The sequence below is a fragment of the Monodelphis domestica genome, chromosome 1 (assembly GCF_027887165.1).
Source record: "Monodelphis domestica isolate mMonDom1 chromosome 1, mMonDom1.pri, whole genome shotgun sequence".
Classification (NCBI taxonomy): Eukaryota; Metazoa; Chordata; class Mammalia; order Didelphimorphia; family Didelphidae; genus Monodelphis; species Monodelphis domestica.
This window is the reverse complement of record NC_077227.1, coordinates 513,729,995-513,981,985: the sequence shown is the minus strand read 5'-3', so window position 1 is coordinate 513,981,985 and position 251,991 is coordinate 513,729,995. Positions and strand designations below refer to the sequence as shown.

At 42.6% G+C, this 251,991-nt stretch overlaps 1 protein-coding gene across 5 annotated transcripts; it reads left to right on the top strand.

Moving 5' to 3' along the window:
* Positions 1-10,899: 10,899 nt before the first annotated feature.
* DNMT3A (DNA methyltransferase 3 alpha) lies at positions 10,900-177,478 on the top strand. 5 transcript variants are annotated; one of them, XM_007475932.3, is made up of 23 exons: positions 10,900-11,065; positions 46,926-47,200; positions 61,871-61,975; positions 101,518-101,785; positions 108,904-108,950; positions 109,840-109,986; positions 148,600-148,815; positions 149,376-149,534; positions 149,756-149,863; positions 150,973-151,129; positions 151,510-151,665; positions 151,790-151,834; positions 152,916-152,995; positions 153,920-154,032; positions 154,300-154,483; positions 154,768-154,852; positions 155,979-156,124; positions 157,835-157,925; positions 158,106-158,254; positions 161,437-161,522; positions 166,827-166,896; positions 167,707-167,825; positions 169,492-177,478. In XM_007475932.3, exons 2-23 carry the CDS (start codon positions 47,132-47,134, stop codon positions 169,631-169,633), a joined length of 2,742 nt encoding a protein of 913 aa, XP_007475994.1. In that variant the 5' UTR covers positions 10,900-11,065; positions 46,926-47,131; the 3' UTR covers positions 169,634-177,478. The 5 variants fall into 5 exon arrangements, with proteins under 5 accessions (XP_007475994.1, XP_016279286.1, XP_056669113.1 ...); XM_016423800.2 differs by having other exon boundaries at positions 10,918-11,065; positions 161,437-161,537; XM_056813135.1 differs by lacking the exons at positions 10,900-11,065; positions 46,926-47,200; positions 61,871-61,975 and adding exons at positions 85,963-86,402; positions 87,176-87,209.
* The last annotated feature ends 74,513 nt before the right edge of the window (positions 177,479-251,991 follow it).

Below are 251,991 nucleotides of genomic sequence, written 5' to 3'. Positions count from 1 at the left end.
TCTTAAGAAATAGTATTTAAGTTGAATTGAATTCTTCATTGTGGTAATTACTGTACATTTGTTAAACTTCCATGGAAAATGGTGAAAATCAATGCCCATGTTTTTCTTTTATCTAGTTCCCATTTTTTCAGGATCAGTAGTCCACTTAGGTTATTTTCTTCTGTTTTTTTTTTAATTTCTTATCATTTGTGAGAATTTTTATCTTTTCACCTGACTATACACAGAAGATTCAGAAAAGTCATTTTCTGTCAAAATATAGACAATACCTATTCATGGTGACAACTCATGAAATAGTATCCAAAGGCATTGTTTTCATCTCTATTTTACAAAAGAAGAAGAAGAAGAAGAAGAAGAAGAAGAAGAAGAAAGAAGAAGAAGAAGAAGAAGAAGAAGAAGAAGAAGAAGAAGAAGAAGAAGAAAGAAGAAGAAGAAGAAGAAGAAGAAGAAGAAGAAGAAGAAGAAGAAGAAGAAGAAGAAGAAAGAAGAAGAAGAAGAAGAAGAAGAAGAAGAAGAAGAAGAAGAAGAAGAAGAAGAAGAAGAAAGAAGAAGAAGAAGAAGAAGAAGAAGAAAGAAGAAGAAGAAGAAGAAGAGGAAGAAGAAGAAGAAGAAGAAGAAGAAGAAGAAGAAGAAGAAGAGAAGAAAAGAAGAAGAAGAAGAAGAAGAAAGAAGAAGAAGAAGAAGAAGAAGAGAAGAAGAAGAAGAAGAAGAAGAAGAAGAAGAAAGAAGAAGAAGAAGAAGAAGAAGAAGAAGAAGAAGAAGAAAGAAGAAGAAGAAGAAGAAGAAGAAGAAGAAGAAGAAGAAAGAAGAAGAAGAAGAAGAAGAAGAAGAAGAAGAAGAAGAAGAAGAAGAAGAGAAGAAGAAGAAGAAGAAGAAGAAGAAGAAGAAGAAGAAGAAGAAGAAGAAGAAGAAGAAGAAGAAGAAGAAGAAGAAGAAGAAAGAAGAAGAAGAGAAGAAGAAGAAGAAGAAGAAGAAGAAGAAGAAGAAGAAGAAGAAGAAGAAGAAGAAGAAGAAGAAGAAGAAGAAGAAGAAGAAGAAGAAGAAGAAGAAGAAGGAAATTAAGACTCAAACAAATTAAGTCTCCTACCTAGATCACACTGATAGCATATCTTACATGTGGAATAATAGGCCATGAGCATGAAGTTTGGACTGGGTAGGAATTCAAGTGAAGTCTGAAAAAATCCCTGATATGACTGAATGAAGTAGAAATTATGAGAGTAAGGAAAAGTATGGTCCCATATTATGGGGAGAGGGAGGTGGCTCAGTGGGTTGAGAGTCAGACCTAGATATGGGAAGTCCTGGATTCAAATTTGACCTCAGACACTTCCTAGCTGTGTGACCCTGGGCAAGTCACTTAACCCTCATTGCCTAGCACTTACTGTTCTTCTGTGTTGGAACCAATACACAGTATTAATTCAAATAAGTGCTACACCCTTGAAAACTATATTTAAATAGTATACATAAGACTAAAACGAATTTAAAGTCAGAGATGTAGTGTTTACTGAATATCATCGCAAAAATGAAATTGATTCTATCTTAACGGACAAGAAATGAATGGGATATTTTAAAATCAGTAGTCTACATGTAGCCAGATTGTCAACTAATTAGAGCAAAGGTCAAAATGAGCAACAAATTAGAATAAAAGATAAAGAAGACCAGAAGCCATTGTATATACTATATAACAGTTTTGATCTGACCTATTCAATCAATCAAACCACAAGTATTTATTAAGTGCAACTGTTTCAGGAGATAGATACTAGGGATACTTTGTCCTTAAGGAGCTCAAATGTTTTCACAGATGAGTAAATAGAGGATACATACAAAATATATATGAAATGAAAGAAGGTGGCAATGGGAGCTAACAATAGTAAGAATCAAGAAAGATGTATTTTAAAAGGTGACAAGAGCTAGTGATTCTAAGAGATGGAGGTGAGGAGGGAGGACATTTTTAGCATGAGGCAGACAAGTAAGAGGGGATATTGTATACAGGTCCCAACCAGTAGTTATGAGAGAGACTAAGGTGTAGTTAACTTGGAAAGGGAGGCAGGAATGGGACAGGTAGGTAGTTCAGTAGATAGAGAACCAGGTCTGAAGTCAGGAGGATCTAAGTTCCAAAAGGACCTCAGATACTTCCTGACTGTGTGACCCTGGGAAAGTCACTTAACCCCATTTGCCTAGCCCTTATTGCTCTTCTTCCTTGGAACAGATACTTAATATCAATTCTTAGTATCAATAGTTAAGAAGGTAAAAGTTTAAAAAAGAAAGAAAAAAGGCAAGAGACACATTGGAAAAGGCTTTAAATATTCAACAAAATTTATGATTTATCCTAGAGTTCCATGAGCTTCCTGAAAAAAGAGGTAATAAAATTCCTTCATAGATTAATTCAAACACAAATATAACTATTAACAATTCAATTTATCAGTACCAAGTAAGGTATCAAATATATAAATATACACTCACCAAAGATATTTGGCACTACCATGGATGATGTCCTACACAGAATCCAATTAAAAGAAGAATTAAAAAAATTTATTTAGCCAATTTAGAATAGTTTTCCTTGTTTACAAGAATCATGTTCTTTCCCTCCCCCCAATCCCTCCTGTAGCCAATGCCCAATTCCACTGGGTTTTACATGTGTCATTGATCAAGACCTATTTCCATGTTATTAATATTTGCACTAGCATGATCGTTTAGAGTCTACATCCCCAACCATATCCTCATTGACCCATGTGATCAAGCAGTTGTTTTTCTTCTGTGTTTCTGTTCCCACAGTTCTTCCTCTAGATGTGGATAGTGTTCTTTCTCATAAGTCCCTCAGAATTGTCCTGGGTCATTGCATTGCTGCTAGTAGAGAAGTCCATTATGTTCAATTGTACCACAGTGTATCTGTCTGTGTACAATGTTCTCCTGGTAAAAAGAAGAATTCTTAATTGACAATAAAGCACTTCAGATACTCTTCACTGTGGACGACACTGTGTTGATTGAGCTGAGCACAAGAAAGCTCTAGGACCAGCCCCCCCCCCCCCTCCCCATGAAGTCTATGATGCCTCTAAAGATATTGGACCAACAATCCATACAAGAAAAGCCAAGTGAATGGCAGATAAACATTGCCAGAACTATTCCATGCAGTTGGATAGACAGTCCACTAAGCCCATCAGTTTGTATACCTTGAATGAGCACTAGAGAAAGGCCTAGAGCTGTGTAGATAAAGGCAATTATTAGGTACTTAATATATACCAAGAACTATAGTACTAAGTACTTGGGATAAAATATATAAGCAAAAAAGTCACTCTCTATCCTCAAGATGTATATAATGGAGGAAAACAAGACATATAGGGAAGCTGAAAAGCAGAGGAGGAAGGTAAGCCTATTGATGGGGAATCGAAGAAACCCAGAGAATGAGGAGTAGAACCAGAACTGATATAAGCACAGCCTGAATGCCTTATGAAGTTGTGGTCTGGCTAAGAACCTGCCAATCAGAAGAATGAACCAAAAGTCAGAGATATTTATATGTAAAAAAAAAAAAACTGTTGGCAAAGAGATAGAGAAGTCTGGGGAAAGTGAGAAGTAGCACCTAGAAAAAAGAAGGAAAGGAGGAGATTGGAGTATATTTCAGAAGTTACACAAGGCCTTCAATGAGCCCAACTTGCCCACTGACACTAAAGCTCATCATTTAAACAATAATATCTCTCACTGATGCTGTCTGATATGAATTATGAACAACAACATGATCTTTGAAGAATCAAAATTATAGGTGTCTCAAAGAGCCAGAGATAGATGTACACTAGGCCTAAAAAAAGTTGTAGTCTCTTGTTAATGATATTTTGCATACAGAAAGTATTCTGAAGATAACATGGACGAAATGTATTATTAGAAAAGGAAGTATATCAAAAGTGAAGGAGGAGGAGTCAAGAAGGCAGATTAAAGGGTCACAATTGCCAAACTGCCCTCAAGACCTATCCTACAAAATGACCACAGAAAATGACAAATCAAACCCCAAGTAGAAAAGTCAACAAAAATCCATAGTTAGTCATTATTCTAGCCCAGGGAAACTTATGTATAAAGAAAAAGAGGTCTGGACCCTGGGGTGTGGGCTGGCTAGGCTCAAATCATGGTGGAAGCAGCATCAGCTTTGGGCCTTTGAAGTGTCAACTGTAGTAGCAATAGCAACAGGAGTACCAGACATGCCAAATGCACAGAGATGGTGAGGTGAGTGAATATTTGGTCAGAAAGAGATTCTAAGGGACCACTCTGGGCACATGATCCAGTGCCATTTGGTAACTAAATGTATTGTGCCCAGTTCTAGGTCAAATTCCAACATGGAGAAGAATAATGAGACAATAGGAGTCCTACCTAGGTAGATGCCAGAGTAGAGAGCAAGAGGGCAGTGAACAGACTTTTTCCAAATTATACTATTTTGAAGGCACCAAAACCCTACAGGCTCCCAGATTGAGCTACAAGGGCTCAGGCTGATGATCTCCCCTTCCCCTAAAGTGAACAAAGCCCAACTCTAACATAAAGTCCAAAGTCAAGAAATAGGCAGGGGGAATGAGCAACAACAAAAAAAAGTAGTTGATTAGGGGCAACTGGGTGGCTCAGTGGATTGAGAGCCAGACCCAGAGATGGAAGGTCCTGGGTTTAAATCTGGCCTTAGACATTTCCTAGCTGTGTGACCCTGGGCAAGTCGCTTGACCCCCATTGCCTAGTCCTTACCACTCTTCTGTCTTAGAACCAAAAAAAATAGACAGAAAGTCATCTTTCCCAATAGGGAAGTAAAGAGGAAGGGACTTGAATAAAGAGGGGTGGAGGCAAGAGGGAGGGTAGATTAAAGGAGAGTGATCAAAAGTTAGACTGATTTTTAAAAAAATATATTTATTTTTTGTTACATTTTAAGTTCTAAGCTGTCTTTCTCTTTCATTCCCTCCCTACCTTGCTCTAGAGAAGGTAGTATTTGAGAAAAATATACACACACATATGTAAAACCCTATCATGCATGCTTTTACTTTTAAATTTTTTCTCTGGAGGTGGACCTTCACAGTTATTCTTATCACTGTTCTATACAATGTTCTATTGAATCTGTTTGTTTCACTCTTCATTATTTATGTAAGTCTTTCCATAGTTTTCCTTTTTTCTCCATGTTTTTCTAAAATTAACCCGCTCATTGTTTCTTACAGCACAGTAGTATTCCATCACAATCATATACCATGTTTAAACAGATTTTTGAGGAGACAGGATAAAAAAAGAGAAAGAGAAAGAGAAGAGAATAGAATGAAGAAAAATACACAATTAGCAATCATAACTATGGTACTGAATGGGATGAACTCAGCCATAAAACAGCAGAGGATAAAGAATGGATTAGAAATGAGAATCCTACAATATGTTATTTATAAGAGATACATTTGAAATAGAAAGACACTCATAGAATTCAAATAAGGGGCTGGAGTAGAATCTATTATACTTCAACTGAAGTAGAAAAGGCAGGGGTAGCAATCATGATCCTAGATAAAGCAAAAGAAAAAAAGGACCTAATTAAAAAGACATAATCAGAGAAACTGCATTTTGCTAAAAGGAACCATAGATAACAAAATAATATCAATACTGAAAATATATGCACCAAGTGGTATGGTATTCAAATACTTGAAGGAAAAATTATATAAATTACAGGAAGAAATCAACAGTAAAACCATACTGGTATGGGACATCAATTTACTCTTATCAGACCTAACAAAACTAACAATAAAAAAATAAGAAAGAAATTAAGAATATAATGGAATTTTAGAAAAGTTAGATATGAAAGACCTCTGGAGAATAGAGAATGGAAATAGAAAGGAGCATACCTTTTATTTAGCTGCACATGGCAACTTAACAAAAATTAATCATGTATTAGGGCATAAAAACCTCATAAACAAATGCAAAAAAGCATAAAAATTAAATGTATACCTTAGGGATTACAATACAATGAAAATTAGATTTCATAAAGGGACTTATCCTAAAGAATGAGTAGGCCAAAGAACACATCATAGAAATAATCAATAATTTTATTAAAGAAAATAACAACAATGAAATAATATGGCAAGTTTTGTGGGATGCAGCTAAAGCAATATGCAGGAGGAAATTGATATCTCTAAAAATGTGCATCAGTAAGAGAAAGAAAGAACCTGTTAATTAATTGATAATACAACTTAAAAAAAAAGGAGACAAAGAACAGATTAAAATCTCCAATTATACCCTAAAATAGAAATCCTGAAAGTCAAAGGAGAGATTAATAAAATTGAAAGTTAAAAAAAACCAATCCATTGAACTAATAAATAGCAGTAGGAGCTAGTTTTGTGAAGAAAAAACCCCCAACAACAATAAAATAAAGAAATAATTGACTAGTTAAATTTCTAAAAAGAAAGAAGAAAGCCAAAATTACTGGCCTCAGAAATGAAAGGGTAATTGCACAGCCAATGAAAATGAAATTAAAGCAATTATCAGGAATTATTTTGCCCAATTATATGCCAATAAAATGCATGACTATTTGCAACAACATAAATTGCCCAGATTAATAGAAGAGGAAATTGGATATTTAAATAACCCTAGACTAGAAAAAGAAATTAAACAAGTCATAAATGAGCTCCCTAAGGAAAAAAAAAACCCAAACCAGATGGATTTATGAGAAAATTCTACCAATTCAGAGAACAAATAATTCTAACTTTATGCAAACTAAAAAAAAAGAAAAAAAGGTAAAGGAGTCCTACCAAATTCCTTCTAGAACACAAATACCTAAATCAGAGAGAGCAAAAGTAAAGCAAGAAAACTATAGAACAATTTCCCTAATAAATATTGATGCAAGCATTTTAAATAAAATATTAGCAAAGAGATCATAGCATACCCTATGACCAGGTAAGGTTTTCTTTTGTCTTTTATTTCTATTGTCAGGCAAAACAAACTTCTATACTGGTCATTGTTGTAATAGCAAAATCATACATAACCAAACTCCCAAAATAAAACCACAAATACATTGATGTTAAAGATGACTCCAACAATTCTTCCTCTGGAGGTGGATAGCATTCGCTGTCAAAAGTCTTCCAGGATTGTCCCAGATCATTGCATTGCTGAAAGTAGCCAAGTTTTCAAAGATAATCATTGTCCAATATTACTGTTATAGTATACAATGTTCTCCCAGTTCTGCATCAATTACCACAGATATTTCCAGCTTTTTCTGAAATCTTCTTGCTTATCATTTCTAAGAACTCACTATTTGACAAAATCTGGGAAAACTGGAAAATAATTTGGCAGAAACTAGGCCAAAAGCACACAAATAAACTAAGCTAAGCTAGAAATGGGCACATGATTTAGAAATAAAGAATGATATTATAAGCAAATTAGGGAAAGGAAAAGGAATTATCCATCAGATCTATGGATAAGGGAAGATTTCAATAAATCAATTAATATTATTAAACACCTACTATGTGCCAGTCATTGTGCTAACACTGGGAATACAAAAAGAGACAAAAGAAAGTCTTTGCCCTCAGGGACCTTACAGTCTAATGGGTTCATGATCAAACAAGAGATAGGATCACTATAGGTAAAATGGATAATTTTTATTATATTAAATTTAAAAAGGGTTTTTTTTCTCTGAACAAAATCAATGCAGCCAAAATTTGGAGGAAAGGAGAAAAGTGTGGGAAAAGTTTATAGCAAGTTTCTTTTAAAGATGTCTTCTCAAATATATAGAGAAGTGATCCAAATTTATTTTTTTTTAGAGTCATTCCCCATTCTATAAATGGTCAAAGTATATTATCAGTCAGAGAAGAAATCAAAGCTATCAATAGTCACATGAAAAAAGCACCAAATTACTAATAATTAGAAAAATAATAATTAGGATAACTGAAATACCACTTCATACCTATCAGATTGGCTAAGATTACAGAAAAGAAAAATGGCAAATACTGGTGGGGATAATAGGAAAATAGGTACACTATGGGGCAGCTAGGTGGCTCAATGGACTGAGAGCCAGGCCTAGAGTGAGAGGTTCTGTATTAGAATTTGGCTTCAAACATGTCTTAGCTGTGGCACCCAGGGCAAGTCACTTAACCCCATTGCTTAGCCCTTACCACTCTTCTGCCTTGGAACCAATACACAGTATTAATTCTATGACAGAAAGTAAGGATTTATAAACAAAAACAAAACACTAATGTACTTAGTGGTGGAGTTGTGAATTGGTCCAAACATTTGAGAGAATAATTTGAAACTATGCCCCAAAGCCTATAACACTGTGCAGACCCTCCAGCAATAGTGCTACTAGGTCTATACTCCAAAGCTTTCAAAGAAAAAGAAGAAAGACCCATAGGTACAAAAATGTTTATAAGATCTTTTTGTGGTGGCAAAGAATTTGAAGCTGAGAGATTCCCTTCAATTGGGTAATGGCTAAATAAGTTGTAATATATGATTGTAATGTAATACACACAGAGAGAACTGATGGACTATGAGTAGAGCTTGAAACATTTTATTTATTTATTTAGTTAGTTAGTTAGTTAGTTAGTATTTCCTTCCTCTCCACCCCACCCCCACCCAATGTGGCTAAGTGGAAATGTTTTGCATGACTTCTTATGTATAATGACTATCATATATCTTACCTATCAATGGATGAGGGAGATGGTGAAGAGAGGGAAAGAATTTAGAACTAAAAAATTTTAAAAAATTGTTTAAGTGAGGGAAACCTGCCTGAGTGCCCTACTAATATGCCTTAGATGTAGGTAATTAAGTAACTTGGATTTGAATCTTGCCTCAGACACTTACTATGTGACCCTGGCCAAGTCACATAACTTTTCTTGACCTCATTTTTCTCATAATAAAATGGGCATAATGATATAATAATAGTATTTTCCTTCAAGGGTTGTTGCAAGGATCAAATGAGGTAATGTATGAAAACCACTTTGCAAACCTTAAAGTACTATATACATGCTAGCTATTAGTACTATTAAGGAACCTAAAATGGGAAAGGTTATGGAGTAGAAATAATATTGGATTTGGAATCAGAAGACTGAGGTTTGATTCCAGACTCTGCTTTTTATTGCCTACATGGCGTTGGAAATGTCATTCAACCCTGTGGATCTTGGTTACTCATCTATAAAATGATAGAGTTGGGCCAGATAATCGATGAGGTCCTTTTCAGCTCCAAAACTATGATTCTGTGGAGGATTTATGGGACAACCTGGACAAGAATTTCAAAGGATTAGAAAATGTGAATGAGTGTCAATCTGCATTGGTAGAGGGAATGTCCACATTGGTGAGACTGTATACCTATCAAAGTATCAAATAATGGAAATTCACAAATATTGCACTGTTGTGTTGATCATTGCCTTTTTTCCCACAGCTGCTCTTGTAAATTGGTGCCTTTATCTTGCTGGCATTGCCTTATGAAAGTCTCCTTCACATTTTTCATAGTCTGGCCCAATTAGGCCACCCTGTTCTAGCACTGCTCTCTGTATAACTCAGCCTTATGCCACCCCTAAGTCCTGAGTGGACTCTCCATTTCTCTGTTCTGAAATCTCTTCCTATTCAAGTTCCTCTTTTTATTCGGTTTGGGAATTCAGATGCCACATCCTCATGGAAGCTTTCTCTGATATTTCCTCATCTCGATTTAATGCAACAAACATTTATTGTTTCCTGCCATACATTGTGTCATGTGCTAGTGCTAGGTATACAAAGGCAAAAATGAAACTATCTGATTTCAAGGAGTTTATATAACAACATATGCACAGATAAGTAAATAAAATCTCTCTGTAAATACAAAATATATATATATTTTAGGTAGAATTTTAACAACTAAGGTGGAGATAATTATTTAATGGAATGTAAGAGAGGTCAGTGTTTCAAGGGAGCCATCTCCCTAAAGATGCTGAAGTCAGGGAGGAAGATAGCAGAGTGTAGAGTGTGAAGTAAGAAGTTCTAAAGGAGAAGGAAAGGGAAGAGTTCTAGAGCCTCACTTGACTCTGCCTTGGCCTGTAGCCAAAAGCATTAAAATTCTGACCTTTGACCTGGGTTGGGCCCAGATGGATTTTATTCCAGAAAATCTTAATCTGAGAACGTAAACCTTTGGGCTAAAATTGAGGGGTGGGAGTGTGGGAGGAAGCAATGGGGCTGTGGGGCTGCTGTCCCCATCCTCAGTGCTGAGACAGAGTGCAGTGGACTCTGCTGGAGGCAAAGAGAACTGCAGGAGAGAAACCATGCCCCAGGGGCTAGGCAGGCTGGTGGGGCAGGCTTTTGACACTGGCCAGGGGGAGAGGAGGGGCTGCTGTCCCTGAGTTCAGTGCTGGAAGCTAGGGCAATCAATCTTTGAGCGCAGAGACCAGAGCTCTGCTAGGTTTGACTGCGAATGCACCTTTGCTAGGAGAAACCTTTGCCCCTAGCTTTGACAGCAAGGGTTAAGTGAGAGAGGGGGTTTTCCCCAGGAGCCTGCTGCAGAATCTGGGGGGCACTGCAGAGCAGGGTTACATGACCCCGTTGTTTTTCTTTTGCTTTTGGTGTGCAGGGTGTGTCGTCTCTCCTACGGAGGGGTTGGGGGAATTCCCACTCTGGCCTGTATATGTGTGTGTATATCTATATTGGTCGGGGGAGGGAGGAAAAGGGAAGATTAGAGCTGTGCACTACTTCGGAGAAAGGTGGGGCGCTAGGACCCACGCGGGCTCCGACTCCCGGATCCCCACTCTCTCACCTTCCTAACCACCCCAGTTTCTGCTACCTCCCCAGGCCGGGCTCCGCAGCGCCGGAGCCGGAGCCAGAGCCGCCGCAAGGAGGGGAAGCGGCAGGCGGAGCGGCTGGGCTGCGGGAGGCCTCGGCCAGGCCGGGAAGGAGGGAAGGAGGAAGGCGGAGAGAGGAGGGGGGAGGGAGGAGAGACAGCGGAGGAGGCGGAGAGAGGGAGCGCGACAGAGCGAGCGGAGGGAGGGAGGGAGCGAGCACAGGAGGCGGCGGCGGCGGCGGAGGAGGAGGCGGAGGAGGAGGAGGCGGAGGAGGAGAGAGAAGAGGACAGAACAGGGCAGGACAGAGGGACGGAGCAGGGCCGGGCCGGACCGGCCACACGGTAATTAGCGCCGCTCGGGGCGGGGTGGGGGGGGTGGGGTAGGGAGGGCGGCCCCCGCGGTTGGCAGTGCCCGGGTCGTGAGCACCCGCAGCTGTCCTCCCTCCCCGGCTCCTTTCCCTTCCCCCGACCCCTCCAACTCGGAACCGGGCGCCCGGGGCGACCGAGGTGAAGGCGCTGGGCATTGGGTGGGTGGATGCGACTGGGCTGGGGAGGGGGGGGATTGGGGTTGAGGGGGGTAGAGGAATAGAGAAGGTTTTGCACGTCTTATCTGTGGGTCTGTTTATTTCCCTCCGGGATCCGGAAAGCGCCCCCTCCCGTCCCCCGCTCCCACCCCCAGCTCCCAAAGACTCTCCCTCCACCAACAGCCTCCCCCCCTCCGCCCGCCCCGCTCCCTCCTCCTTTCCTATTCCCTCCTCCCCTTCCCCCAGCTCCAGTCTCAAGTTCAAGTCCATACAATGCCCGCGGGGGGCCGCTCCTCCATCCCTTCCCTTAGCTCTCCTGCAGGGGCCGGGGTGGGGGGAGACAGGGACGACTTGGCCCCGGTCCTCTGGGTCGATCTGGCCCCCTGAGGGCTCCAGGCTCTGCTACAGATGAGAAGGGGACACCCATAACCAGCTCCCCCATAACCGCCCCCCCTTGTCCTCCCCCATCCTGACTCTGGCTGTTTATGAATTTGTCTTGCGCCCCCCACCCTCCCGCCCCTCGAATGACGAACTGAGAACCCAGGAGCTGGCGAATTAGGAGAGCTAGAAAATCCCGATTCCCTAGAGAATCCGCCCCTCTGCTCTGCTGGGGAACAAGAAGGGGGTAAAGGACTAGGGACTGAGGGCAGAGCAATGATAGCCGCGGCAGAAAATGGCAGCCTGGCACGACCCTTCCCCCCCCTTCCCTCCCTCCTCTCCCTCCCCTCCCTGGCTGGCCGAGCCCGGCCCCCTCCCGCCCTCGGCCCCCTGCGGGGGCGGGGGACCCTGTAGGGCCTCCCAGGGGTGGGGTAGCTTGAGGGAAGGGGCGGAGGAGGAAATCTTTCGGGGGGTGGGGGGGTCTATGGGCCGCAGGAGCTGGGAGGGGGCACTAAAGAAGAGCTGAGTTAGCCCTGGCCCTTGCCTCCCCCCACCTTGGCCACCTGTGGCTCAGGGTGCGGGTTAGGAGCCGGGATTTAGGAAAAGGCGGAGGTAGGCGGGGATGATCTGCCTCTCCCCACCCAGACTCTACTCTTTCTACCTAGCCCCCCATTCCCCCCCTCTGCACCTCCACCCCCCCGCAACTCTCTTGTAGGGTTCGAGGGGTTTTTGGAGCTGCACCGGGCTGTCGAGAGTGCTGCCCCAGGCCCTGCTTTCCCCACCCCCTCCCAGCTTGGGGAGCTCTGTGCGGCGCCGCAGTGTAGCGGGTGGGGGGGAGGACGGGACGGGGGAGGCGGATGAGGATTCCCCCCACAGCTCAGGTCTATCGGAGAGACTGGGGGATGGGGGAAGCAGGAAAATGTGGGGGTGGCGGAGGAGGAGGAGAATCGAGCCCCTGCTGGGTGTTTAGGGGCCCAAAAAGTGGGAGCTGCTGGGCCTCTCTCCCGGGGGTCGCTTCCCCGCCCCCGTTTCCCCTGCAGCAGCCTCCGCCTCCACCCCCCAACCCCCAAACAACACACACACTCACACACACACACACACACACACACACACACACACAGACACACACGCTGGAGCTGGTGCAGACGTGTCCTTGAACGCTTCGCATCTGCACAGTGAAGGACGAGGCCTTGCGCAGGGGGGAAAGAGGCTTTTGGGCCCCTGAGCCCCTGAGCCCCTGGTCTTTTGCCCCCTCCCAGGGAAAGCTGGTGGGCTCAAGCCCAAAAGGAATCTTTCACCTATTCCTAGTTCTGTTCCGCGCTCCCCATCCCTTCTGCGCACCTCTCAAGCACCCCCTCCCCCAATCCTGAGACGGGGGCAGAGCTGGCAAAATCCCAAAGCTTTACCCCCTCCTTCTGCCCATTCCCCCAGTCCCCAGCTCTGAGCTTTGCTCTGCCTATGGTACTGTGGCTAGGAAGATGCTTTGGTCTAGGCCACGGTCCCAGTTCCCAAGCCCCCCCCCTCTTTTCTTTTCTCCCATCTATTAAGCCCACCTAATAATTTCTTTCTCTTCTACCCTCTATTTTCCCCTTCTACTACCCATCCTCCTTTTTCCTTTACTTTCCCCCTCCCCTTTAGATCACTTCTCCTCAGTTTATGGACCCCTGGGCACAGGTGAGAGTCCTTGCCCCTGTAACTTCTAAACTCCCCTCCCCATGGTCTCCTTAAGCATATAACCTGACAGCACCTTAAGCCAAAGGTACTGTTTTGCTTTCAACTGGGAGTCTAGTGGAGAATCCAGCAGAGGTGAGGAAGAAGAATTCAATAATATTAAGCCAAGGAGACATCCCTCCTCAACCCCAGCAATAAAAATGAGTCAAGTGGGGGACAAATGCCTCATCCTCTATTGCCCAGCACATCCTGCTGTCTTGGCCAAAGGACTGGCATCGAGGTCCCACAGGGATTCATCCTTGCCTTATGCTTTAGGGTAGCAGTGAAATGTTTCCGTGACCCTGAGAGCTGTCCTCCACCATTGACTTTGGCCAGTCACATATTCAGGGGAAAATTGGCTAGAGGTGCCCCTGGCCCATCTGAGTTTGATGAGTTTGGACAAGCTTAGAGCTAGTATAGATTTGTCAGTACTGCAGCCCTACTGTACCTGAGGGACCAGAGGAGTGTCCATTGAACTAGATGATTGCCTTCTCTTTGGGGATTCATCAGGATACTTCCCAGCCATTGTCTCCTAAGAGCTCCCTCTGCTATTCTACTCCCCTCCCCCCTCATCTCCTGGGGGGGTGGGGGGGGGAGGCAAGTGAACTAGAAGAAATGTTACCTGGTGTTCCTCTTGCATCAACTGGGTTGAAGAATGCAGGCAGCACAAGTAATTCTTTCCCCTTTTGCCTTAGCTCTGCTTTAAGTCTCCACCAATAATCTAATGGGGCTACTTTGGGAAACTTTGTAAAGAAAAGAAAAGTATGTGCTTATGGATGTGTATGAATGCATATGTTCTAGAGACCAGGTTTGCCCCCCCATTCCCCTTTAAGGGTCCCTTTCTTCCCATTTGGACTCTGCCCCTTACCCTCAAACCACTGGCACTGTCAGTTCCTCTTCTCTGTTCCACTCACCAATCTAACAGGTGTTATTTAGGAAAAGGTTAAGGTGTTAGCTCTCTCAGGGTCAATTCTGCTAAAAAATGGAATAAGTTATTTGGAGAGGAAGTCACCCACCACCTACTTCAGTATTCAGGTAAAGGCAAAATGGATACTTAGCAGGGATGCTGCAGAAAGGTCTACCTACTGCCTTGGATGGGAGATGGGACTAGGTGTCTTCTAAAGTCCTTCCCAGCTTGAAGGTTCTAATTCTTAATGGTGGAATAATAGGCACTGGGAAGTCGGGAAAATATTTTGTGCAAGGGACTATGTGGGGTATCCTTGGAATCCTCCTTCTAGGAAATACCACAACTGCCTTCTAAATCTGGTCCTGCATGCCTGTTGGTATATGTATATTTGTATCTCTCACTGCCTGTAAAGGTTGGTTTTTACTTATATTCCAATACCTTTTCCTATTTGTGTGTCTGTCTACAGGTAGACTATTTCACACCTGCTCTTCTGATTTGTTTCTACACAAGGATATCTGTGATTCCAGTATCTGTGTTTCTTTGCGTCTTTAAATGCTATTGGCTCTGAGACATGTATGTACAGTATTAGAGAATGTTAGCTCTGGAAGGGTCTCTTTGATATCATCAGATCTAAACTCCTTGATTTACGGGTGAGGAAATGAGTTGCCAGAGAGATGAAATACCCTTGTTCAAGAACAGAAAGCAAATTAGTGGAAGAGGTAGAACTTGAACACAGGACCCCTTGACTTTCTACCATGTTGTGCTGCCTTTTATCTAAGTTGGTCTGCAAAGAAAGAGTTCAGGGTTGGGAGATGTCATGGGATCTAATACTGGTTCTATCACTAAGCTATGGGTCTCTGGGTAAGTCATTAAACATTTGGGGGGCTTGGTTTCTCCATCTATAAAATGGAAGTTTCAAAAGAGGAAAGGACATCAGTTAGCCTTATGTCATTCAATAATCCCTGATTAACCAATCTCTAAAGATTGTTATGAGGAAGAAGTGAAAGCACTATGTCAACATGGTTATTTAATGGGTTTTCCTAGGATCCTGCTTGACTGACATGTTCTGTTTAAAAAACTTGGCTTTTTCACTGCTCTGTGGTCTCCTGTGACCATGACAACTTAAGGGATCCAGAAATTCCAGCCCCAACCCTGCCAGAGCCATCTTAATGAACTGTAGTGACTTGGAAGAAACTGAATCTTTTCATCAATGTCATTTTTCTTGAAACTCAGGCTTTGACATTTCTTAGCTATGTGACTTTGGGCAAGTCATTTAATCTTTCTAAGGCTTGGTGGTGGGGCACTGGAAAGAGTGTCAGACCTGGAGATAGGAAGAACTGAGTTCAAATGTGGCCTCAGATACTTGGATAGCTAGTATGACACTGGGAAAGTCACTTAACCTTGTTTACCTCAGTTTCCTCATCTGTAAAATAAGCTGGAGAAGGAAATCACATATTACTCTAGTATCTCTGCCAAGAAAACTTCCACAAAAGGAATCACAAAGAGTAGGACATGACTGAAATGACTAAGTAACAACAAAGATGTGTTATTGTGGATAAGCCATTTAATCTTTCTAAAGCTTGGTTTCTACATCTGTAAAATGGAGCTAATAAAACTTGTTCTTTCTCCCTCAGGGATGTTGTGAGGAAACCTATTTGTTATTCTTAATCCTCCATGTCAACATGAGTTATTATTATCAGTTGTAACAATTTGTATTATTTATTGAGGACCTATTTTACTGGAAAGCATTGTGGAAAATGCAAAGAGGGGTAAGACAGAATCCCTCCCATCTAGGAGCTTGCAGTTCATTAGGGAGTAACACATGCAGACAACAAGTGATAGGGACCAGATGAATGGTCTAGGTAGGTATAGTCCATAATGTCAAAGGAGGGAGAGAATATTTTTAACCAAAGGGATCTGGGAAGCCATTTTAGAGGGAGGATTTGAGCCATAAAAACTTGAGTCATGATAAAAACTGTTCCCTTTCCTATAATCCTATAATATTTCCAAAAGAAAGTTTCCAACTTTGTGGGGATAGATAGTACAAGTGTTTTATCCTTATTTTACAGATAGAGAAACTGAGGATCTAAAAAGTTAAGTGATTTGGGGGTAGCTGGGTGGCCTGGTGAATTGAGAGCTAGGCCCAGAGACAGGAGGTTCTGGCTTCAAATCAGTCCTCAGACACTTCCTCGATGTGTGACCCTGGGCAAGTCACTTAACCCCCATTGCCTAGCCCTCACCACTCTTTGCCTTGGAACCAATTCCCAGTATTGATTCTAAGATGGAAGGTAAGGGTTAAAAAAAAAAAAAAGCTAAGTGATTTGCTAAGAGCTAATGTCTGTGACAGGATTCCAAACTGGAACTTCTAGCTTTAGATCCTAAGTTTTTTCCTCAGTGCCACATTACCTTTAAACATTTCAATAAGCAGAATGGCGGTGGGAAAGGCATTCCAGGTAGGGGAAAACACAAACTATGGTTGCCACCTTGAGTGCATAGTAGTTGTAAAAATGCAGCCCATTTATAAATCTTTGCACAGACTTCGCAAGATTTAGAAGGGACACAATAGCTGTCTTCAAGGATTTGCAGGGCTGTGTGTTCTATGGAACAGGGCTTTAGCTTGTTCCGCTCAGCCCCAGGAAACAAAACCAGGAGCTATGGGTAGAAGTTACAAAGTGGCAAATTTAGGCTTCGTGTCAGAAGTCACTACCTAACAATTAGAGCTGTACAAAAATGGAGTGAGCTACTTTGAGAAGAAGTAGATTATTCTTCCTTCTTCCTTAGAGGTCTTCAGGCAGACTGGATTCTTTGTTGTTTTTAAACCCTACCTTCTGTCTTAGAATTAATACTGGGCATTGGTTCCAAGGCAGAAGAGCACTAGGGGTGAGGTGACTTACCCAGGGTCACTCAACTAAGAAATTATTTGAGGTCAAATTTGAACCCAGAACTTCCCATCTCTATGCTTAGCTCTCAATCCACTGAGCCACCTAGCTGCCCTTTCCAAGGCTGGATTCCTTGATTAGATATGAGGTAAACAAGACAGCCTCTGAGGTCCCTTCCAGCTAAGATATTTGATTCAGTGTATCCTTATGCAAATCTGTGTGTGTGTGTGTGTGTGTGTGTGTGTGTGTGTGTGTGTGTGTGTGTGTGTGGTGTAGTGTGTTTATCACAAAATCCAGTAAAGGGCTTATTTGGGGCAAAAGCCTTCAGGATTTATTGCTAGAGAGAACGGTCAGTGTATGGCCCCATTCCTTCAGCAGCATGGTGTTGTTAGAGCTCAGCCTGGGATTCATTTTCTCCTGGTAGTGCTTTGTGTCTCCCTGTTTTTCCTGCACTGGAAAGATGGTTACTTCTTCCTGGCTCTCAGACCTAGGTTCCTGAGGCTTGGAGAGTTAACCAGTCCTAGCATGGAAGGAATTTTTTTCTGTTTAAGACACACCGGAAACATGGTTGGAGGGGCTTCCTTGACTAGACCCTTCCCAGGTTAATTTCTGATCCAGATAGATGTGGATGCTAGAAATAGAAATGGTTCCCTCTGCCCCCACCCACCCCTAGATACTAGTTACTACAGCTCTGGAGTCTGTTCTGAGAACAGAGGAAACCTTAGCTGTTTCGATCAAGAGACCAGAGAAGTGGAGAAGGGGAAGGAAGAGGGTGGTCAAGGCTCCTGAAGTCCACTAAACTCGGCCCCAACTTTCCACTTGGGTTTGTAGCATTCTGCTGGGCCTTGGGTCAAATGAGGAACTGACTTGACCTGCTCTCAAAGATTTCTTCCCACACAGGCCCTTCTTGCTGACGCAGCAGGAGGCAGCTTCCAAGGGCAGCCAGCCTTCTGCATTCCTGGCATGGAGCGACCCTCATCTGGTTGGGGAGGGGGCCAGCTGAAAGAAGGTGGAAGGGGAAGATCAAGAGAGGAACTCCCTTTCTCTCTCCTACCCCTACCCCACCCCCTACCCTCCCACTTGCCCCTGTAATGACTGGGTGTGTTTGTTATCCCACAGAGAGGTCTTCAAATGATTCTTCTGGCCACAGGAGGTGCTAGATTAAATTTTATCTGGGGGACCCCATGAGTTGTTTACATTTGAGATGTGGGCAGATAGGCAGAGCAGGTCAGGAACTCATGTGGCCTTCATGGAAGGCTGGGTGTGTGAATGTACATATATGCTTTGGTGTGTCCATGTGGAGTCCTAAGAGTAAAATAAAAAGTCCAAATTCCTCTTTCTTTCATACAACCTGGAAGGCACAGTTTCAGTCTCAACTCCATATATCTACCCAAGGGCCACGAGTGGGAAGGTCCCATCCAGTAGCTCCCCTGGGTGTCCTTTGGAGTAGCCCTAATATTTTGTTCTTCAATCCTGCTTTACAGTGACAAAGTTCCAGATTGGGCCTCAGTGGGGCAAGTGAAGGTGAGACCGATTGTGTGAGTGTTAGCCTCTCTTGACAGAGGAATCAACAGTCAGAGAAGATGAACATAGATCAGAGGATGTCAGAACTAGTGAGGACTTTCCCAAAGCCCAGAAGGGGCCACAGCTGAGATACTGCCAGGTTTCAATTCAATGTAATAAGTATTGATTAAGCAGCTACCATGTGTCAGGCACTGTGCAAGGCACCAAGGATACAGAGACAAAAATGCATAGTAACATCTTTGCTGATGTTGAGGGGGGAAACATTATAGACTTTGATTAGTGTGTACAAAATACAGACAGAAAAAAATAGGATGGAATTTTGGAAGGAGAGTGAAGGATGAGGAGAAAGCATTAACAACTATAAGTCCAGGACTTTTCCCATTATTGGGATGGGCACTGCATGCTTAAGTCTCTGTATGCATAGATAAATGTGGGTCTCTGAAAGAGAGCTGGCCTCAGAGTCAGAAGGGCCTGAGTGCCAGTCCTGCTTCTGACATACTGGCTGTGTGATCCTGAGCAAGTCACCTAACCTCTCAATGCTCCCCTTCAACTCTCAAGACATATAAACTGCAAAGGAAATGTTATGCATTAATAGAGGGAGTTTCTTCTCTGGGAGTTCCAATCACAAATCTGGTCCAAAATTCTCTCATAATCTCTCTCTCTCTCTCTCCCCCCTCTTTTCTCTCTCTCTTTCTCTCCCCTCTCTCCTCTGTCTCTCTCTCTCTCTCTCTCTCTCTCTCTCTCTCTCTCTCTCTCTCTCTCTCTCTCTCTCTCCCCCTCTGTCTCTCTCCCCCTCTCTTCCCCCTTCCTCCCTCCCTCTCTTCCCCTCCCCTGCCTTCCCCTGTCCTCTTCCTCTCCCCTGCCTTTCTCTGCCCTCCTACCACCTCTTCCCCTATTCCCTTCCCTTCTTCTTCCCTTCTTTCCTCTCCTCTTCTGTTTGTCTCTCCCATATATACATATCTTTAAGTCAGACCTATGACTTTGTCAGCACAGGGAGCTTCCAACATGGAAACATGTTAATTCATATGTAACTTTAAAGATTTTTAGAGTTGCTTAAACCAGTGAATTGCCCAGGGTCTCAGGGCTACTCTGGGTCAGAGGCAGGATTTGAACCGGACTTTCTGACTTAGCTGCTTCTCCAGATCTCTGTATTTGTTTACATATATGTGTCAGTAAATGTGTTTTTGAGGCAGCTAGGTGGCACTGGACTTAGAATCAGGAAGTTTCATCTTACTGAGTTCAAATTCAACCTCAGACACTTAGTAGCTATGTGAGCCTGGACAAGTCACTTTACCCTCTTTGCCTTATTTTCCTGTTGAATGAGCTGGAGAGGGAAATAGAAAACCACAATATTATCTCTGCCAAGAAAATTCCAAATGGGGTCATGAAGAGTCTAACCCAACTGAAACAACTCAACAACAACAAATATAGATTTATCCGGATCCCGTGTCCGTAATGTGAGGCACCTGTCTTCATGGATACATGCACCACTGTCTACTGTATCTATAGTTACATGTGCATGCATATGTCTAGTATATAGATTTACCTGAGAAGTAGGAGTATCTGTGTATAGAATCAGTGTGTAGGAAGCTACTTAGAGAAGTCACTTCAAGAAATCCTTTAAGGAGGGGAAGTTAGGCTCAGTGGATTTAGAGCCAGGCCTAGAAATGGGAGCTAGGTTCAGATACTTCCTAGCTCTGTGACCTTGGGCAAGTCACTTAACTCCCACAGCCTAGCCTTTACCACTCTTCTGCTTTGGAATCAATATACATTATTGATTCTAAGATGGAAGATTAAAAAAGGTTAAAAAAAAAAGGTCCCTCAACCAGAATACCATGATATGGATCAGATGAAAATAAATATTCACCCTTTTTTCTCATTGTTTTATTGATATTCTTAAAAAATTCATTTTAACTTCTCGATGGCTCCCTTCCCCATCCTGTCCCCATAGTGCCCTTCTTTAAACTAGCCAAGTCCAGCCAAAGAGAAGAAATGAGCAATTAGCCCTATTTGAAAAATATACTTCATTCCACACCTTTAGCCCACCAGCCTTTCCACTCTCAGTTCTCTGAAGCCATATTGGTCATTGAGTTAACCAGGATTTTATAATCTTTCAGTATTGTTTTTCTTTACATTCATAGATTCCTCCTGTAAATTGTTGTCCTGGTTTTGCTTATTTGTCTCTCTGTCTAATCCTCTGTTAAAAGACCTTCCGGGATGGGAGACTATACAACCCATTCTGGCTTAACAGCTCTTTAATGTCAACAGGCTTCTCGTTGCATTAGCTTGAGCCCCTCGTGCTGTCTGCCATTTTAGTGTGTGTGCTCAGTCCTCAGAAGAGGCAGACCCCAGAGAGTTTAGTGTTCATGCTAGTGGGAAGCAGCCCTATATGGTTTAGTGGAGGGTTATGGGATGGGAGAAGAATTTCATCCATCCCCCCCCCCACACACACACACACATGCGCGCACAATCCCAGCAGCAACATGTGCAAGATGGCTCTGTCCTGAACTTTGATGGGAAATTTTGTGCCCACTATGAGGGGACAAAGCTGGATGGCTCGTTCTTTCACAGGGCTGCAGTTAGGGGTATGGTGAAAAGGACAGAAGACCTAGAATGTAAGTCCTAATTTTGCCCCTAATTTGCTTTGTAACCTTGGGAAGGTGATATAACCTCTCTGAGATTTAGTTTCTTCATGTGTTCCTATCTCACAAGGTTGTCACTAGGATCGGTGCATTATAGCCAAAGGCACTATATTAATGTGATTTTAAAAAATAATGGTACTTGTCCTCCTCTCTCTTCTCCCCTCGCCAATAATCTTCTGTGCCTCTCCTTTGACAGCGGTGCTGGTGTCAGGATAAGCCTTGTGAGTAGGGAGCCAGCCCACATTCTTAATACAGTGGGTCTATTCCTCAGTGGGCAATTTACTAGACCACTCCTGAACTTGAAGGAAAGAATTTGAGCTTGTTAAGCCTGAGATCTTGACTCCTTAAAGTCTTTTCATAATTCATGTATTACAACCATTTAATCATCTCTGTGGTTCTCTGAATGCCTCCCCGTTATGGATACAACTTTCCAGAAAAAGATTGACCAGTACTAATGTAGATAAAGCAAGCAAGGATTATCTTATGTCTCTCCTATAACTGATCTAATTTTCCTACTTTCTGCAGGCAAGAATATTCTTTCTATCCTGCCTCTAAACACTGATGCCTTGGTGAAGGCTGGGGACTAAACTCAGAAAAGGGATATGATCTGTGGTGAGTCTAAGCACTCAGATGTTTTCAGGATACCTGTGCCCTAGCTTCCCATATTATTTATTGGGAGGTGGAGCAGAGGAATATGTGTGTGCCTCATTCAGTTGTTGTTGTTCAGTCCTTTTCAGCCCTATCCAATTTTTCATGACATGGGTTTTCTGGGAAGAGAGAGTGGAATGGTTTGCCACTTCCTTCTCTACTCATTTTACAGATGAGAAAATCAAGGCAAACAAGGTTAATTGACTTGCCCAGGGCCACACTGCTAGTAAGTGTCTGAAGCCGTATTTGAATTCAGGAAGATGAGTCATCCTGACTCCAGGAGCAGCACTCCATCCACTGTGCCACCTACCTACCCATAGGCAGACAGAAGTTCTCAGACAAAATGTTGTTCCTCCATTTTTGAAGGGGACCAATGACATCACCTGTATGTGAATTGACTTACATGAAGCAGAGTTGCACAAAGTCATCAGCCTCGGTCTTCCAGTCATTGAAGGTTGGTGGTGAGACAAAAATCAGGATAAAGAAAGGAGGTCCCTTCTTTTCCTTAACTGGGATTTTGTATTGCCAGCATTTTCCAAGGCTGAAAGAGTATAAATACAGTATTATATTTTTATTTATGTATCATGATTTTAAGTTTTAAAAAAACCATGGCAATTTGCATTTTCTGTTCAGATTCATCTGTGGTCCACTCTGACTCCTGAATCTTTTCAGCCTTTTGGATTTATACATAGCCAGGAATGACATATCTTCTTCTCTCTAAGTAGATGCCATTGAACTAATTCCTTTATGTATTCATTATCTTTGCTTTTACTTCAAAGACTTCATCTACTTTCTAATATTAATCTATTATTAATTTTATTTCTAATATGAATCCTAGACTCACACGTTCTAGCCTCTCCACCCCCAATACAGATAGGTATTCTGAGCTCAGGGATTCTCCTATGGGAATATTCAAAAAGGATTAATTTTCTCCAGGAGGGCAGTAGATTCTGGTCTCCCAGGCTTCCAAGCCATTTGGAGCATCAGCCAGCCTCCATCTGAATCTCTGCTCCCTACCACATGGCAGTGGTTAGCAGAAAACTAGCTGCGAAATGTCGAGTGGGACTTCTTTGAAGATGATGGTTCAAAAGATGTGCTCATGGAGAAAAAGGAACTGGCAGAGAGAGCAAATGAATTTTGGCCTCTTTAGTGCGAGAGATTCCCTCTGACTCCCACAATGACCTTTGAAGCAGAGAGGTTGGGGGTACTAAATTAAGCAAGGGCAAATACAGGAGATAATTTAAACCTAATCAACAAACCAGGGCTGGTGTCAACCTATCTGACTTTGAAAGAAATTTAAAGGTGGAATTCTAGAAGGTATGTTGAAAACATGTCATTTGTCCTTCTAAACAAGCACAGCTTATATAATGTTGAACAACTGGTGGATTACCAGTATGAGTTCTCCCCCCCTTCCCGCCCCCATCCTTAACAAGGGTTTTATATCCAGAGAGGATCCTGGGATTTAAAGACAGACTACTAAGGCTTCCTTCTTATCAGGCATACTGATGAAATCTATAGTAAAGGGTAAGGTCACTGAATATTTAAACAATTCAACCTACTGGGGAAAAGGGCTGCTTCAAGAAGAAATGAGCCCTGATTAATTTGCTAGAATTTTCTGAAGGGATAAAAATCAACATGTGGAGAAAGATGAATCAATTTAGGCCTTTGAAAGCCTTTGACAAGATTCCATTCTAGAGACGGGGAGGGGAAGAACAGGGACCACTGTCTGATCCTAGAGAGGGAAAACCCAGAAAACCTAGGATACAGAGAAATGCTTATTTCTCTGGTCAGAGAAGTTGAGGTGGGCAGTGAGACCCTCCTGAGAGTGCGCAGTGGCATCTCTGGACTTGCAGATGAGATAGCCTGAGTAAAGAAAATTGTGAACCTAAGAATGTTAATAAATGCTAAGTATTGTTGTCATCAATGAAGCTCTTCCAAGTGATAAATGACTAGCCAAAGGGTATAAACTGCAGGAAAGCCTCATGAGGCCATGAGGGAAAGGGTGGTAGAGCATGTGCATCAGTGGCACATGGAAGGAACCTGGTGGGATGGGGAAGGAGGAGATCATCACAATTGTGTTTAGAGAATGATGGGCTCTGAACGATCAGTTCTGACTCTGAAATGGGACTTAGGAGTAATGGTAGACAGCTCTCTGAAGACATTGGCCCAGTGTTCAGTTTGGCCAGAAAGACCAACAAATCTCTTAGATGTCCATGGAAAGGCCATTGGGAACAAAGCAAAAAACATTTTACCTGCCCTCCTACCATATATATGAGAGGCCAATTGCCCTCCCCTGTGTTGTAAGATGTGCACATCTCACTGCCTTATTTGTTGAAGGACTAATAATAACAGCTGACATTTCTGTCGCACTTCAGGATTTGCAGAACACTTTATATATCCATAATCTGGGGCAGCTTGGTAGCCCAGTGGATAGAGTGCCAAGTCTGGAATGAAAGGGATCTGGGTTCAAATCTGGCCTCAGACCCTCCCTAGCCATGGTACACTGGACAAGGCACTTCACTTCAATTCCCTAGATCTTTATGTTCTTCTGCCTTAGAATTGATCAAGATTCTGGATAGAAGTTGAGTTTAAATATATCATCTCCTTTAGTTCATTTGAGCCTCAAAATCATCCTTTGAGGTAAGTGCTGCGGGTCTCTGAATCTCTATTTTACAGATGAGGAAACAAGTTGATAGGTGTTAAGTGACTCTGGATCCTAGGATCATAGCTGGAAGGGACCTTGAAGGTCATTTTTCAGAGAGCCTCATTTTGCAGATGAGGAAATTACAATGACTTGACAGTGGTGATACAGGGAATGAGTGGCAGAGGCAAGATCTGATCCCCTAGCCTCGTATTTCAGATTCAGAACTCCTGCCACCCCAAAGGAGCAGCGCAGTAAGTAGTAAGTGTCTAACATAGGATCAGTCCAGAATTTCCTGAGTGAGTCTATCCACTATGCCATAATGGAACTGGCAAAGATTGGCTGTGAACATGGCCAAGGGGATGGGATAAGCACTAGATAGACTGGAGGGTTTGGGTCACTTTGGTCTGAAAAGGTGTTGGGGTAGAACCAAAGACTTTGTAGGCTGAATAGTATTGTTAGATCAGACTTTGATTCCTGGCAAATCAGCCATAGCCCCCGTCTGTGAAGGGCTCAGAGATGCTGCTGCTGCTGCTAGGGTGGGGGTGGGGGTGGACTAGTGACTCAGAGAAGCAGCGGTTGGGAAGGAGAAGGTGGCTGCTAAAAAAGACATCCCCACACAATCAGCCCTGTCACTGGGGCTGGCTGCCTGGCAACAACACCCACTCCTCCGGTTCTATCACCCACCACCCCCTACCACCCTCTAGGCTGCAGTTTGCCCTTTAGTGATCTCTCTTCTCTTTCAAGGATGCCCTTGATGTCACTTTGCATCCTGGTTTCACCCAGATACAAAATCTTGGTGGGGGAGGGAGAAGACAGATGGCTCTGCACCCATTTTGGGATGGCCTCAGAGAGAAAGAGGATGAAATCAGACCAGAAAAGCACTACTTATAGGTCTAGGAAAGATACAGAAGATATTGACTGAGCTATTATGAATCATTAAAGGAAACTTAGGGTGATGGGGGAAATTCCTACTACCATCTTGTCATTACCAACTGAGGGGAAAGCCATACTTCTTCGTATTATGCCCTTTGGTACCACAATCCACAGTCTTAAAGATCTAGAGCCAAAAGGGACCCTAGAGGCCACAGAGTAAACCTGCTTCCCCCTCTCCCATTTTAAAGTAAAGGAAGGGGTCAACTAGGTAGCTCAGTGGATCAAGAGCCAGGCCTAGATACAGGAGGTCCTGGGGCCAAATCTGACCTCAGGTACTTCCTAGCTGTATGACCTTGGGCAAGTCACTTAACCCCCATGGCCTACCCCTAACTGCTCTTCTGCCTTGGAACCAATACACAATGTTGATTCTAATTCAGAAAGTTAAAACAAAATTTTAAATAAATAAATAAAATAAAGGAAGCTCAGGTGTCAAGGGTTTATGTGACTTGCCCAAGGTCATATATGTGGCTAGTAGTTGAGTCAGGATTACATCCTGAGCTGAGGAAACTGTGACTCCTGAACCCATTATATAACTGTGGCAGAGTAGAGGTCAGAGAGAAAGGGGTTCTGGCTTGGATCACTTTAGCACCTTTAAGAGGCAGCCAAGATAACAGAAAAGCCCTGAATGGAGTGGAAGGAAAGAAGGAGAGAGAGAAGGCAGGAAGGAGGGAGGGAGGGAAAGGAGAAGGAGGGGAAAAGGGAGAGAGGGAGGAAGGGAAACACTAAGGGAAAGAGGGAGGGAGGGAAAAGGAAAAAAGGAAAGAAGATACAGGAAAGAGGTAGATACAGAGAAAAGGAGGGAAAGATAGAAGAAAGGATGAAATGCCTACTGTGTGCCAGGTGTTGTACTAAATGCCTGATAAACATCTTATTTAATCCCTGCAGCAATCCTGGGAAGTAGATGGTATTATTCCCATTTTACAGTTAAGGAAACTAAAGCTGGATTTAAGTGACTTGCCCAGGGTAACACAGCTAGTCTAGGAGCAATTTGCCTTCGAAGCCTAATGCTCTATCCTCTGTTCCACCTGGCTACCTAAGGGGAATTATGAGACCTGACTTCTCTGGTCTAGACTCTGCCCCTAATCTCCTTGTGCTCTTGGCTAAAGCCACTTAAACCTTAAATGTCTAATAGGAAAGTTGGACTAGATCCTGGAACCCCCCCCCCCAATTATCCAATTGTCCTATGTTTCTGTATCATTGTTTCACTTTATCTTGAGGCCAAAGATTTTATTTTGGTCTTTGTATCTTTAGAGCCTAGCATAGGACCTGGCACATAGTAGGTACATACTAAATGTGTTTTGATTGCTAGATATGCAATAGAGTATGAAATCAGGCATCAGAGGACCCAGGATAGAATCCCTCTGTGACCTTGGGTAAGTCACCTTGCCAGGACTCAGTTTCCTCATGTGTAAAATGAGGTCAATGATCATTAGAGGTCCCTTTGGCCCTAAATCTATGCCCCTCGTGACTCTCCACGTATTTGTTCCTTCCAAGTTTGTCTCCTGGGGCTTTAGAGAAATTCTTCGGTCACCCCCAGGGAGTGCAGAGCCCTGCCCTGGACCTGATTCTTTCTCTGTCCTAAATCTAGAGCCCAAACTGCCCTTCTTCCCCAGTGCCCCGGGGCTCAGCAGTGGCTGTACTTTGGCTCCCACAGGAGAGGAGCAATGGGGTTGAAACCACAGGCCTGGAAGCTGGCACACAGTGATTACTTCTAATAGTTTTATTACCATCAACAATGTGGTTATTGCTGCCACCAGCTCCCCAACAGCGGCTCTGGGCCCAGATGCTGGTGGCCCAGGGGCCTTGCCTACTGTGGCCACACAGGCTGGGAAGACCAATAAGGCTTACTAATTGGGCCTGGATTTTTTTCCTGTCAGCACCATTCCCAGCCATAGGCCATTAGAGCTGGAAGGGACTGCAGAGATGATCCAGTCCAACCCACTCATTTCACAGACGAGGAGATGGAAGCCCAACAAGGGAGGTGGTTTAGGCTTATAGGATCAGAGATTTAGAATTGTAAGACACTTCGGAGTTCAACTCCCTTGTTTTACAAATGAGCCAACCCAGACTGGGAAAAGTAAAATGACTTGCTCAGGGTCACCCAACTAGTAAGTGTCTGAGACCAGATTTGACTTCAGATCTTCTTGACTCCACACAATTAAATGGCCCGCTAAACTGGCACTAAAACCAAGGCCTCTCGACGTCTAAGCTAGGACATTTAGCACTGGACAACCCTCGCTTGGCTTCCCCTTAGTTACAGTAGCCCCCTCCCTAGAGCCTTGGTAACTATCCATTCAATTCGATGACCATTCAGTCGCTTATTCATTTATTCAACACCTGGTAGAGGCCAGGCCTTGTGCTGGGTGGGGTTGAGTAAAAAATGAAAATAAGACAGTGCCTGCCTCCAGGGAATGTAAGAGAAAGGGCTGGAAGCCCTGTGGTAGGCAGTGTTTGCTGGGGGAAAGGGGCTGGGAGTGGGGACAATCGGTTCATTGAATGCAGCCTGGAAGCAGTGTCTTGGGCATGGGGTAGAGGGAGCCAGAGAGAGCAAGTGATTGATGGGCACCAGGAGTGGTGGAGATGTGCTCTGTTCCCAGGAGGGCTGGCAGGAGACACCCAATAGGAGGGACTTGGAAGCCTTCGGAGAATGGTAGAGCTGGAGGGGGCCTTTGAGGTCATTTAAACCTGAGCTGGCTGGGCCTCGTTGCCTACATAACCACTCTTCTGCTGGAACCAGATGTGGGAAGATGAAAAGGGGAAGGAGGAGGGGGACCCTGAGCCCCCTGGCTTTTTGCCTCTTCCATCTCAGGAGTTCCACCCAAAGCCCAACGGATGTTTTAGATGCTGCTCCAGCTAACGGCTTGAGTGATTTTGAACAGGTCACCTTCTTTCTCTGGACCTTGGTTTCCACTCCTGTAAATTTCAAGGTTGGACTGGGTTTTCCTATTCTGAATTCTCTGGGACTTTTCCACTAAGCCTCTCTGCTCTCACTATGGAAAGTGCCAGGTTTCTCAAGTAAGTTGGGAATGGCCTGGGAGCCCTGCTGATCTGTCTCCCTTCCCAGCCTCCCCTTGGATCCCAGGCTGAGAAATGAGATGGATGATTAAACTGGGTCATGCCTACAATCCTTGTTCAGAGATGAGGTATGACTCTAAAGCAAGACGATGGGTTAAGGAGGCAGAATGGTACACTGGACAGTCAGAGGATCTGAATTACAATTCCCGCTTACTACTGGAATGACCTTGAACAGGTCTCTTAACTTCCTTGGAACTCGATTTCCTCATTGGAAAAAATGAGAGGATTGGACTAGGTCAGCACTGGTGAAGGTTTTCAAGTTTGGGTGCCCAAACTGCAACTTCAAGATGCCTATGAGCCCCCCACAATGCCCCAGAAGCGGCTGGAAGGGGCATCCAAAAAATGACCTCTGGCTGGGAAGAAGGGGAATGGAGCTTGCCACGCCTTGGCCACTGCTGGGTTAGGAGGTATCCTGGGATCAGGCCCAGACTGAGATCTCTTCCAGCTCTAATTCTGTAATTGTATGACTTACTGGACCATTGAGGTAGCACAGAGGAGAGATGGAATCAGGGAGACCTAAGTTCAAATCCTGCCTCAGACACTTAGCTGTGTAGCCTTGGAAAGTCACTTAACTCTGTTTACCTCTTTCCTCATCTGTAAAATGAATTGCAGAAAGAAATGGCAAAGCACTCCCTGGGTCCTTGCTACTGCTACTGGCTCATTGGTCACCCCCAGTCTACCTGCACTTATTATGCCTCATGGCAACCTTTGCTGTTGGGAGTCCAAGTGAGAGGATTAATTTTTTTTTAAAGAGTAAATATGTGCTAAGCTGCTGCATATCTCATTCAGGCTTGGCCCTGGGGATGAGAGGGAGGGGAGAGAGAAAGGGCACAGAAAGGGGGAGTTGAGGAAGAAGAGAAGTTGCCAAAGGGCCTTTAGGAAATGGATCTAGCCCTTTGAGGTGAAGTCCTGTGGCTTTTGAATGGACAGGGAGTTTTACAGTTATAATAAGCTCTGTGGGGACACAAGGGGGAAGGAAAGCCCCTCAAAGCCCACTAAGGCGTGGAATTCTGAAAGGACAGCCAATCAGGGAATCAATCAATAAGACTGCATTAAATACTTACTATGTGCCAGGCCTAGTGCCAAGTGCTGAGCATATAAGAGCCAAAAGATGTGCCTGCCCTCAAGGACCTTATATTGTATTCAAAGGAAAATGCCAGGTATGCAAGTGCAGATAGGTGGTACCATAGTGCATAAAGCTTTGGACCTGGAGTCAGGAAGACCTGAGTTCAAATTTGTCCTCAGAGGCTTACTAGCTGTGTGACCCTGGGCAAGTCACTTAAACTTTATTGCCTCAGTTTCCCCAGCTGTAAAATGAGCTGGAGAAGAAAATGGCAAACTACTCCAGTATCTCTGCCCTCCCCCCCAAAATCCAAATGAGGTCACATAGAATTGGACACAACTAAAACCACTGAACAATAACTATATCTATCTATATGTGTGTGTATATTGTCAACCTTGGAAAAACAAAGAACCACTAAAGTAGTCATAAAACCAAATCTTTAATCAGGAAAAGAGACAAGTCCTTAATATTCGACTACCATGCAGAACCCAGCACTGAGTCAAAACTCTGGGACTCTGGGGACAGTGTCTCTGAGAGAATCACCACCAAAGATGATTCTCCAAAAGAATAATAGAACTTGGGGACTTGTATACCTTTTAGGGATTAAGCACCACAAAAATACACTGACAGGCTACAAGCAGGCCTGGGAAAGAGGTTGGGGTACCAGAGAGTGGTCTACTACAATGGATACAAAAGGATGGCTCCAGCCAGGTGCTAGTCTTCCTGGGAATGGATCTCTGATACAATAAGGAAAACTTCTAAGACAAAAAAGGCAATTCCTCTAAAGGCAAAAATCCCAAGGGTTTCCAGAAAATAGTTGGCAACACAAGAGAGAGAGAGAGAGAGAGAGAGAGAGAGAGAGAGAGAGAGATACAAGAAAGAATTTCATGTGGCTGAACCTAGAAGGAACCTAGTGATTCTACAAGTCAGAGGTAAGGAGAGAGAGCATTCCAGGAATAAGAATGAGAAAAACAAAAAAACAAGAAAAGCTTCAGAGATAGGAGATGAGAACATAATGTGTGAGGATACACAATAAGGCTAGTTAGTATGGCTCTGGAGTACAAGAAGAGTAATAATTTGTAAAAAGCCTGGAAAAGGAGCTTGAAGTCCAACTATGAAGGGCTTTTTGAATGTCAAACAGAAGTTTGTATTATACATTTTATCCTAGAGGTGACAGAAAATCCCTTGAGCTTTTTTTTTAACTATGCAAAGATTAGTTATTATTTTAATTATGATTATGAATATATACTCAATATTTACTCTCTCTTCAATGTGATTTTGCTAACTAAATGCCTTATCTAAATTCTTCCCTTTCTGCCTTCCTCAAGCCTGATCTCCTCTGGGAAACTTTCCCTGATTCCCCCAATCCATGGTATTCTCACCCATTTTCTTTTTGCCTCTTAACGAGAGTATAAAGTCAGTCTGGGCTTTAGTAATAAGCACTTCAGCAGCCACCTGGAGGAGGGATTGGAAACGGGAGAGACTCAAACTGAGTTGGGAGATTTCTGCAGTTGTCTAGGCAAGAGGTGATGAGAACCTGAACCAGGATTATGACTATGTGACTGGAGAGATGGGGGACAGATGTGAGAGATGGATATCATAGTTAGTGGAACAGATAAGACCAGGCAACTGACAGATTATTTGTGGACAGGAAGGGAGATAGAAGAGCTCTGAATGACTTTGAGGCCATGAGCTTGGGGGCCTAGAAGGATCTTTAGGTTACATTGGTAAGCCACTTGGGGGAAAAGGACTGTTATGCTTTTAGTCTTTGGATCCCCAGTGCCTAGCACAATTCCTGGCCCATCATAAGCACCAGATAAATTCTTACTGACTGATTGCTGATGGACATAAATAAGGAATTTAGGAAGAAGAGATTCTTTTATTTTTAAACCCTTACCTTCAGCCTTGGAGTCAATACTGTGTATTGGTTTCAAGGCAGAAGAGTGGTAAGGGCTAGGCAATGGGGGTCACGTGACTTGCCCAGGGTCATACAGCTGGGAAGTATCTGAGGTCAGATTTGAACCCAGGACCTCCCCTGGCTCTCAATCCACTGAGCTACCCAGCTGCCCCCAGAAGAAGAGATTCTTGATCAGGAAGAAGTTAGACTAGAAGAACCATAGGACCACAGATATAAAGCTGAAAAGTAACTTTAGGGTATTCTAGTCCAATCCTTTCATTTTACAGATAAGCAAACTGAGACTTAAGAAAGATATGTGACTTGACCAAGTTAGAATCCGTATAAAGGGCAAATTTTGGGGGTACAGTACCTTTTCTACCCCTTAAATCCCTGATGTAGATATAGATATAGATGTAGATGTAGATGTAGATATAGATGTAGATATAGATATAGATATAGATATAGATATAGATATAGATATAGATATAGATATAGATATAGATATAGATATAGATATAGATATAGATATAGATATAGATATAGATATAGATATAGATATAGATATATCTGTGCCCTCTTCAGCAGAGCTAAGATGCAGGGAAGTGACAAGGGAGAGTTTGCACTGGCAAGCTGTGCATCCATTACTGAGTGTGCTCACGTGCAAGAAGATGTGGACATTTTGTGTGATTTGCACATGAATTGAGCTTTCCCTGGGGAGGTCTTCCCTCCTATGGTGGTGCCACCATAGTGGTGATGGTGGTGGGTGTCATTGTTGGCAACAAGATCCTGGCTCTGCAATGGAAGTTCTCCTGCTACAAGTGTATAGGTGGGGGGGGGGGGAGCAGCGCTCCCTAATTTTTAAAATTTGTGCACAGACAGCCCTACTAAGGCTGAGTGTACAGGAACAGAATTTACTGACTAATCTAATCAAACAAGGCAGATAATCCTGTACATATTGAGTGATACACTTAACTGCTATTTTGTAGCCTGGGTAGCATTTCACATCAGTGATCATGATCGGTGTTATTGTTTCGCAGTCAGAGCCAAGATTGTACAATTTTTCTTTTCTTGCTTTGTTAGTTCTCCGGGGCCTAGAGTCAGCATCTGACCTGACGACACTACTTACATACTGTTTAATCCTCATATACACATACTTCGGCACTCATAGGGAATGTGGGGAGTTGAGAAGTGGACCAGGCATTGACAGTCCTGAGTTCTAGTCTCTCCTCTGCTATTTTCTTGCTGGGTGATTTTGGGGAAGTTGCTTAGCTTCCCTGGGCCTCAGTCTCCTCATCCGTAAAATAAAGAGTTTAAACTAAATGATCCTAAAGAGGAGCCTAACCAGCTCAGAACTCTGAGTTTTAAAAAAAAAGTTCAATGAAGCCCTAACAGCTGGATTATCTTTCATTCCCTATTTCCTTGAACCCATGAAGTTTCTTGTGCTTGTTTCACATCCTCCCAATAGTCCCAGGCCCTCCTCCACTCCCTTCTCACACCTGAGGGGTCTTGGAATGGCACAGCCAGCTGTTGCCTGCTTCCCATCCCAGAGTTGTTTGCCAGATGGTTTGAGGCAGGGGATGGCCCGCTGGGGAGGGAGGGGTGTGAAACAATACAGTCACCACACGGTGGAGGTGGGGTGAGGGATGGGGGGGGGGGGGGAAGGGAAGGGAACACAGCGAGAGAGGGGGCTCTGGTTTCCCAGTGTGTGAACATCCTGGGATACATGAGACGCTGGGATTAGGGCTAGAGAACAGGGACCCTAATTGGTCTCTGGAAGGGAAGTGAGAGGGAAGAGATGGAGAGAGAGGGAGCCCTGAGGAGAAGCAGACCTGGCTTCAGTCTGGACAGGCTCCAAGCTTCCTGGCCACGATTAGGAGACGCCTGTGACCCGGGGACGTTCCCCTGTGCATCCCCAGCTGCTCCCCACTCCCCAACACGCCACTGCCAGGTATTCTCCAGATCGCATCTTCTCTGGAGGATAGAGAGGGGAGAGGGGGCAGTCAGGAGACCACTGAGGAGGCTGTTGCAGAAAAGTGATGAGTGTCTGAACTAGGGTGGCTGAGGGAGCTGGGGAAGGTGGGAAGGGGAGAGTTCTTATTGGGGTAGAATGGACAAGGTTTGGCAACTGACTTGGGAGAGGAAGCTGGAGAAGGCAGTGTCGATGACTGCTCTCTCTTTTTGTTTTAAAACCTTATCTTCCATCTTTGAACTGATACTAAGTATTGGTTCCAAGAAAGGCCTAGGCAATGGGGATTAAGTGACTTGCCCAGGGTCACACAGCTAAGAAGTATCTGAGGTCAAATTTGAACCCAGGACCTCCCATCTCTAGACCTGGCTCTCACGTAACTACCTCTCAATAGCTATTCTTCAGACTTCTATAAAGAGGGTGACAGGGTATATGGCCCAAAGTATATGGGGGAATAGGCCATTGAGGCTAAGAAAGAACAAAAGGGGCCGAGGAAGAGGAAGTGAGAGGCCTCAGAGTCAGAGTTTTGATGTCTGCTCGGTGTTGCTGTGGGCTGGTTCTATTTACCTCCAGTTGAACCTGATTAAGTTCAATATTTCTTATGTAAACTGTGCCCTCTCTGGTACGGATGAGATCAGACACTAGGCTGTGCCAGTGACCCCTTGCAGGTAGCATTAACTCCATGACCTGTGGCTAAGGGCAGTACTAGACGTAAGAAAGTAGGATGGGTAATGTTGGAAGTGGAAGAGCTTCTGAAAGGCCCAGGCCAAGGCCCAGTCACGGGCGGGCAGATGTACAATCCTAGATGGCGAGTTACGCCGGACAGAATCAAGCCCTCCCGCCCTCCCGGCAGAGGGGATGAACAAGCTGGCCCCTTCCTGTCCTTGAGCTCAGATTGCTCATTTTAGAGATGAGGGCACTGAGGCCCACAGAAATGAAGTGATGCACCCAAGGTCTTATGGGGGTCTGCAGCAGAGCAGAGCTTCGAATTCCACATTGAGATCTTGCCCCAGCACTACTTTGGCTCTTGTCCCTCGGCTCTCAGGAGCACTGAGGCAGACTTACCAAAGAGGGAAGGGCTCTGGAGCCTCCTTGTTTGGTGGAGGGGCAAAGGGAAAATACAGAAGAAGCAGGATACCTAGCTATGACCTGGAGCAAGAACTCCCCCATGGGCCCTCTATCTCAAGAGGTGACTTGGAAGGGCTACCATTAACCACACTACGGCTCTATTAATAATAATAAATTATATAATAATATATAAATAATAAATAATAATAATAAATTAGGGGCAGCTAGGTGGCTCAATGTTTAGAGCACCAGGCCAGGCGAAGGGAGATACTGGGTTTAAATCTGGCTGGGCGACCCTGAGTAAGTCACTTAACCCCCATTGCCTAGCCCTTACCACTCTTCTGCCTTGGAACCAATACATAGTATCATGGCTAAGACAGAAAGTAAGGGTTAAGAAGAATAATAATAGCATAATTTAAATCATATAGATTAACATTTATATACGGGGCAGCTAAGTGGCACAGTAGGTGGAGCACTGAACCTGGAATCAGGAAAACCTGAAATCTAGTAAAGCTTCAGACACTCTAGCTATCTGACCCTAAGCAAGTCACTTCACCTTGTTTGCCTCAGTTTCCTCATCTGTAAAATGAGCTAGAGAAGGAAATGGCAAACCACTCTAGTATTTTTCCCAAGAAAATCCCAAAAGGGGTCATGGAAAATCAGACATGACTGAAAAATGACTAACATATGATACTTTGAAGATGATATACATTGTCACATGCATATAATCCTTTTGGGATTATGGTCACCCTCACTCCGGTCCTGAGAGCGGGGATGGGGAAGAGGTCGAAGCAAAGAACTGGGAAAAGAATTCTGTGTTTAATCTTGGCTTTGTCACCAACTTACCATGTGACCTTGAGCAAATTACTTCCTCTCTGAGCCTCAGTTTCTGCTAGCTATTAAAGACATTTGATTAGGTGATTTCTAAGGGTCCATTTTTTCCCCCTGATCTTTTATGATTCTGTATTTCCAGTTGGTCAGTGACATGGTGGTCAGGTAGGAATAGCTTAGCCTGGCCAACTCTGCCTCCCAAAGTTACCTGAGGACACAGAAGTCATCCTTGGGACACTTGGTGGAAAATGGGGTCTCCCTGAGGAAAACTCTAGTATCAGGTTCTAGAAATACAGTCACCAAACTGTAAATGACCTTAATGTATGAATGAGAAAACAGAGGCCTAGCAAGAGGAACTGACATATTTATGGTCACCCAATTTTTCAGTTCAGTCACTTTTCAGTCATGTCTGACTCTTCATGACCCCATTTGGGGTTTTCTTGGCAATGCTCCTAGAGTGGTTTGCTATTTCCTTCTTCAACTCATTTTACAGATGAAGGAACTGAGGCAAACAGGCTGTCTGGAGTTGTCACCCAAATTATTGACACTAAAACTCTTCATTATTACACAGCTACAGATATTCCAGACCATGTACCCCAAAATGTTCAATGGAGGCCAGACTGAGAGTCAGGATGATTCAGCAGGAAGGGCCCAAGCTTCCTATCTTTACTGGGCAAGTCTTTATCTGCAAAATGGGAAGCAAGACCGAGCAAGATTATTTACAAAGTTCCTTCCAACTCTGAGTCTTTGATATTATGGTCATAATTCATCAATCCATTAAGGTTCTTCCTATGCCCTACCACTGGAGTTATAAAAGTTCCCCTTGGGCCTTATGAGAAAGAACACTATCCACATCCAGAGAAAGAACTGTGGGAGTGGAAACACAGAAGAAAAACACATGATCAATCACATGGTTCATTGGGGATATGATTGGGGATATTGACTTTAAATGATCACTCTACTACAAATAGTAATACTATAGAAATAGGTTTTGAACAATGATACATGTGAAACCCAATGGAATTGCTCCTTGGCTATGGGAGGGGGGTGAGAGGAGGGGAGGGAAAGAATGTGAATCATGTAACCATGGAAAAATATTCTAAATTAATTAATTAAATCAAATATTTTTGGAAAAAGTTCTCCTCAGCTAAGGCTTTGATGGGCCCATCTAATAACTTCAGCTCCATGAGAGGACCTTTTCTCTAGTCCTAGGAGTTCTTTGATAAGTGGTGTTATATTAACCCTTGGTAATAGACAAGGAATCCCTTTCAATTCCTGGCCAAAAATGGCTGCCATGTTTTTGTTTGTTTGTTAAGCAAAGCTGGCGGCTGTGTGTGGGCAAGCTGTGGTGAGAGCTGGATGGGCATGATTTTGAAGCTGGTGGGATTAGGGAGCTTTGATGGCCTCAGCTCAGTTGAGGATGAAAAACCAGAGCTGAGATGACTTTGTGGTCGTCTTTAGTCATTTTTACCATAAGGGCCATGATTTGATGTTGGTGTAGGTCAGGACAAGACCACTGGGAGAGATGCTGATGAGTACTAAGGACTTAGAGAGTTGGTGACCAGGACATGCAGCTCTGGAGTGGAGAGGGATGGTGAGTCAGAGGCTATATAGTCGGAGAAAGCTTCCACTCTACTTTGATCAATCCAGGATCTCCCCGATGTGAGCATCCCCTTGCACAGGGCACACTCATGCCTCCTTACCCTGTGCCATTCTCGTCTACGTTGTCCATAAACCCTGAATTAGAACCAAAAGCTCTAATTCAATTGTTTTACACATGAGGAAACCACGATCCATAGAGAGGAAGGAACTGGCAGATTTGAGCCCATGTCCTCAACTCCAAATCCAATGCTCCTTCTACTGTATTCTCCTCCAGCAGGATTCCAGGAGGGTTAGACATGTTTGCCAGTCCAACTCTTGAGAATAATTCATGCTTATGCCTTATATAAAGGCTTACAAAGTGTTGGCTCCTCCTTCCCCCATCATGAGGCCCTGTGAGCAATAGCAATAGATAGATATCTGGCCTTCAGGACAGAAAAACCTGAATTCAAGCCCCACCTTTAATAGAGACTGAGGACAAGTCATTTAACCTCTCAGTGCTCCCAGACACCTTTCTAAAACCTTTACAGGTACAGGTCTAGTCCCTAACTCTATGGTGGTGGAGTGGATAGAGGGGCCAGACCTGAAGTCAGGAAGACTCCTCTTCATGAGTTCAAATTCAATATCAAACAGCTACCAGCTATGGAACCCTGGGCAAAAATCACCTCACCCTGCTTGCCTCAGTTTCCTCATCTATAAAATGGACTGGAGGGGCAGCTGGGGAGCTCAGTGGAGGAGGTCCTGGGTTCAAATTTGGCCACAGACACTTCCTAGCTGTGTGACCCTGGGCAAGTCCCTTAATTCCCATTAACTAGCCCTTACTGCTCTTCCTCCTTGGAACCAATACACTGTATTGATTCTAAGACAGAAGGTAAGTGTTTAAAAAATAAACTAAACTAAAAATAAAATGGACTGGAGAAGGAAATGGCAAACCGCTCCAGTATTTTTGCCAAGAAAACTCCAAATGGGTTCTGAAGAGTTGGACAAAACTAAACAACAATAAGATTAAGTAGTGCAAATATTATTATCCCTGTTTTACAAACAAGGAAACTGAGGCCCAGGTGAAAGGATTTATTTGTCCATGATCACACAAGTAGTAGATATCAGAGCTGGGATTTGAACTCTCCAAGGCTAATATTCTTTCTGCCTCTCTGTCCACAGTATACTCATATGCCCTCCCCAGGCTCAGGGTCACATAAAGTAGCCCTATGTCCCAGAGCCCAGGCAGATTGACCCCTTCTTCTCAGGGTCCCTCAACCTTCTTGAGTACTTTTCTGAGGCTTAGAACTGTATTCATCTATTCATTTGATCATTTGACTCTAGCAAGGAATTTATCAAGCCTAATGACAGCTTCTTCTCCCTTCTGTAGTCTAGTTTAACATGGGGCCTATAAACTTGTTTGGTTTTCCTTTTTTAAAAACTCTTACCTTCTGTCTTAAAATCAACACAATATGTTGGTTCCAAAGCAGAAGAGTGGTAAAGACTCAACAAGGAGGGTTAGGTGACTTGTCCAGGGTCACATAACTGGGAAGTATCTGATTTGAACCCAGGATCTCTCATCTCTAAGTCTGGCTCTCAATCCACTGTACCACCTAGCTGTCCCCCATAAACTTGTTTTTAAAAAATATTTAAACTGTATTTCAATATAACTAGTTACCTTTATAATCTTTTTATTTTTAATTTTATTTTATGTCTTTAAAAACATTTTTCTAGGGTCCATAGGCTTTCCTAGACTCTGAAAGGGTCCTTGAAATTAAAAAAAAAGTTGAAGAACCCTTGCTCTAAGCTGGGACAACTTGTTTTAACATCTCCTAAGGTCAAGAAGGAAGGTTAGTCAAAGGATATTTATTATCTCTTGCTCCTTTCACCTCAGGGTATTTATTAAAAATGGCATCCTCTGCAGTCAGTTCTTGGTCCACTTCCTGGCCCCCATCATGAAATAAGAAGGCTGTGATCACAAAATTGGTCATCGACAACAGATGGACAGGGTTAACTGTTTTATCCAGATTCATTTCCCCATCTATAAAATGGAATTGAACGAAGAGGCCTCTGCAGTCCCTTCTTGTTCATAAGATGCTGTGATCTGTGGGTTGTTAGTTATGACCAGGGAAAGGGATCAACCCAGGAGCCCTGAAGACAATGGCCCCTTGTGCTGCAGAGAAAGGAAATAGAAAACCTGTCCCGTTTGGGAGGTGGGGGGCGGAGAGACCATGGTGTGTCCACAGCTGGAGTACTGCCAAACTGGGACTATCTAGAGAAGGGCACAGCAGGCTTTAGTAATACTGGAAGTACTCTAGTGGCATTTTGGTCTGTCCCAAAAAATTTGGGCCTGAGTTAAGGAAGAAAACTTAGTCTAAATCTTTTATGTGTGCCGTGGACTCCTTTGGCAGTCTGGTGAAGCTTAAAGGCCCCTTCTCAAAATAATATTTTTAAATGCATAAAATAAAATATAGAGAATTACAAAAGGAAGTCAAGAATATATGTTTTTAATCCTTACCATCTGTCTTTGAATCAATACAAAATATCTGTTCCAAGGCAGAAGAGCTGTAAAAGCTAGGCAATTGGGGTGAAGTGACTTGTCCAAGGTCATACAGCTAAGGAAGAGTGTGAGTTTGGATCTGAACCCAGGACTTCCTGTCTGTCTCTAGGCCTGGCACTTTTATCTACTGAGCCATCTTGCTGCTCCCCAATTCTATTTTAACAAAGGTCATTTTTTCTGTTCAAATTCACCGGCCCCCTGAAATCTATCTCTGAACTCTTTGGGGGTACATAGACCGCAGGTTGAGAACCCCCTGTTCTAAAGAGCTCTATTCTGCTTCTTGGATGTGGAGGGGAAAAGTCAACCATATAGTTGCTTGCTATGAGCAGGGATCTTTAGTGGATGGTTATCAATTTTTCTTTTTCAATATTTAATGAGTTGCATGATGCACTGGAAATTGACTAGGACATGAGATCAGTTTGGTACTATTAACCATCCAGTTGAAGAGGTCACCCCTATTTTCCTGCTGAGAGCTAAATACCCAGCCTTGCCTGTGTAGACAGAGTATCTAGTCCAAAAGGCAGGACTAGTCAAAAACTGTGATTTTGGCATTGCTCAGTGCCCAGACTGGTTTGCAAGTTATTCAAGCCCTCAACAAGTTTTTTTTTATTTGTTTTTAAGTATTTTTCCATGTTTATAGGATTCATTTTCTTTCCATCCCCTCTTCCCTCCCCCCTCCCAGAGCTGACAAGCAATACTACTGGGTTGTACAAATTCAACAAGTACTTTTTAAACAGCTACTCTGTGTCCCACACTATGGTGAATAAAAACAAGGTAGTAGGCATCGTTCCTGTCCTCCAGGAGCTCATAACCTCCTTGGGGAAACAAGATTAGTGCATGGAAATGAGTTAATTTGCCATACTATGTGATAGAGACTTCATGTGCTTTAGTGAGATCTTCATGGAGTAGTTGGGACTTTCGATGAGTATTGAAGGGTGGATGGGGTTTAGCAAGAGGGACGGAATAGAGGTGATGGGGCGTTGTTATTTTGGATGGAATAATCTGATTCGGGTCATTGACAATTATGGTTAACTTAAGGTTTCCAAAAAAAAACAAAAAAAAAACCCTTGATTTCTGTCTTAGTAACAAATAGAAAGGCCAGGGCTAGACAAAAAGAGTTCAGTAATCTGCCCAGTGTCTCATTTGAATCCAGGTTCTCTTGATTCCAGGCCTGGTGCTCTAGCCACTGTGCCTTCCACCTGTCCCAAATTAAGGCTATGGCGATAAATGAGGCAAATAGCACTAACAAAAATGAGGGTGAAATCCTTTTTGGAGAGAGGGCAGTACCCAGTTCCTAATTGTGCCTAATAAAGTTTATTTTTATGTCAGGAGGACTGGAGTTGAACTTGATGGTGAAGGTAGGGAAGGTGCATTTGACTATGCTAATAAAATTGGGGCTGCTTTGGCTGGAAGCATGTGGCGGTGATCAGAATGGGACTACAAATTGTATTACTCTATAGAGTGGCCTCAGACTGAGGAGGTGGATAACCTGATGAAGTTAGGGTGCTTGGCACCAATGATCTAGTTAGGGACCTTAGTACTGGTAGGTGCTACTTACAGTGGTACCTGGAATGATGTACTTGGCTGTTGCTAGTGTTATTGCTCTATTGCGGCCATTAGCAATGATCACGGTATCAATCGACCAGCATTTATAAAGTGCCTGCCCTATTTTAGCCACTGTGCTAGGCACTGGGGATGCAAAGCAAAAACCAAAACAACCTCTGACTTCCTGGAGCTTGTATGCCATCGGATGACCAAAGCCTATGAACATTATAAGTAAAAGCAAACATATGCAGAATAAATAAAATGTTTTTATTTTGGAGAGAGCACTAGCAGCTAGAGGGAATCATGGAGGAAAGTAGGCATTCTAAGAGGTGGAGGTTGGGAAGTTTTGTTATTCAATGCTTTCAGTCATATCTCTTTGGGACCCCATTTGGGGTTTTCTTGGCAGAGATAGTGGCTTGCCATTTCCTCCTCTGGCTCATTTTTACAGATGAGGAAAGTGAGGCAAATAGGGTTAAGTGCCTTGCCCCAGGTCACATAGCTAGTAAGTATTTGAGGCTGGATTTGAACAAAGGTCTTCCTGACTCCAGGTTCAGCATGCTATCATCCTATCTTCAAAGGATCATAGATTTAAAGCTGGAAGGAAGCTTGGAAATCATTTAGCCCAACTCCATCATTTTATAGAAAGAAATGGAAGACCAGGAAAGGTGAAAAGATTTGCCAAAGGAGCTGATTGAGTTGGAACTATGATGGTTATTATGGTATTGGACAACTCTGTTTTGACCAGTAGTGTCCTTGGATAACAAAAGTGTTTATGTTCCTATGAATTTCTTTGGCATTGATGTCAGTGTTGGAAGTGATGGTAGGACTCACTTGGGGTGAATAGTGACTGTAACAAAGACCTGTTGTCAAATAAAGTAGCCCTGGTGTTGATGGGACTGGTGGCTTGAAGTCTTGACATGCTTCATTTAATAAAGGTATTAATGATCAATTAACCAGTCAGCAAACATTTATTAAGGACCTCATAGAAACCAGGATACAAAAACTAAACAGTCCCTGCCCTCTAGGAGCTTATATTCTACTGTGGGGGCAGGGTGGGCTCTAACATGTTCACAACATACAGAATACACAGAAAAAATACTTAGTGAGTTGGGCATGGATACTAACAATGGGAGTGGGGTAAGATAAGGAAAGACTCTAAATAGAAGTAAACTTTCAGTTGATCCTTAAAGGGAGAGAGGGATTGTAGGGGCCAAAGATGAGAGTCAGAAAGTCTATAGCTTTAACAAAAATGAAGGGGAAATCTCAGGTGCCTTCATGAAAGAACATGGAGGAAAGAGATGAGGAAAACAATGATGGGAAAGCGTGGTTTCTTTTACACCAGGGATCCTTAAGTGGCCTCTATCCAGGGTGGCAGGAGAGATGACTTAGTAGAGTATACGTCACACTGTTAGTTCAATTTATAAAAGATATAAACATTTGAAACCAAGGCCATCAGGATTTGCAGCCGGAGTCTCTTCAAGTGCTATTGCCAGAAATTGGAAAGGAGAAAGTCAAGCCAAATCAGGAGGCTTGATGGTGCAGGAGAATAAAAGGGGAGAGGGAGAGGGAGAAAGGGAAAAGTGCTCTTCACACCTCCCTTGGTTTCCTTTTTATCCTCACAGCTTCTTCCTTACTCCTTAGTTTCTCTGTCATATCCAATGCTTCTACTATAAAATAATTTGCAGTCTCCCATCCCCCCAACTCCACTTCTTATACATTGAAGGTTACCCACTAAGTGGAATCATAGTGGCATATCAGAAGCTATTGAGTACAACCTGCCCATTTTTCATTTTAGGAAACTGATTCCAGAGAGGTAAAGTCACTAACCTAAGGTCACAGAGATAGTAAGTACCAGACAGATGTGGAATATGAAACCCCATTCCTCTAACTCCAAAGCCATGGCTTTTTTTGTAGATGTCTTCTTTTAATAAGGGACAATTTGTGTTGATCTATTTCTTTTCTGGATTAGACTTGACTGAGAAGGAGGTAAGAGGGAGGACACAGGAAGAGAGAGTTGAAGAGAAAGAGAAGTTTCTATTGAATGTCATCTAGGGAATGGAGCCAGTGTCTGTAAGGCAGAGGAAAAGGGGCCTGGGACAAGGACATTCCTTAACAAGAAGCTCTATAAGGCCCAGTGAGAGTGGACAGGAAATGAATAGCCTTGAAGTCCTCTAGGGTGTAGAGCTCTGAAAGATTAAGCCTTTGGAGTGCTAGTTTGAGACCTAAGAAGACTACCTTAGGTCTTCAAGCAGAGGCTAGATTACAGCTTGTCAAGGGATGTCATAGAAGGGTGCCTTTTTCTTCTCTTCCTCTTCTTCCTCCTCCTAAAATTTCTAAATCATCTTTTGTACATTATCTCAGTGGAACCTCACAACAACTTTGTGAGACAGAAGTATAATTATAGATATTATTGTCTCCATTTTACAGATCAGGAAACAGCCTCAGAGAGGCTAATTCACCTATGGTTACAGAGTTAACAAGTGTCAAAGGAAGGCTTCTAAGCCCAGTCTTCCTGACTCCAACCCCAGTCCTCTGTCAACTATATCACATCACTTCTTGTTGAGCTACTGGTTGGATTTAATGGCCTCTGAGATTTTGTCATTCCATAATATTGCATCCTTCCATCTCTGACCCTTGAAGTAATCTAAATAGCTTCAGGATTTTTTCCCCTTTAACTCTGACCTTGCTCCTTTGCTGCAACCTATTTGGTAGCAAAGGAGTCTTGTCCTTGTTTCTTGTGTTACCTTGTCCTCTTTCCACAGCCTTCTGGGAAGATATGAAAGTTCCCAATCCAATATGATTCTTTTTGGATGGGTGAGGAAGGAAGATGAGGACATTGTTGATTTGTGAAACTATGGGAAAAATCAGTGAAGATTTCATATTTAACACTCCTGAAAAAGTTGGGGACCCACATAGTTAGCCCAAGAGCCTCTATTTCTCTTACTTTACCCCCAACCATTGCAGGTCACTACTGTCTTTCAAAGTAACAGCTCCTAGTCTTATTTATTAGTTCAATAGTTCTTTATCTTTCAATTTTATTAATTTCTCTTTTAAATTTTTAGGATTTCCAATTTCATTTTTATCTGGGGTTTTCTAATTTGTTCTTTTTTTTCTCATTTTTTAAGTTGCAAGCCCAGTTCATTGATCTCCTCCCTCTTTATTTTGTTGGTATAGGCACTCAGAGATATATATTTTCCCCTGAGTACAGCTTTGGCTGCATCCCATAGATTTTGCAGGTTGCTACTGTCCAAGGGATCTCCTCTTGTTGATATGACCAGTGAGGGGGATTCTTTTTCATATTTGAACTTTTCATCTGCATTTTCCGGGCTCTGATAGTCATCCCTCTGCCTCCGGGCTCATCCACATCTGTGCTTGTCTCTCGTTTCTTGTTATGGAAAGCCAGAACTATACAGCACTTCATCCTCTTACTCTCTTTTTTCCTACAAACCCCAAAGCATGCAATCTCTTCCCAGCACCCTGCAGTGAATTGCCTCCTTCCCCTCTCTGATGCCTGGGGCTGACGAGTCCTGTGAGGGTGTACTCTTAACCACCCTGGGTAGATCCTTATGAAAGAGGGTGAGCCTAGGGCCAGGGGCTGCTTTACATAGGGGATTTTGCTTTGGGTCTCCCATGGAGCTCTAGGTAGGAGGAGCATAGGAAAAGAGGTAGAGAGGACAGAGAGAGATGCAGAATAGAAGAGAAAACGGAACCAGGAGCCTGACAGGGGAGAGAGTGTGGGTGCATGGGTGTACTACATTTCCTGTCCGTGGGCTCTCAGTAGCTTCCACTTTCCTTCTTTCTGTCTGAGTAATTTCTCCCCCACTCTTGGTTAGAGGGCTCTGGAGACATTTGTGAGAGCTCCAGAACCCCACCATCATCACCCAGTTCTTTCCTCCTCTTGGCTGTTGAGATAGAATGGAAGGACAGTAGATTTAGAATGAAAAGGGGTCTTTGATATCATCTTGTCCTAGGATAACATGACTAGATTTAAAGGGGACGTCAGGTGCAGTGAGGTAGCTTTGTGTATTGAAAACTAGGCCTAGAGACAGGAGGTCCTGGGTTCAAATCTGGCCTCAGACACATCCTAGCTGTGTGACCATAGGCAAATCATTTAACCCCCATTGCCTAGCCCTTCCTGCTCTTCTGCCTTGGAACCAATAAGGTAAGGATTTTGTTTTGTTTTTTAAAGAAGGGACCTTAGAGGTCATCTAGTCCAAACATCCTAATTTTGCACATGAGGAAACAGAGGCTTAGAGAGGTTAAAATACTTGTCCAAAGTCACAGAGATATTTATTAAGTGACTGAGGTGGGTTTAACCCTAGGTGTTCTTGGCCCCAAGTCCACCACATCAGACTGTATTTCTGTTCTGCTCACAATGTGGTAGGGAAAGTGAGTGGAAGCAATTGCAACACCACCCTTCCGTCTACACCTGGAGGCTATAATTTTGCCCAGAAACAAACCACTAGGATAACACCTTAATACTTTTGAGTAAGAGAAGACTCTGAAATCCTCTGAGTGCCTGTGTGTGTATGTGTGTGTGTGTGTGTGTGTGTGTATGCTGGAGATGAAGGGTAGACAGGTCTGGGGTAGCCACCTAAATCCTTGTGTAACATGGGTACATTGTAATGAAAGCTGAATGGGGAAATAAGGAAGGGATTCATATTTTTCTTCATCATATCTGGAGAACTAGTCGTGCTTCTTAGCCCAGAAGAACTAGGTCTGGCTAAACTAGGGTTGATCTGGGGAGAGTTTTCCTCATTTGGGAGTGGCCCCTCTTCCTGCCTCAGTCTCCCCGATCCATCCCTGACACCAGGGACTCTGAGCAGATGGAGTAGAATTGGAAGTTGGTCCCAGTGCTTGGATCCTCAAGAAGCACATTTAAATGTTCCCAATTAGGCCCAGATCTTGGGTCTTGTCTTGGGGCTGCCCTGGTCTGTTGCTGACTGGTCTCCTCTGGAGTGGGTTATTTGAAATAGCATTTTCTTTGTTACATCCTGTGACTGTGGCTCACTTCCTCCAGAGGGGCAGGAGGCAGGCTGCCAGAGGGGTTGATGGTGGAGGGCATGTGTGGGGGTGGGTAGGTGGGTAAGTATATGAATTCATGGGACTGATCAGGGAAAGGGGAAGGGGCTCGGATGAAATGGGATCAGAAAGGTCCATCAAGAGGTTTAGCAGACTCTGGTAGGAAGAGAGGAAGGAGAAAGGAACTGGGCAGAAGGATCTTAAGAATTCCCCATAGCAATTGGATTTGGGTGGAATTTGTCACCGTGTGGGAGGGGAAAGGAAAAGAACAGAAGGAGGGAGAGAGTGGAGAGGAGGCAAGTGCAGCAGCTGGAAGGCTCTGGAAGCAGCCCGCCTGGGTTGTGCCCACAGCAACAGGCCCCAGGGAACAGAGCCAATGGCCTCAGAGCGGCAGGTGGGCAGGGCAATGCTGGCATGCCTGAAAGGCAGGAAGCTTCTTGGATCTGAGGAGGTGGAAGGAAAAGCCATGTTTACGGAGCAGACAGTATTTTCCCCAAAATCATTGTAAAGGGAAGTCAAGGGGACTTCCTGCCTGTGTTTGGGGGTTGGGGGAGGGTGATGAGACTGAAGAAGGGTAAAATGAGGTCATGGGTACAAAATAAGCTGGAAGGAGAGTAACCAAATGTGTTAGGAAAAGTTGGGACCAGAAATGGGAACTTGGGTGCCAATATCTGGATCTGGATCTCCAAAATCTAGAGGAAACAAGTGAGGGTTTCAAGGTACAAGTTCTTCTTTGAGACTGGGGAGAAACTTGTGATCCAGGTTAACCCCCTGTCCCCTGCTGACCCCTCTGCCTCTCCTCTGGCAGGTGGAGCCGCTTGGAGCCCAGTCCTCTGACCGACCGCATCTTACCAGAGGCTTGACGCTGGGATTTGTGGATTTGCGGATTTGCATGTGTGTGCTTTTTTTTTATTTTTGAAGTTTAAAATTTTCTTTAAAAAAAACAAAACCCCAAAGCCAACAAGTCCAGCTCACCCCTCCCCAGCCGGCCTCCTACCCCTCATCTAGCCCACGATGCCCTCCAGTGGTGCCACCACCGTGGACAACAGCAGCTCCAGCCTGGAGAGGGACGAGGACCGCAAGGTGAGCAGCTGTTGTGGGTCAACTGCTTTAGAGTCTCTTGGTAGGGATGAACCTTGGGAGGGGGAAAGAGGGTGCACCAAGGTGGCATGGCTCGGTGGAGGGGAAAGAGAGGGCATGGAGGAGGTACATAAAAAAACTAACCAGATGCTGGATGGGGAACCTACATAGATGCTTCCTGCTCTGTTCCACACCACTAATGTTCAACTTTACTTGCCCTCCCCTACAGCTGTTGGCTGCCTCCCTAAAGGGGAGACAGTAGTTGGACTTTGGCAAGATGGTAAGCTCTACTGAGCTACAGAATCTATGGGCTATCTCCTAGGGGCCAAACTGGAGAAGAAGCCACCCTAGACCCTCATGTTCTGATGCAATGAAAAGATCACTGGACCTGGTTTTGTTTTGTTTTTTCTTTTTTTTTTAAACCCTTATCTTCTGTCTTAGAGTCAATTCTATGTATCGGTTCCAAGGCAGAAGAGTGGTAAGGGCTAGGCAATGGCGCTTAAGTGACTTGCCCAGGGTCACACCGCTAGGATGTGTCTGAGGCCAGATTTTATAGACCTGGCTCTCAATCCATTGAGCTGCCCCCCTGGACCCATTTTCTGACCTTGGCTCCAGCTATGTGATACTGGGCAAGCTGTATAACTTTACTTAGCCTCAGTTTCCTCATCTGTAAAATAGGGTCAGTAATACTTGTTGCTGTGAAAATGCCTTAAAAGGCTGTAAGTCACCATACAAACATGTGGTGTTTGTATAGTGGTGGTAGGAGTGGTAGGATGATTTTTTCAAAGAGATTGAAAGGTTATCACAGACAGGGAAGGACTTGATGTCAGGGGTGGAGGTCCCATGCCCCAGAGGAAAAAGCATCAGGGCCCATGGTCAGCCCAGGCATCCTCCTCCTTAGAATGATTCTTGACTCCTCTTTCTGTCACTCTCTTAAGCCCATCACTAGATGTGCATTTATTCACTGACTGGCATAGCCTCTGGCCAGTGTCCATCAGGAACAGTCACTAGATCTCAGCCAGCAAAATATGGATGCTACTTTACTACTGTATCCCTTGTGGATCATTGGGCCATAGTCAGCATTCTAGCTTCACAGACCAAAAACAGAAGCAAAAACATTCTGGTAGACATATTGCAAACGCGTATGTGTCTACACACAGAGAGGGAGATGGGTGTGTGCAAAGAGGCGTGTACACGCATACAGCATACAGGATAGAGCGTCACTCCCTGTCAGTTCCTCCCTCCACCTACAGAAGCACAGGCATTTCCATGCTGTGTGGCACTGAGATGGTTTAGGCAGTGTAAAATTTAAGTTCATATCCAATAACTCCAAGTATTATATTTTATAAGGTTTATTAATAATCACTTGAAGGAGAAGAAATAAAAGGACAAAAGTAAAAGCCTGCGTAGAGCCAGCTTTCCCAGCCAGGATCAGGGGAAAAGAGATACCAAGGGCGGAGCTACACAAAACTTATATCCTCCCTATGTTAGCATGTAGCATGAGAAAGAACATGGGAAGCTGGGAAAGAGGGTTTTGGGGGACACAATTGGAGACATCAGTGGAAAAGAGAAGGCACGGAGAATGTGCAAGGACATAAGAGCAGTTACCAAAATACACGTATGCACAATTGCTGAGAAAGACCCAGATATCTGAATTTTTAAAAAAAAACAGCAGCTACGTGGCTCAGAGGATTGAGAATCAAGCCCAGAGATGAAAAGTCCTGAGTTTGAATGTGGCCTCAGACACTTCCTCGCTGTGTGGCCTTGGGGAAGTCATTTAACCCCAATTGCCTGACCCTTACCACTCTTCTGCCTTGGAAATGATACTTGGAACTGATCATTGATTATGAAATGGAAGGTAAGGGTTTAAAAATAAAAAGGAAAAGTAACACCCAGAGATCCAGATGTGTCCAAGTAGAGGAGACTCTCCTCTGGGTAATTTGTTGCCTTCAAGTTGAATCCGAGGTGCCAGGGTCAGGCAGAAGGTTCTAAGGCACCCTGAGGATGAACAGTGTGGGAGAGGCTGGGGACAAGAGAAGACCAAGAAGAAATGAGAAGTGACAGCAAAAAGGAAGCAACGAAGGAGGACAAAAACCACCTGGAACAAAAGAGCTTGATTGTGGTTGTGGATATTGTCGCTAATTGAATGACAAGGGCATGTGTGTGTGAGTGTGTGTGTGAGTGTGTGTGCGCGCTCATGCTCACACACCTGTGTGCATTTGGCTATTTCTTTCAGCATTCACCTCTAGGCAGTGTTCCTTCCCTCCCTCCTCCACATTCCTGTCCCAGGAGGAGAGCATCGTGCAACCAGAGCTTAAAACTGGAAATCATCCTGTCCAAATGTTCAGAAAGGCGAAAGTGACTTGTCCAAAGTCACACATTTTCTCCAGGCAGTGGTATAGTCAGGGTTGGCCGTGGAGGACTTCCTTTTAGAGAGGTTCCTGAAGGCTCTGGCAAGGGCAAGAGTAGCAGGGCCAGAAGTGTCCGTAGCAGGTGAGGGATGCTGAGAAAGGATGAGCTCAGGTTGCTTAGAACTGGAGGGGGAAAGAAAGATGAGCAACAGAGAACATGATACCCTACATCTGGACAGTGCCTTACAGATTACAAAGCATCTTCTTCCACAGGCATGTCCAGTGCTGCCCCGGCCAATATCATTTCATCATGCCATTAATATATTATAGCCGAACTCCATGCCAACGTCACAAATCTCTACAGTCATTTAGTTACATTTATGACATCGTTCCCATGTAACTAATTGCCCTCATTCCCATTCTTCCACATAATATACTCTCTTAGAGAAACCAATTAATGACATTAAGCGATATATACTCATTTATGACTTTATTTGAGGCTCAAAACAATCCTTTGAATAGTAGAACAGGCATAATTATGCCAATTTTACAGTGACAGCATATCATAGTAGTTAGAGCCAACTTGGAGTCAAGAAGACTTGAGCTCAAGTCTCACCTCTGACATATTGTCTGTGGCTCTGGGTAAATCTCTCTTTTTTTTTAAACCCTTACCTTCTGTCTTGATATCAATACTGTATATTAATTCCAAGGCAGAAGAGTGGTAAGGGCTAGGCAATGAGGGTTAAGTGACTTGCCCAGGGTCACACAGATGGGAAGTGCCTAAGGCCAGATTTGAACCTAGATCTCTGGGTCTGACTCTCAGTCCACTGAGCCACCTAGCTGCCCCTGTAAGTCTCTTAATCTAAGCAACTCTCTAAGTTACGGAGGAAAGCTGCTCTTCCTGAGTTTCCCTACCTTGAAGAAATCACAGGTCTGGTACAAAAAAATAAAAAAGGAATTGCTACTCAGAGAGGTTACGAGAACCCCCAAGACTATGTAGCCAGAAAGTGGCTGAGCCAGGCTTTGGATGCTGCTTCTTAGTCTTGTGATCCTTAGTTCAATGTTGTGATTCTCCATCTGGTAAAAGAACAGGAAGGAAGGAAAGACCGACAGAAGGAGGAGGGAGATTGAGAACGGAAGTGACAGCTCATTGCGAGAAAAGAGAAAGGGCTTGGGTGAGAAGAGAGGGGAGGACAGTGGCAAAGAGCCAGGAGCTGTGAGAGGTTCAGTTTGAGAGGGAGGACCCACATCCTCGTTGGACAAAGCTGCCAACCTTCTGAAGCAAAGAATGTCCAGAGAGAAACGATAATAGAGGAACGCCAATTAGAAAAGGACAAGAAGAGAAACCACAGTTGGGCAGATGGGGCTGGGGAGGACTCCTTAGGACATTTAGTTCTTGTCTAGGAGGGACCACATGCACCTGACCTCAAAAAGGCAGGTGTCCAGCCTAATCTTAAAGATTGGGGGGCAGCTGGGTGGCTCAGTGGATTGAGAGCCAGGCCTGAAGATGGGATGTCCTGGGTTCAAATCTGACCTTCTAACTGTGTGACACAACCCCAATCACCTAACCCTTACTGCTCATCTGCCTTGGAAACAATACACAGATTTGATTCTAAAATGGGAGGTAAAGGTTTAAAAAAAAAAAGATGATCAGAGTTGGAGATGTCTAAATATTTATGAGTAATCCTACGTCTCTTACTACCTGTATGGCCTTAGGCAAGTTCTTTAGCTCTGAGGATCTCAGTTTCTACATATATTAAAGGAAGGAAGGAGCTGATTCAGGAGGTGCCACAAATCTCTTCTGGTCCTAGATCTATGACCCTATGAATTTTCCCTGTGCTTCCTGACTTTATGACTCAGATATTCTTCTGAAGACTGTATTTGGAGGGCTTCTGTCAGGCCTTAAGGTACATTGCTTATGTCTCCTCCGAGTAGCAGGAGACAAGCTCATCCTCCATCTAATATCACTTGAGGTGGGTCAGTGTAAAGAGCATCGGACTTGGAGTCAAGAAGATCTGAGTCTGAATCTCAGAATTTCAGAGTCCAACCCATATCAAAGAAAAATCCCCCCATTCTCCCACAACACACCTAATAAGTAGTCATCCACCCATTGGAGACCTTCAATAAGCAGGAACTTGTAGCCCGGCTCTATTCCTACCATCATGTGAGATTGGGCAAGTTACTGAACCTCTCTGAACCTCTTTGAAACCCCATCTATGGGGCATAAATAATATCATGGGGTTGGAGCAGCGAGGTGATGCAGTGGATAGAATTCTGGGCTTGCAGTCAAGAAGACACATTTCCTGAATTCGGATCTGGCCTCAGACACTTACTAGCTGTGTGACCCTGGGCAAGTCATTTAATCCTGTTTGCCTCAGTTACCTCATCTGTCAAATGAGCTAGAGAAGACAATGGCAAACTACTTCAGTATCTTGGCCAAGAAAACCTGCAAGTGGGGTCTTGAAGAGTCTGACACGACTAAATTAACACAATAAGAAACATGGGATTGGCAAAAGAATTAGGTTAGATAATTAGATCATTACACTCACAAAAACACATAATTCTCTGGTCTCATTAGGCAGCCCCCAGTAACTTGTCATTTGGCCTCTGTCTGTTTCCTCGTCCAGGGTAGCAGTTTTTACTGGTAACCCTAGAAGTATGTGGAGATCGTCCATGTCTTTGTCACAGGATGGGAGACTCTGATTTGCTCCCGAGGGGTGGGAGGGGATCACCCCAGGACTAAGTGTCATTATGGGGAGGCATCAGGCCCCCAGCACCAATCCCAGAGGCGAGAGCTCCCTAGTACTTGGGCCAGGCCAGGCTGGCATGAACATGTGGGATCCTTTGAATGTGAGGCAGTCTTCCAAACCACAGACCTCTGGGGATCAGCGCCTCTGCCCCAGCCTCCTTTTTCCTGAACTCGTTTCCCCCCTCTTTCTGTGAGAATTCATATGCTCTGTTTTTGCTTCCCAGCTCTGCATGCAACACTGTACTCTGCCCCTAGTCTCCCCTAGCCCATTCCTCAGGCACCCCCAGACATCTCTGCTTGACATTGTCACCTGACTCTCTGCAGGGTAGGAACTAAATATCTGGTGACATTTCTCCTTGTCTGTGTCTCTTTGTGCTTGTCTCCACTTAGCAGCAAAACTAGAACGGCCTTTATGCATCCGCTCCAGCTTCAAAAACTCTCTTTTCCCCCATTATAAAAAAAAAAAATGAACAGTTTCACCTCTGAATATAGTGTGATATTATCCTCTGAAAGCTTTGTTCCTTCACTATCAGCACATCCAGTTTTACTTACCAGAAAAGAAATGCTTATGTGGCCATGCTTAAGTGGAATTTTTTTCTGACATTGCATATTTATTTTTATAAGGATGGCTAGGTAGCACAGTGGATAGAGAGCCAGGTCTGGAGACAGGAGGTCTGGGTTCAAATTTGACCTCAGACACTTCTTAGCTGTGTGACTCTGGGCAAGTCACTTAACCTCTATTTTCTAGCTCTTACTGCTCTTCTGTCTTGGAAGTATTAGTATTGAGTCTACAAAAGAAGGGTAAAGGAAGGAAAGAAGGAAGGAGGGAAGAAGGAGAAAAGGGGAGAGAGAGAGGGTGGAAGGAAAGAGGGAAGGAAGGAGAGAAGAGAAAGAAAGGAGAGAGAAGGAAGGAAGTAGGGGAGGAAGGATGGAGGAAAGGAAGGAGGGAAGGGGAGGAAGGAGGAAGAAGGGAAGGAAGGAAGGAGAGAAGGAGGGAAAAGGAAGGAAAGGGAGGAAGAAGGGAAGGAAGGAAGGAAGGAAGGAAGGAAGGAAGGAAGGAAGGAAGGAAGGAAGGAAGGAAGGAAGGAAGGAAGGAAGGAAGGAAGGAAGGAAGGAAGGAAGGAAGGAGAGAAGAAGAGAGAAAAGGAGAAAGGGAAGGAAGGAAGGAAGGAAGGAAGGAAGGAAGGAAGGAAAGGAAAGAGGGAAGGGGAGGAAGGAGGGAAAGTGAGGAAGAAGGGAAGGAAGGAAGGAGAGAAGGAAAGGAGAGAAAGGAAGGAGAAAAGGAAGGAGAAGAAGGAAGGAAGGAAGTAAAGAAGGAAGGAAGGAAGGAAGGAAGAAAGGAAGGAAGGAAGGAAGGAAGTAAAGAAGGAAGGAAGGAAGGAAGGAAGGAAGGAAGGAAGGAAGGAAGGAAGGAAGGAAGGAAGGAAGGAAAGGAGGGAGAAGCTGGAGTTTGAAGTATCCATAAAACAAATAAGGGAGTAGGTATTGCACAGTGGAAAGGGTACTGAAACTAGAATCAGAGGAACTGGATTCAAATCTCTGGCTCTACTACATGCTACCTGTGTGACTTTGGACAAGTTAATTTCCCTCTCTGAGCCTCAGTTTCCCAATCTCTGAAATGGAGGGGCAGGATATAGTGTGGAACTGAATAGTCTATGAGGTCCTTTCCAGCTTTTAAATGTACATTGCTAAGGAGGACAAGAGGGGCATATCTCCTCCAAGGCTCCCCACCAAACATTGGCAGACCTGGCTGCCTCATTTGTTTCCTGCACACCCCCATGAATGGGCCCCTTCATTTCTCAGATGGGGGGAATGGGTCCCGTGTCTCTGGGAATCGGCGCTCTATAGCTACCATCTGGTTTGAGCAGTGGCTGCTGGGGTGAGTCAGTGGGCACTGTTGCTATGACCAAAGTGTCCCAGCATGACCCTGTCCCAGAGCTGAAGCTGGGGGTCTCCCAGGCTTGCTCTCTTGCTTTAAGCTCCCAGCAATGTAGCAGCAGACACCGGCAGGTAAGAACCAAAGAAGAAAGTGAATTGAGTCTTGTTCGAAGGTGTCCAGAAAGGGCTGGGAGAGGGAGGGAAGCAGCTGGGGTGCCTGCCAAGAAGGTGGAGTCCAGGATTGCCTTGGGCCCAGCACTAGTGGAGCTGAACTGAGTGGAGCTCCGAGGAGAGTGGGAGTGGGAGGCAGCTGGGGGGGGGGGGGGAGGGCATTCCACTGAGCCTGGGAGAGGGCAGAAATGCTGACTGAGCAAGCCCGGACTGCCTGCTTCCCCCAGCATCTGGGGCCGGCCACACCTGGAGCCCTTCTTACTTGCTATTTGACTGGGGAAGTGACTTGCCTTCTCTGGGCCTCATTTTCTTTGTCTGGAAAACAAAAGGGTTGAGCTGGATGGCTTCTAAGGGCCCACCCAGTTCTATAGTTCCCCAAATTACTTTGCATTTTTGTTCCTCTATCACGTTTCACTCATGTCCAACTCTTCTTAGAGTTTTTTTGGCAAAGATACTAGAGTGCTTTCCTTTTCCAGCTCATTTTACAGATGAGGAAACAGAGGCAAACAGAGTTCAGTGACTTGCCCAGGGTCACACAACTCGTATGAGGCCAGTTTGGGGCCAGATTTTAACTCAAGAAGAGGAATTGGCAGTTATTTTGCATTTATTCAGCACATATTACCCCCATACAAATTGTTTTCCCCTGTAGAACGTAAACTGCTTGAAGACAGGAATTGTTTCATTTTTTCTTTGCACCTCCAGTGCCTGCTCCAGTGCCTACCACATAGTAGGTGCTTAATCAATACTCATTGATTGATGGGCTGATGGATTCTTTTCCTCCTCTACAGGGATGGCCACAGAGTAATTAATCCCCCACCGCACCCCCAAAGAACAGTAGTAATAGCTAGCATGTCTATGCTTTATAAAAGTTGTACGCCAATTGGGAAATAAAGATTTTTTTCAAGTTTCTATAACATGCAGGGGACAATGGGAGATGGAGTCCCGGACCTGAAGTCAGAAGGACCCGAGTTCAAATCTGACCTCAGATACTTACCAGCTGCAGGACCCTTGGGCAAGTCACATAACCTCTGTTTGCCTCAGAAGGAGGAAATGGCCACAAGAGAGCCCCATGGATAGTATTGGCGTGCCATGGCCCAAAGGGTCACAAAGGCTCAGGCACGTCTCATGACAGCTACACAAGGGATTTCTAGGAACTAAGGATGCATTTGGGCTGGGGATTTCTTCTTCTGGTCTTGTGAATTGAAAAATGTAAGGAGCTCCTTAGTGAGGAAACTCTCTACCAAGACAGTATAATTGGCTTCTGTTCTATGGCCTTTTCTGAGAGGAAGGGAAGAAACAAGTATTTATTAAGTGCCTACTATATGCCAAGCACTGTGCTGTGAGATTTAAAATATTATCTCACTTAACTCTCAGAATAACTTGGGCAGTGGCTATTGTTATCCCCATTTTACAGTCAAGGAGCTTGAGGTTAAGTGACTTACCCAAGGTCACATAGCTAATAAATGTCTCAGGCTGAATTTTTTTTTAAACACCAATTTTTCTGTTTTAGAATCAGGGGGGTATTAAGTGACTTGCCCAGGGTCACGCAGCTTGGAAGTACTTATCTCTGTATGAATTCATATTTCTTGAGATGGGATATATCTCTCTATATGGCTATTGAACCACGGCTCTATCTGTGTGGACTTGTATTCATCTAGTACCAAAAAGAGGAAAGGGAGTTGGAAAAATTCAAATCCTGGCTCTGCCACTTACAACTCATATGGCCCTTCACCTCCTTGGGCCTCAGTTTCCAAATCTATAAAATAAAAGATGAGATGGCCTCTGAAATCCCTTTTGGCTCTCCAGCTGTGACGATGGAACTAGGTTTCAAAAGCATTTTTAAGAGGGACCTTTTGTAAAGCGCTTTATAAATGTCAGCTCGTAGCACTGTTATCATGAGCATCCACGTACCATGTGTGTTTCTCTGTTCTTAAAGGCTGTCCTGTATTTTCTGGGTGTGTGTAGTACATCCTTATAACACAGCTTATCAGTGCATAGATTTGGAGGCAGCTCAGCTCAGCTCAAATCATGCCTTTGGGAACAGAACAGCTGCATGAGGGCACAGTCTGGTCTAACAGGATTAGCCACAGGACAGGTGTTTGCCCAGTTCCCTGAACACAGACAGGGTGCTAAATGGGTTACTCTCCGGCCCGCCTGGAGGTGCGCTGCTGGACTGGATCTGTCATTATTCCCGAGCGTGTCTTTGTGCACGTGCCCCCATACACTGGCCAAGGTCTAAAATAAGCCTCAGAAAACAGACCAAAAACAACAACCCTGAATTCCTACCTGAATGGCCGAATCTTTTCCATTTATATTATGATCAGAGAGCTGATGTTAAGGGACCTTAGAGGTCACCCCTTCTTTGACACAGGAGGAATCAGAGGTCCAGGGTGGTAACGTCTAAGGCATGAGGTCCTATGAGCAATAAGTGTCAAAGGCAGAATTTGAACCCAGGTTTTCTGATCCAAATCCAGGTCCCCCCCCCTTTTTTTTTAACTTCCTGCAGACTCAGCTCCTGCATAGATATACGGGGTGTGGAGTCAGTGTGCCTGGGTAAGCGTGGAAATAACTGCATTTCACTGGAGAAGAGTGTGTCTGTCACTGGGTGGAACCTATAGATCCAGGAATGGCTGCTGAGGCACTTTGATGCATATTTTTTCACTTATATAATTGTGTGTATGTGTGTGTTTGAGAGACAGTGACAGAGAGAGCAATGAAAAGATGAGGGGGGAGGGAAGGGGGAGAGAGAGAGAGAGAGAGAGAGAGAGAGAGAGAGAGAGAGGAGAGAGAGAGAGGGAGGGGGGAGAGAGAGAGGAGAGAGAGAGAAAGAGAGAGAGGGAGAGAGAGAGAGGGAGGGGGAGAGAGAGAGAGGGAGGGGGAGAGAGAGAGGGAGGGGGAGAGAGAGGAGAGAAGGAGAGAGAGGGAGGGGGAGAGAGAGAGAAGGAGAGAGAGGGAGGGGGAGAGAGAGAGAGGGAGGGGGAGAGAAGAGAGAGGAGAGAAGGAGAGAGAGAGAGAGAGAAGAGAGGAGAGAGAGAGAGGGAAGGGGAGAGAGAGAGAGGGAGGGGGAGAGAGAGAGGAGAGAAGGAGAGAGAGAGGAGAGAGAGAGGGAGGGAGAGAGAGAGATAGGGAAGGGGAGAGGGAGAGAGGGAGGGGGAGAGAGAAGGAGGGAGAGGGAGAGAGGGAGGGGGGAGAGAGAGAGAGGGAGGGAGGGAGGGGGAGAGAGAGAGAGGGAGGGAGGGAGAGAGAGATAGGGAAGGGGAGAGAGAGAGAGGGAGGGGGAGAGAGAGGAGAGGAGGAGAGAGAGAGGGAGGGGGAGAGAGAGGAGAGAAAGAGAGAGAGGAGAGAGGAGAGAGAGAGGGAGGGAGGGAGAGAGAGAGATAGGGAAGGGGAGAGAGAGAGAGGGAGGGGGAGAGAGAGAGAGAGGGAGGGGAGAGAGAGGGAGGGGAGAGAGAGAAGGAGGGAGAGGGAGAGAGGGAGGGGGAGAGAGAGAGGGAGGGAGGGGGAGAGGGAGGGAGGGGGAGAGAGAGGAGAGAGAGAGGGAGGGGGAGAGAGATAGGGAAGGGGAGAGAGAGAGGGAGGGGGAGAGAGAGAGAGAGGGAGGGGAGAGAGAGAGGAGAGAAAGAGAGAGAGAGGAGAGAGAGGGAGGGGGAGAGAGAGAGGAGAGAAAGAGATAGGGAAGGGGAGAGAGAGAGAGGGAGGGGGATAGAGAGAGAGAGAGAGAGGAGAGAGAGAGAGAGGGAGGGAGAGAGAGAGAGATAGGGAAGGGGAGAGAGAGAGAGGGAGGGAGAGAGAGAGAGAGAGAGAGAGAGAGAGAGAGAGAGAGAGAGAGAGAGAGAGAGAGATAAGGAGAGAGAGAGAGATCTATGACCTTTCCCCAGGTTTTTTTTTTCCTTCTGTGTGCATATGTATCCCTAGTAAATTTCACCTTGGGTTGTTTTTTTTTTCCTTAAAAGAGTGGTAAGTGGCAATGGGGGTTAAGTGGCTTGCCCAGAGTTACACAGCTAGGAAATGTCTGAGGTCAAATTTGAACCCAAGACCTCCTGACTTTTGTGCTACCTAGGCTTCCTCGTGTTTTTGCAGGATTGTTTTCCCACATGGCTGAGGTCCCTTGGGCATTTCTTCCCAGTTTGCAGAGTATTAGGCACTCAGTGAGGAAACTGCTGATGAAAGCATAGATTGGTACCTAGTCTGCAATTCAGTCTTAGGGCAGTCTGGGCCACTGAGAAGGAAAGCAAACTGTCCAGGGTCTTAAATACAGTATATGTCAGAAATGAAATTGGAGGGGACAGCTGGGTGGCTCAGTGGATTGAGAGCCAGGTCCAAAGACAAAAGGTCCTAGGTTCAGATCTGGCCTCAGACACTTCCCAGATGTGTGACCCTGGGTAAGTCACTTAACCCCCATTGCCTAGCCCTTACCACTCTTCTGCCTTGGAACCAATACATAGTGTTGATTCTAAGATAGAAGGTAAGGATTTAAAAAGAAAGAGAAGGAGGAAGGAAAAAAAAACAGGAACCCAGGTCTTCCTAACTACATGGCTGGCTCTTTATCCATCATGCCATAATGCCACTAATCCTCATTTTATAGATGAGAAAATAGAGGTTTGGGGAAGTTAAGTGACTTGCTCAGGATCACTCAGCTAGCAATTATCAAAAGTAGAAATTCTTTAACTTAATGCCAAGTCTCTGTCCACTTCCTGAGAGCCATTTCTTTCTCTCATACTCTCAGACTATAGAACTTCAGTTTCTCCCTGTCTTTTATGTCTCCTATTCTACAAAACAAACAGAACTCATTTGATCCTCCTCTTCCAGTGATCTTTGTTTCCTTCCCTCCTTTCATCGTTTAACTCTTTCCATAAATGCCCTGCACCTAGAGCCTTAATTTTCTTACCATCTTTTTATTTTCTTTTCCCCTACTTTCTCTTCTTAAAATTTTAGACCCTTACTTTCTGTTTTTGTATCAATTCCAAGGCAGAAGAGCAGCAAGGACTAGAAAATGGGGGTTAAGTGACTTGCCCAGTGTCCCACAGCTAGGAAGTGTCTGAGGTCAGATTTGAACTCTGAACCTCCCAGCTCCAGACCTGGTACTCTATTGAGCCACCCAGCTGGGCCTTCTCCAACCTCTTTTTAATATAGGTGCTGCTCTGACCACTCAGTTGAGACTGTTCTTTGTAAGATCATTTGGCCAAGTCCAGCCATGTTTCACATGGTTATGGATTTAGAGAAAATTTAGTTTAATCCCCTCATCTTTGCTTCTAAGGAAACTGAGGCCCAGATATGTTGGGTGATATGCAGAGGTCATCTAGATGGGTAAATAGCATTTCTGAACCCGAGACCTCTGGCTCTAGATCAAGGTCTTTCAATTCAAATCAGTAAGCATTTGTTTTTTGTGTTTTTTTTTAATCAATGAATCAACAAGCACTTTTTAAAGAATTACCATTTTTATATATAACATAGCATCATATGTAATATGACAATAAAATAACACTTTTTATTTGTTATACATATGAAGTAAATTATAATAAATACGGTTATCCAAGAGAAACAAATTCTCACATTAACTATGTCCAGAAATCTGTCTCATTCTTTTCCCTTCTCTCTCCTATCTTTTTCTCCTCCCCAAGAAGACAGGTAGTATGATCTAGGTCATACATATATTATCATATAACACATGTTTCCCTGTTCATCCTATTATGAAGCAAGTCACATATTGTTAACCTTAGAGGAAAAAAGGTTTATTTTATGATGCTTATCAATAAATTTTTATTTAAAATAAATTTCATCAAGATATTTTAATTGCCTTGACTTTTAAATTTCCCTTGATCCTTCTCCTCCCCAATTGCTCATGTCCAGAGCCATCTCATAGAATGCTAAGTGTTTATTAAGCATCTTCTACGTGCTTGCTGTGTGTACAGTCATTATGCTAAGTCCTGGGAATACAGATACAAAAACAAAAATCCCCTGCTGTTCCTTGCTTAAATTCCCAACTTCCCTCTTGTTGTCAAAGGCACCACTATCGCCATAGTTGCTCCAGCTGGACGAACACGAGAGTCTCCCTCAACTCCTCACTGCCTCTCACCTCCCACATCCAATCTGTTGCCAAGACCTGTCAGTTTTACTTTCAGAACAACCTCTTTTGGCTACCTTAATACTTCCACCCTGATTCAGTCCCTCATCCCTAATTATTGCAATAACCTGCTGGTAGATGTGTCTGCCACAAACCTCTACCCACTGCAGTCCATCCTCCATTGAGCTGTCTGCCTGATATTACCAAATTGCAGATCTGATGACATCCTCCCTCACTCAATAAACTCCTGTGGCTCTCTATCACCTCCAGGATCAAATATAAAATCCTCTGTTTGGTGTTCAAAGCCCTTCATAACCTAGTTCCCTTCTCCATCTTTCCAGTATCCTTGCACCTTATACCCTGCATCCAATGGCACTGACCTTCCTATTGTTCCTCCAAGACCCATCTCTCACTCCTCCTCTCTGCCTCCTGGCTTCTCTTGCATCCTTCAAGTCTCATCTAACATTAAATTTTCTATAGGAACCCTTTCTCAATTCCCTTTAATTCTCATGCCTTCCAATCTAACCTTAGATACTTCCTAGATGTATGACCCTGGGCAAGTCACTTAACCACACTTACCTTACTCCTTACTGCTTTTCTGCCTGGGAAGCTATTCTTAGAATTCATTTTGAGACAGAAAGTCAGGGTTTAAAAAAAAAAAATTCTAATGCTTTGCCCCTGTTGATCATGTCCATTTTGTCCTGTCTGTCGCTTGTTTGTCCACAGTTGTTTGCACGTTGTCTCCTTCATCCGTCTGTGAGCTCCTGGAGAGCAGGGACTGTCTTTTACCTTTCTTCGTACCCACAGCGCTTTTCGTAGTGCCTTGTCCCTAGTAGGTGCTTCATGAACGTTTATTGACTGCTCGAGAGAGACTGATGAGGAGAAAAATGACAGGAGCATGTAGAAGTACCAGGCTGATACAGAGGAATGATGGGGAGAGGGCAAGAGCCGCTGGGGAGATTGAGAGAGGCTGCCTGTGGGAAGTAGGGCAGCAGCGGAACTTGGAAGGAAACGAGAGCTTCGGAGAAGCGATGATTTGGAGGGAGGGCATTCCAGGCCTGGGGGTCAGCCTGCCCCGCCAAGAGATGAGAGATGGGCTGTCCTGGGAAGAACAGCAGGTAGGCTGGCTTGGCTGGCAAGGCGAGTACCTGAAGGGGAGCGACGAGTAAGGTGGGCTGGAGCCAAGTGGTGAAGGGCTCTAAATGTCAGGGGAATGTCTATTTTACCAGAGGGAATAGGCAGCCCCTGGAGCTGCCTGTTTCCATCATCTCCACTGTTGTCACCAATGCCAGGCTGCGGCTAGGTCTGGGGACGCGAGGAGTCCAAAGTGCCTTGTGTTTGGGCGGGTTGTGGCCAGCCGGTGAGTGTGAAGTGAGCCCCGGGGTTAGGGGAGAGGAGTCTCCCGAGGCTCTCTCGGAGCTCCCCCACCTTGGCTGAGCAGCTCGTGTCTGTGCCCACAGGAGGAAGAAGAGCTGGAGGAGTCGAAGGGCAAGGAGGAGCGACAAGATTCCAGCACTCCCATGAGGAAGGTGGGGCGACCTGGCCGGAAGCGGAAGCACCCACTGGTAAGTGCCTTTGGACTCTGGCCAGCCCTTGAGCCGGGGCAAACCCTAACGTGAACCCGTGAACCGAGGTAAACTGGGAACTCTAGTAGGAAAACAAAGTTAAGGATGCTCCAGTATTCGTGTTCCAAGGGGAAGCTGGCACCAAAAGAGGTCTAAAAAAAGAGGGCTGGTGCAAGATGGTGACAATGGAGACACACAATAAAAACAACCCAGCACCAAATGGGGGAGGTCCTGTTCTTTTGTATTTTGCCCAGGTCATCCCCCCATGCCTAGAATGGCCTCCTTACCTCCAGTGCCTTATGGAGTCCCCTCAAGGGCCACCTCATCCAGGAAGCCTTTTCTAATCTTTCTTGTCATCCAAGTCTTTCTTGCTCTCATCCTCTTCAGATTACATGCCATTACATGTCTTCCTAATTCTGCCAAGATGTAATGGCAGAGGTAATAATGTAATATGCAAATATGTAATAATGTAAAGATGTAATATTTATTCTTTTTCTGTTTATTGTTGAAAAATGTATGAAAAATGGAAATCGCATTTTATGTCCATACAAAAGGATAGATGTATGTATTTGTTGTCTCCCTTAGAATGTGAGCTCCTTAGAGTAGATTGTTTCATTCACCCACTTGTCTTCACAGCTTCTAGCACATAGTACGTACTTAAGGAAATGCCTGTGGATTGATTAATTAATTGATCAGTAGTGCTTAGAAGTTTACCACTATAATGTTTGAGCTTCAGAAGGATTCTTTAAGGAAGGCATGGTAGGGGTTAGCCCAGTTTTACAGATGAGGAAACCAAGGCTCTTGAAAGTTAAATAACTTGCTCAAGATAATATGGCTAGAAAATGGTGGAGCCATTTGAACCCAAAACTTCTGATTCCTACCCTAATGATCCTTCTACCCCACCAACCAATCAACAACATTTTCAAGGGCATCCTCTGTGCCAGGCACTAGGGATAAAAATACAAAGAATGGGGGGGGGGGAACTAGGTAGCTCAGTGGATAGAGAGCCAGGTCCAAAAACAGGAGGTCCTGGGTTCAAATCTGTCCTCAGACACTCCCTAGCTGTAGGACCCTAGGCAGGTCACTTAACCCCCATTGCCTAACCCTTACTACTTTTCTGCTTTGGAACCAATACATAGTATTGATTCTAAGACAGAAGGTAAGAGTTTAAGAAAAAAAAAAGATGATGTCAAGAATCAACCCACTCATTTAAAAATGGAATCCAGAGGTCCAGAAAGGGTGGTAACCTGTCAAGTGTTATGCAATGTAAGGATTGTTTCATTCTTTGTACTTTTAAAAAAATTCCTTACCTTCTGTTTTTTTCTTAAACTCTTACCTTCTGTTTTAGAATCAATACTATGTATTGGTTCCAAAGCAGAAGAGTGGTAAGGGCCAGGCAATGGGGGTTAAGTGACCTGCCCAGGGTCACACAGCTAGGAAGTATCTGAGGTCAGATTTGAACCCAGGACCTCCTGTATCTAGGCCTGCTCTCAATCCACTGAGCTATCCAGCTGCCCCCTTGATGTCATCTTTTAAAAAGCCTTTTTCATTTTGGTTGCTGAAATGTGGTTGGTTCCACTGCCATCAATAATGAGATCGAATCACTGAAGACATGTTGGGAAGTCTGAAAATTTTGCATTTGCTTATTTTCCTTTTGGACGAATTTATAAAATTTTCTAAATCAATTTATCACTTCAAGGATGGGGGGGATTGAGAGAGGGAGAGAATCTGAATTTCAAAATGTCAGAAAACATTCATCAAAATTGTTTCTACATGTAATCAAAAAAATAAAAATAAAAAATTTTAAATAAAACTTTTTGAATGATCGGGAGGGGGTGGGGGAAATAAAAATAACGTGAGTGAGATAGACTAGATTATGTCGAAGGGGCCTTCCAGCTCTCACTATAAAATCTTATGATTCCATAGAGAGAGAGAGTATTCCAACTTCTAGAAGGTAATCAATTGACCTTTGAGTGGAATTTGTTCATCTCTTTTTGTTTTTTAACACATGTAGAAATGAGGTAAATGCCACCTGCAGGGTACCAAGTAGTCCAGGTAGAGTTCTAGGGACCTACCAGGAAAGTTAAAATAGGGCAGGGATCAGCTTCTTCCAGGCTCAGATTAGGGCAGCAGTATGACACAGCCTTGAAGTCAAATTGACATTGGCATCAAAAAATCTGGGGCTAGAACTTGGCTCTACCATTATTCAGACTTTGAACAAGTGACTTCCCTTTACCCAGGCCTCAGTTTCCTTAAAATGTCGGTTTGTGAAATGAGAGAATTCTGTCAAAGAATCTTCCTTGAGGACAGGAATAACCGGTTTTTGTCTTTCTTGGTGACCTCAGCACTCAATACAGTGCCTAGCACATCCTAAGCATTAAATAAACCCTTCTTGGCTGAGTGGTCAAATTCATCTTAGAGGCTCTTTCCAGCTCTACCATTCTATGAAATAAAGAAGAGGACCCTGGCAAGGAGCTTCATGTCTGGGTCATGGATCATAGCTCTATAAATGGAAAGGTTGGATTGGTTATCTGGTCCAAATGCCCTCATTGTACAAAAACTGAGACCCAGAGAGAAGTGACTTGCTCAAGACTGCTCAGGTAATCTGGGGCAAAGCCTGGTTTCTAGCTGAAGTGCTCTGACTGTAAATCCAATACTCTTTCCAGTGTACCACGCCTCCGTTTCAGGACCAAGGACGTTTGGAAAGCCCCAACAATGGTGGCACTTCTCCAGGGGCAGAGTTGGAGGCCTCCCAATTTTTAGAAGATAACCTGTCTGGATCACAGCCCCTACATGCCTGGCCATCCCATGCTGTGTGACCATTGTCCACATCCTTCTAGAATTTGGCTCCAGGGGGTCCATCCATTATGCTAGAGGCCTTTCTTGCTTTCTCTTGGCTAGCTTGTGACTTACATCATTGGAGGAAACATCCAAATGGATGAGATCACAGATGCATTTGAGAATATTTTTTTAAAAATCTTCCTGGGGTTGCATATAAACACAGAAGGCCAGGTCTCCAAGTGAGAGAGAAAGAGACAGACAGACAGACAGACAGACAGACAGAAAGAGACAGAGAAAGAGACAGAGAGAGAGACAGACAGAGAGAGAGAGAGAGAGAGAGAGAGAGAGAGTGTGTGTGTGTGTACATGTACAGGGTGGAAAGTTGGGAATTATCCAGTGACCTCAAAGCTGGAAGAGAAGAGGCATGCATGACTTCTGTGTCTAGGCTGAAATGCAGAAGGGAAAGACAAGAAGAGCTTTGAGTTAACAAGAGGGGATGTTGGGATTCAGAGGAAGGAAGCTCAGGTTTGAATGTACTGGGGGGAGGACAAAGACCAAAATGGGAGGGGAGAGGGAAAATGACTTCCTCCTGCATCTAGTAGGAGCTTAGCACATGTGAGGATAAGGTTAATATGCTCCTATTATGAAAAAAAATATATAAAAATAAAGTAGAAGAAGCCATCAGAAAGGGCACTATAAATTACCTGCCGGGATGAGATGGCTGCAGGGTTGTGGCCTTAGAATCCTATGCTGCTTTTGTTCATTCTTCCCTCTTGCACCAAATATCCTTGCTTGTGTCAGCAGCACGGATGCTATAGCATCTGACTTTGCTGGAGGACACTGGGAGGAGTGGAGGAAGGAGATCCGCAGGGAGAGGATGTCTCTGCTGAGGGCTGAGCAGAGAAGCCATCATCTGGTCTCTGAAGCTGAGAAAATGCTTAGCCAGGGACTAAGGGAATGAAGTTTTTGTTTTTTTAAGTTTTATTGATATCTTTTGTTTTTCTATAATAATCATTTCTGGGAATGCACCTCCAGCCACCCAAACCTCTCTTCTCTCTCCTAACAAAGAAAAATAATTCAGCAAAAACACCTGATACTGTGATCATCTGACAATGTATACCACATCTTGACTCAGTAGTCCTCTGCCTCTCTGTTGTGGAGGTGAAGGGATGTATTACTCTCTTTTCTTTTTTAAACCCTTACCTTCCTTCTTGGAATTAATACTTTGGAGATGGATAAAGACTAGATAATTGGAGGTAAGTGACTTGACCAGGGTCACATAGCTGGGAAGTGTCTGAGGCCAGATTTGAACCTAGTCTCTGGGCCAGCTCTCAATCACTGAGCCACCCAACTGCCTCAGTCATTATTTTTTCTAGTGAACTTTGATTGGTTTTTCAGTTGCTCCAAGCTCAGCTACTTTTTGCTGACCTTTTTGTTCGCATTTATATAGTCATTGTGTATATTCTGCTCTCTTTTCAGTCCATGAGAGTTTTCCCATATTTCTCTGAATTCTTCAGTCATTATTTCTTACTGTACAATTCCATTCCATGGCGCTCAGGTATTTAAAAGGTTGGGGGGGGGGGGTTCCAACAGCCAGTGGGTAGGCCCCTACCTTGTTTCCATTTTTTTGGGGGGGTGGCTAAGCTCAAAGAACACAAAAGGTCCAGTAGATACCACAGTATCCAGGACAGCACTATGTGTGAAACAAAGTTTGAAGGTTAAATCCTGACCTTCTAAGAGCCCTACTGATGCCCCTAATCAAGTGGTTCTCTGATGAATACTCTGTCATTTTATTATAATTATTGAGCATTTTAAAGTCGACAAGGCACTCTTTCCCCATGGCAGCCTAGGGAGTCATCGTTCAGTCACTTTTTCAGTTGTGTCCAACTTTTCATGATCCCCTTCAGGGTTTCCTTGGTAAAGCTACTGGAGTGGTTTGCCATGTCCTTCTCCAGCTCATCTGAAAGATAAAGAAACTGAAGAAAATGGGGTTAAGTGACTTGCCCATGGGTTACACAGCAAGGAAGTGACTGAGGCCACATTTTAACTTAGGAAGAGAAGTCTTCCTGACAACAGACCCAGCCCTCTACCCACTGTACCACCAAAGCCCTCACCTGGGGCATTGGTAATCCTGTCACCCCTACTTTATACATGAAGAAACGAGGGTTCAGAGTAAAGTGTCTTGGCCAGTTCACTCTACTAATAGGCGTCAAAGCCAAGGTTCAAAGGTAATTCTAATGGAACCACAGATTTATAATGGGGGTCATAGGCCCATGGGGATAAGAAGATTTGCCCAAGGCTGCTCAACCAGTAATATGGCACTGTTGGGACTCTCAAGTCCTCTGATTACAGAGATGATGCTCTTTCCATTAGACCACAATCCTTCTTGATTCCAGATCCATCCTTCTTTCTACTGTTACTAGCTAATATTTATATGTGCCCATATACACATTGTCTTTCAACCCATGTTTAAACAGTAACCCAAAAGCTCAAGAGACGTAGATGAAATCTTCAAAGAGATATTGCATCAGAACTATGGTTCTAACTGGGGGGGGAGGGGGAGGAAGCATTTCTCTTGGGGTTTGGGGGTATCTCTTGTACATTTGTCTCTTATAGGCCAGAGTTTGCCACCTTTCAGCCATACAAAGGACCTGAGCTCTTGGATTTGAGGGATTTAGAGACTCTTAAGAAAGATTGGCAGCCCATTGCCAGGCTACATACATCCTCAGGACATTGATCCTCTTGAGTGGAGCCCTTCCCCCATCAATTACCAATGGTTCGGCCATAGTCCGAGATTATAGAGAACTCAGTTCGGACTGGATCCATCTGCTGGAGGGAGCTAAGCCTCATCCTTCTTAAGACTTTACCCTGATCCCACTGCTGATCGTATTCACCAAGGGAGGTAAAAAAAGGGGGGACCCCCTTCATATGCATTACAATATGCATAGTAGCCTTTTGTGTGATAGCAAAGAACTGATAAGAAATCCAATATATTGGGGAAAGGCTAAACAACATATGGTACAAGAATGAGATAGAATATTAATCTCCATAAAAAACAGTGAATATAAAGAATCGGGGAGTTGGATAGCTTAGGTAGTTCAGTGAATTGAGAGTCAAACCTTGAAATGGGAGGTCCTGGGTTCAAATATTCATAGCTGTGTGACCCTGGGTAAGTCACTTAACTCCCATTTTCTAGCTCTTGCTCTTCTGCCTTGGATCCAATACACAGTATTGAGTCTTAAGATATAAGGTATGGGTTAAAAAAAAAAAAGAATTCAGCAAAGCATGAGAAGACTTATTTGAACTGTGATCCAAAATAAAGATAACAGACCCAGGAAAACATAATGATCTCAACCATGAAAAGAACAATAGCAACAATAAACCCTGAAACTAAAATATTTGTACCTAAAATGATCAAGCTCGACTCTAAGAAAAAAAGAGATGAGAAAGTAGATTCCTTTCCCCCTTTAAAGAGAAGGGGGTTTGTGGGCATAGAACACTGCATAAAATGAATGTCAGACTCAGTTGATATGTTGGTTAGTTTTTTGCTGAACTTTTCTATCTCTTTATTTTTTATTTTTTTCACCAGGGATGATTGGATAGGATGGAGGGGGAAAGAAGGGGGAAGAAGGAGAGAGAGAGAGAGAGAGAGAGAGAGAGAGAGAGAGAGAGAGAGAGAGAGAGAGAGAGAGAGAGAGAGGAATTTTTCTTATTTTAATTTTTTAATGTTTTCTTAAAGATCTTCAGCCTGATACCAAAAAACCATCTGCTTATTCTGGTTACTTAGTAAGTGCATTTCAATGGTGTGGTGCTATATCTTCTGTAATACCCACTTAGATCTCTGATTTGAATAGCAGGCTGTGGTCACCAGAGCCTCCCAGACCCCCTTGCTATTCCCCAGGGTAGGTATGACTTGCTTAGAATCAGAAGGAAGCTTTCTCCCAGTATAAGGACCAGAAACTAAAAGATTATTCAATCTAGCTCTCCTGCTGAGAAAAGATGCTGTAATGAGAGCTTTACTTCTCTAGGTATTTCTCTTGAATTAAAGGCACTTCTTTTGAAGCAAGAGGAGTAGCCTCTTTTCAAGATTTGAGGAGTGCTGAAGTGGCCTCTTGTCAGAGCCTGGAAGAGAATATAGGGTTAGTAGAGATGGAAGCAAAAAGTTTATAAACAATGGAACATGGATTTGAGTTATCAAATTGATTTAACTCAACAGACTTTGATTAAGTTCCTGCTCTGTGCCAGCCACTGTTAGGGACTGGGGAGGCCAAGAAAGAACAAAAGAGAGGCAGTATGCCATGATGAATAGGGCACTGGACTTGGATTCAAATCTCTCCACTGTGATTCTGGGAAATCACCCAATTTCTTTGGGTTGCAGTTCTTGGTCTCAGTTCTCATAAGGGTGTTGGACAGAAACAGAGGCTCTTCACCTGAGGTCTATGAACTTTAAAAATAAGCCATTTTCACAACTGTATTTCAATATAACTGGTTTCCTTTGTAGTCCTATATATTTTGTTGCATTTAAAAACATTCTTGTAGAAAGGGGCATGTAGGTTTCACCAACCTGCCGAAGAGGACTAATAACAGAGTTAACAATCCTTGTACGAGTTGAACTTTAATGTCTCTTTCAGCTCTTAAACATTAAATACTGAGAGTGTAAATGAAGTTTGGGAATAAATGAAGCCTGATGGATATGATATTATTTAGCTGGGTACAGGAGAAATGGAAATGTCTTGGAGAAGAGACTATGGACTGTAGGAAAAGAGGGAGAAACATTCTGAGAGATTGGACTTTCTGGAACCCAAGATTGAGGGCAGGTCATCTGACAAAGCAGCCTTGGCTATCTCTGACTAAATCTTGTCTGTTAGGGCACAAAGCACTTAAAAGGAAGCAAGGTTGAGGCAGCGAGGTGGTTCCATGGATAGAGTACCAGGCCTGGAGACAGGAGGTCCTGGGTTCAAATGTGACCTCAGATACTTCCTGTGTGACCCTGGGTAAGTCTCTTAATACCCCCTGCCTAGCCCTTAACAATCTTCTCCTTTAGAAGCAATGCTTAGTAACTATTCTAAAAAAGAAAATTAGGGTTATTAAAAAGAAAAAGGAAGCAGAGTGGAAAGCATCAGGAAATATCATAGTTGATAGGAGGCAGTATGGTACAGGGACAGGAGCTTTGGCTCAATTTTGAGAGGACCTGGGTTCAGATCCCATCTCTAATGCTTGTGACCTTGGGCAAATCCCTGCTGAGCTTGAGTTTCCTCCTTTCTAAAATGAAAGCATTAGACTAAATGTCTTCTAAAGCCCCTATAGGTTCTAAATCTATGACCCCAAAATAAGTATGGGTGCCATCCCCCCCCAGCCTAGCCTTCTGCTCCTCCTGTTTGCAGCCAGGGCCAGGGGAATTAATGTACCAGGAAGAATGAGAACATTAGAACCCATGTCACCTGGTGGCTGCATGAGGGGATGCCTGGCTGATATAAAATGGAAAGGGAGGCTTGGGACCTGCAGGAAATAAAAGGAAAAAGGATATTGGTTGTTTGATCAGTCAATGAACGAGCATTTGTTAAATGCCAATGTATGCCAGGAACTATGCTAAGTCTTGGGGATACAAAGACTGGAATGAAATCATTCCTACCCTCAAGGACCTTCCATTCTATTGGGGGGATAACAAGTACATATATAAATAGATACAAAATATGTTCAAAAATTAATGCAAGGTAACAGGAGAGGTGCTAGTAGCAGGAGAAAGGAGTTGTGAGGAGTTTAGTAATGGTAATAAGGAGGTAATAGAGTTTATTGAGCAGGGCAGTGAAGAGGTCAGGTCTGTACTTTAAAGTCAACCCAATTTATTATTTTTTTTATTTTAATGACAAATTTCCATATAAGTTTTCTGAAGTTATATGATCCATATTGTCTCCCTCCCTTCTTCCCTCCCCACTCCTGGAGTGGACAAGCAATTCAATATGGATAATACATGTATTATCACACAAAACACATTTCTTTATTATTCATTTTAATGTGAACAATCTCCCAAAACATATACCCAAATAATCAAGTGATAAATCATATGTTTTCATCCGTATTCCTACTCCAACAGTTCTTTCTCTAGAGGCAGACAGCATTCTTTTTTATAAATCCCTCAGGATTGTCTTGGATCATTGCATTGCTCTTAATAATAAAGTCTACCACATTGGATCATCCCACAATATTTCAGTTACTGTGTGTAATGCTCTCCTGGTTCTGCTTATTTCACTCTGCATCAGTTCATGGAGGTCTTTCCAGCTCTTAATGAAATCATCCTGAGGTCTGTACTTTAGAAAGGTGACTGACTACCTTTTGTTAAGACCATAATGTACCCAAATGTACACTCTTCTGCCTTAGAACTGATTGTAAGATAGAAGGTAAGCTTTTAAAAGAGAAAGAGAGAAACAACTTCCACATTTCCTGCCGGGGCCAGGATCATTCCCTAATCACTTACATTGAAGACTTCTCTCTCCATCAACATTTATCCAATCAATCCTGATGATCTCTTGACTTTTCCTTCATGCTGCTCTCCTAGGAGAGGCCTTGCAGTACTATAAATGGATAGAGAGCTGAGCTTGAATCCAGGGAGACCTGGGCACAAGTCCTATCTCTGACATATACTGTGTGACCCTAGACAAGTCACTAAAATTTGCAGTCTTATAGTCAACTCTCTGAGACTGTAAAATGTAAATAAGGTGCCTGTCTTTATTGGTCCAAGTCCTTGATCTGGGTCATTTCAACAGTCTTGCTGATGCTAGTCTCTCTCCAATCTAGCCTATTCTGCATAGACCTCTGGAGTAATATTCTGAAAACAGTCTTGATTATATTACTGCTCTGCTCAAAAGCCTTCAGTGGCTCCCTGTGTCTTTAAGGTGGAGCATGATCAGCCAATCAACAGATATTTCTAAAGCACATACCTTTATGCTAGGCAGTGGAGATACAAAAGTGAGCTAGTTCCTGCCCTGAAAAAGCTCACTATTTCCTTGATTCCAAACCTCTCAACCTGGAATTCAAAGACCTCCATGGTGCAAACCCAGTCATCTCTCAACTTCGGCTCTTGCCATCCCCGAAGGCAAAAATGCTCAGCTCTAGCCAGACTAGTTTACTATTCCCTCTCCCGTGTCTTTGATCATGCTGTTTCCACAGCCTAGAATGCCGTTCTCTGTCTGTTCACCCAGCCAGATCCTGCTCACTCTCCAAGGTCAGCTCAAGGTCCAGCCTTAGCCCATCTGGGTCCTTCTTCCTGGAGCACTCATTGCCTGTGCCAGTCATTTGGGCATTTAATTGTATATTGTCTGGCATGATTCCTTAGCTGTTTCATGTATGTATTTTTCATCTCTCTAATTCGATTTCAAATGTGTTTGGAGTCTGCAACATCTTTCTTTTAGCTCCTCCTCGGCTGCCTAGGTGACTGTTATGTAAGCACTTGGCAATCAATAAATACTGAATGCATCCATGTAGGAATGAATGATTGCAGGGGTATTCAAACGAAATTTGGAAAGAGCATTAGCCTGAATACATCTCAGATGTGAAACTTAATAGCTCTGTGACCCAGGACAAAGCATCCACTCTCTTTGGGCCTCAGTTTCCCAATCTTTAAAATGATGGTGCTGACTAAATGACCATTAAGTCCTATCCAGTCCTAAATGTATTATCCTTAAAGCTAGATGATCCTTAGGTCCCATTGTATTCCTTGGGAAAATTAGAAGAGTGAAAATGCAATGAAAATAATTCATGCCATCCATGGCCAGAGAAAAAAAATCACTGGAGTCTGAACGTAGATTTTCTGTGTGTGTGTGTGTGTAAGTGTGTGTGTGTGTGTATATGTGTCTTCTTTCACAATATGACAGATATGGAAATATGTTTTGCATGATAACATATGTATAGCCTATATCAAATCACTTATTGTCTTAGGGAAGGGGTAGGGAAAGAATTTGGAACTCAAAATGTTAGGAAATGAATGTTTAAAAATTATCTTGCTGGGCAGCACCTTCATATTCTGATTTCAAGGTGAAGGACGGTTTCAGTTAGTAGGTGAAAAGGAAGGGAGTGGGTTGCCTTCTTCTCAAGGCTGAGGGCTTCTTTGGAGGTGACATACTATTGGTGGCATGCCCATAAGGCACTACTCTCAGATCTATCACCTACTGCTGAGTCCCCAGGATAATTAGATACGCAATTGTTGTTTTCATCCCTCCAAACCCTTGGGAGCTCTTCCCCATTTTATGTGTCATTGGGAAAATAAAATAAAATATTACTGAACTTTTTTAAAAGCCAATTCAAATGAATGGAAATGAAGACTATAACTGATACATTTTAGTATATCTGTAAGTGCAGTTGGGATAGAATTATTGAATCTGGGTCAGGGGAGTCAGGGGAGAGCTTCCTTCTACTTAGAACCCTACTATAGAGCCCTCTGTTCGGGTAGGATGGGATAGGATGGATTAAAACGGGGAGGGGAAGGCCTAGTAGCTTTAACCTTACTCTGAAGCTTCAGATAAAGCCATGGCTGTGTGTCCTAAGGGAGAAATGTTCTGGATGCTGTGAAAGAAACCAGCTCTTCTACAGAGCCAGCATTTAAACCATCACAACAGGAAGGGCTGGATTGATCTCTGAGGCCTCTTCCAACTCTAATACTCTCTGATTTTAGGATTATTTGAGTGTGCCATTGGGGAACCAAGTCTTATAATGGGAAGTGAAAAGATGCTGGACTGAATGGCCCTTCTGGGATCAGTATGTTGTCCGGTAGATATAAAGGAAAGAAGAAAGGAAACTGGACAGTATCTGATCACTGCTTTTGCATCATGAGGGGCAGTATCTTCATATTCTCCTGATTTCAAGGTGAAGGAAAATTTCAGGTAGCAGGGGAGAGGAGGGGGAGTAGGTTAATTTCTCCTCAAGATTGAGGTGGTATCTTTGGAGGTGACATACTCCTGGTGATATGCCCATAAGGCATTGCTCTCAGTCTTTACTGCTGAGTCCCTAGGATAATTAAATACATAGTTATTGTTTTCCAAACTATAGAAAGCTCTTCCTCATTCTCCATTTGCCATCTCTTCCTTGAGGAAAAGGCCCATGGCAACTGATGGTTTGAGTTTGGATGGGAGTGGCAACTAAGGCTTGATATGTTCCACATCTGTCCTTCCTACCTACCTCCCTGCCTTCCTCTCTTCTTTATTTTTTCTTTCCTTTCTTCTTCCTCTCCTTTTCTTCCTTCTTTTCTCCCTTTCACTCTCTTTTTCTCTCTCATTCTTACTCTTCTTTCCTACATATGTACCTCCTCAAGGAGTTTTCTATCCATCTCATCAGCAGCACTTAATAAGTTTGATTAAATTCAGTAAAGTTTTACTATGAGCCAACCAATGCGGTATGAAAAACAAAACCAAATCAGTCTCTCTCCAGCTGCTTATCACTTATTCAGCTAAGTATGTATTAAGTGCCTACTTTGTGTCAGGCACTGTACGAGGTGCTGGAGAAACAAAGACCAAAACCCCAAATAGTCCATGTTCTCAAGGAGCTTACATTCTATCTGTCTTTGTGTCTGCTTTTTTCTAAGAGGTTTATTTTTGCTTGAAGAGAGCATACTGAGGTCACCAGTTGCTAAAAATAACTTAAAAGAGGAAGAAGTATGGAACTCTGGAGCTTGGGCTGAACTGACCTGACGCCAAAAGTTGATTAGTCCATGTAGAAGACAATGAACCCAAGGAGCTCATTCGTCCCAAGAGCTCTGCTCCCAGGCAGCTGCCAGGGATGCCAGTCATCCATAGCAGTATTTCTCACTAGCCCTAACCACATCCTAGCATACATAGCTACTGCTTCTTCCCCTTGTTCTTCTAGTGGCCTCATCTCTCATAATCATAGCATTCGAGTAGCTACTTTCTCTACCTAATTTCCTGCCCTGTAGCCACATAACCCTTTTTCCAATTGGCCCAAACCCTTCTCACTTCTCTTTGTGATATCCACATCACTACAGAACAGAGAATTAGCTGTCACTGAGCCTGGAGCAAATTCCAGCGATTTGGTTGAGGAGGATTGAGCACACAGAAAACAGTCAGGCAATAGATGCAGGCAAGACCAGAGAGGAGCAGCCTATCTTCCCAAAAGTCTAGCCCTTATCCCCTTAGGAATTTCAGTGAAGGCAGGTGCCACTGCAGTGGGACCTTGGAAGAAGTGGCATCCTGGGGACAGTTCCCTAGAGGAAGGCATTGAGGAAGTAGTTGTCACAAGAAGGAGAGTCCCTTCCTGGAGAGGAAGAACCTTGCTCCCTACTTCTAAATGTCAGCATCCTAGGTCCAAACCCTATTGGTGTTGTACTAGTTCCTGCTACTAATGGCCCATAAGTGGTGCAGTGACTACAGTGCTAGACCAGTTTTAGACATTTAGTAGCTATTTGATTCTAAGTCACTTAACCGTGGTCTGCCTCAGTTTCCTCACCTGGAAAATGGGGATAATAATAATAATAATAGCCTAGCACCTACCTCCTAAGATTGTAGGAAGGATCAATGAGATAAAAGTTATAAAACACTGTGCCTTGTAAATTAGTATTGCTACTACTACTGACCCATTCTTCCCCTAATCTTCCAGTATATACACACACCCAATTAGGTACCTCTCAATACTTATCCTGAAATCGGCACAGATTCCTATAGTAACATACATACAGATCTCTACTGAGACCCAATATAAGGGCAGGGGATAGAAACAGCAAGGTGACTCAGTGGATTGAGAGCCAGGCTTGGAGATGGGAGGTCCAAGCAAATCACCTAACCCCAACTACCTACCTCTTACCACTTTCCTACCTTGGAACTAATACTTAGCACTAGTTCTAAGACAGAAGGTAAGGATTTAAAATAATAACAAATAGAGGGGTTACCTGGATTTAAATATACTGTGTTCTTGGAGATTGTTTCCTAGATTACTATAAGGCAAATTGAGTCCTGATGGTGAGAAAAAATGAACAAATGAAGTATGCATGAATGAATGAATGCAAATGTATTTATTAAACTATGTGTAGGTGCTGTGCTAATCTTTTGGAATACAGAGGCAAAAAAGAGATAGTTCCTGCCTTCAAGGAGCTTACATTCTAACTCTATAGCTTACATTCTAATCTATTCTAAAAAATAAGACCTATAGGGAAGGAATGACCAGGGAGAACTTTCTGATCAAGAAAGTCACAGGGATGATAAGAGCCATAAGGCAAATGCTTGACCAGTTCTTTCTAGAAACAATGATCATTTCAATGACTGTTCTAGAGCAAGAGGTGGAAGGAATGGATCTGTACATGTGCCAATGTATTTCAGCAAGAAATGGTTTGGGTTAGCTAGATATAAAGAGCTCTCACAGTAGGGAGAGATGGGGGGTCAGTTTCAGGGATGACATGGCAAGAAGATGGTAATGAAAGGGAATGCTTAGTAACTGGCATTGTGGGGACTGGGAGACATGTGCTCTTGCTTGTCTTGGAAATTATCTCACATTATTGGATATTAGCAGAAACTGTTGCAAAGCATAGATATAGTTAAGTATGGGACAGGAGAGCACATGATCATAAAAATCAGATAAGGCCATCTTGTCTAACCACATCATTTTACAGAAGAGAGAACCAAAGCCTTGAGAGGGGAAGTGATGTCCAAAGTCATTCAGGGATTGAATGGCAGGGGCAAAATTGGAACCTAGAGTCTCCATTCTTTATTAGGAGACTGAGGAAATGCAAAGCAGCAACACCCTTGGGACAGATGGCTGCCCTTTGTGGTAACAGATGCTTCTAGTTGCACCCAAATGTAGAGATGTAAACATGTCCACGAATTCCTCAGTATTCTATGTCTATTCAAAGACAACTCTAGCCTACCCAACTCACCAAAGATCTGTGATTTCACCCATGGAGAATCCCTTTTCCACAGAATCAGATTGTAAACAATATCTTACTTGGGACAAGTAGGTGGTACAATGGTTGGAGTATCAGGCCTGGAGTCAGGAAGAATTAAAATCTGACCTCAGAAACTTACTAGCTGTGTGATCCTGCACAAGGCACTTAACTCTGTTTGCCTCAGTTTTCTCATCTATGAAATGAGCTGGAGAAAGAAATGGCAAACTATTCCAATATCCTTGTCAAGAAAACCCCCAAAAGAGGTCACAAAGTTCACACAACTAAAAAAAGACTAAACAACAATAATATATAACAGTAAATAGGTCTTAGAGAATTGCCTGAAATTCTGAGACTTAAGTGATTGTACTCAGTAAGTGTCCAAGAGGGATTTGAACCCAGATCTTTCTATCTCCCAATCTAACACTCTCTACTACCCCACACTCCCATGCTTAAATTTGGATATACAAAGACAGAAACAACAACTATTTCCTATCCTGAATTAACTATGAAAATCTAATAAACTTGATAAGGAAATCTATTGTTTTAGCTACTCTCCCCCACAATCTTATGTTTTAAAACCCATATACTTAAAACTAGATTCCTGCCCTTCCTCCTTTTTCCTGCATCCTGTTGTTCTCACCCCTGGCATATCCAGCTTCTCCCTTGCTCTCTCTATTGTCTTTTCGTTCTTTCTTTCTTTCTTTCTTTTTTTCTTTCCTTCTTTCTTTCCTTCTTTCTTTCCTTCTTTCCTTCTTTCTTTCCTTCTTTCCTTCTTTCTTTCCTTCTTTCCTTCTTTCTTTCTTTCTTTCTTTCCTTCTTTTCTTTCTTTATTTAATCCTCACTTTCTGTCTCAATATCAAGTCTAAGACAAAAGAGCAGCAAGGGCTAGGCAACCGGGGTTAAGTGACCCAGGTTCACATAGCTAGGAAGTATTTGAAGCCAAATGTCATTAGTTATTTCAAGAACTTAGGTCCCAAGACCAATCAATTATTTCTTTCTGTGTTCTCTCAAATCATTCCTTGGGATTGACTATAGCCTAGTTTATGCTCATACAGCTAACTCAGTGTGAAGCTCATCCAGTGGTGGACCTTAGGATACACATTAAATTCAGGCAGGCAAATTGTGGTTTCTTGACTTCATCTTGCTGGAGGTGGATAAACTCATGAATTCAGCTTCCACTCTAGTCTTACTTCCTAGTTTCAATTTTTGTTGAGTGAAGTTTGACCAGTGGAATACTGGACTTTGGATTGAAAAGACCTGAATTCAGATATCACCTCCAACACTTTCACTGGCTGAGACACATAGAGCAAATCACCTAGATAGACTCTGTGAGCTTCAGGCTCCCCATCTATACAAAGTGGATAATGATTCTTTTATCACCTACTTTAGAGAGTTGTGGTGAGGTTCAAATAATGCAGTGTGTTATATGGTAATTTCCCCTTAGAAAGTGCAATATTGTATGTACCTCTACTTGAAGATTTTTAGAGATATAAATTGGTTATGTATACTGATTCCACGGGGAAACTAGGCATGGGAGATTTCTACATGCTCATTTCCCAAAGGAATCACAGGGGGGATTATGTAACTAGAATCTGAATTCCAGAACTCTCTTTCCCAGCTTCCCATATTCCTTCTCACCTTACGAGCTAACATAGGGAGGATATAACCTTTGCATAGCTCTGCCCCATCACTCCCATGATTGCAACTGTAGATGCGGGCTTTATGCCAGCTAGGAGAATCTACACACATGGGGTTACTTTTTGTTAGATAATTAGGTTTGAACTTCTATTTCTTTTAGTTATTTTCTTTCTACTTCAAGTGATTATTAATAAACTTTATAAAATATAATACTTGGAGTTATTGGATATTAATTTAAATCTTAAAGAATGAAATGCTTTGCAACCCTGAAAGCCCTATAAAATGCCAGGTATTTTGTCATTATTGTTGTCATCATTTTTCTTGCTGTTGATATTTCTTCCTCAGTTCTTTCTCATTTCCTTCATCCTTGATGACACAAGGTCCCACTTGTTTTTTCAAATCCAAGTTGACCACTTGTTTGGAGGTCAAAACTGCACTTATGATGTCCATCTGACCTCAGCCTTAGAGGAGGAATCGTCTGTGGATTTCCTCCTATCATTAGCTAATTCTTTCTCTTTCCCTAGTCCCTTGACTTGGTCAGCAGTCCTAAACTATGCAATGTTCTCTGACCATATTCCTCTTGATTCCCCAGCATCAATTTACAAAGCTTTCCCTGCTCCAACCTTCTCTGGCTTTCAAAGGTGGAAGAATAGGGGCACATTCAAGGTGTTAGAACTTTTAGGAATTAGATCTGAATTAGATCATTTGGTATGGGGACTGCAAAAGAAGAGGACACAAAGCTCTTCCTCTCAGGAGTTTGTTTCCCAAGGTGAAAGAGAATAAATACATTCACAGATAACTTGTGTTAGTATACAAAGAATTATGGGGATGGTACCAGGAGCCTAAGACCTTCAGGAGCTTAGAGGAAGGAGAGAACACTTTGGATTGGGCTCTTGTGGGGCTCCTGAAAGGTTCTACATAACTATAAGGCTTTGCCCTAGATGGGATTCAGAGAAGTGGGGAGGAAAGTGGAACAGCTTTCCAACAAAAGCAAACCACAGGATGTGTTTGGGGGACAACGAGTTGAGCAATCTAGCTGCAGCCATGAAGGTTATGATGCAGAAGAAGTGAGTGATTAGGTGGGGAAGGTAGGTTAAGGCCACATTATATAATGGAGGTCCTTGAATGATAAAATAAAGGATTTGGACCTTATCCAGTTGGCAGTAAGTCTTTGAAGGTTTTTGAAGAAGGGAGTGATGAAAACACTATTTTAACAGGACAAAAAGGGGCAGTAGAGGTAGCCTGGATGGAATGATGTGCTTGGTTGGAGTCAAGAAGGCCTGAGTTCAAATTCCACTTTCCATGCTTTCTGAACTGATCGTTTCTTCTTCCTAAACCTATTCCTTTTCCTAATTTCCTTATTTCTTCTGAAAGTACCACCTCCATTCTCGTTACCTAGATACATAATCATAGTGTCATACACAATTCCTCACTCTCATCTCAAATATCTAAGGAGATGTCAAGTCTTGTTTTTCTGCGAAATACTGCTCACAAAAATTCCCCTTCTGCATCCTAACACAAAAATTACCCACGTTCAGTTCTCCAGCAGCACCTCTTGCCTACAATAGCCTTTTTTTCTTAATTTCTTTACATTTTATTTTTAAAACCTTTACCTTCCTCCTTAAAACCAATATTGAATATTGGTTCTTAGGCAGAAGAAGTGGTAAGGACTAGGCCCAGGGTTATACAGCTAGGAAGTATCTGAGATCAGATTTGAACACAGAACTTCCTGTCTCTAGGCCTGACTCTCAAAGCACTGAGCCACCTAGCTGCTCTCCTGCAGTAGCTTTCTAATAGATGGCACTGCTTTAAGTTTCTCTGAACTCTGATCTGTCTTCCTCACAACTGCCAATGTGATTTTACTAAAGCATAAATTGGACTGTATCACTTCTTCAAACTCTGATAGCTCACTTTTACCTCTAAGATAAAATAGAAACTCCTCTGTTTGGTATTAAACAGCCTTTACAGCCTGCCCTCAACCTACCTTTCCATACGTGCTTCCTTCCATGCCCACTAAAGTCCAGCCAGATTGTCCTTTTGATTGTTCCTCACACACAACATTCTTTTTCACTTCCAAACCTTTGCAGTAGCCGTCCACCATACTCAGAATGCACTTCCCTTCTTCCTTTCATCTGTTAGAATCACCATTTTCCTTCAAAATTTAGCTCTAAAACTGTCTTCTACACAAAGCATTTCCTGTCTTCTTCTCCCCCTCCTCTTTCTCCTCCTCCCCCTCCTTATCCTCCTCTTCCTCTTCCTCTTCCTCTTATCTTCTATCTTAGAAGCAAAACTAAGTATCAGTTTCAAAGCAGAATAGCAGTAAAGGCTAGGCAATTTGGCTTAAGTAACTTGCCCAAGGTCACACGGGCCTGGCTCTCTCTCTACCTAGTCACCTAAACCACTCTCTGCCAAGTCTTCTAATACTTAGTAATTTTTCAGTTGTGCCTGATTCCTCATGGCCCCATCTGGGATTTTCTTGGCAAAAATATTGAAGTGATTTACCATTTCCTTCTCCAACTCATTTTACAGGGGAGGAAACTGAGGCAAACAGGGTTAAATGGCTTGTCCAGGGTCACAAAGCTGATAAGTGTCTGAGAATGAATTTGAACTCAGATCTTTCTGATGCCACATCTGGTGCTTTATCCACTACACCACCTAACTGCTCATCTAATTCTTTCTCCTAAAAAAAACCCACCTCATTTATTTTATATATATGTATACATCTATATAGGTACATATTGTCTTTCCTTTTCTCTCCAATGACTATAAACTCCTTGAGGACAGGGACCATATCACTTTTATCTTTGTATCTACAGAGGTTTTCCCAGTATCTGGTAATAGGCACTTAATAATTCCTCATTGATTGATTGATTACTAACTTTGTGATCTTGGGCAAGTCATTAAACCTTTATGTGTCTCAGATAACTCCTTAAGACTTACCTACTGAGTTCTTTGCCTCGGTATAAGAAGTTTCCCATTCATGACAAAATCACAGAATCTCTTAAAAGGCAATATAATAGAGGGATAGGAGCACAGAACTTGGAGCCACAGGACCTGAGTTCAAGTCCTGCCTCCACCACTTACCACAAATTTTCTGAGACTTAGTTTCCTCATCTACAAAATTTAGTAAGGGTTTGCAGTGAGAGGTAACTTGGCAAGGTAGATAGGGAGCCAGTCTAGTCCCTAAGGCAGGAAGAACTAAATTCAAGTTGGACTCTGATGCCTACTGGCTGTAGCTATGAACAAGTCAATTTAACCTATCTATACTCCAAGGAACTGTTAGAGAAGTTGCCTCCTTGGTAACCTCCCCTAGATGAAATCACACATTAAAACGTGCATTGCCTACATCATGGGCCTCTTTAGAGGAAAACATTTGATAAAGTACTCCATATGCATGAGTTACTACTACTAATAAAGCCATTCAAGGGACAGGTAAGTGACTCTTTGAAATAGGATATCAGGTCCGAAGTTGGAAGGACCTGGATTCACATCTGTCCTCAGACACTTCCTAGCTGTGTGGTCCTGAGCAAGTCACTTAATCCCAACTGCCCAGCCCTTTACCCCTCTTTTGTCTTGGAACTGACACTTAGTATAAGGTTGCTTTGTTTTGTTTTGATTTTTATTTTAGCTTTGTCTGAGATCATGATGGCTACTTCTGCTTTTTAAAAAAATCTCAGTTGAAGCCCAATAGATTCTGCTTCATCCCCTTATCTTTACTCTGTGTGTGTCTACCTGCCTCAAATGTGTTTCTTATAAACATATCATAGGATTCTGGTTTTTAATCCATTCTGCTATCTTTTTGTGTTTTATGGGTGAGTTCATCCCATTTATATTCACAATTATGATTACCATCTGTGTATTCTTTTGTTTTCCTTTTATTACTGAATTTTCTCCTTTTACTCTGTCCCTTCATACAAGTGTTTTGCTTTTAACCATTCCCCCATTCCCCCTTCCCTTATATTACTCCCCTTCCCACCACTCCCTTTCTTATTCCCCTTCTACTTCTCTCTAGGTTAAGATAGGATTCTATACCCCATTGAATCTGGCTATTATTCCTTCTCTGAGACAATTCTAATGAAAGTAAGATTTAAGTATTGCTCATCACTACCCTCATCTTCCCCTCCACTGTAATAGTTTTTTTCTCCATGCCTCTATATGTGATATAATTTACCCCATTTCTCTCTCTCTCTTCTCTTTTCTTTTCTCTCATTTCTCTTAGTGCACTCCTTTTTTTTCAGTCCTTGATTTTTTTAATCATATTATACTATTAGCTTACTATCATACCCTCTGTCTATGAATACTCCTTCTAACTACTATGATAATGATAAAAATTTTAAGAGTTACAAAAATCATCTTTCATTTAGGAATATAAACAATTTGACCTTATTGAGTCCCTTAAATTTTTTCTCATTTTCCTTTTTATGCTTCTCTTGAATTTTGTATTTGGACATCAAAATTTCTGTTTAGATCTGGTTTTTCCTTAGAAATGTTTGGAAATCTTCTATTTTATTAAATGACTTAAATGACCCTATTTTCTTTAAGAGTTTTTAAAAAAATAATAATGCCATTCTGGATTCTTATAGCATTAATAATACTCCTTTGGCACTACCATGCAGATTGCCTTTTATAAAGTAATAACAGCAGTAATACCATGGAGGAGAGCCTAGATTGCTTAATGGCTAGAGGTCCAGCCTTGGAGTCTGAGAAAACCTGATTTCAAGATCCTATCACTGAAATCTACTGGCTTCATGATCAAGGGAGAGAATTTCTCCACAAAAGAATTTCATATCCAGTTGTCCCCCACTATATTGTGGTTCACTTATCAGGGTCTCACTGTATCAAGGGTTTATATATATATATATATATATAATACACACACACACATATATATATACACATATATACATATATATACATACATATATACATATATATATACATATATATGTAATTCTGTATTGTGGAGTCTTTGCTATATTACGGAATTTTGAGAATGGATACCATACTGTACACAATGGAAATGCAGTATGCCACTTGCACAAGTTTGCCAATGCAAGATTGTACATGGCACATTATTGGCAAATGGAATGAAAGGTGACCAACCACAGCACTGTGTTCTGTATCCTGGGCACTGATTGGCTCAGGGACTGTAGCATTGGTCTATTTGCTTTCCTGCTACTTTGTGGATTTTCACCTATCACTGAAGGTAGTTCCCATGATAGGTATTGATGAAATCCTAGATATAGACGGAGGGAGAAATGATGGAGGAGGCAAGGAAGGAGCTAGGAAATCTCTTAGATTGTTTCTGTAACAAGACCAGGCATGATGTGAAGAAGGCTGAGGCTCCCACTAAGGTGAAATAGAAATCAATCAACTGGGTAGGCTTTATGTGCTTATTAAATGGCAGGCACTATGCTAAGTGCTAGAGAATCAAAAACAAAACAGCCCCTTCCTTCAAGGAGCTTAATTTCTAAAGGGGGAGACACTATGTTTATAAATAGATGTAGCAAGATACCTAAAGTAACCTTAGAGGGCAAGGTACCAGGAACTGTGGAGATGAGGAAAGGGCTGCTGCAGAGACTCAAGGGATTCTACGTGGTAGAAATGAAGAGAAAGGGCCTTCTAGGCATTGGAGACATCTAGGACAAAGGCACAGAGATGGGAGATGAATTACTTTATGGGAAATAATAGAAAGGAAAGATTATAGTAAAGTCAACCAGTACTTATTAAACACTTTCTGTTTGCCAGGCACCATGAAGATGCAAAAACAATCCCTGCTCTTATGGAGCTCATTATATAATGGGGGAGAGAACATGAAAACAATTAGGTACAAAGAAAATCAGAATAAATTGGATATGTCAGAGGGAAGGCATTACAAACATTAAGAGGGATCAGAAATGGCTTCTTGAAGAAGATGGGATTTTAGTTGATGCTTGAAGGAAGCCAGAGGAGCCTAGAGGAGATGGAATAGAAGAGATAAAGAATTCCAGGCATGGGGACATACAGAGAAAATGGCTAGATTTGGGGGATGTGTATCTTGGTCAAGGACCATCAAGGAGCTTGGGGTCACTGGATCATTAAGTACATGTAGGGGAGTAAAGTTTAAGAATTGAAATGTGGGAGATGAGGGGCTGGGGAAGGACCAGGTTTTGAAGAGCTTTAAATGTCATACTGATAATATTACATATCTGACTCTGAAAGTGACAGGGAATGGCTAAAGTTTATTGAATGGTTAGATCTGCACTTGGGAAGATCTTTTGTTAACTGAGTAGAGGAATGGAGGGAGATCAACCAAAAGGCTATTATGGAGTCCAGATGTGAGATTATGAAGGCCTGTTCTAGGATGAGAGCAGGATCAGAGGAGTGGGATACATGAGAGATGTGACGAAGGTAGAATAATAGAGAAATTAGGACAAATTAAGGTCAGGGAAGATTGGAGAGAAGTGTCCTAAGCTGGATGGACAATGAGCCTGACCTATCCCAGCAGTTCTGATTCTTATAATTGTTTTCAGGATAATTTGGGTCAGTTCTACACAAAGAGTGAGCCCAAATCTAATGGTTCCTCTGAGCATGCTCATTATATGGTTATACATATATCTATATCTATATATTTATATATATATATGTATATACATATATACATATGTATATACATATATATATATATATATATATATATATATATATATAAGAATGAATTCCATAAGCAATTGTCAGACTTGGAGAGGTATGGGGACAAAGGCTGCCTCTTTAGAATGGTAGATTTAAAGGTAGAGCAATCTAGGTTCAAATCTCACCTTAGACACTTCCTAGCAAGGTGATCCTAGGCAAGTCATTTAATCTCTGCAATATACTCATTTGTAAAATAAGGGGGTTAAACATGTCCTTTCATGTTTTATGTCCTAAATCTATAATCCAATGATCCTTAAATTTCTCATATTGTATCTTCCCTGTTATTTACTACAATTCTCTGTTTGATCATATGTCTATGTGCATTATAGCCTCTCCCCACCCCCTATAAGGTTTTAGGACCAGAGATAGAGCAAAGATTGCCCTTTATTCATTTTCCCCCCTCAATGCAAAGGACAGTGCCTTTTATAAGCTTAAATCAAACCAAAGCTTGCAAAAAAACCACCACCTTTCTTGTAGCCTCCTTCCAATTGCCAGAACCCTACCTCACTCCAAATCATCTTGTATTTCTTTTTAATCTAGTCTGCCTTTATGTGTATTCATTTTCTCCCCCAGTAGAATGTAAGCTCTTTGAGGTCCGGGGTTGCTTAATTTTTGTATTTGTGTCCTTGACACACAGTAGGTGCTCAGTGAATGCATCCCATTAGGATTGACTCAGACTACCCTGAAAATTAGTATAAGATAATTAAAAATGTGGTGCAAAGTCAGGCCCATGGTCCATCAAGCCTGGAGGATACACAAGCAAAATGACATCTATCTTGTCCTTTATGACCTTACTTTGTCCTAATGTCGATGCTTCTACTGTCTTGGTTCAGCCCAGGATGGAGCGACAGGCTGCATGGTGCAGTGCGCGGCTGCAGACTGACTATTGAACTCTGCGGTCCCCGGGGAGGGCGCTCCTTAGCGCGGCATCCCTGTTGGGGTCCTCTCCGGACAATCCCTCCTTTCCCATCCTCCCCTCGACAGAGGCAGGGATTAGAGACCGTGCTCCTAGCTAGCAGCCTCCTTTAGCTAGGGCGTCAGTGGGGTGGAGGAGTCAAGGGGTGACGGATGCTCTGAATCTCTTTGGCTAGCCTCGCCTCCCAGCAGCTTCTTCTCCTGGCTGTAACACGATCTGGGGAGCCCTATGCCAAAGAAAAGGGGCTGTGAGAAGTGGCTGGGACTGGAGGAGCTGGGAGGGGAAAGAGTAGCTGGCCCTCTTCCAGTCTCTTCTGGGGGTTGGGCCATACTGCTTACGTGGACATGCGGCTGTTTCCTGAAACTAGAGTCAACCTGGAAAAATCTAGAGCTAGGGCTGGGGAGCTGATGGGCTTGTAGGGAGGAGGGGAGAGAAGCAAGAAGGTGGGGGCGAGCAGCGCTTGCACACATATACGTGTGTCTATCGCCAAGTATACAGATGTGGGTCTGCTGGTGTGCACGCTCCTGCATGCACCTCGGGTGCGTGTGTCTTTAATCACAGGGAAGCAGCTGGCTTGCTGCCAGGGTTCCCGGATGGCACCGAGCAGAGCCACTGCAGGGCCTCTCCATCTGCCTGATGGACCGGGGTGGGAGCCTTAAAGGCACAGCGTCACCCCGGGGGAGAGAGCTTTGAGAGAGCCCCTTCACTGGCAGGGAAAACGGGGCCGGGGGAGGGGGGGGGGGGCCTGGGCAGGAAGGCTGGGGTAGAAACTTAGGCTGGGAGGCCGGAGAAGGGGAAGGGGGGCGTGGCTGATGGAGAGCCTGGGAATCTGGAGAAGGCGATGGAAGGGAGGAGCCTCGGGAACGCCGGAGAAGCCTTCTACCCACCCCACCAGCCAGTATTCCTGATGGCTTTTCCGTGACTGTTAATTTCAGGCTTCTTCATGCCTGGTCATCCGGGCAGCTGGGGCCACAGACTAAAGCAGCCCCCGATTTTTCCCCCCTGATGCTTTAGCTCCTGCGTCATCCACTCCCCGAAGAGGCTGGGGGAAGGGCTTTTCCTTGGCCACACCCTCTAGCCTTGGTCCTGTTCCTTGGGTTCCACACTCAGCATCCTGTGGACCCTCCCAGAGGAGGTTTTCTTGGGAACAGAACCAAAGGAGTCCCCAGGCTGGCCTAGGGCTCGTAGAAGAAGCTGGCAGCGAGGCAGGAGGGGGGAGGGAAGCAGTCTACTTTGACTCTAGGGAATGGCATTGCCTGACTCTGACCTCTCACCACTTTCCCTGTGCATCTCTCCATCCTGGTTCCTATAGGAACTGCACACCAGTAGAGCTCATGATGACTCAGGTAGGCAACTTGGAGGGGTGGGGAGGCTGCGGAGGGTGGGTGGTGGTGGGAGCATGGAATGATGAGTGGGCTTGTTGCTGCTTTCCTCCTGCCACAGATTGGGGCCTTTGCCCCACAAATCCCAGGCTTCCACTGGGATTTCTATTCACTGTGCCCTTATTTCTAAACCTGATTTATTTATCTGCTGAGATGGAAACACAATCCCAGAAATGGAGGAGGAGTTAAGACTTTTATGAGCCCTTGAAGACTTAGTTAGCAAACAGTGGCTGGAAGAAACAGCTGCTGAGTACACAGGCGGATTGGGGTTGGGGGTGGAGGGGAGGCAGGGACAAGAAAGGAGGACTCTTGGGTACCAGCCACATAGAATGGATGGATGCTGGGAGTGTTTCTGTTGGCAGGGGATGGAAGGATAAGAACCTTCTGCCCTGGGTGAGATTGGCTCCTTGCAGTGGGCTGTACTGTGGGAACCTCTTAGCATCGCCACTCAGATTTCATTGCAGGGAAGGGGTTGAAAATTTCTGTTATAAAGCAGCCATGAAATCAGCCAGCTGGTCAGGGATTGAGAACACCTGAGAAATTTAGTTTGGCTTGACTGTTTGGGTTTTAGGCCAACAGATTTGTAAAACTTAGAGTGGATGGGTGGGGCCCAGGGTAAGGCTGGTGGTGTCTTTTGTCCAATGAACACTAGACACCAAAAGAAAAAAAATCAACGAGCAAACTGATATTTATTAATAGTTGAGGCAATAAACATTTATTAAGCACCTATACTATGCTAAGTTCTGGGGATGCAAAGAAAGGGAATAGACGGTTCTTATTCTCTAGAAGCTCAAGCTTGAAGGGGACATCAATCTACAAACAACTGTGTACAGGCAAGATATGGAAAGAATACATCAGAAATAATATTTTAAGTGCTTACTCAATGCTGGGGGTACAAAGAATCAATCCAAATCAACCCAACACGCATCTACTAACTATTTAAGATGTACCAAGGACTGTATTAAACTGGGGACCTAGAAGAAAAAATTAAACAATTAAGAAGCTTACATTCTGTCTGGGAAGGGGAAACATATTAAGTATATAAAGAATAGATCCAAAATAAATACAAGATAATTTGGAAAGAGAAGGCTGTATATGGGGGAAGGGGAGATAAATCCCTCCTTATAAAGGTTAGATTTCAGATTTTTCTGTTTGTTTTTTATTATGATTACCTGAAGGGGCAGCTAGGTAACACAGTGGATAGAGCCCCAGGCCTGGAAGCAAGAAGTCCTGGGTTCAAATTTGATCTGGGACACTTCCTAGCGGTATGACTCTGGGCAAGTCACTTAATCTCAACTGCCTAGCCCTTATCTCTCCTCTGCCTTAGAACTAATACTTAGAATTGAGTGTGTGTATACATACATAATTGCCTAAAAGTACATATTATGAGGGAAAGAATAATTTATAAATAGAGATCTGAGGGAAGGCCAGACTCCTCATTATATCTGCCATGCCTTCTAACATGAGAAGAATATTAAGTGAGGAAGAAAGAGACAGATGTGGAGAAAGGAGACAGTGCCAGGCTTAAGGGACAATGTGGATGGAAGTGTTGGAACCAAATATGGTAAAAGGTAAGAAAAAAAACAGAAGTTTCTTACATAGGACCATCATTTTGGATCTTTAAGGGACCTTAGAAGCCCTCTGGTCCTCTACAGAACCTGAGACCCTGTATAGTGAACTTACCCAGGGGTCACATTGGTAACAAATGACAGAGCTAGATTATGAACCTCAGTGTTCTTACTCAAGATGAAATACCTTCTGCATAATTCCACACTGGCTCGAGTCAATCAAACAGTTAGGAAGGAAGAAAAATGTTTTGGTGTTGGTAATGTTGGGGATGTGTATGAGGAAGGTTTTTCAAGCAGGGCTTTGCAATCTAGATGGAATAGTTCTGTAATCAGTCAACAAGCATTTCTTTTATTTATTTATTTATTTGTTTGTTTGTTTGTTTTTTGAGCCCTTACCTTCCTGTGTATTGGTTCCAAGGCAAAAGAGCAGTAAGGGCTAGGCAATGGGGGTTAAGTGACTTATCTAGGGGCACACAGCTAGGAAGTGTCTGAGACCAGATTGGAACCCAGGACCTCCCATCTCTGGGTCTGGCTTTCAATTCACTGAGCTACCCAGCTGTCCCCTCAACAAACATTTATTAAACATTGACTGTTGTGCCAGGGAGTTTTAAGTGCTAGAGGGGGAAAAAAGGCAAAACCAAAAACCCTGACTTCAAAGATGTCATACTCCAATGGGGAGACTATATGTAAATAACTATTCCTACAAGATATATACAATGCAAATGGAAGTTAATCTCTGAGGGAAGGCATTAGCTGTAGGTGAGGGAGATTAATAATGGCCTTTTGCTGGAGAATTGAAGAGGGAGAACATTCCAGACATTAGAGACAGCCAGTGAAAAGCCCAAGAAGGAAATGGGGCCCAGGATTTGAGAAAGAACAAGTAGTCTAGGGTTGCTGGATCATAGAATATATAGAAAAAAATAAAGTCGTAAGAAGATGGGAGAGCTAGGAAGGAGCCAGGTTGGGAAGGGTTTTTTAAAAGTCAAACAGAAGGGCATCTAGCTGGCTCAGTAGATTCTCGAGTGGAGAGGATCTGGTTTGAAATCCAGCTTCAGACATTTCCTAACTGTGACTCCAAGCAAATCAATTAACCCCATCTGCCTAATTCTTACCTCTCCTGCCTTGGAATTGATACTCAGTATTGATTCCAAGACAGAAAATAAGAGTTTTTAAAAAAAGTCAGAAGATTTTATAGTTTGATCCTAGAGGCACTCACTAGGGAGCCCCTGAAGTTAATTGAAGTGGGGAAGGGTAACATGATCAGACCTATACTTCAGAAAGATCACTAGAGTAAGCCTTGAAGGAAAAGGAAACATAAAGCATGTAGAATGGTGGCAATACAATTTCTCTCTTCACCAGCATGGCAGATTTTCTGTTGGTGATCATGAGAGGAAAGAAGGAATGGATGCTACCTGCCAGCTTTCCCCTTCTTTATTTCCTTAAATTTAGTCACACTAGTGGGAAGCTGGAAAAGCTAAAGTTGGTATCTATAGCTTCTTTTGACAACACCTACCATTAGTGCCATCTCCTTGGATGAACAGTCTCAACTTAAATTCCTCAGATCTGCCCTTTGATTCCTGATCTAAAGATGGTTAACCAAATTTGATCTTCCAGAGAAATACAGATTTGACCATGTCACTCCCCTACTTAGAAGCCCTCCATGGCTCCCTGATTGCCTCTAGGATAAAATTTCAAAGTTTAGGCTAAGCATTTAAAACCCTCCATGTGGCTACTCCATCTGACATCTACTTTTCTAATTTTATGTCCCTTCTGGCTCTGAAAGCTTTCTTCCTTCTAGCAGTTTGTTAGCTACTGCCCAAAGGGTACTTATAAGGGAGTTATGTTGGATTGCCTAGCAGCAGTGAGGGTCCAGTTGAGGTTGAGTAATATACATTTGTAGCAAATCCAGACAGAACATGTGTTTTTCTCCATGTGACTCATAGCATGTGAGTAGAAGTGAAGGCAACAAGTGGTGGGAGTGATCTTCTCTTTTGCCCCCTCTTTGCCTTTGCCTCAATGGTCCCCAAAGTCTGGATCACATTCCCTTTTCACCTCAACCTCTTAGAACCCCTAGTTTCCCCAGGACATGATTTCAACTTCTCCTTAAAATTATTTTCCAGATAATTAATGTTTTTTCCCCTTGGAATTACTTTGTATTTTTGTATCCATCTCCTTGTACATATGTTGTATTACCTCCAATAGAAAGTAAACTTTTTGAGGGCAGACTACAGATTTTGGCCTTGATGTCTCCAGCAGTGCTTAATAAATGTTCATTAAATGAATTGAGAAGGCAAAGAGTGCGGTTTCTATCAATCAATCAAAGATATTTGAGGAAATGAGTTTCATAAAATCCTTAGCGGGGTATGGGGAAGCCCCTGTCAGAGGAACATTTGGTAGCTATGGACTCTGAACATTCTTAGGGCCAATTGGAAAAGTTATCTCCAAACTTATGCTCAGGTTCAGCTTAATTATGGAAGCATTTATTGAGCACCTCCTCAGTTCTTGACACTGCACTAGTCTCTGGGGATACAGAGACCAAAAATTGAAACAGTTCATACCCTCAGAGCTCATATTTTATTAATGCACAACAATAGGTGCAAGCTAGAGAAAAACACAATAAATGCAAAATGATACAAAGAACTTTTTGGTGAGGGAGGCCCCTTGTTGGGGGAGGGGTGATCACAAAGAAGAGGTGGCACCTGGACTGAACCTTGTATGAAGCTAAGGATTCTAAAAGTCAGAGGCAGGAGGGAAGTAGTCCATTCCAGGCAAGGGGAGTCAGAGCCTGTATGGAGATAGAGAGAAGGGACTTGGAACGTTGTGGGTGAAGAACATCCTGTTTGTCCAGAACAGAGCACCAATGAGCCTTGGAAGATAGGTTGGAACCAGGTTTTGGAGAATTTTAAGTGCCAAACGGAGAAATTTGTATCTTAACCCCAGGGCAATAGGGAGTCACTAGTACTTCTTGAGCTAGAGAGTTACTAGATGATGTCAGTTGGGCAGCTGTGGAAGATGAATCAGGGACTGGAGCCAATGATATCGGGACATAGAGGTGACTTCTTCATGTTGACAGTCTCCTCCACCCTGCTCCCCTTAAAAGCTATACCTTGCTATGCCATTGAACAGATTCTGATTACACAATTGTGTGAATTCTGCCATTTCAAATAAATTGTCAGTTCCTAAGGCTGGGAGCCATTTTCTGATTCTTTTGTAACCCTCCTCCTGTCAGTCTTCCCCCTCCTCTCCCCACAGGCCATCATAGTGCTGGGTAAATGCTTAATAATGACTTCTCAGATGGTTGACTCAGCTGGGGCTCTGGGAAGCAGTGTGGGGGTCAGTGCCCTGCATCTGACTCCAGGCCGTTTTGAAGGCATTGTTGATTGAGGGAGTAAAGGGTGGCCTCAGAACCTGTCTTCATCCACGTTTGATTTGGTTTGGGCTCACCCGGCACTAGAGGATGGGCAAGGCAAGACAAGTTAAGCTAAGGGCTGGAGGTACAAAAAGAAAGCCCCTGCTCTCAAGGGGACACACTAATGGGGAAGGCAGCACATAAAAAGGGAGATAAAAAATGGATATAGTAGGTACCTCCCAGGGGACACGGTGGCCAAGTCCTGAGAGGTAGAAAACAGTAGGAAAGGAATAAAGGAGGACCGGCCTAAGCCAAATCCAAAATGGAGGTTCTGGAAGGAACTCACCAGTGGGAGTGGGGTCTGGAGAGAGAGTAGGATCTTCTCGAGTAAGGAAGCCCCAGGCATGAAAGAAAGCTCCAAGTTGAGAAGGTAACTGAGGCACAGAGTCCATGAAGAGTCTGAGGAGAGGGTCCAAAGCAGAGCCAAGAGAATAAAGCAAGGATGGCAAGGAAAATGGAGGAGCAAGGAGTCATAATAGGGGAGTGGGACATGGGTGCACAAGGCTAGTGGGTCTGAGGAGGAATGAGCCAGAAGGAGGGTGGTAGAGGTAGTGTGATGCTAAAGAAAGACTGGATAGAAGCTGAGTCTTTGGAATTTAGAGAAGGAGAATGAGGAGCATAGAAATCTGAGGGGGGGGGGGCTGTCAGAAAGCCAACTCTCCCAAGGCACCATGCCCATGGAGCTGGCAATCAACAGGAAATAAGTCCTTGAGGTGAGGGGAGCCACTGTGATGCACTGGGCAGGAAGTGACAAGAGAGCTATAAAAAGCAATCTTGTGTGTATGTATGTGTGTGGGGGAGCAGCATCGTGGGGCCCAGAAACCCAGCAGCTGCTTTGGCAGCCCCATGGGCCAGGGAGTGGCCAGAGGGAGCCAAAAGACCATATCGTGGCAAGAGAATGAAGAGTCTGACCCCGCTGTGATGCTTTCCAGTGGTGGAAGGATAGACCAGGTACACCCAGGTACAACATTGCCAAGGAAGTTGGCAAAGAGAGCACCTGTAAAAATGTTTTCCTATATCGGTGGCATCCGTGTATGAGCCTGTCTGTACTTGTCAGCCATGAGAGATGCCTGGGACAGCTGGTCACATTTTAGACGGATATATTTCACGTTTCAGGCTGTCTCGACATTCTGACCCACATGACCAGAGTGGGGCCTCCTGAGGTCAGAGGACAGACGTGACCCAAGGGGATTTCCCTTGCTGAAGCAAGCTGGAAAAACCTAGAACCACTGTAAAAGAAACAATAGAGCTTTGCTTTCTTGTCTAAGAAATAGGTTTTGCCCAACCTACCACCTCGGTGACACCTTCCACTCCTTGTACTACTCCTCAGCTTTGACTTTTTTCCACCTCCCCTACCCCAAACCTACTCAATAGTGTCTCAATCCTGTTCTCTTGAAGCCCTGTCAGGGGCCTGACTTTTATAGCTTTTCCATTTCTTTTCTGTGAAGGCTTCCCATTTTAACCTCATTCATTGAGGTCTGGTGGATGCCCATTTGGAGGAGGACTATGGAAGTCCATAAGAGACCAATGGAAAAGGGAGCTGCTGTGGCTTTTGGAACACAATCCTTTTTTTTCATTCTTGAATCTCCAAGCCTGAGTTTTCCTCCTTTGAGTTCCTTCTTGCCTTCAGTGATATGCCCATAGCTTTAGAGCTGGAAGGGACCTCAGAGGCCATCTAGTCTAGGTTCCTCTTTTTGCAAACAAGGAAACTGAGGCTTACATCATACTACAGGTAGTATCAGAGGCAGGATTTGAAACCCAGGTGCTCTGACATCATAGCCATGGTACATGATTATTCTTTAAAAACAAAACCAAAGAACTAAGCCTCCCTTCCTTTCCTTGTCTGTTAGTGCAGAGACATGGGCTGATCCCACTCTGATCAGGTGGAAGCCTTGACCTCTTCCACTTCTGACCAGGGCATTTTTTTGCCTCTCCTTATGCAACCTGGTGGCCTTCTCCTTCCTTTTGAACTCAGCTTAGACACCTGAGCAGTTTAGCCTGATGAGGTTTGGAGCCCTCAGGCTCAAGAAATCCACCCCCTTCAACCTCCCTTGTAGCAGGGATTCCAGGCATGTACTACCAGGCCCAGATCTCTCTCTATCTCCCTCCTTTCCTCCCTCCCTCTCCCTCTTCTTTTCCCTCTCCTCAGGGTTAAATGACTTCCTCATAATCAGGTGGATTTCAACTCAGGTCTTCACTGAGCCACTTAGCTGCTTCTATACTTCTCAATCCTATCAGCACTGAGTGTTCTGTTTGGGTTTTATTTTTGTAGCTATTAACTACAGACCCCAGATCATTCCCCTTTCTTCCTCAGAGAGTTCAATACCTGGCTGACAATTTTTCTTTCCACCTCAACTCCTACAGTCATACTAGGGGATTTCAATATACATGCTGATTCTCCTTCAAACTACCTAATTTATCTGCCTATTTATCTCCCATGAACTACTCCACTTCACCGGAGCCAAATATAAAGCTGATCATATCTTTGATCTTGCCATTACCGTTCAAGATTTTGAAATCCCCTTATCTGACCACAATCTGTTGGCTTTTCATCTCTTATTCTGCCTTTCTTTGCAAAACCCTCCACTTCAATCATACCAAGACCTCTAATCCCTTGACTCCTAAATTCTCTTCCAGATCATCTCCTCTTCAATAGTCACTCTTCTCCATCATGACATCTTGGTGAACCAATTCAGCTCTTGAATCTTAGCCCCCTTATCATATCACTAATTGTGCCCAGCCAAGACCCTTCCTTAGATCGATCCCACCACTTGTTTCCTTCACTTCTATTCACATACTACAGATCAACAATAGACAAAATCACATTTTATGTCTGGATTTGCTACAAATGTGTATTACACAACCTCAACTGGACCCTCATTGCTGCTAGGCAATCCAATATATAACTCCCTTATTTTTTTATTTTTAAATTTTTTCCATGGTTACATGATTTATGTTTTCCCCATCCCCTCATTCCTCCCCCCTCCCAGAATTGACAAGCAATTCCACTGGGTTATACCTACATATTATCACTCAAACCCATTTCCATATTATTAATTTGTGTAAAAGAGTAATCCTTAATTATTAATTTTTGTAAAAGAGTAATACCAAAACCCAAAATCACATATTCATATAAATAAGTGATAAATCATATATTTTCTGGATTTCTACTCTCACGGATCTTTCTCTAGATGTGGATAGCGTTCTTTCTCTTAAATCTCTCAGAATTGTCCTGGATCACTGCATTGCTTTTAGTAGCAAAGTCAATCACATTTGATTATACCACAATGTTATCTCTGTTTATAATGTTCTCCTGGTTCTGGTTATTTCACTGCATGTCAGCTCATGCAGGTCTTCCCAATAACTCCTTTATCAACCTACTGTCCTTCTCAACCTTTTTGACCCCCCTCCTCCTCTCGGCTGAGAACCTTTTCTTCACATTTTATTGAAAAAAAAAATAAGCAAAAAAAAATTAAAGCCATTTGCCATGAACTCTCTCTTTTTCCTCATCTTCTATTATTCAGGCACCATCTTCCAATTTTTCTACCTTCCCCACTATTTCACATGATAAAGTCATATACTTGGTACTCCTTACCAAAGCTGACCCCTCCGCCCCAAAGCAATGAATCCCACCACTCTAGAACATACCTCACACTGGATTATTACAATAGCCTACTGTGGTGGGTCTGCCTGCCTCAAGTCTCTCCCTACTCCAATCTGTCTTCCATTCAGCTACCAAAGGGATTTTTCTAAGCACAGGTTTGACCATGACATATCACACACAAAACAACAATAAACTCCAACAGCTTCCTATTGCCTCCAGGAGCCAATACAAAAATTTCAATTTGGCGTTAAAGATGATTCATAACCTAGCCTCCTTCTACCTTTCCATTCTTCTTATATCTTATTCCTCAACACATACTTTTTGAGCCAGTGACATTGGCTTCTTGGCTGTTCCATAAACAAGACACTCCCATCTCTCAGCTGTAGATGTTTTCTCTTGATATTCCCCTGTGCCTAGACTATTCTCCATCCCTTGCTCTGAATACTGACCTCCCTAGCTCCCTTTAAGACCCAACTAAAATCCTACTTTCTATAGGACTTTTCCCTAAGCCCTCTTAATTCTGATGCCTTCCTTTGATTAATCATCCCCTATTTATCCTGTACATAGCTTGTTGCTTATATATTTGTTTGCATGTGTTCTCCCCTACGAGATTGTTGGCTCCTCGAGGACAAAGACTATCTGCCTTTTCCCTCTTTTTGTATTCTCAGCATTTAGCACAATACCTAGCACATAGTAGGGATTTAATAAGTTTACTGATTGATTTTATTCCAATACATATCTATTTTCCAATGGTATCACCATTGGGCTGGTAGGAAAGAGAAGAAAGCTTAAAAAATTAGGATTTTATACTTTTTTTTTTAATAAATCTGTTATTCCCCTAATTGTAAGCTCTTTTCTCCTCTGGACTTTCACAGTATTCTCTTGTGGACCTGATATACTCTGTTATCATTATCTATTTCTTTGTATAAACCCTTATCTTCTGTATTAGAAGCAATACTAACTATCAATTCTAAGGCAGAAGAATAGTAAGGACTAGGCAATTGGGGAGAAATTACTTGCCCAGGGTCACACAGTTAGCAATTATATGAGGTCAGATTGGAACCAAGGTCTAGTGCTCTACCCACTGTGTTACCTAACGATCCCTATCATGACCTATTTACATTTTTGTTCCTTTCTCCTTCCTGATTGTAAACTACTGGAGGCAGGGAAATGTCTTATAGATTTTGAGATTACCTTCAAATTGGACCTTGCATCCTCCATAAATGTTTGTGGAATCAATGACTGATTCTTTTTTCCCATCTTTTCCTTTAGCTATTCACTTTCTCTAGCTCCAGATTAGACAGCAGTAATCAATCTGAAAATCTTAGCACTGGAACAGACTTTAGAGATGATCTAGTTGTGGTAAATTGTTTATCTTTCATGGGAACCAAGGTGGTCTAGTAGGAAAAAAAAACAAAAAAACTTTCTCTAGGCCTCAATTTTGCCATCTGTGAAATAAGGGATCTGAGGTCTCTGAGGCCTCTTCTCTCTCTTAACCCTGTGGTAGTTGAAATGATCTATTATTACCTATGTGTGTAAAGTCTTTTCTATTCTAACTCTTAAGATTCTGGAAAAGTCAGTTTTTGATGGTGGAGGTAATGGGAAAGCCCTAGACTTTTGTACTGTTTCCCAAGTCTCTTAGGCTCAAATGTCTCCCTCCCTCCAATTTATCTTATATATAGCATTGTCAAATCAGTCTTCTTAAAACAAAGCTGCTTTCTCTGCCCCCAAACCTTTAGTGGCTCCCTATTGCCAAGTGAATAAAAAGTTCAGATTTCTCAGCCCAGCATGCAAGGTTCTCAACAGCCTTATTTTTCCAACTTCTCATTACATTTCCCTTCTCTACAGCTTAGTTGAATAATTTGCATGTCAGCATGGCACGGTCCACAGGGTTGGGGATTCAGGGGCCACTTTCTAACTAGCAACTGTAGTAGAGAATGGAGAAGCCATCTTAATAGGTAGGTCATTATCATTACCAACCCTCTGCCTATACATATGATCTGGAGCTCTACGGGAAGAAGGGTCCTTCTCAACTTCTCAACATCCTCTCTTCTATTTGATTGAAGACAAAAATTTGTCAAGATAATTGTGGAGGGGCTGCCTTTTCAAAGCAGGTAGCACTAGGTCCCCTCTCATGTCCCTGTTGAGTTCTTTATAGTCTCCTTTGCTGCAGCAGCAGCAGCAGCTGTGGGGTGGGCCAGCCTCCCACAGGGTATGGGGTCTTGGAGGTGGGACGGTGTTGGCGGAATGATGGATGGGACACAGCTTTTGCATTCAACCTGCAGCACGGGTTTCACAGGATAAACTCCAAGCGCCTTGGCTGAGGCCCGGCTTTATTTTATACCCTCATGATCACACATCTACTTGGCACACAGTTTCATTCTCAACATACATGTTTCCATAGAACCTAACAACAGACAGGAAGCCTGGGGAGATAGTCAACAAAACATTGTTGCTATAGATGAATGACATAATCAGGGTGATCTAAAGGTTAGTTCTCCCTGACCTGGGAGTTGACCAGTTAGGAGGATCATTGTTGCTGTTGGTCAGCTTTCACAATCAATCACAGTTACTTAGGAGATGGGTAACAAAACATTTTGTAGCTAGGTACATGATTAGAGGACAATTTAATGACAGACTAGATTTGGGTTTTTTCTCAATTTACAAGTTTTATTTTTCTTGTGTTACTTTAAAGCACCTTGCAATGTTGCCTGGTTTCTGTCTGCAGTGGAGTGTGTCTTGAAGGTGATTGATGTTCTTGGCTTGTCTGGTTTGTAATGGGAGTAAATGTAACTCTGAAGTTACTGTAAAACTGAAGAGGGAAAGGAGGGGGTAATGATCTTTAGGTTTTAATTCTGTGAATGTAATCTTTTAGGGTAATAATCTGAGGGGATTAAAGTGGGATATATGTTTATTCTATAAGTCTTTGCTCTTATATAATTTCTTTTATATTGAAAAGAGAACAATAATCATTCATTAGTGAGGGAAGTTAAAGAGAGAGAAGTCACAGAAGGGGATCAGTGTGGGCCTCATTTTCTGGGGGCTGCATTTCCCCAGACTGTGACTCTGTCAGACAGCAGGGGTGATGGCTTCCAACAATCATCCATGCTTCCATCCTCTCTTTATGACTATACACCAGGGTGCCATCCTGCCTACTCTCTTTTCTTCTCTCTTAGTGATCTCATTAGCTCCCAGGGGTTCAATTATCATCTCTGGACAGAAATATACATATTTGACCCTCATTTCTCTAGAGCGCCAATCTTACATCATCAGCTGTCTGTGGACAGTTTCATTTGAATGCCTCTTAGGCATATCAAACTCAGTACCTCCAAAACTCATTATCTTTCCCCTGAAACCTAGGTTTCTTCTTAACTTCCTTATTTCTGTTGAGAGTACCACCAGTTTTGTCACCCAACTTTACTTGACTTTTCACTTTTCCTTATCACCCTGAATACATCAAATCTTGTCAGTTTTACCTCCATAACATCTTTTGAATCTACCCACTTCTCTCCATTCTTATGGTCACCACCCAAGTTTGGGCCCATGTCACGTCTCACACAGATTATTATAATAGCTTTCTTTTTTTCCCCTTCAAACCCTTATCTTCTGTCATAAAATCAATACCATACATTGATTCCAAGGCAGAAGAGCATTAAGGACTAGGCAATGATGGGTTAACTGATCTGTCCAGGGTTGCACAGCTAGGTAGTGTCAGAGGCCAGATTTGAACCCAGGATCTCCCTTTTCCAGGCCTGGGGCTCTATCCACTGAGTCACCTAGCTGCCCCCAATAATAGCTTTGTCATTGGTCTCCCTTCTCCAAGTGTCACCTCTCAGTGTATCTTCTACTCAGCTTCCAGAGTGATATTCTTGACCTTGTCACTATCCTGCTTCATAAACACCATTGGCTCCCCACTGGCTTGACAATAAAACACAAGCTATTTTTTAGCCTCTTTTGTTTGGAAGGATAGGGGGGAGGGTATGCTTAAAGTCCTTTGCAATTGGGTTCCAACCTTTCAGTTCAGTTCAGTAAATAAGTAGTTGTTGCTGATCTGATTTCTCATTAGCAGCCCCCCCCCACCCTGAAATCTGGGCTCTCCCTCTGTGTCCTCTGTGTTCCTCACTCTATCTCCTGTCTTTCTGCCTTTGCTAGTTTGTTGCTCATCCCTGAAATACTTTCTCTTGTCACCTCTGGGGAATGCTGTACCACTTCATCTCTGGCTTTGAAAACCCTTAGTTCCCTTTGAGGCTCCAATCAAGTGCCACTTCCTGTGGGAGACCTTTCTGGGTTTCTGTCTCCTCAGTCAATTGTTTAGTGTTCCACCCAAAGTACTTTTTATGGATTTTGTATTTGTCTGTGTATGGGTTTGGGATCCCCCTCTTAACAGAATATAAGCTCCTTGAGGGCAGGGATCAGTTTCCACTTAGTCTTGATGTCAGATTAATTCACTGATTTATTGGCCCCCTGAGGGAATGAGATTATGATACTTTTAAATTTTAATAGGGGGGGAGACATAAGAAAGCAGTTGGGGGGGGGGGCAGCTAGGTAGCTAAATGAACCAGGAAACTAGACCTGGAGACAGGAGATCCTGGGTTCAAATTTGGACTCAAGATACTTCCTAGCTGTGTGACCCTGGGCAAGTCACTTAACCCCTAATGCCTAGCCCTTACTGTTCTTTTGCTTTGGAGCCAATTCACAGTATTGATTCTAAAATGGAAGGTAAGGGTTTAAAAAAAAAAAAAAGAAGCAGCTGCAGAAGAGACTCCAGAGATCATGTAGCTGAACCCCTCTATTTTACAGATGAGAAAACTCAGGGCCAGGGAGATTAAACTACTACCCCAAGTTCACACAAGCAGTAGGTAGCCCTACCCTCACCCCTCTCTCCAGATCCAAGGCTTTCCCCACTCTATCCTGTTAACTCTAGAAGGAGGCGCCTGGGGTGAGCCCCGAAAGTCTGCTTGAGAAGCACCCTGCTCCCTTAATGGGCATCGAGAGTACGGCTCGGGGACTGTGACTCCAGGCTGGCAAACTTGGTGCTTTCTTCCCTCTGCTCCGATGCTGAGGATAAACAATACCCAGAGAACCATTTGGAGATCCTGGAGGCACCCAGGTCCCAGTGGTCGGAGTAGCAGTAGGCGTGTGGGGGAGCCGAGAGCCTACCTCTAAGCCTTTGAGGGTCTCTTAGGGATAAGAGCGGCTTTCATGCGCCGGGAGAGCGCAGGGAGGTCCCTGTCCATCTAGATAGCGCTCTTATTTTCAAGGACCGTGGGGCGGGGGCTGTGCTGGGTGCAGCCGAGTTAATTGATTTGGGGATCAGAGAGGCCCTGGGTAAGCCCCTTTATGGGACAGCTTAGCTTTATGGCCCTGACCTTCCTACTCTCCCGGGCAGTTAATCATTGCCTAGTCCTGGGGCTTGGCCTTGAAAAGGTGAAGAGAAGGGAGGGTCCCAAGCACTAAAATTAGAAGGGAGAACACCAGAATCCAGCTGAGGACGTTCCAAGCCACTTGTTCTAAAAGTCCAGGAAACGCGGGCCTTGGGCTCGAATCGGGGTGCTGGGAGGCTCGCGGTCACGCTAGGAGCCCCTGCACTTTTGGTAGGTGTCACGATTAGGAATGCATGTGGGTAAATGGGTGACCCTTTTGTCTGATAACTTGCTGTGTTTTGCTCTTCCTTCTCTCTCGTCTCTTAAGGTGGAAAACAGCGACACCCCTAAGGAAGTTGCCCCAACTTCAAAGGCCCCCTCCATGGCTCAGGACACCGGTCCTTCGGAGCTGCTGCCCAATGGGGATGTGGAGAAGCCCAGTGAGCCCCAGCCAGAGGAAGGGAGCCCGGCGGGGCGAAAAGGTGGCGCTCGGGCGGAGGGAGAGGCGGAGGCAGAGAGTGCGCCTGAGGCTGCCCGCACCCTGGAGAATGGCTGCTGTACCCCCAAGGATGGGCAGGAAGCCCCTGTGGTGGGGGGTGAGTTCTCAGTTGTCGTGTGACCCCGAGCCTCTCGTTTTCCTTAAGGGGTTCGTTAGGGCGAGGGATCTTGAGAGGCCTGAGGGGCGGATCTAGCAGTGAATCCAGAATTCAGAACAAGAAGGAGCCAACAGGATGGGGCTTGAAAAAGTTGCCAAGGGTCTGGTCCATCCCTCCTTTCTGCATTCTAGGAAAGGCCTGGGTGCCAGGCATAGTGAAAGGCCCAGTGTTTGGGGAGAGCGGATGCATGAAGAGTCTTCATCTCTCCAATTGCTCTGCTCTCCTAGCTCTTGGCCTTGGGTGAGCTGTAAAAGTCGAGGGCTCTTGTGTCCTTTCCCAGCAAAGATGCTTCGCGCCTACTGTACTTGGGATGGGAGTTTATTTGGCTGGATAATGAGAAACTAAGTGGTTGGAAGGGTTGGGAGAACAAGGATTGTACTTGGCAGTCCTGAGAGAGTCCTAGAATGGGGGGGGCTTGCGAGGCCAGCTCTTCCAGTCGTGGCTGAGTCCAGAGGGCCAAATGCTGCTCCCTCCTGCTAGTTCCACTTTACACACTACTAGACTGTGGCCTCCATTTCCCTTTCAGGTTGAACCAAGTCACTCCAGGGCAGAGCTGTAGAGTCATTAGTCATGTTGTTCTGCCTAAGTACATTTCAATTTTAAGAAGCCCTCATTACAAGTATATAAGATGAAAAAAGTAAATTAATGAATGTAATCCAATGTAGATGTATCCAAACCCAGTATTAAGGGAAAATACCATGACCCTGTGGCATTCAAAAACAGATCAACAACAGGGGCAGCTGGGTAGCTCAGTAGCTCAGTGGATGGAGAGCCAGGCCTAGAGATGGGAGATCCTGGGTTCAAATCTGGCCTCAGACACTTCCCAGCTATGTGACCCTGGGCAAGTCACTTAATTGAAATCAAGTCACCCCATTGCCTAGCCCTTACTACTCTTCTGCCCTGGAACACAGTATTAATTCCAAGACAGAAGGTAAGGGTTTAAAAAAAAATCAACAAACTTAACCACATTCCAGATTTAGGAAGACTGAGCCGCAGAAAACCAGCTCCTTACAACTTTCTGGGTCCTCTGACCCCATTCTCAGCCCTCCCACTTGTTTTCCCTTTAAATAGAAGCATCCTTTCCCAGGGGATTAGGAGTGAGCACTTATTTTCCTTTAGAGAATGGAATCCTGGCAGGCAAGGACTCTATCCCTCAGATTATGGATTGAGTCAGCGGGAAGGGAGCTATCCTGATGTCAGCTTTTTCATAGTCTTAAATGGGTGAGGGAATGGTCTAAGTGGAAGAGAGCCTGAAAGGAGTCTGGGGAGGTGACCTTGGTGACTTGGAGTGGTTGCTGAGCCCTTCCTTGGGCAAGGAGAGCAGGAGCCTGGCCTCACTACTCTGGATTACTAGATTTGGAGTGTGAGGACCTGGGTTCAGATCTTACCTCTGCTATTCTTTGTGCCCTTCTCTTCGGCATGATACTCAAAGCATAAAATAATGGAATCGGAGGACCTTGAGTTCAAATCCCATAGACAAATCACTTATCATCTGTGAATCTCAGTTTCCCCAACTGTAGAATGATGGGTTTTTATTAAATGATCTGTCAGTACCTTCCCCATCTCTTAATTGAGAGTTAGATGTGATTTCTAATGGGCCATCTAATTCCCAATCCTAGGATCTTTTGTAACTTCTCTGCCATTTTATTTGCAGAGTCCCAGATGTATTTACTAGAGTCTTCCTGTTGTGGAGCACCATTTTGCTAGGATTAATGCAGGCTCTGAGCCAGGAGGCTATTCTGTGATCATGTTGACCTTGGCAACTTTTTTCTTCATTGTATGTGTTTTGAAGAGTGCTTCCCAGTCTTGTCTGTATCTCTACTCCCAAGGACTCCCAGAATCCTTGGCCTCCTTTTTGGCTTGGTGCTGAGTATTTTAGGAGGCCCTGCTCAGGCCTTCCATTCCCATCTCTTCCTGAAAGCAGAGCTCTTAGGGCTGCCACTGAGAAAGACATGGGGAAGGGAAGAGTAGAAGCCCTTACTATGTATATATGCTTTTTTTTTAACCCATACATTCCATCTTAGAATCATTAATGTGTATTGGTTCTAAGGCAGAAGAACAGAACGGGTTAGGCAATAGGGGTTAAGTGACTTACCTACAGTCACATAGGAAGTGTCAGATTTGAGGCCAGGCCCTCCCATCTCTAGACCTGGCTCTTAATTCACTAAGCCACCCAGCTGTCCCCTAAATGCTTATTACAAATATTATCTCTTTCAGTCTTGATAACCCTGCCAGGTGTTCTCCCCATTCTACAGATGAGGAAACTGAGGCACAAGAGAGGTTAAATGACTGGCTTAGGATCACATAGCTAGTAAATGTCAGATCTTCCAGACTCCAGGTCCAGCACCCTGGCCATTGTGCCACCAGCTGCCTCAAAGGCTGAACTGTTCTCTGTTCTTAATTTGCTGTGGGATTACCAAAGGTCATAGTGGGGTTGGTTGAATGTTTGGAAAGTGGGAATCACTGAGCCACTGCAGAGATGTTTAGGCTTTGTGTGGGGTTATTATTGACATGTGGTGGTTATGTGGTGAATTGTGGCATTGTTGAGGTATTGAAATAATCCCATTTTGACAGCATCCCGAATTCTTAGAATGAGAGAATGTTTTCTGAAAGCTGGAAGCAACCTTAAAGATCATCTTGCTCATTTGTTCTGGCCAAATAACTTGCCTAAAGTCTTGTCGCAGAGGGATTAGGAGATGGCGCCCTTGATCTCTGTGCTCAGGGCACTTACCCACAATCCCACAGGATCTCTCCTTTCTGTAAGGTTTGCCCAGTGGGCCTGGGCATCCTTTGTTGCTCATCTATCCAAAAACCAATTGGTGAGTGTCTAGGAAGGTTTGAGGGCAATATTTCCCAGTGCCTGTCCATCATGTAGGGGCCTTAGGACTAGAAAGGACCAGTGTAAGAAGGGGGAAATAGTCTAGAAATGAATCTGGGACCTCTGAAGGAGAGATCCTCCACTGGGAGGCGCCAGAGCCATTATTTGGGCAGGGAGGAACTTCCTAGCCGACCCCTTAATTCCTAGCCAGTGAAATAGTTGGGGTCCCGACAGAATGCTGACTAGCATCAGGGCAGTTACTTCCGCCCAAAGGCTGGCTAGTACCATCTTAGTAACATCTTAAACAGGCTTAATGGGGTCCTTCCCAGGCTCTCCATAGAACCCCTCAATTCCCAGGCCGATCTCAGAACCAAGCACCAATTCCTGGTGCCTCCCGGGTGTGAACTGCTCGCGGGCTCAGATGAATCAAGCATCTGAAAAGCAGATCCGCCTGAGCCCCTGGACCCCAAGGGTCTAGGTCAGAACTAGAAGGTAGATAGATAGGAGAGAGCAAGAAAAAGTCCCTCGAGCTCGGGCCAAGTCTATCATGTTTGCTGAATGACAGTATCAGGCTGGAAATGACCCCTTTTGTCCCGAGGGAGGGATAGGCTTGAGAGTAAACACATGTATCTTTACATTACAAAAGCTAGAGTGGGGCAGCCTGGTGGCTCTGTAGCTAGAGAGCCAGGCCTAGAGATAGGAGATCAACTCTGACCTCAGAGGCTTCCTAGCTGTGTGACCCTGGGCAAGTCCCTTAACCCCCATTGCCTAGCCTTTACTGCTCTTCTGCCCGAGAACTAATTCTTAGTATTGATTCTAAGATGGAAGGTAAGAGTTGAAAAAAAGAAAAAGAAAAAAAAGGAAGCTAGAGGCCCAGAAAAGGGAGATTTGTAGCTGTGCTGCGTACTGACCTGGTCAGAACCTCCCTGGGCCCGGTGCTGGGTTCCACATTTTAGGAAGGATATTGATCCACAAGGGGACATTCAGAGGACGGTCAGGGTGGAGGGTGAACTAGAGAACCCTGCCAGACAAAGAGGGGTTGAAGGAACTGCGGCCATGCCTCCTAGAGAGGACTCGGGGGTGACATGACAGATGTCTTCAAGTAATTGAAGGGTTGTCATGTGGAAGGATTCGATTTGCTCCGCTTGGCCCTAGAAGGCAACATTAGGAACACTGGGTAGAAACAGAAATAGCCAAGAGGCAGGTGCACAGTGTTTGGTGCTTAATAAATGCTTGTTGACTTGACTTGAGGCAAGGAAAAACTTCCAAATAATTAGATATTAGGTGTAGCCAATTTCTGTTCACTAGATGCCTCTAGGCAAAGACCACTTGTTATCAGTGTCACAGAAGAGGTTCCAGGTTAGGTATTGGTTGGGCTAGATGGTCTCTGAGGACCCTGCCAGCTCTAGAGCTATTATTTATGGTCAGGGCCATCTGGGGAGGGAAGAAAGTGGGAGAATTTATTAGAGGATAAAAATTCTGACTTGGGGGAGAGGGAACCCTTTATAAATTTATTTAGGGGGGCAGCTAGTGGATAGACAGACAGGCCTGGAGATGGGAGGTCCTGGGTTCAAATTTGACCTCAGACATTGTCTAGTTGTGTGACCCTGGTCAAGCCACTTAACCCCAATTGCCTAGCCTTTACTGTACTGTTCTTCTGCCTTGGAACCCATGCTTAGTATCAATTCTAAGACAGAAGGTAAAGTTAAAAAAAAAATAAAATAAAGAATTTATCTAAAAAGGGGACCTGACATTTAGTCAGTGGCCAAGACCATCCTGGGGGTAGGAAAAGTTTGGGATCTTAGTAAAAAAAAAAAAGAATATGGCTGTAGAAACCTGACTGACCTTGTTCTAAGGCCTGGATCCAACCCAGATGCGGTGTCAGAGTCTTCCTGTAAATCCCCCTAGCTGTACCCAAGTGACAGCTGGTCTCAGGTCCCACTGGGGCAGAGCTGGGATTACCGCTCAAGACTTTCCAGGTCGAAGGGTCAGTGGCCCAAGAAGAGGGTGACCAAAGCCCTTCCGAGCCTTGTCCTTCTCCATCTGAGAGGAGAGGCGAGGGAACTGGGCAATGGCCCCCGAAGGGGAAGGAAATCTTCTAGGAGGCCCATGCTGAAACCAGAGGAAAAGTCAGGGAGACGGCTGTGGTTAGAGTGAGGGGAAGTAAAACAGGACAAGGGAGAGGCAGATAAACTGGGGGAAAGCCATCAAGGTCTCGAGGATGAAAAATCACTTAAGAGTTTCAAAACATCCACCACACAATTCACCTCCACCTTCCCCCATGCCATACCCTTGCCCCTGGTAAACACACACATTCTTGCTTACTCCCTTGTGTACTCTTCTCCTCCAGGCTCAGCACCGCTTCCGGGAGCAGAGAACAAGGCAGTTTGGTGGGGTTCCATTCTCCCATTGTGTATTTCTTGACCCTCTTCCTCTGTCCTCCCACCCCAACCTTTCTTTTTTTTAACCCTTATCTTCCATCTTGGAATCAGTACTGTGCATTGGTTCCAACACAGAAGAGTGGTAAGGGTTGGGCAGTGGGGGTGAAGGGACTTGCCCAGGGTCACACAGCGAGGAAGTATCCGAGATCAGATTTGGACTGTCTCTGAACCTGGCTCTCCATCTGGGGAGCCACCCAGCTGCCCTTGTGGGGGTCAGGAGACTATTGCTATACAGGTGAGGGCCTTAGGTGATGGGCATATGAAAAGAAGAGGTTTAGGGACCAGAGAGGGAGCAGCATGGAGGCTAGAGGGTGGGAGAGATCCCTAAGGGGGAATAGTTGGCCTGACATTCTAGTTGGTCTCCTGCTTTGGAGCCACCATTTTGAGAGGGGCCTGTTTTGTTGTGTCTAGAGCTTCTCCCTGCTGCCCTCCTCCATCCTGGCAGCCCCTGACCGACGGCCTTCCTGCCCTAAGCTCATACTTCTTCTCAAATAGCCTTACTCTCTGAAGGAAAGCCACGAGGGCCCCTAAGTGGGAACTGGGGGGCCGGAAACTCGGGAGGAGTAAATAAGCTCCTCCTGAAGCCAGCTGGTTGGAGCGGGGAGGAAGCAGCAGCCCTACAGGGCAGCACTTGGCCTTGCTCCAGAGCCCGCTAGAAGCTGGGCCTGGGAAGGGCACAGAGGCGGCCTGCCCTGCCCAGGGCCCCTTGAGATGGTCAGAGCAGGGACACGGAGGTTCCAGGAGACCCTTCCCCTCTGGATGTTGACCGAGAGAGAGTGGCCGTGCTCTCGTGAGGAAGCGGCCCAAGGCGCTGAGGCTCTTTGGCTACGACTCATATTTGGAATCAGATTTCTCAAAAACCTGGACCGATAAGCCAGGGGAGCCCGTTGGGCAGTCTGGGGAAGAATTGGAGCCCGAAAGAATTGCTGTGAGCCCTTTGTCAAAAGGGCAAAATGAATGCTTGGGGGGCCCATGCTACAGAATGAAAAGATCGACTCCCAGCTTCCAACTTCACGTAGAATAGAATATTTTAAAATACACATCAAATATAGTATATAGGTTATAAAACACAAAGACGATTTAATTCCATAGCCCCCAAGAGAATGGGACAGTGGGGGGAAAGGCTGGATTTAGAGTCTGAGGACCCGAGTTCAAATCCTTTCTCTGCCACTTCTATGACATTGGGCAAATGTCTTCACCCCTCGAGTCTCCGCTTCCTGATCTGTAAAAGGAAAGCCATTGGCTTAGGGGGCTTCTATGAGGCTAGGTGGAACCAGGCCTCTTCCAGGCTCTTTTCCCTACATGGTATGTGCAAGAGGGCTGAAAATCTATCCCGGGAAGGGAGAGCACAGACACACAGAGCAGCGGGCTTCGGCATCCTCTAAAGAGCCGTCAGCCTCCCCATCCCTTTGGGAGCCTCTGGGAGGAGCAGGCAGGGGTGGGGGGTTGAGACACACGCCGAGGCCCTCCCTTGACCTTCCCTGCCTGCTCCCACCTTTGTCCTCCCCTCAGTGCACCTGGGGAGGGAGCCGCAGTTATTTACAGGCGCTCTGTGGAGGGGAGGCAGACAATGCACAGGAAGCCACAGCTCCCACTGAGCGTGGCCCTCCCTCAGGTCTTAGCCCCTACCCTGGCTGCTGCTGGCCTGCTTCTAGCTCGGGGAGGGGGCGGGGGGCAGGCCTCCTGGAGCCCGGGGCTGCTGGGGCAGACCTAGGCCTCACATCTTGTACCAGCCATCATGTCAGGCCCAGTGGGCGTGAGCCTCTGTCCGATGAACCCTCGCTCTTGTCTCTCCACAGGCAAAGAAGAGAAGGAAGAGACCAACTTTGATTCTGTGAAAATGGAGGCAAGTATTTGCTCCTGATGCCTAAGGGAGTCAGTCCTAAGAAGGGCGTTTCCTTCTCCAGCCTCTGGTCCTGCCTGGGAGGAGGCCCAGAGGGGCCGCCATTTTAGACTCTGCCTTCCCCATCCCTAATGACTCTGAGGGAAAGGGCTGAGGGCTGGGCCCTGGACTTGGAGCTAATGGCCTGGGGTTCAAACCTTGTCTTAGTCATTTCTTACCTGGGAGGGAAGTGGGACAAGTTCTCCTGCCCCTCAGTGTCTTCCCAACTAAAGCCTCGCAGGCCTACAATCAGACTTCTTTCTGTTCTCTCCTAAGAATAAGAGTGGTCATATCAAGCATTTCTAGAGTGCTTGAAAGTTTGCAGAGCCTTTTACAAATACTATATCATTTTGGGGGCAGCTGGGTAGCTCAGTGGATTGAGAGCCAGGCCTAGAGAAGGGAGGTCCTAGGTTCAAATCTGGCCTCAGACACTTCCCAGCTGTGTGACCCTGGGCAAGTCACTTGACCCCCATTGCCTACCCGTTAGTGCTCTTCTGCCTTGGAACCAATACACAGTATTGATGCTAAGATGGAAGGTAAGGGTTTAGAAGAAAAACAAAGTCTGCCAAATGCTTTGCAGATATTATTATAATATATTAATATACTTTATAATATAGGCATATATTATACTAGATGTGTATATTATTATAGAGTTAGTGCTTCTCTAGAGGAGCTGCGAGGCCCAAGGTCTAGGTTTCTGGTCCCCAAGTCACAGTCATCCTTCTTTGCAAGGACTTTCCAGGCCCTTCTCTATGCGCCCTCTAGCAGTAATGGACCCTGTGGCAGCCAGGGGAGAGAGTGCCCAAACCTTCCTGAATGTCTGTCTGTCTGTGTGCTTCTCTCTCCTTCCCAGGGCGCTCGGGGCCGGTTACGGGGAGGCCTGGGCTGGGAGTCCAGCCTTCGACAGCGGCCCATGCAGCGGCTCACCTTCCAGGCCGGCGATCCCTACTATATCAGCAAACGCAAGCGAGATGAGTGGCTGGCCCGGTGGAAAAGGGAGGTAAGGCGGCCTGGGCCCTCCTCATTCTTTGTTCCCCTTCCTCTCCCAAAGCCCCAGATAGGCCTGGAAAATGGAACCTCTCTTTGTGCGTCTCTGGTGCCCTTCATTCCCTGGCTCCCTGCCCTTGCCTCCCTGATCCCTGATGCCCAGCGCCAAACATCCCTCAAATTGTCCTTCAGCTTTTTGTCTGGGTCCCTCCAATCGCGCTCTACCTGGTGTTGCGCTGAACCCTCCAGCGACGACGACGATGATGATGACAACAATAATCATAGCTAGTCTTAAATTTAATTAACCATCATAGTCAGCACTTTAAAGTTTGCAAAGTGCTGTGGAAATATTTCATTGTATCCTCTCTGTAGCCACCCAGGGAGATCCGGAAGGGCTATTACGGTCCACATTTTACAGATGTCGAATATAAGTTCCTCAAAGGCAGGCTCTTTCCTGTTATTTTACCATAGCTGTAATTTCATTAGTGCAAGAAACACCCAGTGAGGAAATTCCCCAGCACCAAAGCAAATTAGCACCTATTCCTCAATTACATCTCAGAATGAGTTCCTTCTTGCACTAAAAGGGTAAGGGGGGGAGGGGTTAATAATGTCTTGCCCTATGGGGGGAAGCCCTTAAATGCCAATCTTCAGTGAATTTCTAATACCTTCCATGAAGGGAGCAGCTAGGTAATTCAGTGGACAGATAACACTGGCTCTTGAGTCAGGAGAACCTGAATTCAAATCCAGCCTCAGACACTTATTAGCTATGGGGCACTGGGCAAGTCAATTCACTCTGCCTCAGTTTCCTCATCTGTAAAATGAGCTGGAAAAGGAAATGGCAAACCACTCCAGCACCATTGCCAAGAAAACTCCAAAATGGGGAGTCTGACGCACCTGGAAATGCCCAATGCCCAAGGCTAGCTCTTTCTCCAAGGCAGCCTAATGCCTTTGTCATGTTTTATCCTTGATTCTCTGGAGTCTGGCACAGAGCTAAGAATTTAACAAATTCTTCTAATAAATCATTTCTGTTTCATTGAACCGAATTGTTTCTTTCCATGGCCCTGTCCCTGACCCTTTCTTCAATTTTACTTTTTTTCCCCCAATCTGTTCCTTGCCTTACAAGTCATAACTTATCACCCCTTTGGGTGACTTAGTCCCTGCCTCCCCACCCCCACCTCCACCCCCCTTTACAAGTTCTAACTTGGCTGGGAGGATGAGGAGTGCAATGAATGAATCAACAGAGCTGTTACACAGAGTGCAAAAAAGGGAACAAAGAAGCCAGAAGAGGGTGGGGTATTTTTTCTAGCTAATTCAGTACTTTTTATTTATCAATAACCTGGCTGAGTCTTAAACCCTCTCTTAAACCCTCACATTTCCTAGACAGATTGCCTTTCCATTGCCCCCACCAAAGTCTTCTTCCTGGGCCTGTTGCAATGGTTTCCCCAGGGGCCTCCCTACCTCAGTCTCCTTCTCCCCTCCCCCTTGAGTCAGAAAGTCCAAACTCCTTAGCCAGGGCATTCCAACCCTGTTCCAATATCTGGCCCCTGCCTCCCCTTTAAGCCTTATCTGCCTTTAAGCCCCTGCTGATACCCGAGTAATAGATAATAAATATTGGCTCATTGATTTGTGCACAGCTAAGGGGCACCAGTGGTGAAGGAGAGCTATTGGGGCAGGAGGGGGAAGGGAGGTGTGGGGGCCCTGGGAAGGAAATTGGCTTCTGAGATTCAGGCTTTTCTTTTGGAATGGAAATGTAGATCTTCCATGGGTTCTCCTAACCGGGGAAAATGAATTTATTTATTCCTCCACCCCCCCCACCCCCCCATCAGTAGTTTTAAAAATCTTTTCAACCCCTTTAGTTTCCCTCCTTTTCTCTGACCCTAGGCCTAGAAGTCCCTCCACCAGCTTGGGCTAAGTCCAATAATTGTCAGAGCTGCGAATGAATCTGCCTTTGACTTTCTTCTGGGCACTGGATTTATGGGCGACTTAGGAGTTTGGGGTTTGGGGGTGTTTTACCTTTTTTTTAATTTAAGGATTCTTAACCGAGGGTGTGTACTTTTGTTGTTGTTGTTGCTGTTAAGGCTTTGATAACTACTTCAACCTACTTTATTTCCTTTGTAATTTTTTTGTGTTATGCATCTAAAAACTTTCTTCTGAGAAGGGGACCATAGACTTTACCAGACTGCCAAAGGAGTCACACAAAAAAGGATGTCTGCAAAATTCCTGCCTTGGATGAAGTTAGCAGCTAGGTAGTTTAGTGAATATATAGCCCTGGGCCGCCTTGAGTCAGGAGGACCAGAGTTAAAATCCAACACAGAGGATTACTAGCTGTGTGACCCTGGGCAAGTCAGTTCACTCTGCTTCAGTTTATTCCTCTATAAAATGAGCTGGAAAAGAAAATGACTATCCACTCCAGTATTTTTGCTAAGAAAACTTGAAAATGTGTGTGTGTGGAGAGGGGTCTGACACAACTGAAAAATGACTCAACCACAACAAAGAGATGATATTCTTAATAAATTTGCAGATAGCATAAAACAGGGAGAGGGAACTAATATGGAAAATAGAATCAGGACCTGAAAGTATCTCAAGTGGCTAAAACAATAGGTCAAATTTTTTACAAAGGAATTTAATAGGGCTAAATGTAAAGTTCTGTATTTGAGTTTTAAAAATCAACTATAAAAGACAGAATGAGGGAAGAGTAACTAGAAAGCTCCTCACATGAAAAAGATCAAGGGATCTTAGTGGACTACAAACCCAATGAACATTAGGCATGTATGTCACTAAGATATGTATGATACACTAATATGTAGTATCCAGAATGAGAAGATCAGACTATTTCTAGATCACTGCGTTCAGTTCTGGATGCCCCATTTTAAGAACCACAGCAAGCTCAGGAATGTCTAAAGGAGGCTAACTAGAATAGGGAGAGGGCTGAAAACCATGCCATACTCATCCAAGGATTACTGGTAAAAAACATAAGGTTTCTTCCAGAAAAGACTTTATGGACTTAAATAGTCTGGGATTGCTTTGTAGAAGGACTAGACATTCTTCTGAACCCTAGATGATCAAAGAGGGAGCTGAGGCAGGATTCAGCTCCATCTAAGAAAAGAACTTCCCACCAGTTGGAGCTGTCTAGAAGGGGAATGGGCTGTCTTAGGAGGAAGCTGGCTCCTAGGTCCTGCTCCAGTGGATGTCTTCATTTAGAAGCTGGATGCCTCTTGTCAAGTATATGATGGGAAAGAAGGAGATTCTGTTCAGATACATACGGGTTGGACCGGGTGATATCTGAAGTCCCTACAAACTCCAAGACTATGATTCCATGTTTTTTAATTTCCCCTTGGAGAGGATTAAAAAATACTAATTTAACCTGTCTCCTTAAAGCCCAATTTCCATTGTTTGGTTATCAGAAGGTCTCTAGAGCCCAGGTTCATTAGGGGACTTTTCTCAGTCGTAGAGAGGAAATAGGACTTGGAGCTAGGAAACCCAAGTTCTAGTTCCTGCTTACTAATAATCTGTTCACAATGAGATATATCATGCAACTCTTTCTAATTTCTATTTTGCAAATGAGGGTAAAATGTCTTGTCCAAGATTATAGAATGCCACGAGATCATCGATCATGGATTTAAAGCTAGAAGTTAAAAAGGGGAACTATAAAACTGGAAGCTAGAAGTCCTTAGAAATGATCTAACTCAGCATCCCTATCACACAAATGAGAAAACCGAGACCCACAAAGGTTCAGTGACTTGTCCCAGATCATAGCATAGTCTATAGGACTATGTAGCTAAAAGGGACCTTAGAAATGATCTAGTCCAACCCCGCCATTTCAAGAATGAAGAAACTGAGGCACAGAAAGGAGAAGCCCCAGGTAGTGAGAGAGCTGGGATTCAGATTAAGGTCCTTCAAAGGCAAGTCCCAGGATTCTTTTCATTGCACTAGTCCCATAGGTAAGAAAAAATAAAGGTAAAGATGCATTTGAAACTGAAGCAACAACAAAGTTATTAGAGTATTACTACCCCAGATATTTCTTAAAAGAAAATACCTTTTGTGTGCAAAGAATTCTCTTTTTGAAAAGAATAAATGGTGGAAATGAATTTCAGGCTCATTTTGTTTTGGGGCTGCTCCTGTGTGGAGTTCCACTTGGTTCAGGCTCCTGCCTCTACATTTCAGAGGATGACAGGAAAGAGATAAGCTCTTTCAAATAGCCACCTCCTCCTGGCAACCCATTCAGAACCCTTCCCTTTTCAGAATTCCCCCTTCTCCTTAACAATACTGGATTGTGTATGGTCTAGCCTTGTATTCATTATTTGTTTCCTGTATGGTAATCTTGTCCCTTTGACTAGCAGGTGAGCACCTTGAGGGCAGGGATAGTTTTTGTAACCTGCTCTGCATGCCTTAAACACTTATAAATTCTGGTAGGGAGCTCCCCTGGACCCCCCTGTCTCTCTCTCTGACTTCTATGCCCCTTCCAAAAATCCGATTGATGGTTTATGACTCACTCTTCCAGCATCATGGCATTTTCCCAATTTGTTTGGCTCTTTCTTCTTTGATACTGGAGGCAGTAAAATGTACCTAGAAAGCAACCCGGGGCTGAAGATCAGGCCGCTTTTAGTCTAGTGAGAGGAGCTACATTCTCCCAAAGGTTCAGGCCACTGACTCATAGGCATTCATTCTTTCTTTCCTGAGACTTCCCCATACAGGGAAATCTACCCTGGAGCACATGAGGGTCTAAGAATCTTAATAATTGACATTTACATAGTACACATGTGCATTTGCAATGTGCTTTACTTTAATTAGTCAATTAAATGCAGCAAGCATTTATTAAGTGTCTACTATGGACAAGACACTGGGGAAACAAAAACATTATTTCCTATTTCCAACCTCATGGTAATCCTGAATTAGGTATCCAAAGAGACAACAGGTATTTAAAAAAACAAAAGCAACCCTTACCTTCCATCTTGGAATCAATACTATGTATTGGCTCCAGGGCAGAAAGGCAGTAAGGGCTAGGCTGTGGAGGTTAAATGATTTGCCCAAGATCACACAGCCAGGAAGTGTGAGGTCATATTTGAATCCAGGATCTCCCATCTCTAGTCCTGGCTCTCCATTCACTGAGCCACCTAACTGCCTCCCCAAGACAGGTATTCTTACCTTCATTTTACAGACAGGAAAACTGAAGCTTGTGGAGGTTAAGTGATTTGCTTACATAGCTAGTAAGTGTCAGAGGTGGAATTTCAACCCAGGCTTTCTTGATTCTGAGCCTAACACTCTTATTTATGCTACATCCTGAAATCAGCTCTCCCTATCATAGAAAGAATGTTATATTTGTCCTTGGAGGACCTGGACCTGAATTCTGACTTTGCTACTGTCCAGGTGACCTTAGATGAGTCTCTTTACCCTCCTTGGCCCCAGTTTCCTTCTCTATAAAATGAAGGGTCCTATTAGCCCTAACTCAACAGCTCTGGGTCTCTGGGAGTAGGACTAGTTAAAGAATCACCACTCAATGAACTTTCTAGGAAGAGAGAGTTCGTGTATAGCAGTCCCTATTTTCAGTTGGCTCCTAGCACTGGGGATTCTCCAACTAGCTTGCAAACTCCCTGTGGAAGTAACTCTTCCATCCATTGGGTACTGCTGCTCTTGAGGACATTTCTCATGGAGCCAGCCAGGCCAGCTCTGACTTTCCCAGACAGTTTCAAATGGGAGAGCAGGCAGGATTCCAGTTTTTCCAGGGCAGAATAGGAAGATGTCTGCCTTGTCTCCTGCTTCCTTACTTTGGGAGGCTGCATGGGAAGATGGCAGTTTTGACTTCTAGGTCTGCCCTGAGGGGAAAAGAAACTCTGGAAAGAGCAGTTATTGAACAAACACTTATTAGGTACCCACTATGTACCAGGCCCTGTGCTAACCTGGAACACAGAACGAGGGAAAAACAATTCACCCAGGAGGCCTTGAGCCCGTCGCTGAACCAGCTGGCCTGGAGGACCCTTCCAGTTCTAAATCTACAAACCTGTAGCCTCTAGCCCTGGCATTCCAAAGACTAAAGGTGAATAGAATACCAGGTGTACCTGGGTTCAAATCTGGCCTGAGACTTCTTAGCTATGTGAACCCGGCCCAGTCACTTAGCCCCGTTTGCCTCACTCTTACCACTTTTCTGCCTTAGAATTGATTCCAAGATGGCAGGTAAGGGTTTAAAAAAAGGCTAAACAGATGGAAAACGCTGGTTATCGGCTCTTAAATGGACAGGCTGCTCCTCCTCACACACCATTCTCAGAGGGGCACACTTCTCTTCACCAAAATTAGGGAAGAGAGGACAAGATGGGGTCTAGAACCGAGAAATGGTTAATTCTGTCTTTCCTGACGATTGAATGAATGAATGAATGAAGCTTTACTTCCTTTCCTTTACACCATCCAGAATCCTGTCCAGACTAAGCCCTACCTACCTACCTACCTACCTACCTTCCCTCACACACTGCAGCCCTCCAGGCTGCTTTCCTCCCTCCAAATTCCAAAGGCAGTTAATTGTTTTTACCACTCACTGGGGCTCTTATACCTCTTTGTGCTGTTAATTAGCTTCCCTCTCCAATGAATGATAATAGTTCACATTTATGTAGGGCCTTGCAAAAAGCATTTTCCTCCCCCCAAACCTGGCAGGTTGGTGGTTGCTAGTGTTATTATTCCATTTTTACCTCGGAGGAAACTAAAGGTCACCGAGGCCACACTGAGCCTGGGTCTGAATCCCTCGCTGCCGAGTCCAAGTTCAAAGTGAATACTCTTGGAGATTGAAGGGCACAGAAGTCACATAACTTAGTGGCAGAGGTCAGAGCTGGATTCTGGCTCCTGAGTCCAAGTTCAAAGGTCAGCACTCTTTTTTTTTTTAAGCCCTTATCTTCCATCTTAGAATCAATACTGTGTTTGAACCAACTTTCAAAGGCAGAAGAGTGGTAAGGGCTAGTCAATGGGATTAAGTGACTTGCCCAGGGTCACATACCTAGGAAGTGTCTGAGGTCAGATTTGAAACCAGGACCTCCTGACTCTCAATCCACTGAGCCACCCAGCTGCCTTCAAGGTCAGCACTCTTGCTACCATATTCTGCCATCTCCAGGTAGCTGCTACTTAAGTGTTTGTTGATTAATTTTCCCTTTGGAAGAGATAGGTAGGTACAAGAATGGTTCTTGAAAATCTTTGATGAAGGGTTCACCTGGACCAAAGCTTTCCTGGTGCTTTTCTCGATCTGGAGATCTAGCTGGTTCTTATTTACTCCTCCAACTCAGAGAAGAGTTAACCAGAAGTTCAGCAAACGCAAGGCAAAATGGCAGTGGATGGTTGTACGTTGCATGGATACTGTCACAATAGCAGTTTGGTTTGGCAAAAACCCATCCACTTGCTTGGATCTAGAGTCTGGATAGTTACTGTATCGGGAATCTGAGATCTCCACCGAGGCTTCTTGGGTGCTCCATTCTATCATACCTCAAATTTATATAGCATTTTCAAGTCAACAAATGTTTACTAAGCACTTGGTGTGTGCCAGGACCGAAGATAAACCCTGAGATACAAAGAAAGGCCAAAAGACAATCCCTAAACTCAAGAGGCTCACAGTTTAATCTGACAGATCACATGAAAACAGCCACAGTGTGTGCAAACTAGATTTATGCAAAAAAAAAAAATTCCATTTTTATAATCTTTAGAGGAAAAGATGTCTGGGAAAGGCTTCCTGACAAAGGTGGGATTTTTACTGAGACTTGAATGGCAGGAGGGAGAGCCCTGTAGGCATGGGGAACAGTGTTTAGTGGGCAGAAAGGCAAGGTAGCCGGTGTCACTGTCTAAGAATATATGGTTGCCAAATAGGATGTGAGAAGACTCAGGTCAGAGGAGCAGAAACACAGGGAGGCAGGGATTGGGTTTTAAGGTTTGTGAAAGCCCTTAACATTTCTCACAACCACCCTGGGAAGTGGGCAGTGGTGTTATCCTCATTTTATAGATGAGGACACTGGCTTACTGAGCTTAGAGGACTTGCCCAGGGCCACACAGTTGGCATAAAATGGTATTTTAATCCAGAGCTTCTGGATTCCCAGTCCTGGGTTCTATCCACTATATTACCCTGCCTGTCATTTTGCCTAGCATAGTACTTGACATATTATGGGTTCACAGAATCTTGCAGTGGGAAGAGACCTCTGTGGCCCTCTAGCCCCACCCATACCAGAAGGACAAACCTCTCTACAACATCCCAGACCAAAGGTCATCCTGGCTCTACTTGGGTGATCCACCTACCACCCCCACCGCACCCAAGCAGTGCCTTCTACTTGGGGACCCCTCTAATTGATAGATAGCTAGATCTGGTTCTGCTAGGGCAGATTTTACCCTCCCCACCCCCAAAGGCCTAACTAGGGGTTTCCAAATCCCTGCTGGGGGAAGAGGGAAAGAACTTGGCTTTGAAAAAGTAATCTTTTTTTCTTTTGGATGGAAATTAAGACCTGCAGGCTGCTCCCCCATAACAGTTTACCTAAATGCCAAACTGTCTGTCTTCCTGGAGAGTTTTAGTATTCTTGCTGTTTACCTCCCTGAGTCCCCTCACCTGTTTTGTTTAGACTCTGGCCTTGGGCCTAGTAGGCATCCTTGTGGGAATTTCTGGGCTGAGATGCAGCTGGTGGTGCCTGTCTCTTCCCTAGGCCCCTTTTCTCTTTGTCTCTGCTTCTTGGGGGGGCTTGACCTAACTGGAGAAAAACAAGGACATTTTCTTGTTTTCCTTTGGCTATCTCAGACTCCAAAGATCCTAGACTTTGTCATGAGTGCCATCTTTCTTCGCCTTTCCCTTATATGTATCTTTGAGATAGGGAGAGCAACATGTCTGTAAGATCAGAAGAGAAAGCTGGGCTTTAGAGTGGTCGAGCAACGTCTCTGTGGTCCGGGAGCTAAGCAGCATTAGAAACAAACCTCTAGCTAGTTTGCTGAAACTAGTTGCTCTCCACCCCCAGAGAGAAAGAACTGTTGGAGTAGGAATGCACATGAAAGCATATGATTTCTCACTTGTTTATTTGGGTATATGGTGTCGGGCTTTGGCTTTATAAGACTGTCCTCTTACACAAGTGAACGATATAGAGGCCAAGCCAGAACTGAGAATTCCTGATTTTCAGTCTTCTCTCCTTATGCTCTTTCAGGCTGGGCACTTAGTAGGCGCTTGGTGCTTAATAAGTGCTTATCGCTTGCTTGAGCCTATTTCAGACCAACTTTCTAGCTTTCCCTACTCCCACAGTTCCTAAAACCATAGATCTAGAACTGGAATACATGTCTGGGGTCATCCACTCCAGCCTCTTTATTGTTACAGGTGAAGAAACGGAGGTCTAGGTGGGTTAAAGGGCCTGCCTCAGAAATGGAATTTGAGCCTAGATTCTCTGACTCCCGAACCAGTTTTCTTTCCATTATTATCATCATCCGACCTCCTAGTGAGGACCAGATGAGTCTCTAGAAGTCCAAAGGCTCCTTGTCCAGGGGCAAGGCAAATTCTCCAAGCCCTAAAATACTTTTCACCCCATTACCTTGCATAAGCATAGTCTGTGTGCCAGGGATTGTGCTAAGGGCTGGAGTTATGAAGAGAGGCAAAAACAGACCCTGTCCTCGAGGAGCCTATACTCCAACATGGGAGACAACAGGAAAATAATTAGGTACAGATATAATAAAGAGTAGAAGGGGGGGCAGCTGGGTAGTTCAGTGGATTGAGAGCCAAGCCTAGAGACAGGAGGTCCTGGGTTCAAATTTAGCCTCAGACACCTCCCAGCTGTGTGACCCTGGGCAAGTCACTTGACCCCCATTGCCTAGCCCTTACTGCTTTTCTGCCTTGGAGTCAATACATAGTACATAGTATTGACTCCAAGACAGAAGGTAACAGTTTAAAAAAAAAAAAAAGAGTAGAAGGGAGGGAAGGCAGACTGAGAGAGGAACTCTATAACTAGCATCTGGGACTAGGAAAGGAGGATTGGGGTGAGTCTGGAAGGAAGCCCAGGACTGTAAGAGGTGGAGATGAAGGGGCAGAGCCCTAGGAGGTGGGAGACAACCGGGTAAAAGCACTTGAGAGATGACATAGAGATTTCCTCAAACTCCAAGTAAGCCAGGACAGCTGGATCATAAAGAAGGGAAGGTGTCAAAAAATTTCAATGCATAGGGTTATAAAGAGCTTTAAATAAATACTTTCAGACTGATCACACACACTCTTCTTAAGGGAAGAAGACAAAAATACAATTCATACCTGCTTGCCCCTTGGGTCTAAATGAGGGCCTTGTTTTTTACACTTTACTGAGCCCTTCCTACAATTTTATCTCTTTGGATTCTCATCTCTGTTCTGCTGGAACTAGAGTAAGGGGGATTATTTTATTTTACAGATACGATAACTGAGCCTCAGCATAGAGACTTATCCAAGGTCACAGGACTAGTAAGCAGCAGAGCTGGGATTAGTTAGTCCTCCAATCTCCCGTTCCAGGGCTTTGTATACACCCTGCCAGCTCTTTCCAGACATCTGGGGGTCTTATTTTAGGTGAAAAATGTATTTGTTAAACTCATACACAGATCTGGAGTGGAAAACTTAAAACAATGACGCCAGGAGGAGCAGAAATCTTTAAGAAATGCAAGGTGGACTCACCTTGCTCCTCAGAGCAAGAATGGGGCATTAGAAACCATCCCAGTCATTTTTGAGGCAGGACTGGGGTTCACATACTATGTATGACTTTTAACATATCACTTCCCTCCCTGGACCCTTAAGTTTCCTCAGTTGTAAAAATTGGCTCTGGGACCGAGTGATCTTTAAAATATCTTCCATCTCTAAATCTGTGACCTACGAAATCTAGTCTCCTTCTTAGGACTGTAGTCAGCCATGGAGAGAGAATGAGGGAACAAAGAAAAGAAGGGGAGACTCAGATAGTGAGGAGGGGGAACTGAGCACCAAGGCCAGTCTGGAGATAAAATGTGGAGGAGGGGTGGTACCTGGTTTAGGAGGTGGGATAATGGCATTATGGGAAGGCAACTAGCATGTTAATGTTTACCTGAAAATTGATAGAATATGTATATACTTTCATGTTCAATCTCATTTTCTGGTACTTGCTTTGTTTGCCCAGCTAGATTAGCAACTCCTTGAGGGCAGAAGCCAAAATTTCCACCTCTCCTTTGTCCCTAGTCTGGTGTTGAGCCCATTAGAGGCAAGTGCCTATTGATGCCAGATTTTAGGTTTTCTGTAGTCCCCTAGAAAAAGATAAACTCCTTAAGAAGTGGCCTATCTCATTTTTATCTTTGTGTCTTTCTCCACCCCAGCTCTGTTTTTGTTGTTTAATGCAGTGAAGGTGCTAAATAAATGATGGATTTAACTCCGGGGTTTGGCTCTAGAATTAACCTTCCCCACTGGTGGAATGTTGCAGGATAAGGGACTCAGAACCCTTGCATTTGCCCACCATGTCCATGTTCCTTCATTGGAATCCTGGGAGGCACTGCCTCTGCAAGCAAGGCTTGAGCTTTGGGGGCCTTCATGGCACAGTGCCCAGCCAGGGCAGCCTAGCAGCTGGTTGCCATGGTGACACTAATGCTTCTCTTCCGAAGGCGGAGGCTATCTGTTCCTCCTCCTCCTTCTGGGCAGCTTATTTTGCAGGGTCCTCTTGCCTCGGAGCTGTGGAGCTCCAGCTCCTGTGGCCTTCCCCTGTGGGCTCTTATGGTGTGTGTCCTTTCTGCTTCAGGAGACAGCTGGTTCTCAGGATCTTTGGGATGATAAGGCCTGAGATTGAGCAACTTCTCCAGCTCATTAGCAGAGCTGCAGTGAGCCAAGAGTATTGACTTTGGCTTGTCTATTCAAGTGTGTCTGAGGTTTAGAGCTGAAAGAGACTTTGGAGGTCAGCTAGTCTCACTTCCCAATTTTTAAAAAATGATTCTTTGTTTCAGGACCTTTTCTTTTTACATCACACACACTTTTCAGTCATATCCCTCTCCCTTGAGACAAAGAGTTAAAAAAAAAATCAATTCAGCAAAACTAGCCAGCATTTTGAATATGTATTCACTATTCATGGTGTATGCGGTGTTCCACATTCAGAGCCCCTCACCTCTGCAAAGAAGGGGAAGGTGCATTTTATTCCTAGAATTCTTCCAGGTCCAGGTTGGTCTTTATAAAGTGTTGAGGGGTTTTTGTTTGTTTGTTTCCTTTGTTGTCATCAATGAGCACTTCCTTTTCCTGGTTCTGATGACTTCCCTTTGCATCAGTTCATATAAGCCATCCTATTTTCTGGTTGTTTTTTTTCTTGGACCTGGGATTTCTTCAGTGAAGGGAACTCCCCTGGGACAAAGGTTGCTCTCATTGATGCAAACCTGTTAATGCAATTCATATTCCTTTGGACAGATGTTTGGGGAACTAAGAAGTTCCCCAGGGTCACTAAACCAAGATGTATCCAAGGGAGGACTGGAACCCAAGCCATTGTGGCTTAGAGGCCAATTCCCTGCCCACAGTGTCAGGCTGTCCCTTCTCAGGCTTCTCTTAGTTTTTCATCTTCATTATTTCATACACTACAGTAATGTTCCATTATGTTCTTGTGCTTGGGTTGGTTCAGCCATCCCCTCAGTCAACAGGGAACTAAGCCGTTGCTGCTCTGTAGCATGATGTAGTTTCTTTCTTTTTTTTTTAACCTGTACCATCTATCTTACTATCAACTATAAGACAGTAGAGCCACAAGGGCTGGGCAATCTAGGTTATGTGATTTGTCCAGGGTCGCACAGCTAGAAAATGTCTGCCACTTTTGAACCCAAGTCCTCCCAAGCCTGCTGCTCTATCCACTGTGCTACCTTGCTGCCCCTGCATGATAGGCTTCCCTAGGTACTCACTTTGCAGATAAGGGCCAGCAAAGTGAGGTGTTTTGCCCTAGGTCAAATAGGTCACCAGTCACAGTGACCAGAGCCAGGTCATAGTAACTACATGGCTTCCCCTGTGCCCTCTTTCCAGGCTTATTTGGCAGCACCCCATTTCCCCCATGGAGTGCTGAAGACCTGAACATCAAGTCTCTACTTGAAAACCATAAAGGCTTCTTTATTAATTACTCTTCATTTTAAAATACATATAATCGTTTCTTAGGGGCAGCTAAGTGGCACAATGGATAGAGTACAGAATATAGTGTCAGGAAGATGCTTCTTCCCGAGTTCGCTTCAGAGACTAGCTCTGTGACCCTGGGCAAGTCACATTATCCTGTTTGCCTCAGTTTCCTCATCTACAAAATGAACTTGAGAAGGAAATGATTTTTGCCAAGAAAATGGGGTCACAGAAAAGTCAGACATAACTGAAAATGACTGAACAACAGCAAAAAAAAAATTTTTTTTTACAGTGTTTTCTATTGGGAAGTAGTGTGTTAGAGTGGAAAGAGTGCTGGATCTAGAACTAGAAGATGTGAGTTCAAATTTTGGACCTGCCACTTACTATCTACAATACCTCTGGCAAGTCCCTTTAGCTCTCTCAACCTCCGTTTTCCTATTTGTAAAATGAAGAGGTTGAAATAAATGACCTCTCAGGTGCTTTCAGTTCTAATTTAATGATCAGCCAGCCAATCAACAAACATTAAGCACCCACTGAGTGTCAGGCACTATGGTAAATGCTAGGAATATAAAGAATGCCCCCTTCCAAATCCTCATTTTCAAGATGTTCAGTCTAATGAGATAGAAAACATGAAAATAAAACACATACAGGATATAGAACATTGGGCTAGGAGACAGGAAGACCTGAGGTCAAATATAGTCTCAGAAACTCAGATACTAACTACATAATCCTGGGCAAGTCACTTAATGTTTGTTTGCCTCAGTTTCTTCAACTGTAACGTAGGGACAATAATAGTGCACCTACCTCAGGATTGTTGGGAGGATCCAATAAGATAATAAAAATAATAGCATGGTGCCTAAAACATTGTAGGTGCTGTATACTTATTTACTTTCCCTTTAGGCATTAAGGAGGATTTAGGAAAGAATTCTTGCAACTAGGATTTGGGGAAAGCCAGGGAAACCAGGAGACAAAGATGAGGAGGGAGGGAATTCCAGGCATGGTGGAATAGCCTGTTTATTTCACAGTCAGGAGATTGACTGTCCTGTGCAAGGAGTAATAAAGCCCCTGTCCCTGGGAGTGAGGTGTAAGAAAACTAGAAAGGTATGTATGGGGTAGGATATGAAGGGCTTTGAATGCCAGAACATTTTATATTTGATCCTGAAAGTGATAGGAAGCCACTGGATTTTGAGTATGGGGAAAACATGGTTGGATCTCTGCTTTAAGAAGATCATTTTGACAGCTGAGTGGAGGATGAACTAGAATGGGGAGAGACTTGGGGCAGAGAGACCAACCACAAGGCCATTGCAATAAAAGGTCCAGTGATCTATGGACAGAGATCAGTGAAATGGAAAATATGATCAAAAGCAGCCATATTATTTGATTCCTTTTTTTTTTAACCCTTTTACCTTAGAATCAATACTTGTTATTGGTTCCAAGGCAGAAGAGGAGTAAGGGCTCGGCAAGAACTCAGGACCTCCCGTCTCCAATGTAGGATTTAAATTAATGTCCAATACTCCAAGTATTATATTTTATGAAGTTGATTAATAATCACTTGAAGTAAAGGAATACAAAGGTAATTATCTAACAAAATAAGACCACGTGAGCCTGCCTCTATCCTCACACCCCCTCCACCAAAGGGAATCACAGGAAGAGAGAGAGGCGGAGGTACACAAAATTTGTGTCCTCCCTCGTCAGCACGTAACGTGGGAAGGAAAGTGGGATGCTGGGAATTGAAGTTTTAGGGTCCAGATTCCAATTACACACAGGCCTGGCTCTCTGTCCACTGAACTACCTAGCTACCCACATTATTTGATTCTGTCCCCCTGCAGTTGTAGATTGCTACCTACAGGTGGACATCATGAAAGTAAAATGCAGGGGTAATAACGCCCATCAGCCCCAGTGCCCTCCTGTCTTCATGACCCACACAGGCTGCTGGAGACTGTGGTATGAGAACTCTGACTGTCGATAAAGAAAACATGGGCCTACCCCTATAAAGATGGGCTCTCAGTGCCACACACCAGCAAGAACTCTGAAAAAAAGTCATCATTAACAAGAATGAATCAGGGGCAGGGGAGCAGCTGGGTGGCTCAGCAATGGACAGCCAGGATCAGAGAAGGGAGGTTCTTGGGTTCAAATCTTATCTCAGACACTTCCCAGCTGTGTGACCCTGGGCAAGTCACTTAACCCCCATTGCCTAGCCCTTACAACTCTTCTGCCTTAGAACCAATTCACAGATTTGATTCTAAGACAGAAGGTAAGGGTTTTTTTGTTTGTTTTTTTTTTTTAAGAGTGAATCAGATACACCTGGGCTAAGAAGTAGCCAAAGCCAATCGCCTCTTCTCAGGGGAGCCTCTATACACCTCCCTGCTGAAGATTGGTCTCTTCCTTCAGCTTTCTCAGCAGTATTCTATCAATTTAATTTCTTATATTTTCTTTTTCCAAAAAACCTTACCTTCTATCTTAGAATCAGCACTAAGTATTGGTTCCAAGGCAAAAGAACCTTAAGGGATAGGCAGTGGTGGTTAAATGACTTATCCAGGGTCACATAATTTTCTTACACTTCTATAGATGTTTACCATAGGCACAATAAGTTTTCCTGAAACTCTGTGGCCCATCAGCGATGTTGTAGGCTCTAAGATTGGTCCATCCAGTTGTTGGTGAGATGTTCATCACATGAATAAGATATTGATAACATATCACATCTTATAGACCTTTATGGGCAAGACCTCTATGTGTCTCTCCTATGTATCTCTTTTATGTGTGGCATAGTAGTATAGTGGATAGAGTGCTAGAGTTGGAGATAAAAAGACATGAGGTTGAATTTTGCTTCAGATATGTACTAGGCAAGTCACTTTAGCCTGTCTAGCCCCCAATTTCTTCATTTGTGAAGTAGAAGGAAAAAGGAAGGAAATAAGCATTTATATATCACCTACTGTATGCCAGGAACTATGTTAATCAAATACAATCTCTTTGGATCTTCACAACAACCCAATTATTACCTCATTTTGCAGTTGAGGAAACTGAGGTTAAGTGACTTTCCCAGCATCCCACCATGTCTGAGGCTTCCTCTACTTGAGAAATTGGGATAATTATAGCAGCTACCTCACAGGATTATCATGAGAATCAAGTGAGATAACATATATAAAGTACTTTACAAACTATAAAGGGTTATATACATTTTTGCTGCTATTATTTCTGCCTTTTGGGGGGTTTTTTGATGGTTTTTTTTTTCCTATATAAGGCTGATGGGGAGAGTAAGATGCCTTTGAGCAGTCAAATTCCCTGTACCTAGACATATTTAGACACCCACTTGGACTTATAGAACCAATAAGTCAAATAGCCAAAATATATCAAGCAGTCACTGTTTTCTATGCTTTCATTTTCCTTTGTTAAAATGGGAGAGTAGAAGGATAAAGGAAAGAATATGGATTTTTTAACAATGACCTCTGTGAAACAATGTTCTATCCTTGGTTATCTTACTCATTTGTCACCCTACAGGGAGGGAGGGAGGGAGGGAGGGAGGGGAAGGAGAGCTATCAGGTTACCTGGGAAGATATCTAAGGGCAAGTGGGTCTTCTAGGATTACATCTGATAATTGATTGCCCAGGCCCATGATCCAAGTCTACCATAACTTTCTTTTTCTTTGTCTTCTGTCTTAGAATAAATACTAAGTATCAATTCTAAGGAAGAAAAGCAGTAGACTAGGAGATTAAGTGACTTGTCCAGGATCACACAGATAGAGAAGTGTGTGAGGCTATATTTGAACCCAGGTCCTCCAGACTCTAAGTCTGGCTTTCTATCCACGGAACCACCTAGCTGCCCTTATAACTTTCAATGAATAGTTTGATGTTTGATTTTGAGAAAGAAAGCATCATGCAAAAATACCAAGTTGCGCACCCAGAATCTTAGGATCCTGGTTGTGGTGCCACTTCTGTGCCTACCTCATCCTGTGCCCTTGGAGAAATCACTTCATCTCGGCGCACCTCACCTCAGTTTGCCTCAAAGGCCAGATGAGAAGTTTGGACTCTTATTGTTTTAAAGTTGAGGGTTAGGGAAAGAGGGAACTTGGCCCATTTTCTCTTAGTGCCCTAAGAACAAGAATTATTTTTTATTTTGTCTTTCTATCCTGAGGGCATGGGATTATGTCTTACACAGAGGATTAGATTGGATTTTCCCCTTGAATAAAGAGAAACCCTGCCACTGTCAAAGAGGGCCCATACCTGGTTGTTGAGAGAGAATTGGGAACACGAGCATGGGAGACGAGAGCCTGATGCAGCCTCTGAGCTAGAGCCTATCCATCTCTGTCTGTTCTTTCCTGGGGAAAGACTTGCCCAACAGGAACATTAGGAAGCTGTTGCCCTTCCTTGTGTCTCACTTCCTGGATCATTTGTTTTTTGTGAAGGGAGGTGCAGGGTAAAGGCAGCAGCTTCCTCCTCCATTCGGGGTTCACAGGGTGCTGACCGGGCAGGAGGGTGTCATTTGGCACTGCAGCTGAGCCTCAACCCACTTTAAGGAGAAGCCAGGAGAGAGGGAGGGTGCAGGGGACTAGAGGAGGTCGGGGTTGCTATAACAACTGACTCCAGGCAGAGGCTTCTCCCTTCCCAGGACTTAGACTTCACCCTGGTATCATGGTTTCCAGGGAGATGGGTTTCTGGGTAGGAGATGCTTTCTTCCTTTGAGAGCCGTGGGCAGGAGTCAACAGGCAGCAGGAGTCCCCCATTGGTTGGGGGAGCCACATCAGCCATCTAATGTCCTTTGCTCTCTCAGCCCTGGTCTGCCTCTTTCTTTCCTTGGTTGGTCTCTCTAAGCTCCGTCTCCCTAGCAACAAGTCTTGCTAACTCCTTGGTGCTGGCTCAGTGTCTATTTTTAGACACACTGCCAACAGCCCTGGCCTGGTCAGTTGTTCACAACATCCGCATGGCTGGCTTGGGGGATGGGAACGCAGGTATCTAATGTCAGATCCCACAAGCACTTACCAGTGGGCTGAGTGGGGGATACAAAGACAAAACCAAGCAGACCTTGTCCTCAAGGACCTTCCATTCTACTAGTGGAGGGAAGGGAAGAAGCTAAGGTCCTAGCTTCAGTATTCCTCTCCTTCATCACCAGGTAGTCCTAAGGAGGTCAGTTTTCACTTATCTAGGAGTCTTTTGCTTTGTATTTTTCCTTTTAACCCTTTTTTTTTTTAAGGCTTTGCCATTGAATTAATTGATATAGGGAATTTCCAGTGAGGAAACTTCCCTTTACCAATAAGAGGAAACATACACTCTGTCTGTCTGACTCTCTGTCTCTCTCAGTCTCTCTGTCTGTCTCTCTCTCTTTCTCCCTCTCCTTCTCTTCCCCTCACCCCTCCATCCCCCCCACCCCCAAGGACAGGACAATAAATGCTAGTACTATTCCCAGTTCACAGATGAAGAAACTGAAACAGAGAGGTTGAGACTTGCCCAGGGTCATTTAGCTAACAAGTATTTTAGGCTGGATTTGAACCAAGTCTTTCTGAATCCAAGACTGACTCTCCAGCCACCAGGTCATGTTACATCTCTAGTAAATGAATGTTTATTGAGTTGAATCGCATTTCCTGGGTTATGGGGATCTACAACTCATTTCATCAATAAGAAATGATCCTTACTTCAAAAATTGATGGAAGGAGTCTCCCTTGTGTTGGGGAAGGAAGAGAATTATTTCCTTTAATCTATGCTTTCAAAAAGTCTTTTTTTATATATAAATACCCTTACCTTTTGTCTTAGTTTCCATTCGAAGAGAGAAGAACAGCAATGACTAGGCAATTGGGGTTAAGTGACTTGCTCAGAGTCACACAGCTGGGTAGTATCTGACCCAAATTTGACTCTAGGTCATCCCATCTCCAGGCTTGGTGTTCTATTCACTGTGCTACCCAGCTGCCCCTTCACGAAGTCTTTAATGGTATTGAAACGTACTGATATTCATGCAGTGCTTCAGAGTTTGCAAAGGGCTTTACATTCATTATCTCATTTGATCCCTCTAGCCCCCTTTTAAAAGGTAGGGTACTCTGATTACTCCACTTTACAGATGAGAAAAGTGAAGCCCACAGGTACATTGGAGCTGAAGTTGGAGGACCTGACTTCAGATCCCAGCTCTGATGCTTACTGTATATGAGACTCTGAGTAAGTCACTTAATACGCTGACATCTATCAGTTTCCTCATCTGTAAAATGAAGCAGATATAAGTTTTGTCAGGCAAAATCAACAGAACTTGGTAAATGTTTGCACACCAGTGACAGCCACCAAGAGAACAAAATGCCTCCTCCATAGACTATAGTAAGAGTCTCCATGGGTACTCTTACCTGCAGTCTTTTACCTCTTGCCTGATTAATTTTCCTAATGCCCTGATCTCATCATGTCACTTCTGTACTCTGTTTATATTAAAATATGGTTCTGACCAGAGACTTAATGGCATTCATTATGATTTATTGATAGACAGAGAAAAGAAAAGAAAAATGAGAAGAGAGATAGAGGAAGAGGGAGAGAGAGATGATGATGATGATGATGGGGGTGGGGAAGGAGGCAGGGAGAGAGAAAGAAGGGAGAGAGAAAGAAGGGGGTAGGGAGAGAGGGAGAAAAAAGGAAGGAGGAAGAGATCTTAGAAAAGCATTTCCCCTAATCTCACTTCCCAAGAACAGACTGACTCCTTGTTCACCATTCAAAAACCTGCATTAGTTCCCATGTACTTCCCAAATGAACTCTTGATTCTGGTACTTAATGCACACTACAATCTGGCTTTTATCTGGTATAGTGGAAAGTGTGCTAGATATGGACTCAGAGGTCCTGGGTTCAAATTCAGCTGTAATTGAGGCAGACAACAGTTAGCAAGGAGTGATTCCATTTCCCTGGCTTCCTTTAAAATCTCATCTTTGGGAAGCTTTCCCACCCCCTATTAATTCTAGTGTCTTCCTTCTCTTAATTATTTCCTTTATATAGCTCGTCGGTATATATTTGTTTGCTTCTTGTCTCCCTCAGATTTTGAGTTCCTTGAAGACAAGGACTTGTCTTCTTTTTGCTCCTTTTTGTGTTCCCAACACTTAGTACATAGAAGGTACTTAATAAATGTTTATTGACCAACTAAGAGGATATTTGTTCCCCTTGTCTTGTTAAACCTAGCTAGCATAGTTTCGTTGAGGATTTTGTTATGAATTGTAGACCTAGAGATTGAAGGGAACTCAGAAGGCACTGAGGCAAACCCCTTGATTTTATAGATGTGGTACTACCTTCAGATAAGCAAAGCTGAGTGACTGACTCAGGCTCATACACCTAGTAAGTATCTATGGCAAAGTTCTTTCTGACTCCCAGGCAAGTCTCTATCTTATATGCCATACTGCCTCTAGATCCTGGACAGGAATCTGTTTGGTGGCTATGGGTAGGAGACTAGTAGGAGGAACAGAAGCAAATTACTATTGTCTGGTGCCAGTATTATTGGAATTCTTATAAACAAGTTCGTAACTCACAGTCACTAGGCTAGAAATAGTCTAAATGGAAGTGGCCTAAGTTCTTGGCTTCAAATTCTTCATCTAAGACACTTAGTCAGCTAAAATGAATGAATGAGGACAAGGAGTTAACTTTTTTTTATTTAACTATTTTTCAGTTTTGTTCCACTCTCCATGACCCCATTTGAGGTTTTCCTGGTAAAGATACTGGAGTGGTTGGCCATTTCCTTCTCTAACTCATTTGACAGATGAGGAGACTGAAGCAAATAGGGTAAAGTGACTTGACCAGGATCACACACAAGTTGCCGGGGAGTTAATAGGTGGATAAAAATGGATCTTAGTACAAGATATATATAGGCCAAATCAGCCCTCCTTAAGGACTGTGCCTTGGGGGGAAGAATTTATCCAAGTTTAGTATGGAAGATCCTGTGAGGGTGAGGGTAGATCAAAAATGGGAGGAAGGATGCCCAGATTAAGACAAATGGTTCTGCTCAAGTTTTCTGAGAAATTTGCACATGAAGGCCCAAACATTAGGTCTAGGGTTAGAGGGGACCTTGGAAATCTCTTAGTTCAGTCAGTTAACAGTTATTTATTAGTTATCTACCATGAGCCATTCACTGTGCCAGGCCCAAAGGTGAAACCATACCTGCTGTAAGGGAGGAGATAATCTGCACATACTAAGTGTGTGCGTGTTGTATCCAAAATAAATATCAGATTATTTTCTTGCCTGAGGAGGGAAAGATTTATCTGCTGTTTTGCTTAACTGCTTCTCTTTCTTGTGAAAATGTTGTTTGAGGGAACCTTAGATTTCTGGTGAGGAAGAGCATTCCAGCAAAGGTAGAAGAGGGAATAGTATGTGATCAAGAAGACCAGTTTGGTTGAACTGAGCAATGCATGAAGGAGAGTAATGTGTACATAGCATAGAAAATTAGATTAAGGCTAGATTTTTAAGGGGACAGCTCAGTTTTATGGTAGAAAAGAGTACTGGGCTTGCAATCAGGAATACCCATCTTCCTGTGTTCAAATCTGGCCACAGATACTAGCTATGTGATCCTAAGTGAGTCAGTGAACCTGGTTTGCCTCAGTTTCTTCTTCTTCATCTGTAAAATGAGCTGGAGAAGGAGATGGCAAACTATCCGAGTATTTTTCCAAGAAAACCCCAAATTGGATCATATGGAGTGAGTCTCGAACTGAACAAGATTTCCAAGGGCTTTAAGTGCCAAACAGAGGAGTTTTGTATTTGGCCATTTTGAGATAATAGGGAGCCGGTGAAGTTTATTGAGTGGAGAAGTAACAGTCAGGAAAATCTTGAGCAAAATCACTTTGGCAGGATGGTGTTGAAGCAGAGAAACCATTTTGGAAGCAACCAAACCTCTAGGCAGAGAAAATGAGTACCTGAACTTGAATAGGGGGCTATGGATGGAAAGAAGCAGAGAATGATAGGAGAGATGTTGTGAAGATAAAATTGATAAGACCTGGCAATGTATTGATTGACTATTTAGAGAGAGGTGGAGACTGAGGTGAGGAGAGGGAGGAGTTGAGGATGATTCTGAGGTTGAGAACTTATGTGAAGGAAAGGATTGTGATCTATCCTCTCTCATTTTACAGATAAGAAAACTGAGGACTTTAGTAGGGAAATGACTTGCCTAAGATCCTCTAAATATAAATGTCAGTCAGGTTTTGGACTCAGATTTTCTGATACCAAATGAAATAATCCCTATTCCACAAGGAGCTTATTCAAGTGTTCCTTAGAGTTTTACTGTACTGAAAAAAGGTGAACAGGGACTTGAATTTCCATGATCAGTCAAGATTTTTGTATTTCCTAGAAATTAATTGGGCAGCATTTATTAAGTGCTATGTGCCAGTCTCTAGACCCAAACTAAGCCCCAAGGATACAAATATTTTTAAAAAGATAACCAATGACCTCAAGGAGCTTTTTAAAAAATGTTTTATTCAAAGATGTTTTATTTTCCCAATTACATGTAATAACAATTTTCTACATACATTTTCTGAAAGTTTAGGATCCAAACTATTTCTCACCTTCCTTTCTTTTCCCCCCTCTCTGAGATAGTAAGCAATTTGATCTGAATTACCCATGTGTTATCATGCAAAGCATACTTCCATGTTGGTCTTTGTTGTAAGAGAATCCTCATATAAAACTAAATCCCCCCAAATAAAAGTACAAATAAACTAAAGTGAGGCAGCTGGGTAGCTCAGTGGATTGAGAGCCAGGCCTGGAGACGGGAGGTCCTAGGTTCAAATCTGACCTCTGACACTTCCCAGCTGTGTGACCCTGGGCAAGTCACTTGACCCCCATTGCCTAGCCCTTACCACTCTTCTGCCTTGGAGCCAATACACAGTATTGACTCCAAAAAGGAGGTACAGGTTAAAAACAAACAAACAAACAAATAAACTAAAGTGACAAATCATATGCTTTGATCTGCATCTGACTCCAACAGTTCTTTCTCTGGAGGTGGAGAATATTCTTTGTCCCAAGTCCTTCAGAATTGAAGGAGCTTATATTCTAAAAGAGAAAACTACTTTTATTGGAGAGTGGGGGCTAAGGGAAGGAGTTTTGGTCTTAGGGAGACACAGAGATGGTATCTGGGTGATTCATCAAGAGATAGTTTATTGGGAGGCCTTTTCTAGAAATAGTGGTGCTACTAATTTGATTACTGTCCCCAAAACAAGAGCTGGAAGGAATGGGAAAGGAGGCAGGCAGGTAGCTAAGTGGCCAGAGTAGATGGCTGGATGGAATGTGAAGGTGACTCATGGTCTGTAGTGTCTGACCTACCTGGATCAAAAGTGTGCTATTTTGTATTCTCTCAGGTCTCTAATTCAAAAAGGTTGGGTTTCAAGGCAGGAGCTCCAAAAATGAATGGATCAACTTCTTCAAGGACCTGGGGCAAGGATTCTGGAAGTCCTTGGTGAAAAAGTCCACTTTGGGTACTGAGGGTATTAGCCAAGGTGGGAGAAGTTGGGCAGTGGTGGCAGGAAGATGGCCAGACTGTGTGGGTGAACCATTGGAGGGGATGTGCAGGGGAATAGAATACCTCCTTTCCTTTCCCTCCTATTTAGAGGGAAATGCTTTTTTAACTGCCCTGGATTGATCTTCCCACAGTGCTTTCCTCCCTTGGCTAGGTCTGACTTGTTTACATAACTTCCTGGATTCCTGCCAGAGGGGGTGTCAATGTTCCTCTGTTCCATCTGTGGCAAGTTCCTTCGCTCATCTCTAGTAAGGCAATTGATCCTTCCCAGTGTTGTGGGAGACTTGCAGGCATGGGGGCTTCTAGCTTTTCAGCCTTCTTTGCAAAATCATCATTCTGACCTCCAGCTGTGAACTGAGCTGATGAAGGGATACAAGAAGGTAGCAGATGGGGGAGCTAGGCTTGCTCTTCCTTACCCACCTGGGAGAGACATGCTCTCCCCTTTATAAATTAGTTTATTTCAGTGTCTGGAAAGTCTCAGTTAAAGATGCTTGTTACTAACAACTGAAGTTGTTATGTGGATGTGGAGAAGAAGAAAAAGAGAAATGGGAATTACCGAGATACTTAAAAACAACAACAAAAAACCCTTTACCTTCTCCCTTAGAACCAATAAGGCAGAAGAGGGGTAAGGGCTAGGCAATGGGGTTTAAGAGACTTGCTCAGGGTTACACAGCTAGGAAGTGTCTGAGGTCATACTTGAACTCAGGACCTCCCATCTCTAGACCTGGCTTTCAATGCACTGAGCCACCCAGCTGCCCCCTACCAAGATACTTTTACACTATCTAGTGGTGATGAGATCCATTTAAGGGGCTTTAGCCACTGCTGTGTTCTCAGGCAGTAATAGAAGTGGCAGCAATAAGAAGAGACAGAAAAGAGTCAATGTGATGTAGTGAAAAGAACTGTGAACTTGGCACCTGAAAGCATGGGCTCAAATTCCAGATATGTTCCATGAGGAACCTATGGATACCTGGGCAAATCATTTCATCTCATTGATCCTCATTTTCCCTGGTGGTAGAGTGACGGGCCTGGACTACATAATTTCCAAGGTCTTTTCCAACTCCAAATCTTATAAAGTTATATTCATGCCTTTTTTGTTCTTTACACAATAATCACTTCCCAATATGTTCCTCTAACAACTCTTATGGAACCCTCCTTTGTAACAAAGCAAAAGTCAATCCAAGCTAACAAAGGAAGAGAGACCACCTCTGACAGTATAAGTACCATTCTTCCTCCATAGTCCCTACTCCCCACCCCCTAGCACCACAAAGACAAGGAAAATGTGTTTCATTATCTGTTCTCCAGGACTCAGATTAGTCAAGGCTATTATTACTCTGAATTAAAATGTTTTTTAGTATTGTTTCCATTCACATAATTACAAGTGAAAATTGTTAACAATATATTGTTTCCTTGGTTCTGCTTATTCTGTATTAGTTCACACAAACCTTCCCAGGTTTCTCTGAATTCTTCATAGTCACTATTTCTTACAGTGCAGTAATATTACTTGTCATTCATTTACCACAATTTATTTAGCTGTTGTTCCTAAATCCATGGGCACCCACTGTGTCACCAATGGTTTTTTTGTTCCACTAGTGTTGGAATGAATATTGGTCTATATGAGATTTTTCTATTCTGTTACTTCCTTGACAATACATACACATAGGATCCCTGAGTAAAAGGGTATGAAAGTTCTTGGATAATTCTGAATTATTTTCCAAAAAGGTTAAACTATCAAAGCTCCCTAACAGTTTATCAGCATGCTCATCTTCCTATAGCTCCGAGCCAAGTTGAAGAGACCAGGAATGCTGTTTCCTTCATTCCTCTCCTCAAAATGCCTTCAGCCCTAGAAAGGGTAAGGTATTTTTTCCTCCTATCATCTTCCCTCCTTATGTTGGTTTGGTTACAAATCACTTGTCTTGGCAGGAATACCCCAGAGTCAACCTCTTCCCTCAGGCTTGAGATCCCTTAGTTGAGAATCTGGATTGGGTTACATTTCTTTCTGCAAGTAGCCAGCATATTAAGGTGGGCTCTTGTCATCCTTTCTAGCTCTTGGCTCCTCTCCAGGATGGCAAGGCTGAAGCTAGGGGCTGTGTGGGGTTCAGTTTCATCTATGGGGATGGGACAGGAAAGGCAGTTCACAGTAGACCACCTTGTTCCCAGAGCCTGGATTTCTTTTAGAGCATCTATTTATAGATACATGGGAGTAAGAGTGTTAAACCAGCAAGACCAAGTCATATTGGCTAAGAGTAATAAGGATTGTTGAGTAAATTAATTCTTTTTACTTTTCTTCCTTCCTTCCTTCTTTCTTTCCTTCTTTCTTTCTTTCTTTCTTTCTTTCTTTCTTTCTTTCTTTCTTTCTTTCTTTCTTTCTTTCTTTCTTTCTTTCTTTCTTTCTTTCTTTCTTTCTTTCTTTCTTTCTTTCTTTCTTTCTTTCTTTCTTTCTTTCTTTCTTTCCTCCTTCCTTTTTCTTTCTTTCCTTCCTTCTTTCTTTCTTTCCTTCCTTCTTTCTTTCTTTCTTTCTTTCTTTTCTCCTTCCTTTTTCTTTCTTTCCTTCCTTCCTCTCTCCCTTTTCCTTTCCTTCTTCCTTCATTCCTTTCTCATTCCCTCCTCTTTCTCTCTCTTCCCCCCTTCCTTCTTGTTAAACCAGCAGTTCTTAAACTAGGGTTTTTTTTAACTTTTTTGTGTGTGTCATGGACACACAATCTGGTGAAACCTCAGAAGAATGCTTGAATGTATAAAATAAATGATAATAATAGTAACTAACATTTATATAGTGCTTTAAGAGTATAAAGAGCTTTACATGAATTATTCCAATAAAAACATATAGGGTAACAAAGTAAACCAATTATCTTAAAAATATAAAATATAGTTGTAAAAATATTTTTTTAAAAGTTGATAATATGTTAACAATTCCTAGTTTAAACTATTAATCAGAAACACTAAATAGAAGGCAAAGTGAGAATAATTAAAAAATAAATTAAATTAAGTTAAAATAAATTTAAAAATAACATTCTTCCCATAAACTTGGGACATATTTTCCTACCAATGTATAAATTGGGGAAGGGTAGGAAGAGAAAAACTAGTACCTTACTTTTCCCCTAAAAGTTTATATTCTTCAAGGAATTCTTCATAGATCCTACCACTTTCTAAACTTCTAATATGATTTGGTGAAAAGAACAATGAAGCTAGGGGCTGTGTGGGGTTCAGTTTCATCTATGGGGATGGGACAGGAAAGGCAGTTCACAGTAGACCACCTTGTTCCCAGAGCCAGCCAAAAGAACACTGAACTTGGAACTGAGTTCAGATTATAGCTTTGCCATTTATTGTTTTTGTGACTCTGGGTAAATCAGTTAACCTCTTTGTACCTCAGTTTCTTCATCTGTAAAAAAGAAAGAGTTGGACTCTATGTCCTCTAAGGGCCTTTTTAGTTAAAAAAATCTATGACCCCATGTTCTATTATTATTGTTCCCCCAACTTGGGTTTACCATTTGCCTCCAGGCTATTCTTCTAGGCTGATTTCACATCACTTCATGTTCTCTATAGTCTAGCCAAACTTGCCATCTTGCTTTTCCTCATATAGAACATTCCATCCCCTATCTCTAGGACATTGGCTCTTTCATTTTTGGTTTTGTAGTCTTTGGTTTTGTGCCTAACATAACTCCTGCCCTAGTGTAGTTTTAAGCTATTAAAGTATATGCTGCAGTAAGACTTTAGAGACACCTTTTATAATAGTGTTTAAATAAATGCCTATTGATTAATCAGACTTTTTGTTCCAGTTTAGCAGGTCACCAAATCCCTCCCATGCCCTACCCCATTCCCCCACTACACACACACAAGCACCTTATCTTTAGATAACTCCCATTTCTGACTAGCCTTTGCTTGAAATGCTGCTCCTCATCCTTTAAAGATCAGCTCAAACTCCACCTCTTGCCTCCTAGGGCACAGGCTGTTCTGTACCATTCATTTGTAATTGAACCATTTCTCCATCAAATCCCTTACTGCCTCCATTTTGGGAGTTATCTTTTCACTGGCTACATTTTGATCTAAGTAGATTTAATCTTAAGAGTGCTTTATCAATTTGTCGTTTTAATCTACATGAGGGCAGGGCTCACCACACACACACACACCTCCCCCTTAATCTCTAGCCTTTTGCTTTATGCTAGCAACACAGGGTAGACCCCTAGTTGAGACCTGATAGTGTGGAAGCTTGCTGGATTTGGAGTTTGAAGAAATAAAAAGAAGCCTTATACCAAATAACCATATAGGACCCGAGTACCTTTTCTAGAAGGGATCCAGTTAACTTACTTTTGGAGAAACCTTATTATATACTATATATATTTTATGTGTGCATACATATATTCATCTATATATATGCATGTATGTGTATATACAATTTTTGCTTTAGAGACTTCCTTGAAGTTACTACAGATGGGGTATACTGAGTCATGGAGAGAAACCTTATCCTTTCTTTTTAGGGTCTGGCTTTCCCACCTAAGATCAAACCAGGGTCATCCCTGGGTTGAATCACATTGGATTTGAAAACCAGCATTTCACTTGCATCTCTCTAAGCCTCAGTTTCCCCATATGTAAAACAAAAGGTTTAGACTAGCAGAACCTTAAGATCTAACAGCCTTAAATCAAAGATCTTAAGATCCCTTAATAAGAATTGATGAAGCTTGGAGAGGGGTGCCTCAGGGAAACTTGTATCTGCATGATACTTTCCATGAATACTTCAATCACAGAACTTCCCAGATGGAACATAGTGTCCCATCCCAATGGGGAAAATAAGGGTCTGGAGTAGCAGGGACTCCATCTCAGGGATCCAGAGTATCTGGGACCTTGGAAAGCCAGAGGCAAACTTAGAAAGTCAAGTTCCATGAAGGAGTGTGATGTCACTGGTTCTCCATATCCTCCCACGCTTCTGGAGATCGTAAGTTCGAGAGATATGAAATTAAATGGTTTCTTTTAGCAATGACCCTTCTTTTCTCCTCCCAAGGCTCCAACTCAAATGGCTGGGCCCTGCTGATGCAGCATTCTTGGGACTTTCCTGCTCCCTTCCTGGCCTCTCGCTTGCCTGCCGAGAGATCTCTTTTCCTGTTCCGCCTTTTCCAGTCTCACTTTTTTTCTTAACTCAACTTTCTCTCAGTTCCCTCCCAGATTTCCTCTCTCACAGGCCTTTGGCCCTCCTGTGCCCAGGTGACCCTCGGGCGTGTTGCGGGCTGGCCCGCTCCTGGCCCCCTAGGATCTCCCTCGGCCCCACTCCCGGCCTCCTTTCCTCCCAGTGGGATCCCTGCCTGGCCCCCAGGCTCTCTCCGTTAATCTCTTCCAGAAGTGGGGGTTGGGGGAGGGAGTGAAAGGACCTCTTTGGGTGGGGGAGGGGCCTTCCCTTCCCCATGGAAGGAGAGGGATCCGCCCCCTTAGCCCTTGTCCCCAGGCCCCAGTGCCTGAATACTCCACCCCTGGTAGACCAGACAAGAGGGGGCTGGCCCACTGCCAGCGTCTGTGAGCCGGCCCCCTCCCCCGGTCCCTTTCCCAGCCAACCAGCCACTCCAGCTGGACCCACGTGACCTGGAGTTCCTAGACAAAGAAAATGTTCAGGCCCTCCCCCCTCTTCTCTACCTCCCCCCCCTTTGGACCCCTCCGCCCCCAGCCCCATCTCCCCCCTTACCCTCCCCCAAGACGGGAGGACACAGTCTGAGCTTCTGGGCCAAGGGGGCTCACACCTGAGCTGGACCAGACAGAGGTTGCACCTGGCCTTATGGGTAGGTGCTTGGGCTGACCACTGGAGTGTGCAGGGGGCTGGGGCAGGAAGGGGCAGAGGGGCCAGACTTGGGGAGGAAATGGGAAGTCTCTTGGCATTTCTGCGAAGATTAAGGGTTTGCCACCCCTTGTGTGAAGGGGTGTATGACTTTTTTTTCCAATCCTGGCTCAGTTATTTTGGAGGAACTCAGCTAGAACTGGATCAGTAGCCAATCGTCACTTCTCTGGACTCCTTTGACTTTGCCCACCGAGTCAGCCAGGGCAGAGCCAGGAGGCTTAAAGAGCTGGCAGGCTAAAGATCAAGGTTCAGGAGCGGGAATGGGAAATTGGGGAAGAAACATAGAAGAATGGGCATGGGCCACAGTGTGAGCTAGAGACTAAGCGGGGCTTGGGGGTTAAATGGGAACAGCTTCTTCTCATGTTTTGCTGGGCTCAGTGTGGGAAACAACAATAGTAATAACAGCTGACATTTATATAGCTGATCTAAGGATCACTCTGATCTCCTGCTATTAACCTGCTGACTTGGGTTTGGGAATTGGGGGCTGGTGGGGATGGAGATTGGTGAGACTTGGCTTGTGGTTGTGGTTGGCCTTCCTGGGCTCAGGAGTTCCATCACTCTTGAGTTCTCCTTGGAGCAAGAGCCAAGCCAGAGAAGAGCAAGGGAAGGAGAGAGGGAGGTCCTGACTAAGAATGAGGGTGGGCAGAGCAGACATCTTCTGCCAAAGGGGCCTGCTGAGGGAAGAGAGGTCTAGGCGGGGGGGGGGGGGGGGGGGGGGGGGGGGGGCCCAGAGTCAGACAAATTCAAGGGACAGTGGTGGGATCCGAATCAGGATGAATGGAGCTTTCTTGACATGTCGTGGGCTGGGGGGTGGTGAACAACAGAGCCCTGGCTGCTGTTGCCACTGGAGAACCAAGGAGGTGGGGAGGGGGTCCACATATTCACACAGTGGATTGTACTGATGTCAGCAGGCAGCTGACTGGGGGTGACAGATGATGGGAGTTGGTATTGTTGGGCTGGCTAGAGCTTGGTGTGTGAATTGCTGGCTCATTGCTGTTTGCCTGGCTGGTCAGTGCCTTGAAGCTTAGTTGTACCAGTTGGTGCATTATGGCAAGGGAGAGAGAGAAGGGCCTGAGGTGTGCATGCTTGTGCCTGGATACCTCTACCTGCCATGTGGGGAGAAAACGCAATCCAGGTTGAGGGTTAATTGAGCTCATAGAAAGCATGTGGAATGGTAGCCATCAATCTGAATGGGATGAAGGTGAGGGAGAGGAGTTGGGGCTTTCTTCCCCAGCTATTGTTTACTGGGCACCCTGGAGTGGAGTTGAAAAATGCTAGGATTGAAGGATTTATTCCCTTGAACTTGCCCCTTGGGCCCTGCTCTCTTGTCTGGCAGCCCTTCCTCCTTATCCCCTCCTCCACCCCACCCCCCCACTCCCCCAACTCTGCCTCTTCCCCACTGTTCTCACCCTGTATTTGCTCTCTTCTCTTCCCACCTCCATTGCAGCTAGGAGCTTCCACGCCAGTCTCTCAGGTGTCAGCCAAGTCCAGCCCAGCCCAGGGGCCCAGAGGAGAGCACTTTGTGTGTTCAGTCTTTGGGAGTACTGCATTTAACCAACAGCTAGCAGCCTGACAGGCTGGGGAAGATGAGGGGGAAGAATTTTCGAGAGCTTAGCAGGGAAAATCTGAGAATGGCAAAAGGCTTGTGGGGAAAGTGCTGGAGAGCTTTCTGTCAAGCACAATTCCCTTCAAGACCTCCTGACTTAGCCAGGTGAAAAGGTAGTCAAGTTAGACTTGTGGGACTAAATCACTCTGCCATTTTAGTGATGGAGAGCAGCAGGAGGCCTATCCCTGCTATGTCTTTCATAAGCCTGAACTCTTCCAGGCTTAAAAGAAAATCTTTTTTTTCTCTTCCCATCTCATAGACTTCATCGTTCTCTGACCATCCTCTAGTGATAAAAGTTTCCATCTTATTTTCCCAGACTGATAGGAAGATCCCCCACCCCCACCCCTGTTTCCCTCCCCCATTCTTCTGTCCTCTGCATTGACTGAGAAGTGCTGCCCTTGGGCCCCAGTGGCTCATTAACTTCTGAGCAAAAGGATCCTTTGGGTCTTCTAGGTCAGTGGCTTAATGTAGGTCAGGTCATTAGGGACTGAGTGCTGCCTCCTTCACCCTACCGTCTTTTTTATAGGGGGGCCCTGAGACAGAATAGGCTTCTTCCTCTAGTAAGAGTGGTGGAATGGAATCTCAGAGGTTCCCAGGAAGGTCACCAAAAAGGGAGTGACCGAGGAGAGGGAAGGAAGGAAGAGGTTTGAGAGATTATTAATGCCAGGGCCTTTGCCCAAGCTTCCCAGGTGGAGGCAAATAGAGTTGAGGTAAGGGTAAAATCCCAGCAAGGTAGCCAAATGTAGGAATCTAGGGAAGGGAAGAATAATTGAAATGCACTTGATACCCTCCTACACAGCCCTCCCTCACATACACACATACCCCATCTACAAGCATTTTAATTCTTCCAGCTGTCTGTGGGGGAAGAGTACACATTATCCCCTTTTATGAGTGGGTGTTGAGGTTCCCCATGAGTCATACTTAATTAATATTTGAGTGCCCTCTAAGCATAGGGGATGGCACAGAAGAGGAAGTTTTCATCTGTGCCATCCAGGCAAAATTTAGGAGATGGCATATAAGTGAAGAAAAAAGGAAGTAACCTATGTCCAAAGTAGATTGGCCTTGTATCATTTTTGGTTGTAAGGGTATCTAGTTGTGAGCACACACCTTTTGTACTTAAGGAATATTGTATGGTGAAGATAGTCTTTTAACTGATATATGGGGGGGGGGGAGCATAGTAGAGAGTGAACTCTTCAATGGCTTTCCACTGTTTCTGATATAAAAGAGAAAATCTAAAGCCTAACATTTAAAGACCTTTACAAATTATCTTGTACCTAGCTTTCTTTTTCCTATTTTGTGTACCCTTACGCTTTCATGCCTTCGATCTTCCATCTCTTGGGGACCCCTTTGTTTGGAGTTGTTCCCTCCTCATCTCCATGACTAAGAATCTCTCCTATCCCCTAAAGCACTTGCTGGGATGCTGTCCTCCAACAGAGGTCTTCCCTACTGCTAATATTCTCTAATACAAATGACTATTTTTGTGATACTTTGTATGATATCAGTTTACATATATCCCCTACCCTAGGAAACTTCAATAGCTCCCAATTTCCTCTAGGGTAAAATTCAAACTCCTCTGATTCTCTGATAAAACATTTAAAATCCTTTACAGTCTGAATCCATCCTCTTTCTAGACTGCTTTCATATTATTCTGCACAAACTCCTTTCTTAATGGACCTTTTCTCAACTCTCACCCATCCCTGGCTGTTAAGCACAGTCCCTTCATTACTTTTTATGTATATGTTATATTGATTTATCTATGTATATTCCTTCCCTCTAAAAATGTCAATTCCTTCAGGATAGGGACTGTTATTTTTGTCTTTATATCTCCGTCATTCATGATCCCCTAAACATAGAAAATAATAAATGATCATATTCCTTGGGAGGAAGGACAACTTTTAGTATCCCTAGATTACTAAAAGGCCTTTTTAATGAATGTTGTATTCTTCCAAGGGAATATAATCACTGATGGTTAGGACTGTTTTGTCTTTATATCTCTAGGGTGTTATATGTATAATAAGGTAATAGATTTAAAGCTAGAAGGGATACATACCAGTAAGTGTTTAATAAATGTTTGTCGGACTGAAATGACATTTCCCAAAATCTTGGGAAAGTGGGGGGAGGGGTTAGTAGATTAAGATGGGTCTTAAAGATTTCAGGCAATGGGGCAGCAGCTACCTATTTCAGTGGTCAGGCCTGGAGACCGGAAGTCTTGGGTTCAAATTTAGCCTTAGGCACTTCCTAGCTGTGTGACCCTGGGTAAGTAAATCCCTTAATTCCAGTTGCCCCCTCCTTGCCTCTCCTGTCTGGAAACCAGTACTTAGTATTGATTCTAAGGCAGAAGGTAGGAGTTTAAAAAAAATTTTCAGGCAAGTATTTTTTTCTCAATATTTAGGATGATTGGGGAACCAGTGAGAAGGTTTCAAAGACAAAGATTAAGTGTGAATTATAGCACAGAAAATGAGACTGCAGAATAATATGTTCAGAGATGGCATGGAAAGTGTTGTGGGACATGATCTGAGTGTGGTGTTGTGACTTTTGTGCCCCAGAAAGAAAACAATGCCAGCTAGACCAAGGTTGTAGAATTTGGCAACAGGAACCAGCCTTTCTTTCCAGCCTCATTTTATCACATATTCCTTCTCTCCACACACACTTTACTGGTCAGTCAAACTGGCCTTCTTGTTCCTCATATAAGATATTTGTTTCCCTGTCTTTGCTTTCCACATGCTGTTTCTTCTTGCCTGGAAAGCTCACCATCCTTACTGCTGCCTCTTAAAACCCCTCATTTCCTTCAGGACACCACTCTCCAGTATACCCTTTCCATCAAAACACCCATTTTGCCTGACCCATATTCCCCTATATGTGTGGTCTCCTCCAATTAGAATGTAAGCTCCTTGAGGGCAGGAATTGTTCACCTTTGTCTTTATCTCCTTGGCATCTAGCACAATGCCTGGCACATGGAGTACTGCTTAAGGTTTCTTAATAATTGCTTGTTGGTTAATCCATTGTAGACATAAATAAGTAGAGTCTGTGTACCTCTGCTAGAGCCTTAAACTTGGAATTCGTAAGCTTTAGATACTTATCTAGTTGTGTGATCATAAGCAAGTCTCTTCACTTCTTTGGGTTTCAGGTTCCACATCTATAAAATGAGGGGACTGCACTAGATGGCCTCTGAGGTCCCTTTTAGCACTAAATTAGTGATACTAGAATTCCAAAATTAAAAGCAGGAAGATAAGCAGCCTGGGATAGGGGTGGAATGGGCAGTGTATTACAATGATTGGGGAGATGGGAAATGAAGAGACATTTAGTACAGCCTTCCACCATAAATCTTGATTGCCATTTCCATCAGAAAACCAGGTTGGTTTCTAATGTTAAACCATTTGACAGTGTCAAGGACTTTGGTGTTAAGAACTTTGTTTTCTGGGCCAGGCTGGGAACAGGTGCTGGTGATGGGTGTTGGGAGCTGGGAATCTGCTGCAATTTCTGGGACTGTTTGTCTTACCTCCTCATTGGTGACAGATGGGTAGGGTAGTTGGTATTGGTGATAGTAGGGATGGTGAGCCTCTCTTCCACAATGGTTAATCCTCTTAGTGATGACTGTGGGGATAGAATCAGTAATATTACAGTTTAAAAAGTATATATCATTTATTTTAAATATTCCTCTTTTAAAATTTTGAGTTCCAAATTTTTTCTCCCTCATCCACTGAGAAGGAAACATGATATGAATTATACATGTATACATCATACAAATATTTCCAGATTAGCTGTATTTCCTAAAGAGAAAAAAAATTATACTTCAATTTGTACTCAGTTCCATCATTTCTCTCCCTGGAGATAGATGACTTTTTTTCATCATGAGTCTTGGAATTGTCTTGGATCATTGTATTGAGCAAGTCTTTCACAGTTGATCATTACAGCATTGCTGTTTCTGTGAACAATGATCTCCTAGTTCTCACTTCTTTTTGCCTCCATTTATATAGGTCTTATATAGGTCATGTTTTTCTGAAACCACCTCCCTTGTCATGCTATAACTTGTTCAGCTATTCCCCAATTTAAAAAGAGAAAAACCTTACCTTCTGTCTTAGAATCCATATTAGGTATCAGTTCTAGGGCAAAAGAGCAGTAAGGACTTGCCTAGGGTCACAGCTAGGAAGTATCTTGAGTTCAGATTTGAACCCAAGTCCTCCTAACTCCAAGTCTGGTTCTGTATCTGCTGTGCTACCTAGCTGTGCCTGAGCCATTCCCCAATTGAAGAGCATCTCCTCTATTTCCAATTCTTTTCCACCATGAAAATAACTGCTATAAGTATTTTTGAACATTATAGGTCCTTTTCCTTTTTCTTTGATCCCTTTGGGATCCAGACCCACAGTGGTATTGCTGGGTTAAAAGGTATGCCCGGTTTTGTAGTCCTTTGGGCCCAATTGTTCTCCAGAATGGTTTGATCAGCTCATTGATGTGCCTGTTTTTCCTTCATCTTCTCCAACATTTCTGAGAGGTATGAAGTGGTACTTGTGAGTTTTTTAAAGTTGCCTTTCTCTAATCATTAGTAGTGATATAGAGCATTTTTCTTATGCATATAGATAACTTTGATTTCTTCTGTAAACTGTATATATCCTTTGACCACTTATCACTTGGGGTATGGTTGTTAATTTTATAAATTTGACTCAACTCTATATTCAGTATATATTTGAAAAATGAAATCTTGATCAGAAAAATTTGCTGTAAAATTTTTTTGATACCACTATTGTCTATTATATCTTTTAGCAAAATATAGTTTCCCTCATCCCTTTTAATTACTACTATTTTTACTTTTGCATTGTCTTGAAATCATGATTGCTCCCCTTATTTTTTTTTAGTTCAGCAGAAGCATGTTAGATTCTGCTCCAGCCCTTTATTTTAACTGTGTGTCCTTCTGTTTCAAGTGTGTCTCTTGTAAACAACATATTGTTGGATTCCGGTTTCTAATCCATTCTGTTATCCATTTCTGTTTTATGAGTGATCTCATCACATTCTTATTCACAGTTATGATTGCTGTGTATTTCTTTCTATTCCATTTTCTTCTGTTCTCTTTTTAAACTGTCCCTCCTCAAAAGTCTTTATTTTTACTTCTAACCAATGCCTCCCTTAATCCAGCTTCCCTTTTATCACCTACCCCACCCTTGGCCTTTCTCTTATTCCCTTCCTTTCCAATTTCCTTACTGGGTAAGTTACATTTCTATACACAGCTGATTGTATATATTTTTCCCTCTTCAAACCAATTCTGATGAGGGGGGAGGTTCAAGCATTGCCTGTCATTTCTATGCATTTCCATTTTCCATATGTCAGAAAATTTCCCCATTCTATGTCTTCCTTCTCCCTTCTCCCAATGTGTACATCCCTCTTTCTCATTCCTTCATTTTTTTGGAGATCATTCCAACATAATTGACTCACAGGCATGCCCTTTATCTATATAAATTCCTTTTAATTGGCCTATAATGATAAAGGTCTTAACTGTTATATATATAATTTTCCTGTATAGGAATGTAAATAGTTTAACTTTATTGAAATCTAATTAATGATTACTCTTCAATATTTATTTGTTTGTTGCTTCTCTTGAGTCATATTTGAATGTCATTTTCTATTTAGCACTGGTCTTTTCATCAGATATGCTTGAAAATCCTCTCATTAATATCCATTTTTTTCCTCCCTAAAGGATTATAATCATTTTTTCTAGATATGTTTTTTGGTTGTAGTCCTAGTTTGCCTTTCAGAATATCATATTCTTAGCCCTCTACTCTGTTAATTTGCAAACTAAATTTGGTGTGGTCTTGACTGTGGCTCCACAGTATTTGAACTGTTTCTTTCTGGCTGCTTGAAGTATTTTCTCTTTGTTCTGAGAGTTTTGGAATTTGACCATCATTCCTGGAAGTGATCAGTGTCTATCCTTTGGATCTACAATATTAGGGCAGCTTTCTTCAAATATGTCTAGGCTCATTCTTTGATCACGGCTTTCAGGTAATCTAATTATTTTTTAACCATCTTTCCTTGATCTGTTTTTCAGGTCAGTTTTTGCAAGATATTTTGCATTTCTATTTTTTCATTTTTTTTAAACTTTGTTTTATTGTTTCTTGATGTCTCATGGAATCATTAGTTTCCACTTACCCAATTCAAATTTCTGTGGAATTATTTTCTTCTGTGAGACTTTGTACCTATTTTTCCATTTGGTCTGGCCTATTCAGCTTTTTAATCTCCCTTTTTTGGTCTATTCTGCTTAAGCCAATTTTGTGCCTTTTTGCCATACTGTTAATTCTCTTTTCATAATTTTCTTGTAGCACGCATTTCTTTTCTCAATTTTTCCTCAAACTGCTCATCTCTTTATTGCTTCTAGGAATTCTTATTGGGTTTGTCCAGTTAGCATTTTTTCCCCTTTGTTTTCACATTGTCTTTTGAGTTTGTGTCTTGGTCTTCTTGCCATCACAGTAGTTGTGTGTGTGTGTGTGTGTGTGTGTGTGTGTGTGTGATCTAATTAATATTTTGTTATTGTTGTTTACTCATTTTTTCCCAGCCAATTTCTAGACTTTGAGCTTTATATGAAAGTTGGACTTTACTCACTTTGAGTTGGGGAAATACTGTCCCAAGCTTCAGGTTTTCTTTTGCTGCTGCTTTCAGAGTTTGTTTTGGTGGTATGCAAGTTTTTGGTGCTTCTAAGATGGTGTGGTCCTGAGAGAGGTGTGGTTGCTGCTCTCCTGGGCTACACTCTGATCTTTATTCAGAAAGGACCACTGTTCCCCCCAGCCACAAGCTATCTTAGAATTATGACTTAGAACTGCATATGGGCAATAGAGGTGCCAATTATACCTAGAGCCAGCAAAGAGTCACTTGTGATCTCTCTCTGAACAGTTGTTTGACCTCCCTTGCTGAGTGTGTGGACTCTGAACTGGCCTCTACTTGGGTGTCACAAACTTCTTGTCCTATTGACTTCCTAAGTTTTCTTAGGCAGGAAAAATACCTCACTCTGATCTTTTGTTGGCTCTGCCTCTCCAGCATTTGATTTGAGGTATTATTTTAAAATTATTTGGAGGGGAATGTTGAGAGAGTTTCGTTGGGTTGCCATCATCTTGGTTCCACCTCAGACACTGCAATTTCAGAGGCCTCTTGGGCTCTGAGTTCCGAATTCTAAGCTGTTTCCAACCAAGAACAAGGGGAAGTGGTGATTGAGTTGCTGGTTGTAGTTTGGCTCACCTGGTACCTATTACCTTATGTCTCTACCTAAGGATACCTTGTTGCATCACTTCTGATAATTGATATTTCTTTGGTTATTTTAATTTTTTAAAGCTACCTTATGATGGCCCCAAAAACCTTAGGATCTTCAAAATTGAGAGAATAGATGCCTGGTGTGTTATGAGGTTTACATGAAGATTAACTACAGATGAGACTGAGGAATGAGATTTCTTAACTGGAAAAAAGAAAATGAGTCCTAGAGAAGGAAGTAACATTCAGTTTGGGACAGATGGCTCATAAATTAATTGAGAATGTTTTTTTTTTTAATTTTTAATAAGTGAATTGATTGATTAAAGTTGTTATTAACAATCAGGAGAGGTGGCCATCTTTTTGCTATACTTACCATTCCCTTGCTAGTTTCAAGATTTAGGAAATCTGTCTGAAAAAAGCAACTCTGAATAAGCTTTTCCTTGGTGATATAAATGTAACTACAAGTTACACTGGATACTTTTCTCTGCATTCTATTCAGGCTGAGAAGAAAGCCAAGGTCATTGCAGTGATGAATGTCGTAGAAGAAAACCAGGGGCCTGGGGAGCCACAAAAAGTGGAGGAGGCCAGTCCTCCTACTTTGCAACAACCTACTGATCCTGCTTCCCCCACTGTGGCCACCACACCTGAGCCAGTGGGGGCTGATGCTGGGGACAAGAATACTGCCAAGGCCTCTGATGATGAGCCTGAATATGAGGTGGGTATCGTACAGTATTTCTTTTTAGGAAAAAATACATTTTGTTGATATCTAGTTATTCTCCCCATCCCAGTGAAATTTGTAATAATAAACAATTAAGAAATCTAAGCAAAACCATTCTGACGGATAACACTTCACACATGCACACAGGTGTATGCAATGTTCCACACCCATAATCTACCCACCTCTCCAATGAAGGAGGGAGTGTATTTCCTCATCTTTTCTTCCCTGGGCCAAGATTGGTCATAATTTCTATTGTTCCTCTTTACTACATTTAATTTGGTACCTGTAGTTCTTCCTTTACTCTTCATTCTCCCATGGATCATCTACTTTCTTTCTCCCCCAAGCTTCTTTTATCTTCTTAAGTCCTCTGCCTTCTCAGCATACTAAACTTGCTTTCACATTTAGACAGCTAGAATATTTTTTTCTCCATTGTTCTCTGTCATAGAGACTGTCTCTGACAGTTGTATAAAGTATTTGAAAGACGTTTTGCATCGAGAGAAAGGGAGTGATATTATGATGACAATTGTAACAATCTTTTTTACTTCTTTGGGCTATAGGATGGCCGAGGCTTTGGTATTGGGGAGTTGGTATGGGGAAAACTTCGAGGCTTCTCCTGGTGGCCTGGCCGAATTGTATCCTGGTGGATGACAGGCAGAAGCCGAGCAGCTGAAGGCACTCGATGGGTCATGTGGTTTGGAGATGGCAAGTTCTCAGTGGTGAGTTCTAGGAGGCTTGTAGCTGTTGGGGGAGGGTACCATTTGGGCACAGGCCCCCTAGCCTTCAGCTTGAGAACAGATGGAAGGAAGTAGTATCCAGAATTTGAATAGTATAGGAGTTGTCTAACAATCCTTGCTGTTTTCCTGTGTCCTTGGTAATTCAGGGTGATGGTTTATATTCTTTCCCATTCTTCACTTTGTTGACTTGCTCTTTCTATCAGGTTTGTGTTGAGAAATTGATGCCACTGAGCTCCTTCTGCAGCGCCTTCCACCAAGCCACATATAACAAGCAGCCTATGTACCGCAAAGCCATCTATGAGGTCCTTCAGGTGAGTGTCAGAGGTTGAAAGGTGTAAGGGAAGGGCAGGGCAGAGAGTTGAAGTTGAGGGTAGGAATAGGAAGCTTTATGACTAGGACCAAGAGACTAGATCTTGTGGTATTACTTTCTGTCCTAGTAACAACTCTTTTTAAAAAAATAACCCTTACCTTCTGTCTTAGAATCAATACTGTGTATTGGTTCCAAGGCAGAAGAGTGGTAAGGGCTAGCCAGTGGGGGTTAAGTGACTTGCCCAGGGTCACATAGCTAGGAAGTGGTTGAGGTCAGATTTGGACCTAGGATCCTTCCGTCTCTGTGCTTGAACCACCTAGCTACCCCTTTCTCTTGGATCTTACAAGGTCTAACAAGCTGGAGCTCATTCATAGGAGGATTCTTCAAAGAAACCAGGGCTCTTAGTAGATAACTAATTGGTGGAGGGGTGTTGAGGGTTAAGGAACAGAACGTTAGCTTTCTTTTTCCAATATTTCAAGATCATGTCATGATAGAAAGTGTTCAGTCAGTTATTTAGGGCTGAAGCTTTGCTGGGCCAAAAGTGAAACTATCCTCTAACCAGTGAGCTTAGGTTAGACTTTTTTAAGTGTGGCCTTGAACAGCAAAGCTGTGACCCATGGATGGAAGTAGCCAATGGATTTCAGCTCATTGTAAGCAAAAATTTGCCAGTAATTAGAGTTATCCCAGCGTAGAATGGCCTGCTTTGAGAAGTAGTGAGCTTCCTGCCATGCTCCCTGCCACAAGAGGTCTCCAAGAAGAAGCTAGACAATGATTTGTTGAGGCCATCACAGAAGGGGCTCATGATGTGGACCCGGAGGGTACTGGATGCCCTCCGCCATCCGCTTCCAGCTGACTCAGTCTGTGGTCTGTGAGGCCCTCTGGCTGCAGGTGCTCCTGTTCCTTTCACCTCACCCCCTTTCTACTCTGTTCTTCCTCAGAGATTCTTCTCCTTCACTCCACCTGATCTGTGCTCCGCCCGCCCCCCTTCTACTCCCATATCCTGGCTATATCCACTCCCACTGCTCTCCTCTAGTCTGGCTGCGCCTCTGCGATTCTCTCCCTCACTCCAACCTGGCCATGACGCTCCCCCCCTAACGTGCTGCCCTACAGGTGGCCAGCAGCCGCGCTGGGAAGCTGTTTCCGGCCTGCCCGGAGAATGATGAAAGTGACACAGCCAAGGCAGTGGAGGTGCAGAACAAGCAAATGATCGAATGGGCTCTGGGTGGCTTCCAGCCCTCTGGCCCCAAGGGCCTGGAGCCACCAGAAGGTAAATGCCAAAAGCCCAAGCCACATACTCTAGCCAGGCAGAGCCTGAACTAGGCGGAGGATTAGGGAGAAGAGAGATAGAAGAGAACCGAAGCCTCTGGCTTGGAAACCAGTGGGAGTTGCATAGGCCTGTCCTCTTTCCATTGTCAGGCAAGAACTTGGTGGGGGGAACGGGCCCACTGGGACCCCAGGACTCCCTCTGCCTCTCCTGTTTACCTACCCCAGAGGATTTAGATAGTAGGACATGAGAACACCCCCTCCTCCCCCAGGCCAACTCCCAGTTAGGACTGCGATGGTTCAAGACCAGCTTTGGGTCTCACTGTTCCTTACCTGGCATTTTGTTAGCCAGTAACCAGCTCTTCCACCCTCCTCCCTGTACAGAAGAGAGAAATCCCTACAAAGAAGTTTACACTGATATGTGGGCCCCAGTAGAGCCTGAAGCTGCTGCCTATGCCCCACCTCCACCAGCCAAAAAACCCCGAAAGAGCACAGCAGAGAAGCCCAAGATCAAAGAGATCATTGATGAACGCACAAGAGGTAGCGATGGGCCGGGTGCAGGGTGTACTGCCTGCTGGATTCTGTTGGGAGGGTGCTAGAGGCCAGAGGGACAGACACAAAAACTCTTCCTTCTCTTTGACTCTTTGATTTTCTTTATCTGCAGAGCGGCTGGTATATGAGGTGCGGCAGAAGTGCAGGAATATCGAAGGTGAGTGAATGGATCATGGCTGGAATGGTGTGTCTTTATTCTGGGAGAATCTACTTAGAAGATACCTTGATTTGAACCCAATGCACACAGATGCTCTTTAGAGACACATGGTCTGGCCAGTCCTGCAGGCATTTCCCCACTCATTTAGGAGAAAGCATCCCTAAACGTCCTCATTACTTCTATATGAATCCTCCCATTTGTTGAAGGGGTGGGGAAGGAGAGAACCCAAAGGATACAAGGTCTTCTTCCATGTTTCCAAGAATTGGGCTTCAGCCCCTGAACTGGGGTAGAGCCACCAAATCTGGGTTCCAGAACCACAATCCTTTTTTATCCTGCCAGACTGAACATTGTCAAACCCTTTCCCATTCCAGTAATTTGTTATCAAAGTAGGTGACCCAGCCCCAGTTCCATAGTGGGGTATTCATAAAAGAAGCTCAAGAGTGGATCTGCAAAGCTGCCTTCTTTAAGTCTATCTTGAGTAAAATGGTTTTTTGCCTCTGGACATGTCTGCATCCTACAGAAATTTTGAGTAAGAGAAGAGGGTTGTTTTTGTTATTTGGCTCTTCCCTGCCTTTTAAATGTCCTTTTTAAAAATTATGGATTCAATCCTAAACAAACATGAACCTTTTGTACCCAAAGAACAAAAGAATCCTATATGGAACTGTGAACTTTAAAAAGCAATTTTTTAAAAGAGTGTTTATTAAATCTAACATGGTAATAACATTGTCCTCTTGTCCTATGGGACCCTTTTATGGCCAAGTAGGATTGGAGATGGGCCAAGGATGAATTCTCTTGATACCCTAAGCTTGGAGAACTGCTTCTTCTAGTGAATATTCCTTTGTGACTTTGTTTTTATTTCTAGTAGACTTTGCTGCTCCAGGAGATAACTGGCATCCCAGATCTAGGATACAGGCATTTTCTACTCTTGTGCCCTGGAGAACTTTTCCATATCTTTCATGACCTCTCATCTACTTCATATATCACATTCTTTTCCTTTTTCCTCTTGACACGTTGAGCCAGATGGTGGGCAAGGCATTGGTCAGATCCCACTGAGATGCCTTCCTGCTTTATTTATCCTCAGACATCTGCATCTCCTGTGGGAGTCTCAACGTCACCCTGGAACACCCCCTCTTCATCGGAGGAATGTGCCAAAACTGCAAGGTAGGGGGCCGGGAAACAGAGATGTCACCATATCAAAAACTTCAGGGTACCCTAGAGGCGTGGCTTCCTGACTTTTTACACCCGGCCTGTGATGGAGTGGGGTAGAGGCATATGGGCCCATTTTTAATGATGGAAAGAAGATATACAAGTGTGGAGTTTCTTCTGCTGGGTCAATAAGGATTCTGTCTCACTGGCCTCTGTTATTTTTCTCCTGTGAAAAATTCCTTTCCTTCTCATAATGTCCTGTGCTTCCTCTTATTGGGAACCCTGTTCCTCGGGCTCTCCCCACCCCGGGGCCTTGTTAAGTGTATGACAGAAAGGAGGATTAAGGGAAAATGCTCAAGATGCAGGGTTGCCTGGACAAAAGGTAACTGGCTGTCCAATTATATCACCCCAGGCACCTTTGTATTACTCCAGTTAAGAGCTGGAAGGACTACTGAGGCTGTCTTGTCCAACCCTGTTATTTTGAGGCTATCTTGACAGAATAAGGAGAATAACCAGCTTCCTCCTTACTCTCTCAGCCTTCATTAGACTTAGGGAGATCATGGAATCCCAGACTGATTTCTGAGAGGGACCTTAAAGACTATCTGGCCCAAACCCCCTATTTTAAGGTGGAGGAAACTTGAGGTCCAGAACAGCTAAGGGACTTTACCAAATTAAAGCAAAGGTGCAAATAGTCCAGATTTGAACCCAGGTTCTCTGGCTCCAAATTTGGCATCCTTCCTGTTCTACCTACATTGCCTCCATTTGGTGGTGGTTATGGGTCTCCTAGGTGAGACTGGCATAAGAATCTAGGACTAATGAAGAGAGAGCCCTGGGCTGGGGGTTTGGTTTCTGGGCCTATCTTTTGCCCTGGTTTCCTGAAAGTTGGGGGAGCTTGCCCTGATGCTGGTGCTTTTTGGGTGTTGCCTCTGATGCTTACAGAACTGCTTCCTGGAGTGTGCCTATCAGTACGACGATGACGGCTACCAGTCATATTGTACTATCTGCTGTGGGGGTCGAGAGGTCCTCATGTGTGGGAACAACAACTGTTGCAGGTGAGGTCAATCCCTAATTCCTCAGCACATTCATCTCTGGACCCTCTGCCTTGTCCTGGACCCCAGCACTTCTTAGCCTCATGTTCCCAAGCACCCCTTGCCCCAGCCCCAGAGCTAGCTCTCTTGGCCACTTGTGATCAGCAGACCCTGTCCCAAGTCCAGTGCTTTTTGCCATGTCCATTTCATTTCAAACCCTCTGCTCTGGGGCTGTTCAGAGAAAATGGCAGAGCTAAACCAGGCCACCTTTCTTTTCCCCTGTGGTCCTAGGTGCTTCTGTGTGGAATGTGTGGACCTGTTGGTGGGACCAGGTGCTGCCCAGGCAGCCATCAAGGAAGACCCCTGGAACTGCTACATGTGTGGGCACAAAGGCACCTATGGGCTGCTGCGGCGGCGAGATGACTGGCCGTCGCGCCTCCAGATGTTTTTCGCCAATAACCATGACCAAGAGTTTGTGAGTGTCCCCTGGGGGCCCCCCTCCCTCTGTCTTCCTATGGAGAAATCTCAGCTCCTGTCCTTCAGTTTGGGGTCTTTCATGGTAGTCTGAGGAATTGAGATGGAATAAACAAGGAACTAACCTGAGCTCAGGACTTAAATTTGGGTCAGTCAATATGAAGATTTGGAGGCTGAGATGGGATGATTCTGGCTGTAAAATAGGTCCAAGTTATCTGAAGGTAAGCTGCTTTTGAAGATTTCATTCCAAAATACCTAACTTGGGCTTTTGTGCTTCTTACTTAGGACCCTCCTAAAGTTTATCCCCCAGTCCCAGCTGAAAAACGGAAGCCAATCCGGGTGCTATCTCTTTTCGATGGAATTGCCACAGGTGGGTGAGGGGCCAAGTTCTTAGATCCTGGGACTCCTGATTTCTTTATGTGGATTTCACAAGACAGGGATCATAAATTTGGAGATGGAATGGACCTTAGTGGTCATCTAGTCCAATCTTCTCATCTTGCACATGAGGAAACTGAGGTACAAAGGGGTTAAGTGGCCCAACGTCACAAAACTACTAAGGGGCAGAGTTAAACCTAGGATGTCTGGCTCCAAACCACAGATGCTTCCCATTCCACTGTGATCATCCTTTTTAAGAGAGAAGTATCCATTCTTAGAATTTTCATTGCTTCAGATGAGTTAGAAAGAGGGTAGGGAGAGATCATGACCCAACTATTAACTAGGATTCCCTGGGGGAGCTTCAGAGGCCCAAATATGAGGACCCTGGATTAACAATTATATCTGTAGCACTGACATGCTGTATGAACCTTGAGAGGGGTGAGTTTCTTGATTAGTCTTCTTCCTCAGTTTGAATAATGTTAATAAGACTCCAAGAAGTTAGTGTCCTACCCACAAGTAGTAAGTGTCAGGAGCTAAATTTGAACCCATGTCTTCTTGATGCAAAGTCCAGCACTATCCACTCTACATGCAATGCTGTTTCTAGACTACTTTGGGGACTCAGATATGGGTTGTAGATCAGATAAGCTTTAAGATACTCTTCAGAACTCAGTTGCCCTGGCTGTCACAACAGCTCCTTAGGAAATGGAGCTACACAGTTGGGAGTAATTCCAAGTCTTCCACAGATCCAGTTTCTATTTAAGCCAATAGGAGGCTTTTGCCTCAGGTTGGACGTGTCCTAGAATCAGAAGGTCTCCAAGGCTCCATCTAGTACGCTGTTCTTATTTTCAAATAACCTGGTCACTCACTCCATCATCTGGCCTAGCTCAGCCCAAACTACTTCAAGTTTGCAACATGTGGTGAAACCCTAATCCTTTCCCCCAGCTTCACCGTAATGATTTGGAATTGGGATTCTTATAATCCAGAGCTTTAGGAAATAACAGTGGAGAGGGTGGGGAAAAAACCAAGCTAGGAAGACTGTTCAAGCTCATCTTTGGGCCAGTGTCCAAGTGCAAAGCCATGGACAACAGCAAATGGTGGTATTTTCTGCTGGCTGACCACAGGACTATTGGTGCTGAAGGACCTGGGGATCCAGGTAGACCGCTACATTGCCTCAGAGGTGTGTGAGGACTCCATCACTGTGGGCATGGTGCGGCACCAAGGGAAGATCATGTACGTGGGGGACGTCCGCAATGTCACCCAGAAGCACGTATGTCACCATGCAGAAGAACTCCACCTGTTCTCTATCTCTTTCCCTTCCATTTGGTTTTTCCCATTTCCCCTACCTTTTAAAAACCCTCCTCCTTCCTACTCTGTCCTTTCTATCCCTTCTTTTGGGGGGGCAGGGGAGGATTCAGACTCTGTTTTATACTTTGTAGGAGATTACTAGGTAAGGAAACTCACTCTGCCAATACCGATATAGCACCTTCCTGCAACTTAGTCTTAGAGAGTCTAAATCTGTGAAGTTAAATATCTTGACCAGAACCACTTATCTAGTATGTATCAGACAACGTAGGGCTTCCTCACTGTTCATCAAGCTATACTACCCCTCTTCCAATTTTCCTTTCCTCCTTTATCTCTCCCAGTCTGCCTTTGGCAGGTGGGCGTTGTTTGGCCAAATGCAACTGTACTAGATTGAGGAAACCTGCTTCACTCATGGAGCAGGATGAAAAGGCATTGTCCCAGTGGAGATAGAATCCTAGGATCCTAGATGTAGAGGTGGTTCGGGAACCTTAGACATCATCCAGCTCAAACTCCTCATTTTATAAATGAAGAATCCAGTAGGTCTAGACAAGTATCTAGAGTCACACAGGCAGTGAGTCATAGAGATAGGATTTGAACCTGGCTCTTGGACACAATTGACTGGAGGAATCTGGATAAAGTTGTTTCACACTGAAATGGTTCCCCATTTCCAACTTTTAGAAACTTTGAAAATTATTTAAATGTAGGATAGCTAGATGACTCAGTGAATAGAGCCAAGCCTGGAGATGGGAAGTCCTGGGTTCAAATTTGACCTCAGATACTTCCTAGCTGTGTGACCCTGGGCAAGTCACTTGTCCCCCATTACCTAGCCCCTACTGCTGCTGCCTATGAGCCAATACTTAATATCGATTTCTTTTTTCCTTCATATATTGATATATTATTCATTTTATACAAAATAAAAACATAGACATATTTGCGATAGCAGAGCCATAAACACATCCGGAGCTATACTAGGAATTACCCTTTAGTATTGATTTCTTAGAGAAGGTAAGGATTGATGGATATAAATGTCACTCTTTGCCCTTAAAATGATCAGTAATGCATTTAGACATTCCTGCCCTGGATTTCTAAGTCTCCACAGTCTTGATAGAATGAGATCATTTGATTATACATCTAGAGCCTCAAGGGACTGTTGTTGATCAGTCATTTCTTACTCTTCATGAACCCATGGACCATAGCACACCTATGTGAGCTGAGGATGTCCATGGGATTTTGTTTTGGATTTTTTTGGCAAAGATGCTCAGGGCTTTGCCTTTTTCTTCAATGAATTAAGACAAACAGGGATTAAGTGACTTGCTCAGAGTCACATAGTTAGCTTCTGAGTCTGGATTTGAACTCAGCCTTCTTGAGTATAGGGCCAGCACTCTTCGAGCCTCCCAGCTACCTTAGGGGCCAAATCCTCATTTTATGGTTGAGGAAATTGAGGCCAGAGAAAGTGACTTGCCCAAAGTCACACAATAGAGATAGTAAAGAACAGAGCTGGATTGGACCCAGCTCTTCTTTTTTCCTAGTCCATGTAAGGGAAGTCTGGCCTGATTAAATTTACCTGTATGTCCTGCCTGTATCCCAAGTCTCATTTTAAGAATCCGTTTCAGAATGCTTGTTGTCCTCTATTAATGGAGCTAAGGATTCACTGTTGCATCTCTTTCCTTCACAGATACAGGAATGGGGCCCTTTTGATTTGGTGATTGGAGGCAGTCCCTGCAATGATCTTTCTATTGTCAACCCTGCTCGGAAGGGTCTTTATGGTAGGTGGCCCTCACTGTGTTCCCTACCCTTGCATTTTCTGGGTCATCATCATCTTCTCTGGGTCCTTCTGCCCTTTCTTCCCAGTCCCAACAGCGTCTGGTGTAGGCACTAGCTTCTCTCTGCTGCTGCTTGACCCTCCCTTGGGTCCCAGCTGATGATCTGGTTTTATGTTCTTCCAGAGGGCACTGGACGGCTCTTCTTTGAGTTCTACCGCCTTCTGCATGAGGCCCGGCCCAAGGAGGGCGATGACCGCCCCTTCTTCTGGCTCTTTGAAAACGTGGTGGCCATGGGGGTCAGTGATAAGCGGGACATCTCACGCTTTCTAGAGGTGAGGCTGGCTACGCTGGTTTGGCCAGCTCTTGGATGGGGTCCTCTCCTGCCTTGGGCTGTTGCTTCATCATCCCATCCCTCAGAGCAAAAGCCGGGGGAAGGGAGCTGAGGATTGCCCCTTTGCAACAGCAGGTGAGCCTCATGGCTAAGGGCTTGCTGAGAACTTTCCAAAGAACATACTGAATTTCCTCCTGGGTTGGCTTTTGCTCTTGCCATTTGGATGTGGGTATCGAGGATCATAGATTAAGACCTGGGCATTGAATCTGACTCCTCATTTTATAGATGAGGAAACTGAGACCCTGATAGGATAGGACTTGTCCAATGGTCACATAGCTAATGAAATGTCCGCGACAGGATTTGAACCCGAGTCGTCTTGATTCCCAAGCCCTATAACTCATTTTGCTGTATTCACTACAGTTACCTATATCATGAAGGAACAACCAAAACATTCTTATTATTTAAAAAAATAAGTGAGGGGTGGGGGAAGAGGGGGCAGCTAAGTGTCTAGGGAGCCTAGCTTAGAGACAGGAGGTCCTGGGTTCAAATTTGGCCTCAGACATTTCCTAGTTGTGTGACCCCAAGCAAGTCACTTAACCCTACTTCTTACCTCTCTTCTGCCTTGGAACCAATATACAATATTGATTCTAATTTAAGAAGTTAAAAAAAGTGGGAAGGGGAGTGTGGATATACCAGAGTCTTAGGGAAATCGAGTCAAGCTTCCCTGGCCATGCAGAAATCAGTGTTTCTTGTTACTTATGCATGTCCTCAAAGCCAAGGCTTTTCTGCTGCAAAATAAGATTTTAATTTGACCAGAACAAATGGATTAGAATTCCCTTGGCAGAAGTTGGGGTTCCTTACTTGAAGCAAGGGACTTTGCAAGAGTGGGAGCATGGGAACTGAGAACAAGAATTGCCTCATGTAGGTGAAACTGCCCCATCATGTTAAAGTCGGCACATGTGCCATTGTTGTATTGGTTATTCTTATCACCGTATCCTAAATATGAACCGTTTTGGTGATACCCGTTATATATATAATAGGAGTAAAGTTGAAAGGAACTATAAGATTTGTTTTGCTTTGGTTGGAATCAGCCCAACCTTCTCATTTTACAGAGAAGGAAATTCTGGAAAAGGGAGGTTTTATGACTTTACTCTGTTCCCACTGCTAGTAAGAGCCAGGATGCAAATCCTCCTCGGCATGGTGGGAAAAAGAATTGCTGCTGGAGCCCGTGGACCTGGGTTCAAATCTTGGCTTTGACCCTAACTGTGTGATGTTGGCAGGAAAGTTCACCATCCTGGGTCTTGGTTTTCTCATTTGTCAAAATGAGAGGGCTGGACTAGACGGCATCTGAGGTTTTCCCAATTGCAGCTCTATGATCCTTGATCCCACCTCTCTAACCCAGTAGTCTCTTGATGCCCAACCTAGTTCTTTGGTGGAAGGCATTAGAGCATGGTGCTCATAGTAGATCTGACATACCTTGGTTTCTTGAGAAGATGCATTGGAGAAAAGTATCTAGAGGAGTAAGACACTGAAATCATGAAATTTGTTTAATTAGAAGGATCTTCAGAGGTCACCTGGTCCAAATCCATCATTTTAAATTTGTTTTGTTTTATATTTTCTTTATACAGTACATTTGTCAATTCAGTAGACAAATAGTTTCATAGATTTGATCATGTTACATATGTCCATCTGATTAAAATTTTTTTTCTTTGAACCTATCATTTTTAAGTTAATGAAGCCTTACCTTCCATTTTAGGATCAATAGTATTGATTCTAAGGCAGGAAAAATGGTAAGGGCTAGAATATTGGGGTTAAGTGACTTGCCAGCCAGGAAATGTCTGAGGTCAGATTTGAACCAAAAACTTCCTGTCTCCAGACCTTGCTCTCTAGCCACTGATTCGACTAGTTTTCTCCCTTAGCTTATTTCTGATCCCACTTTACTCAATTCTGCAAGGCAATAGGATAGATTCTGATGATAAAAATGAAACTATCCTTGCTTTCAAGGGATTGTAGTCTGTTGTGAGAAATAATACATAAGATATTTAGGTGGATAGAGCATATGCTGAATTTATAAAAGGTGATTCTTTTTTTCCCCCAATGTCATTTTAGTTTTATTTTCTTCTTGTTTGTAAAGGTTTCACATAGAATAGCACATAATTGTCTTATTTTTTATGGTAGAATAATTATTTATGAGCACCAGATCCAACTGTGAATTTAATTGATAGTCCTATGATTATGGTTGATTTTTTTTAAAGTGACTATATATTTATAAATAGATATATCTAAACAAAACAATCACTATGATTGTAAAGTGATATTGATACATCTATTACGACAAACAGCAACAATAGAAAAAAACAGCAATAGCAACAATAGCAATAAATAGCAGCAATAGTAATAGAAACAATAGTAGCAGTCTCAGAAGCAACAACTGCTAGCCATTATATAACACTTTATTTTGTGAATGCTTTATATGCTCTCATTTGAATATCACTAGAGCCCTGTGAGTTCTTAGCCCTATTTTATTTTATTTATATTTCTGAATTATTTAATTAATCCATGGTTACATGATTCATTTTTCCCTCCCTCCCCCTCTTGTAGCCAACGAGCAATTCTACTGGGTTTTACATGTGTCATTGATCCAGACCTATTTCCATATTATGAATATTTGCACTAGGGTGATGGTTTAGAATCTACATCCCCAGGCATATCCCCATCAACCCATGTGATCAAACAAGTGTTTTTCTTCTGTCTTTCTACTCCCACAGTTCTATAAAAGGTGATTCTTGAGTTAGGAAGAGCAACCAGAAATTGACTTTGGCCCCAGATAAAGATTTAGAGCAGAAAAAATCCTTAGAGGATGTGAAATCCAATACATTCATTTTACAGATGACACAACTAAGGAGAGAGATTGTGACCTACCTAAGTTGGTACAGGAAGCAAATAGGGCCCACTGGCTTTAAATCCAGTTCTCTTCTCTCTGTGCCTAACTGTTGGAATGGTAGCTTTTGCCATATCAGATAGTAGTTTTCTTGAAGGTTCTGGTTCTGTTTGAGGACTAAGAATAAGACGCTTCAGCCTTACAGGAATGGAAGCCGAGATGCCTTCATTTATGGCTTGGAGGACTTTTATCAGTGGCCTTTGCAACCCTCTTCATTCATTTTTCCATCTTCTGTCTTACAGTCCAACCCTGTGATGATTGATGCCAAAGAAGTGTCAGCAGCGCACAGGGCTCGCTACTTCTGGGGTAACCTTCCCGGTATGAACAGGTTGGTGAGAGCAGGGTGAGAGCACCAGCACATTTGGGGTGATTTGCATGGTGTGGAAGGGCTCAGAATCAGAGCCCATGGAATGAACTTTGCTTCCCTTCTTCTTCTTGTCCACCACATCTCCTGCCCTAACCCCTTTCCCACCCATCTTCTCTAATTCACCAGCCTTCATTCTATCCTTTCTTGTTTTTCTGTCTGCAAAGATCAAGGTGGAACTGACATCCAAAAAGTTACAGCACTTAAGTCACATTCTCTGCACACAGTTTTATTACTTGGTATAAATAATTGTCCTTTCCTCCTGGAGCCTCTATTTTTTTCCTAGCAGTGAGGATGATTTTGTGCTGATTGAACCCTATAATATATAACCATGTCAAATGAAATTAGGTACGTAAATTTGCTTTGCAAACTTTAAAGGGACCTATGATTTCACTGGTGCAAACTGGCATCTTCTTACAATTCATAGTCTCAGAGAATTCCCAAAAGCACTAAGGTTAAGTGACTTACTTGTCCAAGGTGACCCAGGCAGTATGTGTTAGAAGTAGGACAAGGTCTTCATGACCAAGTCTTTGTCCATACTCTGAAAACTTTTAATTCTAGATGGATGGAAGGAATGAATGAATGAATAAATAAATAGAAAGAATGAAAGAATAAACAAAGATCTTCAGAGATCTTGGTGTAGGGGGGATAGAGGTAGAGTCTCTTAATCCATGATATCAGTCTAGGGAAGACCTGATGCAATTCTCCACAGATATGTAAGTTGTCTTACCATGATAAAGATGGTTAACAGCTTGTGTATATATGTCACTAGTTAAGGTTTTACCAAGTGCTTTATATACATTATCTCATTTAATCCTTACAAAAACACTTTTGAGGCAGATAATATTCTCTCTGTGTCTCTCTTTTTTTTTTAATCCTTACCTTCCATCTTAGAATCAATATTGTGTATTGGTTCTAAGGCAGAAGAGCAGTAAGGATGAGGCAATGGGACTTATGTGACTTGCCCAGGGTCTCACAGCTAGGAAGTGTCTAAGTCTAGATTTGAACCTAGGATTTCCCATTTCTAGGCCTACTGAGCCACCTACTGCCCCCTAGATATTATTCTCTTTACCCCCATTTTACTGATGAGAAAATTGTTCTCATAGTCATACTGGTGGTGAAAATGAGTCAAAATATGAACCCAAGCCCTCTGCCTCCAGAAGAATCTGTAACCTGTTCCAAGTGTCTGTAGAACTATGCTCACAGACAGAATCATGGCTTTTAGAATGGCAGGAATTTCTGAGGCCACCTAATCATTATAACTCCTTCATCTTACAGATGAGGAAATTGAGTCCCAGAGAGGGCAAAATTTTTGCCCAGGTTCACACAGGTAGTAAAGAACAAAGCCTGAACTTGATTCTATCCTCCCTCTCCCCCCAATTCCACTACACCAAGAGATTATATGACTTAATCTTGCCCATGGCTATCTTGACTTCAAGACTGGTCCTCTAGGCACCATAGGGTGCTCCCTTTCCTCAGTGTGGAGAATGAGAGACCTGGGGCTGGAGGAGACCTCAGAGGCCCTCTACAAGCTCCTCATAGATGAAGAAATTAAGACTGAGTGGGGCAGATGTAAATGTCCTGCCCTAAGTCACACAGGTAGTTGTCATTATTACTCTTTCTACTACTACTCCTGGTGGTTATTATTAGTATTTCTACTAGGGTTTTCTCTACTACTACTGTCATAATTATTATTTCTTCTACTATACTGGTAATTGTCATTATTACTATTTCTTTTACTACTAAAAAAGCCTGCTAGAGGTTAGGGCCATCTGTAAACAATTAGCATCTTGGAACTGGAAAGAATTCTGCTTTAATCCATTTCAGTTTCACCTCCTTGGCAGCCCTAGACCAGTTTTTTTAAGGATTTAAGAACTTGAGTTTGCACAGATGAAGATAATTTGTGACCTAGAACTGAAAGCACTTTCGTTTTCATTGCCAAACAGGTCTTGTTCTTCTATATGACTTTAAAAAGATGTTTTGATACCTCCTTGGGCCATCGGGGGAGCCATACCTGTTGGAATTTGCACTTCAGAGAAAAAAGATAAATCTCTTCCCCCAACTTGTCTACCTTCCCTACCCACTTCTCACCACACCTTTTGGGAAATGTTTGCTCTTGCCCTGAATTTTCTCCCCAACCAGGGGGGGCCTATAAAGTAATTGGGTCAATCTGAGTGCTAATGCCAAAAATGTATGAAGGCCTTGATTCTAGGGCATGGGCAGACTCCCAAAACCAGTGTGCTATAATTTTTGAAGGCCACAGAAGTGCTGCCAGCCTTATTGTGAACTCTCTTCCCTCTCTCCCAGACTCTGATATCCATGATTTTTCTTAACTGCTCTGAGCAAGGTTGCTAGAGGGCTAACTTGAGAGCTCATGGGGCTGAAATGGTGGAGGTGTGCCCATTCCTACTGTGTTTGTGCAGGATATATGGATGTATTTGAAGTTTGCGTGTGTATTTATGACATCTAAGTAAATTTAAAAGTGATTGGCTTATGTGTACGGCATGCATAGTTTCATCTGTAGGTTGCCTTCCTTCCCCATCACTTGACTGGTAATCCTCAGTCTCCTGGGAGTCAGTGAATGTTTTCACTGAGGTTCCGTTTTTTATTGCCTTTGGGAACCTAGTCCTTGAAATATCCTTTTTTTTTTTAAACCCTTACCTTCTGTCTTGGAGTCAATACTGTGTATTGGCTCCAAGGCAGAAGAGTGGCAAGGGCTAGGCAAGTGACTTGCCCAGGGTCACACAGCTGGGACGTGTCTGAGGTCAGATTTGAACTTAGGACCTCCCGTCTCTAGGCCTGGCTCTCAATCCACTGAGCTACCCAGCTGCCCCTTGAAATATTCTTAACTAGACCCCAGATTCCCAAGTTACCTCGAACTGCAGGTTCCGAAACTCATTGGAAGACCAGCTCTCACTGAGATCAGAGAATTTCTTTTATACCAATGAACATATAAAAAATTATGCTCCAGCTCATTAAAAAAAATATTCAGCAAATATTTAGCAAGCTCCTATTGGGTGCTAAGGATTCGGTTACAAAGACTGAAACAAAAACTCATCCTTTCCTTAAGGAACTTGCATTCTCTATGGGGCTGGTGGGAGGTAGAGGGAAAGTGATGGGTAAGTGAATAGTAAATACATAGGAAAAAGTACTTGATGGGCGATGTGATTTATAACATGCATATAAAAAGTATTTGAAGGGAGGTGTCATTTAATAAATAGAGAGCTGGCCTTGAAGTTGGAAAGATAGGTTCAAGTCCTGCCTTTCACATATTTTGGCATTGGGACCCTCACATAGGATGTATGTTTCCAATCTGGAACCTGCCTCTAGTGTCTTGCCTTGACTGTTCCTCCTGCCCAGTTGTTCTCCTTTGCCTTGTCTTTTTTTTTAGCCCTTACTTTCTCTCTTAGAATCAATACTGTGTATTAATTCCAAGGCAGAAGAGCAGTAAGGACTAGGCAATGGGGGTTAAGTGACTTGCCCAGGGTCACACAGCTAGGAAGTATCTGAGTCCAGATTTGAATCCAAGACCTCCTGTCTAGGCCTGGCTCAATCCACTGAGCCACCCTATCTGCCATCTACCTTAACTTCTTAAAATATTTTGGCTTCCTTTGGGCTACCTTCTTCAGGAGTCTTCTTAGCATCCCTTCCTTCCATCTCCCCATCCCCCAGCTGCTACCCCCTTGCTTTATAAGATTATTTTGATCCTATTTGTGTATATACTATCTCTCCCATTAGACTATAAACTCCTTGAGGACAAGAGCTATTTTTGCTTTTGTCTTTGTATCTTCAGAACTTAACCGTGCTCTTGACAAGAGTAGAAAATACTTATTGACACTGGACAAGTCATTTTACTTCTCATTACTCCAGACAACTTTCTTAAGACATGCAGGAATGGTAGAGGAAGTGGCCTACTAGGAGCTCAGTACATCATGGGTCTAATTTTAAAAAGAAAGAGCCAGGGTATAAGACTGCCCCTTTTCCAACCCCCCTCCCAACTCCTCTTCCCCTAACCCCCAGCATCAAACTACCATATATGTAACAATAACAAAACCCAAATTAGTCAGTGATTGTCTGTTTATGTAGCATTCTGCCCCACCAAAAAGGAGTTCTGTTCTCCCTAGACCAAGATTTGGGTTATCAATGATTCAAGGGTTTTCCTTATATTTATTGTTTCCATTTACATTTTTGTAGGTGTTGAATCATGGAATCTTAGGCCTCTGAACTAGATTATTGAATCATGCCATGTCAAGTGGAAAGGATCTAAAAGACTTATCTAGCTCGCCACATTTGGCACATAAGGAAACTGAGACCAGAGAAGAGATTTGCCCAAAGCTGAGGGCAGAGCCAGGTTTAGGGCTCTTTCCACTGTCCCCTCTAGAATCATCTTCTCTAAACCTATATTTACAGAACTGTTCTTTACCCAGAGGTCTTAAGCGATTATAAACACTCCTACTCTTTGGTATATAAGAAAGTAAACAGGGGGCAGTTAAGTGACTCAGTGGGTAGAGAGCCAGGCCTAAAGATGGAAGATCCTGAGTTCAAATCTGGCCTCAGATACTTCCTAACTGTGTGACCCTGGGCAAGTCATTTAATCCCTGCTGCCTAGTTCTTATAGCTCTTCTGCCTTGGAACAGATATTTAGTATTGATTCTAAGACAGAAGGGAAGGGTTTTATTTATTTTTTTAAGGAAGAAGAAAGAAAGAAAAAAAGAAAAGAAGCAAGCCTAGGCTGTCCATTCTGCTCCCTGTGGGATGTCCTAAACTGAGGTCTGGTCTGGAATCCCATTAGTAATGATTTATTAAGCACCTATTACATGTTAGAAGAAAACCGGCAGCTTGGAATAATGAAGACCACATGGATCGATACTGGCTTATTCTTTGCATGTCAGTGCAAAAACTGAATAAATACACACAGAAAAGAGAGTGAGAATAACATGGATGTTAGATCTATCCTGTATAAGATTCACAAAATTGTGAGTGCAGGTATGAAGATTACATTGAGATAATTTTATTTAAACTTAAAACTCTTCATTAACTTTAAAACAGGCATCCTTAAGCCAGTTGTTTTTTTAACTCAGGAAAGTACATTTCAGATGCCTGTATTTAGTTTTTATACAGCCCATCTGCCAGTGTGCAGATGGGTGAATGTGAGGTTCTCTCCATAAGCCTTAGCATAAGTGGATTTGTGCGACCGTGACCGGCCAGTGAGGTCTATGTGTGTCAGATGGCTCTGTCAAAGTCAAACTTCCCTTTTCTGTCTCCTAGGCCATTGGCATCTACCGTGAATGACAAGCTGGAGCTTCAGGAATGTTTGGAGCATGGCAGGATAGCCAAGGTGAGGGACTGGGCCTTTATTTCACCTCCTGGCAAGCCTGGACTAGGCAGAGGATTAGACCACCAGCTTTGGGAAAGAAGAAAAGGTTTCCAGAGTAGGAAGGGTAGAGCTGTAGCTTGCCAGCTCTCTGAGTGTCCACCAACCTGGAGAATGGACTGGTTGGTGGAAGAGACGTGAGGTACCTGGGACCGGCTGAATACCTGCCATCCTCCCCAGGATGACCTCACTTCTGCCCTCCCTGTGTTGACATGCTTGGCTAGGAATAGCCTGTTTCATGGTCATCTTTTCATTCTGCCTCCAGATGGGGCATCGACTATTTGTCAAGACTTCCTGGCTAAAGCTTCACACCCAGGTTCCAAGGTCATCAGAAATTACATGAAGCACTTTCCCTGAGAATTTGCTGTTGGGATCATCGTATCCCAGCACTTAGAGAACTTTTAGTTATAGCTACTCGGCGTCTTTGTGCCTGGGGCAGAAAGCAGGCCCGTTTTTGCCCTCCAAGTGAGCCCATCTGAGACCAGACCCATTTGTTTGGAAGGGGAACAAGAGAAGCTAAATCTGGGAGCTAGCTCGGTTAGAATGAAGGTCCAGGCCATCCCAGAAGTGAGGAAAAGCAGGGCAAAGAGTGGTATCTAGGTACAGGAGGAGCCACCCTTTGTGTTCCTTCCTGCCATTTGGCCTTCATCATTGAAATGAGCCTGTCTGATCCAGCCTCCTTGACCAGAGGAGACGGGGCCTGGCTTCTTTTGACCCAGAGTGTAGCAGTCATACTGTGATACTCATGCCTTTTCTCTTCCTCGTCTTTTCTAGTTCAGCAAAGTGAGGACCATTACGACTAGGTCAAACTCCATCAAGCAGGGCAAAGACCAGCATTTTCCCGTCTTCATGAATGAGAAAGAGGACATCTTGTGGTGCACTGAAATGGAAAGGTACCCTCCCCCTTTAGTCCGTTTTCCTTCCAGGGGTGAGTGTGGTATGTGAGGTGCCTGGGGAGGGACTAAGTTCAGAAAATGGCCTCCCTTATGAGTTCTCCTTACCTCGTAGGACTGACCCAGGCATCACAAAACTGGCATTTGAGAGGGAAAGGGAGTTCCTCTCCATCTCTTTACTAAGTATGGACTTAGCTATCAGAACATAAGTTTGGACCTTTATTGGGAAATTGTAGAGTCAAGCAAGATCTCAGAACCTTTTAGGTTTCTATAAGGAGAGAAAAGAACAAGGAAAAAATCCCCAAATGCATTACTATGAATATGATACTATTACCAACCCAAATCCCATTAATGGACCAACTAAGAGAGACAGACAATGTATATAGCAGGAAGGGCTTTGAAACCAAAAGGACCTGAGTTTTAATTCTGCCTTGACTTTCACCCATTTTTCAGTTGTGTCCAATTCTTTATGGTCCCATTTTGAGTTTTCTTTGACAAAACTACTGGAGTGGTTTCCCGTTTCCTCCTCCAGCTCATTTATAGATGAAACTGGGGCAAAGAGGGTTAAGTGACTTTTCCAGGGTCACATAGCTGGCAAATATCTGAGGCATCCAGATTTAAACTTGGGAAGATTTTGAATCTACTGCAGGCCTGGCACTATCCACTGTGCCCACCTACCTACCATGGTTACTTACTCCCTGTGTGACTTTGGGCAAATCACCTCACTTCTTTAATGCTTAGCACCCTGCCTGGAACAAAGATTGATTGATTGACTGACTGGGTCGGAATTTCTCCTTTCCACCATAAGGTCTTTGGACTGACCTTAAAGTCACTTCCAGGTTTAGAATTGTGGTCTAATGGTCAAAGTCTCCCAGTAATCTTCATTGGCTTAATAAATGTCACACATCACAGGATTTTATGTAAGATCTTTTAGAGTCAAGATTATTTCATCCCTTTATTTGTGTCCCCAGCTATTTAGCTTTTAACTGATGGATCCTAGATTTAGAAGGGGAAGGGACAGGGCAGCTAGGCAGCTCAGTGGATAGAGAGTCAGACCTGGAGACTGCTGTATTCATATAAACAAAGAAGTGAAAGGGACCTTAGCAGTCACCTTGTATACCCCTTCAGTTTTACAAATGAGGAAACTGGGAAGTTCTGATGAGTTGAGATTTACTTGAGCACGTAGGAAGGGGCAGAGATGCCTTCAGTCCCAGGGCCTCCGACCCCAAAGCCAGTGCCCATGCTCTTCTACCTCCCTTGCCTACCTCCCTTAAGGGTCACATCCACAGGATTTGTAATTGAGGAATTGGTGTCATTTTCATGACTTTTGCAGATGATGTTGGCATGAAGAAACTCTTTCATCAATGGTAATTTGACAAAGCAACTTTGGGAACTTGAGAAACAGTAGCTTTGGCCAGCCCAGAACACACTCCTCAGAAATTAAGTTAGGCAGGCAGGCTGGCTGGCTCATGCTTTGAGTGCGTGCGTGCGTGTGCGTGTGTGAAGTAGTATTTGCCATAGCATTTCCTATGCTTCTATATACACAATCTTCAAAATCTTTGCTATGCATTCAGATTTACAGGATTGTTGAGGTCCATAGGAGTGAAAGAAGGACCCTCCAGATTCACCCCTTTCTACCCCTTTTGCCAATATCTTCTTCTTTTAGGGTCTTTGGCTTCCCAGTCCATTACACGGATGTCTCCAACATGAGCCGTTTGGCAAGGCAAAGACTGCTGGGCCGGTCGTGGAGTGTGCCTGTGATTCGCCACCTCTTTGCCCCCTTGAAGGAATATTTTGCCTGTGTGTAAGGGACATGAGAATGAACTGGGATAGTGACATCTAATCAAAGCAAAACCACCAAGAACAAGAGGATGGAGAGAAGTAGCAGCACCCGGAAAAGAAAAAAGGAATTAAAAACAAAACAAAACACACACACACAAAAAAAACCCACCACAGATATGAAAACATCACCGAGCAAAAGGGTTGGACATCATCTCCTGATTTTTCAATGTTAAACTTTGATCCTATTTAAAAAAAAACCAAGCTTCCCCTCCCCTCTTTATTATTATTATTATTATTATTATTTGGGTCAAACCTTTTAGTTTTCCACTCTTTCCAGAGAGGTTTTCTGTTTGTCTCAGTTTTGGCTTCTCGCTGTGACTGAAATAAGAAGGTTTATAATTTTTTTTTTTTAATGCTGTAAGAGGAGGAGTAGGAAAACAGGGAACTACAGCAAAAAAAGAAAAAAGATATTCAACAAAATAAAAACAGCAACTCTACCATGCAGAGGAGAGATTAGAGGGGGGAGGGGGAAAAGGAAATATGCTATAGAAATCTATCTTATATATATATATATATGTGCGTGTGCGTGCGCGCGTGTGTGTGTGTGTATGTGTGTGTGTGTGTGTGTATGTGTATGTATTTTGGGTTTGGTTTTTGTTTTTGTTTTTGGCTTGGGCCTGATCAGATTAGGAGCACAAGCAGGAACAGAAAACTAGGGAGACCCTTGGGGCAGATGGTAGTGGTGGTGGGCAGCAGCAGCCGCCCCCACCAAGGTCACCTCCAGCCACTGAGTGGTATTTTACCAGCACCATTCCTGGTGATGCAAAATGAAACCCAACTAGCAACAGGGAAGATGAGAACACCCACACAATACACTTTTATACAGTATTTCAGGTGCCTACCACACAGGAAACCTTGAAGAAAATCAGTTTGTAGAAGCCGCTGTTACCTCTTGTTTACAGTTTATATATATATATATGATAGATACCAGATATATATCTATATATAAAAAGGTACTGTTACTACTGTACAACCTGACTTCATAATGGTGCTTTTCAACAGCGAGATGAGTAAAAACATCACCTTCCATGTTGCCTTATGTGCAAAGGGTTTTAATCAAGGATGGAGAAAAGGGAGAGATGGTTTTTTTGTTTTTTTTTCCATTGTTACTTTATGTTATTTTAATTTTTTTAATGGTGAAGGAAGTGGGGGTTAGGAAATAATCCCCCATGTCCCATTTCTCCCTGCCAAAAGGGGTGGGGAAAAGCTTGAAGGTTAAAGGGTGTTAAGGACAGTGAGACGCCCTAACAGGAGACAACTTTTCCTGAGTCATGCAATAATTTTTTTTTTTTAATTTCCCAAAAGGTAAACTCCCTGGGATAAATGGCAGGGGTAAAGGAGGACTAGGTTTCCAGTTCCCCTACTTGAGTGATTCCACTGACTCCAGAGGATGTCTCATGGAGGGGCATGGAAACCATCCAGAGTTTGGGGATGTGTACAGCTAAATTCCCCATCCTGGAGGAAATAAAAAAACATACAAAAAGTACTGGTGCTTTTCTGTCTAAGTCGCCTTTTGTGTGTTCTTTTATGAGAAGCCACCCTCCCCCCTGGCCTGCTCCCATCTGCCCCTTCCCTGCACAGGCAGCCCCTGAGCCCAGGGGGAGTGATGTTTTTGGTCATCTCCAAACATAGGCTGCAGTTATATGCTGGGAAGCTGATGACATGGTTATTATAATTGTTTTTATGGTTCTAATTATAATTATGTTTGTTTAATTTTTTTTTCCTTTGGGGAAGAAAATAAGCCCAATACTACCCTCCCTTCTCCCTTTAGGTTTTAGACCAAGGTGCAGGGAGCAGGGTGGGGAAAACAGGGTGCTTTAAACCCCCCCCCCCCAAATTCAGTGGCTTCAATGCCCTGGTTCCTAGGAATCCTGGCTCCCCTTCCCCTCCCTCCCTTCTCAGGCCGAGCCCACAGTCCCCTTTGTGCAGTGATATTTTGGCAGCTCAACAGTCCCCGAAAGTCTGCCTTCTGGAGTTCCGTTGCTCCTCTCCTTCTTCAGCTTGCCCTTTGCTCTTCTCAAGTCTAAGGAATATCAAGAGTTAGAGGGAGGAAGGACAGGAGCAGTCTCTCTCTTTCCTTTTAAATGTGATGTGAATTGTATGTGTGGTTCCTCCTCTTCCCCCCCTCTTCCTAGTACTTGGTCTGATCATGGCTGCACTCTTTCATCTTTTTTCTTTTTTTGTTTTTGTTTTTACCTCGAGTCAGCCACACTTTCAAGTCCTGGTTCCAGAGACTTGACCCACTTCCTACTTTGGCAGACAGGGGCCTTGTGGCCCGGCCCGGGCAGTAGGGAGAGGAAACACTCAGTGGCTCTGGGGTATGAGCCAATGGGCAGATGCCTGCCTCGATAGATGGGGTGTAGATATGTGGCATATAGAGATATATATTTTATAATGGGAGGGGGGATGGAGCCTCCTGGGACCTGCAGAGATGGGAGGCACACTCTAAAGTTCACGGTCCCATATTACCATCCCCAGAAGGATAGGACCTCTGGTGATAGGCACTATATAAATACATAGATAGGGACATATATATGAAATATAATGCAGTTGGGGGAGGGGTCTGGCTAAGCCTCTACCCTTCTCTTTCCCTGCCACTGGCATAGATAGCCCCGTACAAATCAATCTATCTCTTACATACAAACATACTTCTACACAGTTACAGCTGCACTGTTCTATACACACAGACATAACCTTCCCCAAGATCCAATACTTCATGGAGTAGAGCCCCGTACAACCACTTACCTCGACCCTGCTATCCTCTTGAATGCAGTTAACCTTTTTGGGGGAGGGCTCTCCATGCCATCCAGGAGCTGTTGAGTTCCCAAGGTGCTACAGGTGGTAGGGGAGAGATTGAATCAGCTGACATTTTAGCTAAGAGACACCCCCCCATCCAAGTGATAGTCTACACTTTGTCTCTTCAATGCTTCCCATCAAGTGTGGGAAGGTCCTGAGCTAGCAAATCCCTGGATCTCAACATCTGATTCCAAAGTGCAACCCAAGTCAATCTCATCCATCTTTCTTGACTTTCTATCTTAGCCTAAGGGACTTCTTGGAGGAAATGGGAAAGGGAGCCTTAGGCCAATACAGAGCAACTGGGTGGTAGGGGAGATCCCCCTAGGCAGGCCTTTCAACACCTTGGCCATTGTCCACTCATCCAGGAAATGTCCAAAAATTCCTGCTCAAATTGGGGCTGTCTGGCCTTGGATCCCAATAGTCTAGACCCAACTTCTGTTTAAATTGGTATTTAATGACTACACTAAGCTACCCATCCCTTTAAGTCTAGGGGTGGCATTGTGATCGGTGCTGGATTTTTTTCTCCTCTTGGATCATGACTGGTTTTCCACTGGAGATGAGTTTGGTGTTGGGTTTCTTATACTTTGTGGTGCTCTCCTGTATTTCCTTTCTGTATCCAGCTGGGCTCCACTCCCCTACCCTATCCCACCATGGTTTGGGAGGCCACCAGCACCACTCTAGGAGTGGCTAGTGGAGGAGGTGGGCTGCTCTTGAGTAGTCCAAGGTGCTCCCTCCCCTAATAGCCGACACTTGTTTCCAAGGTCTTCCCAGTTCCCCTTGTCTTTTCACTGTTACCCTTTGTGCTATGCCTAGCTTTATGCCAGCAGGGCCCTCCCAACTCCTGCTCACTAATCCTCTGCTCCTCAGCACCAAAGCCTCTTCCTTGCTCTTGATACAATATAGTCTAGTCCGTTTCCCAGACTTGTGCTTAAAAATGTTGAATTTTTTTTTTAGTAGTGACCTGGATGGACTTGGGCTAAGCTCATATTAGCCAAGCCTTATGCCCTTCCCAGTAATATTGGTATTAAGTACCTAATTAGGGATGGAGGGCTCTTGGTAGCCCACCAACCAAGCATGCAATCCCATCATCTTATGGACTAGGCTTTTAGGTTTGGGGACAGTCTTAACCCCATATCTCAACCTGGAGATTCTTCTATGAGAATGGGGTCCTCCCAGAATGCATTTTGCCCTGGAGGAGGGTTGATTTTGGATCCATAGTTCCTCCCAGGGATAGGACCTCACCCTACCTTTTGTTCTATTTCTGGTGGCCCGGCTATGCTTTCTAGATGAGGGCTGTTCAGAAGGGAAGTCTTGGAGAGAGGGGTTGTAACTGTGACTTATTTGGGGGCATTGTTTCCAGTGGCTCCTCTTCCTATGCCATGAGAGCCAAGAGAGCAGAAAGTTCTAATGGGGAACATACCCCTTCTTGGCAGAAGAAAATTATGAACTCAGGAACCATTTGGACCAGTCCAGGATCTGGCTGGAGAAAGTACTGGGTGAAGTCATTCTGAGAGCTCTTTGCACAAAGCTACTTCCAGTCAGGTCAGAAATTGGCCCAAATGGTTCATGAGTCCATAATTGGCAGAGAAGCATGATAGAGGGACTTGTGGGCAGATAGGTTGAATGTATCCAGGTGGACTCCACTTCCCTATGGTTTGGGAGGCCTTGAATGTGCTAATCCTTGTTGTGTTACAATGAAGGTGTCCATCAGGCAATCTTCCATAAGAAGCCTCTTTCTTCAGGCATTTAGAGGCTCCTCTGGGTAGTTCTGTCATGATTGTGGGTGGTAACAAAATACCTTAAAAATAGGAGGATGAGGTGTGGGGCTCCCCATAAGACTACCAGAGAATGTAGGGAGCACTCCTGGCTTTCTTCATAGAAGAAACTGAGATGTAAGGGAGCAGTGGTCTGTGGGAACCACAGAAAGGATGGGACAGGATTCAACTTGGAACTTGTTCCTACCAGTCCTATCATTTCTCTGATGTCACCTCTGTCAGTGCTATAGAAATGAGGGCTTCAGGGGACAGACCACCCACCCTGCCAGTCCCTGGTGGGGCACAGTGCCAAAGATTGCAGCTGTTGACTGAGGCAAAGAGCAAATGAGTTTAGTCTCTATTGGGCAACTGCTGAGTACCCAAAGGGGCTTTACGTTAGCTGGTATTAAACCCTCAGGTATGGTCAGGGTGAGCTAGGGAATAGATGACCTGTATGTGGCGGGGAGGAGGTTAGCCAACAGGCAGATCCAAGGTTCTGGGTCCAGCCCCTCTAAAAGACACAAGATGGAATTGGGGTTCTGAGTTGCCACTTCTGATCTCCTCATACCTGAAAGCAAATGCCTTTTTTTTTTTTCAGCTGAACATCCCATTGGAAAGCAAAGTTGCTCATGAGGTGGGCTCCCAAGGATAGTTTCTGGCACCAAAAGGGCAAGTGGTCATGTGTGATTGGCAGAGTCTTGAGACTTGGTGGGCTCGTTAAGTTGGCCCAGGTGTATGCTGGGTCTTTGTAGATCCCAATGGGAAGGAACTGCTTCTTCCCCTCAAGCCTTTAGAGGCATCTCCTGGATGGAGCAGCTAGCTCTCATCTTCTTCTCTCACTTATCTGGTAGTAAGAAGATCCCGAGTTTGCTAGTGGGGAGGAACCCTAGATCGAAATATAACCTGGCCAGTCCAGGAACTACAATTGGGAGCAAAAGAAGGAAACATTTCAGCTGAGCCATTTGGGAATGTTCTTACAGGAAAACTGCAATCATTAGTTTTCATATCTTAGATAAGTAGTTAACTATATGAGATTCTATATATATATATATGTGTATATGTATAAAGTTGATTTTGGATGCAGTTTTTAAGAATTCCTGTCACTGTTAATGCCTGGTGCTGAGCTTTGTTTGGGGCTGGGGTCTCTCAAGAGCTGTTTTCAGAAGCCTTCCCAGGAACCCCCTGGAGCTAGTATAGGGTTGGGCCCTGGCCTGCATTGGGGCAGTGGTACTGAGACATCTTGGATATCATTTGGAGGGGCGGGAAGCATTTCCGAGTCTTGAAAACATTCTGAAATGAACAGAATAACACGCGCCAGAGACTTCCACAGACAAAACTGGTGCAGAGAGCAAACCTGCTTTCCCCCAGGACTTTGTCTGGTAGGATCTCTGTTCCTACCCCAACCTGGTGCTTTGGTCCTGGTGGATCAGTCTTTTGACCTTGTTGTCTGGTATCCTCTGGTATGAGGAAAACATTAAGCTAAATGACTAGGTACTGCCCTTGTTTAGCAAATAAATGGAGTGTTAGGGACCCCTTGGGTTATATAACCAGGCAGGAACCCAAGTCCTTTCTCCAGTACCAAGTAGGACAGAAGGTTATCAGGGAGGGGGCTTCCCATTTTCTCATTCCCTACTGAGGCTGTGGGTTCATCAGCACCAGTCGGGTGAGAATTCCACCCATCCAACTGTTCTAGGTGACCATGGTGGGTGGGCAACCCCAGGGGTATCTGGAAGGGGAGAGACAGCTAAAGGATACATAGCACAAAGGATCAACCCCACTGCCCTAAGCACCAGCTCTTAAATCTTTACATTTTGGTAAAGGAAGGATGGGGATGAAAGGGAAGGGAGAGAGTCTACTCGTTCCCTTGCACCTGTTTTTCAGAAATGCCAACTAAGGTTGGCCTCTGGTGGCCTCTTGCTTAGCTGTGGCTCCAAAAAGTAGAGTTTTGGGGCAGGGAGGAATGGGCAGCTCAGAGGCAGTGGGGACAGGGAGGGTCCCATGACTAGCATCCGTGATTTGCCATGTGTCTCCCCAATCCTCCCCAAAAATGGAGGCCAGTAGGAATGGGCAATCCCTGTTGACTCCTGTAATGAAAAACTCACCTCGGATCAGCCCAACTTGGAAGGGGGTAGCTTTACCTGACATCAGATCAAGTGGTCTCCAGCCCCACACCTGGGGAGATGAACAGGGAAATTGGAAACATGTCACATTTCATTTTGTAAAGCGATTTTGTTGAACATCCCTAGATGTCAACAAAATGAGAGCGAAAGAAATGCCTAAATTCCTTAAAAGACACAGCGGGAGTAGGTGAATCAACAAGGTGCTAAAAAAACAAAAAAACAAAAAAAAACATTTTATTAAAAATATATATTGTTAAATTAAGTCTGCTGTCTGGACAATGACTGTTTGTTTTGTTTTCTTGTAGTGGAGTTTAAAAGAGACTATTATTTTACTCTGATATATTATTATTAAAAAGGCATTTTAACTTTGTACTTGAAAACTAAATGAGAGATTTCATGTGTTTTAGCTGAGGCATTGAAGTAGCGGGTGCTTACCTATTTGTGGGAAATCATGTATTCATACAGAAGAATAAACTCTGTAGAAGATTTGGTTTAAAAAACAACAAAACTTACTGTTACAGAGATTTGGCTTTGGCCCCAAAGGCAGAGCGCTTGATTCCACATTCCATGCAGCTAAATGCAGGACTTTTGTTTTTCCCAGACTACACCCTCCACCCCCAACTTTGTTTTTCTAAAAGTTCCCTATTTAAAAAAACCCCAACAAAAAACAAACAAAAAACCCCCCAACTCCTTTTCCCCTTTTTGTTCTGGTTTCAGCATCCTTCCATTATTTTTGTTTTTGTTTTATTTTCGTTTCAGGTCGCTTCTCTATTTATTGACAATAAATAGTGTACATTTCACAGTCTGATTCTTCGACATCACAGGGAGAGGGTGAGAGTGAGAGGATCCCAAGGGTAGGTGGGTGGGTGGTGTTTGGTGGGAGCAGTCCCTGGCCCTCAGCCCTCAGCCCTCCCCTGGTGTTCTGTTGTATCTCTGTGTAAGTGATGCTCGTGACATAGCTGTTTATGAAATAATTAAAGAGGTCAATGCGTGCAGCAGATGTAGAGAGTCTGTCGGTTCCGCCTTCATCCCATTTTTTGGTGCCCAGAAGAGTATAATAAAGATCCTTTCTAATGTACTTGTGCTGGAGAACACTTGAATAAATGGACTGTTTTTGTGCAAAAAGAAAAACTGAAAATAACTGTAATAATGTCCTTTTGTCTTGCGGCTCCTCCTTGGATGTAGTTTAGTTCCCTGTTGGCCTATGCATGTGATGCCAATTGACACACTTCCTGTTCATCTAATGTTCAATTTCCCATTCACCTCTTCACTTCAATAGGAATTAAGAGGGAGTGGATCTGTGCTGTCTTGCCCATCAGCACTACAGATCCTAAGCTACCCATCCTGGCCCATCTTCTGTAACTCCTTTCCTAGAAGTTTGCCACAATGGGTCCATCCAAAGTGCTGAGCATCTTCCTCAATTTCTCCTTCCACTGCAGAAGTACCAGAGGAGCCTAGGGTCTGTCCATTCACCTGTTACCCTTCACTCTTGGCACATGACCAACCCCACTTTGTTCCACTCATTTCATGGATGGTATCCTCTACTCCCCAGTTCCAGGGGCACCCTGGCACAGGGGAAAGGGTGATCTGAAGGAATTTGGGGTCAGCGGAGCTGAGCTTGAATCCTGGTTTTGCCATCTGGCTTCACCAGAAGTCTCTGAGGTCAGCCTGATCTCTAAAATAATAAGCTTTGGGGTTAGACAATTTTCTAGCCACATAAAGCTAGTTTCAAATTGTATAATAAATAAGATTTTGCCATCGATGTGATAAAATGTTTCCTTACAAGTGGAATAGGGGCAACTGGCCTCAGAGCCCTAAAGGACTCAATTTCAAGTTCTGTCATTAACAATACAGAAGGCTGTCATTTACATGTGAGTTACCCATCTTCATTGGTGGAGGGAGATTCTTCCCTGGAAGATCCCCTCCTTCACACCAATGAAATCAGAGGTCTAGATCAAATGAAGTAAAATATTAAATTGTAAATAAATTATAAACACTTGACTGCTTGAGAATTGGGCACTAGTTTAAGAGATGGGCAAACTGGTTATTGCCCTTGGCACGTGACTTATGACTATAGTCCTTGCCTTGCATCTCTTCCTCCCTCCTTCCCAGGTACTACTTCATATAGGTGGTTTCTATTCCTTCCATGCCATTTTGAAAAAGCTTTGTGATGGAGCAAAAATTTAGGCTGGTATCCTCTCGTACCCCATCTCAAAACCTGAGGCCTTTTGGATGAGTCACAGCTGCATTTTTTATCACCTAAATGCTTAGCTGGACATCAGCCAACAGTTGCTTCTCTGTGGCAGTGGGATTAGGCCAGGATTACTTCAATCCTTCAAAATTCTGTGATTTCACCAGAGTGGGCACTGCCTCCCACCATGCCTTAGGGGATGGTCATCATGAAATATGAAAGCTGAACAAAATTCGTGCCCCCCCACCCCCCTGGTGCCAGCCTGGGGACAATGGGCCTCTGGACAGAATAGAATTTCTGGGTTGGGAAGGACTCCAAGAGCTATCAGCTGTAACCCATGCTTGAAAAAAGTCCCTCCTATAACATGCCTAACAAATGGCCCTCTGGTCTATTCCTGAAGCCCTTCTTAGGAGGGAGGACTCACTACTCTCACCTCTTTAGTTCTAGTGGAATCCTCTAATAGTCCTAATTATTAGGAATTTTTTCCCCCTGACAACAAGACTAACTTTGCTGTTTTGTAAGTTCAAGTCAAACTGCCGGTGATAGCCAGCCCTTAAAGAACTTATGTTCTACTACAAGGAAACAGTGAGCACATAAAAACAACAACCCAAAATATATGTGAAGTAAATACAAAGTGACTTTTTAGGGGGAACAGAGGGTACTAACTTAGGGAGAGAGGCCCAGGAAAGGTCCATTTCCATCTGTGGGGTTAAAGCCAGGCCTATGATGGCTGATGTGCAATCTCAAATTCAGATTGTACTGTTTCCAGGCTTGTTCTCTGCTCTTTCATCTTTGAAAACCCAGGATCACCTCCAATCCCAATAGAGTTGGACTTCAGCGGAGAAGCCTTGGTTACTAGGAGATTGTTTCCTAAATTAGATAAGCTGATTTATATTTTGCTGTTTTAAAAAAAATCCTTTTTAAAAAACTTAATTAATAAGCACTTGATTCCCTCCCTTCTTTTCCCTCACCCCCACCCCACTGCACTTAAAAAAAGAAAAGTGTTCAGTCAACAAACAATTATTAGTTGTCCACTATTTGCCAGGCACTGGGCTAAGCACTGGGGATGCAAAAAAATGTTGTAGAAAAAACAACCAACCAAAAGGTTCTGCCCTCAAGGATATTAATTTCTACTAAGGAGAGATAACAGCTAAATAAAGTTACATGCAAAATATTTGGTGGTGGTTGTTCTTTATACTCAAAGAGGATCAAAATGACATCACCATTGGGGTCAATGTGTCTGACACTCTATATATATTATATATACATATATATATATGTATATATATATATATATATAATACAATACAATATAACATAGCATAAGCTTAGAAGACTCTGCCATTGCCGATCAGGCACAAATAGCCCATATGAACATTTGGGATGAAGATGTCTCTAAATTTGGGCATCTCATGTTTCTTTTGATCTACTGTAATTCTGCTTTGCTCATAGACATGGCGGGCATGCGTCTTTGATGTGGGCATGCCATATTGGACAATCCTGCTCCAGGGTCTCCCACGTCTCCCAATGGATTCTAAAGTGCTTCAGAGAGAACCTTAGTAGGTCCCTCCCTGTATCCCTTCATCTGACCTCCATGTGATGTGAGCACTTGCCTTATGTGACTTCTCCATAAAATGGTCTTTTTTGGCAAACACACATTTGGTATTTGAACCATGTGGCCAGCTCTTTGGAATTTCGCTCCCTGCAGTAGGGTTTGAATGCTTGGCAGCTCGAGAAAGGACTTCAGTGTCCAGTAGCTTATCTTGCCAAGTGATCTTCAGGATCTTCCCAAGAATTCAAAAGGAAGCAATTCAGTGTCCTGGCATGGTGCTGGTAGACTGTCCACGTTTCACAAGCATACAACAATGAGCTCAGCACAATGGCTTCGTAGACCCTCAGTTTGGTAGGCAGCCCAAGGTCTCTCCTCTCCCACACTTTCCTTCAGAGCCTCCCAATTGCTGAGCTCACTCTGGCAATGTGTGCATCAACCTCATCATCTTTGTACACAGCCCTGGAAAACATACTGCTGAGGTAAGTGAGTACATCCACGGCATTCAAAATTCTTCAGCTGCTCTAACCAATGGCTCCATAGAAGGATGGCCCAGTGCTGACTGGTGGAGAACTTTTGCTTTCTTCTTGTTAATTGTCAGGCCAAAATTAACCCAAGTGGCAAAGAAGCGATCTAAGATATATACAATGTTGGTGGAAGTTAGTTAATCTCCAAGGGGAAGGCATTAGCGTATGTACAGGACAAGGACTAGGAAGGAAGGAAACAAGCATTTATTTGGCACCTACTATGTACCAGGTATCATACCAAGCACTTTACCAATATGATCTCATTTTATTCTCACAACAACCCTGGGAGGTAGGTGCTATTATTATCCCCATTTTATAATTGTGGAAATGGAAGCAGGCAGAAATTTAGTGATTTGCTCAGGGGTCACATAAATAAGTGTCTGAGGTTGGTTCTAAACTCAGGTCCTTCTGGCCCAGCACTTTATTCATAGACCTCCTGGGTGCATCAAAGGCTTCCCAAAGGAGACATTTGAAGTGTTCTCTGGGTCACTGTGACACCCTTGTGGAGCTCAAGGTAGGGAAAGTGGCTGCTACTTTTGAATTTTCCACAATCTATGATCCTTCTCTAATACATTTGCCACACAACTGCCAACATACTCTCTATGCCTAGGTGTGACTGTCACTCCTCTACTCAAGAAACTTCAGTGACTGGCTCTTGCCTCAAAGATAGAATACATACTTCTCTGCTTAAAATTTAAAGCTCTTCACAGTCTAACTATAATCTACCTCTCCCCCTCTTTCACTCTTGATCTGTCCCATAAAGTGGACATTGAAAGATCAAGGCTGGCCCCTACAACCCCCCACTTTCAATGCTGTGTCTAAAATTTCAACCCCAAATTTCTGATTCTACCATAAACTGTGCATGCTTAGGCAATCTGCTACCGGAATGTAGAGGCACCACCATGTTCTGAACCTCCCCCTTCCATCCTACCCACCAGTCTTCCCTGATCAATCAATAAACATTTATTAGGCACCTGCTGTGTGCCAGGAATTCTGCTAAGCACATCAACAACATGACTATATAGTTGGGAAGTTAAGTATTGGAATAATTTAGTTTTGTTTTATTTTTAAGTTTACCTTCACACTCATATTTATAAAAGGACATTGCTGATTATAGATGTTGACTATTTAAGAGATGAAAGGGTTAGACAAGGTGACATTTAAGGTTCCTTCAATCAATCAGCACATTTATTAAAAAGTTACCACTTTATGCAAGGAACTGCACTAAGTGGTAAGGATAGAGAAAAAGTAAAAATGTCTCTTCCCTTAGTGAGTTGACATTTTAATGGAGAACATACCAAGCAAATGATTGTGCACATAGAAAATGTATACAGTAAAAAAGGGAGGTAATCCCAGGAGAAAGGTACTAGCATTGCAGAAAATGGGATTTGAGCTGCCTCTTGAGGAAAGCCAGGGAAGGCAAGAAGCAGAGGTGGGAGAGAAAGCACTCCAGGATTGGGGGACAGACAGTCAAAAGACATAGTGTGGGAGGGAAGGCACAGAGTTAGGAGATGAGGATTGGTGTGTGTGTGTGTGTGTGTGGGAGGGAAAGAGAGAGGGAGACACACACACACACACACAGAGAGAGACAGACAGACAGAGAGAGAGAGAGAGAGAGAGAGAGAGAGAGAGAGAGAGAGAGAGAGAGAGAGAGAGAGAGACAGAGGGGGGGAGGGAGAGAGAGGGAGAGAAACATGGTCAGATCTTTGCTTTAGAAAGATCACTTTGACAGCTGAATGGAGGATGTACTAGAGAGGGGGAAAGACTTGAGACAGGGAGACCTACTAGAAAACTGTTGCTTTCAGCCTGTCTAGGCATAAAGTGATGATGATATTAGGATGTGTACCTGTTCTACCTGCACTAGGAAGAGATAGAAAGATATTGGGATGGTGACAAGACTCAGAAACAGATTGGAAATCTGGAGGGTGTAAGAAAAGAGTTGACCCTATAGCTGCAAGCCTAGATAAATGGGAAGATGGTAGTACTCTAAGCAAAAATAGGAAAATTGGGGAAAGGGAAGGGTTTTTTTAGAAGGAAGATAAAGAATTGAGGGTTGTTTTTTCTCATGTTGAGCTTGAAATGTCTATGGGACATTCAGTTAAGATATTCAAGAAGTAGTTGGCGATATAAGATTGGAGTTCAGGGGAGAGGTCAGACTTAACTATATGGATTTGAGAATCATCAGCATAGTAATGATAACTGAATACATGGTTGCTTTGGGGATCACTAAGTAAGATATCACAGAGAGTGAGGAGAAAAAGGTCTAGGATAGAACCTTGGGGAACACCCATGCATGGCATGTGCACTAGCAAAGGAGACGAATTTAGGGTTATGGTCAGGCAGATGGGATGAGAACCAGGAGAACAATGGCATGAAACCTAGACAGGAAAGAGTATTCTGGAAAAGAAGGTGATCGACCCTGCCAAGAGTTACCGAGAAGTCAAGAAGAATGGGGCCAGAGAAAAGACCATTAGATTGGACAATTAGATCATATCAGTGACTTTGGAAAGAACAGGTATAGTTGAATGACAAAGTTAAAAGTCATACTGAAGAGAGTTTAGAAGAGTGAGAGAAGATAGGCAGTGGAGGCATGGAGGGTAGACACTGTTACCTTCTGTCATAGGATCATTATTGTGTGTTGATTCCAAGGCAGAAGATCAGTAAGGGCCAGGCAATGGAGGTTAAGTGACTAGCCTGGGGTCACACAGTTAGGAAGTGTCTGAGGACAAATTTGAACCCAGAACCTCCCAACTTTAGGCCTGGCTCTCTATCCAGTGAGTCACCTAACTGCCCCCTAGACACCTTTCTTGAGGAAGTTAGCTGAAAAGAGGAGGAGAGATATAAGGCAATAGTTAGCAGTGATGGTAGGATCAAGAGAGTATGTTTTAAGGATGGGAAAGACATGGGTTTGCTTAGTGGCAGCAAAGGATGAGCCAGTAGATGGGGAGAAATAGAAGATTAGAGAATACGGGGGATGACAGAGGGGGCAATCTGTTACAGGAGACAGGAAGAGATGGGATGGAGGAGATCTGTAGAGGGGTTTGACTAGAGAAGGACAAAGGCCACCTCTTCATGACAGACAGTGAAGGAGAAGATAATGGGGAAAGATGTCTAAATGATGGGATATGAGGAGGCAGGGAAAAGCGCAAACTCACATTGAAGGCTCCTCATTTTTCAGTGAATTATCAGTCAAAGCTCTGAGCTGAGGGGGCGTCATGAGAACCTGAAGTGGGATGAAAAGGTTTGGAATAGCCATTGTGGCAAGGGGGAAAGTCACTCTATTTAGGGAGCTGTAAATGGGTTGCTTGCTGCAGTGAGGTGGTAAGATTATGTAATGCATTTGCTTGGATTCAGCCAGTTTCCCAGCCCTGTTTAGCAAAAGGTTAATAAAAGTTAAGGCAGTGGATGGTGGGAGTAATCCAAAACTGGGATCTAGCAAAGCAAGATTTGTGGTAAGAGCAGGGGGCGAGGGACTAGAGTATAAAGGATAGTGGAGAACTGAATTGATTGACCAAGTTGTGGAGACAGGGAATGGAGGAAAGTGTGGCCTCTAATGAGGAGGTAGCTTGGGGAAGAATTACAGGGTGAAGGAGAGAGGGCAAGAGAACAAACATTTATTAAGTGCCTGCTATGTACCCGGCACTGTGGTAAGTGCTTTACAAAGATGACCTCATTTCATAGGAGGTCACTGTGAAGATGATCAAAAGGGTGAAGGGTTAGAAAGCACAGGGAAAGATGGAACAATTAAACCCTATGATCAGAAAATGGAATCTCACAGCTCATGAACATGGAAATGAAACACTTGTCTGTGATGGGAAGATGAAGAGTATGACCATCTCTCTCGCTCTCTGTAGCTGAGGCACAGTGTAGACTACATCACAGTAAATAAACCAAAAGTGGGAAGTTGGGGTATTTGCGAGTATCAATATGTATGTATGTTTAAGTGCTCTAGAATGAACAGGAACTGGGGAGGAAAAACGTCTTTGAGCCAGGCACCAGACTCTTTGAGGAAGGAAGGAGAGCATCCTGGGGGAGTTGATAGGTTTCCACCCACAGGATCTGGTTTGGGGTGATAAAATTGAATAGGGTGAACCTCAAAGGAGTTGATACTAGTGACAGTGGTAAAGGAAGTGGCAATGGGATATAAGATTCCCCCATCATGAACAGTAAGTCCAGGGGTAGGAGGGAAAGTAAAGCCAGTGCTGGAAAGGATAAGAGCACACTGACAGACACAAGGTGGGCAGACCTAGAGAGGGGCATTTGGGGGTAGGGTTGAGAGAGAAGGTTGTGAAGGAATGGGCCACTGGAGGGTGGTACAGGGGAGCCAGGGCTTCAGAATCACTGGATTTGATTAGTTTATGAGGGGAGGAGAGTATGATAAACATGGAGGAACGAGGCCAGGAAGAGTATTAGTGGTTGGAGAGAGTTCTCTTCAAAGAGGCAGATGAATAGATTGTTCCGGGGCCACCTTTAAGGTCCATCCTACTGGTAAATGGTGACGCTGTGTCTGTGGATGTCCAGGAGGCTGGTTTCAAAGCGGGAAAGAGCTGCCAGTAAAAAGTGAGGCAGGTCTGGGAAATGTCTCTGAAGAGCTGGACAAGTCTCCAGGACAAACAGAACCTACTACCCCTTGGGATCAAATGAGACAATGTATGGAAATTGCTTTATGAGCCTTAAAACACCACAGCATTATTATCATGTCACTGCCTTCATCCAGAAACTTCAGTGACTTCCTATTGTCTCTAGAATCATATACTCCTCAGCATATTAGTCATTTTACGGTTGAGGAACCTGAGGCAGACAGACTTGGCCTGATCACAAGCTAATAAATATCTGAGGTTGTATTCAAACTTGGGCTCCAGGTCTCTGTCTCCTCCACCACCTGCACTGGTGAAGATGTGGCACACCTGCAGAGCTGGCACCCAGGAGCTATCTCATTCCTCTTCTTTTCAGTGCTCGCCAAAGGAACACTTTCTCCCTCAGTCCAATCTGGTAAAGGGGGGGGGCACACAGGAAGCTTGAATTTGCCCTCTGGGCACTGGAACTCTAAAGGTCTGCCAAGGCTGATTGTTTCTGTAGCTGGCATGTATATAGTGCTTTAAGGTTTGTAATAGGGTTAAGTGCCACTCTATAGAAACAATTTTTTTAAAAACTCTTACCATCTGTCAGTATCAGTCAGGGTTAGGCAACTGAGGTAAGTGAATTGCCCAGGGTCATACAGCTAGGAAGTGTCTGAGACCAAATTTGAACCCAGGACCTCTCACTGGAGGCCTGGTGCTTTCCCACTATACTATCTAGCTGTCCCTCAGTACATACTATTTTAGATATCTTCCCTTCCACAGTTTCTGAACCCCAATGCTGATTACAGAGCTAGCTACTCTAAGTGACAGGCAGTATTAGCTCCCCCCTAAACTTATATATTTATATGTTATAGGGGTCACTAAGTGGCACAATGGACAGAACTCCTGACCTGGGGTCAAGAAGCCTCATCTTTCTGGTTCAAATCTGACCTTAAACACTTACAAGCTATATGACCCTGGGCAAGTCACTTAACTCATCTGTACAGTGAGCTGGAGAAGGAAATGGCAAATAACTTCATTATCTTTGCCAAAAAAACCCCAAATGGGGTCACAAAGAACTGGACACAACTGAACTTTTTTTTTTTTTAAGATTTACAAAGCATTGTACAAGTATTACAATAGGGGCTGTTAGGTCACTCAGTGGATAGAGTATCAGGCATGGAGATGGAATGTCCTGAGTTCAAATTTGGTCTCACACACTTCCTTCCCAGCTGTGTGACCCTGGGCAAGTCACTTGACCCCCCATTGCCTAGCCCTTACCAGTCTTCTGCCTTGGAATCGATACTCAGTATCAATTCTAAGACAGAAGGTTAGGGTTTTTTAAAAACCCCAAATAGTACAATATTACAAAGTAGATAATTAACAAATACTGATTCCAAGAGCATTGGACTGGGAATCAACAATGAGGCTCTCTCTAGTCCTGGCTCCTTGGCTGATAATGACTGGAGAAGTCCCTCCAGTCCCCTGGTCCTCAGTTTACTCATCTCTACAATGAGCAGGTTGGGGTAGCTGATCCCTCTACCGAGACCATGTGATTCCGTTTGACCCTTGCCTAGGTCAGGCTCGAGGTGTGTGTCCTGGGGAGCTGGTGACTGGTCACATCAGCTATAATCTGCTAAATTTTACTAATGGTTCTGGCGAGCTCCTTTGGGGATCATGCAGCAGGGCTCCCCATAAGCACCCGAAGGAGGGAATGTTGGGACTCTCCTTCTTGGGACTAGCAGGGCCTGAGCTCACCATAGAGAGGAAGGAAGAGAGATCTTTCTTCCAAAGGGGAGCTGATGAGGAGGCCAAGGCAAGCGGGAATTGAGAAACCTGGGCCAAGAGCAGATGAGATTCATTTGGTGCTGCTGGGAAGATCCACTGGGGATTGGTAATGAGGTACATGCACACTAGTGGGTTGGAGGCAGAGGGTGGAGTCCTGACAAGGAAGAATGAGAGTGTGGGGGTTGGGGGAAATGGAAATTCCCAGGGGGTGAAGGGGGTAGGTGGATTTATACTGTTTAAGGATGGGTGCACTCAGCATAAGCACCTGGCGTGTGGGAGGAGAGGGAATCAGAGAAGAAAAAAGAGAGAGAGAGAGGGCCGACATGAGAGCTCTCTTCAAGGATTTAGAGACCTGTCATGCATGGAAGAAGGATTAGACTTGTTCTGTTTGGCCCCTGAAGGCAGAACAAGGGGCAATACTTAGAAGTTATGGAGTCAAATTAAGGTTTTTGATGTCAGGGAAAATTTCCCAAATATAGAGTTGTCCCAGAATGCAATATGTTTTCCCAGGAGATAGTGAGGTACCCATCATTGATGGTCTTCAAGCAGAATGGACTTTGGTGTTGTTCAATTGTGTCTGACTCTTCATGACTCCATGGACCGACCAACTGTTTATGGAGTTTTCTTAGCAAAGATACAGGAGTGGTCCGCCATTTTCTTCTACAGTAAAGGCAAGGGTTAAGTGACTTGTCTAGGGTCATTTGTCTGAGGTCAGATTTGAATTTTGGTCTTTGTGACTCCAGGTCCAGTGGTCCATCCATAGTACATCCTAGCTGGTTCATTAGAACCTCTCAACAACCCTAAGAGGTGATTGCCATTTTATTGGAAAATGAGGCAATTGGAGGTTAAGTGACTTGCTCAAGGTCCCACAGTTGGTAAGTGTGAGAGGCTGGATTTGAACTTAAATCTTCCTCTAAATCCATGATTCTATGAATATGACGTGTCTCTGAAAAAATCCCAAGATTTCAAGTAGCACCTTTGCCTTCTTTGTTGCTTTCAAATTATGCTGAGTTTTCAGTACATTAAAAACTTCTGACTTTTTCACTTATTTTACTGTTGTGTAGTTATACCTTCCCCATCTGGAATGTGTGTGTGTGTGTGTGTGTGTGTGTGTGTGTGTGTGTGTGTGTGTATTTTATACAAAGGCCGAAGCTTTTCCATTTATTCCTCTTAAATTCCATTTGATTAGCCCTAGTGGGTTGTTCTAGCCTTTGAAGACCTTTTCAGACCCTGGTTCCCATTGCAAAGAGGTAGACTGTCCCTCCCAGCTTTGTGTCATTTGATAAGCTTCCAGAAAGGAGGCCCTAACCTGGAAAAAGTGACTGCAGTGACCAACTGTGGGGGCAAACCCTACACAGAAAACAGTATTACAGGAAGTAAGAAGTCCAACATGGAGGTTACAAAGTCCACATAGGGCTAGATTATGACCACTATAGGAGGAGAAATGGAGAGAAGGGGAAGAGTCAAAGCCCCTTCCTTGCTCTTATCAAAGTGATTTATTGGTCATATTTCCCTATATCCCTCAGGGAGGCTTAATGCCATATCTTATCTCTATCATGGCCCTCTCCACTCCCACTCCTAGCCTAGCTTCCACCAGGGAGACTTTCCTTGTTTGGCTTAGGCAGACCCCCCCCCCCCCATATTTGTCTCCCTTAATGTCAGAGGCTGGTTTTCTATGCAACATCTAACTCCCCTGGGCACTCCCCCCCCAACTTTCATTAACCTTCCCCTTTGCTCAGGTAATCTAGAAATCAGGCATCTTTTCTCAGCTCAGAATTTTCTTTCTCTCTCAAATTCAAGGTTTTCTATTTCTCTAGGGCTCATAACTTTAGATGTGGGGGTGGGCTGAGGGGAATAGGAAGAGGGTGGGGAAAGGGTGATCTAGGTTGCTTTACTTGTATGTTAGCTAGAAACAAAAGACAGAAGTGAAAAAGGTGTGCCAGCTTTAGACTACTGAATTAAAGAATGGAGGATTTTGAATTTGAAGCTAGAGGTCACCCAGATCAACTCCACCATTTTTCATGTGTGTTAGAGAAGGAAGGGATCTTAGACATCATTTAGTCCCTTTATTCCTCATTCTTCATGTGACACCCAGAGCACTCCATTCTTGTAGGTGAGCTCCTCAGAGAGCGTCAAGGTTCTTTGTGCTTTGTGGGTCTATTCAGAACTAAAACTCATGAGCCCCAACCAATGTGTTTATTCCTACTAGTCAGTCAGGGGACACACATATTCAAAGTAGAGACATTTGCTGAAATATCATGGTAAGAAAACTAGCAATATAACATCTCACCCCACCCCCACTATCCATAAACCCAGGACACAAATTTTCACACATGAATACATTAGCAATAGGAAGAGTAGGCATGCAAAGTGATCACACATAGGTTCACACAGGTAGAGAATGTATGTGGTCAAGGCATAGTCGTGTAGGTATAACTTGTGCCTTCTATGTTGTAGGCTTACCAGAGTCTTCTTTTGATGCCATCATACTTTTCTCTGAGCCTGTTCCCTATTGGGCACCATATTGAATCTCTGCTACTTCCCATTGGTTATAAGTTCTTAGCTATTCCTTGCTGAGCATCAAGTCTCTGATCCCTACTACCCTTTCCTTCCTCAGTCCCCACCCCTTTCTCTCCAGCTTTCCCCTTCCTTCTCTCTTCCTCTCTTCCTCCTTTTCTCTGTCTTTCTCTCTTTCCTTCCCTCCTTCTTCCTAGTCTCTCTCCTCTCTCTCTTTCCCCCCCTCCCTTTCTTTCTGCCTGCCTCTCTCTATCTCTATTTCTACCTCTCTCATTTCTCCATGTCTATGTGTCTTCCCCTCTCTATCTTTGTCTATTTCTCTTTCTTTCTCTCTGTCTCTGTACCTTTGTGTTTCCATCTTTTTCCCCATCTTTCTCCTCCTCCTCTTCCTCTTCCCCTTCCTCCTTCCCTTCCTTCATTTCTTCTTCTTCTCCTCCCTGCTGGGTTTCAGCTAGAATCCTTAGGGGAGGCATCATCTCTTCCATATAAGATGAGGAATGGATTGTACCATTTCTCTTTCAGCTTAGCTCTCATAACCTAAGCTTCAACTATCCAGTAGGTGTTCTCACACATCTAATCATGAGACTGGGGGGTGGGGAGGAGGATTCAGCATACTTCTCTCCATAATAAGAAGAAAATAGTCTTCACTGCTAAGGTACAGGTTTAGAATCAAGAATAACCAGTCTGAGAATTATTATTGTTATTATTTACCGCTATTAGTGTAGACACAGGGTGTTCAGAGAAGACTAGTACTTCTGGCATGGGGGCTTGCTGAGCCCTTCTCAGGGTTGCCGTCCTCCTTTGGTGTCCATCTGCCACCCAGCTCTTGCCTGTGGCTCCAAGAAGCTGTAGCGTGCTCAGTGGCCATGCCCTGGCAAGCTACCAGGCTAAGGGTGACAGATGGGCCACAAAACTGTAGATGAGTAAGGGGGTTTCTACTCTAAGCATAGGAAGACATGCCCCAGAGGGAGGAACTGATGAGGACAATTTGGTCCCTTGACCATGAAAGCATCTGAAGCGGTTGCTGTGAGCTGCTCATTGCTTGGTTAGACATGGAAGAAGCCAAGGCCATGCAGTGCACCTTGAGCCATCACCAGTCATCTTGACTTTTGTCTGACTACTGGACTTCAGTGACTTTGGAAGAGAGAGAGAACGAGGCATCTGAAGACTTTGTGCAGCTCTGCCTCACTCACAAGTCAAGACATCACCCCAAGATGGCACTGATCCAACAACAAGCAGCAGCAACAATTCGAGACAGAATTCAGAATATGAGTTAAGTAGTTGTTTTCTTACTTTATTTTTCTTTTAATTAAAAATGCACTTTCTTGATCTATTTTGTCTTTATGTCATAGTTACTGTCCCTCAGTTCAGATTGAATCTGTGCATTTGACAAAGAAAACAAGGAAAGACATCCAATAAATAAACCTTGTCTGACAATCAATGTACATAACATTCTGTCCTAGCAGGCCCTCACTCTGCCCTGAGGGAAGAAGTGTATTTTGTCAGCCAGCCAGATGATTGGACCCCTGCAGGCATTTAGCCTGACTTTTCACTTCTTTCCTGCCAGCAGGATAGACTCCTCTGTCCTAAACCCCTATCTGACTTAGGGTTAGAATATTCCCTCTAACTCCTTTCAGTTTTTGATTCCAACATACATCCTATGTAAGTCATTTTATGGGCTACTTTGTAACACAGTGTAAAAGGCCATGTCGGAGCCACCAGGGCTTCCTTAAGTTTCCCTAAATAGGTTGGTCTTGCCTTGCAAATAAATCTGAGCCAGGGCAACAGCCCAGCTAAGGGGGCGAAGTCATTGCCTCCCTCTTGGCTGATACTCTTGCCTTTATTATGTATGGGTGGTTGGCAACAACCCTCCCAGGCTTTTAATTGCCCTATTTATGGATGAGGGGGTTCAAGCTTCTGGATGTTAAGTGATATGCCCAGGATCATCCAAGTAGTAAAGTCAGGATTTAAACTAAATCATCTGCCCATTGTTCTTTCCAGGACCCTCCACTACCCACAAAACTCTTTTGTTATTTTACAAACTCTGGGAGCCATGCACCAAGGAAGGGCGCAAGATCCCAAGGTCCTTGAGGAGGGGGGGAGTTCAACAATTGCCAAAATCATTGACTATTTGGGAGGACAGCTCCCACCCATTTTGTCTTTTTTTTAAAAGATTTTTATTTTTAAGCACTTAACTTTTCTCTAATATCCCTCCACTCCCTACACCCATTCTTTATAACAAATAAGAGAGAGAATAGAAGGCAAAACCTATAAGTATATTTAAAAAATGATCAGGGCGCCTCTGGGTGGCTCAGTGGATTGAGAGCCAGGCCTGGATATGGGAGGTCCTAGGTTAAAATCTGACCTCAGACACTTCCCAGCTGTGTGACCCTGGGCAAGTCACTTCACCCCCATTGCCTAGCCCATACCACTCTTTTGCCTTGGAGCCAATATACAGTATTGACTCCAAGACAAAAAGTAAGGGTTTATTTTAAAAAAAAATGAACAATACATGTAAGGTTTCATAGCCATAGAACCTCACTCCTCAATCTTTGCAAAACAATAGGAGTGAAGGGAAGAGTAACTTCTCATGTCTTCTTTGAGGTTTTATAATACTTTGATCGCTGTGTGCTTGTTGGTCTTTCTTTTGAAATTGTCACAGTTATTGTGAATACTATTTTCCTAGCTCCACGTGACTTTTCATCAGTTCATGTGAATCTTTCCATTCTTCTCTGTATTCATCATATTCCTCACTTCTTGCAGCTCAGTAATATTTCGTTATTTGTCATCTTTGTGGTAGGTACTGCAATTACATATTTTGGTATATATGGAGGCTTTCTTTCTGTCCAGTAACCACCTTGGGGATTTATGTCTAACAGTGACAACCATTTTTTTCCCTAGTTGAAAGCAAGGTTCCAATCAAAGTACTATGAGGGGAGAGCACTCTAATTAGTATGTGCAAATGGGGCAGCTAGGTGGCAAGAGGCCTAGTGGAGAGAGTATTGGGGCCTGAGTCAGGAAGACTCCCCTTTCCAACTTTAAATCTGGTCTCAGAAACTTCCTAGCTATGTAACCCTGAGCAAACCACTTAATCCTGTTGGCCTCAGTTTCCTTATTTATAAAACAAGAAGGAGATGGCAACCCGCTGCAGTATTTCTGCCAAGAAAACCCCAAGTGAGGTCAGAAAGAGTAGGATGCAACCAAAAGGACTGCAGAACAATGAGTATGCAAATGAGATCAAATCTGAGTCTGGCTCCTGCTGAATTTCTGTACAGGTGATCTGCTGCCATCTCTGTCCGCTGGTGTAGGCTCAGGACACATGAATTGTGTCATCCTACTACTTAGGCACTTGAATATGAAGTGGTTGAACTCTTGAGTTAAAGGTACCTACCAACTTCTGAATGCCAATATGAATTCTGTTTGCTAAAATGCATATGGGTTAAAAGCACAATGGATCTGTTATATTGCTCAACATCATTCATTTTGGTTGACTGCAGTATATAATATGCCAGTTTAAAAAAAATAAAACATTTCAGTTTGCAAAATAACATGGGAATGTTAGAGACGATTGTGTGGAATTTTCAGTTTTATTGTTTAGTCTTTTTTTTAGTCATGTCTCACTCTTCATGTCCCCATTTCGGATTTTCTTAAAGATATCGGAATGGTTTGCCATTTCCTTCTCCAGATCTACAGATGAGGAAACTGAGGCAAACAGGGTTAAGTGACTTGTCCAGGGTCACAAAGCTAGGAAGTATCTGGCAAATTTGAACTCAGAAAGATGAATTTTTCTGACTCCAGATGGGGCATTCTATCCACTTCACCACTTAGCTGCCCCAAATTGTCAATAAATACCCTCTACCCCTCTATGTCATCTTCTCCTGCCCTTTACACCCCTCTTCCCCTTACTTTTTAGCTTCCTTCTGTGTTTTCTTCCCTATTAGGATGTAAAAGCTTCTTGAGGGCAAGAACTGTCTTTCTGCTTCTGTTAATATTCCTGGAGCTTAGCAAGGTGTCTGGGAGATGGTGAGCATTAAATAAACGCTTGTAGACTGTCTTTGGTCATGCAGTTAACGAGTCAGAGGTGGCATTCAAACCCAGGAGCTCTTGGTTCCTAGTCTAGCAGTCCTTCCATTACACTGTATTGTATGTCAGGGTTTCTGGAATTTCCAGAAATAACTTGGGTCTGTAAAAATAGACTCAAATCCAAGACTTCAATCCCCAGAAATCCTTGCTCCACTTCCTCAGAACGCCCCCTAATCTCACTGAATTCTCACCTGGGCGGAGAGCGAGATGGGGTATTTAAACCTGGTTGTGAATAGGCTCGGCCTCTTTTGGACTTCCATTTTGGAGCAGACGCATCTCTTTCATGATGTGAGATTATCCTGTCTAGGCCTCTCTGGCCTAGGCATGTGCTTTCTTATTCTGTATTTTCTTTAATCCTTAACCTTTAATAAACCTCATAAAAATATAATACTCCTTGCAGAGAGAAACTAATTTCTACCTGCCTCAGTCTCCCCAAAATTTTAATCTTTACAGGTCTCCCAACTGAGGAAATACAGGCATCTCTTGCCTGATACTATTTAGATGAGTTTGTTAAAGTATAGCACTGGGTGAATCAATGTTGATGAGGGCAGTTATTTCCTGGGGAACAATGTATATGCACATGAAGCAAGTACTTACATAAAGGAAATAATGGAATGATGGTAAGGAAATGGGCACTCAGGAATGAATATGGCTCAAAATTGAATTAATAATAATAACTAGCATTTATGTATTTTTCCCCTTCAGTAATATTCCCCCCCCCATTACACATAAAACTATTTTTGTCATTCTTTTTTTTTCTTTTTAAAATCTTTACTAGAAAGTAACAACAGTAACAATTAAACAACTTAGTAACAATGCTAAGACAGAAGAGTGAAAAGGCCTAAGCAATCAGGGTTAAGTGACTTGACCAGGGTCATACAATTAGGAAGTATTTGATTTAAATAAAGATATTAAATTATATGATTATATAAATAATAAATAAATAATAAAAACAAATTACATAAAATATTAAATAAAGATTTAAACCTAGGTCTTTCTGATCCAGAGCTAGTTTTCTATCCGCTGTGCATTCATTTTCTAACATTCCGAGTTCCACATTTTTTCCCTTCCTCCTTCCCTCCTTTTTCCTCTCCCTAAAATAGTAAGCAATTTGTTATTTGTTCTACACATTTTACCATCCAAACATATTTAGTAGTCATCATGATGTGGAAGAAGATACAAATGAAAGAAAACAACCATGAGGAAAATAAAGTGAGAAATAAGATTCTTTGGTTTGTATTCAGATATCCTCAGATCTTTCTCTAGAGGTGAATAGTATTTTTCATCATGAATCCTTAGACTTTGTATTGGAGCTCGGTATTGCTGAGAATAGCTAAGTTCACACTTGATCATGATATATATTACTGTTACTGTGTATAATGTTCTCCTGGTTCTAGCATTTATGTTGTATTTTAAGATTTCCAAAGAGTTTTGCATACATTAACTCAATTTATCTTCACAGCAATCCTGTAAGGTATGGCTATTATCATTCCCATTGTATAGATGTAGAAATGGAGGCCCAGAAGGTTTTGGTGACCTTAGGGTTGTTCAGCCCTTTCAATCATGTCCAGTTCTTTTGACCCCATTTGTGGATTTCTTGGCAAAAATGCTGGACTAGGTTGCCATTTCCTTCTCCAGCTCATTTGACAGATGAAGACACTGAGACAAACAGGGTTAAGTGACTTGCCCAGAGTCACATGGCTAGTAAGTGTCTGAAGCTAGATTGGAACTCAGGAAGATGGATCTTTCTGACTTCAGACCCAGTCCTCTACCACAGTTGTTAGCTAGCTAGCTAGCTGCTGCCCAAGGCAGGGAGACTATTCAGCAGTATTCCTGATTATTCCCCTCCTACCAAGCCTTCTGAGTCATAAATAGAAAAAGGAAAAAGATGTACAAATGTCCTTTTCTTTTTAGTAAGGAAAATGAATTGAAACTATGTACATCAAATAGCTTCCTGTAACTTTCCCCCATTATATAGAAAAGCATTATCTCTGTTGCTATTCCAGAGAACGGTTGCCAAGTCAGTGCCCAATATTTCCTGTGACTTCTCCACTCTGCCATTTTCAGAACATGAAATATTTCCATGATTTCATTCTCTATTTAAAACTGTCCACTGTCAGAGCTAGAAGGGAACCTTGTTGTTGTTTAGTCGTGTCCAGCTTTTCATGACCCCATTTGAGGTTTTCTTGGCAAAGATACTAGAATGGCTTATCATTTCCTTCTCCAGCTCATTTGACAGCCAAAGAAACTGAAGCAGAATTAAGTGACTTGCCCAGGGTCACATAGCTAGTTAGTGTCTGAGGCTGGGTTTGAACTCTTGAAGATGAGTTTTCCTGACTCTGTTCAGTGCACTAAGAAAGGAACCTAAATCACATCAAGTTTAACTTTTTCATTTTACAGGATAGAAAAACTTAGACCCAGATTGGAGTGTGGTACATCAGCACCTAAATATTTATAAAACTCTTCACCTAAGTTATCTCAGTTAATCTTTTTCAACAGCCCTTAGAGGTAGGTGCAATGATTATTCTTCCCATTTTATAGAGAAGGAAACAGGTAGAGAGGTTAAGTGACTTGCCCAATGTCATACTGCTAGTAAGTATCTGAAGCAGGATTTTAATTCAAGTCCAATACTGTCTAATCCCTGGCCATCTAGCTGTCTATAAGTATAAGAGCTCTGGACCCAGTGTCAGAGAATCTCAGCTTGGTCAAATCTTATGGGCTGGTTTCCTCAGGTGTATAATGAGGAGATTGAACTATATCATCTGTAAGGGCCCTCCCAGCTTTAAATCCTGTGATTCCAAGGCATGGCAGCCCACCCAAGGTAACTAGGCTAGTTGGTGGCAGAGGTGGAAGCCAGAGCACCCTGACTCCCAGACCACTAGTTTCAGACCCTTTCCATTATACCACACAGAACTGATCTCAATAATTTTGAACTTGCAAATGTCTGAACTCTATAAGTGTGGCTCAGAAATGAGTCAACTGCAGAAGGAGGAAGGTTGATGGGAAGGTTTGATGACGTCAATGGCACAAAACCTTGTAGAGCAAATATAAGTTTCTTGAGGGCAGGAATTATTCTCTCTTTGTGCTCACATTTCTAGCTTATGTATGACCCACCATAAACACAGAAACAGAAAAAACATCTGTTGAATAAATGTTTATTGAAATGGGCTCTTTTGTCCTGTGTGTGTGTGTGTGTGTGTGTGTGTGTGTGTGTGCATGCACATGTGTGCATAATGTGGAAAACTTTACCTTTGGTACTAAAGAAACTCTTAGTCATTTCAGGAGGAGAAAGATTTTTTTCCTTTCAGTCTCTGAATTTTCCCCTACAGTGGCTCCTACTTTTTCTAGTACTTGTTATTGCCATGATCAAAACATGAAGCCTTCCTTTCTATGGTTACAAGCTTCCTGCCAGGGAAGAAAGTTCTGGGGTAAGATCAGACCTGAGTTTTCAGGGAAGTGCAGGTAAACTGGTGAATTTAAATGGAAAAGTAAGTGAGAATCAGAGAAGTCCTTTTCTGACAGCCCTTCCTAACAAGGAATATGTGTGGGTATGGGTGTGGGAAAGGAAAAGAGCATTTTAAAAGTACCTACTATGTGTCAGGTACTTTACAATATTATCTTTTTTTGATTTTCACAAGAACTCCAGGAGGTATATACTCTTAGTCCCATTTTACAGATGGGGAGAGTGAGGTAAATGAATTTCCCTGGGTCACAGAACTAGCCAGTATCTAAGGTAGGATTTGAATTCAGGTCTTCCCTGTCTCTAAATTCAGCACTCAATCCACTATAACACTGCCCTGTGCCAAAACTATAAATTGGAGATCCAAGTGTTATCCTGTGGGGAGATATTCCCTACAGAGTGAAAGATGACCCATTATTGTGTTCCAAGCCCCATGCTGGTTTTGCTAGATATTTCCCAGTTTGAATGCTAAGCAATTCAATGAATTTCATTTCAGTGTTTGAAATGAAATCTACTGGGTTCATTTAATATTCACTGGAAAGAGTGAAATGAGGAGACCTCTTATGGGTCATAGGGCCTTGGGCAAGTCAGTTTCATTGTGTAAAATTTCCTTCCCTACAAAATAAGGGGGTTGGACTTGATTTTTCCAAGGTCTCTTAAAAGTTGATGATTCTATGAAATGATCTTCTGGCAAGGAACCATAGTTCCTTCTGTTCATATAACTTAAAAAAATTTTAAACAATGTTTTTAACATTACAACTTTGCAGTATAGTCTCTACCCTCAATTGGTATTATTTGTTGTTCAGTCACATCTGACTCTTCATGATTCCCTTTGGGGTTTTCTTGGCAAAGATACTTGTGTGGTTTGCCATTTCCTTCTGCAGTTTATTTTCCAAATGAGAAAACTGAGGCAAACAGGGTTATGTGACTTACTCAGGGTCACACAACTACTAGGTATCTGAGGCTAGATTTGAACTCAAGAAGACAAGTCTTTCTGACTCCAGGTCCATCATTCTATCCATTGCACCACCTAGATGCCCTCCTACCTCCAAATAATCATAACTCCTAAGAGCCAGAAGGGAGCTTCTGGGTAATGCAGTCCAATTTATTCATTTTGATATAGCATCACTGGTGGCAACCCCTTAAGGGATTCCTCTGTTTAGTATTCTATCGAATATTTTCTATTAGATGCCAACTAAAAGGAAGTGTAAGTGGGGGTGGGGTGGTGCAGGGCGCCTGGAGTGGAGGGGGCTTGGATAGCTTTAGCCAGTAAAAAAGGACCAAGTTAGAAGACTGCAAGAAGTCATGATCTCTCCTTGGAATTTTGTAAGGGAGAGCCAATGTTTGGCATCTCTCCCTTCCTGGCTCTGTTGTTTCCAAGATTTAAGCAGGCAGTGGGTGATTGCTGTTCTGCTTCATTCCTCCCTCCCCTCCACCCAAGTCCATCAGGAAAAGATGAAATACTGGGAGGATAGGACACCGAATAAGCCCACAAAGGCACAGAACAAGCAAGCAAGCATCGGTTGGGGAGTGGGAGCCAGTGGTGGGGAGAGATGGTTTCTCCTTCCAGGGTGATTCTGATAGCGAGAGGTCTTTGGGTGTGCTTGGGTGGGGAGAGAGGGAAGTTCAGCCTGGAACACAAATGGCGGTGGCTTCCTCAAGCCATAGCACGTTGAAACCCAGTACATTTCATTTCTGATTTCATTTCAGTAAATAGTAATCCTTTTGGAGGTAGGCAAAATTGGGAGCCTAGGGTTTTGTGGGTTGAGGCAAGTCACGCGTAATTCCTAAGGGGAATTCATTTCTATCCCTAGACTCGCCGAGAATCTTGAAAAATCTACTTTGGGGTGGCCCCTCATACTCAGCTTGGGGCTACGGGCTTGTGGCACATGCTCAGTGGAAGCTAGATGGTGCGGCTTGAACTCGGAGCGCCACCTGGTGGCCGACGCAGACATCGCCCTCCGTGAAGCAGGGCCAGCCACACCCCGCACTCCCCATCATCCTCCGGAGGCAGGAGAAACAGCGTATGGGCTTCTTATAGAATTCTGTTCCACATGTACATTCTGTATATAGTCTACAAACACACATTAAGATACAGAGAGGGGACCTGTTACTCAGCTACTTCGTGGCAGAGCCAGGAATAAAACCGAAATCTATTCATTCAGCGCTTTCCCCACTTTATCTCTGGGATAAGATACAAAATCCTCAGCCCGACATGCAAAGCCCTTCATGATGGAGCTTCCATCCACCTCATCCCGGTCATTCATGCCCCGCCCCTTCATATTCCAAATTCCATCCTGCTAGGTTCCTCTGTCTCCTGCCATCTCATCTTCGCAAAGGTGGTCCTTAATGTTGGGAATTCCCTCCCTCCTCCTCCCCACCTAGCTCTCAGGAGCTTTTCCTTCAAAGCACCATTCAGGAAAGAGCCAGTTCCTACAGAAAAGTCTTTCTCAGTTGTTAGGACTCCTCAATTGCTAGTAAAGGCATCTAGTTGTTTCTGTGACCCTGGGTAAGTCGCCATCTGCCTCTGTTTTCTTATCTGTAAAGTGGGAGTCAATAATAGTCTTAAAAAAATCCTTACCTTCTGTCTTTATCAATATTGGGTATTAAAGAGTTCTTCTGGGCCTTGGGATTTGTCCATGTGATGAATGGGTGATCAAGAACCGGGACAAGTAAGTCAGATTTAAGGTTAGGTCCTCTTTGGAAGGATTTTCACACTGCTGCCCCCTCCCTCCACCCAAAAGGACACAGATAGATGAGCTGAACTACCCTGGTCACATTCTCAGGGCAAAGCACAGCAGCCTGGGAGATGAAGGTCCAGAAGAGCGGAAGGCTGTGGGGGTTAAGTGATTTGCCCAGGGTCACACAGCTAGGAAGGGTCTGAGGTCATATTTTAACCCCCAATCTTTGGTTTTTAGGGCTGGTTCACTGAGTCACTTAGCTGCCCCTAAATGATAGTGGCTCGAAGGGTTGTTGTGACAATCAAATGAGATAATATTTGTAAAGCATTTTGCAAAACTTAAAAGTGCTACACAAATAATAGCTGTTATTATTAATGTTCTTTTCCTCTTCAAATTATTTTACATATCTTTTTACTCATTTACTGTTTCTATAGAATGTAAGCTCCTTAAGAACCGGAGTTGTTTTGTTTTTGCCTTTAGATACAAAGGCAAAAACACCTAATCATGATGCCTGAACAAGATTTTTAGTCATGTTTCAGTCACGTCTGACTCTTAGTGACCCCATCTGCAATTTGTGGTTTGGGTTTTCTTGGCAGAGATACTGGAAGAGTTGTCCATTTCCTTTTCCAGCTCATTTTACAGATAAGAAAACTGAGGCAAATGAGGTTAAGTGACTTGCTCAAGGTCACATAGCTAGTAAGTGTCTGAGCTGACTTTGAACTCATACAGATGAACCTTCCTGACTCCTGGCCAGGCATTCTATCCACTGAACCATCTAGGTTTCCAATTTGATATAAAATAGGCTTTTAATAACTGCTTTCTTGTATCTCATAGGGTGGGAGTGAGCAAGTTGGGGAGTGGACCATGATATTCTCTATGTGCCCAAACCTTTCAAGAGTTGAGCTAAGGTTTGCACACATGTTGATGCCCTGTTACTGGGGCAACCATTGTTTTTTTCTGATCCCAAAATCAGAACATGGGCTTTGGTGAAAGATGGGCCTTTTTAAATAATCTTGATTATACATGTATTATCAAGGAAAACATATGTCCATATTGGTCATTGTAAAAGAATACTCATATAAAACTGTAAATAAGCTAATATGAAAGATAGTATGCTTTGATCTGCATCTGATTCCAAATAGTTCTTTTTCTGGAGGTGGATAGCATTCTTTGTCTTTAGAACTTTGTCTTTGTCTTCATAACTGGCCTAGATCATTGTATTTCTTAAAAATTTTATTTATTTAATTAATTAATTAAGAAAAATTTTCCATGGTTACATGATTCATGTTCTTTCCTTCTCCTCTTCCCACCTCCCTCCTGTAGCCAATGAGCAATTCCACTGGGTTTTTGCATGTGTCATTGATCAAGACTTATTTCCATATTATTGATATTTGCACTAGAGTGATCCTTTAGAGTCTATATCCCCAATCCTATCTCCATCAACCCATGTGATAAAGCAGCTGTTTTTCTTCTGTGTTTCTGCTCCCACAGTTTATTCTCATAAGTCTCTCAGAATTGTCCTGGAACATTGCTTTGCTGCTAGTAGAGAAGTCCATTACATTCGATTGTGCCACAGTGTATCAGTCTCTGTGTACAATCTTCTCCTGGTTCTGTTCCTCTCACTCTGCATCACTTCCTGGAGGTTGTTCCAGTCTCCATGGAATTCCTCCACTTTATTATTCCTTTTAGTACAATAGTATTCTATCACCAACATATACCACAATTTGTTCAGCCATTCCCCAATTGAAGGGCATCCCTTCATTTTCCAATTTTGGGCCACCACAAAGAGTGCAGCTATGAATATTCTTTTTTTTTAAATTTTATAATATTTTATTTGATCATTTCCAAGCATTATTCATTAAAGGCAAAGATCATTTTCTTTTCCTCCCCGCCACCCTCCATAGCCGAGGTGTGATTCCACTGGGTATCACATGTGTTCTTGATTCGAACCCATTGTCATGTTGTTAGTATTTGCATTAGAGTGTTCGTTTAGAGTCTCTCCTCTGTCATGTCCCCTCAACCCCTGTAGTCAGGCAGTTGCTTTTCCTCGGTGTTTCTACTCCCACAGTTTATCCTCTGCTTATGAATAGTGTTTTTTCTCCTAGATCCCTGCAGATTGTTCAGGGACATTACACCGCCACTAATGGAGAAGTCCATTATGTTCGATTATACCACAGTGTATTAGTCTCTGTGTACAATGTTTTCCTGGTTCTGTTCCTCTTGCTCTGCATCACTTCCTGGAGGTCGTTCCAGTCTCCGTGAAATTCCTCCACTTTATTATTCCTTTTAGCACAATAGGATTCCATCACCAACAGATACCACAATTTGTTCAGCCATTCCGCAATTGAAGGGCATCCCCTCATTTTCCAATTTTTGGCCACCACAAAGAGCGCAGCTATGAATATTCTTGTACAAGTCTTTTTCCTTATTATCTCTTTGGGGTACAAACCCAGCAGTGCTATGGCTGGATCAAAGGGCAGACAATCTTTTAGCACCCTTTGGGCATAGTTCCAGATTAACCTCCAGAGTTGGACCAAATCACAACCCCACCAGCAATGCATTAATGCCCCAATTTTGCCACATTCCCTCTAACATTTATTATCTTTCTTTGCTTCATATTAGCCAATTTGCTAGGTGTGAGGTGATACCTCAGAGTTGTTTTGATTTGCATCTATCAAATTATAAGAGGTTTAGAACACTTTTTTATGTGCTTATTTAATAGTTTTGATTTCTTTATCCAGATTGTTGTATTGCTGAGAATAGTGAAGCATTTCACAGTTGATCAGAAAGATGTTCCTTTGGGGCCTGTAGGTGGCTCAGTGGATTGAGAGTCAGGTCTAGAGATGGGAGGTCCTGGGTTCAAATTTGGACTCAGACACTTCCCAGCTGTGTGACCCTGGGCAAGTCACTTAATCCCCATTGCCTAGCCCTTACTACTCTTCTGTCTTGGTACTAATACACAGCATTGATTCTAAGACTGAAGGTGAGGGTTTAAAGAAAGATATTCCTTTTAGCATAATAACATCACTGTTTGATCTTTAAAGGACCTAAAAGGTCATATAGCCTAATCCACTCATTTTACATATAAATGAACCAAGGCCCCCGGAACTGACTTGCCCAAGGTCACACAGGAAGTATGTTATGGAACCGGAATTTGGATTTGTCCAGGTGATGGATGGGCTATCTGGAACCTGGAAAAGTCAGATTCAAGGTTAGATCCTATTTGGGAGAATTTTTTTTTTCTCCACTAGCACAGAAAGATGATCTGAATCAGCCTGGTTACACTTTCAGGGCAAAGCACAGCAGACCAGATCATAAAACCTGACAGAAAAGAAACTTCCATTGACTCTACAAGTAGAAGTGGGGTAGTGCAGTGGGTAGAGCCCTGGATTTGGAGTTAGAAGACCTTTGTTGTGGTGGGCAAGTCTCCACCTCTCAAGGCATCGCTTTTCTCCCATATAAAATGAAGGGGTTGAGTGAGATGCCTTCCAAGATTTCTTTCAGCTCGAAAATTCCCTGATTATCTTTTATAATCCTATGATGGCTCCCTTTGCTGCAAAGTGAGGATTGAGTGGGTTCACAACCCTCTAAGTCCAGCAGGTGGCAGAATGATCTTACATTCAGAGGACCATTTCTAGTAAGATGGCCTTTCAGGTGTGCTAGTCCTCATGGCACCAGGAAATTGCTCAAGAATGTTAAATGTACTGGCCTCGCTATCAGCTGGCCCTCATTGGCCTTGACATCCCAGATTTGGGATTCATGCAAACTAGAGAAGCCTGGCTGAAGAAGACAAAAGTGAAAGAGAGCTCCTTGTAGAGGATGTAAGCCTCCCCATGTACCCCACATCTGTGACTATGAGGGTCTCTCCTTGATGAAGTGTGAGGCATCTACCTTCTGGGTTCTATTGGTCCTTTGATGATGACTGATGGAGTCATGATTAATATCCATCTGAACCTCTGGCGTTGGTCTTTAAAAGGCCTGAGAAACACTGCGGGGAAGGGGGGGGGTAGATATAGAGAAGTCTGGAAATAGAGGAGACTTAGGGTTGCGGGGTGGAAGGGAAGCCTGTTCGTCCATGTAGCCATCATGAGGAAGACTCTTGGCATCAAAGATGGAGGCTATGGAGAGCAGAATGACAAAGGAATTCTTAGAAGAGGAGTTCATGAAATAGTTATATGGACTTAGAGTTAGGGTACTTGAATGATATATGTATGTATATATGTGTATGTGTGTGTGTGTGTGTGTGTGTGTGTGTGTGTGTGTGTGTGTATAAAATGTGGGTCCTTGGGCAAGTCCTCTCTCTAAGATAGGTTAGCTGGATGAGCAGACCTCTAACACTCCTTCAAACTCTTAACTCTATGACAATGGTGAATTCCTGGCCCAAACTTCCAGAAGAGGAGGAGTTCCTGAGCCAAAGGAAGATACCAAGTAGGACCTGGAACCAAAGCAGCAAACATTAACTTGAAGGAGAAAACCCAGGCCTTATTCTCCATTAGTACTGTGAATTCTGTGGATTGCATAGGTCAGAAGAGCCTCAGCCTGAGGAGATGTGGAAGATTATACAGATCCCTGGGTGAGGTAGAGATTAATAGAGAGGGAAATGGAGTCACCTTGATTGTTTATGGACTTGGGTCTTTTTCTCTCAGGTAGAATAGAGCCTGCACTGCTTTTTATATATTGTTAGCCTGAATGCTTACTTCAGAGCTCTAGACACTTGCCTTTTAGGTATATAATATTCTGAGGGAGAGAAGTAATACTGTGCAGTTAGAAGACCATATTGGGAATCACAGGGACTTTGACTGAACATTGGTTCAAATTCTAATCTTGCCACTTGCTACTTGTATCATCTTGGGTAAATCATTTGACCTCTATGGGCCTCAGTTTCCTCCTCTGTAATATAAAAGGTTGGGCTGGACCCTCTCTAAGTTTTCTTTCAGCTCTAAATCTATGATTCTATGAACCTATGTTCTGAAAGAAAGACTGGACAGAGAAAAATAAACAGATGGACAAATTGCAGCATATGATTGTTAATGGAATATTATAAATGGCATACAGGATGAGTTTAGAAAAATCTGGAAAGCCTTTATATGAACTAATGCAAAGTAAAATGAGCAAAAGCAGAACAGAACAGGATATGCAGTAACAGAAATACTATATGATGATCAACTGTGAAGGATCAAACTATTATCAGCAAAACAAGGTTTTAAGATAACCCCAAAGGACTCATGATAAAAAATGCTATCCACAGCCTAAGAAAGAACTGTTAGAATCTGATTTCAGATCAAAGCATGCCATCTTTCACTTTAATTCTTTCATGAGTTTTTAAAAAAAAAATTATTTTGAAGATGAGAAAACTGAGGCAAACAGGGTGAAGTGACTTGCCCAGGATCACACTTCTGGTGTGAGGTTTCGAAGATTGGATTTAGCTATTTCCTGATTTTAACAATGAAGATACTTGGTCTAACAAAATCAGGGGGAATTGTGAATGTTAAATTACTCCACCCTACTTAGACCATACTTTAGGGGAAGATAAAGTTGTAATCTCCTGATTGAACAATGAAGGTACTTAACTCTTACCTTATAGTGAAGCTAGAACTTTAAGTTAAGTCTATTTTAAGATCTTAATACAAAAAGGTGTTAAGTAACTATAAAGGTTAAATTAATCACAAAAAGGTTAAGTAACTCACAAAAGGTGAACTTAATAAAGAAGTGTTAAGTAACTAAAAGATATAATCTAATCAAAGAATATGAGAACTCTAAAAGATATGGGCATTTAGAGGAGGAGACACAAGAGTGAAAGGTCTATATATTTGGCTCACTTCCTCTCTCAGGCACCTTTCTGGCAACGGAGAGTTGGCTGGTGGCAGTGTGCTGGGCCTTTTGCATCTTAGCATGGCTACAAGCTATTGTCCGGGTTAGTGTTAAGTTTCTGGCTGAGTTTTCCTCCTTTACTTTCCAACTTTATCCTCTTAGAAGCCTCTAATCTTCTTCAGAGACCTAGAGGTGGGAATTTTAAACTCCCCCTGGCACAGGCCAGGCAGGAGAAATCCTATATCCTCTTCCCTCCTTCTCCTTAAATTCCTTCCCTCTATATTAATTAAATTACCATAAATTTCCAGAATGACTTGGGTATTTTATTTGAGATTTCCCTTGGCAACCAATTAAATCTAGATTTTAAGTCACAACCCTAAAATTATCTTTACAAGGTAGGATTTTAATTTAGTTCTTCCATATTCCAGGTCTGGCATTCTATCTACTGCTCTACCTATGTGTTCCATACTTGGACCATAATAAATACTTGATAAATGCTCCATTCTCTCTCTCTCTCTCTCTCTCTCTCTCTCTCTCTCTCTCTCTCTTACCTGTCTGCTTATTAATCCATCTACTATCTATCTACTGTCTATTAATCCATCTACTATCTATCTATCTACTATCTATCTGTCTGTCTATCTGTCTCTCTGTCCATCTATCTTTCTACCTGTCTATCTCTATCCATCCTTGAAGTAATTTGCCACAAAATATATAGTCAGAAAGTGGCAGAACCTTATTTGAACCCAAATCTTTCCCCTCCAAAATCAGAGTTCTTTCCATTACCTGTTCCCCATCCCAACCCCCATTGCCTCCCTATTTCCCTTAACAATATTATTCAGGCTGGGACCAATAATAATGTACCTCCTTCTGGATGATTTCCCCCATAACTCCTTGGGACCTCTGAGCCTATTTGATTCCTATACTCTTCTAACAAGTCACTGTTACCTCCTTTAGACCTGGTCAAGAAAATACTATTTTGGAAATCGCTTTCCAAATCTGCTGCCCTGACCAGGATAGTATCATTTCAAAACTAAGAAAATATCATGGTTCAGGAAATCAGATTGAATTTAGCAGGCCTCCTCCTTTTTTTTTTAAACCTTTACCTTCCATCTCAGAATCAATACTGTGTATTGGTTCTAAGGCAGAAGATTGGTAAGGGCTAGGCAATGGTGGTAAAGTGACTTGACCAGGGTCACCTAGCTAGGAAATGGCTGAGGTCAGATTTGAACCCAGGATTTCCCATTTCCAAGCTTGGCTCTCCATCCACTGAGCTACCCAGCTGTCCCCAGCAGGCCTCCTTTTAATGTGGGTCTAAAGATGGTTCTGACCTGCCTTCTCTAGGACCAAGTCTCAAGGTCTAAAAACTGAAGTAAAAGAATGACGCCATGCTTACATCAAGCCATGATTCATTCTATGTAGACTTTTTTTGTCAAGTAGAAGTTAGAATTTCCAGGCTTATAAATTGGGGGGAAATTTGATCCACATGACCTGATGACTCATTGAACAGAAGCTTCTCCTTTAGTCTTCTTAGTCATGTGTTCCAGTAAATATCTCTTGCTCTCCCCCAATTATTCCATTGACTGTTGCGTGTGTTCCAGTTAATGGGCTCCCCCTGCTCCTCTTTGCTCTCCAGTGATGGCTTTTTGCATCCTGGTCCAGCTGCTCTTCAACATTTGTTCTTCCCTTTGTCTCCGCGGCTTAGATTACTTTTTGTTCAGGGTCTCCAAAAGGAATTTGAAACTAGTATCTGCAAAACTGGGGAGAATTTGCTGTTACCCTACCAGAGAATGTGCAGGAGAGACTTTGCCAGAAGCTAGATGACTTTGAGTCCAGAATTTTCTGTTCAGTTACCTGCAAAGATGCCTAATTTTCATCTAGGTTTTAGGTCAGGGTAGCCTCAAGGCCAGGTCCAGCCTTTAGCTTGATTTGCAGCTGTTTGGGCATGGTGGTGCTGATGATATTATTTGGTCATTGTTTTCATGTTTCTGAGAATAATTGCCCCTTGTTAGAGGCCTCTCCAGGCATCCATTTGGTATGGGACCTCTGAAGTCATTGTTGAGAGCAGTTGAAGAATATTGTTTAGAGCAGTAGGTAAACCAACTGGTCACCATTTCAAAGGGCAATACATACTAGATGAGAACACTCTGAGACCCAATACCTAAGGGAGCAGAAAGGTGACACATTTAATACATTAAGACCTATGGAATTGGGGAGCTAGGTGGCTCAGTGGATAGAAGGCCAGGCTGGGAGACAGGAGGTCCTGGGTTCAAATCTGACCTCAGATACTTCCTTAGCTGTGACCCTGGGCAAGTCACTTAACCCCCATTGCTTAGCCCTTACCACTCTTCTGCCTTGGAATCCATACTTAGTATGGATTCCAAGGCAAAACGTAAGGGTTTTCCTCCCTCTTTATGATCTTATCACTTATTACTCCTTTTTGCTTGTCTTCCTCTTCTTCCACCTATCTTTCTTTTCTTTTCCTTGTTTTCCTCCCTCATCTTTTAAATATCTTTTTTCCTCTTGTTGTTTAGTCTTGTCCTATTCTTTTTTTTTTAACCCTTATCTTCTGTCTTAGAATTAATAATATGTATTGGTTCTAAGGCAGAAGAGTGGTAAGGGCTAGATAATGGGGGTTAAGTGACTTGCCCAGGGTCACACAGCTGGGAAATGTCTCAGGTCAGATTTGAACCCAAGTCTTCCCATCTCTAGGGCTGGCTCTCAATCCACTGAGCCACCCAACTGCTCCCATGTCCTACTCTTCATAAAGCCATATGGGATTTTCTTGGTAAAGATACTGGAATGGTTGCCATTTCCACTCCAATGGATTAAGACAAATAGAAGTTAAGTGACGTGCACAGGGTCACTTATTGAGTGAGTATCCATTGAGTCACTTAGCTGCCTCTTTTCCTTTCCTAGCATCCATTAATTGTCATATAACCAGAAATGTGTATGTATACATATCTACACACATGTACACACATATGTGTTTATACACACAGACCCACACATATATACTTTTGAGGTAAGTGTTGCTTGTCCTGCAGTGGCTAACTGCACCATACCCTGTTCTATACTCAGGCATGCAGTCTACAACAGGTTTGGTCCCTTTCAGGAGCCTGTCCTCTAATGAGAAGGAGGAGGCGAGTCTTATTGTCATTCTTTTCATCTTTTTAAATGCCTAGCCTCTAGTCCTCCGGATAATTTTACTTAGAGTTTTGATTATGGCTTATTCCAAGGGTTTACCCCCAAAGAGGAGATTAAAAAGATATTCAGTGCAAAGGATTAAGCATTAGATAGATGTTTTATTGCTAAACACAAAAGGGATGTTAAATAGTAAAGACTCAGTGTGCCTTAACAAGATGACAAACACAGGATTCAATGACTTAACTTGTAACTACTTGTTAATGTTTGCGGGGAGGCTGTTGCTCAAACTTCATCAGAATATAAAACAATTTATAGCGTTACTAATTACATTTCACTCTAGTTAGACATTGTCAAAACAACTCTTGGTACATATGTATTGCTGAAATGGTTCGATCTGGGTCAGCTCTCCTGTCAGTAGTCATTCTCTCTGACATACAGGCTTTCCCTGATGCCAGCCTCCTTCTGCTGTCCCCACAACCGACCACTTCTCTTTAAACGCAGAACCTCTGGACTTTTTGAACTTGCAAGATTGCCTCCAGGTCTATACATGTCTATTTAAGGAACCATTTTTGGTCAGTTGCTCAAGAAAGGCAACATAAAGTGGAAAAGTAGCCCTTGGCCCAGGTGTAATCTCTCCTTGTTGAGTTCACCCTACTCCAATTAGTGATAGTAAAGAAGGGGGCAAAGACTGCAGCCCATGCTACCCTCAAAGGGATTCTAGAAACATAATATATTACTTGCCACATGGGAGAGTCACAGTCCCCAAAGTCTAGCCTGAAGTTAGTCTCTTCTTTATTAAAAATGATATTGATATCTTTTGTTCTCATACTGCCTAAATCCTCCTCCCTTCACCTCTCATTCCTTTTTTCAAAGTGCTATCACCAAAAAAAATTTTTGAAGGAAAAAAGAAGAGAAAAAATCATCAAAACCAGTTAATATATTTTTAAAATTTGACAATATATAACAGTGTTCCACACTATGGATCCCTCAACAACCTCTCCTCCCCAATATCTGCAAAGCAGTGGAGGGAGAGGTCTTCTCATATCCCTTCTCTAGGCATTTTGTTTTCTTTTTCTCTTTTTAACCAAAAATTTTAATAACTTTTGTTTTCAAATCACCTAAATTTTGTCTGTTATACTTTTCTCTTCCCATCCCATATAACAATGAATATTTTTAAAAAGAAAAAAATGCTGGTGGGGTTATGGAAAAATAGGTACACTAATGCACAGTTGGTAGAGTTGAGAACTGGTTCAACCAATCTGAAGAACAATTTGGAACTATACCCAAAGAGCCCCAAAACTATGCATACCCTCTGACCCTTTGACCCAATACTGCTATTAGGTTTATATCTCAAAGAGATCAAAGAAAAAGGAAAAGGACCCCTATACACAAAAATATTTATAGCAGCTCTTTTTTATAGTAGGAAAGAATTGGAAATTGGAGGGATGCCCATTAATGGGGGAATGGCTAAAGAGGTTTCTTTATGATTGCAAATACTATTGTACTGGTGAAATGATGAAAGGGATGGTTTCAGAAAAAACCTGGGAAGACTTCTATGAACTGATGCAAGTGAAGCAAGCAGAACCAGGAGGATATTGTATTCAAATTTGTAATGTAATCAACAGTGGCCAATAGAATTATCTATGACAATCCCAAACGATTTAGGAGGGAAAAATGCTATCCACCTCCAGAGAAAGAACTGAAGGAGTCTGTATGCAAATTGAAACATACTTTTCTCTTTTCTTTTCCTTTTTTAAAAAAAATGACTAATATGGAATAGCAACTTATGGTTTGTAAACTGCTCATCTCATGGAAATAGCAAGAACCACCAAGCATTATATAGCCTTCACTATTATTTCAATCTCAATATGTTCTCATATATCAGCAAGCTGGAATTTGATCTCTGTCCAATTCCTATCCCTCCTAAAAGTCTACAAGAGTGGAAGATAGGCAGTTCTGTTAGCTCTTTATAAGTCTTTCTGTTGCCCTTAGTGTAGCAGGGGATGGAATGGCTCAGACACTCATGGAAGGGCTCTAAAAGCTAGCAGTAACTCCTGGTTTCTCCTGATCACTGTAAGTTTCAGATGGTTACAGAACATTTGGCTTTCTTTGCACTCTGGATTCTTACAGTGATCTGAGCACTTTGATTTGGCAGTAAGTGAACAAAGACAACCATTTGTCCGGCATCTTAGAGGTGCCCTGTACTGGGTAGAGAATCACAATTTTTGTGTACCTGGAAACAGCCATGTTAGTCCTCATGCTCTCCCTGTCTTTTTTCTTTTCAACACTTCTTAAATTTTCATCCGGTTAACTAATCTGCTCTCCACACCCCCTCATATTCACTGGCAAAGAATCCTTGGGGGAGGGATGAATGGAGCTATACTAGAAGTTTCCCCAGTGAAATACCATTCAGAGAAACCAGGGGCTATAGATACTCCAGAAGACAAAGACATACCCCATATATATTTGCATATGAATCAATACCATGACTTCCCAGAAACCTCTGGGAGAACCACTTCCCTTTCCCTTAAGCAATAGGTAAGGGTATGACAGAGATTTTTGATGATAGATAAGACTTTATGATATCTTTTGAATCACAGAAGATGAGTAGACAACTATTCTGAGCAAGGAATTATTCTAGAAAGGAAATATATGGTCAAACCCCTATTCTAATTGTATAGGGGAAAAAGTGAAACATCACCTAACCATAAAATGTGTTGTTTGTGAGAATAAACACCAAAATTTTAAGTAATTTTAGAAAAAAAATTTATTAGGTCTTTTGGTAGAGGAGAATGATCCAGAAAGGATGTATGGTATCCTCTCATCCAGGTTCTGAAAAGATTTACATTACATATGATCCAGGGGAAGGAGCCTGCATACAAACCACTTGCACATAGTTAGGCAAAGTTGCTGAGAAAGCAACTTGGAAGCAAAATAGATTTAGATAGGACTGAATAACTGTAAACATTCAATAAAATTTGGCTGAAACCAAAACACAAACTTGGGTGGACCCATTGTGAGTCCTGGGTGTGGCAAACCAAAACAAGAATGCTTTAGGAGGATCCAGGACCTTGTAGCCATCTTTGACATTCTTAGAGAGTTACTGGGTCAGGAGATGTTCTGGGTGCAAACAACCTTTAATCATATAGCATTGGATTGAAACAGTATAATAATTTTCTGCAAACAGTACCATGATCATTTTTTCTACAAGCTCTTAGCTTAGTGTCTGGCACACAGCAAGCACTATATAAATGTTATCATTATTAGCTATTATATGGATGAGCGATATCTCTACCAAAGGCAGAAAATCATTTTGACTTGCCAGAATGACAATTTTATCATCCACTGTTGGAAGAATAATGAGCACTTCTATTCTGGAACTGATTCTTGGATAAGGAGAAAATGAATACTGCTATGGAAATAATGAGAACTTTGGGAGAAGTGACCATTTGACAAAAGATAGGACAGTTGAGCATGGTCTGCCACACACTCTTGATTTTTAGGGAGCATATTTCAAAGCATTCAGAGAAATAAAAGGTAGAATCTGGTAGCCTAAAATTCTGTAAATGATATAAGATGAGAAGGGATCGGAAGCTCTTAAAAATGACATTCTGAAGATACAAATGGGAATGATTCCGGGAAGAGGAAAAGGGGGACGCAGGATCACAGATTTATAATTGGGAGAGATATCTGGTCATTTGAGGATACTAAAAAAGTCATCTGAAGAGTCTGATGTGACAACATTGACAACTCATCAATCAAACTTAGATATTGAATGAAAGTTACAGATGGTGGTTGTAAAGGCAGGTAACAGAGGAAAAATGTCTAGTGCTGAGAATCATCAAACAGAATGAATTGGTACTGAAGTACAAAATGTATTTTAAAACTATTTACAAAAAAATATTTATAACTTTAGCAATGTTTCTAGGCGGTATGATGGATAGCATGTTGGACCTGGAGAGTCAGAAAGACTCATCTTCCTGAGTTTGAATCTGGCTTTGGACACTTACTAGCTGTGTGACCCTGGGCAAGTCACCTAATTCTATTTCTTTCATTTTCCTGGAAAATGAGCTGAAGAAGGAAATGGCAAATTGCTTCAATATATCTGCCAAGAAAACTCAAAATTGGGCCATGAAGAATTAGACATGACTGAAAAAAATGACTGAACAACAGCACTGCTTATTTCAAAATATTGATATATTTTGTATTGACCTAATAAATATTTCCCCACAAACAACCTACCACTACAAAATAAATCTTACCATGACCAACTTCCTTGAAAATAGTTATACAAAACTGCCTATTGGCATGATTATGACTGATAAAAGTTTTTATTTTTGTGATATATCAAAAAGGAAGAATATAACCTTTTATTTTGATTAGAATATGCTACCAACAATTTCCAAAGAATTTTGTTCTTTTATTGATTTGTTTTAGGAATACCTTTTTAAAAAAACTGTATGTCTTTAAAACGTTCTGTCTTAGAATCAATACTAAGTATTGGTTCCAAGGCAGACAAGCAGTAAGGGCTACACAATGGGGGTTAAGTGACTTTCCCAGGGTCACACAGGCAGGAACTGTCTGAGGTCAGATTTGAAACTAGGACCTCCCATATCCAGGCCTGGTTCTCTTTCTACCGAGCCAACTAGCTGCACCTCAGGAATACTTTTAAAAACAGATTCTTATTGGTATATTTTGTTTTTAAAATCCCCTAGATTTTCATCCATATCTCTTTCCTCCTCCTCCCATAGATTCATCACTTTTGACAAATAATTTTTTTAAGAGAAAAGAAGGAAAAAATAGCAAACAATTAAAACATTAAAAAATACAATGTTACCTTTAGTATTCCATACCTGTGGATCCTCCATCTCTACAACGGAGCTGAGGTCAGTAACATTTTAAAATGCATTTGTACTTTAATTACAATAACATTTTCATCACAATGCTGAAGATATTCACATACTGTTCATGTGTATTATTATTATTATTTTTTAACCCTTACCTTCTGTCTTGGAGTCAATACTGTGTATTGGCTCCAAGGCAGAAGAGTCCAAGGCAATGGGGGTCAAGTGACTTGCCCAGGGTCACACAGCTGGGAAGTGTCTGAGGTCAAATTTGAACCTAGGACCTCCCATCTCTAGGCCTGGCTCTCAATCCACTGAGCTACCCAGCTGCCCCCCATGTGTATTATTTTTACTATTTTTATTTTTTCTTAGACTCTTGCCTTCTTTCTTAGTATTAATTCTAAGAAAGAGGAGCAACAAGGGCTAGGAAAGTATACCTAGGAAGTATCTGAGGCCAGATTTGAACTTAGTTCCTCCTGATTCCAGGTATAGCCCTCTATCCACTGTAGTAGAATTATTTTTTAATTTGGAGTAGTAACTAGAGTGCTAGGCCTGGAGTCCAGAAAGTTCTAGAGCCAAGGCAAGTTATTTACCACAATAGGGCTCTTAGGCAAGTTGCTAAGATTGTAAGTTATGGATGAATTGCCTATCTGTGTCAAGGAAAGACATGATATTGACAAAAATCATCCACCTGTTTTTCTCTCCTCCTCAATCCTAAAAAAGTGCATTAAAATTGCCAAAGCCTTTTGCATGTGCATTATCTCATTTGAGCTTCACAATAATCCACTGAGAAGTTTTATCCCCTGTTTACAAACACCATGCCAGCTGGATGCCTCAGTGGAAAGAGCAATGGCTCTGGAGAGAGAGGACCCAGATTTGGAGGCTGATTTTGTCACTTACTACCCTTTTTGCTCTTTGCTTCCACATGTGTGAAATTAAGGAGGTTGAACTCAGTTGTCCTCTGAGGTTCCTGCCTCCCCTAGTTCTACGATCCATGGTTGCCTCACTCGTGTCAGGGTCAAGATCTGAACTCTCTCCAGAAGCAGCCCATTTCACTTTTGGACAACTCTAATTGTTTGCTTTGGTTTTTTTTTTTTAATCCTTCCTTTGTGTCCTACTAACAACTCTAAGACAGAAGAGCAAGGGCTAGGCAGTTGGGGTTAAGTGACTTGCCCAGAGTCACACAGCTAGGAAGTATCTGAGGTCAGATTTGAACCTTGGACCTCCTCTCCACTGAGCTTCTTAGCTTCCCTGATTAGCTTTAATTGTCAGGAAGTCTCTCCCTTCTGCCTGAAGGAGGCACTACTCTCACCTCTATATAAAAGTTGGTTTGGGTCAGATTACTTAAAATTATATATTGACTCCCAGATTTCTTGGATCTAGTCTATACTCCTACCTTTGGGCTGAGATCTCAAAGTGCTTTCTTTCTTTTTTTAAAAATTGCTTGTCAGAAACTTTACATACTTATAACTTTAAATAGTGTGAATACATGTGACCACTTCACGGGATTCATTATTCTTACCAACTGGGACCTGGCTGTATCACAGTTGTCTCCCATGCTCTTCCCCCTGAAAGGAGCAGAAAAATCAGGTACCAAGTAACTGAACAGAAATAAAACAGGTAACCTACTACAAACCTCCACCTCTTTCCCATTCATTACCTCTGGATTTTACCTGCTGATTAGTAAAGCCTCATTTCCACCAGTTTTTGTAGCTATGGAGTTCCGTTTGAGCTGGGGGCCACAGCTGTTTAGAGCCATTCTTGTTAATATCATAGGGGGACACGCACCTCTATAGGTAAACACAAATTATATCTAGAAAAGGGAAAGGGTGATCTTGGAGAGGAATGTACTACTAGCTAGGAGCTCAAGAGATCAGAAAAGACCACGTGTAGAGGGTGGTATTTGACCGAGTCTAAAGTGCAGATGCAGAACTAGTAGAATGAGACCCAAAGAGCAACCATTAATGGGTTGGTGTCAGCTGGCCAGGAAGTTTTTGGCAGAGAGCCCCAGAAATTTAGTCTTCTTGTCATGTTTAACATTTTCATCAACTACTTGGATAAAACAGACAAGTCATCATATTTGAAGATTTTTCAAAGTTTGTAAGGATGACCAACACATTGGACAACAGAGCTAGGTTTCAAAGAAATTATTATTATTTTTAAAATCTCTTACCTTCTGTCTTAGAATTAATACTGGGAATTGGTTCCGAGGCAGCAGAGCAGTAAGGGCTGGGCAATGGGGGTTAAATGACTTGCCCAGTGAACCCAGAACTTCCTGTCTCTAGGCCTGGCTTCCAATCCACTGACCCTGACCCTAACCCAGTGGCCCCCTTTTTTGTTTTATTGAAAGATATTTTATTTTCCCAATTACATGTAATAACAATTTTTAACATATTATTAAATCCAAATTGTCTCCCTCCCTTCTTTCTCTTCTCCTTCTTGGGGATGGTAAGCTGTTTGATCTAGGTTTTATCAGGTAAAATCATTTTTGTAAGAGAATATTCATATAACATCAAAACGTAAGTAAACTAATGCGAAAAATCATATGCTTTGATCTGCATCCAACTCCAACAGTTCTTTCTCTGCAGGTGGATCACATTCTTTGTCATTAGTCCTTCAGAGTTGTTTTAGATCATTGTATTGCTGTTTCAAAGAAATCTTGGCATGCATTGGACTAAAAAGAAAGGAAGGGACCAAGCATTTCTATAGTGCCTACTGTGTGCCATTCACTTAAGCAAATATTATCTTATTTGATTTTCACTTTATCTGTGGGAGGTATTGCTCTTGTTGCCTTTTGGTCATTCCTGACTCCTCATGACCCCATTTGGGGTTTTCCTGGCTCAGAGAGTGGAGTGGTTTCCATTTCCTTCTCCAGCTCATTTTCCAGATGAGTAACTGAGGTAAACAGGATTAAATGACTTTCCCAGAGTCACATAGCTATTAAGTATCTGAGACTGGATTTGAGCTCAGATCTTTCTGACTCCAGGCCTGGCAGGTACGTGGTATTATCCTGATTTTATAACTGAAGAAAATGAGGCAGATAGAAGTTGGATATTTGAGGCTGTATTTGAATTAAGTTCCTCCTGACTCCAGGGCCAGTACTCCTTCCACTAGGCCACTCACTGCTCTGAAATCAAATGAAATTGACTTTATTAAGGTTAAATGTAAAATCTTAAGTACAAATTCAAGAAATCATTTTCAGAAGCACAAGACTGAGGAGGCAGCATAGTTAGGCAGCAATTTGCCTGAAAAGATATGAGGTTTCATGGAGTTCAAGCTCCCTGGGATCAGAAGTGTTGATGTGAAGGTCAAGAAAATAAATATGCCCCTCAGCTGCATTAGGAGAGGCATGGCAGGCAGGAATTTGGAAATGACGGTCCAATTTACTACCTCCTTGGCAGACAACACCTAATCTAGAGCTAACATTTAGGTAGTACTTTAAAGTTCACAAAGAACTTCTCAGATATCTCATTTTATCTTCACAACAACCCTGGGAGGTGCTCTACCCATTTTCAGGTAAGGAAACTGAGGCAGACAGCAGTTAAGTAGATTTCCCAAGGTAGATTGGATCCTGCAGTAAATGTGTTAGTGAAGGCTTTTTGTCATCAAGGACTTAGCTGAGTAAAGAGCAGGAAGAGACTTTAATGATTATCTATTCCAGTTTCTCTGGATGAGAGAAAACTGAAGCCCAGAGAGGGAAAACAACTTGCCTAAAGTCAAAAGAGAGTAAATGATAGATATGAGATTTGAACTCGGGACTTTTGACTCCAGACCAAGTACTTATCCCATTATGCCACACACTTGTTGCAAGCTGATGGGTTTGACCTTTTGGAACAAGTAGAACTTTCTTCCAGTGCACCCAGGTAGAGAGTTTCCCATTCAGTTCACTCAGTCAAAAGGCTGATTCTGGCTCTACCAGACATTGGGTGATATTAAATGAATTTAATGGAAGGGTCCAAGGCTGACTCCACCCATGCCCATTCCCTTTCTGTGGTCTTAGGACTAGGTGACCTGTTGGTTGAACACTCTCCTGATGCATTTAAGAGGCTTTTTGTCCTCATTTTGAAAAGCCACAAAATTGCCCTAGAACTGGTATTCTGTCTATTCAGGAAGCCAGATGGATCTCTCTCCGGTGAGCAATCATTAAATTGAACTTAGAGGGAGAAGTCTCTCTAGCCCTCTGAGAATGTTTGAAAGGCCCCTCCTCTTAGCTATTCTCTCTCTCCCCCTTTCCTTTCTACATTATTCCCTCTACTTCACATTCCATTATCCAGCTTGCCGCTCTCTCCCCATCATCAGCCTCTGAAACATACTTGGGTATGAGCAACATCTCCAGAGAGCAGCACTTCAGTTCTCAGGCCTTTTTACTTAATTCACTTGGAAAGCAGTGGGCTCAAGGCTCTGTTGCACAAAAGCCAAAAGAAAATGGAAATTACTTATATTCATGCATTTATGAGAAGCATAACCCTTCCTTCTCCTCCCCTCTTCCTCATGTTTTTTTTCTTTTCTTCCTCTTCCTCTTTCTCCTCTTCTCCTTTCTTTTCCTCTTCCCCTTCTTCATTCCTCTTTCTTTTTCTTTCCCTTTTTCTTCCTCTTCCTCTCCCTTTCTCCTTCTCTCTCTTCTTTCTCTTGTTCTTCTTTCTCCTCTTCCTCCCATTTTCTCCCCCTTCTCTTACTCTTCTTCTTTCTTCTCTTTCTCTTCCTTTTCTTCCCCCTTCATCTTCCTCCTCCTCCTATTCCTCTCTTCCTCCTCCTTATCATCTCATTCCCCTTCCTCCCCCATTCCTCCTCCTTCCCTTTTCCCCTTCTCCTTCCTCTTCCTCCCCTTTCTCCTTATTCTCTTTCTCTATTTTATCTTCCTCTTTCTCTTCTTCCTTCTCTTCCTCATCCTTTCCTCCTTTTCCTTTCCTTCATCCCTTCCTCCTCCTCCTCTTCCTCTTCCCCTTCCCCTTCTTCCTTCATCCTTCCATTCCTCTCCTCCTCTTCTTCCTTTCCTTTTCCTTCTTTACCTCTTCTTCTTCCTCTATCTTCTAGTCTACTCCTTTACTCCTTCCTCCTCTTCTCTTCCTCTTCTCTCTTTCCTCCTCCTTTTTCTTTTTCTCCTCTTCCTCCTCTTCTTCCTCCTTCTCCCCTTTCTCTTCCCCCTTTCTCATTCTCCTTTTTTCTTGAATTCTTGTCAATTCTAGCAGTCCTATTTACCATTTCCCTGGGGTTTTCTGACAGTTTCAATTCTCCATCTTTTTTTTTCAATCTCTCTTGTATTTGTTGTTTGTGGCTCAACCTGTTTCTTTTCGACTCCCCTATATACCAGCAAAGTCCAACCATGAGGCAGCTAGGTAGCACAGTGCATAAAGCACTAGTCCAGAAGTCAGGAAGACCTGAGTTCAAATCCTACCTCTAATACTTAATAGCTAGGTGATCTTGGAAAGTCACTTGACCTCTTTTTGTCTCAATTTCACCAATTGTAGAATGGGATTAATAATATCATTTGCATCTCAGGTTTATTTGAGGATCAAATGAAATAATATTTGTAAAGTGCTTAGCACAGTGCCTGGTTTGTGGTAACTGCTATATAAAATGCTAGCTACTATGTTTAGATACTAGCTATGGGACCCTGGGATAAGTCACTTAATTTCCTCACTTATAAAATGGGAAAATAATGCCACCTGTTTCTCAGGGTTTTTGTGAGGATCAAATGAGATAATATTTATAAAGTGCTATGTACGCCTTAAAGGGCTATGTAAATTCTGGCTATGATGACGATGGTGGTGGTGCCCCTTGTTGCTTTTCAAATTCAGTGCTTAAAAATACTTATAGGTTGATTGCTAACTTGCATTCAAAGGTATGGTTATGCTCTTTGCTTAGAAACTTCACTCATTCGTTTCTTTTTTTTTTTAACCCTAACCTTGTCTTAGAATCAATACTAAGTATCAGGCAGAAGAGTAATAAGGGCTAGGCAGTTGGGGTTAAGTGACTTGCCTATGATCACACAGCTAGAAAATGTCTGATGTCAAATTTGAACACAGGACTTCCTGTCTCCAGGTCTGGCTCTCTACCCACTGATAGATTCACTATCTAGCTTCCCCTGCCTATCCATTTCTAATCAAAGTATGAAATGCTCTGATTAAAGGGGTCAAGCAGCCTCTTGAAAATCATTTTTTATAACAAGTTATATCTTTACAGTTCTATAAATTATAAGGAAGTCTATATAACATAAGATTCTTCTGTATCTGGTTGTTGTTTTAAAAGCATTTGACTAGGAAGAGAAAAATATAGACAAACATTTTCTCAAAGTGTCACCCAGGGGTAAGAGTTTGATATGGTTCTATTGTCAAGGTGATAAGATAGATAACCATTTAAAGGTTCACTGAGTGGCAAAATCATTTTTTTGATCCTGATAGATTCACTATCTAGCATCAGCTATGGGGGGTGGGGGGGGGAGGAAAAGAAAATGATCTTTGTCTTTAATGAATAATGCTTGGAAATGATCGAATAAAATATTATTTAAAAAAAACAACCCAGCTGACTTGGGTATTTCATATTTGGAATTTTTCCCATGGCGACCACTTATTTTTTTATTTAACTCAAGACACTGTCTTGAAACCATATTTTCATGGTCAGTTTATGGCAACCACTCTTTTGTCTGTAACAAGAGGTTAAGTGACTTTCTCACATTTACATAGTGAGTAAATGTCTGAGACTAGATTTGAACTCAGACCTTTTTGACTCTTAGGTCAGCACTCTATCTACTTCAGCCCAAAGTGAGCTTCTTGTCAATCTTTCATATTATCAATTTGGGAATGACTTGTATTCTTATATATTCTTATATATTTGACTCATTTCTCTATATATTTGTAAAAAAAAAAAACTTTGCACCACCATGATTACTATGTATTACTCTCCATCCTATTTCCCTCCATTTAATTTCTGACCACCACCTCCCCTAATTTCCCCCCTTTTCTATCAGTCTTTATGCCTTCCCTTAAACCCTTTCCTTCCTCCTTTCCTGTATAGTAAAACATCTTTCTATACACAATTTATCGTGTATATTCTTCCTTCACTGATCCATTTCTGATGAAAATAAGGTTCAAGTGCTCCCCTTGCCACCTCCCCTATATTTCCCTCCGTTGTAAAAGCTCTTTCCTGCTTCTTTAATGTACAATAATTTACCTCATTCTATTTTTCCTTCCCCTTTCTCCCAGTGTATTCCCTTTCTCATGCCTAAATTTAATTTAATTTAATTTTTTAGATATCATCCTATCCTTTTTAATTCACCTTTTCCTTCTGTCTATGTGTACTCCTTCCAACTGCCCCAATAATGATAGAGTTCTTAGGAGTTACAAGAATCATCTTCCCATATAGATATGTTCACAGTTTAATCTTATTGAATGTTTTTTAAATTTCTCTTTCCTTTATACCTTTTTATGTCTCTCTTGAGTCTTATAACTGAGAATCAAATTTTCCATTCAGCTCTGGTCCTTTTATCAGGAATATTTGAAAGTCCTCTATTTCATTGAGTTCCCATTTTCTTTCCTGAAGGATCATGCTCAGTTTTCTTGGGTAAGTAATTCTTCGTTGAAGTCTTAACTCCTTTGCCCTCAGGAATATCATATTTGAAGCCCTCTGATCCTTTAATGTAGAAACTCCTTGAATTGTTTCTTTTTTGCCACTTGCAATATTTTCTCCTTGACCTTGGAGTTCTGGAATTTGGCTATAATATTCCTGGGAGTTATCTTTTTGGAATCTCTTTCAGGAGGTGATTGGTAGATTCTTTAAATTTCTTTTTTACCATCTGGTTTTAGGGTATCAAGGTAGTTTTCCTTAATAATTTCTTGAAAGATAATGTCTAGGCTCTTTTTTTAATCATGGATTTCAGGTAGTCCAATAATTCTTAGATTATCTCTCCTGGATTTATTTTCTAGGTCAGTTTTTTTTTACCAATATTTCACATTTTCTTCTATTTTTTTCATTCTTTTGATTTTTTGACTTGATTGTTTCTTAATGTCTCATGGAGTCATTAGCTTCTGCTTGCTCAATTCTCATTTTTAAGACCTGATTTTTCTTGAGTGATCTTTTATAACTCCTTTTCCATTTGGCCAGCTCTACTTTTTAGAAAATTCTTCTCTTCATTGGATTTTTGTGCTTTTTTTACCAGTTGGTGGAGCAATGTAGAATTCACAAGACATTCCTGATTCTGTTGGACCAAGTATCTCCATTGTTACAATCAGGAGGTAGCTAAATAAAATCTTCACAATCCCCCCTGATGATCATTGGGAGACTAGTCTCCCCATTGATCATTTAACATAATCATCTTGTAGTCCTAAAGCACCTTTAACTACAGATGTATACAATATTCGATTTCTAAGAGGAAATAACAATAGTTAGATAAAAGAGGGAGATAGAAGAAAGACAGACAGCAAAACCAATGTTTGCTGGGCACATTGACAAAAACCAATTAGGGGGAAGTCCCCTTTTGGAATAGAATACATTCAAATAAATGTTCAATCAACCTTCAGTTCAATCAACTGCACCCCAAGTTCATACTCCACCCTACTCAGACTGTACTTTAGGGGAAGATAAAGTTGTAATTTCCTGATGGTAAAAATGGAGATAATTGGTCTAACAGAATCAGGAATGTCTTGTGAATTCTACATTGCTCCACCCTACTTAGTCTAACAAGGTCAGGAATGTCTGCACCCATACTTAAGGATTAAGTATCTTGGAGGATAGCCTTTGATAGACATGTGCAGATAGATATGATAGATATGTGCAGAAACAGCCGACAGACCCCTGGGCTGTCCTAAGTCAAACTAAGCTAACACTGGTACAGATAAGACGCAGGAAAGTGATGTAAAACCATCTATATAGGGCGCGTCACTTCCTCTCTTTGCTCTCTTTCCCCGGAGAGGTGGCTCTGACTGATGACTTCCTGTGAGCTGCCTGGGTGCCAGTTCGATCCTGGAACTCAAGCCTGGAGGAGCTCCCTCAGACAACTTCCTTGAGACAGTCATGTGGTGAGTGATAAGACTGACTTCCCTTTCCCTTGGCTCTCAGAGGAGGCCCCTTGGCCAAGGCCTGGCTCAGCCTGAGCTATAGCAGTTTTAATTAACTCTTTCCCTCTCTCTATTTCTTAAATTCTTTCCTCTATATTAATTAAAATCACCACAATTTCCAGCTGACTTGGGTATATTATTATTTGGGATATCCCATGGCGACTAATAATTAAATATATAATTAAATAAGTAAATAAATGCTAAAACTTCCCAAAATTTCCCAGTTTTTCTTCTACTCCTCTTATCTGATTTTTAAAATCCTTTTTGAGCTCCTCCATGGAATATTTTTGGGGTTGAGAACAACTCATATTTTTCTTGGAGTCTTTGGATGCAGCAGTATTGACCTTGTTATCTTCTTCTGAGTTGTTGTTTTGGTCTTCCCTGTCACCAAAATATCTTCCTATGTTGCGTTTCTTTGTTATTGTCTCATTTTCCTGATAAATGCTGACAGAAGTACTTCGTCAAGAGCTCAAGGACACTTCTGACACTCCTGAGAACCTGAGTGGTTTAGCAGAGATTTCCTGATAGCTATGGGGGCAGAGACAAAATAGAATATGTCATCTCCTTTCAAACCCTAAGTAAGATCTTGGCAGGGAATATCCCTGTTCAGGTGGATCCATTTTTAGAACCAATAGCCACATCCATCCACAATGAGTTAGTCTGGATAGATGTGGGTCCTAGCCTGTCCTCATTTATCTGATGATGTACCTCATATGAATGTGCTAATGCTATTCCTAATATAGGATTGATATATGTCTAATATGTCATAGATATATATCAGCAATCATATATTAGTAGTAAAAAGCCTCACTGGTCCTAAGGGTACAACTGTAGGGTAGATGGCAATGCCCAAGTGTCTAAAGGGGACAGAGATAGAGCAATTACCATATTTTCTATAAGCTTTGAGTAGTAAGAATTCAAATCCATGTGACCCCTCTAAAATATCCATCCCCCACCCCTGCTCTAATTGGGACCTAGTTATGCCATACAAAGGGTAGTGTGATATAGTGGAAAGAGAGCAGAAGACCTAAGTTTGAATCCCAGCTTTGTCACTTACTACCTGTGGGACTCTGAGCAAATCATTTACTTCTCTCTGCCCAAGTTGCCTCATCTTCAAATTAAAGCGGTTGGAGTACATGACCTCTGGGGCCTTTTCCCTTTCTAGATCTATGATCATATATATCAATGCCTCACCTACCTTTCATGCTCAATCATGGCATTGTACCCATCCAGAGAATCACCCACAGCTTAACTTCATAGCTCCATGGGCAAGGGGGTGGTGACTTCCCTTTGACCCTAGACTACTCTCTTTTTTAAATTTAGTTTTCTTTAAAAAAATTCTGAACTTAACAAAAAAATGAGGATCTCTCTGAATATTAGAACAGAAAAAAGGACTGACTGTATGCAAAACAACAAAGTTCTAGTAAGTACAGCTTGTTCTTTTTTTAAAGTATATAGTAAATTCAGCATGTAAAGTTAAAAGCTATCCTGTTTGTGACTCTTTGCTGGCCTCTTCTCTTCACTTAAAAATGCTTCATTCATCCTCTTTTGTTTCTTTTGTTTTCTTTTTTCCCTATAACCCTTGCCCTAGCCCCCCTCTCCCTCTCATTCCTCTTCCTCTAAATTAAAGAAAGATAATATTTTTGTAATAAAATATGCATAGTTAAACAAAATCAATTCCCACACTGTATCTGAAAAATACATCATATTCTGCATCTTTATCCTCTCCCCTTGACTTCTTTTTCACTTTCTGCCCAATGGTCCACATATTTCTGATTCTCAGATCAAACTTCCAGGCTCTCAAGTAATGTGGATATAGGCTATGCTGGCTTCCAGGGCTTTCCTAAATTTGGTGGCCTTTACTCTTGCCCAGTAATACTGTGCTGCCCTGGGAAGCCACATCAGTACAGCTCAGGGACTTTGCAAATTGAGATTCTGTACATTTAAGAGAGGTAAAACATTTTAAGATACTTATCCCAAGCAAGACCTGTTAGTGTCTTAGTTAGTCACTCAATAACTATTAAATGCCTATAATGAGCCAGGCACTGTGCTAACCACTAGGATACAAAGGCAAAAGACAACCCTGGCTCCCTCAAAGGGCGCACGGTCTAATAAGGGAGAAATAAGCATGCAGACAACCATGTCCAAGCAAACTATATATTGGATAAACTAGAAATAATCAACAGAGATTATTTCTTAGTAGAGATGAAGCCTGGCTGCCTGGCAAGGCATAAACCAGCCATTATGTAGGACTCAGGGAAAGTTATCTTCCATTAACATTGCTGTCAGATACACTGCCTGGACTAGCTGCATCCTGTATTGAACCTTAGTCTTCATCCATTTCCCAAGTTATATCTCTCTTTGCAGGTATACTACTGGGATGACAACAGCAACAACAACCAAAATAACAACAGGTGTAAATCTTGAAATCTCTCAGACTTGTGAATGTTAAAAATTTCCCCATCAGGGAATTCTTAATGGGAACAAATTCCCTACTGAGAAACATTCCCCATTTTGATGTGAGAACTCGCCAGGATCAGAAATGGGAGGACCTTTACTCCAACTGTACTTAAGACTGCTTTAGGGGAAAAAACCTCCTTGCTAAACAATGAAAGTACTTGGACCCATGCTTATAATAAGGCAAGGAGTTCTTTGAGCCAGGCCTGTTTTTAGAATTGATACAATGGGATGCTAGGTACCTAAAAGGGTTGGGCAAGTTTTCTCTTGATGAGATTAGTTGACTCAGCTGTGTTTTCTCTTGTTCAGACTTACTGAGGAGATTGGTCGACACAGCAGCATTTTTTCTGATTCAGACTTACTGAGGAGATTGGTTGACTTAGCAGGAATTTAGATGGATAGTCCTTTGGAAAGCGTCTACAGTGATTGGTAGATGTAGGGACTTAGGGGAGGTGACATGGGAGAAAAACCCCTATATAAGAAAAAGCAGAATCTCTTGAGGGATATCCTTTTGGAGAAATCCTTTTGGAGGATCTCTGATGAGGATTGCTTGGGAAGAATCTCTTGAGAGAGGCTCTGGAGAAAGGCCCTTTGGAACAGTCTCTGGCTGGAAGGCTCTCTGGTGAAGTCAGCTGAGATGGAGCTGGCCTGGTGTCACTAGAATCCTTGTTTAGGCAGACCTTGTGGTGAGTGTTAAAAGACTGACTGACTGATTCTCTCTCTTAAGACTCAGGTCTAGGCCATATTGGCTTGAGGCCCTTCATAATTATTTCTTTCCTACTCTTTCTCTTTTTCTCTAATTCCTCATTATATTATTAATTAAAAATCTCTATAAAACCTAGTTGACTTGGGTATTTGAATAATTGGGAATATTTCCCTGGTGACCACCTTATATTTGATTTAAAAACCAAGACACTGTAGTGAAACATATTTCTGCAGTCAAATTTACTCACCCTCTCTTATATCTATCACAATTTATATCTTCCACCATTTTAACTCACTACAGTTTATGGGCTTCACCATTTTAAATATCACACAGGTAACATTAGATAGCACTTTAAGGTTTGCAGAAGACTAAATGTTTTTATCTCTTCTGATCCTCACAACAATCCCACTAGGTAGGTGCCATTATTATACCCATTTTACAGAGAAAATGACTGAGATCAAGAGAAGGTAAGTCCAGAATCACATAGTAAGTGATTGTGATATGATTTAAATTCAGGTCTTCTTAACTTCAAATCCAGCACTCTGCTCATGCACATGCCTGAGGCCAACACATTTATCCCACAAAAAGTAATTTAATCATGTGGTTAGCTAAATTCCAGGAGATCTAGTCCTTACCAGATAGTTTTTTTAATTGACTAGTCAGAGATGGTGATCCTGGGGAAGTTCTTAAGAAAAGAACCAGAAGAAGGGATTCATTTTATCTCAAAATATTTCTTAAAAAGAAAAGTGGATGCCCATTATTACCTTTATTATTTAATATTGTACTAGAAACACTAGCAGTAGCAATTAGAGAAGAAAAAGAAATTGAAGACATTAAAATTGGCAATGAGGAGACCAAGCTGTCACTCTTTGCGGATGATATGATGATTTACTTACAGAATCCTAGGGAATCAACCAAAAAGCTAATTGAAATAATCAACAACTTTAGCAAAGTTGCAGGATACAAAATAAACCCACATAAGTCATCAGCATTTCTATATATCTCCAACCCAGTTCAGCAGCAAGAATTAGAAAGAGAAATTCCATTTAAAGTCACCCAAGACAATATAAAATACTTAGGAATCTATCTACCGAGACAAACACAGGAACTATATGAACACAACTACAAAACACTCTCCACACAATTAAAACTAGATCTAAACAATTGGAAAAACATTGATTGCTCATGGGTGGGATGAGCTAACATAATAAAAATGACCATCCTACCCAAACTTATCTATCTATTTAGTGCCATACCCATTGAACTACCAAAAAACTATTTTACTGAATTAGAGAAAACCATAACAAAGTTCATTTTGAAGAATAAAGGATCAAGGATATCCAGGGAAATAATGAAAAAAATACAAAGGAAGGTGGCCTTGCAGTCCCAGATCTCAAACTATATTACAAAGCAGTGGTCATCAAAACAATTTGGTACTGGCTAAGAGACAGAAAGGAGGATCAGTGGAATAGACTTGGGGTAAGTGACCTCAGTAAGACAGTTTTTGACAAACCCAAAGACCCCAGCTTTTGGGACAAAAATCCAGTATTTGACAAAAACTGCTGGGAAAATTGGAAGACAGTGTGGGAGAGATTAGGTTTGGATCAATACCTCACACCCTACACCAAGATAAACTCAGAATGGGCGAATGACTTGAATATAAAGAAGGAAACTATAAGTAAATTAGGTGAACACAGAATAGTATACATGTCAGACCTTTAGGAAGGGAAAGATTTTAAAACCAAGCAAGACTTAGAAAGAGTCACAAAACATAAAATAAATAATTTTGACTACATCAAATTAAAGAGTTTTTGTACAAACAAAACCAATGTAACTAAAATTAGAAGGAAAGCAACAAATTGGGAAACAATCTTCATAACAAGAACCTCTGACAAAGGTCTAATTACTCAAATCTATAAAGAGCTAAACCAGTTGTACAAAAAATCAAGCTATTCTCCAATTGAAAAATGGGCAAGGGACATGAATAGGCAATTTTCAGTTAAAGAAATCAAGACTATCAATAAGCACATGAAAAAGTGTTCTAGATCTCTTATAATCAGAGAGATGCAATCAAAACAACTTTGAGGTATCACCTCACACCTAGCAGATTGTTCAACATGACAGCAAAGGAAAGTAATGAATGCTGGAGGGAATGCTGGAGGGCAAAGTAGGGACATTAATGCATTGCTGGTGGAGTTGTGAATTGATCCAACCATTCTGGAGGGCAATTTGGAACTATGCCCAAAGGGCGATAAAAAACTGTCTACCCTTTGATCCAGCTTTAGCACTGCTGGATTTGTACCCCAAAGAGATAATAAGGAAAAAGACTTGTATAAGAATATTCATAGCTGTGCTCTTTGTGATGGCCAAAAATTGGAAAATGAGGGGATGCCCTTCAATTGGAGAATGGCTGAACTAATTGTGGTATATGTTGGTGATGGAATACTATTGTGCTCAAAGGAATAATAAAGTGGAGGAATTCCATGGAGACTGGAACAACCCCCAGGAAGTGACGCAGAGTGAGAGGAGCAGAACCAGGAGAACATTGTACACAGAGACTGATGCACTGTGGTACAAGAGAACATAATGGACTTCTCCAGTAATGGCTTTACACTGTCCAAGAACAACCTGCAGTGATCTACGAGAAAAAAAAAATAAAAACTGTCCTCAAGCAGAGGACAAACTGAGGGAGTAAAAACACCGAGGAAAAGCAACTGCTTGACTACAGAGGTTGAGGGGACGCTAAATGAACACCCTAATACAAATACCATCAACAAGGAAATGGGTTCAGAGCAAGGACACATGTGATACCCAAACAAATCGCGTGCCGGCTAGGGAAGGGGTGGCGGGGGGTTGGGGGGAGGAAAAGAAAATGATCTGTTTCCAATGAACAATGTATGAAAATGACCAAATAAAATAATGTTTTAAAAACTAAAAAAAAAAAAGAAAGAAAAGTAGATGAGGCTTTGCCACAACTAAAGAGCCCTGAATATGTCATAACCATTCAAACCTGTTATTCCCCATCTTTGATATCTGATGAAATCTCTGGAAGTTGGGCATGGAAGGGAGTAGAGTCATTTTATAGTCACCAAATCTAATCCACTTAAGGGGACATACAATTTGGTCTAGATATAAAGGACATAATGATAGGAAGATGGCCAGCTAGATCTGTCAAAGTCTGTCTGAGAATTAGATTACGTCCAATGTTCAGATCATTGTAGAGCCTGATTACACTAGCAATGTGAAGAGATTTCATAAGTTCTTTCATATAATAGAGGGTGAATTAGGGAATATCCTAGCAGAGATCTCATATATGCAAATGCTGACTTATTAGATAAAGACTAGCCTTAAAAGCACATGACCCCCTTGTTGCCCACAACATTGTAGCTGTCGGGGGCCTCAGTGCTTCCCCAAATCTGGAAGAGATATTACTGTATTTTTCGCCAATGGGAAATGCCATCAACAAAGGACGAGGTGGTCTTGAGGAATGATTGCTAGTATGATTCTTTTATCAATCACAGCACAAGGGAATAATTTGAAAAAAGGCAAACATGGTTGGTATAGGTGAAAATCACTCCTTAGCTAACAACAGCATAGGAACCAAATAACATATAAGTATGAATAAGAGCAGTCCCATAATTTGAATAGACTACTAATAAAGTCCTGTTGGACGAGTGCCCCTGTAGCCTTTCAGAAGATCCTGAATTTGGAGTTCTCAGATCTGCTAGACTAGTAGGCAATGGCTCATCTCAATGATATATTCATCCATTCCCCAGATCCTGCTCATACTGCCACATTGGTCCAAACCATCTGCCAGCATCCACATGAGCACAAGATATGCTATATTGGAGGCATTTCAATTTGAGGATGAAGAAGTGGAAGACGACTAAAAACTCAGTGGAGAGACTGTGTAGATACATTTGAAGTGAGTAATATACTATAGTGGGGGTGGCAGACATTTTCTTTCTACTGATTTTTTTCACTTTGTTATATACATATATTTATATAATACATATTTAAATATTCATTGTTGCAGTTTGAGAAACAAAGGATTGGGGACCTGAGATCATAACAATGTGATGCAAGGACATCACTACAGGGGTCAAGGGAAGGGGACATCAGTATCTACTGTTACAACTCTGGTACTGGATGGCCATTGGAAATATTCAGTGTATTCTGCATATACTCAGGAGATGATTGTTGGAATCATGTGAGAGGATGAAAGCACTAAAGGAGAGACTCCCCATTGACTCATTATTAGGGACTTCCAAAAGAGAAAAGGACCACAGACAGGACATTTGGGAATGCCCATGTTAATGATTTGGAAAAAGGGGGGAGCTAGCAAAAAAACACAGAGAAGGAGCAGTCAGATGACCTAGGAGAAGAATAATGCACATAGGAGAATTAGGAAATTAATTCTTTCAGAGAAGGTGAGGGAATTAAGAGACACGAATTCAGGAAGAATTTCAGATTCTGTAGGGTACTGATAAAGATAAAGCAGGATGTTCTAGTTATGGAAAGAGTGATAGTATTAGAGTCAGAAGGTACGTGGTAGATTTTGGATTCTAATAATGACTAATTTTGTGACTGTGGGTGAGTCAAAACCTCTTTGAATATCAGTTTTCATAGTCATAAAATGGGGGTAATAATGCTTGCACAACATACCTCACAGGGTTGTTGTGAGAAAAATGTTTCTTACAATTTAAGGCACTTTTATATTTTTTCAGTGTTTGTATAGTTTTAGTGATTTTTTCTCTTTTTTGTTCTTTGTTAAAAACTGTTGGAGAGAAAGGAGGGGAAGATAATTTAGTAACTATAGGTGATGTAAACATAAAAGATATTGATAAGATTTACTTTTTTTAATTAAAGTGCTTTAGAAGTTATTCTTATGAGGACAGGCTAAAGGACACTGGATTTTTTGGAAAATGGAGTATACAGTGACCTTGGAAAGATCATTTCAATAGGGTGATGGGGATCAAAGCCAGATTTCCCAGGACTGAGGAGTTAGTTGCTGATAAGGAAACAGAGGTAGCTAACATAAGCTACTCCTTCTGGAAAGTTGGCAGTGATACTTACCTGTATGAAGGTTCAGACAATTCCTTCATAAAATGTTTTGAGGAGACTAAGTTATGGCAGTGTTGGGAAATACTTTGCTTTCTACAGATCTGAGAGAGGTAATACTACCTCTGATCCCCTTGCTGCCTCTGTGGCAATCTTAAATTCCTGGAAGATGAGAGGGACCCTGTACCTAGTGCCTCATGGAAGAAAGGGGCAACCTCTTATCAGAGGCCCTTAAAAGGGCAGGGATTTAGTATCCTTTTCCTTTCTATGGGATCTCAGGGGAGCTGGATCTTCTGACTGGAGGTCTAGGGAATAGGGAGGGGTGGAGGTATAGGGCAAGTCACTGTATAGACACTATCTTTCAAACAGGCTGCATCCCAGAGGGCAATGACATCTGAGAAGCCTTGATACAGAAGAACTTGATCTATGATGAGGATGAGTTGTGTTGGAAGTGAAACCTTCTATTCTCTGGCTGTGATGTTTCTGGTGCTGCTCCTGCTTATTGCCATTTTACACTGATACATCTACTGTGAACTACAAAGATTTGGTATCATGCCATCATTCTCCAGCATCCATATGAAGCAAACAGGGTAGATCTGGGACTCAGTCCTTAGGAAGAGGAAGGAGAAACCTGGGATTTCTAGTCTTTGTTCGCTTCCATATTTAGTCACTATTCACAGAACTATTACATTGCTTTTTTATTGTTGTTTTTTACTGACTTTCTAATTTGTTTTTTGCTTTTATTTTACTTTGATTAAGCTCCTTCTTCTATGCTGACTATACCAGGCTTCCCTCTTCCCCAAGAATATTGCTGTCCAGTAATGGTCCTAAAGCCATTTAAGTGGAAGAAGGTCCTCTAGAGGATAAAAATAGCTATAGCATTTATATATTGCTTTAATGTTTGCAAAGCCCTGCATATGCTATCTCATATCTTCATAACAACCCTATGAGATAGTTGCTATTATTATTTTAAGATGAGGAAACTGAGGTTGACATGATATGGTTAGGGTCACACACCCAGTAAGTGTCCAAGGCAGGATTTGAATTCAAGTCTTCCTGACTTCAAGTCCTGTATAGAGTCCATTTTACCATCTAGCCATCTAGCTATGATGTCCTAGAAAATGTCTAGGGCCTTGTCACAAGGAGGTAGGATACGGTTTTTGTTGTTGAGTCATTTCTGTCACATCCAACTCTTTGTGATCCCTATTTAGGGTTTTCTTAGCAAAGATACTGGAATGATTTGCCATTCCTTCTCCCAGCTAATTTTCCAGATAAGGAACTGAGGTAAAGTTGCTGTTGACTATAAAAATAAAACCCTTCTAACAATTACATTTGGAGGATTCCCAAGGAGATATGAGCTAGAATCACCCAGAGTGTGATGGAATGGCTATATTTCAATCTCCATTATTGGAGCTCTTCATCCCCATCATCAGCTCTTGCCCACGTTGCTCTCAGTTGCTCAGATGAAGAGGCTGGATGGGCACAATCTCTCTTTGCTGACTTGGCCCTGTAGCTGGTGACATGCTCATTCAGTTTACAGGTCTGAATTTTAGGAAATCACTTCTAGATGCTTTCTTCCAGTGAACTCTTATGGAGCCAGTGAAAACCTGGTGGGCAGAATGTCCATATATCAACCTCCCACTTTCCACCAAACACCCGGACATTCTTGAGCATTCTGCTAGTGGCACCAGGTTCTTCCTTAGCTGAGTGAAAGCAGAATTCCAGGAAACTTTACAAGTTGCTAAGACATCCCCTTGCCTGCTCATAGATGAGTAGGAAAAAAGTGAACAATTGGTCACAATGGTGAGTTACTAGTCAGGAAAACTGTGAAAGTGAAAAGGAGAGTAGTTGATTAGATTAATAATCATTCATCAAATGGTTAAAAAAATTTCCCTTTTTCTGGAAACAATGTTTTTAGGCTGAAAACTTCAGTGGAGCCATGATCTCATCAACATGGGTACTCTCTTCCAGGAAGGTAGACTGAAATATAGCCATGTCTTCTCACCCTGTGAGATTCTTATCCATATTTTCTTACAAATCCTCCAAGGATGATCTACTCAACATATTGGAGGCACGTTTTTGTTTAAATCTTAAATATTTCATGGGAATGCATTCATTGGACTGTCCATCAATTATCCCTCATTCTTGCTGCATTTTTTACCTTTTTTGATCCTTTTCTTTTTCTAAAAATCTTACCTTCTATCTTAGAATAACACTAAGTATTGGTTCTGAGACAGAACTGCAAAGCACTAGACATTTGGAGTTGAGTGAATTACCCAGGATCACACAGCTAGAAAATGTGTGAGGCAAGATTAGAACCCAAGACCTCTCTGTCTCCAGGCCTGGTGTTCTTATTAACTGAGCCACCTAGCTGCCACCTTTTCAATCAAGTGGCAGCCATGGCACAGTAGATAGAAAACCAGCAAGGTGTGAGTTCAAGTTCTGCCTTTAACACAAACTGACTTTGTAAATGCCTAGGTAGGTTCTTACCTCTCAGCATCCTAGGCAAATTCTCTAAGATTTTAAGTTTCAGAGATGTTAGAGAGAGTTTATTTATTTGAGAGTTTACATCATCATCAAAATAATGGATCTAGTCCCAATCACTTGTCAGATTTGTTTTTACAACTTTTTTCCTCCAACTATTTCTCTAATTGTAGACAACTTGCTATAGTCTATCTCTTTATTGCCCTTATGGTCACCTGTTATTTTGATATATCTTCCAAATGTATTTTATATATCTTCATGAACAATATGGAAATATGCTTTTTGGTGAAAATATATGTGTAACCCAGACTGAATTGCATTCCAGCTCCAGGAAGGGGGAGGTAAGGAGGAAGGGAGACAATTTGGATCATATAACTTCAGGTAAAAAAATAAAATAAAATCAAGGTGGTGAAGACCATATATATATATATGTTTATATATATTTATATATCTTCAAAATGACATAATATTTGTAAAGCACTTAGCACAATGCTTGGCACATATGTATTCTTTTATTCACAGCTATATAAGTGACATAACCAGAAGAATATTGGTATTAAAATAGATTTTTGAATTAGAGACATAGTGAAAATTTTTAAATGGTAGATTCTGTTGAGCTATTTATTATTATTTTTTATCATACTTATAGTATTCAGAGTAAAAAGATTAGTTTTCTGAATATCTTAGTCTACTTAATTGAACTGTAAGTGTTCTCTCATTAGAGATTCCCACTTTAAAATTTTTTGTTTTAATTGCTAATATTTAATTGATGTTTTCAAAAATACACGTCACTTTCCACTCTCGCTTCCCCTACCCACCCCCCATTCTCCCTTATGGCAAAGAAAAATGATAAAGCAAAACCAAGTGAGACTGAGCCTGTGTGTGACAGAGGACACAATGTTCTGTGCTCCCAGCCCCTCTACCTCTGGACTGTTGGGGAGACAAAGCATCTGTGTTCTGGAACTGGTATTGGTAATTGCATTTAGTGTAAGTTTAACTGTCTTTTAATGTTGTTTTCACTTACATTATTTTAGTTATTATGCTGTGACATTTATAGATGCGTGACATTTTTGTGTGGGTCATGGGACACTTGAAACACTTCAGTAATGTAAGTAATTCACATGAGCTCATGAACTTCCTTCCTTAGGCTTAGGGAAAGCAACGTGTCACTGGAGTGGTTCACAAACTAAGAGGGACAAAAGAAAATAATTAAATTTATTGCCATTTGAAAAAAACCTTACCACTTTTAACATTAAAATACTTTAAATATTCAAGAGCATCCTTTTGATTCAATTGCTTATTTGACATGATTTGGCATTAAATTCACAATATTTTTACATCTATTCTTAAGTCTTCATTAAGAAACCCTGCTTTTGTCATAATGAATATTAAGAATAATTTTTACAATTCATTTTCTTCCAAATCTACAAAAAATATTTACTAAAAAAATGTATATTTGGGGGCAGTTAGTTGGCTTAGTGGATTGACAGCCAGGCCCAGAGATAGGAGGTCCTGCATTCAAATTTGACCTCAGGTACTTCCTAGATATGTGACCCTGGGCAAGTCACTGAACCCCCATTGCCTAGCCCTTACCATTCTTCTGACTTGGCACCAATGCATAGTATTGATTCCAAGATGGAAGATAAAGGTTTTTTTAAAAGTATATTTACTGAGAAAATATAGCAAAAATGGAAATACAAAACCCATCACTTTCTCCCTCCAACCCCTACATTGAAGGGAGATGCAAAAAAGAGGTTAAATAATTTGCTTAGAGTAACATAGAAAGTAAGTATCTGAAATAATATTTGAATTCAGGTCTTCCTGATTCCAGGCTCAGAAATCTATCCACTTTGCCTCCTAGATGCAGAAAGAAGTAAGAGAGAATAACATTTGGGGATCTTTAGGCAATGTGTTTTGCATTAGGTTCTGGTTTTATAAAAAAGTCTCCATTGCTAGTCAAATATGAACCTGTCATTGGGCTAATTCCAGTGTGAATGCTAGTTTGGATTGTTAGAGATGTAGAGTATAGTCAGCTCTAGTAGAGGAGAAAGTGTCTCAAATTTTGAGTCAAGAGACCTGCCTTCTGGTTCCCTTTTGCTGTTGGCATAGTGGCTCAATGGCCTTGGACCAGTTTCTCAACGATGTTGGACCTCCATTTCCTCATTTATAATATTAGGACTTAGATGGCCTCATCTCTGAGGTCCCTTCCTGCTCTCCAGTTCTTTTTTCCAAGATTTAACTAGGTCAGCCCACTCCCCACCTACTTACTGGCAGTGAAAAGTATTACTAAGTTGAGAAGGTCTGTTAAGCCTTTGGGAGGCAGGGCTAGGGAGTCAGAATCGAGTACAAATATTGGGATTGAGATGGCCCTCTGACATGGGGATTAGCAACTTGGTGATATAGTTTATCTGTTCATTATTCACAAATGTTAGGAGGCACCAGAGCCCTCCTGAGGTCAGACCCTTGAAAGCATTAATACTGACTCAGTTAATTAAAAGGTCTAAGCCAGAGATTTCTTTGAGCTTCAGTTCACGCTGCCTCTACCTCTGGTGGGCTCCTCATATTTCAGGCCTTCCTAATTTACTTTGATCTGAAATAGTGTGAGAATCCATGGGGAACCCTGAGACCTTTCGGGAAGGGGGAAAGATATTTTTATATAAGATGTTTTGATTTCAAATATGGCAAATATAGGTAGATATAATTCACATAAATGAAAGCTCTTGGGGGGGGTGACTTGATAATTTTTAAGAGTGTAAAGGAGTCCTGATACCAAAAAAGTGGAGAATTGCTGACATAGAACTCTTCAGATCTATAAATCCACTATTTCCCAAAAGAGCCGGACCAGAGCAATATCTTTCTCATTTGATAGAAGCGGTATGATATTATGAAAAGTGTTTGATAAGAAATCATGAAGACCTGGATCCAGATCCTGCTTCTGATTCTTAGTAGCTTTGGATTCATGGGCAATTCAGTTTCCTCAATAAAAGCCTCCATTTCCTCATCTATAGAATAGGGTATGCAATACCTGTAGTACCTAGTTCACAGGGTTTCAGTAAGGCTTGAATGCAATGATGTAGGCTAAGGGCTTTGTGAACTTTCAAGTACTAAAGAAATATTAATTAATATTATTATTGTAGCAGTTCTGCCAGTGAAGAGGCATGGACCTGGTGGATACTGAGAGAGGAAATGCGCAATAGGAAGTATTTGAAAAGGGCCTTAGAAAGAGGTGCTGCTGACTGGAGGCATCAAAGGAGGTCAAATAGACTTAAGGACAGCATGACAGTTGGAGAGATACCTTGGTGGGTCCAACTATTAACTTCACTCATCCTGCTCTATTGGAGATGAACTGACCCCAATGAAAAGAAGTTGGAAGTCCTTGCTTCTGAAGGATGGAAATGGAAGGATGGATGGAAATTTGTAGGCCCTCAAGATAGTTCCTACTGAAGTCCAAGCCTAGGTACCATCCTGTGAGAGGACCCAATTGTGAGTTCCTGAGTCTTCTTATTAAAGATCCTCTTGGATGGGTGCATCAGACATCACTTATAATACTCTCTGACAACCATAGGAAGCTTGGGAATTCCCTATTTGCCTTCAGCAGCTTGCAAGCTTGTGTTGTATTGTCCATACTCCTTTGCCTTTTTACAGAAGGAATAGCCATGGGGGCTAAGTAAAATAAACTACATGAGGCAACTAGATGGTACAGTGACTAGAATGCTGAGTCTGGAGTCAGGAAGACCTAAATAAAATCTACTTTCAGACACTTAAAAGTTAATCGACACTGGATAATTCACTTAAATTCTGTCTCATTTTCAACTTCAAAATGGGGATCATATTGTACCTCCCTCACAGAAATGTCATGAGGATTAAATGAGATAATATTTGTATTAGCATAGTATCTGGCACATAGTAGACATTTAATAAACGCTTGTTGCCTTCCTTCTTTCCTACATTTAAGTAGCATATGTATTACCTGAGACTTCCCTGAGGAGGCTGTAGCAGATGTTTTATAATGTATTGTTTTCTTGCCAAGAGTAAAGCAATGTATACATTATCTAATTATATTTTACCTGTTCCTTTGAGCAGATAACTCTATTACACCAAGGTCACATAATTAAAGTTTAGTGAAACATAAGCAAGTTTAGAAGGTTTTAAGATAGTAGCTCAGAGCTGATTCTGATTGCATAAACACACAGTAATGTCTGTCCTATAGATAATGAGTTGACTTATTCACCCAGAGGGAGTGGAGCTGGAAGATAAGTCATCTACTTTCTAAGAATCATGGGGAGCTTGGAAATCACCTTTTTTCACCCCAGTCACTGGAAAGGTGTCCTGGTAACTTCCAGAGTGAGAATGAAACTCAAAAATGGATCCTTATTATTCAATAGGATCAAGTTAGGGACTGGAAGTATTCCTTTGGGACTTAAAGTATCATGACCGTATAAGTCTGACCCCCTGAATTGTTTTTTAAGATATTACCCAGTTCTTTGTGAATAAATAGGCATACTCTTGTTAGCCTCTCAGTAACTAGGGAATAGTTCCTTGGGGATAGTTGTTTATACTTATTCTGGGAGTATTTGAAAGATACCAGGAAAGATTTTAGATGAGAGTCCTATGAACAGGACAGGGCAGAAGCAAAACTCCAAAATCTCATTGAGTAAAAAAAGAGATGTCTTGGGTAAGAAAACAAGCCCATCGTGGGTGATGGAATTGTCATCATACATCAGGGGATAGTCTCAGTGGAAGAGACCCCTGTTTTAGTAACTTAAGGTTGCTAAAATGGAGACTGCTGAGTAAATCATAAATCAATAGTTGGTTCAGGGGATCTAAGGTCTCCTGCAATGTATCCTTGGTACCTGGAAACTTTGCTAAACAAAGAAATAGTTCTTGGGGGAGTAGCAATAGGGGGATGATGTAACCATGCCAGGAGATGGACCTGACAGCAGCAGAATGCACCGAGTTGAGGGCATTAGCAAAAACCATCATATGCAGACATCATTGAAGCAATACTACAAAGACATAAGTCCAGCCATTGGAGTGAAGCATAGAAAACTTCTGTGGAATTGCTACTAAAGCCCAGGATTGTTGGGAATATCATAGGTCTTTGTATGAACCAAACCTTTTCCAGAGACTGTAAGACACATGAAAAGTATTCCCAGTAGATCTCTTCATGATATTATCATTGTTCTTCAATCAATCACTCTTTTGATCCTTTATTCAAACATTCTTGAGCTCCTGGGGGTGAAGACATGGTAAGGAATATGAAGATAAATATTGAACCTCTTATCTGCCTTCAAGTATTTGAAAGGATGTCCTATAGAAGAGGAAGTAGAATTGTTCAGCTTTTCCCAATGGGGTATAACTAGGAGCAAAGGTTGGGAGTAGTAGGGAGGATAATAATGCCTCTACAAGGAACAATGGGGGTTTCAGGCTGGGGAGTGAGAGGAGCTGGCAACAGGAAAAGATGTGATAGCTTTGGGAGCAGAGCGATGCCATGCTCAAGGTCAGAAAGAGTGATGCCCTAGCAATGGTGAAAGAAAGCTTCTCCTTGGCAGACTAGATGATGACTTCACTAACCCTGTTCTATGATGGATTGATAAGTTGTAGGAAGGAAGAAGGAAGAAGGAAGGAAAGAAGGAAGAGGAAAGAAACAAATAATTATTTATTAAATATCTAGGAGCTGGGTCAAGTGTTTAGCAGATGTTATCTCATTTGATCCTTATAACAACCCTGGAAGGTAGGTGCTATTATGATTCCTTTTTTACATTTCAGGAAGTTGAGGCAAAACAGAGATTAGAGAGTCAGAGACACTCTGAATTGTCTATGATCACACAAGTTAGTAAGTGTCTGAGTACAGATTCAATTCGAGTCTTCCTAACTCCAGGCTCAGTTCTCTATCCACTGTATCATCTAGCTACTTCTGTAAGTCAAAGATTATAGGTCACTACACATGATAAGACTTCCAAGACCAAGAAAAATTTTCATCTTCTTGCAAGTCCATCTGGCTTCCCCATGAAATGAGTGCCAGATCCAGAGTCTCTCTATTTACTACACTGGCAAATGAGGACCAGCTGTATTGGAATTAGGGGACCAATTCACCCATGGAACTGGGTTGTTAACATTCTTGGGCCCACTCAAGAGAGAAATGAAACCATTTTTGTTTGTTAGTTTGTTTTCTGCCACAAAAATAGCTCTTTAAAATTGTTTTGTTTTAATTTTTTATTTCCATGTTGTTCATTTTTGTAAGTGAATAATCATATGAAACAAAACCTCGAAACATATGTCCAAATAAACAAGTGAATAATCTTATGCTGAAACCATACATTTTCTAGATTTGATCTGATCCCATATCTGGAGGTTTTCTGGTTCTGCTCTGAGAGAGCAAGAGGCTTACAACTACTTGGTAGATGTTTTCTTGTAACAAGTCCCAAAGCTTATTGGGAGGGAATTCTCATTCACACTGTGTAGTAGGGTTTGACATTGTTTTATTTTATTTTGATCCAGTCCTGTGATTTTATTAGTTAAGAGAACTCCAAAAGAGGAAATTATAGGAAACCTATAGCTTGGGAGAGCTGCCTTGGTGGGCACTGAGAGGTTGTTTTGTTGAGTGTCCCATAACGTGTGTCACACATAAAGCTTGAATTTGGGAGGCCAGTATTTTTATCCATGATGCCGTGCTATCTCTCATTCTAGATGATATATATATATATATATGTATATATATATATGACTTATTTGCTAATTGATTTTATGCTAAGAAGGAAAACATTTTTTTGAGGTATCCAAGCATATATGTAGAGAAACTATTTCTTGATGGCAAGAACACATGACTTGGATTAATATAGTAAGATCAGAAAGGAGGTAGGATTCCCTAGTAGGTGGAGGCTTTAAAGTTGAACTCTCATTGGGTAAATTTCCCAATTTACACACCTATAGACAGATCCCCAGAGATGAGGTAAAGAAGGACAATGACTGAGCATTTTATAGAGCTTAGCACTTATCCAGCAAAGGCTGGATGACCACTTATAGGGCAAGTCTTGGTGGGTTGGTTTTTTTGTTTGTTTTGTTTTTGTTTTGTTTTGTTTTAGGGACAGGATGAACTAGATGACTTCTGAAGTCTTTTCCACCTGAGATTGATTCTATGATATGAAATGTCTGTCCTCATGGAGCTTACAAATCTAATAAGAGAGATAAGCCATATAAACAAATAACTCTAAATGTGGGCTAAATGTGATAATTGGCAAGGAACAAATAAGTACTGCGAAAGATCAGAGGGAGAAATATATCCTGGGTGCTCAGCACAATGTCTGCTACATAGTGAGAACTTAATAAATGCCTGTTGACTGAATGACAGACCATTTTAGCCCTAGCCCTTGTGGCTCTTTTTATCACCTTGACTTTACTTAGGGGACTGACTCAAAACATGGAGCTGACAGCTCCTCAGATAGGGCAGAAAAACAATCCCAGTGACATGTAAAATGAGGGGGCTGGAAGAGATGAACCTGAAGTTTTTTCAGCTCTGAATGTACAATCCTTGGATCGTAAGTCGCATGTTGTTCTGCAGAGCCCCCTGGGGCTAAGCTTCACTTTGAAAGGAGGATTCATATAGTAACCATCTGGCTTTCCTGGAAGGGAAATTCGAGCTGCCAGATTTCATTTAAAGGCTGTTATCTGTACTCATACACGGAGGGCCCCAGGGACCCTTTTGAAATTAATCAAATGAGTGAGTAAAATTAACAAACAGGATCCTTGAGAACACACAGCCTTGGGAAGTCTATGTATCTCTGAGTGAATCATTCATTCATTCAATGATTTATGTACCAGGTCGGGTAAATAATGATATTTTACATTTGTGTTGGTGCTTTCCTTTGGGACGGTACATTTAATAGTTTAATATGGTCATTATAATTGCTACATATCAATCAATCATTATAATTGTTATATTGATATATTCACTGATACATTGGTTAAATTTAATTTATTAAATAAATAAAAATATTAAATAAATTAAATTTAACTTTAAATTAATAGAATTGTTCAAGGGAGCATCAATTTTTAAATTCTCAGTGATACATCATTTTATTTTAGTTTCAGAATAATCTTGCTGAGATAGGCATGGCAAGAAGGTGTCATTAACCTCATTTTACAGATGGAAAAACTAAGGTTCAAAGGAGAAACATTTCCCAAAGAAGAATTGTCCTGGACAAGGTCAGCATTTTTGGAATAAACGTTTATCCTAAAAAGGCTAAATGAATATATTAAAGAGACGGGATCCAGTTCTTTAAGTTCTGGTCTTTTTTACAAAATTACTTTCATCCTTTTATAAACCATATCTTGTATACAGACATGTGTGCACATGAGTTAAGCACCCAGATCTAGCCAAGGACAAAACCCTGCTTTTCAGGGATACTTGGATGAGGAGATGAAATTGCAGTTCTGAAAATCCTTAGGCTGGCCTTGATTTGATCCATTAGCCAATTCCATTCAATTCATCTAACCCAACATTTATTGTGTAGTAACTGTGCCGGGGACTGTACTATCAATCGATCGATAAACATTTATTAAGGCATTACTCTATGCTGAACACTGTGCTGGGTTAGACAAAAGTGAAATCATCCCTGCTTGCCCATGAGGAATTTACATTATATTGAGGAAGACAGCATGTGCATGTGTAAGAACATACATATGTAGCCTGTCATGCTGCTAAGGAGACTGGAGACAAGCAGATGTTATTCCATAACTAACCAGTTGGTGATTTCTCTGAACTTGGATTTGGGGGGCTAGGTTTTTGTAGACTTCCTGGAAAGAAAATCCAGAAGAAGAGAGTTTGTACTTGCTCTTGGAGCCATATGAGCGGTCAGGGTCAAGCTGTGTACCTGCTGTGAGCTCATCCCCAGTCTCTCTCCTGAGGTCAAATGGATGCCTTGCAGGCATTATGTACAAACTCATCTCTGAGGGTACATAGTCATACCCGTGCCAGCTTCTGCCATGTGCTTCTCCAGAAACTCTGTCCTTGTCCTCACTGATATCATCTCTTGGGTCTATCAGTTCTCCTGTCTTTGAACTGAGCTCAAAAGTCAAAGATGAACACATGTAAGCCCCATGTGCTTCTGCCCCAAGGCCACCATTAACAATTCCTGGGGGAAGGGGACTGTGCATGTGCAATAATTTTCTAAATTCAGTAATACGAATACATTCTGCTTGTACTATGGTACTGCCTCTGAACAGGGAAAAGGTGGATAGGAATCAAACAAAGTCAGAGAGAATCTTGTGAATCACTTTATAGGACCTCTTAAAAGGATGCTTCTGTCCATTCATATGACTCCAAGATGGAACACAAACTCTCTTCTGGGTTTTCTTTCCCAGAAGTCTACCAAAACCCAACCCTCCAAATCCTAGTTCAGAGAAAACCTTGTGAATCACTTTATAGGAACTCTCAAAAGGATGATTCTGATAATAAGGATCAGAAGAGGTCCCAGAGACCCAATCAGTCATTCATCTTAGGAGCCTTTTCAGTCCTAGAAAGCCATCTGGGAACCTCTACTGCCTTTTCCCCCCCTTTTAAACATTATTTTATTTGGTCATTTTCAAACATTATTCATTGGAAACAAAGATCATTTTCTTTTCCTCCCCCCTCCCGCCACCCCTCCCATAGCCAACAAAGCATGATTCCACTGGGTATCACATGTGTCCTTGATCCGAACCCATTTCCATGTTGTTGGTATTTGCATTAGAGTGTTCATTTAGAGTCTCTCCTCAATCATGTCCCCTCCACTCCTGTAGTCAACTGCCTTTTTAACAAGGCAACAAATGAGCATACCCTCACTTTCCATGGAGGGATGCTTTCCTGATCTCAGACAAAGGCTCATATACTGTAAACTCCCCAGATTTATCAGGTTGCTCAGCAAATTGATTAGCAAACTCCACTGATTAATCTCCTCTTATAAATATTGACATTATTTTGTGTTGTGTACATTTCCCCAAAAGGCAGGGTCCAGATTTTCTTTGTATTTGTATATATCTTGGTGTCTTATGCAGAAGTGCTTGATAAATATTTGCTTAGTCAAGTTTAATAGTTGTACATTGCCTGTGTGATTGAAAAATGATTGTTGATTGAAAAATGTTTGTTAAATGAATAAAACAAAGAGATAAAGAAAGAAAAGAAAGGAAGGAAGGAAGGAAGAGAGATAAAGAGAGAGGGAAAGAGAGAAAGAAAGGAAGGAAGGAAGAAAAAGGTAGAAAATATGAAGTTTCAATGCATGTATGGTTTTCAAAATGAACTTGAAATTTTCACACATGAGGATAAGTCTAAGAGATAATATCATAGAATATATCACTGAGACTTTGGGTGTCATGAATTTTTTTTTAAGGAAGAGGGTATATTTGTAGTAGATTTCAAACTGTACTATAAAGCAATAATCATTAGAATGATTTGGTACTGACAAAAATATAAAAGAGCACTCAGTGGAATAGATTAGACATGCCACATAAATGAGTGAAAGACAAAAAACACATTACCATAGTGTTCAATAAACTTAAAGTCCCAGTTATTGGGAGAAGGACTCACCATTTGACAGAAAGTACTGGAAAAAGTGGAAGGCAATCTGGCAGAAATTAGGTTTAGACCAACATCTCATATCATATATAAAGATCAGCTCCAAATGAGCTAGATATAAAATGTCACCCTATAAATAAATTAACAAAGAAAAAATTACCTTTCATATCTATGTATAGGGAAAAGTTCACAATTAAACAAGGGATAGAGAGGATCTCATGAGATAAAATGGATAATTGTGATTATAGGAAATTGATGGGTTTGCATAAAAAAACCTAATATTAAAACGAGAAGTTACCTAGCTACCCAATGTCTAATCATTCTGGAAAGCAAATTGAAATTTTGTTCATCAAATTATCAAGCTATACATAGCCTTTGACCAGCTATACCCCCATTGGGCATATGTCATGATGAAATCAAAGAAAGAAGAAAAGGAGAGATATATTAAAAATATTTAAATTATCTCTTTCAGGGGTTGTCAAAAATTGTAAACTAAGGAGAAATACACCTATTTTGTTGTTGATGTTCAGTTATTTCAGTTGTGTCTGACTTTTTGTGACTCCATTGGGTTTTCCAAGAAAAGATATTGAAGTGGTTTACCATTTCCTTTTCCAACTCATTTTATAAGTGAGGAAACTGAAACAAACAGGTTAAGTGACTTGCCTAGGATCAAATAGCTAGTAAGTGACTGAGGCTGGATTTGAACTCAGTCCTTTCTGACTCCACACCTGTCACTCTATCCATTTCACATCTAAATCTTCCTACCCACCTATCAGGGAATGACTAAACAAATTCCAGTGAATGCATGTAATGGGAAAATATTATTGTGTCATAAGAAAGGATGAAAGGGACAATTTCAGAGGAAACTGGGAAGACCTCTGTGAATTGATGTAGACTAAAGTAAAATAGAAAAATTTATAAATGACAACTTTATAAAGAAAATAATTTCAAAAGACTTTAGAACTTTAGTAATACAATGATTAACCATGAGTCCAGAAAAATGAAGATGAGATATCTCTTAACAAAGAGAGAAACTTAAAATGCTGAAAGAGGCATACATTTTCAGATATGGACATTGTGAGAATTTATTTTGCCAGACAATTCAGCTAGATATTAAGAACTTGTTCTATTTTGAAAAAAAATTGCTTACTGAGTTGGCAGTGGACAGTGAGAGTGACAGATTAAAAAAAATTTGCTAATTGAAAAAACAAAATAATAAACTATTTCTAAAAATACTTCCCCCAAAACAAATTTCCCAAATGAAAAATTCAGTAGGCATATTTTTAACCACTTGAGGGTCCATTTATTAGTTATCAGGAAATGGTAGAAGGGATTCTTTTACCTGGTGGTGTTGGATTGATCCTACTTAAAGCAATTTCCAATGCTAAGACTATATGATTTTATTACTTTCTCATTCAAGTTCCCTCTCTCTAGTTTATCAATTCTTGCTCCTTTTGAAGTATAATTTCCTTGTGAATTAAAACAACTCTGAGGAACCACCTCACACTTATCAGATTGGTTAATATGACAGTAAAGGAAAGTAATAAATGTTGGAGGGGATGTGGCAAAATTGGGACACTAATGCATTGCTGGTGGAGTTGTGAATTAATCTAGCCATTCTGGTGGGCAATTTGGAATTGTTCCTAAAGGGCTATAAAAGAATGCTTACCCTTTGACCCAGTAATACCACTATTGGGTCTGCAACCCAAAAATATTTTTAAAAAATGGGAAAGGACCTGTTTGTACAAGAACATTCATAGCTGCTCTTTTTGTGGAGGCAAAGAATTGGAAATTTAAGGGATGACCCTCGATTGGGGAAAGGGTGCACAAATTGTGGTATATGATGGTGATGGAATACTATTGTGTTATAAGGAATAATAAACTGGATGACTTCAGAAAGAGCTGAAAGACATTCATGGACCAATGCAGAGTGAAATAAGCAGAACCATGAGAACTATTATACCCAGTACCTGCAATATTATGGAATGATCAAATTTGATAGACTTTGCTACTAACAGCAAAATAATGATCTAGGACAATTGTGAGGGACTTATGGATAAGAATGCTCTCCACCTCCAGAGAAAGAACTGTTGGATTCAAAAATGCAGATGAAAACATTTGATTTATCACTTGTTTATTTGGGTATATGCTTTGTGTGATTATACATGTATAACCCAGATTGAATTGTTTGTCAGCTTCCCAGGGGGAAGGGAAGATGGGAGGGAGACAATATGGATTATATAGCTTTGGAAATCATGTGGAAATATATTATTAAAATAAAAAATCCAAATAAAGTAGAAAAATAAAGTAGAAAAATAAAAATTAGAGTATAATTTCTTGTCTCATCATTGTCCTGCCTAGACCTAAATTTTCCTAATACCACCTGAAAAGATGTCATGGCATCTATTTTATGAAGGATTTAGTTATATATAGTTTCTTGTACAAAGGATTTAGAGCTTCTGATATGAAGCCTGCTGGATACAGTGGAAATCCTAAATTTGTTTTTGATACACCACTAAAGAGAGGCTGTGTTTTAAAGCAATAGTATTACCTTCCCCTTGCCTTTGAGAATCAAGAGGTTTGTGTGTGTGTGTGTGTGTGTGTGTGTGTGTGTGTGTGTGTGTGTGTGTGTGTGTGTGTGTTTGGGGAGAACAGCAGTGTGCTAGTAATCATGGATTCTTGGTGGTGGGAAATTTGGGGTTGACTACTTCTAAGTTTAATCTGAATTATTAACATTTTTCCCATTAGTACCTTAAGACAACCATCAACAGAACAACAAATTAAGCCTTGATTTGTAGCATCTGTCACTTTTTAAAGTATGAATGCTCTCCCTAAAAATTTAACAGTCTGCTTTCAATGAGCAGTTCAAGCTTACTCCAGCATAACCCTAGCTGGGTAGGTAGGGAGTGAACTTGGACATCCTAAATTCAACTTTTGAGAGAGCTTGGAGTGGGCTTAGTGTCTTGGAGGGCAATTCCTGTTTGAGAAGTTACCAGATTTCCAATAGTGTCCAAGAGAACAATCTGAGATTAAGATGAGTCATTTCTGGGCAGACTGGTCTTCACCTAATTCAAGAGGACTGATACTAGATAGTGGTTTGCCTGTCCCTCTTTCCTATGGTTCCCACCTCTTGCTCAGTAGAGTAGGTATGAAGTCCAAAGCTTACCTTAAAAGTTTGTTTATATTTCTAATCAATTAGCATTGAAAGTCAATAGAAGATAAAAGTGTGCTTGCCAATGGACAGTTTTTACTTGCTTATAGTTCATTATTAGGAACTGGATTCAAGAGAGAATTGGTACTTCACAAACAAACAGAAGGAAACAGAGGAATTGATTCTGTTTTAAGCTGCTAGGATTTTTCCTGGCTGAGGACTCTGGGGCTAAATAAAAGAGTATATTATTGATTTGTATTTTATAAATTCTCAAAATGGGTAAAAGCACAAACCCAGTATTTCCTCAAGAAAAAGATGACTTTAGTAGTAATTTCTGACTGGTAGGGGATTGGACAAGCCACAGGAGTGGGCCATGTGGCCTTTCCCATTGTTCTACCCTGCCCAGGCTCAAGAAGAAATTCTTCATAGGTGTGGTAGGGGGAGATCCAAGAGCAGAGATTAGAAAATCATACTAGTGGGAGGAGAAGTAGTAGGAAAAAATTAGCAATATCCATATTCCATAGGCGGGGGCTAGAGGGAGAGACTCCTAATCTGTTCTTTCCTTTATATATGTATGCATGCATGATTGTATGTGTGTATGTATGTTTGTATATATGTTGCATTTATATATACACACACATATATATATATATACATGCACACTTACAGTATTTTTTGGAGGGGATTCAACATATCAACTAAGTTTAACAGTATGTGACATGTGTCATACCCATAGTTCCCCATTTATGCAAAGAAGGAAGGAAAGTACATTTCTCTTTTATTCCTTGGGGCCACATTTCTTGATTATTATAATTACATAGAATTCAGTTCCTTCCTTCCTTCCTTCCTTCCTTCCTTCCTTCCTTCCTTCCTTCCTTCCTTCCTTCCTTCCTTCCTTCCTTCCTTCCTTCCTTCCTTCCTTCCTTCCTTCCTTCCTTCCTTCCTTCCGTCTCTTTCAACATAACTTCTATGATTCTGTTTCTGCCACACAGTCCATAACAGGCTATGTGACCTCCAGCCTTATTGCAGAGATTGTGCTAAGTGCTGGGATAGCAGTGGGTTTCAGGAGTTCTGCTTCCTCCTTGTCTCTCTTCCCCATCTGCTGCCCAGCTCCTTCATGTAGCAATTTGGGCTGAAGGAAGTAGCCAGGATGAGCTAATGCATGCATTAGGAGATAAAAGCAGTCTCAATGGACTCTTCACTTAGGACCATTTGACGGTAATAAAGCAAATTAAAACCCCTTCAAAGGTCAATTGAAACCTCTTTGCTTCTAATTCCCTTTGCAAATTGATTTTATTTTTGCTCTTGGGGTCAAATTGGAGGCCCTGTTAAGTGGTAAAACCACAGAGAGAAATGACAAATGGGAGAAATTTATAATAAAGTACCAAAGTATGGAATCCAGTTGAGTGTGGGCACACAGAGAAAGGGGAGAAGATGGAAATTCACTGTAGCTGTCCATATCTTGGCATTTGGCCACCTTCTTAAGAAAACTTTCCTCCTTCGGTTTCCATGGTACTATCCTCTCCTGGTGGTCTTTAGACCTCTAAAACTCTGTCTTGATGATTCTTCTTCTTCCTCCTGTTCATAGCCAGTAACATTCTCCCCCAATTCCTTTAAAGCTTCAGTCCTCAGTGTGTTGCTTTTGCCCAAGTATACTCTTTCTGAGTGTTCTACTCTATGAGTTTCACCTATCATCTAGGTGGTACATGGTATAGATATCATATGGGACTTGGAGTCAGGAGATCTGAGTTCAAATCTTGACTCAGACACTAGCTTTGTGACCCCAGGTAAGTTAGTTAATCTCTGTCTGGTTCAGTTTCCTCATCTGTTAAATGAGGATATTACCTATTAGTACCTATTTCCCAAGGCAGTGGTGAGGATCAAATACTATGGGCTTTGCAAACCTTAAAGTATTAAATAAATGCTTTTATTATTAATATTATTCATGACTTCAAGACTCATGCCTTCAATTTTGCCAAGCATGGAGCCCTAGTCTTGACTTGATAGCTCCCTTCAAGATAGCTCCACTTGGATATTAGCTGATCAGAGTGTTCGAGTACATCCTAGGTTTTTCTGTACAATGGAAAGAAAATGGAACCATGGAAAGAATGCTAACTCTGGGGTCAGAGGATCCGATTTCAAATCTTACCTTTGATTCTTACTACCTATGCAATCTTGGGTAAATCACTTAACACCATCTATCTCATTTTCCAAATTAATAAAAAGGGGATAATAATAGCACCCACCTTTCAGAGTTGTTGTGAAGATTAAATGAAAGAATGTATTTTTTTAAGAGTCTTGGGGACGCAAAGAATCTTCATTCACATGATAACCTCTGTCTATAGGTTGTCTTCACATGAAGCACTCTAGGTCAAGGAATTTTGTGCTTTTTTATGTCATGGATCCCTATGTCAGTGTGTTGAAACATATGGGACCTTTCTTTGAATAATACATATTTTTAAAACCCTATCTTCTATTTTAAAATTGATACTGATTCCAAGGCAGAAGAGTAGTTAGAGCTAGGTATTTGGTGTTAAGTGACTTAGCCAGGATCACACAGCTAAGAAATGTCTGAGGGCAGATTTGAACCCAGGTCTTCCAATCTCCAGTCTGACTTTCTATCCAGTGAGCTACCTAGTTGCCACTCAGAATAATATTTTTTATTGCTTTTAAAAAATAATATAATTTTTTCTTTATTTTATTCTAGTAACAATTTTACACATAAGTTTTCCGAGGTTACATAATTCATGCTGTCTCCCTCTCCACTTCCTTCCCCCTCTGTGAGTTGACAAACAATTTCATTGGGCCTATTTCCATATTATTCATTTTTGTCATAGAGTAATCTTATAAGACCCAAACCCCAAATCATATACCCACATAAACAAGTGATAAATCATATGTTTTCTTCTGCATTTCTACTCCCACAGTTCTTTCTCTAGATATGGATAACATTCTTTCCCATAAGTCTTTCAGAATTGTCCTGGGTCATTGTATTGCTGTTAGTAGCAAAGTCGGTTACATTTGATTGTCCTGCAATGTCTCAGTTACTGTGTATAATGTTCTCCTGGTTCTTCTTATTTCATTCTGCATCAGTTCAGAATATTATTTTAAATACACAAAATTAAATAAATGGAAATATAAAGCAAACCCAATATATGGAAATATGATTTTTAAAATGCTACAAAGAAGTTTACAAACCTCAAAGTAAGAACTCTTCTTTTGGGTTGACTTCAATGGCCTCTTAACTAACTGATCTCTGTGCTGTTCCTGATTTCTCAGTTTCATCCTTCATGATGTTGCCATTTTAATCTTCCTGAAATTCTTATTTCTTCATGTCACTTCCATGCCCAGGAAGCTATACTTAGAAATCATTCTATGTACAAACTTCTTAGTCTGTCATACAAGGTCTTCCATAGTTTGACTATGCCTTATCTCTCTAAGTACATATCCCATCGTGCTTCAACATAATCTCCCTAACGTTCTCCTCATTCCACATTATGCTGTGGACATCATGATGGGTTCCTAACAATGACAATGAAACACAAGATCTAGCAGAAAGCTTGATAACATCAGTGCTTATATGATTTTTTCTCATAAATATGTGAACTTAATATAAATTGTACCCACTTATGAGAAAAAATCAAATTCCTGATACAAGCTCCACTCTGACTGGCTACACATGTGTGACTATGTAGTGTGGTATCTTGGTGTTGGGCTGGCAGAAGTCCCCATGTGACTGATGATATGTCTGGAAGTCAGGACTCAGGCCTGGATTAAGGTCTCTTCCTGAACTCCAGCTGTTTTCTCTCCCTTCTTTAACACTCCACTTGGGCCTGGGCATGGAAGCGATTTTTAGCTAGGACAGTCTGGTTCCCTCTCTCTTTCTCTCAACTAATAAATAATTATAGATAAATATCCATTCTCCAGAGAATTTTGTTACACAAGGTTATCCCTCAATTCCTCTACAAGTCTTCAGAATAACCAGCCATCAAATATAGGACAGGTTTTATTGAACCCAAGAAAAATCACAGCTCATATCTGACTTAGGAAAACTGCCACTGTGGTGGATTCCACCTTCTCTCAGAATCTGTACAGTTTATATGGCTCACAGAACCAGGGAAACTTGCTCTTTAGTGTATGTAATTCTCTGTAGCAATTATCTTTCTAGTGTTAGCAAGAGTAAAGACTTGCTACTCTCCATCATGACTTTGTCTCCATTTCTACATTTCTATCTGGCTCCAATACTTAACACTTTTCATAGGGATCACACAGATGCTCAAATCTTTTTTTCAGAAATGTGTGTAGTTTGGTATCTCTGTCTCTGCTTATTACTATTCTGATGTTCCCTCTTGGATCTGGAAACATCTTTTCTTGTATATGTGCTGCAGGATATTTGAATGAATGATGGATGGAGGATTTACCTTCATGCCCTCCACATCGATGACACCAAGGGCCTTTTGAAAGAGAGGGGACAGAGAGAGAGAGAGAGAGAGAGAGAGAGAGAGAGAGAGAGAGAGAGAGAGAAGAGAGAGAGAGAGAGAGAGAAAGAGAGAGAGAGAGAGAGAGAGAGCTTGAGAGAGAGTTAGAGAAATTGAGAGAGTTAGAGAGAGAAAAAGAGAGAGAGAGAGAGAGAGAGACAGAGAGACAGAGAGACAGAGAGACAGAGAGACAGAGAGAGACAGAGAGAAGACTGGCATGATGGTACACACTCATATTCTCTATTATTGGGTAGACTGTGACCAGCAGATTCCTTGACTTCAGGTCTTCTGAGCAGCAATAGCTTAGGCAGATAGGGTATCCACAGTAAATTCAGCATGATTAGGTGGAGGGTGGGGAGACCAGATTAGGCAAACTAGCCCAGGTAATAAGTGGAGCAGGTCAAAGCTTTCAGATTGATTGGAGTGGGAGAAGACTATGAGTAGCACTAGCACTTCTAGCCTGAACAATATTGGGAGACCCAGTCTTTAAAATGAAATGAAATGGAAAGAAATGCCTTATCATGGACTTTATTTCAATTAAGCTTATCCCCTTACTGT

Coding starts and splice junctions, on each gene's coding strand:
- DNMT3A (XM_016423800.2), top strand. CDS start 47,132: ATGCCCTCCAGTGGTGCCACCACCGTGGACAACAGCAGCTCCAGCCTG. Junction 109,987..148,599: donor TGGCCCGGTGGAAAAGGGAG/GTAAGGCGGCCT, acceptor CATTCTATTCAG/GCTGAGAAGAAAGCCAAGGT. Junction 166,897..167,706: donor AGCATGGCAGGATAGCCAAG/GTGAGGGACTGG, acceptor CGTCTTTTCTAG/TTCAGCAAAGTGAGGACCAT.